Source organism: Salmo salar, chromosome ssa01, assembly GCF_905237065.1.
Source record: "Salmo salar chromosome ssa01, Ssal_v3.1, whole genome shotgun sequence".
Classification (NCBI taxonomy): domain Eukaryota; kingdom Metazoa; phylum Chordata; class Actinopteri; order Salmoniformes; family Salmonidae; genus Salmo; species Salmo salar.
This window is the reverse complement of record NC_059442.1, coordinates 78,248,940-78,492,732: the sequence shown is the minus strand read 5'-3', so window position 1 is coordinate 78,492,732 and position 243,793 is coordinate 78,248,940. Positions and strand designations below refer to the sequence as shown.

The 243,793-nt window shown below is 41.8% G+C and overlaps 4 protein-coding genes across 8 annotated transcripts in view; 2 read left to right on the top strand and 2 right to left on the bottom strand.

Annotated features, from left to right (window-relative positions):
• Positions 1-1,608: 1,608 nt before the first annotated feature.
• LOC106612807 (BAG family molecular chaperone regulator 2) lies at positions 1,609-4,222 on the top strand. The gene is made up of 3 exons (XM_014214324.2): positions 1,609-1,909; positions 2,396-2,505; positions 2,964-4,222. The coding sequence occupies exons 1-3, from the start codon at positions 1,785-1,787 to the stop codon at positions 3,356-3,358; spliced, it is 630 nt and encodes a 209-aa protein (XP_014069799.1). The 5' UTR covers positions 1,609-1,784; the 3' UTR covers positions 3,359-4,222.
• A 6,062-nt stretch (positions 4,223-10,284) lies between these two features.
• On the bottom strand, positions 10,285-20,046 carry LOC106612815 (ras-related protein Rab-23). Of its 5 annotated transcripts, XM_014214353.2 has the most exons (9): positions 18,746-20,046; positions 18,259-18,354; positions 16,230-16,470; positions 14,752-14,837; positions 12,864-13,020; positions 12,661-12,743; positions 12,454-12,546; positions 10,906-11,063; positions 10,285-10,719 (listed from the first exon to the last, which is right to left on the bottom strand). In XM_014214353.2, exons 3-8 carry the CDS (start codon positions 16,382-16,384, stop codon positions 10,930-10,932), a joined length of 708 nt encoding a protein of 235 aa, XP_014069828.1. In that variant the 5' UTR covers positions 16,385-16,470; positions 18,259-18,354; positions 18,746-20,046; the 3' UTR covers positions 10,285-10,719; positions 10,906-10,929. The 5 variants fall into 5 exon arrangements, with proteins under 5 accessions (XP_014069828.1, XP_014069812.1, XP_014069820.1 ...); XM_014214337.2 differs by having other exon boundaries at positions 10,285-11,063; positions 18,746-20,045; XM_014214345.2 differs by having other exon boundaries at positions 10,285-11,063; positions 18,259-18,343; positions 18,746-20,045.
• A 231-nt stretch (positions 20,047-20,277) lies between these two features.
• On the top strand, positions 20,278-128,221 carry prim2 (DNA primase subunit 2). The gene is made up of 14 exons (NM_001140166.1): positions 20,278-20,369; positions 20,650-20,801; positions 21,717-21,829; positions 30,156-30,250; positions 30,424-30,544; positions 32,766-32,861; positions 33,034-33,171; positions 87,260-87,327; positions 90,037-90,109; positions 91,517-91,702; positions 108,428-108,554; positions 108,860-108,942; positions 121,095-121,163; positions 127,828-128,221. The coding sequence occupies exons 2-14, from the start codon at positions 20,654-20,656 to the stop codon at positions 128,056-128,058; spliced, it is 1,548 nt and encodes a 515-aa protein (NP_001133638.1). The 5' UTR covers positions 20,278-20,369; positions 20,650-20,653; the 3' UTR covers positions 128,059-128,221.
• A 76,369-nt stretch (positions 128,222-204,590) lies between these two features.
• The window catches only part of LOC106612832 (KH domain-containing, RNA-binding, signal transduction-associated protein 2), a 122,042-nt gene continuing 82,839 nt past the window's right edge, over positions 204,591-243,793 (bottom strand). The window contains exons 4-9 of the mRNA XM_014214393.2: positions 240,503-240,649; positions 224,369-224,499; positions 219,696-219,870; positions 210,378-210,460; positions 207,843-207,901; positions 204,591-205,542 (exon numbers count right to left, since the gene is read on the bottom strand). Of these exons, the coding sequence (XP_014069868.1) occupies positions 205,448-205,542; positions 207,843-207,901; positions 210,378-210,460; positions 219,696-219,870; positions 224,369-224,499; positions 240,503-240,649 (690 nt within the window). The 3' untranslated portion in view covers positions 204,591-205,447. The remainder of the gene's footprint in view (positions 205,543-207,842; positions 207,902-210,377; positions 210,461-219,695; positions 219,871-224,368; positions 224,500-240,502; positions 240,650-243,793) is intronic.

The window sequence follows — 243,793 nt, the reverse complement described above, 5'->3', positions numbered from 1 at the left end:
ACTAACAGCTCTGCCTCCCGGGTGGCGCAGTGGTCTAAGGCACAGCTTCGCAGTGCTAGCTGTGCCACCAGAGATTCTGGGTTCGAGCCCAGGCTCTGTCGCAGCCGGCCGCGACCGGGAGGCCCATTGGGCGGCGCACAATTGGCCCAGCGTTGTCCGGGTTGAGGAGGGTTTGGCCGGCAGGGCTATCCTTGTCTCATCGTGCACTAGCGACTCCTGTGTCAGGCCGGGCGCAGTGCACGCTGACCAGGTCGCCAGGTGTACGGTGTTTCCTCCGACATTGGTGTGGCTGGCTAAAGGGTTGGATGTGCATTGTGTCAAGAAGCAGTGCGGCTTGGTTGGGTTGTGTTTCGGAGGACGCATGGCTCTCGACCTTCGCCTCTCCCGAGTCCGTACGGGAGTTGCAGCGATGAGACAAGACTGTAACTACTACCAATTGGATACCACGATGGCAACAACATCTGCTCGAGTTACACCAGGAACGCACAATCCCTCCATCAGTGCTCAAACTGTCCGCAATAGGCTGAGAGAGGCTGGACTGAGGGCTTGTAGGCCTGTTGAAAGGCAGGTCCTCACCAGACATCACCGGCAACAACGTCGCCTATGGGCACAAACCACCGTCGCAGGACTGGCAAAAGGTGCTCTTCACTGAAGAATGAGCATAACATAGTATAACAACGAGCCTGTACTCTGGAGCGGGATTGATTTGGAGGTTCAGGGCGTCTGGGACATGTTGGATCGGAGGGTGAGGGCCATTCCCCCCAGAAATGTCCGGGAACTTGCAGGTGCCTTGGTGGAAGAGTGGGGTAACATGGGGTAACATCTCACAGCAAGAATGGGCAAATCTGATGCAGTCCATGAGGAGGAGATGCACTGCAATACTTAATGCAGCTGGTGGCCACACCAGATACCGACTGTAGCTTTTGATTTTGACACCCCCCCCCCTTGTTCAGAGACACATTATTCAATTTCTGTTAGTCACATGTCTGTGGAACTTGTCTCAGTTGTTGAATCTGGTTATGTTCATACAAATATTTACACATGTTAAGTTTGCTGAATATAAACGCAGTTGACAGTGAGAGGACGTTTTTTGCTGAGTTTAGTTAGCTAGCTCGTTCACAATACAAATAAAGTTAGCTGCGTTGTTTCTTGCATGCAACTGGCTGTGGTCTTGGGGGTGACACACAGCCTGGGAGACAGATTTGCCTGTCAGGCATCGTTCTGGGCATAAAAGCACTACAAGGGCTTTGATGCCCCAAGAGCTTTTGCTCAAGGTGAGGGCCATTTAGCTTGCTTATAACTTAGAAACTGATAATGAGCTCCAAACATGATGTTAGCATGAAATATACAGTACCATCCCTTAGTGTCGCAATCACTAAAATCATATGCTCTGATCCACCATGGGATCTGCCGCCTCAGCCATACTGTCAATCTATCATCAATATGTCCACTTTTGTTATGTCGTGATTATGAGACAAATAAGTTGTGATCGGCATAACGAGGGAATACTTTTTGTATTCATATGTCCCCCCAGGTCATTCTACTGGCTGCAGTGCAGAAAGAATCCCATCTTCTTGAACGTTCCCGAAGTGTACTCCTCAATACTGTCCGAGGGGTTGGTTAGAACAGAAAGGGACGTTCCAGACCATGTTTGGAAATGTTTACTCTGGGGCGCTATCTGTCAGACAGAAGCCTCTAGATTGCACTCTGGAGACCATCTAGTAGTGTACCGTTAGGTGTCCATTGGAATTGAATCTCGAGGGAGATCATTATACTAACTAACCATGGCTCAAGCGAAAATCCACCACGCTAAAATGACTGAAGCCGCGAAAAGCAAATTCAGCAGATCAATGTCTATGGCAGATCGCTCTGGACAACTACTTGAAAGTTTGGACCAGCTGGAAATAAGGTATTTTACAGAAGGCTAATCTAACGGCATGAATACTGTATGTAACGGTATCAGAAATACTTTTTTGTGTGTAGTAGCATTAACGAATACACACAGTAGCCTATTAGGCTACACAATCTCTCCATGTGCTACTACGGTGCCATGTGACAGCTGTTTTAAACGGATTATAAACATAGAAAGGGTGACAGTGGAAGAAGGAAGAAAGTTCTCTGGATACATGTGTGCACACTAAAGTGCTGAATATGACCTTATCGTTTATTATCGTCTGGTTTATTTTAATATTTTACGGTGCCAGACTGTGTTTGTCCTCTAAAATAACAAATGAGTAGCCTTGTTTAAACAGTAATTTAAACAAAAAATCAACACTGAGAAAGTTGTAGCATTGGCAATGGGATGAATAATATGTTCACAACAGTCTCTGAGTCACGTAGGTCTACACTCACTATATTCTATCGAAATATCTCATGACAATGACATCTGTTTTAGGGTGGAGGCTTTACGTGAAGCAGCAACTTCAATGGAACAGGAGAGAGAGTGCTTACTGGATTTGATAAAATCCATAAAGAATAGTGAAGAAATGCGCAGCATTTGTGACGGTAGGCTTTGTGTTGTTTGACAGCCATCAGATAACTTCTGCCTGCTGACTACTTCATAGGCCTACATTTGGTTGAATTAAAAGGGACACTTAACTGGTTGAAATTCTTATTTGAAGGGATAGTTCACGCCAATCAAAGTTTGTCAGATGTTTTTAGATCTACAAATGGGTCTTGTCCTGTCATATCTTGTGTAAATCCAGCTATATAGCCTACCTCAAATCCAAAATGAATGGTAAAGGTAGACACCATGCAATTCCATTCGCTGTTCATCTTTTCCATTCATTTGGGGTGTTGGGGACATAGGCCTATAGCCGATCTACATTTTTGGCATAGACAGGAATTCTTGACATTAGAACTTATGTTAGGTTTTTATACATCTGACAAACTTTTACTTTAGAGTGAACTGTCCTGTTAACACCTACCTCCTGATAGCACTGTGCTATATCTCTCTTTTTCAGGAGAGCGAGAGGAACTATCCTTAACTGCTAATCGTCTTCTGGGTAGAACGCTAACAGTTGAAATCTCAGTGGAAACCATAAGGAACTCCACACAGGAGGATGCGTTACACAAGGCTACCTCTTTGATTGATGAGATTGCATCAAAGTTGCTTGACGACATGGATGGTGCCAGAAAGCGCCTGATGGCACTGCACGCTGCCTGTGTGACCGAAGCACCACCTGTTCCTATCGATACAAAATTCCAGACGATCGTCATCACCTGCGCCTTAGAAGATCAGAAGAAAATCAAGAGGAGGCTTGAAACTCTGATAAGAAATGTGGATAATGCTGAGAAGAATATAAAGATAATGGATCATCAGAAAGTGGATGACGTAAACAGTGCCAATGGCAAATGATGGCACTCATACTGATTACCCCCCCCCCTAATAAAAATAGTTAGCAATGCTAACATTAGCTAGCTAAAATCCAGTGGTCTCCCCTTAATCTTAGCTAGCTAGCTAACGTTATACTGCATCTAAAGTCAATCTGGTAACATCAAACTGATGAAACGGTTTCCCTACTAATTATATTCCTCCTTTAGAAATGTAATTGTATTTCCAAGCCACAGTAATGCACTTTAGACTAAATCTTAATCGACGCCCAATCAGAAGACATTGAGTAGAATGCTGTAGGGCATCAGTCCTAAAACGGAACGCTCAAAACAATATTGAGACGAAACGTGCCACACGTGTCACTACTAACACTGTCACATTCAAACCGTCACCACAAATTGCATATAAAATTATTGCACAGTCACATTTTTTTTATTTTCTGAATGTGAAGTTACCTGCACACTGCCTTATCTAGTTGCAATAAGGACACAGGCTCTCACTCATTTAGGCATTTCAAAATGCATCTAAATAGTTTGTTTAATCATCTTAGTATGATCACTTACAGCTTAAGTGTTAATCCTTGACATGGTATCTATTGACAAATGTTTTGCTACTCTCAGATCATTACAGTAAACCTGGATTATAGGTCACAACCAAACTCAAAACAGAAGGTTCATATCTTTATGTAGGGATATGTTAAGTACGTATGTAATTGTGAACAACCACTCCAGAAATAACCAAAGTAACGGTATCTGTGAGAGCTCTTTGCTGTGGTCACAGACATCATTAGAGACAATGTACAGTGAGGGAAAAAAGTATTTGATCCCCTGCTGATTTTGTACATTTGCCTACTGACAAAGAAATGATCAGTCTATAATTTTAATTGTAGGTTTATTTGAACAGTGAGAGACAGAATAACAACAAAAAATCCAGAAAAACACATCAAAAATGTTATAAAAGGATTTGCATTTTAATGAGGGAAATAAGTATTTGATCCCTCTGCAAAACATGACTTAGTACTTGGTGGCAAAACCCTTGTTGGCAATCACAGAGGTCAGACGTTTCTTGTAGTTGGCCACCAGGTTTGCACACATCTCAGCAGGGATTTTGTCCCACTCTTTGCAGATCTTCTCCAAGTCATTAAGGTTTCGAGGCTGACGTTTGGCAACTCGAACTGTCAGCTCCCTCCACAGATTTTCTATGGGATTAAGGTCTGGAGACTGGCTAGGCCACTCCAGGACCTTAATGTGCTTCTTCTTGAGCCACTCCTTTGTTGCCTTGGCCGTGTGTTTTGGGTCATTGTCATGCTGGAATACCCATCCACGACCCATTTTCAATGCCCTGGCTGAGGAAAGGAGGTTCTCACCCATTTGACGGTACATGGCCCCGTCCATCGTCCCTTTGATGCGGTGAAGTGATCCTGTCCCCTTAGCAGAAAAACACCCCCCAAAGTATAATGTTTCCACCTCCATGTTTGACGGTGGGGATGGTGCTCTTGGGGTCATAGGCAGCATTCCTCCTCCAAACACGGCGAGTTGAGTTGATGCCAAAGAGCTCCATTTTGGTCTTATCTGACCACAACACTTTCACCCAGTTGTCCTCTGAATCATTCAGATGTTCATTGACAAACTTCAGATGGGCATGTATATGTGCTTTCTTGAGCAGGGGGACCTTGCGGGCACTGCAGGATTTCAGTCCTTCACTGCGTAGTGTGTTACCAATTGTTTTCTTGGTGACTATGGTTCCAGCTGCCTTGAGATCATTGACAAGATCCTCCCATGTAGTTCTGGGCTGATTCCTCACCGTTCTCATGATCATTGCAACTTCACGAGGTGAGATCTTGCATGGAGCCCCAGGCCGAGGGAGATTGACAGTTCTTTTGTGTTTCTTCCATTTGCGAATAATCGCACCAACTGTTGTCACCTTCTCACCAAGCTGCTTGGCGATGGTCTTGTTGCCCATTCCAGCCTTGTGTAGGTCTACAATCTTGTCCCTGACATCCTTGGAGAGCTCTTTGGTCTTGGCCATGGTGGAGAGTTTGGAATCTGATTGATTGATTGCTTCTGTGGACAGGTGTCTTTTATACAGGTAACAAGCTGAGATTAGGAGCACTCCCTTTAAGAGTGTGCTCCTAATCTCAGCTCGTTACCTGTATAAAAGACACCTGGGAGCAATAAATCTTTCTGATTGAGAGGGGGTCAAATACTTATTTCCCTCATTAAAATGCAAATCAATTTATAACATTTTTTACGTGTTTTTCTGGATTTTTTTGTTGTTATTGTGTCTCTCACTGTTCAAATAAACCTACCATTAAAATTATAGACTGATCATTTCTTTGTCAGTGGGCAAACGTACAAAATCAGCAAGGGATCAAATACTTTTCCCCCTCACTGTACTATGTCAATACATCATGAATTGGCATTTCACATGCAGGTCCAAAGTGAGCAACATGCACAGTACATGCATGCATGTAATACTAGGCAGTCATTTTAGATGTCCATTAACACACACATTTAGGTTTTTGAAAGCAAATCAGATGTTTTGAATAAATATGATTTATGTATTCCACTTGCTGAAAGACATCGTTATTCTACAATCTTTGGGGGATGGTCTCATTGCAATGTTTCTACCTGTAATTCTAACAAACCAAACAATTGAAAGGGTGGGTAAAATAAACAAATATTCTAAGTGTAGCTAATACGTTCCTTTTTTAATGCTTCATTTAACATTTTACAATAAAACTGCACATTAAGATTTACTATCAGCTGTGTGTAAAGTGGAAATTACAAAAAATGTTGAAAACAATCAAAATAGAGATTTTATTTATGCTAATTCCCCATCAAACAGATTTTATTTATGCTAGATCACCATCAAACAGATTTTCAACAAAGCTGCAGGTGCAAGTACTGCATGTGTGGCACACCTTGAGACACTGTTTAATCAAAGTAATGGAAATAAACAAACTAGGTGAGATATACTCTGTACCTTTTAATTCTGACAAAATGTAACATTTAGTTAAGTCTTTAGCCTGGTCCCAGGTGTATTGTGCTCTTGCCTACTTCAAGCTGACAAACAATGTTTGGCATGTCAATTCCATAAGGAGTTGGAAAGAGAGCAGAAACAGTCTGGCACTCAGGCTAGGTTATCTAGAAACAAACAAAGTTCATGGAAGCAGTATGTAATAAAATCAGTAAGCCATCTGCAAAATGTAATAACATCAGAATGGATTACAGTGATTCTCACAACACCTGAGTGAAAGAGCACTTGACCATATATTATAAGAATGGTAACTGATTTAATTATTAATGAAATGGTCAATATAAACATTGTGTATTTTCAGGAGACAAACATCATTAAAACATCTCATTGTTAAAGTGCCTTTAGTCAATTTGAACAAAATGGAACATTTTTACAAACAGCAACTGTTAAGGGATGGTATGTGATTTACAATATTTACTAAGCAGGAGTCTTTAAATCAAACTAGTTAAACAAAAATGTTTAAAGATACACAATGAATGAGAATGTAAACATACATGGACAAGGCTTTGTGGCATTAAACTGTGGTTCCATATTCATTCACTTGGAAAAACCAAACAAGGCAAGCATGCAAATTTTCATACAACATTTACTGATACCAAAACACAGACTAAATATTAGGGTACCTTTTCTATATACAGTAGAATGTACTTATAACCATGGTGCCATTTTGATTTGTGAATAGTATTAATGGGTAAGTAGAAGTTATAATGACGAGCACAGCATAAAGAATGAGACTTTCCTTTCTGTCCTACAGTGAAATTAGAGCAGGAATTACTAGTCTTGCCTCAGAAAAGGCAACATAGCAATCAGAGTGGAAACAGTACAGAACACTATCCAAGCATGATGACTAGGTGAGAAAATGAAGCCATTACAAAGCTATCCTGTAGTTCTGTTCATAATGTTAAGAACATTCTATCAAGAGACCATTAATTATGAGATCTCTTTTCAATCACACATGAAATTTGATATTTCTTTAAAAACAATAATGTAGTGTTAATTTCTCCCGAAACTAACAAATATATACTGAACAAAAATATAAAATGCAACATGTCAAAACTGTTGGTCCCATGTTTCATAAGCTGAAATAAAACATCCCAGAAATTGTAAATGTGCACAAAAAGCTTACTTCTTTCAAATTTGTTTACATCACTGTTAGTGAACATTTCTCCTTTGCCAAGATAATCCATCCACCTGACTGGTGTTGTACATCAAGAAGATCATTAAACAGCATGATCATTACATAGGTGCATCTTTCGCTGGGTACAATAAAAGGCCACTAAAATGTGCAGTTGTTAAACAACGCCACAGAGGTCTTAAGTGTTGAGGGTGCGTGCAATTGACATGCTGACTGCAGGAATCTCCACCGGAACTGTTGCCAGAGAATTGAATGTTAATTTCTCCACCATAAGCCACCTCCAACATCATTTTAGAGAATTTAGCAGTACGTCCAACCGGCCTCACAACCGCAGACCGTGTGTAACCACGCAAGCCCAGGAACTCCACATCCGGCTTCTTCACCTGTGGGGTCGTCTGAGACCAGCCACACGGACAGCTGATAAAACTGAGGAATATTTCTGTCTGTAATAAATCCCTTTTGAGGGGAAAAAGTAATTCTGATTGGCTGGGCCTGCCCTCCCAGGCCCACACCCCTGCCCATTCATGTGAAAGCCATAGACTAGGGCCTAATGACTATTTCAATTGAATGATTTCCTTATATGAACTGTAACTCAGTAGAATCATTGAAATTGCATTTATATATTTGTTCAGTATAAATGTAACAAATATACATATTAGACTCACAAATATGAGCACATTAAAGATGTTACAATTGTACCATAGTAGAAACAAAAAGCACACACAGTTGAAGTAGGAAGTTTACAGACACCTTAAAAATACATTTAAACTCAGTTTCACAATTCCTGACATTTAATCCTAGTAAAAATTCCCTGTCTTAGGTCAGTTAGGATCACCACTTTATTTTAAGAATGTGAAATGTTAGAATAATAGTAGAGAGAATGATTTATTTCAGCTTTTATTTCTTTCATCACATTCCCAGTGAGTCAGAAGTTTACATACACTCAATTAGTATTTGGTAGCATTGCCTTTAAATTGTTTAACTTGGGTCAAACGTTTTGGGTAGCCTTCCACAAGCTTCCCACAATAAGTTGGGTGAATTTTGTCCCATTCCTCCTGACAGAGCTGGTGTAACTGAGTCAGGTTTGTAGGCCTCCTTGCTTGCACACGCTTTTTCAGTTCTGCCCACAACTTTTCTATAGGATTGAGGTCAGGGCTTTGTGATGGCCACTCCAATACCTTGACTTTGTTGCCCTTAGGCCATTTTGCCACAACTTTGTAAGTATGCATGGGGTCATTGTCCATTTGGAAGACCCATTTGCGACCAAGCTTTAACTTCCTGACTGATGTCTTGAAATGTTGCTTCAATATATCCACATAATTTTCCATCCTCATGACGCTATCTATTTTGTGAAGTGCACCAGTCCCTCCTGCAGCAAAGCACCCCCACAACATGATGCTGCCACCCCCGTGCTTCACGGTTGGGATGGTGTTCTTTGGCTTGCAAGCATCCCCCTTCTTCCTCCAAACATAACGATGGTCATTATGACCAAACAGTTCTATTTTTGTTTCATCAGACCAGAGGACATTTCTCCAAAAATTACAATATTTGTCCCCATGTGCAGTTGCAAACCGTAGTCTGTTTTTTTAATGGCAGTTTTGGAGCAGTGGCTTCTTCCTTGCTGAGCGGCCTTTCAGGTTATGTCGATATAGGACTCGTTTTACTGTGGATATAGATACTTTTGTACCCGTTTCCTCCAGCATCTTCACAAGGTCCTTTGCTGTTGTTCTGGAATTGATTTGCACTTTTCGCACCAAAGTACGTTCATCTGTAGGAGACAGAACGCATCTCCTTCCTGAGAGGTATGGCAGCTGCGTGGTCCCATGGTGTTTATAGTTGAGTACTATTGTTTGTACAGATGAATGTGGTACCTTCAGGCATTTGTAAATTACCCCCAAGGATGAACCAGACTTGTGGAGGTCTACAATTTCTTTGAGGTCTTGGTTGATTTCTTTTGATTTTCCCATGATGTCAAGCAAAGAGGCACTGAATTTGAAGGTAGGCCTTGAAATACATCCACAAGTACACCTCCAATTGACTCAAATGATGTCAATTAGCCTATCAGAAACTTCTAAAGCCATGACATTTTCTGGAATTTTCCAAGCTGTTTAAAAGGCTCAGCCAACTTAGTGTATGTAAACTTCTGACCTACTGGAATTGTGATACAGTGAATTGTAAGTAGAATAATCTGTCTGTAAACAATGGTTGAAAGAATTACTTGTCATGCACAAAGTAGCTGTCCTAACCGACTTGCCAAAACTATAGTTTGTTAACAAGAAATTTGTGGAGTGGTTGAAAAATGAGTTTCATTGACTCCAACCTAAGTGTATGTAAACTTCCAACATCAACTGTATATGATTTAAAATGCTGCAATATGTAACATGTAAACAATTGTGATTTCTAGTATCCTATGAAACACCTGTGTGTGCGCTAACCAGATAAAGAAGGATATATTGATTGGTATTGTCTGTGTAACAAAACACTTCACTGGCTCATCCATTCTATAAGATCAGTACATTTTATAATTTTGTGACTCAAGTAGAGCTTATTGTGCGAATCTCAAATTGTATTTGGTAATATAAGAGCACATTCTATTGGTCTTCGTTGTAATTCAGTATTCTCATACAACTACCAATCACTCGTACCTTTCACTTTAAAATATGTCAATTTCTTACAATAAAAGGAAGTTAAGAAACTATTTGGCACTATGTTAAGTTTTAGGCAACTCATTGTCTGCCAACATTTGTTAAACACTTAAAATTCATATAAAAATACCTTTCAGAAAACAATGAACAATTATGTCCAAGTCTTTATCCACAATATACAGCGTAGATTGAACCATATTCCATTCATATTTTAAACAAAATATGGTACAAAATAAATCAGTATATCTCTTACAATAAACATATTGCACAGATGAACAGTCAAATGCACAAATGGTAATCTGTAAAAATCACATATGAACATACAAAGATGCCTTGTTAGTGAACTAGAATGTAACCCTTCCCTACAACATGTTGAAGGGTGTAAATGAGGAAAACCCTGCAACGCCCAACCCCAAATTCCCAAAAGATAAGCTTCAAGAATTCCATTCATGCTACAACATAGGTTTTGGTATCCATTGCAGCCACCAAGAGGACTATTGTTACTTTTGCCGTACTGGTGCTTTAGATCTCACATCTATCCATGCGAATCATAGGCTGGACTGGATCTGTAAAGATGCTCAACGTCATGATAGGCACAATGCGCAGGTGCAGATTAGATCTAGGTTGAGCTCAAATTGATATAACATACCATATCCTATGCAGACTTTGGTCTGTGAAAGAATCTACCCCTATAATACACAACCATTCATCAATCAAGACTCTTTCCCTCACATATGGCAGTCAAAACTTACAGTATTGTAGGGAATGGATTGTTTCTAAAGAAGGCTGCAGCTACTGAAGAGGTTTTTGCTCTTCTTGGTCCTCTGTTTGTTGGGCCGCAAGCTGATGATTTCACGGCCATTGCTGGAGTTCTGACTAGATAGGTTACTACTTGTGGTGTTGAAAACGCCTGTTAGGGTAGAGATTTGTAAATTAAGTGATACAACTTTAAAGACTAATTTCTGGCACACAAAAGTTAAACAAAACACGTGCAATTTACAGTATCAAAGTTTACTTTGTCGTTCTGAACACTATAAGCCTATGTTCACCATTTTGTGAATATAATTTGCCACGATAAGTGCTTTCAGGTGAGCTTTTTACTCCATTCAGTGCATACCAATCAACCAAATGTATTTATAAAGCCCTTTTTACATCAGCCGATGTCAAAGTGCTATACAGAAACCCAGCCTAAAACACATACCAAACTTATGTTTTAATAAAGTACCTTGTGAAAGGCCAATACTGCAAGACCGTATTTTATAACTTAGCTAGTCATGTTGGCAATAGAATAAGCTTTCAAATAATGCACCACAATCCCGATTTGTAATTGGACCGATGTTGAGAACGCAGGTATGCGTTCGAAACAAAAACTTGAAGTGGGCTTGCGTTAGTTTCTCCAAAAGCTCTTCCAAACTGATTTAAATTATTCAGTCCTATAATGCCATATCAATTGTGAATTCATCTTTCTTCTTGAGAATGTGTCTTGCACATACTGTACAATTTATAGGAGCCTAATATAATTTTTTCTGGACAAGTGTGAATGTGATGCGTAAAGACCTTTAGGTCTACATGTTAAAGCCAACTAGAACAATGTGGACTGCAAAAACGGCAAACATATTTAGCAAAACTGGATGCATTCTACTGTGAGAACATTCTGTGCCCTCCAGCCAAATTAGAGTTGATTACGTAAATACCGTCAATAGCCTACACAACTGGAGACAACTGCATGCAGTATTAAGCCATGGAGAAAGTTGATTGGTCAAGTGAGTGGTCAAGCCCTCGCAACACCTACAACTTATTTATTCATCAAAACCCAGACCTTTTGTGCCACCGACAGCTATTGCGCCCATGATTCCCGCTGTGAAAATACAGACAACTCGAAAGCACCATGTGGCTGTGCTAAAATTTCCCATTGGGTACATTTTGTTAAAATAGAGCCCGGAGACAGACATCTTACTCAAGACCCCTTTTTCCATCCTATGTTGTATTTTGCATGAATGTTGTCGTCATGTTACTGAATGTCATGGACAAATGACAAATGTACAGTAAATATAAAATGCAAAAGTTATGCATAATGTGTCTCACTTTATTATTTTCTTGATAAGAACCATTTCAATGTGGGCATGTCCATGTACAATTTCCACAAGTGTAAGGGTTTAATGTTGTTGGTGGAAAAAAAACAGATCCAAAACACTAACTATCATTGCAGAACTAGCAGTACGACACAAAATCCCTCTGTGGCCTTGTACAAATCAATCCCAGAGGTCTGGACTAACTGGCATGGTTATCAGGATGCTTACCAATTTTATTGCCTGCTGTATGCACTGCCTCGGGCTCCTCTGCTGTTTGCCGCTTGAGTCGCTGCAGATACTTATCTGCTAGGTATTTGAAAACTGAAAAGAAGAAATTATAGAATTTAAAAAAATAAAATAAAATGGGTGATTCCCATTGCATCTTTCCTAGCAGTTATTTTAACTGGTTTGTTGTACACAATTTCTGTATCTCACCTTCATTGACATTGAGGTCCTCCTTTACGGAGGTTCTATAAAACCTTAACTTGAGCTTCTTGGCCAGACCTTCTGCCTCCTCACTATAGTAACAGGAGAAAAAGAGCAAGGATTACTGATCAATTCTGCCATGCTTGAAATATCAGAATATCTAATTAAGATTTATGTTCTACAAGCCATGCATTGGTCAGAGGAAGTCTTACTTTTTGATCATCGTGTCATCCAGAAGGTCAATCTTGTTCTGCACCAGGACAGTGGGGATGTCTCCCACCTCTAGCTCCACCTTCTCCCACCAGCTGCCGACCGCCTCGAACGACTCCCTGTCAGTGGTGGAGAAGACCAGAACACACGCCTGGGCACCTGGAACACATACAAAGACCTGCTGTCACCACAATGCTGGATCTTCACAGCACGCACGCACACACTTTCAAAACAAATAACTGATTTGTATATATAAACTCAGCAACAACAAAAAAAATCCTCACTGTCAACTGCGTTTATTTTCAGCAAACTTAACATATGTAAATATTTGTATGAACATAAGATTCAACAACAGACAAACTGAACAAGTTCCACAGACATGTGACTAAAAGAAATGGAATGTGTCCCTGAACAAAGAGGGGGTCAAAATCAAAAGCAACAGTCAGTAGCTGGTGTGGCCACCAGCTGCATTAAGCACTGCAGTGCATCTCCTCCTCATGGACTGCACCAGATCTGCCAGTTCTTGCTGTGAGATGTTACCCCACTCTTTCACCAAAGCACCTGCAAGTTCCCAGACATTTCTGGGGGAATGGCCCTAGCCCTCACCCTCCGATCCAACAGGTCCCAGACGTGCTCAATGGGATTGAGATCCGGGCTCTTCGCTGGCCATGGCAGAACACTGACATTCCTGTCTTGCAGGAAATCACGCACAGAACGAGCAGTATGGCTGGTAGCATTGTAATGCTGGAGGGTCATGTCAGGATGAGCCTGCAGGAAGGGTACCACATGAGGGAGGAGGATGTCTTCTTTGTAACGACAACAAGCTCAGTCCTATGACGCTGTGACACACCGCCCCAGACCATGACGGACCCTCCACCTTCAAATCAATCCTGCTCCAGAGTACAGGCCTCGGTGTAATGCTCATTCCTTCGACGATAAACGCGAATCCGACCATCACCTCTGGTGAGACAAAGGGTTTGTCGGTGAAGAGCACTTTTGCCAGTCCTGTCTGGTCCAGCGACAGTGAGTTTGTTCCCATAGGTGACGTTGTAGCCGGTGATGTCTGGTGAAAACCTACCAGGCCTACAAGCTCTTAGTCCAGCCTTTCTCAGCCTATTGTGGACAGTCTGAGCACTGATGGAGGGATTGTGCGTTCCTGGTGTAACTCGCCAGTTGTTGTTGCCATCCTGTACCTGTCCCACAGGTGTGATGTTCGGATGTACCGATCCTGTGCAGGTGTTGTTACACGTGGTCTGCCACTGCGAGGACGATCAGCTGTCCGTCCTGTCTCCCTGTAGCGCTGTCTTAGGCATCTCACAGTACGGACATTGCAATTTATTGCCCTGGCCACATCTGCAGCCTTCATGCCTCCTTGCAGCATGCCCAAGGCACATTCACGCAGATGAGCAGGGACCCTGGGCATCTTTCTTTTGGCGTTTCTCAGTGTCAGTAGAAAGGCCTCTTTAGTGTTCTAAGTTTTCATAACTGTGACCTCAATTGCCTACCATCTAGGCACCTTTGCCTACCGTCTGGACAGTTGCTAGTGTCTTAACGGCCGTTTTACAGGTGTATGTTCATTAATTGTTTATGGTTCATTGAACACAGTGTTTAAACCCGTTACAATGAAGATCTGTGAAGTTATTTGGATTTTTACGAATTATCCTTGAAAGACAGGGTCCTGAAAAGGGGACGGTTTTTATTTTTTTGTATTATTTCTATTTTTCAATTTCCATACACCCCAGTTTGTATTTGTTGTGTTCTTTTCCCCCCGGAAATAAAATCTGGACATAAATGGTGCAGTTCAACAGCTAAAAGCATATTGAAAAATGACCTGTATGACAGACCCAGTGAAGGAGTATCATGTCCTTCCCTGTGAGTGAGGAGTCTTACCGCGGTAGTAGGCCTTGGTGATGGCATCAAACTCTTCCTGCCCTGCTGTGTCCCACAACATCAATCTCACGTCTTCATCATTCACTCTGGGAAAGGAACAGAAAAGGGATTTTAAATACTTTGTATTGTGTGTATACATTTCTACTTGACTGTCATACCTAATACTACGGTTCTGCACTAGAGGGATAGTGTGCTGAGTCAAATGTCCTCCACACCTTTATTGCCGTATAAAAACAATACTTTAAGCTTTCAGTGAGCGCACCTTCATCTGGCTGTTTTGCCTCTATTATTCAATGCCGTTAGAGATCTCTGGCATTTCCTGAGAATAACTATGCCTCCTCATACATCTGGGCACTGCATGTCCATTATCTGTGACCAAAGCCATTATCATGCCTTATTCATAAACAGCTGAATGAAATACCGCTTGACACTTTACATTTGAGTTATTGGTTTGCTTCACATCTGTTAAGCATAAAAATAAGGAAAATAGACTTACTGGAATGATAAGGAGAATGAGTAGTTTTGGGAAGTACTTTTTTTTGCGTTAGGCCAAAACCTTAAAAGGTCTTTGAGCCAAAACACAGTTACCTAAAACAGTTCGTTAGACATGGATGCCAGGGATCTCTTATAAAATAACATTTTAAGAGATGGTTTCTGTGCATCCAGAATGCATTCATTTTGATTTCAGTGGTCACTTAGAACAGTGGTACTCAAATCTCTCCTGGGGACCCACAGTCGTTCCATGTATTTGCTCTAGGCCTATTCCAGAGCTAGCACACCAGATTCAACTTGTTAACTAATCACCAAGCCCTTGACTAAGTGAATCAGGTGAGTTAGTTCAGGGCTACAACCGGAGAGGTTTGAAAACCACTGACTTAGGACATAGAACGGTCGACTAAATCTACCAGGTATGACTGCTATTGTAATATACCTCCTTGTCAGATTGCACTATATGTATGCATAGCTGTAAGAGGTTTACTTTGTATTTTGGTGAATCTTCAGTGTTCTTTTTTGGCTTCAATATGCTCCCGTAGGCATTCCATAGGGATGCTGGCCCATGTTGACTCCAATGCTTCCCACAGTTGTGTCAAGTTGGCTGGATGTCCTTTGGGTGGTGGACCATTCTTGATACACACGGAACACTGTTGATTGTGAAAAACCCAGCAGCGTTGCAGCCCTTGACACCTACTACCACACCCCGTTCAAAGACACTTAAATATTTTGTCTTGCCCATTCACCCTCAATTGCACAAATACACAATCCATGTCTCAGTTGTCTTAGAGCTTAAATCCTTATTTAACCTGTCCTCCCCTTCATCTACACTGATTGAAGTGGATTTAACATGTGACAACAATAAGGGATCATAGCTTTCACTTTGATTCACCTGTTCAATCTATGTCATGGAAAGAGCAGGTGTTCTCAATGTTTGGTATACTCAGTTTATTGTAAGACACACTGCCAATAGAAAATCTCCTCACAGTATCTGCCTCTCCAGGAAGTCCACACCGATGGTCTTCTTGTAGTCCTTGGTGAAGATGCCCTTGCAATAGCGCTGGATCATGCTGGACTTCCCCACCGCACCATTGCCCACCACCACCACCTTGATGGCCACTTCTATGTCCTCCTCCAACATGGCTATGTCTTGCTGGGTTTTCTAAACACTTCAAGGCAGTCTGGTGTTACTGCTGGGGGGCTGGCACTGGATCAGTTAGACACCTCCTGATAGAGACAATGACACAAACTTATGTTTTACATATTGATAAACCTGACGTAAGGTCTTACCATTGTTATTTTCTCTGCACAAAACCTGCGTCGTTCTGCAGCTCCAACATCCAAGTTATATTCTCGCTGACTGACGAGCCTAGCCCACATAAAAACATCCTTCTGTTTGTTCAGCAATATGATGTACTTTGTTTAGATGAGGAGAACACTTTCTACCTCACTGCTCCTCAGTCTTCCCATAAAACCATCACTTGTTGGCCTTCAGGTCTGCTGTTTTACAGCAGAGTGTAAATATTAGCCAGTGCATCAATTTTACATTTTAGTCTTTTAGCAAACGCTCTTATCCAGAGTGACTTACAGTAATGAGTGCATACATTTCCATGCTGCAGCCCTCTGAGGTAACGTCAGCTGATGGATTCCTCATCCTTACATGGTACAGTCAGCTTCACTTATCAAGGCAGTGACTGAGCTCTTTCTGCTCCTACACACTTTTCCATTAGGTAGCTGGCTGGCTGGCTGGACCTGGCTGCCTGGACCTGGCTGGGATTCAAGTGTTGAGGTCACGATGCTCCAGATGACTAAGCTATGCTGTCTTATGGGAACTGACTACTTAGCTAAATCCCATATCTCCTGGATATGAGCAGGCAAACATCCCCACGGCAGCCCAAACCCCTTGCCTGGTAATGTGAACAACAATATCACAATATGTTGGCCTAAACAAAGTATCAACTTTGTAGCAAAATAATACCAGAGGCTAGTGCCATGGGCCTATCGCTATCAGTGACCTTAAGTCCAAACAAAACAAAGCTCTGGGTTGACTTAACCTCAACAGACTATGCAAGGAATGTGAAGCTGATCTGTCTAGGGTTCCACGGCACACAAAGCCAAGGTGGGCCTTTTTCCTGAGTTTAAACGCTCAGAGCGGTTGTTTGTTATCCTCAGCTAGTCCTATTCATAAAATGGATGATCCAAAACCCACCGTAAACGGGCTAGCGTCTCAACCACAATGAAACCACTACCTTGACACCTATTAATCAAGCCATGTCCTTGTGTAACCTAAGCTGAAAACAAGTAAAACTTATACAGACAAACATGGAATATTCTAGGTAGATGTGGCTACTAGGCGACTGGAATGACCACAGATTGAGTTACAAAGTAGAGCCTCTCCCGCAACATCTCATCAAAGGTAACTGAATACAGTGCTGACTAACTTAGCTGCATGCAAAGACACGTCAGTTTAATTTACCATTCGCTCAGATTTTGCAAACTGTTTCAGTGACATGCACTTAAAGGAATTCTGCTCAAATTCAGCAGATGCAGCAAACCTGGGCAAATATGGATGTTCCACTGTACAAAAACATATTCCCTTACATTGACTCTTCACATATGCTCTGATTGGATAGATTTAGCATAAAATTAAACATTGGAAGAGGAACGTGCTGGTATGTCTAGGCCTACCTGTAGACTGCATAGTTAGATTGTTCCTTCAAAGTTACTAGCCTGACAAACTGGTAACCAGGCATTCATCCACAGTACTTGTGTAAACACTCCATTATTAAGGTCACAAATGGCCTACTTTAAATTGGAAGACAGTTAATTGACAAATTGCTCAACATGAACAGCAGCTGCTGAAGAGGTTCACTTTAGAATGGCACTACTAATGCATTTACACCACTAGACAACATCTAGCTACAGTTCGTACGCCAGATATGTGATAACTATGTATCCATTACTGGGCGTTACAGGTTAGATTAACCAAACGCTGCCATAGATTTTTCAACTAACCTGCTTTTGGCGATACGGTCTTCGTTCTCAATTTCTGTGTGAAAAATGTATCTTATAAAATGTCCGTGTCCAGATGCAGGTGGTTCTACAAAAAAACTGAAAATATATTAAATACATGTTGTACCTGTAACGCCCAGTAAAGGAAACAGTTATCACATGTCTGGCGTACAAACTGTAGCAAGACATCATCACCAGGGAATTCTGTATACAGTGAGCCGAGAGAGGATGGGGTATATTGCAAAGGTTTAGGACTTGCTGAACAGTGTTAAAGTGTTTTTTAAAATCCACTAAATAAATTAAGGTGTCAGATTCATGCAAACTCATAATTCTACATTAACGTTAATAGCTAACTAGTATTCATGTTATTTGTTCGGAGGCTGTCCAAAGATTGATACACATTCTCCCTTATGAAGAACACGGAAACAAATAATATCTGAGACAACAATTGTATCATTGAGTGATAAACTCATAACATTGTTTATCTTACCTGCATTAGTTACATGACTGTGTGACTCTCGTCTTTCAGCTACAAACGTCCTTATTATACCTCAGTGGCTGCAACAGTACTAATGCAAAATAGAATTGCTGCGCAATGAAAAATAATAAATAACACGTTTTTTTCTGGCCCCCGAAAAATACAAGTTATAATGAAAACTGTACCATAGTAACAAGCAAATCGTTGTAATAATTTGAAACGCTAATTTAGCTAGCTATCTAAACTAAAGAACGATGGATTGTCCGGCCTCCACGTTCAGCTAATATTAGCTAGCACGTCTCATAGGAGTACTATAGCATCTAGCTGGGCTTGCTAGCACTTTAACGTTAGACAATGTCACAAATCATTCAACAATAACTAGCGAAAACTATCACGATGTTGAGACAACAAGAGGAGCTAAATATCAACGCGTTTCATCTATGTAACAAGTCGTCTAATTCTATTTCACAAAGCGACTATTTGTAATCAAGACATTTTAGTTGCCTTGCTAGCGGTTTGCTCGGCTCTCACACAAACTGCAAGTTACCACAGCCACAAAGTCATTATTATGGCTAAACCCCGCCTATTTCTATAATTGATCTTCATAAAATCAGATTTTAAACCTAACCCTAACGACACTGCTAACCTTATACATAACCTTAACTTTAAATTTAGACCAAAAAGCGAATTTTAGTTTCCATGCATTTTTACGATATAGCCATTTTTTACTTTGTGGCTGGGTTACTAGTGACAACCTACAACTGCAGTCCGGTTGCTATAAACGCTTTTGGTTTCCGGGAGCAATAGAAGATCCAAAGTTAACTGCCACTCTCTTCTGTCCCTGGGTCATTTTCTGAAATGCAAAGCGTGTAAAATACATTAAAATACACATCCTAGCTGATCTCGAGTCTGTTTGTGGCCAGGTTGTGTCGTGATTACTCCAATTACTTCACAGGACTACTCCCCCCAAACACTGATCAATGGTCAGTTTCCCTAGTTATATTTTTCTATCCACCTCCGAGTTTCCGGGAAGGGTGTTCTTATCCTAAATAAGTGGTTAGGGGTGGAAGAATGTCATGAGAGACAGAGTCGGCGTAAAGCTGAAGCAGAAAAGAAGTTGGATGAAGCATCGGTTTAGAAAGTTTTTTTCACCACCAAATATGGTAGTGAGAGAAAGTCCAGTCGCGGGTTGTGGGAGAGTATGAAACATATATCTCAATACATTTTTCTGTTCCCAAAACTACAATCTGTTACGAACACAGTGCACTATATTTTATAGAGTTGACGCTTTGCCAAAGTAAAACAAAAAATGGCGTTGTTTATAAGGAGTGCAAGGTCGAATTAAGTTTGTGCACACGCACGCTTCACAGAGGAGGCGTTCCCTAACGGATATATGGTTGGTTGGCTTTGCCCCACGCCCTTGCTTGCTCTGTCCACTGTAAACGAGACAGATTAACTATCTTGGGTTAATTCTAAATATCTTTGTCAGCGTGGCGAAAACCGGAAATGACAGACTCGCGTTTACGTCATTTTCCCGCACTGAGATTAGAACGCTGTGTGGCAATTGGCGGGAATCAAGACAAATAGACAGAAGAAAAGCTAGCTCTCTTGATAAAATAAGTGAAGCGAGATACTGGTAAGTTGTTGGAATTGTAGAACGTTTTAGCTATCTGTATTGTAACTGGTGAAATATAAACTTGTCCGTAGTTACCAGTTGCACGGTAGTTAGCTAACGTTAGCTTGCCATACTGTTATTATGAAGGCAGTGTGTGTTCGTTATTCTTTTGGACAACTGTCAGAGATGTTCTCTTTGACTAACTAGATAATACGTATCACCAAAGAGAGTACAGTACTAGCCAAGAAGATCATTTTGTTAACTCATAATAATATTTGAGATGCCTTGCTTCATCTTCAAGAACCATGCAGTTCTACAGCAGAAGAAAGAAGTTGATTGGCAACGCTCAGACTGAGCAGCTGTATGGACATTGTCTTCAGTTCTATGGTCAGCCTCCCATCGAAAACATTTCTCTCTCCGAGTTTGAGACTTTCGCTGTGGACAGGCTGAAACGTAAGTTGTTTAGATACCTTAAGTTACTTCTGGTTTACACGTGTATTGTTATGAACTAACTGGTAACACTTTACTTGACACCCAGCGTCACAACACGGTATGACAGGACCATGAACATAATATCTCATAACAGCTGACATAACTTATCATAACCTGCCATAATATGGTGATAACACTGTCATTACACATATTTAGACCTGTTGTGACATTGCATTATTTTATATCTGGTTACCTACATAAGTGTCAACCCCAAAACAAGGCAAAACATTACACCATAGTCTACATGTCAACAGTATGTTTGTTATATAACTTAACATGGGCAATTTCAGAAAGTGTTATCATTGTAATTGCAAACAAAATGTCAGACATGCACCTACCCAAATGTTCGGTTGCTGATGACTGGGATGAATGCAGGAGAAGATTTTAGGAGCAGGACAAGACACCCTCTTTTTGACTGACTGACATATGGGCATGTACGTGATCTTGCTTCTATGATTATAATGCTTCTTGACAGTGTCAATTTTTTTTTTTTTTTTTGTCCAAGGAAAGTGATACAGGATTGTCATAATGCTTCATGAGTGTCAATGTGTTTTCTGCAAGTTATTTAAAATATGATTGGGAAAAAAATATGACTGTAGAATTCATTACAACAAATTACTTAAGAAACTTTCAAACGAAAGTAAACTTCTTGGCAGGGAAAAATGCATTTGAATAAATGGGGTTGACACTTATGTAGGTGTCATTACAAGCCATAAAATAATAGTGTCACAACAAGTGTAATTATGGGTTATGACAGGTTGTCAGCTGTTATGACCGTGTTATGACGCTGGGTGTCAAGTAGTGTTATATTTGTCTGACTCCCCTTTTTATATACATAAAGATGCATAGTGTTTTGATCTTGTTTTGTCATTCCAGTGTTGAAGACAGTTGAAAACCTTGGAGTGAGCTATGTGAAAACATCTGACCAATATACCAAGAAACTGGATGCAGAGTTCTCAAACTTGAACTTCCCCTACAAAATAGAGGCTGTGAGTACAAAATTATGAATTCCATAGTGCTTAGCTATTTAAAGAAGATACTAATAGTTAGAGCTGTCCCCTCAAAAAAAAAAAAAAAATCTTGGTCGACCGAATGTAATCAGTTCTTTTGACCAATTGATTGGTAAGCATTTTAAAGTGTGTTTTTCCATACAGACAACCTGTTTTAATCAAACCAACTACTGTATATACTGTATGCATTAAGCTTGTCTGATTAAAAAAAAATACACAAATGAATCAAGAGGGAGCCAGAGATCAAGATAACCAGAACAAAAAACGTAACCTGTCCCGACCATCCTCCTCCCGCTCCTACTGGCTTTCGCAGATTCTGCCGTTACTCTCCTGAAGTTGCCGGTAATAGGCTACACGAGGAGTCGGCAAACTTTCTCATGTGGAAAGCAAATGTATCTTACCATTTATACTGATCTGCGTGCCAGTTATTGTTTTCAAATGCACATTTTCGTGCAACAGTTAAATCAGATTTTATAATAATGTTGTCGAATCTCAATCGTTGTCATCTAAATGAAACAAACCTAAAAAGTGACTTCTATTGCCATTGTAAAAATAGCCTATCAAGCCAACAAATAAAAACATTGCAGGTAGCAAATAAACTGATAAAATAAATATCCTATAAATCACATTGGCTACGCATGGCCTGTCTGCAACGAAATATAAACATTGTATCAACTATTAACTTGGGTCCAGCCTGAAGCTCCTTGCAAAATTGTATAAAATATTCGGTGCCCTCAGTTTCCGGCACCAGTGAGCTTGGGACAGACATCTATCTGTAGGCTATTTGCGAAAGGGATAAGAAGTACTCACGTAGGCCTATTTTATGATGTTTCCACTGGATTAGAGCATGACATTTTTCCCTTTGATGCTGAGTGTTTGAAAGGGAGAGGGCTGGAAAGATTTTTCAAATACATTGAGGAATTGTCATTCTCAGTGGATGTAGAAACAGACTTTGTTTGCTTGCTGTTTGAGGTGAAGAAAACTTTACTTTGAGAAGCTCCACAGCTCATTAGTGGTGGTGCTTTAACCCAATCAGAAATGCTATTAGATCTCCAAATGGGCACATTTATATGCCTTCATTGCACACAGGCCAGGTAGCCTATAGCCCTACTTTTATGCATAATCAGGTGCGTGTCCTTACTCAACTACTTGACTGGAGCGCTACAAACAAGACATTGACAACTCGTAAATGGAATAAAATAAACCAAAACTTGGTTTTTCACAAGTGTAACACTGCGCTCTGCAAACAACGTGCCCACTCTGACAATGAGAACGGTAAAAGACTGGAATAATATACAGTCCCAGTCAAAAGACTGACACCTACTCATTCAAGGGTTATTTTTTTATGAACTATTTCCTACATTGTTGAATAGTGACGACAACAAAACTGAAATAACACATGGAATCATGTAGTAACCAGAACTTGTTAAACAAATCAAAATATTTTATAAAACACTTTTCTGGTTACTAAAAGATTCCAAATGTATTATTAAATAGTTTGTATTATTCTACAATGTAAAATAAAGAAACCCTTGAATGAGTAGGTGTGCAAACTTTTGACTGGTACTGTATATCGAATGCATTAAGACTTTATTGTAACTAAACAAACATGTTGGATTAGAAATTAACAGTAAATGTACTGTTGATATGTAATGGGAAATAATACATTAACAATCAAACACAAACCATTTACACAATGAGTGTGCACAAATTGGCGGGATAGCGCGCTATATGTACACTGCTCAAAAAAATAAAGGGAACACTTAAACAACACATCCTAGATCTGAATGAAATAAATAAATCTTATTAAATACTTTTTTCTTTACATAGTTGAATGTGCTGACAACAAAATCACACAAAAATAATCAATGGAAATCCAATTTATCAAATCAAATGTATTTTTATATAGCCCTTCGTACATCAGCTGATATTCTCAAAGTGCTGTACAGAAACCCAGCCTAAAACCCCAAACAGCAAGCAAAGCATGTGAAAGAAGCACGGTGGCTAGGAAAAACTCCCTAGGAAAAACTCCCTAGAAAGGCCAAAAACCTAGGAAGAAACCTAGAGAGGAACCAGGCTATGAGGGGTGGCCAGTCCTCTTCTGGCTGTGCAGGGTGGATATTATAACAGAACATGGTCAAGATGTTAAAATGTTCATAAATGACCAGCATGGTCAAATAATAATAATCATAGTAGTTGTCGAGGGTGCAACAAGCACGTCCGGTGAACAGGTCAGGGTTCCATAGCCGCAGGCAGAACAGTTGAAACTGGAGCAGCAGCACGGCCAGGTGGACTGGGGACAGCAAGGAGTCATCATACCAGGTAGTCCTGAGGCATGGTCCTAGGGCTCAGGTCCTCCGAGAGAAAGAGAGAATTAGAGAGAGCATATTTAAATACACACAGGACACCGGATAAGACAAGAGAAATACTCCAGATGTAACAGACTGACCCTAGCCCCCGACACATAAACTACTGCAGCATAAATACTGGAGGCTGAGACAGGAGGGATCAGAAGACACTGTGGCCCCATCCGATGATACCCCGGACAGGGCCAAACAGGCAGGATATAACCCCACCCACTTTGCCAAAGCACAGCCCCCACACCACTAGAGGGATGTCTCCAACCACCAACTTACCGTCCTAAGACAAGGCCGAGTATAGCCCACAACGATCTCCGCCATGGCACAACCCAAGGGGGGGCGCCAACCCAGACAGGAAGACCACGTCAGTGACTCAACCCACTCAAGTGACGCACCCCTCCCATGGACGGCATGGAAGAACACCAGTAGGCCAGTGACTCAGCCCCTGTAAAAGGGTTAGAGGCAGAGAATCCCAGTGGAAAGAGGGGAACCGGCAAGGCAGAGACAGCAAGGGCGGTTCGTTGCTCCAGCCTTTCCGTTCACCTTCACACTCCTGGGCCAGACTATACTTAATCATAGGACCTACTGAAGAGATAAGTCTTCAGTAAAGACTTAAAGGTTGAGACTGAGTCTGCGTCTCTCACATTGGTAGGCAGACCATTCCATAAAAATTGAGCTCTATAGGAGAAAGCCCTACCTCCAGCCGTTTGCTTAGAAATTCTAGGGACAATTAGGAGGCCTGCGTCTTGTGACCGTAGCGTACGTGTAGGTATGTACGGCAGGACCAAATGGGAAAGATAGGTAGGAGCAAGCCCATGTAATGCTTTGTAGGTTAGCAGTAAAACCTTGAAATCAGCCCTTGCCTTAACAGGAAGCCAGTGTAGGGAGGCTAGCACTGGAGTAATATGATCAAATTTTTTGGTTCTAGTCAGGATTCTAGCAGCCGTATTTAGCACTAACTGAAGTTTATTTTGTGCTTTATCCGGGTAGCCGGAAAGTAGAGCATTGCAGTAGTCCAGCCTAGAAGTAACAAAAGCATGGATCAACCCATGGAGGTCTGGATTTGGAGTCACACTCAAAATTAAAGTGGAAAACCACACTACAGGCTGATCCAACTTTGATGTAATGTCCTTAAAACAAGTCAAAATGAGGCTCAGTACTGTGTGTGTCCTCCACGTGCCTGTATGACCTCCCTACAACGCCTGGGCATGCTCGTGATGAGGTGGCGGATGGTCTCCTGAGGGAACTCCTCCCAGACCTGGACTAAAGCATCCGCCAACTCTTGGACAGTCTGTGGTGCAACGTGGCGTTGGTGGATGGAGCGAGACATGATGTCCCAGATGTGCTCAATTGGATTCAGGTCTGGGGAATGGGCGGGCCAGTCCATAGCATCAATGCCTTCCTCTTGCAGGAACTGCTGACACACTCCAGCCACATGAGGTCTAGCATTGTCTTGCATTAGGAGGAACCCAGGGCCAACCGCACCAGCATATGGTCTCACAAGGGGTCTGAGGATCTCATCTCGGTACCTAATGGCAGTCAGGTTACCTCTGGCGAGCACATGGAGGGCTGTGCGGCCCCCCAAAGAAATGCCACCCCACACCATGACTGACCCACCGCCAAACCGGTCATGCTGGAGGATGTTGCAGGCAGCAGAACGTTCTCCACGGCGTCTCCAGACTCTGTCACGTGCTCAGTGTGAACCTGCTTTCATCTGTGAAGAGAACAGGGCGCCAGTGGCGAATTTGCCAATCTTGGTGTTCTCTGGCAAATGCCAAACGTCCTGCACGGTGTTGGGCTGTAAGCACAACCCCCACCTGTGGACGTCGGGCCCTCATACCACCCTCATGGAGTCTGTTTCTGACTGTTTGAGCAGACACATGCACATTTGTGGCCTGCTGGAGGTCATTTTGCAGGGCTCTGGCAGTGCTCCTCCTGCTCCTCCTTGCACAAAGGCGGAGGTATCGGTCCTGCTGCTGGGTTGTTGCCCTCCTACGACCTCCTCCACGTCTCCTGATGTACTGACCTGTCTCCTGATAGCGCCTCCATGCTCTGGACACTACGCTGACAGACAAAGCAAACCTTCTTGCCACAGCTCGCATTGATGTGCCATCCTGGATGAGCTGCACTACCTGAGCCACTTGTGTGGGTTGTAGACTCCGTCTCATGCTACCACTAGAGTGAAAGCACCGCCAGCATTCAAAAGTGACCAAAACATCAGCCAGGAAGCATAAGAACTGAGAAGTGGTCTGTGGTCCCCACCTGCAGAACCACTCCTTTATTGGGGGTGTCTTGCTAATTGCCTATAATTTCCACCTGTTGTCTATTCCATTTGCACAACAGCATGTGAAATTTATTGTCAATCAGTGTTGCTTCCTAAGTGGACAGTTTGATTTCACAGAAGTGTGATTGACTTGGAGTTACATTGTGTTGTTTAAGTGTTCCCTTTATTTTTTTGAGCAGTGTATATAACACACACACACACACACACACACACACACACACACAGTGCCTTTGAAAAGTATTCAGACCCCTTGACTTTTTCCACATTGTTACATTTTAGAGGCTGTAACGTATTCAATCGTTTTTTTCCCCCTCAATCCACACACGATACCCCATAATGACAAAGCAAAAACAGGTTTAGAAATGTTTGCTAATTTATTAAAAAAATAAACATGACATTTACTTACATTTGTAGTTAGAAGTTTACATACTTAGGTTGGAGTCATTAAAACCAGTTTTTCAAACACTCCAAAAAATTCTTGTTAACAAACTATAGTTTTGGCAAGTCGGTAGGACATCTACTTTGTGCATGACACAAGGATATTTTCCAACAATTGTTTACAGACAGATTGTTTCACTGTATCATAATTCCAGTGAGTCAGAAGTTTGCATACACTAAGTTGACAGTGCCTTTAAACAGCTTGGAAAATTCCAGAAAATGTCATGGCTTTCGAAGCTTCTGATAGGCTAATTGACATAATTTGAGTCAACTGGAAGTGTACCTGTGGATGTTTTTCAAGGCCTACCTTCAAACTCAGGGCCTCTTTGCTTGACATCATGGGCAAATCAAAAGAAATCAGCCAAGACCTCAGAAAAAATTGTAGACGTCCACAAGTCTGGTTCATCCTTGGGAGCAATTTTCAAATACCTGAAGGTACCACGTTCATCTGTACAAACAATAGTACGCAAGTATAAACACCATGGGACCACGCAGCCGTCATACCACTCAGGAAGGAGATGCGTTCTGTCTTCTAGAGATGAACGTACTTTGGTGCGAAAAGTGCAAATCAATCCCAGAACAACAGCAAAGGACCTTGTGAAGATGCTGGAGGGTACAAAAGTATCTATATCCACAGTAAAACGAGTCCTATATCGACATAACCTGAAAGGCCGCTCAGCAAGGAAGAAGCCACTGCTCCAAAACCGCCATAAAATAATCCAGACTACAGTTTGCAACTGCACTGGGGACAAAGATCGTACTTTTTGGAGAAATGTCCTCTGGTCTGATGAAACAAAAATAGAACTGTTTGGCCATAATGACCATCATTATGTTTGGAGGACAAAGGGGGAGGCTTGCATGCAGAAGAACACCATCCCAACCATAGATGGCATCGTGGAGGAAAATTGTGGATATATTGAAGCAACATCTCAAGACATCAGTCTGGAAGTTAAAGCTTGGTTGCAAATGGGTCTTCCAAATGGACAATGACCCAAAGCATACTTCCAAAGTTGTGGCAAAATGGCTTAAGGACAACAAAGTCACGGTATTGGAGTGGCCATCACAAAGCCCTGACCTCAATCCCATAGAAAATGTGTGGACAGAACTGAAAAAGCGTGTGCAAGCAAGGAGGCCTACAAACCTGACTCAGTTACACCAGCTCTGTCAGAAGGAATGGGCCAAAATTCACCCAACTTATTGTGGGAAGCTTGAGGAAGGCTACCCAAAACGTTTGTCCCAGGGTAAACAATTTTTAAAGGCAATGCTGCCAAATACTAATTGAGTGTATGTAAACTTCTGACCCACTGGGAATGTGATGAAAGAAAAAAGCTGAAATAATAATTAATTCTCTACTATTATACTTCACATTCTTAAAATGAAGTGGTGATCCTAACTGACCTAAGACATAGAATTTTTACTAGGATTAAATGTCAGGAATTGTGAAAAACTGAGTTTAAATGTATTTGGCTAAGGTGTATGTAAACTTCCGACTTCAACTGTAAGTATTCAGACCCTTTACTCGGTATGACACTACAAGCTTGGCACACCTGTATTTGGGGAGTTTCTCCATTTCTTCTCTGCAGATCCTCTCAAGCTCTGTCAGGTTGGATGGGGAGCGTCGCTGCACAGCTATTTTCAGGTCTCTCCAGAGATGTTCGATCGGGTTCAAGTCCGGGCTCTGGCTGGGCCACTCAAGGACATTCAGAGACTTGTCCCGAAGCCACTCCTGCATTGTCTTGGCTGTGTGCTTAGGGTCATTGTCCTGTTGGAAGGTAAACCTTTGCCCCAGTCTGAGTTCCTGAGCGCTCTGGAGCAGGATTTCATCAAAGATCTCTGTACTTTACTCTGTTCATCTTTTCCTCGACCCTGACTAGTCTCCCTGTCCCTGCCACTGTAAAACATCCTCACAGCATGATGGTGCCACCACCATGCTTTACCGTAGGGATGGTGCCAGCGTTTCTCCAGACGTGATGCTTGGCATTCAGGCCAAAGAGTTCAATCTTGGTTTCATCAGACCAGAGCATCTTGTTTCTCATGGTCTGAGTCTTTAGGTGCCTTTTGGCAAACTCAAAGAGGGCTGTCATGTGCCTTTTTTTGAGGAGTGGCTTCCGTCTGGCCACCCTACCATAAAGGCCTGATTGGTGGAGTGCTGCAGAGATGGTTGTCCTTCTGGAAGGTTTGCTCATCTCCACAGAGGAACTCTAGAGCTCTGTCAGAGTGACCATTGGGTTCTTGGTCACATCCCTGACCAAGGCCCTCCTCCCTCGATTGCTCCGTTTGGCCGGGCGGCCAGCTCTAGGAAGAGTCTTGGTGGTTCAAACTTCTTCCATTTAAGAATGATGGAGGCCACTGTGTTCTTAGGGACCTTCAACACGACAGAATTTTTTTTTTTGGTACCGTTCCCAAATCTTTGCCTCTGCACAATCCTTTCTCGGTGCTCTATGGACAATTCCTTCGACCTCATGGCTTGGTTTTTACTCTGACATGCACCGTTAACTGTGGGACTTTATATAGACGGGTGTGTGCCTTTCCAAATCATGTCCAATCAATTGAATTGACCACAGATTGACTCCAATCAAAATGTAGAAACATCTCAAGGATGATCAATGGAAACAGGATGCACCTGAGCTCTATTTTGAGTCTCATAGCAAAGGGTCTGAATAGTTATGTAAATAAGGTATTTCTGTTTTTATTTGTAATACATTTGCAAAAATGTCTAAACCTGTTTTTTGCTTTGTCATTATGGGGTTGTGTGTGTGGATTGCAGAGGATAAAAAAGAAAAAATCTATTCTAGAATGAGGCTGTAACGTAACAAAATGTGGAAAAAGTCAAGGGGGGGGGGGGGGTCTGACTAATTTCTGAAGGCACTGTATATTTTCTACTGCTCGACAAAAAAAAAAAAAAAAGTCTTGGTCGACCAACAGCGGCAGTTAGCCTAGCGGTTAGAGCATTGGACTAGTAACCGAAAGGTTGCAAGATCGAATCCCGAGCTGACAAGGTCAAATCTGTCGTGCTGCCCCTGAACAAGGCAGATAACCCACTGTTCCTAGACCGTCATTGAAAATAAGAATTTGTTCTTAATTGACTTGCCTAGTTAAATAAAGGTAAAATGGAAAACACTGATGAATTGCTGGTGGTGATCAAGACTTTGATAATGATATTGAAATAGAGAATGCTTTCTGTTGAGATGTTCTGGTATGCTTTCCTTTTAAATCCACTAAGGATGACCGGAAACCTCAAACTGGGCCCAGTGAATATGAGAAGCGAAGAAAGGACCATATCTCCCACTTCATTCTCCGGCTTGCATACTGCCAAACGTAAGTGAAGTCTTTACAGCCTATTCAATAAACATGTAATGTCCCTTTCTCCAAATAGACTTGTACCTAGAGGAGGGTGTATTTTCCCTAATTATTTGTGACGCAGCATACCAAGTGATTCTCTTACTTTGTAAATTGAACAAACAATAACATTACTTTTTAAAATCTTGCAGAGAAGATCTCAGACGGTGGTTTATCCAGCAAGAGATTGACCTCTTCCGTTATCGCTTCAATGACCTAGGTTCCAAAAACATAAGAGAATTTCTGCAATACAATAATCTTCACTATCATACGGTGAGTCTATTTATGCTGTTGTTGTGGAGGGAAATGCACATTTTACTCTCAAATGTGAGCAAAACAGCTTTGGCATCAATATAATGACGGGAATTGGCATAACCAAGCAATTGGTTCATCCCTGTCCTCCATTGATGTATGCACTGGTGCAAAGTTTTGATATGCATGACAAAATAAAGTATTGGGTGTAAACTTTGCTAAATATAAATGATCAGTAAATCTGGTCTTGATACTGTTTGGACATATTTCTGGTAATATTTCACACCCGTCAGTAGATGGCGTTGTCAGCTCACAGTAGTATACTAGTTTGAAAATGTCCACTATGTGGAGGGTTGTTTTTGCAATCGGTCTATTTGAAGTTGAATCTTGTTTTACTTCAAGGTGTGTTCCATAAGATTTGTTGTGATAAATTAAAACTTGTACAAGATAAATCAATTGAACTCAAGGAAGTAAATAGTACACATTTACAGTACTGTACAGAACATGCTCCTTTTCATTTAATTTGACATGACCAGCATGGTTTATAGTATTGCAGTATAGCAACGAGGGAGGTGAAAAAGGCCAGCAAAAGTTGTTCATCACATACATGCCCAGAAGGGGATAGGCGCAACATTTTCCCAAACAGTCCCTGGATCAGAGCACGTGAGCAGTTGGAAATCCCGCTCATCACTCCTGGAGAGGTGCTCAATGTCCTGTCCTACCGCTCCACTCAGCGCTCACAGGAAAAAAAACTGCTGCTCCAAATTCGCTTCATTCATTAAAATCACAATTTAGCCACTTGCCAGGCTGGGCAGAGATACAGTTGTTTTTACATTTTTCTATAGGTAAGCCTAAAGGTTTTTTGGTAAAATAACCCAATCAAAACGGAAAGCTCCTTGAAAGTGGGAATATGTCAGGCCCATTGGGACAAAATCAACGATGGCCTATTGTATAGATAATGGAACAAAAATAAACCAAATGTTTTAAGAGATCTGATTTTTAGCTTATAAATACTTTGCTACAATGACAATTAGTCATCTACCCACCTCGTTCCTTTTTGTTAACATGTGCATGGAGTAAGTACACCATCATGCTTTTGGGATATGTGTATTTTCGCTACATCACCGCACCCTCTTGTTCTTGATCTTTGTAAGTCACCTTGATTTAGCACCTGTGTGTTTTATCAGTTTATGAAAATATTTAGAGACCTCCATGACAGTAGCTAAAGCAAGGGGCTATAGCAGCACACAAGTAGACTACAAATACATGCTGGGGGGGGTATGCCCTGAGCTTGTGAAGTAAGCTTTATTGGAGCGGGCGAGAAGGCCGACCCTCCAGCCTTTGGGAATCACGATCCAGTCAAATTGGGCACGCTCCGCTCCTCGCTTCCCTCACATACTCTGCCCTGGATAGAATTATTTGAGTGACAGGTGGTAAAGCGTTTTGTTATGGCCGCAGGTTCTACACAGCTGGAAGCCTTTCTTTGATAATGTCTTGGAGATGGGCGACAAGGTTCTAACTCCGTCTGCCCTTATGGTTGGCTGTATTTATCCACGTTTCTATTACAGTTACCAGGTTTCCAGCCAACCTTTTTTATGTAAGTAAAGTACATGTCCGATGAAAAATGTCACTACCGTCCTAATGGCCGGTATATGGGAATTCACCCGCAAAAGTTATTTTTATGTGCAATACGTCATCATGCACACCCTTTTATCCACGACAAGTACATTTGATGGAAACACCTCTGTGGTGGGAAAATGTGCATATTGTTATGCGGATTTTAGAATATTTGCATGTAAATCTGTCGCCAATTATGAAACGTAGCTATTGTTAAAGCCTGATATGTTGTGGTGATAAAGCCTCTGATGCATTCTGGGTCTTCAGTATAAGATATCCCACAATGGCATTTATGCCAGGCCAAAACGGACTGAAACGGGGAGGGACTATTATGAACTAATGAATACAACCCAGCTCTCCATTCCCTCGCCTTACCATGTGTTTGCTGCTTACACTATTGATTCAGACCCATAGCAGTCGGATAGGTCATCAACAGCCCGAGGACACATTGTCTTTCGTTTGTTTAGGCCTAAGAGGACATGATTGATGGACAAGTGTACAGCAGTCTTCACCTCACTCCGGAGAAGAGAATGCAACAACATTACACTTCTAGATAGCTATACTATCAAGTGTCAATATGCTTGTTTCTGTCACTGAAAGCCGACTACCTTATCCTAATCTCTAGATTAGTATTGATGAGAAGAGAAACCTGATGGATAAACTCATCAACTCAAGCTTTGCTGTCAGTGGATCCACGGTTGACTGCCAAGACTTCTACAAAGTGAGTTAACAATTTTCCATTTTCTACAAAGGTGAAATCCTCACGTGGTTATATTAGAGAACATAAGTGCACCCCTGTGTTAAGATAATGAATATTCTATTGGGAGGCAAAACATCAGGATGAGCAAGTTATGTTGAATGTACATATACCCCCTTTTCTGTTTTATTTCAAGGTCCCATTCCAAGATGCGTTGGATCTGGTGAGAACCAGGAAGGTCTACCTGAAGGGGGGCTATGTCTACATCCCTCACCAGGACATTGTCACCATCGTTCTCAACGACTTCCGTACAAGACTGTCCAAAGCACTTGCGGTAAGGCATTTATTTATTTTTATTTTTTTAATGCCAAATAATGGGCAACTGACAGTTACTACATGGCATTTAACTTTGATGTAATTTGAAGACTATGACATGGGTTTAAATGTAATTTATTGTTTACAGATTCACAGCCTGAAGCTTTTCCTATAGGACTTTATGGAGGTATTACTAGTAACTCCATATTATTCTAGGGATTACTCTGCCCATCATTTGAAGTCTTTCATCCCTGGAGAATGGAGAGAGGGATATGTTTAAAACGCTCAATCAATAATTTATTCATTTATTAGAAATTGAGCACCATTTAAATAGAATTTTCCTCCAATTGTTAATGATACATTTGGCAAGGCTTGTATTTACTGCAGGCTAATCCTTCTCAGCAGGTGGAGGAGGGCTCCACCAATGATGCCAAAATCAATAGAAATAACGCAGTAAATTAAACGGTGCATTTGTAGTGCTCACAAATGCCATTATCACACTAGCTCACAGGGGAAAATGGATCTGAAATGTCTAAGTGGATATCTAGCCCTGTGTTATGAAGCACATTTGAAATGTCAATCCTTTCTCTGAGTAGTAGAAGATGGCAGTCTGAATAAAATATTTGGTACAGTAAATGTAAGCAGCAGTATAGTACATCATTATGAATGAAATACAGACAGTTGAAGTCGGAAGTCTACATACACTTAGGTTGGAGTCATTAACTCTTTTTTTTCAACCACCCCACAAATTTCTTGTTAACAAATTATAGTTTTGGCAAGTCGGTTAGGACGTCTACTTTGTGCATGACACAAGGAATTTTTCCAACAATTGTTTACAGACAGATTATTTCACTTATCATTCACTGTATCACAATTCCAGTAGGTCAGGAGTTTACATACCCTTAGTTGACTGTGCCTTTAAACGTCTTGGAAAATTCCAGAAAATTATGTCATGGCTTTAGAAGCTTCTGCTAGGCTAATTGACATCATTTGAGTCAATTGAAGGTGTACCTGTGGATGTATTTCAAGGCCTACCTTCAAACTCAGTGCCTTGTTGCTTGACATCATGGGGAAATCAAAAGAAATCAGCCAAGACCTCAGAAAGAAGAGTTGTAGACCTCCACAAGTCTGGTTCATCCTTGGGAGCAATTTCCAAACGCCTTAAGGTACCACGTTCATCTGTACAAACAATAGTAAGCAAGTATAAACACCATGGGACCATGCAGCCGTCATACCGCTCAGGAAGGAGACACCTTCTGTCTCCTAGAGATGAACATACTTTGGTGCGAAAAGTGCAAATCAATCCCAGAACAACAGCAAAGGACCTTGTGAAGATGCTGGAGGAAACGGGTACAAAAGTATCTATATCCACAGTAAAACGAGTCCTATATTGACATAACCTGAAAGGCCGCTCAGCAAGGAAGAGGCCACTGCTCCAAAACCGCCATAGAAAAGCCAGACTACGGTTTGCAATTGCACATGGGGACAAAGATCGTACTTTTTGGAGAAATGTCCTCTTGTCTGATGAAACAAAAATAGAACTGTTTGGCCATAATGACCATCATTATGTTTGGAGGAAAAAGGGGGAGGCTTGCAAGCAGAAGAACACCATCCCAACCGTGAAGCACGGGGGTGGCAGCATCATGTTGTGGGGGTGCTTTGCTGCAGGAGGGTCTGATGCACTTCACAAAATAGATGGCATCACGAGGGAGGAAAATTATGTAAATATATTGAAGCTACATCTCAAGACATCAGTCTGGAAGTTAAAGCTTGGTCGCAAATGGGTCTTCCAAATGGACAATGACGCCAAGCATACTTCCAAAGTTGTGGCAAAATGGCTTAAGGACAACAAAGTCAAGGTATTGCAGTGGCCATCATAAAGCCCTGACCTCAACCCCATAGAAAATGTATGGGCAGAACTGAAAAAGCATGTGTGAGAAAGGAGGCCTACAAACCTGACTCAGTTACACCAGCTCTGTTAGGCAGAATGGGCCAAAATTCACCCAACTTATTGTGGGAAGCTTGTGGTAGGCTATCTGCAACGTTTGACCCAAGTTAAACAATTTAAAGGCAATGCTACTAAATACTTCATCTTCAAATAATATTTTTGCAGGAATCTCCTTGCGAATGATTTTGCCGAAGATTGTATCTCCTCCGTAAACTTCTGACCCACTGGGAATGTGATGAAAGAAATAAAAGCTGAAATAAATCATTCTCTCTACTATTATTCTGACATTTCCCATTCTTAAAATAAACTTGTGATCCTAATTGACCTAAGACAGGGAATTTTTACTTAGATTAAATGTCAGGAATTGTAAAACTCAGTTTAAATGTTTTTGGCAAAGGTGTATGTAAACTTCCGACTTCAACTGTATCTTAACATGGTATGTTTTGAAGACAATGGCCAGCATGCTTTGGTTATATGACAATTTCTGCATTTAGTATGAATATTCTTTTAGCATTAAGTGCTGTTGTGCTAGTTTGATATAGCCTGTTGTACAGCATGTCTTTGGACAAAACAGAATTCCATTAAAAAGGTCAAGGGCCTTTGGACAGACCGTCTGGTCAGTCATACATGCATATACAAAGCAATCTAGATGTCTGCAGCGCGTTGTAATTTGCCTGCAATGGAGTAATTACCTGCTTGGATGTCAGTGAGCAGTGAGTGGGATGTCTGACGAGAAGATGATTGTGGGTGGGTGGGATGAGGTGGTTTTGTGAGAAATTGGGAGGCAGTGGGACTGGATTGCTTTTTCCGGCTGACAGGAGTAGGCGGGAAAGATGATCGTTTTTTTTGAACGGATGACAACGTACACTTGTGTAGGAGTTGTAGGTCATTCCTGCAAACCTCCTTCCTCACCCTCCACAGACCAGGGTGAGGTTAAAACCAAGCTGAGATCAGAGATGCTCTGAGGTTGGCCCTTTAGAAAGCAGAAGCACTGTGTTTAAGGCTAGATGGCAAGGCTTTTCTCCCAAAGATTGATAACAGAATACAGCCTAGTCCTCTGATGTAGCCTCATTCCTCTCGAAAGATGTCATTATATCATTGTTTATTGTGCTTATGTAGGCTACAGGTGTAGTAGGCCCTAATTGGCCATTTGGAAGTTGCTGTTGAGGTAAAATGGATATGCCCAAGGGACTTCTGTGAGAGATGGTTTATTAAAAGGAAAGTAAAAAAATTGTCATTCATATTTGTCATCTCCAGCGCCACCCCAACATAAACATATGTGAAAATAGAGCGTTTCTATGTTTTGGAAACACTTATCTTCCCCTCTTTCTCCCCACAAAACCTAGAAACGTGCCTTCTTCTTTTGTTGATGTTGGGGTGGAGATGATGAATATGAAGTATTTAAAAAAATAAATAATAATAATAATAATTTTCCTTTAAGTGGGAAAGTGACATGGTTACTTCCACCAGGGGTGTCAAACTCATTCCACGGAGGGCCGAGTGTCTGTGGGTTTTCCTTTAAATGAAGACCTAGATAACCAGATGAGGGGAGTTCCTTACTAATCAGTGACCTTAATTCATCAATCAAGTGCAAGGGTGGAGTGAAAACCCGTAAAGGGAAATCTTTTCGTTTACATATTAAATGTTTAATAACTTTTTAACTTTAATATGGTCTTAATGGCCAATACTTTGTATTTATTTACCTTTTAAAAAAAATATATATATTTTTGAGTTGTAGCTCACAGGTAAATACAAACTGAATATTACAGTAATTTGTTAATTGTACCTGTCGGTCACATAAAAAGAAATGGTAGCCTAAATGTCTGACAGAGCATAGCACCTTTATCTCCACCCAACTATTCTCATTCCATTGTCAGAGACGCAACAGATTTGTATCCATTCCAACATGTTCCGCACCAAAAACATTAGCTTATCTGCGTTGCTTGGTGACAGCGCCGTAGTGAAATGTCCTTTCCCCCCATGAACTTCTGAATGACTAAGTGTTTCACTTTCTGTGAGTCTATATCTCGTAGAACAGAAATAATGCTGTGGACCATATATATATATATATATATATCTCTATATCTCTCTATATAATATATATATATATATATCTCTATCTCTATCTATATCTCTCTATATAATATATATATATATATATATATATATATATCTATCTATATCTCTCTATATAATATATATATAATATATATATATATAATATATATATATATATATATATCTATCTCTATATCTCTCTATATAATATATATATATATATCTCTATCTCTATCTATATCTCTCTATATAATATATATATATATATATATATCTATCTATCTATATCTCTCTATATAATATATATATATCTATATATCTATCTATAATATATATATATCTATATATCTATCTATATCTCTCTATATAATATATATCTATCTATCTATATCTCTCTATATAATATATAATATATATATATATCTATATCTCTCTATATATATATATAATATATATATCTCTATATAATATATATATATATATATATATATATATCTCTATATAATATATATATAATATATATATATATATATATTATATATATATATATATATATATATATATAATATATATATATATATATATATAATATATATTATATATATAATATATATAATATATATATATATATATATATATAATATATATATATATATATATATATCTATCTCTATATCTCTCTATATAATATATATATATATATCTCTATCTCTATCTATATCTCTCTATATAATATATATATATATATCTATCTATATCTCTCTATATAATATATATATATCTATATATCTATCTATAATATATATCTATATATCTATCTATATCTCTCTATATAATATATATCTATCTATCTATATCTCTCTATATAATATATAATATATATATATATCTATATCTCTCTATATATATATAATATATATATCTCTATATAATATATATATATATATATATATACTCTCTCTCTCTATATATATATCTATCTATATCTCTCTATATAATATATATATATCTATATCTCTCTATATAATATATAATATATATATATATCTATATCTCTCTATATATATATAATATATATATCTCTATATAATATATATATATATATCTCTATATAATATATATATAATATATATATCTCTCTCTATATATATATATCTCCTGAAGTACCTAGACGAATAATGTAGACCTAATGGTTTGTTTGAGACCATGCTTTTATTTTGGAATCCACAGCCGCTTAAGCTACTTTCCCCGGTGTATGGGCATGGGACATGAAAGGACTTCATGCCAGAATATCAAGCTGCTCACACATTTTACCAAGTAGCTATCATGTCACGCCATAGAGACCGTTTCTATTAGTTATCCATAGAACCAGAATAGTAGAACTAGTTATGTCTGTGAGATTTGATAATTCTGTTGAAAGGTTGTTTTTCTGAATATTCTCCTCAACCCCACGATAACGAGCTTCAATATTGACAAAAAAGAAAAGAGTTGAGTGTTTCTCCAATCCTTAACCCATGACCTCTGGTAATTGGGTTTAGTAAATCCGTCCCCCTCTCACTGTGTGTAGTAGTGTATGGTTGCATGGAGTGGGTGTACCAGAGTGGAGTTGGCTGTCTGATGTGTGCAGGCAGTACTATATGGCATGCTGGAGGGCTGACTAGAGGCAGTTCTACTTTAGAGGAGTCGAGTGGAAAAATACGCTGGGGTTGCACACACTTTGACATTTTATTTGACTCTGTGAAACATGGCGCACATTTTGTTTATCTGGATATAGTTTTTATTTGTATCCAACATTAGTAGATTGCTATTACAGGTATTGGCCAGGCTACATGACCAATGTTCTATTCCAAGTTAGCAAGATGTTTGTCTATGACCATTTTCCTATGCTTGGCTTTGTTGATTCATGTTTCCCATTTATGTGATCTATACTAGTGTTGCACGGTATACCGAAACGTTTCGATACTAGAACACGAAAATCAGTTTGGTACTCAATTTTTCTTACTTTCTGGAATGTCACATGTGTCTCACGGATCAAGCCTGTCTATCAGCGCAGCCAACCCCTTTTAATATAGCGCCAACCTTGACTGCTCCACTTACTCATTGCTAGCCTGCACTGGGAGTCTGGATAATGTTAGCTCCCAACTCATGCTGCACAGAAGTTAACACACTTGAATAATGTAATGCGGAATGTAGAAATGTTGAAACTGTTAATAACTGTTTGCAACTTCGCAAAACAATGTCCATACAGGCTAGAACACCTTACAATGCAAGAAGATACCGGTAGCTTCCATCTTTGTAGGCTAACTTTGCTTGCTGGCTAAAGCGAACATCAATTCACTACCCTAGTACATTGTTTGTTATAATATGTAAAATATGCTGACTTCAAAGGTGATTGTCACCAAACACTTTACATTCAATTATTTGGTTTCGCTTACGTCTCCAAAAATATGATCTATTGCCTCAGCGAAACTGACTGTGTCCCCCGACAGACCGCCCCCTCGCGCCTTGTGAATGACGTCATTACTGATTTAAAGAGAGAGTGCACATTTTTGGAAAATAAGCTACGTCTATGCAAATGTTGTTGATCACTACACAAAAATAAATCCTAGCACACTAAAATAAATCCTAAATGGAAGGGAAGTTGATTTTTGTCATATGTAGCCCTATCCGCCAAAACAAGCTCGAACTCAATGCATGCACACACTTTTGTTGAATATGCATTCACCTGTATTGTGGATAGGCCTAGGCTACATACCCAGTTCATCAATAGATTTACCAATCAAATAAATGATGCCCAACGATTGAACAGAGCAGTAGTTGAGTTTATCTGTCTGGATCGAGTGCTATTCTGGGAATTTGGCAAATATGCGTTTTTTTAACGTTGTATTGTGATATTAAACCTAGTATCGAATTCAAAATTCTGGTATCGTGACAACACTACCCTATACATATAGATATAGTTGGAATATGCTGTTGCCACTGCAGTACTAGGCCTATATCACAAACCAGTGCTTGCAATTGTCTTGGCAAGATTGGTGGAATCTGTATAACCCCACTACTTGTATACCATCCGGCTCGTGCATACACATTACATTTCCATGTTTCAGTCTACGCTTCACATTTCTCTTCAGATATGCAGCGCGACATGTCGTCTCCTGTTGCACACCTCAATGAGATCTCACTCCTTACAAGGTCTCTGGTGTTATTGGAGCCCAATGGGCTATTTCCAATGGAAAGTGACCATAAAAAGCATATTGTAAGGAGTGTCCTGGTCTCATTTGATGTAGGAGATTATTCATGCAGAGGCATGACACGGCCATTACTGGCTTCTTCCTCTCTGTTGTGAAGGAGAACAAAGGAGCTTAATGCTGCTGCGTGTGTGTGTTTCTGTGAAGAAACAAAAGCTGCCAAATCTGTAAAGCTGAGGTTTCATCATGGAGAGGAACCTTTAATTTGTTGTGAATTTTCCCATCCTCACATTTTGTGTCAATGCAATGCTTTTAGATAAACTTATACTCATCTACACAAATTCCTCTATTAAACATATCAATTGATCACATCTTCTCGATGTAAAGAGTTTTGATAATAAAGTGTAGTCTACATAAAGTATACATCTGTGGTGGAATACAAACAAATGCTCAATGTTTTTTTTTTTTTTGTAATTAAAAAGTAGCCCTAAATGAGTTGTGAATGATTACCATAAATTGTGTTCAGTTTTACATTTAACTGTACATTGCAGCTGCAGGAAGTGTTTGTGTAGTTGGACATGTACCACCTCATTATGATAAATGTTTAGATACGAGTTATCTAAGTATATGACATGGTGGATTCGGTGGCGGTAATCTGTGGTAATTGCAGCTACAGTCTGCTTGAGTCTAATGACCTCTAAAATTCAAATGAGATACTTGGTTATAGTAAACAATGTGGAGGAGGATTTAATTGCTGCTATAACCAGGGATATTAAAATGCACACATGATATTGGGAATAATAATACATCTGACAGCTTTGGGAACAGAATGTACTTTATATACTGAAATTCACAACCCAAAGCCTGATTTGAGCTTTTTAATTAAAGTCTGGGAACAGTACTTAAAGTTTGCATCCAAAGTCAATCATCAGACGAAGTAGTTGCTAAGGTTTTGCTCAATTAGAATTTTCTGAGGGAAGTCACTCTGTTCATAACTCAACCCTTTAGTCATTTTAGCTGGAGAGAACTAGGCCTATCTCTTACCCACACTGTGGCGTAAACCTCAATTTAAAAAAAATATCAAAAAATTCTGTAAGAAATATTAACTTCACAAGTGTAGGGGGCAGCATTTGGAATTTTGGATGAAAAGCGTGCCCAAAGTAAACTGCCTGCTACTCAGACCCAGAAGCTAGGATATGCATATAATTGGTAGATTTGGATAGAAAACACTCTAAAGTTTCCAAAACTGTTAAAATAATGTCTGTGAGCATAACAGAACTGATATGGCAGGCGAAAACCTGAGGAAAATCCATCCAGGAAGTACTATTATTTTGAAAGGCTGTTTTTCCATTGAAAGCCTATCCACCATGCAAAGACTTAGCACCCAGTTCATGATCTCTATGGCTTCTTCTACATGTGGCCAGTCTTTAGGCATTGTTTCAGGCTTTTACTCTGAAAAATGAGGGAGATACAGAACTTTCAATGAGTGGACAGTGGAAATTTCCAGACATGAGTCCAGCGTGCGATCGGGAGCGCACCTTTCTTGTTTCTCCTTTTCAATTGACAAAGCTTTTGTCCGGTTGAAATATTATTGATTATTTATGACAAAAACAACCTGAGGATTGATTTTAAACATCGTTTGACATGTTTCTACGAACTTTTATTGTACTTTTTAGATTTTCTGTCTGTTGTGACCGCGCTTTGTTCCAATGGATTGCTGAACAAAACGCACCAACAAAACTGAGGTTTTTGGACATAAAGAGGGACATTATCGAACAAAACTAACATTTATTGTGTAACAGAGTCTTCAGAGTGCAACCATATGAAGATCATCAAAGGTAAGTGATAAATTTTATCGCTATTTCTGACTTTTGTTACTCCTCCTCTTGGCTGCTAACTGTTTGTAATGATTTGTCTGCTGGGCGCTGTTCTCAGATAATCGCATGGTTTGATTTCGCCGTAAAGCCTTTTTGAAATCTGACACAGCGGTTGGATTAACAAGAAGTTTATCTTTAAGCTGGTGTATAACATTTGTATGTTTTATTATGAGAATTTCTGTTTTGTTGAGTTTCACGCTCTGCAATTTCTCCGGATGTTGTTTGAGACAGTGGATTATTGAACAAAACACGCTAACAAAACGGAGGTTTTTGGATATAAACATGGACTTTATCGACCAAAACAAACATTTATTGAGTAAATGGGAGTCTTGTGAGTGCAAACATATGAAGATCATCAAAGGTAAGTGATTAATTCTATCACTATTTCTGACTTGTGTTACTCCTCTACTTGGCTTGTTACTGTTTGTAATGATTTGTCTGCTGGGCGCTGTCTTCAGATAATCGCATGGTATGCTTTCGCCGTAAAGCCTTTTTGAAATCTGACACCGTGGTTGGATTAACAAGAAGTTTATCTTTAAACCCATGTATAACACTTGTATGTTTAATGAATTTTTATAATGAGTATTTCTGTTTTTGAATTAGGTGCTCTGCAATTTCACTGGATGTTGGCCAGGTGGGCCACACCCCCTAGTGAGGTTAAGGAGGCCTATGCCGTATTTAAAGGCTCTGTTTGGCAAACCAGTTTTTGCTTTTACCCACCTCCGTATTACACAAGCCTACTTTGCATTCCTGCCAAATGCATTGTGACAGCTAGTGAATGAATTTAATTTCTGGCCAGTATTCCTGCTCTTCTGTCAATCAAATATGTTGTCCAAATTTTTTTTTTTAGTGTGGATGGATACAGACATTGCCAGTCATACAGTGCATCAATGAGCTGTGTGATGGCTGTATGAAGCATCGCTCTAATCCATCTTGCCAATTGAAAACAAATGCTGCCTGCACATTTGCCCTCCGATGGCATTTGGCATATCGGCTGCTGGAAGAAAATGAAATGTGTCAATCTTCATATGGCAGAGATCTGCAAAAAATCTAAGCTGGAAATGTAGATTTTTATGAGACTCAAAATAGTTTCCATAGAGTCAAGTTGAAATCAATTAGGCAGGTTAAAAATCACACCAGACACTTAGGATTTTTTGTTGTTGTTGTGTCTGGCTGTTTGTTGGATGAAAATCATATTGGAAGAAGTGTCAAAGGGTGTCACCTATACTTTGTAGATATCTGGAACAGCCCTGGCCCAAATGCAAGTGTCAAAAATGGCACCTTGAGTTTTCGGAAAAAGATGTTCCTTTTAAAAATATACTGCTCAAAAAAATAAAGGGAACACTAAAATAACACATCCTAGATCTGAATGAATGAAATAATCTTACTAAATACTTTTTTCTTTACAAAGTTGAATGTGCTGACAACAAAATCACACACAAATAATCAATGGAAATCCAATTTATCAACCCATGGAGGTCTGGATTTGGAGTCGCACTCAAAATTGAAGTGGAAAACCACACTACAGGCTGATCCAACTTTGATGTAATGTCCTTAAAACAAGTCAAAATGAGGCTCAGTGGTGTGTGTGGCCTCCACGTGCCTGTATGACCTCCCTACAACGCCTGGGCATGCTCCTGATGATGTGGCGGATGGTCTCCTGAGGGATCTCCTCCCAGACCTGGACTAAAGCATCCGCCAACTCCTGGACAGTCTGTGGTGCAACGTGGCGTTGGTGGATGGAGCGAGACATGTAGTCCCAGATGTGCTCAATTGGATTCAGGTCTGGGGAACGGGCGGGCCAGTCCATAGCATCAATGCCTTCCTCTTGCAGGAACTGCTGACACACTCCAGCCACATGAGGTCTAGCATTGTCTTGCATTAGGAGGAACCCAGGGCCAACCGCACCAGCATATGGTCTCACAAGGGGTCTGAGGATCTCATCTCGGTACCTAATGGCAGTCAGGCTACCTCTGGCGAGCACATGGAGGGCTGTGTGGCCCCCCAAAGAAATGCCACCCCACACCATGACTGACCCACCGCCAAACCGGTCATGCTGGAGGATGTTGCAGGCAGCAGAACGTTCTCCACGGCGTCTCCAGACCTGCTTTCATCTGTGAAGAGCACAGGGCGCCAGTGGCGAATTTGCCAGTCTTGGTGTTCTCTGGCAAATGCCAAACGTCCTGCACGGTGTTGGGCTGTAAGCACAAACCCCACCTGTGGATGTCGGGCCCTCATACCATCCTCATGGAGTCTGTTTCTGACCGTTTGAGCAGACACATGCACATTTGTGGCCTGCTGGAGGTCATTTTGCAGGGCTCTGGCAGTGCTCCTCCTTGCACAAAGGCGGAGGTAGCGGTCCTGCTGCTGGGTTGTTGCCCTCCTACAGCCTCCTCCACATCTCCTGATGTACTGGCCTGTCTCCTGGTAGCGCCTCCATGCTCTGGACACTACGCTGACAGACACAGCAAACCTTCTTGCCACAGCCCGCATTGATGTGCCATCCTGGATGAGCTGCACTACCTGAGCCACTTGTGTGGGTTGTAGACTCCGTCTCATGCTACCACTAGAGTGAAAGCACCGCCAGCATTCAAAAGTGACCAAAACATCAGCCAGGAAGCATAGGAACTGCAGAACCACTCCTCACCACCTGCAGAACCACTCCTTTATTGGGGGTGTCTTGCTAATTGCCTATAATTTCCACCTGTTGTCTATTCCATTTGCACAACAGCATGTGAAATGTATTGTCAATCAGTGTTGCTTCCTAAGTGGACAGTTTGATTTCACAGAAGTGTGATTGACTTGGAGTTACATTGTGTTGTTTAAGTGTTCCCTTTATTTATTATATATATATATAGTGCATTCAGAAAGTATTCAGACCCCTTGACTTTTTCCACATTTTGTTACGTTACAGCCTTATTCTAAAACTGATTAAATAAATGTTTTTCCTCATCAAGACACACAATACCCCATAATGACATAGCGAAAACATTTCCGCAGCATTGAAGATCCCCCAAGAACAGTGGCCTCCATCATTCTTAAATGGAAGAAGTTTGGAACCACCAAGACTCTTTCTAGAGCTGGCTGCCCGGCCAAACTGAGCAATCGGGGGAGAAGGGCCTTGGTCAGGGAGGTGACCAAGAACCCAATGGTCACTCTTACAGAGTTCTTCTGTGGAGATGGGAGAACCTTTCAGATTGACAGCCATCTCTCCAGCACTCCACCAATCAGACCTTTATGATAGAGTGGCCAGATGGAAGCCACTCTTCGGTAAAAGGCACATGACAGCCCGCTTGGAGTTTGCCAAAAGGCACCTAAAGAACTCTCAAACCATGAGAAACAAGATTCTCTGGTCTGATGAAATGAAAATTGAACTCTTTGGCCTGAATGCCAAGCGTCACGTCTGGAGGAAACCATGCTCCGCTCATCACCTGGCCAATACCATCCCAACGGTGAAGCATGGTGGTGGCAGCATACTGTAGGGATGTTTTTCAGCGGCAGGGACTGGGAGACTAGTCAGGATAGAGGGAAAGATGAACAGAGCAAAGTACAGAGGTCCTTGATGACAACCTGCTCCAGGGCGCTCAGGACCTCCGACTGGGGTGGAGGTTCACCTTCCAACAGGACAATGACCCTAAGCACACAGCCAAGACAACGCAGGAGTAGCTTCGGGACATGTCTCTGATTGTCTTTGAGTGGCCCAGCCAGAGGCTGGACATGAACTCAATCGAACATCTCTGGAGAGACCTGAAAGAAGATGAATGGGAGAAACTCCCCAAACAGGTGTGCCAAGTTTGTTGCGCCATACCCGAAAAGACTCAAGGCTGTAATTGCTGCCAAAGGTGCTTCAACAACGAACTTAGTAAAGGGACTGAATACTTATGTAAATATGATATTTCAGTTTTATATTTTCTATACATTTGCAAACAATTCTAAAAACCTGTTTTTGTTTGTCATTATGGGGTATTGTGTGTAAATTGATGAGGAGGGGGGGAAATGATTTAAGCAATTTTAGAATAAGGCTGTAATGTTACAAAATGTGGAAAAAGTCGAGGGGACTTTCTGAATCCACTGTATGCGAAAGAAAATGAGTAAAGGGGTCCGGGAAACAATCATTGGGCTAAGTGGATTTCTACTCGTCGATACTGCTTACATTACATGGGACGCGCAAATTGACACAAATTGTACCGGGAGGCGGGACAGACAGCAGAGTGCATTTCCGTGTCATCGCAGGCGCCTATCCTATCAATATCACCAAACATTTCAGAAGAAATTATAAAGCCTTGCGCTGTTGTTGGTAGGTGTAAGTTCAAAGACGAACATTTTGCCTATTTTGTTTGTCTGCCCTGTGGACCAGGAGCGCTGTGGCTCAATCAAGTGCGCTGACTGCGCTGGACAATCGGAAAGCTCTACTGTGCTTACAGCTTCCACGACCACACATCGAAGTTTGATACTAGCCTATGTGAGATTTCATGATGTTTAAAACCATGACCAGAGAGAGAATTTCAAAGAATACAGCATATAGCTGATGTTTTTGAGTAAGTTTGTTTTTGTTCAGCACTGTCAACACTTCACAAAACATCAAATGTGCTTCTTCCTACTTCCACTCGCGCTGCAATGAAGTGTAACGATAGGTCATTAAAAAAAAATATATATATAATTTTTTTTAGCAGCTCGTGTCTATTTTAATGTCAAGGAATATTTCACTTTCTCTGGTCATAGGAACAACATGAATTTGTGCATGAGGCAGAAATAATGCGATGTAACTTGAGTTTGGCCATCAGGTGGAAGACTGTCCCCTAACTCTGGTCATGGGTGTATTTATTCCGCCAATGTTTCTTAAATGAAAGCAAACAGAATGAAACTGGGAGGGACCCACCTGGTTTTGACCAATAGAAACTAGTTTAAAAAAAAACGAAACCAGTATTAGTTGCAAAACTAAATGTTTTGCAACGTTTTGGTGGAATGAATACACCCCAGTCTCGCTACAGAAAAGTAAGGACCATGAGAGGTGGACCCTCTGCTGCTCTCTCCCTCCACTGAGACTATCAGATGCAGGTACCATCAGTCCAGTAAAATAAAAATATTAAAATGTATGTTCAGCTGTGTCTTACAAGTCATGCAACAACTGCATCTATTTTCAAATCAAAGCTTGAGTTTTGAAATGGAATATGGTCTGGGAACAATATTGGCAGGTATTAGGCCTACTGCAAACCTCATTCCCAAATAACTGTTTTCATTAGGTAAATTGTTGCATAGGCTTACAAAAAGGCAAAAAAACTGTCGATCTTGGCTTGTTTTTTTGACTGCGAAAGTGATCTTGACTCAAAAGGTTGGTGACCGCTGTAATCTAGTGAGAGGGGGTTTGACGGACTAGCGAATTGAAAGGAAGTGAAAAGTAGCCTAGGTAATATGAAGTGAGAAATAAACTCAGCAAAAAAAGAAACGTCATTTTTCAGGACCCTGTCTTTCAAAAAATTTGTAAAAATACAAATAACTTCACAGATCTTCATTGTAAAGGGTTTAAACACCGTTTTCCATGCTTGTTCAATGAACCATGAACAATTAATGAACATGCACCTGTGGAACGGTCATTAAGACACTAACAGCTTACAGACGGTAGGCAATTATGGTCACAGTTCTGAAAACGTAGGACACTAAAGAGGCCTTTCTACTGACTGACAAACACAAATAAAGATGCCCAGGGTCCCTGCTCATCTGCGTGAACGTGCCTTAGGCATGCTGCAAGGAGGCATGAGGACTGCAGATGTGGCCAGGGCAATAAATTGCAATGTCTGTACTGTGAGACGCCTAAGACGGCGCTACAAGGAGACAGAACGGACAGCTGATCGTCCTCGCAGTGGCAGACCACGTGTAATAACACCTGCACAGGATCGGTACATCTGAACATCACACCTGCGGGACAGTACAGGACAGCAACAACAACTGTCCGAGTTACACCAGGAATGCACAATCCCTCCATCAGTGCTCAGACTGTCCGCAATAGGCTGAGAGAGGCTGGACTGAGGGCTTGTAGGCCTGTTGTAAGTCCTCACCAGACGTCACCGGCAACAATGTCGCCTATGGGCACAAACCCACCGTCGCTGGACCAGACAGGACTGGCACAAAGTGCTCTTCACTGACAAGTCGTGGTTTTGTCTCACCAGGGGTGATGGTCAGATTCGAGTTTATCGTCGAAGGAATGAGCGTTACACCGAGGCCTGTACTCTAGAGCGGGATCGATTTTGGAGGTGGAGGGTCCGTCATGGTCTGGGGCGGTGTGTCACAGCATCATCGGACTGAGCTTGTTGTCATTGCAAGCAATCTCAACGCTGTGCATTACAGGGAAGACATCCTCCTCCCTCGTGGTACTCTTCCTGCAGGCTCATCCTGACATGACCCTCCAGCATGACAATGCCACCAGCCATACTGCTCGTTCTACCTGACTCACTTTTAAAAGATGTCTAGAAATGTACATGTTTTGTGGTCTTGTAGGAAGCAATGACTCCCCCATTGCTGACTACAAATAATCTGTAACTGGGTAATAACTCACTAACTCGCAAAATATATGAACAAATGTGCACACGAGGCTAAAGCGAGAACTGCATGTAATCTCAAAACGAGCCATCTACTCACGGCCACTCATGCTGTAAACACAGTCCTGTTATGGCGCACCGGTTTGGTCTGTGTAGAGTACAGACTTAGTTGTGCATGTCAATGCAATAGAATCCTTCTCCAATGTGTTCTGTCTATAACGTAGGTTTGTTTCGGTAAGTTTCATTGATTCGGTCACAGTGAAGGGAAACTCGGAAGTGGTTTGATTTTTTTTAATTTTTTTTAACAGCTTTTCTCCTACATAAATAGTACCAGTCAAAAGTTTGGACACCTACTCATTCAAGGGTTTTTATTTTATTAGTACTATTTTCTACATTGTAGAATAATAGTGAAGACATGAAATAACACACATGGAATCATGTAGTAACCAATAAAGTGTTAAACATATCAAATTATATTTTAGATTCTTCAAAGTAGCCACCTGTAACACTTTGCGCTTCGTGGGTGTGGTGTCAGGCGCAGGAAGCAGGAAAATGTTTGGTACAATATGTCATTTAATAAATACTGAAAACCGAGGAAATATGTCCAAACACAACAGGGCGAAACAATAACCCCGAAGTCCAAAATACATGTACCACAAAACATACAGTGACGACACGTAACAAGCCCGCACACAGAACAGGTGGAGAGGCGGGCTTAAATAATAAAACTAATTACTAATGGGAAACAGGTGTAACTCATAAAGACATAACTAACAGAAAAACGAAAAAGGGATCGATGGCAGCTAGTAGGCCGGTGACGACGATTGCCGAGCGCCACTCGAACAGATCTCTGCATGTGTGGTTCCCACCGAGAAGCATGGAGGAGGTGGTGTGGGGGTGCTTTGCTGGTGACACTGTCAGTGATTTATTTAGAAGTCATGGCACACTTAACCAGCATGGCTACCCCAGCATTCTGCAGCGATACGCTATCCCAATCGGTTTGCGTTTAGTGGGACTATCATTTGTTTTTCAACAGGACAATGACCCAACACCTCCAAGCTGTGTAAGGGATATTTTACCAAGGAGGAGAGTGATGGAGTGCTGCATCAGATTACCTGGCCTCCACAATCACCCGACCTCCAACCAATTGAGATGGTTATGGATGAGTTGGACCACAGAGTGTAGGAAAAGCAGCCAAGTGCTCCGCATGTGTGGGAACTCCTTCGAGACTGTTGGAAAAGCATTCCTTATGAAGCTGGTTGAGAAAATGAAAAGAGTGTGCAAAGCTGTCAAGGCAAAGGGTGGCTACTTTGAACTTTGTCAAATATAAAAAAAACAAAAAACATTTGGGATACATGATTCCATATTTGTTATTTCATTAGTTTTGATGTCTTCATTATTATTCTACAATGTAGAAAATAGTAAAAATAAAAAGTATTGTAGGTGTGTCAACTTGACTGATACTGTATATAGCCTTCTGTTGATGGCAATTTTGTATAATAATTTAATTTGAAAAACTCGAAGTGTTGAATCAAGTGGTTTTTGTATCAGTTCATACACCGTTTGCCATGGAATCGGTACATCGCAAATGTCTTACCATTTATTTTGCAACCTGTATGGGGCAGCTATCCAACATTTTTGTCCTCAAATGAAACTAGTATGTATTTCTCTTCATGCCAATTCCTTTCAGCCAATTTGTATATTTGAATATATGGCAGACAAACACGTTCCCAACCTTTTCCCTCTTCCACTTGCCTTCCATTTTTGTGGTAATGCTGCAATCAGATGGTTGTAAGTTTGAATTGAGCAGACATTCCCATTTTCGATAGCTGCATATGACAACTCCACCGTTTCAATTGATATTATCATTAATAAATATAATACATTTTTTAAATTAAGATTTTTATCAATCAGTATATTTGAGTTTAACCATAGAACAAATATGATATTTTCTGGAGGATAACATATTTTAATTGTAACCAACTTTGTATGACTTGTTTAAGAAAAGGTGTTACTTTAATCAACATTTCATTTTCAATTAGTCAGGAATGAGAAGTTGTAATCTGTATAAAGGCAAAAGGTTATTTTTGAACGAAGGATGAATCTTAATCTATTGGAGAACCATTTTGGGTTTAAGTATAATTTATGAGTGAAGCTTTTAGTGAGAGGTTTAATGCTTTAAAGTTTTATCATATTCATCGTAATGAATTCCAAATAAAGTGACATTTTTGCTCATGACTGAAAAAATAAAAGTTGTCTGGAGTAGGCAGTGCCATTAGTTAGTAAGTAAACTGTGGTATGACCAAATAGTTAATGTGGTTTTTTTCTCCATAAATAGACAAGTATTTACCTCTCCATGGTTGTAGAATCTTATCTATTTTTGTGTGCTTTCTAGTGAGATTGATTGGTAAATTCATTTTATATATTTTGATATGAATACCAAGTATGTCTACTTCACCATCTGCCCATTTTATTGCTAAATTACAAGGTAGTGTAAACACTGTCTTTTTAACATTCCAATACGTAATATGGTCCAGAGAGGCAAGAAAAGTGACAAGCTCTTCAATGAGACTGTGCAGGGATCCAGATTGCGGATTTCAAACGCCTTGCTGTTCGTGTTGGATCTAATTGTAATAGCTAGCATTTCGATGGCCATCATATCCATTTATTGAGACAACGGACAGACTTGTTTTACTTCTCTTAAAAGCTCAATACTTTCTGAATAGTAACTGTTATTTGCTATTTTACATCTGGGGTTGCTGTACATAACTAACCCATTGTATAAGAGATTCACCGAAATGAAAGAAACCCAGGCATTTATATATAAATTATAGTCGGACTTTATCAAACGCCTTTTCAAAATCTGCTATGAAGACCACGCCTGGAATCTTTGTTTCATAAAATGTTCAATTGTTTAAGGTAAATGTTGTCTATAGTCCATGTACAAAACCTGTCTGATCAGGATGAACAGTATCTGGTAACATTTATTTTTGCTGTGCATTTTGCCAGGATTTTTGCATTACAACATTGAAGTGTAAGAGGCCTCTAGTTATTTTAAATGGACTACATCTTTATACTTACAACCTGGGTCCTGATTCAGTAGTAATGAAATCAGACCTGGCTGACTACCTGAAAGTCTACCATCTTTATAGGAGTAATTATAACATGCTAATAATAGATATTTGAGTACATCACAAAATATCTGATATACCTCTACTGGTATACCATCAAGCCCTGGTGTTTTTCCAGACTGAAAATATTGAATTGCCTCAGTTCCTCCTCTAAGTTGGCCTTCACACAGGTCTTTCTGTACATTTAGTTAATTTTACATTATTATTTATTAGGAAAGAAATCCTTACAGCTAACATAATTCAGTGGAGATGGAGTACACTAAAAAGAAAACATGCTTAAAATATTTTGCTTCCGCTTTCAAAATATAATTTTGGTGAATCATGGATGACTCCGTCATTTGTAATGAGTTTCTGTAAATACTTTCTGGCAGCATTTCTATGTTGAAAATTACAGAAATGTAGAGCATATTTCACAATTTTTGTAATTGATAGTTAATTAACACTAAGGGGGAAAACGCCAGAAAGTTGAGTGAAGTTCAATCTCATGCTTCTCTGTGCGGGCTGGTATTTCTTCTGCGAGATAGTCCCGTGGAGCTGCACGCCTGTGCGCAGCTGAGAGGGGACATTTGTACTTGATATTGCTTGCTCAACAGGAAAAGTAAAAAAAATCGCTTGAGCATGTCTTTAATCTTAGATGGAATTTAACTGCAAACACTGCAGTGTCAAAGTTTTTGTTTGTGCACATCATGGCCCTACACTGTTTACAAGGTCTTCAGCTTTACTTTGAACGTGATTTTTCTCTCTTGAGTCACTCAAGCCCTAAACTATTTATATTTGGATGTCAGAAGGTTCTTCACAGCACTGATCTGGACCATTTTTTCCAAACCCATTGGCATTTATTTGTTTTGTGCAGCCGTTTGGTAAGGGCACAAGCTTAAGTGCTTTCTTCTGACCCTGTGCTTTGTGGTGCAATGTAAGGAATTTCAATGAAGCCCTCTTGTTCTCTGCGACTGGAAACACAACAACTTTGGAACCAAAACTTTACCCAATCGAACAAGTCCTGTTTCCTTTTTCAGAGAAACCCTGTGTCTTGTATTGCTTGTTTTTCCTGCTCCCTGGCAAGTCGGACTTTGGGTTCAATTGATTCACTTACTTGCTCACTGTTGGTTGCTAATTACTGTGTCAAAGTACTGTTTCATCATTGGATTCCGGATCATTCTATTGTACACATTTTATCAGAGGGTGGAATTTTGAGGATCTTCAGATATTTTCCTGTTGAACTTGTGCCCTTGATGAAGAAATAGCCTATGAAATGGCTGACCAAATGACTAAAGCTGGAAGTTGGTTCGTTCTCTGCTAAGAGACTGTGGTATTTCCATTTTAAGTTATGGAATTCTCTCCAGGCGCTATTTTGGCACAGCTGGTATGAAGAATTTGATTGATCCATTCCACAAGGCCTGTACCAGTAGTACCATCAGTAGGTGTGGTTGGTTGATACTGGATTGAGATCATCAATAAAAGTTGTTATTTATAGTCCCACCATTTTAGTTTTGACTAATCACAGTTTGTGTGGACTCATGATTACCCAGATCAGTACCATTGCTATAGCCTTTTTTTTCTCTGCCCTATGCAAGCTGCATCAAGAGACAAATGGGGATACACATAAATCACCCTGACCTCATTAGTGTCCACCATTTTGTTGTACAGTATGAAGAGGTTTTGTGTGCTACTAGGAAAGATGATTGTTTTATTCCTCAGTTTGAGCCAGGTGCACCTCGGACTGAAATCCTACTCCTCCACATCAGCTAGTTGGTGAGAACGTGACTAAATCATGTTGCTCTCAACTCGAGCACAGTGAAGTGTTAATGCATCAAAAATGAATGCAGGCACTGTCACGAGAGGGCAAAATATCCCACTTCAGCCAACACCTCTCAAAAGGACTTAATGTAATGTCATCTCATCAAGCTGTTGATTTGGGCTTTATCAAGGATGTCAAGCGCCAACATGTCAAGCACCATATTTATACAGTGCCTTCAGAAAGTTTTTCCCCCACGTTGTGTTACAGCCTGAATTTAAAATGGATTACATTTTAGATTTTTTTGTCACTGGCCTACACACATACACATACACACATACCTCAACAATACCCCATAATGGACAAAATAATTAAAGGAAAAGCTAAAATGTATTAAGTCAAGTATTCAACTCCTTTTTGTTTTGGCAAGCCTAAATAAGTTCAGGAGTGCAAGTCTCACAAGTTGCATGGACTCTGTGTTCAATAATAGTGTTTAACAAGAATTGTTTTATTACTACCTCATCTCTGTACCCCACACATCCAATTAGTAATCTGTAAGGTCTCTCAGTCAAGCAGTGAATTTCAAACACCTATTCAACCACAAAAATCAATGAGGTTGAACAATGCCTCACAAAGGGCACCTAGATGTTGTACCTACTGTGACTATTAAAACCTACCCTAACCAGAAACCGTGGATAGATCGCGGCATTCGCACTAAACTTAAAGCGCGAATCACCGCATTTAACCATGGAAAGATGACTGGGAATATGGCCGAAGTACAAATGGTGTAGTTATTCCCTACGCAAGGCAAACAAGCAAAATGACGGTATAGGGACAAAGTGGAGTTGCAATTCAACAGCTCAGACACGAGACGTATGTGGCAGGGTCTACTGGAAATCACGGACTACAAAAAGAAAACCAGCCACGTCGCGGACACCGTCGTCTTGCTTCCAGACAAACTAAACACCACCTTTGCCGGCTTTGAGGATAATACAACGGCACCGACGTGGTCCGCTAACATTGACTGCGGGCCTCTCCTTCTCCGTGGCACACATAAGACATTTAAACGTGTTAACTTCTCTAGGCTTTGGGGCACTATTTTCACGTCCGGATGAAAAGTGTGCCCAAAGTAAACTGCATGCTACTCAGGCCCAGAAGCTAGGATATGCGTATAATTGGTAGATTTGGATAGAAAACACTCTAAAGTTTCTAAAACTGTTTGAATAATGCCTGTGAGTATAACAGAACTGATTTTGGCAGGCGAAACCCCGAGCACAATCCATCTGGGGAATTTTTTTAGGTCAATCTGTTTTCCATTGGATTTCTATGGTAAGCCCGTTTTTAATAGAAATATGCTTGCAGTTCCTATAGCTTCCACTAGATGTCAACAGTCTTTAGAAATTGGTTGATGTTTTTCTTTAGAGAAATGAAGTAAGGCAGTTCAAAACGAGGGTACAGCCACGGGCTCTCTAATGTTTTGATGCACACGACCTGTAACGCGCTTTCTTTGTTTTCCTTCGGTATTGAACACAGTTTATCACATCTTAAATTTGATCGATTATTTACGTAAAAAAATACCTAAAGTTTTATTAGGAAAGTTGTTTAGATCAAAATTACAGGTAACTTGTAAGATATTTTGTAGTCATGTTGCGCGAGTTGGAACCGGTGTTTTTAAAAAAAACGCTGCAAATAAAGTGACTTTTGGAGATATAACGATGGAATTAATCGAACAAAAGGACCATTTGTGATGTTTATGGGACATATTGGAGTGCCAACAGAAGAAGTTCTTCAAAGGTAAGGCATGAATTAAATCGTTATTTCTGACTTTTGTGTCGAGCCTGGCGGGATGAAATATGATTGTCTGTGTTTGTTTGATGGGGTGCTATCATCAGATAATAGCATGGTTTGCTTTCGCCATAAAGCCTTTTTGAAATCTGACACGGTGGCTAGATTAACAAGAAGTTCAGCTTTAATTTGGTGTATTGCACTTGTGAATGTATGAACATTTAATATTTGTAATAATTTATTTTGAATTTTGCGCTCTGCCATTTCACCGGATGTTGTCAAATCGATCCCGTTAACTTCTTATGGCTCAAATCCCGTTAACTCTCGCAAGGCTGCCGGCCTAGACAGTATCCCTAGCCGTGTCCTCAGAGCATGCGCAGACCAGCTGGCTGGTGTGTTTACGGACATATTCAGTCTCTCCCTATCCTAGTCTGCTGTCCCCACATGCTTCAAGATGGCCACCATTGTTGCTGTACCCAAGAAGGTAAAGGTAACTGAACTAAGTGACTACTGCCCCGTAGCGCTCATGAAGTGCTTTGAGAGACTAGTCAAGGATCATATCACCTCCACCTTAACAGCCACCCTAGACCCACTTCAATTTGCATACCACCCCAATAGGTCCACAGACGATGCCATCGCCTGCACACTGCCCTATCCCATCTGGACAAGAGGAAAACCTAGGTAAGAATGCTGTTCATTGACTACAGCTCAGCATTCAACACCATAGTACCCTCCAAGCTCATCATTAAGCTTGAGGCCCTAGGTCTCAACCCCACCCTGTGCAATTGGGTCCTAGACTTGCTGACGTGCTGCCCCCCCAGGTGGTGAACCGGTCCCGTGTGGCTCAGTTGGTAGAGCATGGTGTTTGCAACGCCAGGGTTGTGGGTTCGATACCCACGGGGGACCAGTACGGAGAGAAAAGAAATGTATGCATTCACTACAGTAAGTCGCTCTGGATAAGAGCGTCTGCTAAATGACTAAAATGTAAAAAAAAAAAAAAAAAAATATGTAAAAAATGTGAAGGTAGGAAACAACCTCTCCACTTCGCTGATCCTCAACACTGGGGCCCCACAAGGGTGCGTGCTCAGCCCCCTCCTGTACTCCCTGTTCACTCATGACTGCGTGGCCATGCACGCCTCTAACTCGATCATCAAGTTTACCAACAACGACGAGACGGCCTACAAGGAGGAGGTGAGGGCACTCAGAGTGTGGTGTCAGGAAAACAACCTCTGACTCAACAAAACAAAGGAGATGATCGTGGACTTCAGGAAACGGCAGAGGGAGCCCCCCCTTATCCACATCGATGGGACCGCGGTGGAAAGCTTCATGTTCCTCTGCGTACACATCATGGACAAACTGAAATGGTCCACCCACACAGACAGTGTGTTGAAGGCGCAATAGCCTCAGGAGGCTGAAGAATTATTATTGGCTTGTCACCTTAAAACCTCGCTAACTTTTACAGATGCACAATTGAGAGCATCCTGTCGGGCTGTATCACCTCCTGGTACGGCAACTGCACCGCCCACAACCGTAAGGCTCTCCAGAGGGTAGTGAGGTCTGCACAATGCATCACCGGTGGCAAACTACCTGCCCTCCAGGACACCTACAGCACCCAATGTCACAATGCCAAAAATATCAAGGACATCAACCACCCGAGCCACGGCCTATTCACCCCGCTACCATCCAGAAGGCGAGGTCAGTAAAGGTGCATCAAAGCTGGGACCGAGAGACTGAAAAACAGCTTCTATCTCAAGGCCATCAGACTGTTAAACAGCCCTCACTAACACAGAGGCTGCTGCCTACATACAGACTTGAAATCATTGGCCACTTTAATAAATGGATCACTAGTCACTTTAATAATGTTTACATATCTTGCATTACTCATCATGTGAATATACTGTATGTTATACAATCTATTGCATCTTGCCTATGCTGCTCGGTCATCGCTCATCCATATATTTATATGTATATATTCTTATTCCATCCCTTTACTTAGATTTTGTGTGTATTAGGTAGTTGTTGTGGAATTGTTAGATATTGCTGCACTGTCGGAACTAGAAGCACAAGCATTTTGCTACACTCGCAATAACATCTGCTAACCATGTGACCAATTAAAATTTGATTTGAAGTGTTATGTTTGGGGCAAATCCAATACAACCCATTACTGAGTACCGCTCTCGCTATATTTTCAAGCATAGTGGTGGCTGCATCATGTTATGGGTATGCTTGTAATCGTTAAGGACTGAGGATGTTTCTTAATAGCCGAGTTCCAGTTTATATTTAAATCTACTTGAAAATCTATGACAAGACCTGAAAATGGTTGTCTAGCAATGATCAATAACCAATTTGACAGATCTTGAAGAATTTTGGGCAAATGTTGCACAATCCAGGTGTTCAAAGCTCTTGGAGACTTACCCAGAAAGACTCACAGCTGTATTTGCTGCCAAAGGAGCTCCGACAATGTATTTTCTCAGGTGTGAGTATTTAAAGTTGAAGTCGGAAGTTTACATACACTTAGGTTGGAGTCATTTAAAACTTGTTTTTCAACCACTCCACAAATTTCTTGTTAACAAACTGTAGTTTTTGCAAGTTGGTTAGGACATCTACTTTGTGCATGGCACAAGTAATTTTTCCAACAATTGTTTACAGGCAGATTATTTCACTTATAATTTACTGTATCACAATTCCAGTGGGTCAGAAGTTTACATACAGTAAGTTGACTGTGCCTTTAAACAGCTTTGAAAATTCCAGAAAATGTCATGGCTTTAGAAGCTTCTGATAGGCTAATTGACATAATTTGAGTCAATTGGAGGTGTACATGTGGATGTATTTCAAGGCCTACCTTCAAACTCAGTGCCTCTTTGCTTGACAGCATGGGAAAATCAAAAGAAATCAGCCAATACCTCAGAAATAAAATTGTAGACCTCCACAAGTCTGGTTCATCCTTGGGAGCAATTTCCAACCGCCTGAAGGTACCACGTTCATCCGCACAAACAATAGTACGCAAGTATAAACACCATGGGACCACGCAGCCGTCATACCGCTCAGGAAGGAGATGCGTTCTGTCTCCTAGAGATGAACGTACTTTGGTGCGAAAAGTGCAAAGCAATCCCAGAACAACAGCAAAGGACCTTGAAGATGCTGGAGGAAACGGGTACAAAAGTATCTATATGCACAGTAAAACGAGTCCTATATCGACATAACCTGAAAGGCCGCTCAGCAAGGAAGAAGCCATTGTTCCAAAACCGCCATAAAAAAGCCAGACTACGGTTTGCAACTGCACATGGGAAAATAGATTGTACTTTTTGGAGAAATATCCTGTTTGGTCATAATGACCATCATTATGTTTGGAGGAAAAAGGGGGAGGCTTGCAAGCCAAAGAACACCATCCCAACCGTGAAGCACAGGGGTGGAAGCATCATGTTGTGGGGGTGATTTGCTGCAGGAGGGACTGGCGCACTTAATAGATGGCATCATGAGGGAGGAATATTGTGTGGATATATTGAAGCTACATCTCAAGACATCAGTCAGGAAGTTAAAGCTTGGTCGCAAATGGGTCTTCCAAATGGACAATGACCCCAAGCATACTTCCAAAGTTGTGGCAAAATGGCTTAAGGACAACAAAGTCAAGGTATTGGAGTGGCCATCACAAAGCCCTGACCACTATCCTATAGAAAATTTGTGGGCAGAACTGAAAAAGCGTGTGCGAGCAAGGAGGCCTACAAACCTGACTCAGTTACACCAGCTCTGTCAGGAGGAATAGGCCAAAATTCACCCAACTTATTGTGGGAAGCTTGTGCAAGGCTACCCAAAACGTTTGACCCAAGTTAAACAATTTAAAGGCAATGCTACCAAATACCAACGGCGTGTATGTAAACTTCTGACCCACTGGGAATGTGGTGAAAGAAATAAAAGCGGAAATAAATCATTCTCTCTACTATTATTCTGACATTTCACATTCTTAAAATAAAGTGGTGATCCTAACTGACCTAAGACAGGGAATCTTTGCTAGGGTTAAATCTCAGGAATTGTGAAACTGAGTTTAAATGTATTTGGCTAAGGTGTATGTAAACTTCCGACTTCAACTGTATGTAAATTACATTTCTATGTTTTTTATTTTCAATACATTTCTAAAAATATGTTTTCACTTTGTCATTCTGGGGTATTGTGTGTAGATGTGTGAGTGTTTTATTCATGCTGTAATAACAATATGGAGTAAGTCAAGGGGTATGAATACTTTCTGAAGGCACTGTAGTTCCACTGGGTTATCAAATGCAACTCATTTTGTTCTCACAGATTGTCTAGCTTTGTGCCTTTTCATACGCAGAGTAGCTTATGTTGTACTGACTTGCACATTCAGTGCCTCTTTTACATTCCCTGCTGAAGGCACTTATTATCATGATTTAAATGTTCGATTTTAATTAGCTATCTTTTTTCATTTTCCTTCCTATGTTTCTTTGTTAGTATTTTTTTTATGATGTGAAGCTTTTTGTTACTTTATTGAAAAGTGCTATACAAATTAAGTTATTGTATTATTATTATTATTATTATTATTATTACTGTACTGTTAGTTCTCCTGAATATTCCAACATCTGTTTTGAGGTGCTTAGCCTTTCAGTCTTTTCCATTCCAAATATACAGTGCTTTCAAAAAGTATTCAGACTTGGGCATTTTCCACATTTTGTTAGGTTACAGCGTTGTTCTAAAATTGATTTGTTGTTTTTTCCCCTCGTCAATCTACACACAATACCCCATAATGAAAAGTAAAACCTTTTTATATATATATATATATATACAATTTTGTGCTAATTTATAAAAAATGAAATGGAAATATCACATTTACATAAGTAAGTACATAAGTATTCAGACCCTTTACTCAGTACTTTGTTGAAGCACCTTTGTAATCACTGTCAGACTTGAGTCTTCATGGGTATGACGCTACAAGCTTGGCACACCTCTATTTGGGGAGTTTCTCACATTCTTCTCTGTAGATCCTCACAAGCTCTGTCAGGTTGGATGGGGAGCGTCGCTGCACAGCTATTTTCAGGTCTCTCCAGAGATGTTTGATCGGGCCGTCATTGTAAATAAGATTTTAAATAAATAAATAAATGTACCCCCTTTTTCTCCCTAATTCTTTGTATCCAATTGTTAGTGGTGACTGTCTTGTCTCATCGCTACAACTCCCACACGGACTCGGAAGAGGCGAAGGTCGAGAGCCGTGCTCAATTTCGAGTCTCATAGCAAAGGCTCTGAATAGTTTTATGTAAATAAGGTATTTTTGTTTTAATACATTTGCAAAGAAAATCTAAACCTGTTTTCACTGTCATTATGGGGTATTGTGTGTAGATTGCTGAGGAAATAGTTTTATTTAATCCAATTTAGAATAAGGCTGTAACGGTACAAAATGTGGAAATAATCAAGGGGTCTGAATACTTTGCGATGACACTGTACGTACCCTTATCTGGAATAGTGATAGAATATCTGTTACCCTTTGTAGTTAATGCCATGATTTTGAGGACACGTTTCCAACATGGCCCTAGTTGTTTCATGTGGAAAAGTAAAGCTTAATCAAACAGCTTGGAAAGGGGTAATGTGAAGTTGGAAAATGCATGACATGTTCAAGGTGGAGTGATGACTCAGTTTGATGCAATTTCTTGAGTGTATTCTTTATGTAAACACCCTTCACATAAAAGCTTTCAGGTATCTTTGATGAATTTGTCTTCTGTGTTTGCGGTTTTGCCCGTAGAATAAATACTTTGATACATTTGGCACACTGGTGAGTGACGCAAGTTTACCTCTGTGAAAAGTCAAAAGCTGCAACAAAACAAATTGAGGATTCCTTTCCATTCTTTGTTGTGCTGTGTGTAGCATTTGCCATGAGCTCACAGAAACTGTAAAAACAACAGCCTACATGCCACTATTTTCCCTAGATAAATGATTAAGATGGTAAATATATTGGTCCATGTGATGGTGGGGAGATCAGAGAAGCCAGGTCACGTGATGTCTTGTATTAGACTTGATAATTGTCTAGTAACAAACCCTGTAAAGATATATGCTATTTTGTTGTTCTGATGCACTCCTACACCATACTCTAATTTCCTTTCTTACACACTTTCTCTATCACCCATCCACCTCGTTCAAGGATCCTCTTTGAACGGGCCTTTTTTAAAATTATTACATTTTCTGATTTATCTTGCCTGGCTTCCGGCAAAGGTGACCCTGAGCTGCACCACAGTGGGCAGAGTTGTTAGCTTAACGGGCATCCTGTGGAGACACGAGACATGGATATAAAGTATCACTGAGTCCATTATCGCTTGGCTCCATCCGGGCAGCCCTCAACGTTTATTCCAGTTGCATATTTAGCCAAGCTTTGGTTTTAGGAGCTGCTGAAAGTCAAATTCAATTTTGTGTGAAGCAGTCGGTGTCACAAGTACAATTTGGTACTGGGTTTATGGCCAGAAATGTGTGATGAAGAGATTACACTAGAGGGAGGCTTGAGTTGGCACCTTCTTTTTATATTTTAATCAGTCTCAAATCCTGTATACAGCTGTGACACCTAGGCCTATTCACTGTTCTGTCATTGATCAGTGTCATCCCACAATACAAGACTTAAAAGTTATCTTCTCAGCTAATCAAATTCTTCATTTTATAACCCATATAAAAACAGGTTTACGTTTTGAAATGTCAGGCCTGTATTTAGATTTTGTTTTGTATATTTAAAGTATTTCATTATAGCACACCAATGCCTACATAGAGGACTCAACAATGTAATTGAATGTCACCATTTGGAGGGGGTAAATGTTCCAGCTTTTTTATTTTATTTGACCCGTCAGTCCAGATTCCTATTTAAGGTGCACTGACTCCTGTGTTACATCCTATAGCACCAAGTAGAGACGTTATGTTCCATCACTGAGGCCCCTCTGAGAGAGTGAGTGAGAATTATTATAATTACTGTGTGACTTAATGGTTGGCATCTGTGACGTGGCTATTGTGTGTCTAGACGTCAAGAGGGCGCCCGTTGGTGACAGGCCAGTGAGTAGACAAATGTAATTTCAGCCAATGATAACTCACGCATTGTGACAAGCGGACAAGTCAGCAGTGTCCTGTTTGCAAACTGAACTGACAGGTTAACATGACAGTCATTATTAGGGAGCAGTCAATATTAGCGCTGGGAAATGCCAGGGACCTCACGATACAATATTATCATGACACTTAGTTACCGATATGCATTGAGATTCGCACGATTCTACACTGAACAAAAACATAACCGCAACATGTAAAATGTTGGTTTCATGAGCTAAAATAAAAGATCCCAGAAATGTTACAATTGCACAAAAAGCTTATTTCTCAAGTTTTGTGCACACATTTGTTTACATCTCTATTAGTGAACATTTCTCCTTTGCCAAGATAATCCATCCACCTGACAATTGTGACATGTCAAGAAGCTTATTTAAGCTGCATAATCATTACACAGGTGCACCTTGTGCTGGGGACAATAAAAGGCCACTCTAAAATGTGCAGTTGCGTTGAAGGTCCCCAAGAACACAGTGGCCTCCATTCTTAAATGGAAGAAGTTTAGAACCACCGAGACTCTTCGTAGAGCTGGCCACCCGGCTAAACAATCAATCGGGGGAGAAGGGCCTTGGTCAGAGAGGTGACCAAGCACCCGATGGTCACTCTGACAAAGCTCTAGAGTTCCTCAATGGACATGGAAGAACCTTCCAGAAGGACCACCATCTCTGCAGCACTCCACCAATCAGGCCTTTATGGTGGCGTGGCCAGACGGAAGCCGCTCCTCAGTAAAAGGCACATGACAGCCCGCTTGGAGTTTGCCAAAAGGCACCTAAAGACTCAGACCATGAGAAACAAAATTCTCTGGTCTGATGAAACCAAGACTGAAGTCTTCGATCCTGAATGCCAAGTGTCATGTCTGGACAACGACCCTAAGCACACAGCCAAGACAACGCAGGAGTATCTTCGGGACAAGTCTCTGAATGTCCTTGTGTGGCCCAACCAGAGCCCGGACTTGAACCCGATTTGAACATCTCTGGAGAGACATGAAAATAGTTGTGCAGCAACGCTTCCCACCCACCCTGACGGAGCTTTAGAGGATCTGCAGAGAAGAATGGGAGAAACACCCCAAATACAGCTGTGCCAAGGTTGTAGCGTCATACCCAAGAAGACTCGAGGCTGTAATCGCTGCTAAAGGTGCTTCAACAAAGCACTGAGTAAAGGGTCTGAATACTTACGCTACCGTTCAAAAGTTTGGGGTCACTTAAATGTCATTGTTTTTGAAAGAAAATAGCTTTTTTTGTCCATTTAAATAACATAAAATTCATCAGAAATACAGTGTACACATTGTAAATGACTATTGTAGCTGGAAATTGCATTTACATAATTTTTTTTTTAATGGAATATCTACATAGGCGTACAGAGGCCCATTATCAGCAACCATCACTCCTGTGTTCCAATGGCACGTTGTGTTACATTTACTTCAAGAAGCAGTCACCTGGAATGCATTTCAATTAACAGGTGTGCCTTGTTAAAAGTTAATTTGTGGAATTTAATTTGAGCCAATCAGTTGTGTTGTGACAAGGTGGGGGTGGTACACAGAAGATATCCCTATTTGGCAAGAACAGCTCAAACAAGCAAAGAGAAACGATAGTCCATTACTTTAAGACATGAACGTCAGTCAATCCGGAACATTTCAAGTGCAGTTGCAAAAACCATTAAGCGTTATGATCAAACTTTTTCTCATGAGGACCGCAACAGGAAAGGAAGACACAGAGTTACCTCTGCTGCAGAGGATAAATTAATTCCCGTTAACTGCACCTCAGATTGCAGCCCAAATAAATGCTTCACAGAGTTCAAGAAACAGACCCATCTCATCATCAACTGTTCAGAGGAGACTGCGTGAATCAGGCCTTCATGGTTGAATTGCTGCAAAGAAACCACTACTAAAGGACACCCATAAGAAGAGACTTGCTTGGGCCAAAAAACACGAGCAATGGACATTAGACCGGTGGAAATCTGTCCTTTGGTCTGATGAGTCCAAATTTGAGATTTTTGGTTCCAGCCGCCGTGTCTTTGTGAGATGCAGAGTAGGTGAACGGATAATCTCCGCATGTGTGGTTCCCACCGTGAACCATGCAATCTCCATAGACAAACATTGGCAGTAGAATGGCCTTACTGAAGAGCTCAGTGACTTTCAACTTGGCACCGTCATAGGATGCCACCTTTCCAAGAAGTCAGTTTGGGGAAGGCCCTTTCCTGTTTCAGCATGACAATGCCCCCATGCTCGGTGTGGAAGAACTTGACTGGCCTACACAGAGAGCCCTGACCTCAACTCTATCGAACACTTTTAGTATGAATTGGAACGCCAACTGCGAGACCGACCTAATCGCCCAACCTCACTAATGCTCTTGTGGCTGAATGGAAGCAAGACCCCACAACAATGTTCCAACATCTAGTGGAAAGCCTTCCCAGAAGAGTGGATGCTGTTATAGGAGCGAAGGGGGTACCAACTCCATATTAATGCCCATGATTTTGGAATTAGATGTTGAACAAGCAGGTGTCCACATCATTTTGGTCATGTAGTGTATATTTGAAATTGTGGTTGTATGATGACTAACATGGCCATTACCAGAATTCTGATGTGTAACCTGGAGATGTCACACTACTAGTCACCAATTGATTTGTAGCACCGAGGCTGTCACTTTCAGCCTGCTTCTGTTTCCTGATGTATGTTGAGTGAAGTAGATGACCTCCTTGAGGACCACTAGCAACAACCTGAGCTGATTTTTATTTGTCTCTACTCGCCAGGCATCTAACACTCTTGCACTGTCCTAACATTTATAAAGCGTCCGCTGCCGTCCCTGCGTCCCCCTCCTCCCGCCTCAGTGTCTGCTCACTCATTGAAATGCAGAACACTGAACATTTTGTTCAAAAATAATTTGCCCATGCTCTTGTAAGATTCATGCCTTTGGGGACATGGGGGTGAGAATGGTCTGTTCCACTGTCTAAATGAGTCGCCTGGATGTTTACACTGGACAGGCAGTCATCAATTTGGGTAGTTTACACGTACAGAGTTTGAAATGGTGTTGATTTGGAGGACACTGATGGTTCGCGTTATATTTGTTGTGCTTTGGAAAAGTTGGGGGCTATGGATGCTGGCTCATCACAATTTACTGTTAGGTTATCAAATTTGAGCTGCCTTTTGTAATTTGATATACAGTACAAGTCAAAAGTTTGGACACCTACTCATTCAAGGGTTTTTCTTTATTTGTTTACTTTTTTCTACATTGTAGAATAATAGTGACGACATCAACTATGAAATAACACATGGAATCATGTAGTAACCAAAAAAGTGTTAAACAAATCAAAATATATTTTATATTTGAGATTCTTCAAAGTAGCCACCCTTTGCCTTGACTACTTTGCACACTCTTGGCATTCTTTCAACCTGGAATGCTTTTCCAACAGTCTTGAAGGATTTCCCACATATGCTGAGCACTTGTTGGCTGCTTTTCCTACACTCTGTGGTCCAAACCATCTCAATTGGGTTGAGGTTGGGTGATTGGAGGCCAGGTTATCTGATGCACTACTCCATCACTCTCCTTCTTGGTCAAATAGCCCTTACACAGCCTGGAGGTGTGTTGGGTCATTGTCCTGTTGAAAAACAAATGATAGTCCCACTAAGCGCAAAGCAGACAGGATGGCGTATCGCTGCGGAATGCTGTTGTAGCCATGCTGGTTAAGTGTGCCTAAATCACAGAAGGCGTGGGGGTGCTTTGCTATTGACTCGATCACACCACCTCAATGATTCACGGTGGGAACTACACATGCGGAGATCATCCGTTCACCTACTCTGCGTCTCACAAAGACACGGCAGTTGGAACCAAAAATCTCACATTTTAACTCATTAGACCAAAGGACAGATTTCTACTGTCCATTGCGTGTGTTTCTAGGCCCAAGCAAGTCTCCTTATTGGTGCCATTTAGTAGTGGTTTATTTGCAGCAATTCGACCATGAAGGCCTGATTCACGCAGTCTCCTCTGAACAGTTGATGTTGAGATGTCTGTTACTTGAACTCTGAAGCATTTACAGTTGAAGTAGGAAGTTTACATACACCTTAGCCAAAAACTCAGTTTTTCACAATTCCTGACATTTATTCCTGATAAAAATTCCAGTCTTAGGTCAGTTAGGATGACCACTTTATTTTAAGAATGTGAAATGTCAGAATAATAGTAGAGTGATTTGATTTATTTCAGCTTTTATTTTTTTCATCACATTCCCAGTGGGTCAGAAGTTTACATGCACTCAATTAGTATTCGGTAGCATTGCCTTTAAATTGTTCAACTTGGGTCAAATGTTTCGGGTAGCCTTCCACAAGCCTCCTACAATAAGTTGGGTGAATTTTGGCCCATTCCTCCTGACAGCTGGTGTAACTGAGTCAGGTTTGTAGGCCTCCTTGCTCGCTCATGCTTTTTCAATTCTGCCCACTAATTTTCTATAGGATTGAGGTCAGGGCTTTGTGATGGCCACTCCAATACCTTGACTTTGTTGTCCTTAAGCCATTTTGCCACAACTTTGGAAGTATGCTTGGGGTCATTGTCCATTTGGAAGACCCATTTGCAACCAAGCTTTGACTTCCTGACTGATGTCTTGAGATGCTGCTTCATAATATCCAAATTTTTCCCCCCTCATGATGCCATCTATTTTGTGAAGTACACCAGTCCCTCCTGCAGCAAAGCACCCCCACAACATGATGCTGCCACCCCCGTGCTTCACGATTGGGATGGTGTTCTTTGGCTTGCCTCCCCAAGCCTCCCCATTTTTCCTCCAAACATAACGATGGTCATAATGGCCAAACAGTTCTATTTTTGTTTCATCAGACCAGAGGACATTTCTCCATGTGCAGTTGCAAACTGTAGTCTGGCTTTTCTATGGCAGTTTTGGAGCAGTGGCTTCTTCCTTGGTGAGCAGCCTTTTCAGTTATGTCGATATAGGACTCGTTTTACTGTGGATATAGATACTTTTGTACCCGTTTCCTCCAGCATCTTCACAAGGTCCTTTGCCGTTGTTCTGGGATTGATTTGCACTTTTCGCACCAAAGTATGTTCATCTGTAGGAGACCGAACGCGTCTCCTTCCTGAGCAGTATGACGGCTGCGTGGTCCCATGGTGTTTATACTTGCGCACTGTTGTTTGTACAGATGTACGTGGTACCTTCAGGCTTTTGGAAATTGCTCCCAAGGATGAAGCAGACTTGTGGAAGTCTACAATTTTTTTCCTGAGGTCTTGGCTGATTTCTTTTGATTTTCTCATGATGTCAAGCAAAGAGGCACTGAGTTGTAAGGTTGGCCTTGAAATACATCCACATGTCACCTCCAATTAACTCAAATTATGTCAGTTAGCCTATCAGAAGCTTCTAAAGCCATGACATAATTTTCTGTAATTTCCCAAGCTGTTTCAAGGCACAGTCAATTTAGTGTATGTAAACTTCTAACCCACTGGAATTGTGATATAGTGAATATAAGTGAAATAATCTGTCTGTAAACAATTGTTGGAAAAAATAATTGTGTCAGGCGCAAAGTAGATGTCCTAACCGACTTGCCAAAACTACAGTTTGTTAACAAGACATTTGTGGAGTGGTTGAAAAACGAGTTTTAATGACTCCAACCTAAGTGTATGTAAACTTCCGACTTTAACTGTATTTGGGCTGCAATTTCTGTGGCTGGTAGCTCTAATGATCTTATCCTCTGCAGCAGAGGTAATTCTGGGTCTTCCTTTCCTGTGACGGTCCTCATGATAGCCAATTTAATCATAGCTCTTGATGGTCTTTGCAACTGCACTTGAAACTTTCAAAGTTCTTAATATTCTGGATTGACTGACCTTCATGTCTTAAAGTGATGGACTGTTGTTTCTAGGGTTGCACATTTTGAGGAATATTCAGAGGTGGAAACTTTCCGTGGGAATTAACGGGAATATATGGGAATTAACGGAAATATAGGTAAATTAATATTAATACCATTTATATGTAGATGTTTTTTGCATTGGATATATTTACCATATCATATGGAGACATATAAACAAACCTTTTACCTTATTATACGTAGACATAATTCCAAATCATTAAATCTTTCAAATATTTTTGTTATTTCTATTTAGTTACGAATTGAACTTTAATTAAATGAGTTGACTCTCCACATGGGATGTTTTCACTGAACAACGAAAGAAAGGGAATATTGAATGATCCCCAAAGATCCATCGCATCTCCCAAAAACGTTTTCGACATACATCTGTAAAATGATAGTCTAGAAACTAAAGCTTTGGTTGTCTTTCTCTCAGGCTTCCATGTCTTCTCCCTTGACCTCCTCAATGTCCACCTCTTGAACATCAGACTCTGAGGCCTCATCTTCATTGTCACTTTCCAACCTTGTTGAGGATGACTCGTTGTCAGGCTCAAAAAGCCTCAAATTTTCCCAGATGGCCACCGATTTTTCAACGTGTGTGTGTGTTCCCAAACAAGGTTGCGGTTTTATGTTGGTGGAATTTGGAGGATGATGGAGGCAACAAGGGAAAGCGCCTCAGATCCACAAAGTCCCTTCCACCAGGTGGCTGATGCAATATGGCAGTGGTGCCAACAAATCGCATCTCCATCCCCAAGCCCATGCTTGGGGATGGAGATTGGCACCACTGCTTGGAAGTGTACTTCGCCAGGCTGCCAATAACCTTTCCCTCATCCAGGCCAAGGTGGCGAGACACTGTAGTGATGACACCATAGGCCTTGTTGATCTCTGCACCAGACAAGATGCTCTTGCCCACATACTTGGAGTTCACATGTACGCTGCGGCATGTTTGGGCTTCAGGCAGAAGTCTTCACGCTTTTTGATCTATTTCAGAACTGCAATTTCCTCTGCTTGCAGCAATAGTGAAGTGCGCAGGGCAGTATGGATTTCTTCTCTTACATTTGCAAGCAGAGTCTGAACATCAGACAGGATGGCATTGCCTCCCTCAGTCCTTGCAATGGCTACTGGTATAGGTTTCAGGAGTTTCAGGCTGCTTACCACTCTCCCAAAATACATCATCCAGGAGGATCCTCTTGATGGGGCTGTCCCTTATGTCTGTGCTCTTGTAGAATACTGGTTGAGGGGGGGAGATTATACTGGTTGAGGGGGGGAGATTATCCTTGCCCACGAACATTCGACTACCCTTCAGAGATGATTGCAATACAGTCTGCTTTCTCTAGGATTTGCTTGACCTTCACTTGAACTCCGTTGAACACTGCATCCAGCAAATTAGTAGATAAAGCATGTCTGGTTGGAGGGGTGTATGCTCAGCAAAAAAAGACGTCCTCTCACTGTCAACTGCCTTTATTTTCAGCAAACTTACCATGTGTAAATATTTGTATGAACATAAGATTCAACAACAGACATAAACTGAACAAGTTTCACAGACTTGTGACTAACAGAAATGGAATAATGTGTCCCTGAACAAAGGGGGGTCAAAATCAAAAGTAACAGTCAATGCAGCTGGTGGCCACACCAGATACTAAGTACTGCAATGTCTCTCCTCCTCGTGGACTGCACCACATTTGCCAGTTCTTGCTGTGAGATGTTACCCCACTCTTCCATCAACGCACCTGCATGTTCCTGGACATTTCTGGGGGGAATGGCCCTAGCCCTCACCCTTCGATCCACAGGTCCCAGACGTGCTCAATGGGATTGAGGTCCGGGCTCTTCGCTGTCCCTGGCAGAACACTGACATTCCTGTCCTGCAGGAAATCACGCACAGAACGAGCAGTATGGCTGGTGGCATTGTCATGCTGGAGGGTCATGTCAGGATGAGCCTGCAGGAAGGGTACCACATGAGGGAGGAGGATGTCTTCCCTGTAACACACAGTGTTGAGATTGCCTGCAATGACAACAAGCTCAGTCTGATGATGCTGTGACGCACCGCCCCAGACCATGACGGACCCTCAACCTCCAAATCGATCCTGCTCCAGAGTACAGGCCTCGGTGTAATGCTCATTCCTCCGACGATAAACGCGAATCCGACCATCACCCCTGGTGAGACAAAACCGCGACTCGTCAGTGAAGAGCACTTTTTTCCAGTCCAGTCTGGTCAAGCGACGGTGGGTTTGTGCCCATAGGCGACGTTGTTGCCGGTGATGTCTGGTGAGGACCTGCAAGCCCTCAGTCCAGCCTCTCTCAGCCTATTGCAGACAGTCTGAGAACTGATGGAGGGATTGTGCGTTCCTGGTGTAACTCGGGCAGTTGTTGTTGCCTGTATCTGTCCCGCAGGTGTGATGTTCAGATGTACCGATCCTGTGCAGGTGTTGTTACACGTGGTCTGCCACTGCGAGGACGATCAGCTGTCGAGTGCTGTCTTAAGCATCTCACAGTACGGACATGGCCATTTAATGCAGTCCTCATGCCTCCTTGCAGCATGCCTAAGGCACATTCACGCAGATGAGCAGGGATCCAGGGCATCTTTCATTTGGTGTTTTTCAGAGTCGGTAGAAAGGCCTCTTTTTAGTGTCCTAAGTTTTCATAACTGTGACCTTAATTGCCTACCGTCTGTAAGCTGTTAGTATCTTAACGACCGTTCCACAGGTGCATGTTCATTAATTGTTTATGGTTCATTGAACAAGCATGGGAAACAGTGTTTAAACCCTTTACAATGAAGATCTGTGAAGTTATTTGGATTTTTACTAATTATCTTTGAAAGACAGGGTCCTGAAAAAGGGACCTTTCTTGTTTTGCTGAGTTTAGTAGCAAAAACTAACTAGCAGAAATTGTTAAGTTAGAAATGATTTAAACACTTTGCTGTAGGCTACTATTTACTAGTTAACAAAAAAATCAAGTATGTCATATAAAACATTTTCACCCCAACCAGTATTGTACTCAAAACTTACCAGAGAGTATGTAGTCCTTGGCTCAAACTGTGTAGTAGTGTGGGCTCAATACCATCTCATTGCTGTGCAAGATCTTGAGAATCAGCGGTACATGTGATGGAAGAATGCACTGTGCATTTAGAGGGTTGCAATTCTATTGGATTGGGAATAGTTTAACCAAAATATGCCACAAGACCTAGAATTGCCTTTTTTATCCCACAAACAAGGTTCACTATTATAAGCTAACTTTTTTGATGAATTTAAACAAAATTCCCCAAATTTCCAGGCTTAATTTCCAATGGAACATTTCCGGGAAAATTACGGAAATTTGCCAGAAGTTAGCTACCCTAGTTGTTTCTTTTAGCCCTATTTGGCAAGAACAGGTCAAATAAGCAATATTCTGTATACCACCCCTACCTTATCACAACACAACTGATTAGCTCAAATGCATTAAGAAAGAAATTCCACAAATATACTTTTAACAAGGCACACCTGTTAATTGAAATGCATTCCAGATAGTCACCTCATGAAGCTGGTTGAGAATGCCAAGAGTGTGCAAAGCTGTCATCAAGGCAAAGGGTGGCTACTTTGAAGAATCTCAAATATAGAATTTTTTTTTTTTAAGTAGTTCGCTACATGATTCCATATGTTATTTCATAGTTTTGATGTCTTTACTATTATTCTACAATGTAGAAAATAGTAACTATTAAGAAAAACCCTGTAATGTGTAGGTATGTCCAAACTTTTGACAGGTACTATATAACAATGTACTTTGTTGGTGTTTTAATAATAGGACCGTTCCTAGTTGGTGTAAAAGGAACACTATTTAACCCCCTATTGGGTTCTTATTCCTGAGGTCACTAGGATGACCGCACCAGCATGTTTGTGATATTCTATTCCACCTCTAAAAACTCCACCTGGGCTGTTGCGGAGTCCTTTCCTTCCACCTTGATGAAGGCTTTCGCGTATAAAAGCCAACCGGATGAATATTTCAAAATTCTAATTATTTTTCACATTGCTTCTTGTGGTGAAGAGAGGCTGTTTAAATATTAAAGGCTTCATCTCCCCTCCCGGAGCAGTGCGGGTGAAAATCTTCACAAGGAGAGCCTGTGTCACATGAGCAAGCAGGTTCCGCTCTGCCTTGTAGTCACTGTTGTGGCATCCCATTACTCTTCTCTCTTTTAAGATGAATTGCTTATTGAACTTTCAACGGTGTCCCATTTTTATTTTTATTTTTTATTACTCTACATTAACCGCGTTGTACGTGTGTGAAGCGCCTTGTTGCCAATGCATAGCTTGTGTGCTTGTGCACAATAAACGTGGGTAAACATTGTTCGCAATTTTCCGATGGCGTACTTCTAAATTTAGATAATTTGCAATTGACAAACTAGAGAAGTGAGATGAATTTTAAAGATATTATTTACTGAAATGGAGTTGTTGCAGTTAGAATTGTAATGGTTTATTTCGTGTATAGGCACATACACTACATGACCAAAAGTATGTGGACACCTGCTCATCGAACATCTTATACCAAATTCATGAACATTTTAATATGGAGTTGGTCTCCCATTTTGCTGCCTTAACAGCCTCCACTCTTCTGGGAACTAAGGGGCCTAGACCAAACCATGAAAAACAGCCCAGACCGTCATTCCTCCTCCACCAAACTTTACAGTTAGCACTGCATTCGGGCAGGTAGCGTTTTCCTGGCATCCGCCAAACCCATATTCGTACGTCGAACTTCCAGATGGTGAAGCTTGATTCATCAACTGACTTGTTGGTGCCACGTTGAAACTCACTGAGCTTTTCCATAATGCCATTCTACTGCCAATGTTGGTCTATGGATATTGCATGGCTGTGTGCTCGATTTGTTAAAATATTTTTTTTATACACCTGCTAGCAATGGGTGTGGCTCAAATAGTCGAATCCGCAAATTTAAAGGGGTGTTCACATACTTTTGTGTATATATAGTGTATATGCCCATATAGCAGTTTAACCTAATTTGAATTAGGCTGAAGGGGATTTTTTTGTGAGTAGCATGGACCAAATGTGTTTGAGGGTTTAATACCCAAACATAAACCATTAAAATAACCATTAAATAATATCATTGGCGTCGTAGTTTAACCGAACATTAGGCCCAATTAATTTCTGGATAGAAAATGTAAGGCTGTAGTGACTGTCTAAACCACAAACCAGGCCATACTTTACTCATTGGCCATTACGCTGACATATGACAACAAATGATGGACATCCTTTGGAGCTTGAGGATGCAGAACTTCCAATGCATTTCAGGCATGTTCAGTGACTACATGTCTCTCTGCTCTCAACCTTTTTTCCCCCAGCCCATTTTGCCTGTTGAATATCACCGACTCTGGTGTCGCTAGATCTTGCCAGCCCATTAGGTCGTCCCCAGACCCGCCAGTATGTGGGAACTGCAGACATTTATGAAGTGTTGAGAGTTCCCTCTGCCCTCAGGGACCTAGCCTTCATTTGGCGTCCAATCGCCTTTTTCTTTGCTTTTATTGTTGTACTGCACATGTTCTTCCAGGCCACACACCTTGCAGGTGTATCTGACTTGAAGTGCACATGACATATGAAGTGCACATTTTAGGCCATCTTTATGCGCAGAAAAATGGAAACGCTTGACTTTTTTTGTCGTCATTTGCCCCTGCTTGTCCTCCAGCACTTTTAGTTCAGCACCTTGTAGATTGAGTACTGTGTCGCAACCTGACATGTAATGTTGCCATTGTGTTAACGCTTCTTGCTGGTCCCTAGAAGCGGGGAGTTGTGTTTAGAGGCAGACAGTCTTTTCCCTTTAAGATGGGTGACCTTTAACTCATCGCTGAGCCAGGGAAGAAATTGCTTCTGTGATCTACTGTGATATTTCACTATAGAGCACCAGCATTCCCCTCAGTTGTTCAGCATGTCTTACTCTGGCTGATCAAATAAAGGAGTGATGTTTTTCAACTATCCGCTACTTCTTCCTTCTCAGATGAGTTTTAACAATCTGTTAAATGCACTATACAGACTTTTTGTTGGGTGATTTTAAATTCAATATGGTCATTGGAATTTATACAGACTTGAAATGGTATTGAATACATGCTTGTATTTTTCCTGTGAGAAGTGAGTGAATGTAAAATAAGTATTAAACTATTTAATTCCTAATTGTTATCAAAGGCTAAATTCATGTATATAGAAGTTGATGCTTTGGAATTAGTTCAAATGAATCCCATCTTGATCCTTTTGTACAGTTTGTGCATAATGTTTGTTAACAGAATCATTATCTGCCCTTTTGTATTTCCTGGAGTTAAAGCCATGCTCTTAAGATGTGCGCACATGTGCATAGCTGTTCTGATGCTATGTCCACTTTCATACCTTTGGTTTGGTGGTTACATTAAAATCAATATTAATATCAGTAGCTCCGTTTGTGTAAAGTGAAGTGGTGATCTACAGTATTCAGAGTTTTTTAAACGGTCCTGCACCTCTCATCAATTCATATGTCAGCCATCTGCATGGTCTGCCAAGCTTTAATGCCTACTCTGCACTTTCACTGCTGTCCCTGAGCCTCCCTGAATTAGCATAAAATGACATTTTGCTGTAATGCTAGCAAGACAGTTGGTGTTTTTAATCAATCAGCTCCTGAAAGCTCCTCTGTTCTAATTGGCATCATGGGGCTTCTTGGCTGAAATCAAATAAATAATGATGTTTATGCAGCAAGCTTGTGACTGGTCACCAAGGCCACAATGTGATTCATCATGACATTTTATTTTCAATAGTCTGTGAAAGTAGGGGATGCTGAAGGCAGTTACTCCCGCTGTAGGTTAATTTAACTCCATAAAGCGGCAATCAACAGTTGAAACCATAACAAAGCCAACTCCTCGCCTCTGTTTCAGTAAAAAGCTGTGAGATGGAGCTGGAGAAATGGAACCACTCTCAAATGTATAGACAGAGCTATGGATTCAAGGACTGACCATCCATGATATATAAAAATGTTGTGTTGGATTACATTTTACGTTGTTTCCAGACATTGGAGTAAACCAAGGTTATTTTGGGTTCTGATGGGGTATGACAGTTGAATTAAGCTTATTAAGCTTATTATGTATTTAAGTTTTTTTTTATATTCTTCAAGAATGAATGGGTACATTTAGAAGTCCAAAAATGGATGTAGCATCTGCAGCTTGACCCTTTAATGTCTCCCGCTGGCAACACATGTATAACATTTCATTTAGTTATTTACAATGCAGTTTGTATTGTTGACACTCCATTAACAAATTAATTTGCATTGTGTTAGGCATAATGACTGAGTCTTTGTAGTAGAATATTCCCTCCCCTGTCTTCATTTTCCTCTAAGGTGGTAGTGTTGAGATGCTCAAGGCGTGGGGCTAGTGTTTCTTAGCAACCAGTCCTCAGCGCACCTGTCATTGCAGGCTTTAAACTAGTGCCCTCAGATACCCATACCACCAGAACATTGTCTCAATTCTAAATTAGTAGACACATTGCCATCTGCAGTGTCATTGTCAGAGCATGTTAACAATGTAATTTATTCATACACGAACAATGCATGAGTGAAGCTGCCAATATTGAGGTGTGTTTTTAAAGAGGTATGTGTAATCATCCTAGCACAGGGCTTGGTTAACCATCAACATACGTTGAGATAGTCCCTGTTCACTGATCATGAACACATTTCCCTATTCTATTCATTTCTTTTCTCAAAATTAACTTGTCAAATTATTTATTTGTTAACCATCAAAGCTCCAGAAATAGCCAATATTGTGGATCTCATGCAGTGTCGCAAATTCAGTACACCTCTACTCAACCCCTTGTGCTGAAACATCCATATCTTTGGTGGACAGATACCCTTCGCTGGTTCCGGATAGTGCATCTTGTCAAGTCAATTTCCGTATTACTGATTGCCTATCGAGATGCTGATGTCTGTCAACAAGGTGAAGATTACTTTCCGTCTTATATCCAGACCATTCTAATCCAATAGCCAATAAAGAGTGACATCTTGGGATTTGGAACCACATCAGCAATCATCCTGCTTACAGCATTTCACGCCCCTAACATTCTTGGAGAGTGTGTATGAGGGTTTTGTTTTCAATAAGGTTATCGCCAAGTCTAGATCGACGTCACAAACGATATGAAATGTAAATACATAAGCTGATTTGATCGGGAGATATCAAACCGTAGGAACATCTGTGCCGCTTGAGAATGAAATGATGCATAGATATCCCCAAGGTCTAAAATTCACTCGGGAGTAAAGTGGGCACATTTTTTGTTTTTGTGGTTGCATATGTTCAATATCGGGGTTTATATTATTTCTATTTTTTCCTATTGTAATGACCTTCCAGTTATACCACATCATTGGCAAATGCTGCATGCAACATGCAAATACTAGAACGTAGTCTCATGTTGAATGTGTTTGCATAATAATGAACACTAATACGGTAAATTTGGGGGACCAATACCCATCACTGAGTATGTTTACATGCACACTTATAATTTAATCTTAAACTGATTATGGCATCAGTCATGTAAGTGTTGAATTCCGATGTTGACCATACGCAGTTTTAAGATAATCGAAGTAAGGATACACAGATTAAAACACCTGGTTTTCTGAGTAAGCTTTCAAAAGATTAGGAGACGTAAACAGCTTCATTGGCGTTCCAGCTGTGTATTTGAGCTGCGCATGTGCTAGCACCGGTAGCGCAAGCCTCCCTCTTATGCGCGAGTGAAGTGAGTTCTGAAAGTATGCACATTAGAAATAGTTCACATACAAACGTTTTATGTCCGAACTCTGAATCAAATATGCTTTGGAAAAATAACATGGTCGCTGTGGTAGAACGTTTATTTTAATTGGCGTTTTTCTGCATTTATTTAGGTTCCATCAGGTAGCCTGATTTCCATGTAACCAGGATTATTAGGGAAATCGTGCTTCTTCCAAAGCATTTTAACGTTTTTAAATGAACTGTTACAGTTGAATTTCGGAAGTTTACATACACTTTTATGTTGGAGTCATTAAAATTTATTTTTCAACAAACTCCATAAATTTCATGTTAACAAAGCAAGTCAGTTAGGACATCTACTTTGTGCATGACACAAGTAATCTTTCCAACAATTGTTTATAGACAGATTATTTCACTTATAATTCACTGTATCACAATTCCAGTAGGTCAGAAGTTTACATACACTAAGTTGACTGTGCCTTTAAACAGCTTGGAAAATTCCAGAAAAAGGTGTCATGGCTTTAGAAGCTTCTCATAGGCTAATTTACATAATTTGAGTCAATTGGAGGTGTACCTGGGGATGTATTTCAAGGTCTACCTTCAAACTCAGTGCCTCTTTGCTTGATATCATGGGGAAATCAGCCAAGACCCCAGAAAGAAAAATTGCAGACCTCCACAAGTCTGGTTCATCCTTGGGAGCAATTTCCAAGTGCCTGAAGGTACCACGTTTATCTGTACAAACAATAGTATGCAAGTATAAACACCATGGGACCACGCAGCCGTCATACCGCTCAGGAAGGAGACGCGTTCTGTCTCCTAGACATCAACGTACTTTGGTGCGAAAAGTGCAAATCGATCACAGAACAACAGCAAAGGACCTTGTGAAGATGCTGGAGGAAACGAGTACAAAAGTATCTATATCCACAGTAAAACGAGTCCTATATTGACATAACCAGAAAGACCGCTCAGCAAGGAAGAAGCCACTGCTCCAAAACCTCCATAGAAAAGCCAGACTACGGTTTGCATCTGCACATGGGGACAAATATCGTACTTTTTGGTGTCCTCTGGTCTGATGAAACAAAAATAGAATTGTATGGCCATAATGACCATCGTTATGTTTGTAGAAAAAGGGGGATGCTTGCAAGCCGAAGAACACCATCCCAACCGTGAAGCACGGGGGGGGCAGCATCATGTTGTGGGGGTGTTTTGCTGCAGGAGGGACTGGTGCACTTCACATAATAGATGGCATCATGAGGGAGGAAAAATATGTGGATATTTTGAAGCAACATCTCAAGACATCAGTCGGGAAGTTATTAAAGCTTGGTTGCAAATGGGTCTTCCAAATGGACAATGACCCCAAGCATACTTCCAAAGTTGTGGCAAAATGGCTTAAGGACAACAAAGTCAAGGTATTGGAGTGGCCATCACAAAGCCCTGACCTCAATCCTATAGAAAATTTGTGGGCAGAACTGAAAAAGCTTGTGCGAGCAAGGAGGCCTACAAACCTGACTCAGTTACACCAGCACTGTCAGGAGGAATGGGCCAAAATTCACCCAATTTATTGTGGGAGGCTTGTGGAAGGCTACCCAAAACATTTGACCCAAGTTAAACAATTTAAAGGCAATGCTACCAAATACTAATTGAGTGTATGTAAACTTCTGACCCACTGGGAATGTGATGAAAGAAATAAAAGCTGAAATAAATCATTCTCTCTACTATTATTCTGACATTTCACATTCTTAAAATAAAGTGGTGATCCTAACTGACCTAAGACTGGAATTTTACTAGGATTAAATGTCAGGAATTGTGAAAAACTGAGTTTAAATGTATTTGGCTACGGTGTATGTAAACTTCCGATTTCAACTGTATATCCTTATATCCACAATCGTATTGCGTGCATGTATCTGTACTCAATGTCCCATGTTCTTTGCTTGTCATTTTGTTGAATGACTAAAGGTCCTTAAGATGTATTTACTGAAAGATGTCTTTACTAGAGCTTCTAAACCTAGATCTTCGCTAAAGGGAATTGGTGTTTCTTGACACGTAACCTTTTTTGTTGCGATTGTGACATTTTCCCCATTTGAGAAAAGTATTTCAAACCTGGAGAACCGCTGACTAGGGAATCATTAGATGCATGCAAATGAGCCATTTGTGAAGTCAATGTGATGTCGACCTTTGCAAACGTAGACAGCTGGGATGTCATGACGTTCCCGCAGACGCTCTTTATTGACCAACGCTCTAGAGATGAGTAACTTTGGAAACCGCCCCAACTCACTCCCCATCTTTCGCACCCCTCTCCTCCACCTCCTCCCCCTTTCGCTACGTGCTTATGCTTGGCAAGCTGCAAGCTGTTTCCATGGAGCGCCAGTCCAAGGTACAGATGACCCATGCTGATGAAGAAATGGAGCCAGGGCAAATGAGGGACATATGTTGTAACTGCCTCATTTGTGAAGCATGCAGTCTTTCACAGTGCCACTGAAGTATCAATCTTCCTATAGTGCTCTTGGCTGGTTGTGGAGTCTCACCATTCAGCACCAGGTCTTAGGCTAGTTTAACTTCCCCCAGTGTTGCATTACACTATCGCTGTCTGTGTGTAAGCTCATTAAGATATCCAACTGACTTTATTTGCTTTCAGATGCATGACCCCAGTCAGTCTTAGAAGGAAAAAGTTGGATTCAAGTTCAGAGGCAGTCTGGTTCACAAGCCCCCCAAGTTTGGCTTTCAAGCCCTCTCTGTATCCAGATAGACTCTGGATGTCGACCAAATGGCACAATCGGGACAGTGCATTGGTCCCTCATACTAATAGTTTAGGGGCAGTGCCTAACGCAGTTCTGTCAGCGTTTCTTGAAAACCCTGAAGTGATGACATTTTTTGACACTGTTATTTGAATAGACTACACAATTATCATTGTAAAGATGAGGAAAAACGGTATTCTTGAGAACCTGTTTTTCTACAGTTTGGCCTGTTGGTGGAGCTGTCTTGTCATTATGTATTATTGCTTTCCAGTGAACCGCAGGCATTTTCCCTGTGTTCTCTCAAGTGCTTTTTAACTTCAGAAAGCAACCTATTTATGCCATTAAGTTGTAGGATGGCATGTAGAAACATTTTTTTTTTTTTCAAATTGCTGAGGTTATTATGACAACCTTTCTGCTCAAAAATAGATTGAAGTGTTTTCCATTAAACTGTCAATACAGTTACTGTCCAATAACTGACTGGAAGAAACACAGACTATCATTTTCCACGTTTTGTACATTGTATAGGGTCATATAGTGTCAGTCATATTAAAACTATTGTGAGTCACAGGGCAAATAATTAAACCAGCCCAGGGGTGTTGGGAAGCGCTTATGTGGGAAACATCAGTGCAACATTATAGTCCTGGAAAAATTCTGTATTGCCGTTAACATAATACAGGAAGGAATTTTAATTAGTGTAGCCGAATGTACTTAAATGCTTAACATGGTTATTTGCACAGAATATGTAAAATTGCACCATAAAGTGCTCTTGTGATGTGCAAGCCAATTGTATGTTTAGATGTTTTTTCTTGAAGGCCCAGTGCAGTCATACGGGATTCGCTGGCGTTTTTATATACAATTCCACACTGAGGTTGGAATAACACTGTGAAAATTATGATAATTCCCTTTTAGTGTAAGCACAGTTTGAAAAGACAATCTGAAATTTCAGCCTGTTTTAGTGGAATGGATTTTTGGCCTGCCTGGTGACATCACCAGTTCATAGACCAATAAGAAAAAGTTCCAAACCTCTCTGGCAATAACAGCTTGTTTTCAGTTTTCCCCTCCCCACTCAGACTCCCAGACAATCTTAACAAAATTCTTTCTTGAGAGAATGCTCTTTGCTAAGAAGCTATTTCTCATAATAAGGCACTTCATTCTTACCAAGAAGTTATTTGATATTGAGATTAACGGCTGCATTGGACCTTTTGATTAATGTTGTTTTCCCTCCACCCATAATTGTTTGCCAGAAGAACACTGGAACCTCTCATATTGTTATGAAACTTAAATGTTAAAGGGATACTTTGGGGTTTTGTCAATGAGGCCCCTTTTCTACTTCCCCAGAGTCAGATGAACTCGTGGATACCAATTTTATGTCTGTGTCCAGTATGAAGGAAGTTTGAGGTAGTTTCGGGAGCCAATGCTAACTAGCGTTAGCATCTAATTCTAAGGAAGTAGTTAAAGGACCTCATTGCCAAAATCCCAAAGTATCCCTTTAAGATCAAATACAATTTTCTTTGTTTAATGCCTTGTAAACAACAGAATAAATACACAATGAGTCATGATAACTTGACTATATACACAGGCTACCAGTTCCGAGTCGATGTGTAGGGGTACGAGGTAGATATGTACATATAGTTAGAGGTAAAGTGACGAGGCAACAGTATAGATATGTGATGAGTCAAGAGTTGGTGCAAAGAGGGTCAATGTAGATAGTCCGGGTAGCTATTTAGATGAGTGATTTGATTGAATTTATTAGACCATTTTTACATGCATGCATACATAAACTCAGATAAAAAGGAAGGCCCCTTTTTCAGGACCCTGTCTTTCAAAGATGATTCGTAAAAATCCAAATAACTTCACAGATCTTCATTGTAAAGGGTTTAAACACTGTTTCCCATGCTTGTTCAATGAACCATATACAATTAATGAACATGCACCTGTGGAACGGTCATTAAGACACTAACAGCTTACAGACGGTAGGCAATTATGGTCACAGTTATGAAAACGTAGGACACTAAAGAGAACTTTCTACTGACTCTGAAAACACCAAAAGAAAGATGCCCAGGGTCCCTGCTCATCTGCGTGAACGTGCCTTAGGCATGCTGCAAGGAGGCATGAGGACTGCAGATGTGGCCAGGGCAATAAATTGCAATGCCCGTACTGTGAGACGCCTAAGACAGCACTACAGGGAGACAGGACGGACAGCTGATCGTCCTCACAGTGGCAGACCACGTGTAACAACACCTGCACAGGATCGGCAACAACAACTGCCCGAGTTACACCAGGAACGCACAATCCCTCCATGCTCAGACTGTCTGCAATTGGCTGAGAGAGGCTGGACTGATGGCTTGTAGGCCTGTTGTAAGGCAGGTCCTCACCAGACATCACCGGCAACAACGTCCCCTATGGGCGCAAACCCACCGTCACTTGACCAGACAGGACTGGCAAAAAGTGCTCTTCACTGACGAGTCGCGGTTTTGTCTCACCAGGGGTGATGGTCGGATTCGCGTTTATCGTCGAAGGAATGAGCGTTACACCGAGGCCTGTACTCTGGAGTGGGATCGATTTTGGAGGTGGAGGGTCCGTCATGGTCTGGGGCGGTGTGTCAGCATCATCAGACTGAGCTTGTTGTCATTGCAGGCAATCTCAACGCTGTGCGTTACAGGGAAGACATCCTCTTCCCTCATGTGGTACCCTTCCTGCAGGCTCATCCTGACATGACCCTCCAGCATGACAATGCCACCAGCCATACTGCTCGTTCTGTGCATTTTTTCCTGCAAGACAGGAATGTCAGTGTTCTGCCATGGCCAGCGAAAAGCACGGATCTCAAACCCATTGAGCACGTCTGGCACCTGTTGGATCGGAGGGTGAGGGCTAGGGCCATTCCCCCCAGAAATGTCCAGGAACATGCAGGTGCCTTGGTGGAAGAGTGGGGTAACATATCTCACAGCAAGAACTGGCAAATCTGGTGCAGTCTATGAGGAGGAGATGCACTGCAGTACTTAATGCAGCTGGTGGCCACACCAGATACTGACTGTTACTTTTGATTTTGATCCCCCCCTTTGTTCAGGGACACATTATTTTGTTTCTGTTAGTCACATGTCTGTGGAACTTATTCAGTTTGTCTCAGTTGTTGAATCTTATGTTCATACAAATATTTACACATGTTAAGTTTGCTGAAAATAAACGCAGTTGACAGTAAGAGGACGTTTCTTTTTTTGCTGAGTTTACACACACACACATTCATTCATTCATTCATTCATTCATTCATAAAGGCGCTCCAGCCGGTGACGCGTCCACATACAATTTAAGAAAACCATCAAGGATAACACAAAGCTTAAAATATTATTTCCATTGTGGTCATAACTATACTGAACAAAAATATAAACGCAACATGTAAAGTGTTGGTCCCACGTTTCATGAGCTGAAATAAAAGATCCCAGAAATGTTCCATATGCAAAAAAGGTTATTTCGCTCCAATTTTGTTCACAAGTTTGTTTTCATACCCGTTAGAGAGCATTCCTCCTTTGCCACAATAATCAATCCTCCACCTGAATGGCATATCAAGAAGCTGAGAACAGCATGTGTGCAGTTTTGTCACACAACACAATGCCACAGATGTCTCAAGTTTTGAGGGCGCATGCAATTGGCATACTGACTACAGGGATCTCCAGCAGAGCTGTTGTCAGAGAATTGAATGTTCATTTCTCTACCATAAGACGCCTCCGTCAAGAATTTGGCAGTACGTCCAACCGGCCTCGCAACCGCAGACCACGCGTAACCATGCCAGCTCAGGACCTCCACATCCGGCTTCTTCATCTGCGGTATCGTCTGTGACCAGCCACCCCGAAAGCTGATGAAACTGAGGAGTATTTCTGTCTGTAATAAAGCCCTAATGTTGGGGGAAAAAATCATTTTGAGTGGCTGGGCCTGGCTCCCCAGTGTGTGGGCCTATGCCCACCCATGGCCGCACCCCTGCCCAAACCATGGATTGGGGCCTAATTTATTTATTTAAATTGACTGATTTTCTTATGAACTGTAACTCACTATAGCCATTGAAATTGTTGCATGTTTAGTTTTATTTAGTAGTCTTATGGCTTGGGGGTAGAAGCCTGTCCGGGTCCTATTTAGTTCCAGACTTGTTTCATCGCTACCACTTGCCGTGTGAGAGCAAAGAGAACAGTCTGACTTTGGTGGCTGGAGTCTTTTGAAAATGTTTTGGGCTTTCCTCTGACACTGCCTGGTATAGAGGTCCTGGATGGCAATGTAGCTCCTTGTGGTCAGATGTCAAGCAGTTGCCATACCAAGCGGTGATGTAGCCAGTCAAGATGCAATTGATGGTGCAGCTGTAGAACTTTTTGAGGATCTGAGGGCCCATGCAGAATCTTTTCCGCCTCCTCGGTGTAGAGGTTATTTTATTTATTTTAATTCCGTTCCTTCACGACTGTGTTGGTGTATGTAGACCATGTTAATTCCTTAATGATGTGGACACAGAGGAACTTGAAGCTCTCTACCTACTCGACTACTGTACAGCCCCGTCGATGTGAATGGGGGCTTGCTCAGACCTCCATTTCCTGTAGTCCACAATCAGCTCCTTTGTCTTTCAGATCACTGACCTCCTCTCTATAGACGGTTTTGTCGTCGGTGATCAGGCATACCACCGTCGTGTCATCAGATGTAATGATGGTGTTGAAGTTGTGCGTGGCCACGTACGACTGTAAATATGACAATGGCGAATGTGTTGTTGCCTACCTTCACCACCTGGGGGTGGCCTGTCAGGATGTCCAGGATCCAGTTGCAGAGGGAGGTGTTCAGTACCAGGGTCCTGAGCTTAGTGTTGAGCTTTGTGTTGAGCTTTGAGGGCACTATGGTGTCAATTAACAGCATTCTCACATAGGTGTTCATTTACATTTACATTTTAGGTGTTCCTCTTCCAGGTTGGAGAGGGCAGTGTGGAGTGCAATAAGGATTGCGTCATCTGTGGATCTGTTGGGGCGCTATACGAATTGGAGTGGATTTTGGGTGTTTGGGATGATGATGTTGATGTGAGCCATGACCAGCCTTACAAAACATTTCATGGCTACAGATAGATGTGAATGCTACGGGGTGATAGTCATTTAGACAGGTTACCTTGGCGTTCTTTGGCACAGGGACTATGGTGGTCTGCTTGAAACATGTAGGTATTACAGACTGGGTCAGTGAGAATTTAAAATGTTAGTGAAGACACTCACCAGCTAGTCAGCGCATGCTCTTAATACGTGTCCTGGTAATCCTTCTGGCCCCCACGGCCTTGTGAATGTTAACCTGTTTAAAGGTCCTACTCACATCGGCTACAGAGAGCGAGATCGCACAGTCGTCCAGAACTGCTGGTGCTCTCATGCATGATTGTCACTTGCCTCAAAGCAAGCATAGAAGGAATTTAGCTTGTCTGGTAGGCTCGCGTCACTGGGCAGCTTGCGGCTGGGTTTCCCTTTGTAATCCGTGCTACTTTATAAACCCTGCCACATCTGACGAGCGTCAAAGCCGTCTTCAAGTTAAACTGGTAGAGTACTGAAATATTCTTGCAAGGTTTTCCTCTTCCCTTTTATTAAAATAGTTGACTCTCCACGGATAGGCATGCTTTACAGAAATTGTCGTTGTTACACAGCCAAGTCCTTCTGCTTTGGCTTCATGAAGATGTATATTATTTAATAAATATGAAGTGGCAGGGAGGCTTTGCAACAATGGGATCGGAGTCCAATCCGGTATCCAATCAGGATCAAATATCCATGTGCAGACAGTAGAGCAGGACGTGATTGTCATGGTAATGAAGCTGGGGTGGGAGGACACTCTCCTTCTCCGGTCAGCGTATGAGATTTATCTTTTGTCTGGCTCCTTTACAACGGGACAGGCTGACCCCACTCTGCTAGACTTCAGAAATTGGGAGTCGCTCCCATTCGTCGTTCGTGGCAATTATGCGGTTCACCAGCCGCTGCAATGGGGTAATGGACCCTTTCCTTCCACCCATATAAGCGTGCCATTGTGGCTGTTGTGTGTTATTAGAATGGCGATTCTCTTCCGTCAAGGACGGTGAGGGGATATCACAGAAAGCGTGTAATTAAAAGAGCGTCAAATTCAAAGCTGGATCCCCATCTGACTAGATTTCAGTCATTTTTGATTTCAAGAGACATAAATATTTTTCTGTCTTCCTGTTTTCAGTGTCTTTTTTTCACTCTTGCATCTACAGTTGTTAGGATGCACAGTATCAATTTATAGCTGAGGTGTCAAGCAAGCCCAATTGTTCTATTCTGATTAACCTTTTGGGATTGAGAAATCTGATCAGATTAAAAACAGGCTTTTTTTATATATATATATATATATATAGTCATTGTTGATAGCAGAAAACCCATATCATGATTGTTGAATTTGTAATATATGGTTAGATATATGTTTAGTATGCTTAAGTTGTACCTGCACAGCAAGGCCTACGTTTTTTAAATGCTTATACTTAATGCCAGCATGCAGTTGATCAATAAACATGAAAAATGAAGCAATCAATAGGGCGAGCAGCTGTTGTAGGTAAGTGTACAAAGGAAGGGGAACACTGACCCATGTGTCAGTAAATCTGTCTCCAGCTCCATGAGACAAGACATCCTTTACAGTTTGCAGCGTCAGGTTTTTTTTTTTTTTACGTCTGGCTCTTAATCTCTGAAAGGTACCGCCTATGATCTGGAGGCGATGATCAATTGACTGAAAAGGGCACAGTGGACTGGCCACGGTATCCAATTTGTCGCCGCTTCAATAGTTTGATCAAGCTCACAATGCCACGTCTCTTCATCATTGTCTCTGTTCTAGCTCCGCTAAACAGATATCCTGTCACGCTGGTTTCAGCATTAATTGATGACCCTTGCAGGGCGAAAGATCTGTATGTGCTTTAATTGTTTCGGTGGCTATTTTGGACCTCGTTGGATCCATATCTTCTAAGTTTAGCATCTCTGCGTCTTTTCTAAAGGCCTGAGGAAGTTTAAGACTTTCTTGGGGCATTTCTTTCTTGTTCAATTTTATAAACACGTTTTAAGACTGAATCGCGTTAGAGCTTGGTGCGGAAACTTCCAAGTGGAAGCTTTCCCAAGTCGGATGCTTATGGGATATTCGTAAATAAAGTTGAGGGTGAGAATTATGGAATTTGTGCAGAGAGGGATAAAAGGCTCTTCATGGTTGAGTTTCATAAAATATCTCTTGTGTAAAACATTAATCACCATCGCTGGGTTGGTGTCCCAATTCTTCCAACTGGCAAGGATAATAACACTTCCTCTCTCCATAAGCCATGGAGTGACGTAATTTCAATGAGGGTGTTAAACTTTGTAAGACCTTAGCTATATCCTCTGCTTTTTAGATTGAAGTATTATTACAGTAACATTCAATTGTTGCAGCAACTTTCAGCAACGTTCACTGATGTTTTCCGAACATGTTGATGTGCTACTGTTTCTCATGTGGTGCCCTTTTTTTTCTTTGCAGCTGACAGCCCGCTCCCTACCGGCAGTGCAGTCTGATGAACGACTCCAACCTCTGCTTAACCACCTCAGGTAATTGGCATCATTAGTAGCATTATTGCTTTCTCTGCCGCTGCTTTAGTTTATTCATTATGACAATATAGTCATTATGGTTGCACTCCCAAAAAATACAGCTTGACAAAACTAACGGGGCATGCAGGAACCCGATTGAAAGGGTACTGAAATAACTGTGGTGAACTCACACCTTGAGTCCTCTGTTGAAAAGCAGCCCCCCCCCCCCAAAAAAACCGGTACTTATTTATTTTTAAGTTCATTTCTAGGTCGACTCAAATTCACTTCACAAATGTTCCTGAATCCGCTTTGTGTGCCACGTTTCCCGGAAAAGGCCTAATGTTCCTAACGCTAGATTCCCTCTGAGACCGTGTCCCCTCTGTCTCCGAACACTGTGATAATGGAACGCAAACAGCAAAGCTAATGTGTCAACTGGAAGCCAGGGATTTTATTTTTAGAGCCAGGCCCCGACAGTATCCACCCACCCATGACCGACAGACTGCCTGAGCAAAATAAAGGCAAAGAATCCCTCTATCGCCACGACGACCTCTGCAGATTACTATTTCCCGCAATCTCTTTTTTCTCCCTCCTTCAAATCTCTTCCACACATGCTCTCTTTCAATGGCTCTCTGAAATAGCCTCAGGCATAGTCCCCTGCTCTGTAGGAATGATCCAACCTGGGCCCTACAGGTCTAAAGCCCATCCTGGCTTTCAGAAAAGGACCCACCAGGAAGTCCTGGGCTAGGTTAAAGCCCCTCCACCTGTGTCTCACTGGCCATCTAGCCCCCCCTGCATCCTTCAATGATTGTAAAGGATAGGGAAACAAAAGGCATTCCCCAAAGGCAACTCTACCAACCAGCTGTGTCATTTGGTTTTTAATGAAGCCCGATTGAGGCCTCTTTTAATTGGATCTGTCATTGCAGGCACTTAGGTTGTTTCGACATCAGAACCCTTCCCACTGTGTTGCAATGCATGGCTATGCATGCTGGGGCAGCCAGATAAGGTAGTGTCATGGGGCCAGCTTGTGCCCTCGAAACAAACCCGTGTCCTCAAGCAAACTAGCTGTTGAATCGAAACGGGAAAACAAGAGGACTTGGACACAGAAGTGATAGCTGGCAGGGCCCCGCTCCATCAGAATTGAGCAGGCAGCATAAGCCCAAAGCCTGTGCATGGACCGTCGGTCGCTGGGTCCCACAGATGATTCCATTTCACTTTGAGATGTTCTGTGGTAAAAGCTAGATTACCAGGGAAGGATCCGGTTTCATCCGCAGCCAAAGTTGTCTTTGTATCTCTGGGAACCACAAATGTGGCTTAACCGTTTTTCAAAAGGCAGCTTCTGGAGTGCATCATTGATCCCCCTTTAAACTAATGTACACCACCTCTCCTTTAGAATTAAGGCATACTAGGAAAACTCGAGAAATTATTAGGACATACATTCTTAATGATGAATGTGTCATATTTGATTAAATACAGTTATAATTCATTATCATTTTCATGAAATGACAAATTCTAGATATTGGTTTACCGTAAGTTAACATGATAAATCAATTAGATGAAATGCCCTGATCTAAGTAGCTTGCAGATATAGTTAAGAAACTTGTGACAGTCAATGGCACTGAGGTTTACACCGTTTTAGTGATGCCGAAAAAGGACCTTGTTTAAACACATTTCTTTTAAATGATCGCCATTTGACCCAATATATTGTGTTAATGTTGCCTCGTGGGCAATTAGGTGGTCCAGGCCTCTAATCTAAGTCAAAGGATATGGTTTTACAAACCTGATTAGCCCGTAATCCGGCTGTTGAGCTCCATTTAATCGAGTGGCCTTTCAAATGGTATTTAGTCTCAATTTCTGTCATCTGGATTATATCAGTGCCGTAAGGCTGTGATCGGAGCGAGAAGATGCACCTCACATTTATTAAGCTTTCGTAGGTTAAATAGGGTTTTGACCTTTATCCATCAAATCAAGATGCCTAAATTAGGCAATTTGAGAGGACGCAATATTGAAGCAATATTTAGATTTTGAAAGTGTGTAAATGAATGTATCTTCCTGCAATTTTCAGACAGTTAAATGTTTTGTTAACTGGGTAAGATTACGGAGGTTGTGTAATACATAGGGTCTCTGGGGATCCTCTTCATTGGACAGCTGTTTTTTGGCAAGGCATACTGAAGTTGCACAAAGACAAGTCAGTTAATTTATGGAGGGCTTCTGTTCAAATGTCAGGCACTGGTAAATCAATCACACAGATATCGATCAATGGGATTGATCTTGACCAATGTAACATTTTGCTGGGAGGGACAATAGAAATGGATACAGCTGCAGAACATGCAGGAAGAACATTACTTTTGACTTATTCCAGAAACATGGTCACTGGTCCGCATACTTTATTTGAGAAACATTGAACATTTCCATTTGGGACTTATTTCCCAAATGTAAGGGCATTTGAAACATACTTCTTCTGTATGGAAATTGCAAAAAAAATTCTTTGCAATCCGCCATGCAATGAAATAAGTCAGACTTAATTTCTGTATAGTGCACAATTATAACTTTCTAAAAGGACTGCGGAGAGTAAGCTTGTTATCATGGACCCTGATCCCTAACCATGTAACCGTGTCCTGCTGTAGCACTTTGTAGGTTAATGACTGTTATTTATCTGGACCTATTGTTATAGACAGGAGTCATCTATTTTCTCTTTGCCCCTCTCTTGTTGGTCCATTTCTGTCCTTGTAGCCATGCTTACGTGGGTCAGGACTACAGCATACAGAAGAGTATTGGGAAAATTTCTTTGGAGCAGATCGATCCGGTGAGTATGCATTGAAACAAAAAGGGCACATTTATACTGGGGATGGCAGGTAAGATGGAGGATGTTGATTATATCAGAACAGAAATGTAAATGGTCATGTGGCGAGAACTGCTGCTACAGTATCTCGGTATTGGTCCATACTGTATGTTTCCATCAGAGGCGTAGTGGAGGGTAAACGCCTTTTACACACATATTTTGCTTGAGTGTTTACACACCTTTTGCAGGAAAATGCATTAACAGTATAGGGAGTGTTACTTTACTCACCGCGAACCGAGGTCAGCGTTTACTGTTTTATTACCACTACATCGCTGCTTTCCCATAATCAGACCTCCTTAGGATCACAAAAAAAAAAGTACAGTGAGGGAAAAAAGTATTTGATCCCCTGCTGATTTTGTACGTTTGCCCACTGACAAAGAAATGATCAGTCTATAATTTTAATGGTAGGTTTATTTGAACAGTGAGATACAGAATAACAACAACAAAAATCCAGAAAAACGCATGTCGAAAATGTTATAAAATGATTTGCATTTTAATGAGGGAAATAAGTATTTGAATGAGGGAAATAAGTATCCTCTCAATCAGAAAGATTTCTGGCTCCCAGGGGTCTTTTTTACAGGTAACGAGCTGAGATTAGGAGCACACTCTTAAAGGGAGTGTTCCTAATCTCAGTTTGTTACCTGTATAAAAGACACCTGTCCACAGACGCAATCAATCAATCACGTCAACAGATTGGTAAACCTGATAATAACTGGTGCTGTCTCCAACCTCACAGTAGGTGACTTCTGCTACCAGAATTGAAAGGCTGTCTGTGGCCTTGGATCTAGTTATTTTTTTTCTACCTCTGATCGGCACCTGTGGAGTTGGCCTTGAGCTAAGAGTGGCTAATACAGGACCTTGTGATCCCCAGACGGCTGGGCTAGACAGGCACCGCAACTACTCTCTCCCGCTGGTCTGCTAAATCAGCGTTCCTCCTTATCAGCCATTAATAATACATTTTATTTATAATGAACTTTTCATTACATCTCTGTGCTACGTACGGTGAGGGCATTAAAAATAAAATGTGAACATGGAACAAGATAGGAAAAGTGTACAGGAAGGCAATTGTATAGAGGTGCATGTGCTTTATTTACATGATATTGAGCTGTATTTATTTCACAGTACCACCGCAGCTTTAAGTGATAAGGAAGCCAGACCTAGATACATTTGAGCTTAGTCTGGATTAGGGTATCGCAGGTGACATAACAAACTGGCTGCATATCTGTGCTTTCATAGAGCAAACATGGAATATGGAGTCATTGGTGGATGAAATGGTTAATTCCATGCAGCTTGTTGATTGCATTACTGCCATGATAGAGTGAGATAGTTGACTTGCCTTCTGCCTGCATATGTTAATGTCTCTTCCTCTAGCTATCGGCCAAGTCCTACCCCCTGTGCATGAGGCAGCTCCACCGGGGGTTGAGGGACAGCCACCACCTCCGCCACGGCGGGCGCATGCAGTACGGACTGTTCCTCAAGGGTATCGGCCTCACTCTGGACCAGGCCCTGCAGTTCTGGAGGTCCGAGTTCGTCAAGGGCAAAGTGGACGCCGACAAGGTAACCTTCTTGGACTTGATTTGAGTTTGATTTCAAATGAATTAGATTTTAAAAATGCGTGTAAAACTGCTCCAGCCAGAGACAACAGTACATACATAAAATTCAGGCGATCCTCTCGGGTGCGTAACAATATGTTGAGCCTATTGCCAGTCCAATTTCTTAACTAGTAATATTTTGAAGTAGGAAGGAAATTAATCGTACATGGATAATAAACACAATGTATTCACAAAGAAACGCTCAAGTTACTCGGGTTGGTTGTATGGCCTAAATGTCCTCATACTGTATAGTTGTATTGATGGCAGAGATTAAGTTCTGCCCTTCCTCCAGGATCTTAGTTCTAGAATTGTAAGCGAATGCACCTCTGTTATGATTCCGTCTTACTTCATGTCTACAATGCATTCAACAAGAAAATGACTGTCCTCAGCTGAACTGGTCTCTCCCGGTTTCCACTTCTCATTCTGCATCTGAACTGTTCTTTCCAATTGATCCTCAATCACCAGAACCCTGATGAGGTTCCCATCTTCCTTAGAGGAGTTGTTTTGAAAGCTGATACATTTGAATATAATCCTCTGTCAAGAGATTTGAGCGCTCACTCAAGCTGTTCCACTGTAAATTCCTTTATCGTTCAAGTGGAATTTCACCTCAGGCTCAGCTGGAGAATAACACCACCCACTTCCCGATTTTTCGCCCACTCAAGTCTTGGACACTCAATGTCTGCTGTATCTCTGGCTGTTAAAGTGAAAGTCATCCCGATAGTGCATCCCTTTGTTAGGTCAAGTGTGCTGGTCTTTCTGTTTTCTAGTTGTATGCATCCGTGGTGGTAATGTTAGTGGCTACTGTATTTCAGGTAAGAGCTTCAATTTGTGGCAGTACGGTATGGTTAGTGTGTTGTTGACTGGCTGATTGCGCTGTTATGGTGGGTAAACGAACAAAATAAAGCAGCCGTTTTAGAAACTTTGGAATTATAGAATGAAAAACGTTTTGAGGGAGTTTGCTCACTATTTTTAGACCCACATTTTCAGGAGGATAGCGAATTCATACTAGGGGGTGAAGGATAGATTTTCTAATCTGCATTAACGATATGTGTATGAGGATTCTGCAAGTGTTATTCCCAGGCAGGGTACATAGGCTAGAATGTATCAACAGCACATACGTAGCAGTTATGCTGTAGGAGCAGCATAATTCATTTATGGGAACCTTTTTGTACATTTATATTTGTACTTGAATTTTCAGTTGAGTTTGAATAATTTATGGATTAAGAAAACAACATGATTTGGGGAAAGAAAACCAATACCATACTTCTGGAAGGTTATGTTTGTTTCTTCGTGAGTTGTGTTATCTTGCAAATGAGAAGAATATACCACAAAATGAATAACGTATGCTTTTAAAGTGCTTCGACTGCAGCAATCGTATTGATCAATGGAGGGCTAAAAATACAGGTGTTACATTGTGACAATACAAGGACAGGTGGGGGAGGGATAAGATGTGTTTATGCACTTCCAGTAATGTAAAATGAAGAAGATACACAATGGTTCTCTTTCTGCAGATACTGCTTTTTCGTTGATTGTTTAAAATTGTGTGCAATTTTCAGTGACAACACCACAGAGAAAATGGGTGCCTTTGCCACTTTTTCTTTGTAAGAGCAAAAGTTAAGATCTAGCTGAGTAATTTTGGGACAAGATGTGTTTTGAAGCACCACTTTACAAATATGTCCTCAAAAAGGAAGACAAATGTCCACAGATTACTGTAGTTTCACAATATTAACTCACATGCCCAACACAAGTAGATAGTGTAACGGGCGTCGTAAGGATCAGACCAAAACGCAGCGGGAACGTGTATACTCATCTTCTTTTTAATGTGAAGAAGGAAAAAACAAAGAAATCACGTATACAGAACGAACGAACGAACGAACGAACGAACGAACGAACGAACGAACGAACGAACGAACGACACTAACAGTCCTATCAGGTGCTCACACACTAAACAGGAGACAACTACCCACAAATCCCATAGAAAAACACCCCTCTTAAATAAGACCTTCAATTAGAAGCAACGAGGAGCAGCTGCTTCCAATTGAAGGTCAACCCCATTAACTAAACATAGACATAGAAAGACTAGAACTAACATAGAACATTAACCAAAACCCCGGAACACTCTAAACAAACACCCCTTTACATAAACACATAGCCCAACAAACCCCGAACCACATAAAACAAACACCCCCTGCCACGTCTTGACCAAACTACAATAACAAAATACCCCTTTACTGATCAGGACGTGACAGATTCAAACAGGGCCTCAGAAATTTGAATTGTCTTACAAGTTTTAATCAGAATTAGACACCATACATTTACATTTATGTACGCCTACTTGATACTAGCTAATCATAGAAATGAACATTTTAATCTTATGTACATTCTAGTTTAACTTTGGTCAATGTCTACCCAGTAACACCATTTGACTGACGCTTGAATTTCTACACTCACTTTCACACTGGAGTGTATACTTACTGAGCTGCCCTTCGATTTTCACAAGTTGGGAGGGAAAAGTCATGTGAAATAAGTCAATACTGTATATTTTGACATATAAATACATAAGTACATTGATTTCTAGCAGCACTCTGCTCAAACACCTGAAATTAAATAATTTCTGTGAACACTTCTCCCTGTACACTTCTCAACTTTCTGACTGACTTAGGCATCGAGTAGATTAGGGTCATTGTGAGACACCTTCAAGACTGGCCTTTTCCACTGAGACTTCAGCAGTACAGCGTGGCGAACAAAACATTCGCCTTGTTGTACTGGTTTCCATGGAGGCACGCCATAGTTCAGAGTTGCTTTGACTTCACTACTGCGAAGCCACTTTCACACACTCTCTCAAAAGCCCTTTTTCCCATTCCTCCAGCTTCACTTCCTCCTCCTCCACATCCCCCATCCTACAGTAGCCTCGCACCATTTGTCCTGTTTAAGCGGCTCCCAGCCCAGGCGGGCGGACAGATTCTCTGCCGGTCATGGAACGCCACTCCTCAAAGTGACCTATTTTCAGGGTGGCTGGGTCCCCTCTGTCTGCCCTCTCAGGTGGAACTTGGACTGCGGCATACACAAAGCCCAGGCCTTTGTCCCATGGTGGAGGAGGCAGCGGAGATGCAGGCTGGTGCCAGGCAGGTCGCGGTTCTCCCAGTGATGTATGTGCCGTTTGTGGCAGGCTGCATAAAGCCTCCCCATTTAGCATGTGGCTGGCGCGGGGGGAGAAGATTGGAGCCAGCGAGGCTGAAACGGGGCCTGCCTTGGCTGCCAGAGGTACCTAATGTTACAGAACAGGGAGGGAAAAAATTATGGAAGCGAACGTGATCGCCATTGATTTCTGAGTTTCTCCGGAAGGTATTAATTTGGATGACTACTCTCTTTTGTTCTGCTGTTTTGCGGTCATGTTGACTCTGGGTACTTGGCTATGATATCCCACGGTAGCCCTTTACACTCATACCCGTATATGACTTGAACATGGCAGATTTGGACACCGATAAGCGCCTAAATTGGAAAGCAGTGGCTGTACACTAACATGCTATACATGACGTCAGAGCTGAGGGTCGCCGCTTCACCACTCTGTCTCGGTTTTGACTGACAGCCGGTCTGAACTTGAGCGCCGCACCTGCAACAAGAAGTTGCCCCCACCCCTCCTGGTAATTGGGCAACTTTTGCACATTTTTTGTTTCCTGAGTGAGGGAAATGCTGTAAATTACGAGGACTCAATGTATTTTGGAAGATGATCCAGTACGTTGAGGATTATAATAAATACCGCTTTGACGTCATACAAGCAAGCCAAACACCCGTGAGTCCAAATGTGTAATTTACATTTCCATATCATAAAACTCATGTAATATAGTGTCAACATTTATGATCACAATGTTTGATGTACAGTTACAAGATGACATGGCTTATACACGGATGGGACGTTAAACGGGTGTCCTGACTCTGAGGTCATTAAAGATCCCATGTCACTTATTGTAAGAGTAGGGGTGTTAACCCCGGTGTCCTGGTTAAATTCCCAATCTGGCCCTCATACCATCATGGTCACCTAATAATCCCCAGTTTCCAATTGGCTCATTCATCCCACTCCTCTCCCCTGTAACTATTCCCCCAGGTCGTTGCTGCAAATGAGAATGTGGTCTCAGTAAACTTACCTGGTAAAATAACGGATAAATAAAATAAAAATAAATAAATACCCTGGGTTATCCTGAACACGATGAGCTAATGTTTGTTGTACTGTGAACACAATTTGCAGTGGACCACGCAGCTGAATGCACTTGCCTTGTGAAAGCCTAACACTGTAAGATCGTATTTTGCTAGTCATTTTGGCAATAGAACAAACTTTCAAATGATGCCCGCCTGACCCAGATTGCGATTTTATAATGTACCGTTTTTGGATTGCGTAAACAACAGTAATTCTGTAAAGGCGGGGAAGCGGGGTTGTTCCAATCAAAACAACTACAAGTGTGCTTGCTGTAGTTCCTCGATGGCACAGCTAGCTGAGCAACAAAAAAACACCTTATGGATGAAGATTCTTCTTTGAGTCATAAGTGCATTGAAATTACTTAGGAACTGTGCACACTTTAAAGAGGTGCATGCCCACTTGGAGACCTGTTAGACCTCTCACTCAAACCCAAGTAATTGTTTTGTCTTGTGTTGCACCTACCCCATATTTTCCAAGAATGTTCTTACCATGTTACTGAATGTGTCCAGAGTATTTTCAGATTTCGTTAGCAATAAATGTGGCAAACTAAAGTACATGTAAAATGCACATGAAATCAAGTGTAATGGTCAGATTCAGTCTAGTCAGGTGAACTGTTGTCCTCACCTTTAGTCTAACCTTTTAATTGCTACCATGGTTATGCATGTACTTTCCATATTTATTTTGTAAGAAACATTTCAATTTAGCCCTATCCATATAGGCAAATTCCCACCAGTGTAAGGGGTTAAGTGAAGGTAAATTATTTGTCAACAGACACTGAAATATGTCCACCGCAAGTACGGTGCTGCATTAGTAAAAGCAGTCCCAAGCTGATGTGCTATTAGGAGAAACAGCCGGAATCAGCTCAGACGTGGCGACTCGTGATGAACCAATGTGTGTAAGTTCCATTATTGATTAAGTTCAGTATGAAGCTGATTTGATGTAAATAAATAATGGCAAGAAGCCCCTTGGCCCTCTTCCAGCTCCTCAGCCTTCTGCATGCTCCTGGAACATGACTACATCCTCAGAAAACCCTCATCAATATTGCACTGTCTCGCGCCTCTGCACTCTGACCGCATACGCTCCATATCAATAGCCTGGACCATGTTAACCTTTTCTTCTCTGTGGTTGGAGGCCAGGGGGCCGGCAGGGCAGAACGGCTCAGGTCTCTACTGCTGCTTAGCGGACAACATTTGTGTTGATGGAGCGTGGACAAAGTGAGGTGCGTCAGGGTGAAACTCATTAGACTGGCTCACTGGCGGACCGACCTGCAGAGGAGCTAATCCTCCTGACTGGCCATGCAGGGACACGCCATATCTACATTAGTGATTCGTATTTCCTTCCCGAATCGCATTCCATCTAAAGATGAAAGCAGCAAGTCTGGACCAAGGTGCTGCCGGTCTTATTTAAAAAAGAAAAGAAAAAACATTTACAGTCTAGCAGGTGTTGGCAGCTTGTGTAGCAGCTGCATGTCGGAGCATCTTTTATAGCGCCTGCGGGTGTAATGAGCCTATAAACACAGGCATATGGACCTGTGGAGTTGTACTGTTGACCTCGAGAAGCTGACACCGATATTATGTTGGATGTATATCCAGACCTATAGAGAATTTGAAAAAACTGCTACATATGTAGTCAGAGTAAAATTGCGTATCATAAATCTATAGGACTTATTTTCTTAGTTCCTGCTCACCTGATGTAAACTCAAGTTACTTTGCAGACGCCTCCCAAATCAAATATTCTTCAGTTATACAGTCACTAGTGAAAGTCTACACACCCCTTGCACAGTTTTCACATTATGCTGCTTTAAAATGAAGTCTAAAAAGGGAGTAAATGTGTTTTTTCCTACAAATCTACAAAACCTATAACATTTCACTCTGCGGTCAAATATGGTAAAATCAAAGGATTTATTTCCTATAAACTTTGATTTGCTATTCAAAGATAAATTATTTTTACAACCCCCCCTCCCCCCAGGGCACATTTTAGATCTAGAATTAGAATCGTTTTCCTACTGATGCACTCAACCTACTCCACATTTCCAAAGTGATACAAAATAAAAAACCATGGTGCCTTGATTGAATATGTCTTCACACCCCAGAGTTAATAGTTGGTGGAAGCACCTTTGGCAGCCATTACAGCTGTGAATAATTTTGAATAAGATTCTACCAACTTTGCACAACTAATTATTCTTTCATTTTGGAAGTGTGGAGTAGGTTGTGTACTACATCTGTAGGTGGAAAAATCTAATGTAATAAATGTTTTTATGTAATTTTAAGGCAGCAGAATGTGGAGACAGTACAAGGGGTGTGCAGCCCCACTAGGCACTGTAATTGGAATTCACAAGATGTGTTTGTTTGGTTTTCTCTGAATCATTCACAGGAAGTGTAAAGAAATTGGTTTGAAAATAGATGAGCATAGATTATCAATTGGTATGCAACTCCAGGCTAGACCCTAATGACTGTTTATTACTGTAAAACTTTTATTCTACACGGTTTTTTATTTTGAGTTTGTGTAGTAAATTTAGTCTTGTGTTTGCTCATGGACAGATGGCTTGATAGATGGGCAAACAACAATGGATTGTTTCAGGAAATTGCAGAGCTGCTGTCATCAAAGCTTTTCAACATTGAGTCTTTTTTTTTCTTCTCTCTTCTAGCAATGTAAACTTTAAAACACATGCATCACTAGGCTTTGTTCTGCGGAGCTGTAAGTGCTGAGGGGTGCTTTTGAAGGATGACCACTGAGACAGAGGGCTGAGGAGAGAGAAGCATCTCCCTGAACAGCCAGCCTAAGGAGTCCACCAGGAGAAAGGGGATAACTAGTCAGTTGCACAACTGAATGCATTCAACCGAAATGTGTCTTTCGCATTTAACCCAACCCCTCTTCAGGATTCTTAATATTCTCCACTGGTGTGAAGCAACAGCCCAGCACAGCCAGATTCTGCCTAAGTTACTGTTGCTGCCTGACGCAGTGTATCCTGGGAAGGTCTCCAGACTTCAGTCTAAGCCTGATGGGATGTTTGAGAGCTAGGCTACGTGTAGGAATTTCATTCCCAACAGTTGAGCTCCATTGATCTACTATCTTTCTCTGCTCAAGTAAATGGTCAGATCGCGTCTAATTGAGAAGCATTTCAAATATTTCGACATCGCTCTTGGTATAAGGATGATAATTCATGCCTATTGCAGCGTAAAATTGTATAGGCCCAATACTTGGAATGCAAATCCTGATATTATGTTCACTTATGCATAGAGTGGTTGGTTGTTCTGTGCCAATTAGTGGCAAGATATTCTACAACTACTGTGCAGAATAGCTGTGCTTAGTAGCTGGGTAGTCCTCTCAATCTTACCCTCTATTTTTCTACTGTCTACCAAGGTCTACTTTACTGTGTATTTTGATCTGTTACCTTCAGGCAGTAAGCGGTGTATAATTTATGGTAAAAACGCTGTCCCCTTGCCAATGTCAAAAAAGGCATGTGGTGTTCAACAAGCGCAGGATCGGCCCAGAGATAATAGGCTCAGACGGGTAGTATAGTATCGCCATTCATCCACACACACACCTGCGCGCACACACACACCTGTGCGCACATACACGCAACACACACACACTTGCAAAGCAGCTGCTGGTTTAATTAGAGCACTCCCCTTCTCCTGAGACATCACAGTCCACAGTACCAACGAGGTGTCCTCCATCAAGCAGCTCTACCTGGCTGCCCTAGACGCTGTTTACTCAACAAAACCCACCTGCGCCTCCATGACTTCCCACCACTAATTGACAGCGAGAGGAGACACTCAAGGGTGGCAGGGTGTAAAGTGGGTGGGACTCACTGCTTCTAGATCTGTGACGGTTTCAAGCAGGTTTGAACACTGAAGAAATGTGCCCTTGACTAAAGTAGCTGCTTTACTTGAGTTGCTCCAGTGGAAAAGTAATTCTGTGTCCAATGTTAAATCTATTTATGCAGCAAAATCGAAAGAGGTGGTCTTATTTGATCACAGTCCAATTATTTTACTCGTGGCTGTCAAGGGCACATCATCTCAACTCTAAAGTAGCATTCCCTTCTCGTTGTCTCCTTTCCTTCATCTCCACTAATCTGAAAACACAATGGGTGAATGTGATATGGCCAAAGCCTATCAGGCATCATGAAAACTATAGCTCTTACACTGCCTTCATTTGTCTCATAACATCTGATTTAACAATGTTTATCTGCAATGTAATACCCTCAAAAGTTCCAAAAATGTCAGTTGGGTTTTGAAACATTTTTGCATATTTATCACCCCGATGATCTTTCCAAAGTTAAGACTTGGATTAGAAAACATTTTGTGCATTGTTTTGCAAGACTAATAACTTTGAGGACAATGGGTAACACAGACCTTGCTTGTTTTTATTTGTACTTCTTAAAGGTAGACTTAGCAAAATGAAGTTGCCACAAGCAACACCGCCGATATTGAGATGAGCGAGATGCAACACTTCGCTCTCAGTCACACACCATATCTGGGCATGTGCACCGGTTCTCTTCACGCTGTTACAGTGTGGCATTCACGGAACCAAAATAGCGGAGAAGTTGAGCCTTGCACTTCAACGCTCTTAGTTGTTGCGAAAATTTACCCATTATGCACTTAACTTTCTGCATCTACGTCATGTCACTGAGTCTACCTTTAAAGTTGTGGTTGAGAGTGAGAAATGAACACATGAAATCAATTTGAACCATCAGGAGGGGGTACTTGCTAGCAGCCTGGATGAGCCGATACACTGTACTAATTGGATATGTTAACAGTTCCAGTCATTTATATTTTTTCATTTACAAAATGTGTTTATTCTGCATTTGTGTGGTGAGCAGTAGAACATTGTTTTGGCTTATGTCAGTGTGCTTGCTTATCATTTTATAGTCTTTTTTTACCTGCTTTGTTCCAACCTCCATGTTGAGTACCTGCCTTAGTGTCTTGCAAAAGTATATAGACCCCTTGCATTTCTTCACATTTTGTGTTAAAGTGGGATTAAAATGGATTTAAGGATTTAAGAACACAAAATACTATCGTTGCAGGAGTATTCAGCGACTATATAGGCTCATGATTTTTAAACGGTTACAGAGTTCAATGTCTGTGATGGGAGAGAACTGAGGATTGATCAACAACATTGTAGTGACTCTACAATAATGACCTAAATGACAGAGTGAAAAGAATACAAATATACAGAATACAAATATTCCAAAACATGCAACAAGATACTTAAGTTGGGGTAAACACAACACATCACTGAGTAACTGGCTCTTTATTTTTAAGCATGGTGGTGGCTGCATTATGGTATGGGTATACTTGTCATCGGCAAATACTGGAGTTTTTCCAGGATAAAACGAGATGAGATGGAGCTAAGCACAGGCAAAATCCTAGAGCAGGGTTTCTTGAACGATGGTTTGGGACCCAAAGTGAGCCCTAAATATGTGAGAAGTGGGTCACGAGTTATGAGTAAACATTTAGAATCATACACTATTTCTTCTTAGTTTGGGTCATTCGAGGACAGCACATTTCACATTTGGGTCTCGAGCTCTTAAGAACCTCTGTCCTAGAGGAAAACCTGCTTTACACCAGAAGCTGGGAGAGGAATTCAACTTAAATCCTCATTTAAAAAAATTAAAATAAATTAATTTTCTTCCACTTTGACATTGCAGAGTATTTTGTGTAGATTGTTGACAAACAAATGACAATTAAATTAATGTTAATCTCACTTTGAAACCCAATAAAATGTGAAGAAGTCCAAGGGGTCTGAATACTTTTGCAAGGCTCTATACAGTTGAAGTCAGAAGTTTACATCCACTTAGGTTGGAGTCATTAACCACTCCATAAATTTCATGTTAACAAACTATAGTTTTGGCAAGTCAGTTAGGACATCTATTTTGTGCATGACACAAGTAATCTTTACAACAATTGTTTACAGACAGATTATTTCACTTATCATTCACTGTATCACAATTCCAGTGGGTCAGAAGTTTACATACACTAAATTGACTGTGCCTTGAAACAGCTTGGAAAATTCCAGAAAATTATGTCATAGCTTTAGAAGCTTCTGATAGGCTAATTGACATAATTTGAGTCAATTGGAGGTGTACCTTCAAACTCAGTGCCTCTTTGCTTGAAATCATGGGAAAATCAAAAGAAATCAGCCAAAACCTCAGAGAAAATTGTAGACCTCCACAAGTCTGGTTCATCCTTGGGAGCAATTTCCAAATGCCTGAAGGTACCACGTTCATCTGTACAAACAAAGGTACGCAAGTATAAACACCATGGGACCATGCAGCCGTCATACCGCTCAGGAAGGAGACGCGTTCCGTCTCCTAGAGATGAACGTACTTTGGTGCGAAAAGTGCAAAGCAATCCCAGAACAACAGCAAAGGACCTTGTGAAGATGCTGGAGGAAACGGGTACAAAAGTATCTATATCCACAGTAAAACGAGTCCTATATTGACATAACCGGAAAGGCCGTTCAGCAAGGAAGAAGCCACTGCTCCAAAACCGCCATAAAAAAAGCCAGACTATGGTTTGCAACTGCACATGAGGACAAAAATCGTACTTTTTGGAGAAATGTCCTTTGGTCTGATGAAGCAGAAATAGAACTGTTTGGTCATAATGACCATCGTTATGTTTGGAGGAAAAAGGGGGATGCTTGCAAGCCGAAGAACACCATCCCAACCGTGAAGCACGGGGGTGGCAGCATCATGTTGTGGGGTTGCTTTGCTGCGGGAGGGACTGGTGCACTTCACAAAATGGATAGCATCATGAGGGAGGAAAATTGTGTGGATATATTGAAGCTACATCTCAAGATATCAGTCAGGAAGTTAAAGCTTGGTCGCAAATGGGTCTTCCAAATGGACAATGACCCCAAGCATACTTCCAAAGTTGTGGCAAAATGGCTTAAGGACAACAAAGTCAAGGTATTGGAGTGGCCATAACAAAGCCCTGACCTCAATCCCATAGAAAATCTGTGGGCAGAACTGAGAAAGCATGTGCAAGCAAGGAGGCCTACAAACCTGACTCAGTTACACCAGCTCTGTCAGGCAGAATGGGCCAAAATTCACCCAACTCATTGTGGGAAGCTTGTGGAAGACTACCCAAAACGTTTGACCCAAGTTAAACAATTTTTAAATGCAATTCTACCAAACAAATGAGTATGTAAACTTCTGACCCTCTGGGAATGTGATGAAAGAAATAAAAGCTGAAATAAATCATTCGCTCTACTATTATTCTGGCATTTCACATTCTTAAAATAAAGTGGTGATCTTAACTGACCTAAGACAGGGAATTTTTACTAGGGTAAATGTCAGGAATTGTGAGAAACTGAGTTTAAATGTATTTGGCTAAGGTGTATGTAAACTTCCGACTTTAACTGTATGCAGTACCAGTTCAAAGTTCAAAGTGCACACTCATTCAAGGGTTTTTCTTTATTTTTACGATTTTCTACTTGGTTGAATAATAGTGAAGACATCAAAACAATGAAATAACACATGGAATCATGTAGTAACCAAAAAAAGTGTTAAATAAATCAAAATATATATTTTATATTTGAGATTCTTGAAAGTAGCCACCCTTTGACAGCTTGGCATTCTCTCAACTAGCTTCATGAGGAATGCATTTCCACATATGCTGTGCACTTGTTGGCTGCTTTTCCTTCACTCTGCAGTCCAACTCATCCCAAACCATCTCAATTGGGTTGAGGTCAGGTGATTGTGGAGGCCAGGTCATCTGATGCAGCACTCCATCACTCTCCTTCTTGGATAAATAGCCCTTACACAGCCTGGAGGTGTGTTGGGTCATTGTCCTGTTGAAAAACAAATGATAGTCCCAGTAAGTGTCCTTTAGTAGTGGTTTCTTTGCAGCAATTGGACCATGAAGGCCTGATTTCATGCAGTCTCCTCTGAACAGTTGATGTTGATGTGTCTGTTACTTGAACTCTGAAGCATTTATTTGGGCTGTAATCTGAGTTGCAGTTAACTCTAATGAATTTATCCTCTGCACCGGGGGTAACTCTGGGTCTTCCTTACCTGAGACGGTCCTCATGAGAGCCAGTTTCATCATAGCGCTTGATGGTTTTTGCGACTGCATTTGAAACATTCAAAGTTCTTAATGTTCCGGATTTACTGACCTTCATGTCTTAAAGTAATGATGGACTGTCGTTTCTCTTTGCTTATTTGAGCTGTTCTTGCCATAATATGGACTTGGTCTTTTACCACAGGGCTATCTGCTGTCACAACACACCCCTACCTTGTCACAACACAACTGATTGGCTCAAATGCATTAAGAAGGAAAGAAATTCCACAAATTAACTTTCAACAAGGCACACCTGTTAATTTAAATGCATTTGAGGTGACTACCTCATGAAGTTGGTTGAGAGAATGCCAAGAGTTTGCAAAGCTGTCATCAAGGCAAAGGTTTGCTATTTTGAAGAATCTCAAATTTAACACTTTATTGGTTACTACATGATTCCATATGTGTTATTTCATAGTTTTGATGTCTTCACTACTCATCTACAATATAGAAAATAGTAAGAATAAAGAAAAACCCTTGAATTAGTTGGTGTGTCCAAACTTTTTGAACTAGTACTGTATACCCATGCATGACAGGTAGGCCATCCCGTTCAACTGGAGGCCCATAGTAAATAAACGCTAGTGTTTGCTAAAATATAATTATGCTCGATCTTATGGTATTTAGATGCAGGTATTTGTTTATTTTCATTATCCTACACTGAGACCAGAAACTCCTATTATAACAGTCCTATTTGTTTCTCCCTCCACTCCTACTCATGACTCGGTCCTCCATATAGCACTTAGTTTTTCTGTAGTTTAATAGTTTCTCATTCACTGCCCTTGATTGAAACTGGGTAATTAGGTAATTGACCCAGGAACATTGAGTGTCTGGCGAATCTGTATGTGACTGGCTGCATGCAAAACCCTGCCAAACTATTTAAATGCTCCTTGAAGGTGCTACAGGTTTTTATTATTCAAGTCACTCCCAGGATGTAATCTCTGTTTCCATCTAGTTCTATGCTTAATGTCTCTGCCGAAGCATTAGTCTTTGGAGCGCTCTCGCTTTTGCTGTCTGCTCTTGATACATTTGACACAGCCAGACAAGAAAGGTGGAGGAGCTGTGCTCTGTTCGCACCCTGACACTGAAAGAAAAGGCTTCCTGTATTGAAAAAAAAAGCTTCTGAACATATATGGCGATTGCTTAGACTACTGCCGTAATGTCCACTATGGGCTTGGACTCTGAAGAAACCTTTCCGAAGTTGGATTAAAATTGTATGGATTTTAAGAAGACTTTACATATTAATATATCCAATATCCTCTGTGCTTTCCACCTAAATCCAGAGCCAGTCTATAGCCTAGAGTTCCCAAAATGTTAGACTACATTTATTTGTCATCCATAAAGGCAGGAAGTGCCTAACAATTATGTAGCATGTATGTAGCTTGTATCCTCAAGCTATTTACCCAACCCACTAATATAATGGTCTCTGAAGGCTCCACTTTTCTTAACCGCAACAGCAGACAAATGTGCATTTTAGGAAGAGCCATGATGTATTATGGAGTCCCTCATCTTCAATGTTGCCCTGAGTTTGCACCCTTTATTTGACAAGGTGTTCTTTGTCATAAGGCTTGTAGTGGTGATTAAAATGAAACATGCTTTAATGGCATTACACATAAAATGGATTAGTCCTAGTGCCACATCAGTCACAATGGACTGTCTCTGAGGAGCCACGGCAAGGCTTGTGTACACACACACACACACACACCTCTTATCCTCTCTACTCTGACACCATTGCCAACGTGTGTTGGACTGGAGATGTTAGCAGGCTGTACAGAAGGCCCACAGGGCAGACACTGCATTATCCAACAGCCGTGTCAACATGCTTTACTTCCTGTCTGCTCTGGCTGCTTTCTGTAGTTTTCACACAGCCTCTTCCAAAACCCTCAGTAGAAATGAGGGACTGTTTGGGGTTAAATGAAGTAGTACCGGCTGCACGCTACTATGGTTTGTATGGGGTTTTTTTCCACATTGAAGCCAACTTCTCAGGATCTGTTACCTCTTGGGATGTGTTTGATAAAGCTTTGAAATGAGAGCTTCATTGTTTTCCTGCATGTTGCTTTTGTTGTTTTTGGTAGGTGTGCAAAACAGAATCTGAATGCTTTGAGCCATTTTTGGTATTGAAATAAATTATGAAATGGCAAAATCTTTCCATTGTGATTCATTATTGGATTCGCTAGCTTTTCAGTTACGGGTTAAAGTTTAGCGTCAGACATGCCTTACATCAATCTCACTTCAACTAGCCTACATATTGCTGTCAAACATTGGAAAGACAAGCAGCTCTCAGGTTTTGAAATTACATTCCGTAAGGGAGCGCACAGCGCTCCGAATGTCGATCTGCCATTTGTTCACCGTTCATTTGGCGCCGCGTGTTTTAAAAAATATATATAGTTTAGGGACCACCCACCCGTGGGTGTCTTACTGCTGATATTTTCACGAGGTTGTACATGTAGAATTGGTTAGGACTCTGTTTGAAAATTACGTTTGGCACTCTTCAGAGATGCTAAGTAAACGCTACCATGCCTTAAAGAAAAGCTTGCAATTGCAAAGAAAAGAGCGTGCTGCCAATTTATTCCAGCTGGAATTTAAGATCAGTGATGGAAAAACAATGCACTTCCTCCAATGAGCATTTGCATACATTACTTTGGAAATAGTTGACATTAATACAGTAATTACTGTTATAAGAGAAGTGGGGTGTGCAGTGGCTCCGTGTGTGGCAGTCTTTCAGCAGAGCACTGAATGGCTGGCACTTCTGACACTCAATAGCTCCGCCACTGTGTAATTAGACTGGCTTTATCTAACAAATGTCATTGTTGTCCTTGGAGCTCGGCTCCTTGTGAGTGGCTCTGACTGGATGGACAAGTAGGCATCCGGAAGTAGTGGCTTGTGACCTTTCAATCAAAGTTACCTACTTCACAGTTTGTGTGGTTTCGTTGATGTACTTGTCAAAAAAAGATGAAGTCCTTTTCTTAACTATCTGTTCTCGATGTCCTAAGTTTTTAGTGTCAAACTCTCCGTGCTCACTGTCACTTATTAATATGCATGAATAGCGGTAACACCGGAAACTTTTACACAAATGTCAAAGCACCGACCAAAGCGCTCCTAGAACAATTTTAATACAGTAGGCTGTGATCTTTAAACTGGAAATGGCTTCCTAAATCCTTAGGAGCACCATATAATTAATATATGATTGGTGAGTAGTTTTTATCGCTCCTGAGATTGCTACGATGCAGCTGGTCACCTTGTCAAGTCCAGGGGTTTTATTGCAACTGTAATGGATTATGATGAGTACCATCGTGATTAATGTTTTCTCGCTCTCCCGCAGCCCTCTGTTGATTTTACCATCAGTGGGAGGCCGTATTTCCCTTTTGAGCAGCTACAAGAGTACATATGATTGGTAAATTGAGTTCACCGCTGAGATTGAATGCAGTGACCCCCATCGAACGCAAACACTGTAATGGTTTCTTAAGCACATGCCGTATATTTTGGAGCAGGACAGGGGGCGGACCCTCGGAGGTGGCGGTATCGACAGTAGGTCTGTCTGCAGAGAGGGGGAAAGCTGTGGCTATGGAATGGAAAGATTCAGGTGCTTTAGAGTAGGGTTTCTCAAACTCGATCCTCGGGACCCAAAGGGGTGCACGTTTTTGTTTTTGCCCTAACATTACACAGCTGATTCAAATCATCAACTAATCATCAAGCTTTGGTTTGAATCAGCTGTGTAGTGTTAGGGCAAAAACAAAACGTGCACCCCTTTGGGTCCCCAGGACTGAGTTTGTAAAACGCTGCTTCAGAGGTTCTGCGGTCACTGTTGAATGCTTCTTTTGATTTTCAGTGGATCAGCGGTTCGTTGGGTTTTCTTGAATTATTCAATTGAGTGAGTTTCGAGCACTTTTTTTCCCATATGTGTTTGTCATGTCTTATAGGCCTATGCATTTTTTTCACAAGGATTGATGGTTTTGATTGTATCATCCACAACAATGGGTCCACAATTCAATAGGAACTTTCCAATAACAGGTTGTCTGTAGTGTATGGGCCCGTAATGTGACTGTGTGATTGGCGTTTTTACTGCTTTAAATCGGTCTCCTTATGTTAACGCCTTTCTGACAAATGATCACAGCATATATGTGAAGAGGTGTGGAGCCAGTAACAGGGAAGAGAGAGATGGAGGGATAAAAAGAGATGGGGGGGAAGGGCCCACTACCCATAATCCAGTAACGGCTGTCTGGAGTTTGGAAACACCACTGCAGCAGGTTCCTTTTAATAGCTCAATATTTCATGGCGGAAAACACCCTGCCGCCACCGACATGATGTACGACAACATCTCTGTTTTCACCCCCAACCTCCCGCACCCCCCATCCCTCCCTATGTTCCCTTGCCCTCTTTCACTACAACCCCATGTCTCACCTCTCTTTTCTTTTGCTCTCTTTTTGCCTTGCAGTTTGACAAAGCATATGCCTACAGCATCCGCCACATGTTCGGGAAGGAAGGCAAGCGCACAGACTACACCCCTTACAGTTGCATGAAGGTGATTTTGTCAAACCCACCCAGCCAAGGCGACCAGCACGGTGAGTCATGGACCTGGAGAGATGCATGGTTATTGCACATGTGATGAGCTCTTTTTTTTATCGTTATTAGCCTTTTAAGCCTATAGCTTGGTAGCAGTGATACCGGTGAAAATTTGCTCCATGAAAAGGGTTATGTATGGATGCAATTTTCCCTATGAACCCAGCCATCACAAATGCAAGGCAGTGTTTTGATTTCAATGTCTAATCGTTTGACCCATACAAAAAAGTATTTTCCTAGCAGAGCTACTATTGTGAATACCTGCCATTCTCTCATGCCTAATTTCTCTATGACCTGGTGATTGCAGGGTGTCCATTCCGACACAGTGACCCAGAGCTGCTGAAGCAGAAGCTGCAGTCCTATAAGGTCTCCCCCAGCGGCATCAGTCAGGTGGGTAAGGCCCAGAACACACCTGAGGCTGTTCTGTTCTCTCAGATGCTCTGTTAACCCATGGAACAATGCAACATTAACTGACTGCAGTTGTCACTAATATGTTCAGGCAGTCTCATCTACATGATTTACTTTGTATTGATGAATGTAGTTTAACCTGGTGATCTTATTGTAATTATTTTTTACTGACAATAAATAAAGTCCTAGATGGCAAGAAACAAACGCACATTACGGACGTAAAATGAACAGTACAGTGTCACCAAAATTGTTTACAAAAGTCAAACTGTCTTAATTAGTCTGCCTTAAGCTCCATAACCATACCAGAAATGGAATTTGAAAGGAAGAAAGTTTAATTCTCTAAAAGTGAAGTATAGATTAGAATGTATTCAATACAGCGCAAAATGTAGATTGTCATCACACTTTCGACAAGGTTGACAGATTATTATAACACTAAGAAAAGTGAGGAATTAATTGCTTTTTCACAGCTCTTAGTAAAACAATGCAGTTGACATTTTTATACACCAGAAACATGGACGTGTTTAGTTAATACAGGGTTAACCAATTTTCTCAAATCAAATTTTCTTCAGTTGACTTTAGATGCAATTTTCTTCAGAGATCATTAGCCTCGTCAGTAGTATTTGGTCGGTATGTGAGTAGTTTTAGCATTGATATTCTGGGTGTAGTTGAAACCTGCAGTGCTCCAGTCTAGAGCCCAGCTTTTATATATGAGCAACTCACCTCAGTGAGTTTACAGTTTTGACCGCCTTAGCATCTGTGTCTTTTAAAATGAATCGGAGCATATTTTCAAGTGCTCTTTTTAAGCACTTTCAATGTGTTCTCTCAACACATTAAACTGGGTTCAATGGTGCAGGTAATGAAATGAAGTTGTAAGGTCTTGCCGTTGCGTTCTCATGGAGTTATGGACCTTCAGGACGTTAATTTAATTCATGGTCCCGTTTTTAATTGGGCCATAAAGTTCACTGTTCAAAGTCTGGTATGAAGAACATATACACGCAGCCTAACAGCCCACAGTATAATCTAGAAATAGAATCTTCCAATGTCATTTGGAAGTGTCCTGATAGATGTAATTGCCTAACTAAGTTTAGGGAATATAGACCCTTTTCCAGTACACGACGCACTTATGTCCAATGTTCCCTCAAAAAATGTTCAGCACTGAGCAAATTTCAGGTCTGCTGAGCGCAAACTTGAACAATGTGTGCAACTTCCAGCGTGTGTTTACTATGAACCCTGAGGCTGTACCTGCTTTAAGTTAGTTTTAAGTGGTCAAGTAGGCCACGTTGGCTATTTGATCATAATGTTGGCCTACCAGAGGGGCCTACCAACAAAAACAATGGAGAAAATGCATCCCATAACATTTGAACATGGAAATAGTTGTTCTATCATTCAGCCTACAGTAGCAGCCAATGTGTGGTGTTCAATGTAGTCCTACATTCCATGAGACTTTTGAAAAAATATGCAGGACTTGACATGAGCCTGTTTATCCACTTGTCCTTCAGACAAGGTGACTGAAAATGTTGTCTGACGCAAGAAACCACCTTACAAAATAAAATGCATTATTATTCCCATACCAGCTATAGGCCTAATACATTATCACCGCATATTGGCTTTGCTTGAATTGCCCTGCCAATGCATTGTTGTTCGGGCCATTTAAAAATATATATATTTCCGAATTTGAGGTAGGCTATATGATCACACCGGTAATAGATCCATTTTGTTTTACTTGTGAGCAGCATTGGGTAGGTTACTTTCTAAATGTAATCCGTTAGTTACTAGTTACCTGTCCAAAATTGTAATCAGTAATGTAACTTTTGGGTTACCCAAACTCGGTAACGTAATCTGATTACATTCCGTTACTTTTAATTACTTTCCCCTTAAGAGGCATTAGAAGAAGACAAAAATGTTACCAATTGAAGGACATCTATTGCAGGATAAATCAATGTTAAAGGTTACATAGCTGGCCATATATGGATGTTCAATTTTACATTATGGGTTGGTTATGTAGGCTTCTTCTAACCCATCGCTTTCTACTACATAAGATAATATGATTAAACTGTATCTTTACATTAAAACACAAAGAATTACAATAAATGTTATACCCCTTGATCTTCTAGAATAGGACTTGGAAATATGGAAGTATAGATTAGCACAATTGTTTCACCTGAGCATGACCCTAAAACTAAGGACTTATTAGCCAGCCCTACTCTGTTTATGATTTTGTTGTTCTAGAGGACTGATTGGGCTCAGTCAAAATAAATGCTGCGCTCATGAAATGGCATGCTTTGAGCACTACTGAAAAGTCCTATTTACATGTGAAAATGTATGCCATTTGCTATAGGCTTTTGTTGTTGGTGATAATATGCAGCTGTTTAAAGGGCAAATCCACAGATGAAACAGTAACAGAACGGACGCCCCGCCTCTGTTTTGGTAAAAAGCTGAGGGATGGGCCTGGAGAAATGCAACCACTCTCAGATTAATAGACAGAGCTATGGATGCAAGGACTGACCATCCATGACATCAAATTTGTTTTAACAATGTTATGAGGCTATACAGTGTTTGTTTACGATGTTTACAAACATTGGAGAAAAACAAGCTTATATTTTGGGTTCTCGTGGAGTGTGACAGTTGAACTAAGCTCATGAGGCATTTAAGTTATATTCTTTGTGTGTGTGTCCAAAAATAGATGTAGCAACTACAGATATACTTAAAAGGGGCAATCAAGTGTGTGAGTTTGAGCATGTGTCCATTAGACCTATGGATGTTTTTTATCAGCATGAATTACATTGAGCAATAAAAGCCCCACTTTTATTCCATAGGCTGGGATCTGCACTGTGCAGCTGTTGCAAGAGTGCATTTTTCACTGGCTGTCAGCTGATTTAAAAAACAATAGTTGATAGGCAGCTTAAACTTCTTGAATTCAACCATTATTGGGTTTAAATACACATCTAGATTTGTGAACAGCCATCCACAACAACCACAATCCATAATCCATTCAAGTTGGATAATCTTTGGGTGCCGACAGCAGTCACACCATTGGAAGACATAGCTTGGACTGTAGCCTACAAAAGCCTATTCCTGCTCTTTTCCCATAATCCTTCAAACACATTTGGTGTGTCATCATAGTGTTCTCTGACTTGTGGTCAGATTCGCTCAGGTGGAACAAACTTAAACTTGTGCCTCACTGAGGAAACCTAAGTGTCAAAAACAAAAATCCGCAAACATCCTTTCTGAATTTAAAAGTAATCATCTAGTTTTCAAAAGTATCCGTAATCGGATTACATTATTTTTGCTGGTACTGTAACGGATTACAGTTACCGTTTTTGTAATCCCTTACATGTAACGGATTACACAGCTAAGTGAGCATACATTTAAATAATTACCATTTTTATTTTACTTTGTTGATGGTGTCTGCATCTGATAGTCAGTCTCAGCGAGGGTGAAAGTGGCAGACTGAGGGTCCGCCTCTCAACATCCCTCCACTCACTCTTCCCTCCACTGACCAAAAAAGGGACAGTCTTCCATCTGTGCTTCATGCACAAATTCATGTTACTCCTATGAACAGAGAAATAAATATTTCTCAACATTTAAAAAAGACCCAAGCCGCTAATAACCACGCAAGCCTATAGATACACTTTGCTACTCATTCATTACTGCTGCAGTGCTTGTTGTAGCACTGAGTGGAAATAGGAAGAACACACATTTTATGATTTATAAAAGTGTTGAATACAAAGTGTTGACTAGTGCTGAGTAAGAACTTAAGAACTCACTCATAAAAACAGCAGCTCTTAGATGTATTCGTTGACAGTCTGTCTCTAGTCATGGTTTTAAATGTTTTGAAATCTCACAGTATCTACTTCACTGTAGCTTTCTTGTATGCCTGCTACGTTACTGCAGACACGTTAATCTGAGCTATCCGATTGGCCAGCGGTAGGCCTATAGTGCACTTGATTTGCTCTTTGGGCCTGCTGGGAAGGCAGAGTTTACCTTCAGACACGTGAAATGCTTCAAAATGGCAACTGTTCGCCTACCCAGCGCGCAGGGCAGCTGCACCTACCACCAACAGCCCAAGATGGAAAAAAATACCTAGTAGGAACACAAGGCTTTATCTTTGGGGGTTTTACAGAGATGTTTGGCGATCGACGAGGAATGCCTTGGAGATTGACCAGTCGATCTCGGTTGACTCCTGCAGAATAAATATCACCCCACGGAGAGAAGCACGAGATTGAACTTTACTCAACTTTCTTGTTTTCCCCTTCAGTTAACTCTATCAACGTTTCCCTCTCTACTGCCAATATTATCCATTTTCAATGCAACATACCAAAACAAATATGCAAGAGATTTTCTTGTTTACAGCATATGAATGGTCATGATTAGATGCCCTTGTTTTGAGATCAAAGCGAGAGCTGCATGTAGCCATGTGTGCGCATTTGTTCATATTCTTTGCTAGTTAGGGGGCAGAACGGCAGATTTTTACCTTGTCAGCTCCGGGATTCGATCTTGCAACCTTTCGGTTACTAGTCCGTAGCTCTAACCACTAGGCTACCCTGCCGCCCCAAACAACAAATGTTCAGTTACTTCCTTGTCTGAAGGACAAGTGGAAAAAACGGTTAATGTCAAGTCCTGCATATTTTTTCCAAAAGTCTCAGAGAATGTAGGCCTACTTTGAACACCACAGATTGGCTGCTACTGTAGGCTGAATGATAGAACGGTTACAGCTATTTCCATGTTAAAATGTTATGGGATGCATTTTATCTATTGATTTTGATGGTAGGCCACTCTGATAGGCCAACATTATGATCAAATAGCAACAGTAGCCTACTTGGCCACTGTTATAACTGTAACTGAAAGCGGGTGCTGCCTCAGTGTCTGCAATAAAATCACGCAAGAAGTTGTGCAGAATTTTCACAATATTCAAGTTTGCGCTCAGCAGACCTGAAATTTGCTCAGTGCCGTAAAAAATTTGAGGGAACCGTGAGTAAACCGTATACGGTATAAACAGAATATGAGATGACCACTTTCCAATGACTCTATAGACATGGGGCATTAGTCTCAAAGTGCAGGGCTGAGTACCGAGCAGATAGCTGGCTAGTGATGGCTGTTCAACAGTCTGATGTGCTGGTGATAGATGTTTCTCAGTCCTGGCTCTGATGCACCTGTATCACCACTGTCTGCTATATGGCTCGGGTGACTGAGGTCCTTAAACGAGAAGACCAGAAGCCTTTTTTGTGATTACCCCAAACAGCAAGTCACTTCCTAATTCTCGTTGTGTGTAGGTCCTGAAAAAACATGAACAAAGGCTCCAAAAACACCAAAATATGTTATTTTAGAAACGACAAAACACTTAGTATATTGATGCAGGTGGTTTGTGCTTTCAGTTTTGCGTGAATGCTGCCATCTGTCCAGGGTTTTTGGTTTGGATGGGTTCTAATCATCACCATAGGAACAACATCCTCTATGCACTTCCCGATGAACCCAGAGTCAGTGTAGTCATCAATGTTATTCCCAGACTCGACCTGGAACATATCCCAGTCTGTGATCAAAACATTCCTATAGCATGGATTCCGACTGGTCCGACCAACGTTGAACAGTTCTTACCACAGGTTCTTTGTGCTTTAATTTCTGCCTATAGGGGGGAGGGCCTTGTTATTCTCCCTTCCGGGATAGCTACAATGGTCAAGCATATTCTCTCCGTGTTTAACACAAGTGATGTGTTGGTGGAATTTTGGGAGAACTTTACCTCAGATTTTCTTTAAAGTCCCCAGCTACAACATGCGGCCTCAGGATATGCAGTTTCCAGCTTGCTTAAAGTACCGTATAGCTCCTTGAGAGCCACCGTGGTGTCACAATGGGGGATATTAACGGCCATGGCCATAACCAATGAAAATTATTTTGAGGTAATTGGGTCGGCATTTGATGGTGAGGTATTCCAGATCGGGAGAGCAAAAGGTGTTCGGTTTTTATACGATATCACAATCGCACCATGAGTTATTAATCATGAAACATATTACTTTCCCAGCATTTTTTTTTCGTCCTGTCCTTGCGATGTATGGAGAACCCAACAGGCTGTATGGACGGAGACGGTGTAGAAGGGGAGAGACATATCTCTGTTAGTGATGCACCGATATGGCATTTTTGGCCGATTCCAATATTTTCCTTGCTAAACAAAACTATACCAATAACCGATTTATTTAAAATTTTAGCGGCCTTTTAACTGTACTGCATTCCAGTACAGTTAAATAGTTAACACACACATGGACGCAGCAGACTAAGGCACTGCATCTCTGTGCAAGAGGCATCACTACAGTCCCTGGTTCGAATCCAGCCTGTATCACATCCGGCCGTAATTGGGAGTCCCATAGGGCGGCGCACAATTGGCCCAGCGTCGTCCGGGGTAGGCCATCGTTGTAAATAACAATTTATTTATAAATAATTATTTATTCATTTTCATGAACTGAAGTTTTCCTATTGAAATTGAACAAGTGGCAACCTAGCTATTACTTACTCACAAGGATTCCTAAATCATTGCTAAGAATAATGAAAGTGACTGCAGTTTCTACTGGTCATTGTTATCAGGCTGGTTGTACAACTTTGACAGTGCTACTGAATCTTTTTTGACATGCAAAGACCCAAACGGTGTTCCATAGTATGCATGTCGTGAAGCTAATACCAGTGACGCTATTACTGTGTAACTCCGGTAGGGCAACATCTGCATTTGGTAGTGTGTACCGGTGCTCGACCAGTCGGCGAAAGCCACCCACGACAGAGAACATTTGATTGTCAAGTGCAATGAATTCCATTATCTTGGCTTTAATGGATTTCGACTTTGAGTTGTCTCGCTGAAATGTTCTTACTTTTTCAAATGACTGCTCGATCCACACAGCAGACATTGTGGGCTAGGTTAGGAATGCTGTGCAGCACATGTATTGCAGAATTTTACGTGGCGTCATTACGTCATCTACCTACGTTATATAGGTATGCACGGTAGCTTTGACATCGTCGTTAAACTAGACATCGGTCAATACCGATGTTGGCATTTTTAGCTAATATCGTCCGATTCCGATATGTTCACCGATAATCGTCCATCCCTACCTGTAAGCTTTATTTAGAACTTGATACATTTCCACATGTATTTACTGAAAATGGGACCATAAAACCACTCAAGTCAATAAATAGAGCTCAAAGCTTTTCATTCTCTGCCGATTCATTGACAAATCGCAGAACACTTGTCATTGCAAACATTATGCTTGTATTTCACTCAAACATTCCACACAAGATTATTTCCCACAAAAAGAACAGTCTAGACCTGAAATGGATGGTTGTATACAGCTCCTAGACATATCTCTAGTGCATGTATATGAGATCAATTCAGTTTCTGTGAGTGTTTTAAGGTAGTTACTTAAATGTTACTGTGTGCTGAAGCATTCAGTACAGCCCATTCTAAGCACTGGTCAAAGTAGCCTGTTCATGCCCAGATATGTCTATGTATTCAAATCTATAGAAATCCAATGTACAAATCTGCAGAGTCAAGTCTAAAGACCACACACTATTGAGAGGCTAATCAATATTTTAAAATAATCTGAGTATTAAGCAACCCATTGAGCACTAGGGAAGGACTAGATGATAGCGTGCTAATTTAAGTGGACAGCCAACCCAAAGGGAGCTTATCCCTCTTCAAATTAAATGAGTCATTTCCTCCCTGTGCCCCTCAGCAACCCCTATAGTAGTACTCAGAGTTGAGTGGAGGACACGCTGACACTATGTGGGGTTTGACCCAGGAGGCCAATGCAGGCACCATGTAGGCTCCTGAGCAGAGAGACCGGTATGTACAGTGGTTCTTCCTTTAAAAGTTGCATCATATTGCAGTGCACCTTGCGAGCTGCCGCAGAATTCTATGGCACATTATTTAATTGTCAGGCATTGTTACCATTAGTGGTAGTTTGACCACGAGGGCATCTTTGATAAGCATTTGATAGCCTTCAATATTGGCTGTACTAGAGAATGTAAAACTTTTTTTTTAAGAACATAGTATATGGAATTGATTTTAAGAAATGTAGCTTAATTTGATTAATATCATGGTGTTTCTATTCCAAGAAAAACTAAACCCTTAGTTACCGTTAGGATGAAATGGAAAATATGGCGCTGTACAACGTGACGGTCGGGAGTAGGCTACAGTACTAAGAGCATAACATTTCCACACCCTAATTGTAGTCTAACCAATATTCAGTGAAAATAAAAATCTAATTGATTTATCAAGACCAGTCCCCATGTTTGTCTCAGAGCAGTATGAAACGGTGCTGAAATAGTTGACCACAGTGGGTAGGCTATTACTTCAAATCCTTTTGCTTCTAACTTCAATATGCTTTTTAAGTAAATAATACCTACATTACTTTTAACAGCACATTACTCAACACTAGTGAGACTCATGTCGCCTACGGTAGGCCTACAGTATATCTAAAAAAAAAAAAAAAAAAATCCAATGATGTGAATTTCCGCCAATAATTGCATTTAGAGGATTGGAAGATTCTAAATTAATATCTAAGGTTGCATTTTTCATTAGATATTCTCACAGACCATATTTGGTCTGTGATTCTAAATTAAATAATAATAATTGTGCACCGCCCTATGGGACTCCCAATCATGGTTGGATGTGATACAGCCTGGATTCAAACCAGGTACTGTAGTGATGACTCTTGCACTGAGATGCAGTGCCTTAGACCACTGCGCCACTCAGGAGCCATGATCAATATGACGTGTGTATATATATATATATATATATATTAGTCCATCCTAGAACCATTGTTTGCAGAATTCACAGCCCAAAAAACACTTGTGAATAACAGGGTTAATAATAATACTATTTCCCCCTTCCACTTGTTAAAGGTTCCAATTGATCGTTTTTTTTTTATTTATTAGTGTATTTGAGTTAAACCACAATATTTGTTGGATTACTTCTTCTGTCTTGTCTGGTGGATTAAACTGAATTTGCAACCAATCACGGCCGGTTGTGATACAGCCAACCTAACTAAGAAATACATTTGATACAATTCTCCCCCTACCCTCCTTGACAAGAGTCTATTGTCCTGCTAATAGCCCATAATGGCGCTGTACAACGTGACCGGTTGGGAGTAGACTACAGTAAGAGCAAAATAATCCTAACATTTCCACAATAATTGTAGTCCAAGTTTCTCTTAGTGTAACAACAGTTTTAGTAAGTAATACTAATGAGTAGTAACAAAAACATAAGTGACAGAGGAATAACAATTTTTACACTGTTGTTCTAAGTTCAATTGCCTTCATCCTCATCATTCAATTCATTGAAATTCAATTTTGAAGTTGTGCACAATTATCAGTTTCTATTTGGTTTATGTCGCCTATTCATTGTCAGAAACGGTAGCCCCTTAGGACCCAAAAGCATAATCAGGGCTCTAACTCCCCCTTGCACTGATCTGGAGCAATGATGTAGTGACACAGGGTACCGTACTAAACCACCAATTACCTAAGTCCCGCAGCATAATCGCAAAACTTTTAGTTGAGCAACCACTGTAGGCAGCATTATTAAATGTTAGAGACTGAATCCAAAGTGAGAGAAATCAGTGGGAAGTGATTCATATGCATAACATCAGTCCTCACTCACCCAGTCTACCTGGTGCTGCCCCTCCTTAAAACTGACACTGCATGCCACAGAGGCCAGACACTGACATGTGACAATGCCCCCTCTAAGAATGTGCGCTAACCTGTCTGTCATTCAGAAGCTCAGCCATTGGCAGGGCTTTCACCTTGGCTCTTGGAGCTAGAAAAGCTAGTCATGGGCACCAATATGGAAAGTCTGTCAATCTGTTGCATTTTTTCCCCCAATATGTTGAGAAATATAGGAATAAAAACACTTGCATGCACCCTGTGAATGGTAGAAGAGGCACCATAAAGCTTTAAAGTCATGCCTTAACTGGTGTAAAGGAACTCGGATGACACCCTGAGTGATTTAATGTGCCATTCAATCCCCTCTGCCACTAGGGTACTTTATTGTCTGTGTTAGGAACCCCAGAAACACATTTGACAAGTGGGAAGTGGAACATTGGCGTTTAATCTCTCCTTAAGGTTTATAGGGAATTTGTGCACCTGACGATATGTTCACAACTCGGTGTATAGGATGGCAAGCGGTACCGGAGCGCCAAGTCTAGGTCCAAGAGGCTTCTAAACAGCTTCTACCCACAAGTCATAAGACTCCTGAACATCTAATCAAATGGCTACCCAGACTATTTGCATTGCCCCTCCTCCTCTTTTACACCGCTGCTCCTCTCTGTTGTTATCATCTATGCATAGTCACTTTAATAACTTTATCTACATGTACATATTACCTCAACTAACCAGTGCCCCCGCACATTGACTCTGTACCGGTACCCCCCTGTATATAGTCTCGCTATTGTTATTTTACTGCTGCTCTTTAATTACTTGTTACTTTTATTTCTAATTCTTATCTGTATTTTTTTTCAACTGCATTGTTGGTTAGGGGCTCGTAAGTAAGCATTTCACTGTAAGGTTGATTGTGGAATGTTGTCCCACTCCTCTTCAATGGCTGTGCGAATTTACTGGATATTGTCAGGAACTGATATACACCGTCAATCCACAGCATCCCAAACATGCTCAATGGGTGACATGTATGGTAAGTATGCAGGCCATGGAAGAACAGGGACCTCATTCAGCTTCCAGGAATTGTGTACAGATCCTTGTGACATAGGGCCATGCATTATCATGCTGAAACTTGAGGTGATGTGGCAGCAGATGAATGTCACGAAAATGGACCTCAGGATCTCGTCACGGTATCTCTGTGCATTCAAATTGCTGTCGATAAAATGTACTTGTTCGTTGTCTGTAGCTTATGCCTGCCCATACCATAACCCCACCGCCACCATAAGGCAGTCTGTTCACAATGTTGACATCAGCAAACCACTCGCCCACATCACGCCATACACGTGGTCTGCGGTTGTGAGACCGGTTGGACATACTGCCAAATTCTCTAAAATGACGTTGGAGGTGGCTTATGGTAGAGAAATGAACATTAAATTCTCTGGCAACAGCTCTGGTGGACATTCCTGCAGTCAGCATGCCAATTGCATGCTCCCTCGTCAGTGGCATTGTGTTGTGACAGAACTGCACATTTTAGAGTGGCTTTTTATTGTCCCCAGCACAAGGTGCACCTGTGTAATGATCATGCTTTTTAATCAGCTTCTTGATATGCCACACCTGTCACGTGGATGGATTATCTTGGCAAAGGATAAATGCTCACTAACAGGGATGTAAACAAATCTGTGCCAAACGAATTAAGAGATACGTTTTTTGTGCGTATGGAACATTTCTGGGATCTTTTATTTCAGCTCATGAAACATGGGTCCAACACTTTACATGTTACATTTATATTTGTGTTCGGTATATTTCCAGTAATATCTTGAACCTAATTTTAAAGCCGCGCTATGATGTCACTTCACAATTAGCACATACAAAACACAAGGGCCTTAACACAAGCACTTCATCCATCATGCAAAGTTGTTCCTTAAACTGCATATAGACGGGTTGGTTGTTCAGCAACAGAAATAACGCATGTGCAACTATGGGGCAAAACATAAGGAATGGCCTACATTTTTGACAACATGTAAGCTATGTACAGTCTCCAATGTTTATTGAAAACATCAATACATTTGCACAATGAGAACTTGTTTCTCAAATACATTGTTCCAGTTGTTGGTTAGCTAACTTGCACATTTTTGCCATATTAGCATTGACATGAAGCCAGTCAAAACACCTCAAAACAAGACATGGAATCAAGAACAATATGAAACCATCTGCAACGAGCCACTTAAGATTCCCCACATGGCAGTTTCTTGTCATTCTTGCTAACAATCTGGCCATCCAGAATCACAACAACACGCTGACTTCTGCCCCGTGGAAGAGCGCACATCATTTTCGTGATATTGTCAGCTAACCCATCTATAACTGCTAGTCACCGTGATTGGTCAACGTCAAATCCGCTCTTACGCAACAACATTCCTGTTGTATACAAATCATAATTCAAGATCTCTCTCTAACCCCAACACCTCTTTAATCTCTGTATTCCCCCTGCTTTCTTCTCTTGTTTTCAGATCCTGGAGTTGGTCAAGGGAATGCACTATCAGCTGGCCTGCCAGAAGTACTTTGAACTGATGCACAGTGTAAGGACGGCTTTCATTTGGGGCCGGATGTAATTGGGGTGGCCTGCCTGCTTTTGTGGGGACCGGAGGGAGGGATATGCGTGAAGCCTGTGGAGGGAGGGGCCTCCAGCTCTGTAATCACATCCATCATTAGCTGTCATATCCGTTTAACTTGTATGGGTTTATTATGGCACTTTAGATGAATTTAGCCCCTAATAAATGACATTTATTTGATCTAATACCTTTTCGTGGAGGACCTTTAGATCAGCAGTTTCAGTCACATTCAAGGCTTTTAATATTCAGTCCTTATTTAGGAGGGAGAAAAAATGTATGTGAAATAAGTAGGGTAGAACTTGTTCTTATTGCTTTTTGTCTTGTAAGAGGTTGCTGTTATGCACGTTGATCATAGCAATTGCTTACATACGTCTGTGTTATTTCCAGCAACCCATAAAAGCTTTTTTTGGGTCAGTGCTATTGGGAAAAGCAAATGAGTGGAAGCGCGTCTCCGATACGTGTTGACAATTCGCGTGATTTTCCGTGCTGCACTGTTTATTGTATTTAAATTGGAAGCTCTACAGACTGACGGACTGGGGAGAGAGATGGCTTTTTTTGAGAGAGAGAGATCTAGAGATGTCAGTCAGGATTAGTTCTTTAACACGTGCCCCTGTCCCTCAGCGTTCAACGCAGCTGAAGTGACAGAATCCTGATGAGAATGTGGGCACGTAGCACCAAGATGTAAATGTTGACTATCTGCTATGTGACAGTTTAATTTGACTGAGTCAGAGAAGGGAGCAGTCTTTGATGTGAATGTTGGAGGTAAACTTTTCAGAATGTTTGCCATCGCTCTGGTGCAAAGTTTATTCTGAGAAGCTAATATCCTCGGATCACATTTCAATCTGATAACCCAGGAAAAGTACATGTAAAGCACTTTATACCGTAATCCCCAAAATATTTTAAAGGACAGATGTATAATAAAATAGATTGTGATTTAATAAGGTTTTAGACTACCTAGCCTTTTTTGGGCACGTTTATGATAGTCGTGTTCTTTTTTTAACTCCATTTCATCATTGCACATTGAAACTTTAGAACTCACAAGACCCATTTGTTGCTAGTTTGAGAGTTAGAGCCAAAAGTCACTTTGAAAATCAGTCCGATGAAAGTCACTTTGCTTCTTGACGAGAACACTTCCCCAGCCAAGCAAAGGACAATGTGTCTGGAGGGACCTAGCTACACCCTTGGGTGGCTGGGTCACATTGTTTCTGGTTACCAGCCTAAATTATCTTTATTGGTTGAGGTAATACTCCCATCAGAGCCTTCTACTGGCTTCAGCTCTACTCAACTTCTTTGCCTTACTTACAAGACCTACAGTTGAAGTCGGAAGTTTACATACACTTAGGTTGGAGTTATTAAAACTCGTTTTTCAACCACTCCACAAATTTCTTGTTATCAAACTATAGTTTTGGCAAGTCAGTTAGGACATCTACTTTGTGCATGACACAATCATTTTTTCCAACAATTGTTTACAGACATTATTTCACTTATAATTCACTGTATCACAATTCCAGTGGGTCAGAAGTTTACATGCACTAAGTTGACTGTGCCTTTAAACAGCTTGGAAAATTCCGTCATGGCTTTAGAAGCTTCTGATAGGCTAATTGACATAATTTGAGTCAATTGGAGGTGTACCTGTGGAGGTATTTCAAGGCCTACCTTCAAACTCAGTGCCTCTTTGCTTGACATCATGGAAAAATCCAAAGAAATCAGCCTCAGACCTCAGAAAGAAAATTGTAGACCTCTGGTTCATCCTTGGGAGCAATTTCCAAACGCCTGAAAGTACCACATTCATCTGTACAAACAATAGTACGCAAGTATAAACACCATGGGACCACGCAGCCGTCATACCGCTCAGGAAGGAGACGCGTTCTGTCCTCTAGAGATGAAAGTACTTTGGTGCGAAATGTACGAATCAATCCCAGAACAACAGCAAAGGACCTTGTGACTCCTCCAGGTACAAAAGTATCTATATCCACAGTAAAACGAGTCCTATATCGACATAACCTGAAAGGTCGCTCAGCAAGGAAGAAGCCACTGCTCCAAAACCGCCATAAAAAAGCCAGACTACGGTTTGCAACTGCACATGGGGACAAAGATCGTACTTTTTCGAGAACTGTCCTCTAGTCTGATGAAACAAAAATAGAACTGTTTGGCCATTATGACCATGGTTATGTTTGGAGGAAAAAGGGGGATGCTTGCAAACCGAGAACACCATCCCAACCGTGAAGCACGGGGGTGGCAGCATCATGTTGTGGGGGTGCTTTGCTGCAGGAAGGACTGGTGCACTTCACAAAATGGATGGCATCATGAGGAGGAAAATTATGTGGATATATTGAAGCAACATCTCAAGACATCAGTCAGGAAGTTAAAGCTTGGTCGCAAATGGGTCTTCCATATGGACAATGACCCCAAGCATACTTCCAAAGTTGTGGCAAAATGGCTTAAGGACAACAAAGTCAAGGTATTGGAGTGGCCATCACAAAGCCCTGACTTCAATCCCATAGAAAATGTTTGGGCAGAACTGAAAAGGCCTGTGTGAGCAAAGAGGACTACAAACCTGACTCAGTTACACCAGCTCTGTCAGGAGGAATGGGCCAAAATTCACCCAACTTATTGTGGGAAGCTTGTGGAAGGCTACCTAAAACGTTTGACCCAAGTTAAACAATTTAATGGCAATGCTACCAAATACTAATTGAGTACATGTAAACGTCTGACCCACTGAGAATGTGTCTTTCTCTCTACTATTATTCTGACATTTCACATTCTTAAAATAAAGTGGTGATCCTAACTGGCCTAAAACAGGGCCAGTTAGGATCACCACTTTTATTATATTTTTTACTAGGATTAAATGTCAGGAATTGTGAGAAACTGAGTTTAAATGTATTTGGCTAAGGTGTATGTTAACTTCCGACTTCCAACTATATATGTCTAGACTCGATAGTATCATAGATTTCCTTAATCTAGTCCACTATTGCAATTTATCCGTTTGGTAATTAACCTAAGAGTTATGATTAATATTTCTAGGGCTTGTTTCTCCTTGTTGTAATATACTCACATTGTCACAGAGAACAATTTAAATGCCTCTAATGGTGTTTCTGTAAACTCTGTCATTGCCTTCCAAGATCATCATTCATTGGACCCTCTGGAGGAATGAAACGGTGCTCTGGGTCATAGGTGCTGACTAATAGCCTGGAGCTGTACAGTCAGAGGGTCCCAGGGATAATTCCCCTGGAATAAATAAGATGGCAGCTCTGATAAACAGTGTGCTCTAACAGCCTTTGAAAGATAAATGGAACCCCCCACCACCTCCGAAATGAGAAATCCACATTTATGACATTCATGAGTCATATTTTAGTCTTGTTGTCCAAACTGCATGTTTGTGACATTAATACGCATTGTGAAAGAATAGTTATTTTGTGTGGGGGGTATGGGCAATCAAACCAATATACGACCCCTAATCTTTAAATGATACAGTCATCATGGGGCACAAAGACTACCAACTCGTTTCTCCCTTACCTGCCACTGGGAGAATTAAGTATCTGCCACGTCCTATAGTGATGGGGGTCAAAATTGATAGTCACATTTCACAATGTTATTGATATTTACCTTTTTTTAAATTATTATTATTATATATTTTTTTGCTACTGCAGGTACAACTGACTAGCGCTAGTCAGTTGTACCTGCGCCAAAACGCCTGTATTTTTTTTTTAACCTATAGCTTGTTCGCGGTATTCGGAATACATATTGTATCGCCGCGTAAGTATTGTGATAATATCGTATCGTGATGTACCTGCCAATTCCCAGCCCTAATGTCCTACCTGGTTCCAGATCTGTGGGTTTGTACAGATAGATCTGTTGTTCCTCCCTCCTTGGCAGCGTTTATTAAAGGTCAAAATATAATACTTCACTGATTAAATATTTACACAGGAGCAATAAATCAAACAATAGAAAGAGTAATGAAATGGCAAGCTCCGAGATGCTTCACCTCGGATTATGGGAGCCGGGAGGGTGCTGCAGCAGCAAAATTATTCAAAGATTGATTTGTTTCTGATCTTGGGTTCGGATTGTTTCATGTTTATGCATTTGTCATTTGTCACATCCAGAAGGCCAAGTGCTATGTGGTAATGCTGAGACAGATCTGGGTGTAATGGATTGCACAGTTCTCTACTCGTGAAACCTGTGGCTCTGAGATTTTCCCACTCTTTAATAAGTTTAATGCACAGACAGTGAACAGAGATAGGACAGTTAACAGGAGAAATTAATGTATTTTTTTCTCTTAAATGAGTAAGGAACTTGTTTATTTTGATGTTTTTGTAAGGAGTTTATTCCCATCAAGTACTGCTGAGATATGTAGGCGTACATGTGGACCCACGCTGGTTTAAATGCAGTCGAGCAGTCAGCTTGCATTTGCCTCGCTAGACAAAGGAATTGGACAATGATCTCAAGGTGATGGCAGGAGAGGGACTTAAAATGCCCTCATGCTTCGGAGTCTAAACAGTTCGGAAGAGTTCGTACATATACACTGCTCAAAAAAATAAAGGGAACACTTAAACAACACAATGTAACTCCAAGTCAATCACACTTCTGTGAAAACAAACTGTCCACTTAGGAAGCAACACTGATTGACAACAAATTTCACATGCTGTTGTGCAAATGGAATAGACAACAGGTGGAAATTATAGGCAATTAGCAAGACACCCCCAATAAAGGAGTGGTTCTGCAGGTGGGGACCACAGACCACTTCTCAGTTCCTATGCTTCCTGGCTGATGTTTTGGTCACTTTTGAATGCTGGCGGTGCTTTCACTCTAGTGGTAGCATGACACGGGAGTCTACAACCCACACAAGTGGCTCAGGTAGTGCAGCTCATCCAGGATGGCACATCAATGCGAGCTGTGGCAAGAAGGTTTGCTGTGTCTGTCAGCGTAGTGTCCAGAGCATGGAGGCGCTACCAGGAGACAGGCCAGTACATCAGGAGACGTGGAAGAGGCCGTAGGAGGGCAACAACCCAGCAGCAGGACCGCTACCTCCGCCTTTGTGCAAGGAGGAGCAGGAGAAGCACTGCCAGAGCCCTGCAAAATGACCTCCAGCAGGCCACAAATGTGCATGTGTCTGCTCAAACGGTCAGAAACAGACTCCATGAGGGTGGTATAAGGGCCCGACGTCCACAGGTGGGGGTTGTGCTTACAGCCCAACACCGTGCAGGACTTTTGGCATTTGACAGAGAACACCAAGATTGGCAAATTCGCCACTGGCGCCCTGTGCTCTTCACAGATGAAAGCAGGTTCACACTGAGCACGTGACAGACGTGACAGAGTCTGGAGACGCCGTGGAGAACGTTCTGCTGTCTGCAACATCCTCCAGCATGACCGGTTTGGTGGTGGGTCAGTCATGGTGTGGGGTGACATTTCTTTGGGGGGCCGCACAGCCCTCCATGTGCTCGCCAGAGGTAGCCTGACTGCCATTAGGTACCGAGATAAGATCCTTAGACCCCTTGTGAGACCATATGCTGGTGCGGTTGGCTCTGGGTTCCTCTTAATGCAAGACAATGCTAGACCTCATGTGGCTGGAGTGTGTCAGCAGTTCCTGCAAGAGGAAGGCATTGATGCTATGGACTGGCCTGCCCGTTCCCCAGACCTGATCCCAATTGAGCACATCTGGGACATCATGTCTCGCTCCCTCCACCAACGCCACGTTGCACCACAGACTGTCCAGGAGTTGGCGGATGCTTTAGTCCAGGTCTGGGAGGAGATCCCTCAGGAGACCATCCACCACCTCATCAGGAGCATGCCCAGGCGTTGTAGGGAGGTCATACAGGCATGTGGAGGTCACACACACTACTGAGCCTAATTTTGACTTGTTTTAAGGACATTACATCAAAGTTGGAACAGCCTGTAGTGTGGTTTCCACTTTAATTTTGAGTGCGACTCCAAATCCAGACCTCCATGGGTTGATAAATTGGATTTCCATTGTTTGTTTTTTTTTGTGTGATTTTTGTTGTCAGCACATTCAACTACGTAAAGAAAAAAGTATTTAATAAGATTATTTCTTTCATTCAGATCTAGGATGTGTTTAAGTGTTCCCTTTTTTTTTTTGAGCAGTATATTATGACGACATTTTGTGGCGTTTTTCTTCATCGGTGATTGGTCAGTAGGGATTCAATACTCCTTTTAATTTTTTCATTGAGAAATACTGCACCAAACATCTTAGTTAGATGTAAAATTGGCAGACAAAAAACGTCAAAATTAATGGAAGATGTTTTGTTATCTTAGACTATTTTGAGGTGTATACTGGCTACGGCGTCTCAAAATGGACAAACAGTACTATTGCTGCTCTTTTTCTTATTTTTCAAGCGAAGGTCTTGTAAGGGAGTATGCGAGCACACACGTTCGGCTAGGCGCCAGCCGAATTGAAACATGCTGACTCCTTTATCAGGGAGACTTATTAAAGCCGGTGTGTTCCCTCCCAATCACACAGTCTGGCTTGAAATAGGAGGGAGGAATTGCATCAGTTCAGAACACCAGTACAATGCCATTAGTTAAATAACTGAAGCAGAATTGTCTTTCTGACACTTCTGTCCAAGGTATTCTTTTTACCGTCTGACACCTAACAACTTTTTTCTGTTGTGTCCAGATTGAGGACTCTGGGTTTTCACTCAATCACCCCAACCAGTATTTCATGGAGAGCCAGAAGCTGCTAGGCGGTCCCGGGGCTGGGGTGAAGGTGGAAGTGAAGCGGGAGGACAACCCCGCCACCAAACCCCCCAACCCGTCCCCTCACCAAACACCAGGACCAGGGAACCTCCCTCAGGAGGTGGCAGCAGAAATAACAGAGGACCTGGATTCTTTCTTCCAAGATGCCTGATATTCTTAAACATCCCTGATAACATTTCCTCACTATGTAGATTTGAATAAAGCTCACATCCAGTCAAATGTTTTTTTACCGAGAATGATTTTCTATTCTTCCCAAATGTTCAATGCTGTCCTCTGTTTTACATGTACGTAGTAATAAAGTTGAATAATATGAAGATCTTCTCTTTTGTGCCTATTTGTTGGTTGACAAATGCAACACAATAACAAGCTAAAGATATATCTTGACCTTAACCTCAATCTTGGGATTTACCAACAGTAGGACTACAATTCTCAAACCTGAACTTTGGAACAGTTGGATGCTCTTTCTAATTCATTGCTGTGACGTATCTACAGTTTTTCTCCCCGCTTGAAAGCTGACATTGGTGCAGTTCTATTCATTTTTAAATAGTCTGTTTGGGAATGGTGTTGCCTCCCTTTTTTCTCTTCTGCGAGGCCCATTGCCTGCTCATTGGGCTATGACCAGAAAATATCCTAGCTGCCACAGAAACAATGTCATTGTTTTTGCTCACAAGGGATTACCCTAACGTAGCAGCTGTAAAATAAATGCCTGAAACTAGATCCCCTACATACTGGTCTTGACGAGAATAAAAAACACTGTCGGGAGTTTATTTTCTGCACTGTTCAACCAATCCAGTAAATGTTGAGGAGGAATTAAGTTAGTATTGCCTTGTTAACGTCCAAAAGCGGAAGTTGTTACAGGCTCTCTTTCCATTTCCCCTGAAAACCAGAACATCCTGTTGTTGGGAACTCGGCAGAGGCTAACAAGGGATGGATACAAGTAAACACAATTTCCGCTGTTGTATTGCACTGCCTTGGAATACACTTGATGCAATTTACCCAAAGCCCACCATGTCTTGTAAGGCCTCTTGGCTGAATTACAGGTGAAAAATGTTGGTTGCCCATAACCAAAGTGGTGTGGTGGAAATTAATATTTCTTTCAAATCTTTATCACATACTTACTCTATTGGTTATTCAATTCACATCAGACCACAAAATATACAATATTAGTGAATTCTACACAGTGTAACTTTGATCAATTAAGTTAGTTTCATATTTAGGAATGTGCTCAATGTTGAGAGATTTTAATATACTATATGTAGTTAATGTTGAGCTTACGAGCTTCTATGGCTATTTCATGTAGCACTCCAGACAAACCTAGCATGACTATCTACTCAAAGTAGCCCAGAGATCTTTACCAGTTTACAATTGCACTGCTTAGGCAAGACCCTGTCTTTATTTAAACCCTTGTGTGAAGTGGCTTGCATATACAAGATTGATGTGTTCAAGGTCACTGGATGCAATTTTATTTAGGTCTTTCCTGGAGTTTTCCACAGTCTAAGCTGGTATATAATGTCAAGCTTTTTCTCCTCCCAAATCATGTCCGCTTTTAGTTTGTAGATGGATATATCGGCTTGTAATTAATGTACAAACTAATCAAGATGGACTGTGTTTAATGCTTGATCAAATTGGATAATGGCTTATGGGCCTGTATTAGAATATAAATGCAGCACAATATTAATTATAACACTGCCTTGTGATTCTTTCGCTTTAGAATGTACTTCAATAAGTCTACACACAGCATGTCCACAATACCCTATGCCCCCCACCCACCCTCCTAGATGTTTCAGTAATGGCGTTTGTGCTCTCCTCCATCCTATACAATCTACCCTCTCACTCACTCTGCCCTCGCCTGTACAAGCTCGTCACCCCTCTCTCCCAGTGCTCTGTAACAAGCTCTGCGGGCTAAATGTAGAGTCAATTAGAGACCCAGAGGAGAGGGACCTGCATTGTGAATTTAAATGGGTCCCCCTGGTAGGCCAAGGGAAAGTAATGGTGCCTTTTCTGCAGTAAAAAAAAACAAACATTTCCTGCAGTCAAATTCCCTAATGGCCTTATGGGTGGAATGTTATTAAGATTTTTCATAATGAATAAACACATTTTTTTATGCCAAAAGTTCTGTGTTTCTATGTCAAACGGATTTGTAATATTTCAGTCGTCTGTGATGTATATAAAGTGTAATATTGGGACGCAAACTCAAAACTGAATACATTTTAACTCTATCTGACACGGTACAGGTTTCTTTTTTTTAAACCCAGAACCATGTGTGTGAGGTGTATACTATTATTTCAAAGTAGATTTGTTTAAGACTACCAAGAAACACTGTGACCCTGTTTTAGCCAACTGCAGTAAAAGGTTCAGGGACAAATTGAGCTCTTAATACTTACACCTTTATGTAACTGTATACTGCTTTAACGTTTTTTTGTAACAAAGGCTGTCCAAGAATTCATGCAATTCAGTTGAAGTCATGGAAGGTTCAATCACTAATGGTTTATGGTGGCGTGATGGTACTTGATTGACTTATTTTTGATAGAGGATACTGTGGCTCGGGAAAAAAGTTGAGTTAGGTGCCATGGTTTTCCTGTGGTAGCTGTATGCAGAAAAAAAGACCATATGTTCTTCAAATTGTATTGTGCACATATTCTGTCCGTATTCTAAAACATCTATAATTTAAAAAACATTTTGCTTTTTGTATTGCTCTTGCAATCTCTAAACGTGCCACTTAAATTTGCGCATAAGCTTAAAATCCCCCTTCTCATGTTACCAATGTTTTAAAAAGTGTTAATCTACCTGGTTGTTTTATGAAACCTTACTTTGGCAAAGTGGCCTGAAGAGAGCTGCAGAGTAGCTCATCAGGCTACAGCACATCGCAGTCTCACACATTTAATGCTAAAGCATTAACGCGTGGCTTGCTAGGTGCCTGCCTGCACCCTGCCACATAGCTAGAATTAAATTAGTTTTTGGAATCCGAGCATGACGCTTGGCAGAGAGGATTTACGCACAAATAATAAGGTGAGCGGATATGAACAGTGCACAGCTGCACTACTGTCAGCAAGAGACCTTGATGTTTCATATTTGGTGGAGCTTGACTGCTTTTGACAAAGCTGTCCCTTCTCTAGCGGCTTGCGTCAGTTCACCGGGGCAGTGTTCACCTCGACAAATGGATTTACAATCATTAGCCATATTATAAACTTCACTGGTTCACGGTGTGATTTGTTCTCTTCCATTAGTCAATACGTGGACTAGAAGCCTAGTGGGGATGGGTGCATTCACTACAAAAGGCTGAGGAAATGTATGATGTATTCAGTAAAAGCAAGGCCCTGTGTTTCCTGAATGCCGAGGCACCTTTTTATTCAGCTACACAGGGATAATTCCGTTCCATGTATCTTGTGGAGAGTGAGATAAATGTATTTACTGTGCTGCGTGTCTTGGTGTACAAAATTAAATGATCCAAAACAGATTTGATTTGGGACTTTTAGATCGTCTGGTTCCCCAGCAAATCCCATCGCTGAGATTCTACGCCATTCAAAACCCATTTGCAATGTGTATACCGGTACATACTCTACATGCCCTTGTATAAGGGTGCTCTTGTAACAGGGTAGAGCTGCTGAACATACCCCTGTGGCCTGTTGTTAGCTTTGAGGACCTCATCTCATGATGCTAAAAGGTGGCATAGTATGGCTACAGTACGTTAGATATCCATTATTCATCATTAAAGGTATATTAGTAAAATATGGCTCTTAGTTTTAGTTTTAACATCCTCCTTGCTTCAATAGATGAACATTGTGGAATGAAATGAAGTAGTCTACATGGAAGAATGTCGTGTGGAAGCAGGTCCTGTTTCAGTGTCCACTGTGAAGTCTCAAGCCTATGGTCAAGTAATGAGTTCCATTTGTCAGTCGTTCATGAGGATAATACTGTATGGAATTTGGAATATTAATTGGTATGTGTTTGATTCTATATTCTCTGTTTATTTCTATGGGATTTGTAGGTCATTTGATGTATTCTGCTTGCATGTTAGTCTATCTTCTATGAAATGGTGGACTGAGCCTGGGCAGTACCAGGGTCAGTTATCTTGTGGATGCTTTTATTGACTCTTGGTATAATTCCTCTTCCTCTAAACTTTTAGATAGTTCACTGGAAATGTCATAAATAAGCTTTTCAGTTGTTTTGGTTCAACAGGGAATAAGTTCGCACTTTGAAGTGCTTAACGTCGTAGTGTTGAATAGAGGGCTATATTCCTCACAGAAACAAGTTTTGTGATCAGACATGATTTACAGAAAAGCAGTGTTTGTGTTGACAAAGGTGTGAGATTTTAAAATTATAAATAAGACTATACTGAATAATGCATTTTCAAAAAAGAAATTGCTCAATGTTGTTGAGTATGTGACCAAATGAACATCTTTCTCTGTCAACCTCTCCTGTCCTCTGCATCAAATGCTCCTTTTACCTGACACTGAAAGTCATAGTGATTGAACCCCATCCAGCCAGAGCGCAACACCCTCTACCTCTTCTAATGTGTCTTGACGTTGACTAATTAACAGGGGCTACCAGTGCACTCGCTGGCCTGCAGAGGATTAAATTCATCTCACGCTGCTGGCCGCTTTCTCCCCCTTTTTTTTCTCTTCCACCTCCTCCTCTTCTCACAGCCTACCCACCTAAACTCAGATTTCATGCATAAGAATGAGCGAGGGAGAAGTCGGGAAGGCATCGATGTTGTTGACTGATGTGCAGGTCTTTGTTAGTGCATTTTGTTTTTGATGTGTTGAAGTGAGGAGGGGAAGTTCAAGGCTGCTGAGGAGGAGGAGGAGGGCGTCGAAATAGATTATATCGTGCAGCGCAGAACTGTTGACAGTGACAGCTGCACTCGCAGGGCGCTCATAGCTGGTGTGGAGAGAAGATGGAAAGGCAGACAGAAGATGTGCCAATGGACCTGCTAATTTCAACATGCTGGTGTTCCATTATCATACGATGGACATGGTCCTAAGAGGGTTGCAGATGCTTGGTCCTTGGGAGTAGAATCGGCCATATTTTTTTTCTCCCTTAAGAACCTGTGGTTTAGAGTAGCCAAACATGCTTCTTAGATGTTTTGCGATTGGGAGAATAGGCTGTTTGTGTCTGTGGCTTTGAATTTCAACCAATGTGAGTGTTTGTTCATTTGGTTGTAATAACAAGTTCAAATGAAGGATGATTCAGATTGCTTTCTTCTTGTGCCAGGAGATAGAATATCAGTTAAGTATCCAAGTGTAAACAGGGGCCTATTCCCTCTGAAATTTCAAGCAAATAACAGCATGGCCTACAACAACTTACCCATGGAAATTCATTTGTTCCTTGAAGCCCAGAATGTCTGATCTCCTCGCCCTCGAACCAAGGGAGAATAACAAAGGACTTGTGTCATGTTTACAGGCATAGAATGATTACAAAGGCATAATCACCCTGCTGCACAAAAGGATAGGAGAGATTTGAGGGATGCTACTGTATTGCTATGCACCCAAAATTCTTCATCAAAGAGCCTCTACCTACTAATTACTCAAGATTTTGAGGGCGGGCGGGGGAGGCCTGGATATACCAAATTGTTGATTTTAAATAGCCCCAGCATCCTAATATCTTTGAATTTTCCAATCTCTTGGAAGCAGCTTAACTACACAGCCTGGTCTCATAGACTAGACGTAACATAGTAATTGTAAATCCGGGACTCTCAAATTAGTATAATACGTTTGTTATGGTTACATAAGACAGATGGTTACTTAACCTCTATGGGCTAGGTGGGACGCTAGCGTGCCACCCGTGGTGCACTCCATCAACAGCAGGTGCATTTCAAGAGCGGCAAATTTGAATCCAAATAAATGTCAAAATTCAAATTTTTCAAACATACAACTATTTTACACCCTTTGAAAGATAAACATCTCCTTAATCTAACCACGTTTTACGATTTCAAAAAGGTTTTACGGCGAAAGCATACATTTAGAGTATGTTAGGACAGTACATTTACAAGAGTTGTGTGTAATGTTTTGTCAATTCAAAGACAGGGTCACCAAAACCATAAAACCAGCTAAAATGATGCACTAACCTTTTACAATCTCCATCAGATGACACTCCTAGGACATTATGTTAGACAATGCATGCATTTTTAGTTCTATCAAGTTCATATTTATATCCAAAAACAGCGTTTTACTATGGCATTGATGTTGAGGAAATCGTTTCCCTCCAATAACCGGCAGTCAAGTCAGCGTCACAAATTAAATAATTAAAATTAGAAAACATTGGTAAAATATTATATTGTCATTTAAAGAATTATAGATTTACATCTCTTGAACGCAATCAACTTGCCAGATTTAAAAATAACCTTACTGGGAAATCACACTTTGCAATAATCTGAGCACTGCGCCCAGAAAAATACGCGTTGCGATACAGACTAGACGTCATGTTGGGGAGATCTAAAATCGAAAATACTATGTAAATAATCCATTACCTTTGATTCTCTTCATCAGATGTCACTTCCAGGTATCACAGGTCCATAACGAATGTAGTTTTGTTCAAAAAAGCTCATCATTTATGTCCAAAAATCTCCGTCTTGTTAGCACATGATCTAAGCCAGCCGGACTTCTCGTCATGAACGAGGGGAAAAAATATATTTACGTTCGTTCAAACATGTCAAACGTTGTATAGCATAAATCATTAGGGCCTTTTTTAACCAGAACATGAATAATATTCAAGGTGGACGAATGCATACTCTTTTATAACGTATTGGAACGAGGGTACCCAACATGAACTCGCGCGCCAGGTGTCTAATGGGCCATCATCGTTCCATGGCTCTTGTTCGGTCAGATCTCCCTCCAGAAGACTCAAAACACTTTGTAAAGGCTGGGGACATCTAGTGGAAGCAATAGGAAGTGCCAAAATATTCCTCAGCCCCTGTGTTTTTCAATGGGATAGGTTTAAAGGTAATACAACACATCAGGTATCCACTTCCTGTCAGAAAATGTCTCAGGGTTTTGCCTGCCAAATGAGTTCTGTTATACTCACAGACACCATTCAAACAGTTTTAGAAAATTTAGGGTGTTTTCTATCCATATGTAATAAGTATATGCATATTCTAGTTACTGGGTAGGAGTGGTAACCAGATTAAATCGGGTATGTTTTTTTATCCAGCCGTGTCAATACTGCCCCCTAGCCCTAACAGGTTAAGGCAAAAACTAAAGTAGGGTGGTTCGTCGGGGTGGATGGGTGGGCATATAACGCAAATGTCAAGTAACCAAAAGGTTGCAAGTTCGAATGTCATCACGGACAATTTTAGCATTTTAGTTAATTTACATATTTTCATCTACTTACTACTTTTTAGATACTTTGCAACTACTTAACATGTTAGCTAACCCTCCCCTAACCTTAAACCTTTTAGCTAACCCTAGCCTTAACCCTTTTAGCTAACCCTTCCCCTAACCTTAACCCTTTAACCTAACTCCTAAACTTAACCCTAACCCCAAGCCTAATTAACGTTAGCTAGCTAGCTATCTTTAGCCACCTAGCCACCTACCGAGAATTCATACCATATCATACATTTTACAAATTCGTAACATATTGTACATTTTGCTAATTCATAACATATAATACAAATTGTAATTCGTAACATATCATACAAAATGGGTGATGGACATCCACAAATGAATACATACCATGTCTCGGATTTACATACAGAATAATATGAATTGCTCTGAGACCAGGTTGCAGCTACGCCACATGGAGGTGCTAAAATGTCATTTCCTGAGGACATCAGAGTAGCCTATGCTGTGATGGTTTATTTTGTCAGGCAATACTTAAAAAGGACTATATGCTTGAAGGTAAGCCACAAATAAGCCAAGTGGCCCTCGAAGGCAAGAGACCTGCTCTTTTTCCACATTTCTCTTAACTCATAAAAGTCTAAACCCTGTCAAAGCCGGGGGTTTAAGCTGGACACTGCGTACAGAATTTGGCAGATTGGCTATGCCAACTTCAGACAAATCCCGAAACGTTTGTGGGAGAGAGACTCATCTTTCCATAGAGGGGTCATAATAGTTTGTAGGCCAAACCGTTCGAATGCTACAGACGATTTTGTGAATAAACTATAAATAAGCCTCAAAACATTATTAAAAAAATGTATTTTGATATCATGGATGGTCAGTCCTTGCATCCATAGCTGTCTATTCATTTGAGAGTGGTTACATTCCTCCTGCCCAATCCCTCAGCTTTTTACCGTTTAAGGGCCCTCAGCTGATTGCCCCTTTAAGGGCCTCAGAGACCGGCTCAGTGAAGTGTATGGGAGAGAAGATGACAATAATAGTGGTGCAAGCAATAAGACTACCACAGTTAGATCCTATTTAATTGGAGAATTATGTTTCATATGCATTTTTTTATTTTATAGTATTATTATTATTATTTTTTACTTCGCTTTGTCGGAACATAAACCTGTAATAAATTATGTAGATTATTCCTTTAGTAGCAAAGTCCCTTGTGACCAGCTGGTAAAACTCCATGGTGAATAAAGTGTCCAAATACTCAGCTGCTTCAATTAATTGCGCTAAGGTTCGGAACATTCCAACTCTTACCCACTAGAGCCCAATGGACAAACAACTGCAAAAGCGCTTACTACAAACATACAGTCTAAGATAATTAAAATGTTGACCTTGCCGTACAGTCTTTGACACTGGACTGAGAGACTTCTGAAAGTAGGGTACAGGCTTGTTTGGAAGGGCAAAGATCAGCTAACTTACATTTCCAAATGTAAATGCTTGTAGAAAATGTACGCGATACACAATAATTATGGGTCAAACACATTTCTAGTCTTCCAAAAAGTGGGTAAAGATGCAGGTGTTACGTTGAGTTGATTCATGGATGATAACTTTATTTTATCTTTCAGTCAGTCCCTTCAAGTGCTGAACATTTTCTATCGCCAGCGCAGCCAAATTACACTATCTCTGTTCCTCTGCAAACCAGCCATTTCCCAAAGTACAGGAGAAGAAACGTGTAAATTCCTCGGCCCTTGACCGCACACCTGTTCAATGCAGTTGACTTCATGGCAGTCTTAGAGCGCATAAAGTGGGCCATCATGGCGGTTAGCATATTTCTGTGACAATGGGAGGCCAGAGGGAGATGAAAGTCCTTAATAATACTTTGGGGGACTGGCACCTCTTGAAGTTTCTTACCTGGCCCCGAAATGCAAATTACTCTCTGAGGTCAAAAGGAAGTTAACGGGCCTATTTTTCCCATGCCGTTCAACTCTGAAAGGGACTATTTCTACTCTCTTCAACGAAAGTAAGTGTAAAAGTTGTTACTATTTGTCTGTTTCTATTACCAAAACATGTACTAGATTACACAATACCCAGATGTAATTTTGCCATTGCGTTCTCTTGTGTTCTTCTGACAAAGTTAATGGCATGTTTGGCGCAAGGCTTTGTTAACAACACCACAAAAGTGCACTTTGAAAGCAGAGTAATTGTCGAATGCCTCCTTACAATTTACAAAAAGTTAAATAGGTAAATGAGTTGACCCTTGTCAATCAAGAAATGTCAATCAAGAAAGCAATATTGCCTAGTTATCCTCTGGGTCCAGCAAAGAAATCAATGATTCTTAGCCCCCAATAACATTCTAGTACTGTCCTCACATGCTATTTCTCCTGCTCAGCTTGTACCCTTAGCAAACAACATATAAACAATTGACAGTTTCAAATCACTGTCTTAGCTTGCTGCAGGGATAGATGGAAAATACTGTTATAATTTTGAATGAGTGCAGGGGCGTCAATTTGGTATGGCAGTTGCCATACCCTAGCTCCACCATTCCATTCGCTCTATTCCAGATGTTATTATGAGCCGTCTTCCCCTCAGTAGCCTCCACTGCTCCACACCAACAATTTAAAATAGGATACTAAAATCATTCCAATCCCAATTAAAGGCAAATGCAGTTTAGCGGAATTACAGGGATGACCTTAGGACCATGCGGACGCCTGGGAGAGGGAGGGAAGGCTGGTTGTATGGCTGGCTAGCTGGCTTTATGGAGAGTGTATAGACGCAGCTGCAAGGAACAGCACAACTTTTTCTAAAAACAATACAGAGCTAAAGATGGCTGTAGTTGATGGCTTTGGCTAGGTAACCGCTGTTTGACTTGCCAATAAAATAAACTAGAGTTTTAATCCTGGTGCAGAGCTAGTGCGTAGCAGCGAATTATTGTATGTACAGTTCAGTACCAGTCAAAAGTTTAGACACCTACTCATTCAAGGGTTTTTCTTGAATTTTGTACTATTTTCTACATTGTAGAATAATCGAGAAGACATCAAAACTATGAAATAACACATATGGAATCATGTAGTAACCAAAAAAGTGTTAAACAAATCAAAATATATTTTGTATTTGAGATTCTTCAAAGTAGCAACCCTTTGCCTTGATGACAGCTTTGCACACTCTTGGCATTCTTTCAACCAACTTAATGAGGAATACTTTTCCAACAGTCTTGAAGGAGTTCCCACGTATGCTGAGCACTTGTTGGCTGCTTTTCCTTCACTCTGTGGTCCAACTCATCCCAAACCATCTCAATCAGGTCATCTGATGCAGCACTCCATCACTCTCCTTTTTGGTCAAATAGCCCTTACACAGCCTGTAGGTGTGTTTTGGGTCATTGTCCTGTTGAAAAACAAATGATAGTCCCACTAAGCTCAAACCAGATGGGATGGCATATCGCTGCAGAATGCTGTGGTTGCCATGCTGGTTAACCTTTTCACATGTGAGTTCCAAATATCTCTAACGGTCGCCCCCAGCGTGAGTTGTTTTATGCATGTGAAGTCAGAATGCATTAACATGCGCTGCCTGCTTATTATCTATTGGCTATGTTTCAACTTGTCAATTTCAAATTATTTTCTAACAAGTTGTATTTTCTAACAGTTTGAATGGAGGTGTGTTCCACCTCCTCATTAATTCCATTTCAGCACTGCGGACAATTTATGTTTGAGTTTTTTAAAATTTATTTCACATTTATTTAACCAGGTAGGCTAGTAGAGAACAAGTTCTCATTTACAACTGCGACCTGGCCAAGATAAAGCAAAGCAGTTCGACACATACAACAACACAGAGTTACACATGGAATAAACAAACATACAGTCAATAATACAGTAGAAAAAGTCTATATACAGTATGTGCAAATGAGGTAGGATAAGGGAGGTAAGGCAATAAATAGGCCATGGTGGCGAAGTAATTACAATATAGCAATTAAACACTGGAATGGTAGATGTGCAGAATATATATATATGTGTGTGTGTATATATATATATATATATATATGTACATATGAATGTGCAAGTAGAGATACTGGGGTGCAAAGGAGCAAGATAAATATATACCTGCTGGAGCGCGTGCTACGGGTGGGTGCTGCTATGGTGACCAGTGAGCTGAGATAAGGCGGGGTATACCTAGCAGAGACTTGTAGATGACCTGGAGCCAGTGGGTTTGGCGACGAGTATGAAGCGAGGGCCAGCCAACGAGAGCGTAGTGGTGGGTAGTATATGGGGCTTTGGTGACAAAACGGATGGCACTGTGATAGACTGCATCCAGTTTGTTGAGTAGAGTGTTGGAGGCTATTTTGTAAATGACATCGCCGAAGTCGAGGATCGGTAGGATGGTCAGTTTTATGAGGGTATGTTTGGCAGCATGAGTGAAGGATGCTTTGTTGCAAAATAGGAAGCCGATTCTAGATTTAATTTTGGATTGGAGATGCTTAATTTGAGTCTGGAAGGAGAGTTTACAGTCTAACCAGACACCCAGGTATTTGTAGTTGTCCACATAGTCTAAGTCAGAACCGTCCAGAGTAGTGATGCTGGACGGGCAGGCAGGTGCGGGCAGCAATCGTTTGAAGAGCATGCATTTAGTTTAACTTGCATTTAAGAGCAGTTGGAGGCCACGGAAGGAGAGTTGTATGGCATTGAAGCTCGTCTGGAGGTTAGTTAACACAGTGTCCAAAGAAGGGCCAGAGGTATACAGAATGGTGTCGTCTGCGTAGAGGTGGATCAGAGAATCACCAGCTTTACTGAGCTGGATAAACTTCTCTCTTCCAGGAGAGCCCACCGCACTTCTCTCATGTTTGCGCAGATCAAGTATGCATATATTTGCGCAGTCTTGCAAGAATTGGAACATTTTCTTGCTGGTGCTCGCTTTGCCTTCCTTGTTGTTTTCCTTACACAACTTTGGACAGGTGTGCGTTCCTATCAAAGTAAGTTCCTTATTTTCTGTATATCGTGTTGTCGTTTCTACTGTAGGTGCATACAGTATGTATGTATATATGTATGTATGGAGCATAATGTATTTACAGTTTTATTCACGTTTTCAATTACTGGTGACAAATAATGCATTCCGATTATTGCATATATTGCAATGCAATACTTTTTGAAGGTTGTACTGATTATAATGAGCTAAGCTGTTTGCCAGCTATGTGTGGCGCCTTGTTTGTTGACATTATACAATGCATTCTGGGTGCCACGTAATCTGTCAGACCGAAGATGTTATAATGAGGTGAAGGAATGGTTCACTCATCTTTTGGGTAAACTTCCGGAAATGGATGAAGGGAAGTGGATGATCGTAGATGACACACCCCCTTCAACATGCATACTATAAACAGACCAAACTCATCTTGTCTCCTCTTATTATCTTTAGTTCATGCAACAAACAAAAAAACATGGCAGTGTGCATCAACTATTCATCGTCGGATTACTTTTGATTTCTAGAAAGTGAGCTCACCAGTGATGTGATTGTTTATAAATGGTAAGTGCTATTAGCTAATTCATATTGTAGTTTCTGTCAGCCGAGAGTTATAAAAATATGACCGCTTGTGTTATGTCAATATTTCCTCAGTTAGCACTAGGACAAATGTAGTCTACATTTTTCCGGTTTGGATGATTGTGTTATGCTGTAGCTACTTCTGTGAATGTCTGAACATTGTATCCAAAAATAAACTGCATTTGTGCAAAATGTTTCTGAAAAAAAGTGTGGTTGTAACGGCCGTCTGAAAGAGTAGACCAAGGCGCAGCGTGGTTAGTGCTCATCGTGATATTTATTTGAATGAATACTGAATCAAAAAACCAAAGTGCAACAGCGAAACAGTTCTGTCAGGTAACAAATGACTAAACAGAAAATAACCACCCACAAAACCCAAAGGAAAACAGGCTGCTTTATCTAACCACACTGTCCGATTTCAAAAAGGCTTTACAACGAAAGCAAAACATTAGATTATGTCAGCAGAGTACCCAGCCAGAAATAATCAGACACCCATTTTTCAAGCTAGCATATAATGTCACATAAACCCAAACCACAGCTAAATGCAGCACTAACCTTTGATGATCTTCATCAGATGACAACCCTAGGACATTATGTTATACAATACATGCATGTTTTGTTCAGTCAAGTTCATATTTATATCAAAAACCATCTTTTTACATTAGCATGTGACTAGCATGTGACTAGCATTCCCACCGAACACTGCCGGTGAATTTACAAATTACTCACGATAAACGTTCACAAAAAGCATAACAATTATTTTAAGAATTATAGATACAGAACTCCTCTATGCACTCGATATGTCCGATTTTAAAATAGCTTTTCGGTGAAAGCACATTTTGCAATATTCTCAGTAGATAGCCCGGCATCACAGGGCTAGCTATTTAGACACCCAGCAAGTTTAGCACTCACCAAAGTCAGCTTTACTATAAGAAAAATGTTATTACCTTTGCTGTCTTCGTCAGAATGCACTCCCAGGACTTCTACTTCAATAACAAATGTTGGTTTGGTTCAAAATAATCCATAGTTATATCCAATCAGCGGCGTTTTGTTCGTGCGTTCAAGACACTATCCGAAAGGGTAAATAAGGGTGACGAGCATGGCGCAATTCGTGACAAAACATTTCTAAATATTCCATTACCGTACTTCGAAGCATGTCAACCGCTGTTTAAAATCAATTTTTATGCCATTTTTCTCATAAAAAAGTGATAATATTCCGACCGGGAATCTGCGTTTAGGTAAACAGATGAAAGAAAATAAAGCATTCGGTCGACTCGGGCACGCGCCTAAGCCCACAGTACTCTGATCGGCCACTATCCAAACGCGATAAAGTGTTTCAGCCAGAGCCTGCCTCGATATCCTTCAGATATTTCCCGGGCTCTGAGAGCCTATGGGAGCCGTAGGAAGTGTCACGTTAGAGCAAAGATCCTAAGTCTTCAATAAAAACAGCCTAGATGAAACACATCTTGTCAGACAGGCCACTTCCTGCATGGAATCTTCTCAGGTTTTGGCCTGCCATTTGAGTTCTGTTATACTCACAGACACCATTCAAACAGTTTTAGAAACTTTAGGGTGTTTTCTATCCAAAGCCAATAATTATATGCATATTCTAGTTACTGGGCAGGAGTAGTACCCAGATTAAATCGGGTACGTTTTTTATCCGGCCGTGTCAATACTGCCCCCTAGCCCTAACAGGCTAAGTATGGCTCCCAATCAGCAACAACGATATACAGCTGTCCCTGATTGAGAGCCGTACCCGGCCGAAACAAAGAAATACCAAACATAGAAAAACGAACATAGAATGCCCACCCCAACTCACGCCCTGACCAACCAAAGTAGAGACATAAAAGGATCTCTAAGGTCAGGGCATGACAGTACCCCCCCAAAGGTGCGGACTCCGGCCGCAAAACCTAAACCTATAGGGGAGGGTCCGGGTGGGCATCTACCCGTGGTGGCGGCTCAGGAGCAGGACGCAGACCCCGCTCCACCGCTGGCTCACCCCACTTTAATGGCTCCCCTAGAGCGTGGTCTCTTGCCGCCGACCACGCACTGGGGACCCTCGCAGCGGGCCACGCTGGGAGCTCCGGACTGGAGGGCGACTCTGGGAGCTCCGGACTGGAGGGCGACTCTGGATGCTCCGGATTGGAGGGCGACTCTGGATGCTCCGGACTGGAGGGCGACTCTGGCTGCGCCGGTTCCGGACTGTAGGGTGACTCTGTCGGTTCCGGACTGTGGGACGTCTCTGTTGGTTCTGGACTGTGGGCCGTCTCTGTCGGCTCCGGACTGTGGGCCGTCTCTGTCGGCTCCGGACTGTGGGCCGTCTCTGTCGGCTCCGGACTGTGGGCCGTCTATGTCGGCTCCGGACTGTGGGCCGTCTATGTCGGCTCCGGACTGTGGGCCGTCTCTGCTGGTTCCGGACTGTGGGCCATCTCTAGACGGGGCACTGTCGCCGGAAGCTCTGGACAGGGCACTGTCGCAGGACACTGGACGGGGCACTGTTGCCGGACACTGTGGACGGGGCACTGTTGCCAGACACTCTGAACGGGGCACTGTTGTCAGAAGCTCTGGACGGGGACTGCGCACTGAAGGCCTGATGCGTGGGGCTGGCTTTGGAGGCGCCAGACTATTTACACGCACCACAGGGCTAGCCCGAGGAGCAGGACGTACTGGACTGGGCTGACCCACTGGAGGCCTGGAGCGTGGTGATGGCACTGGAGGTACCAGACTGGAGACCCGCACCTCAAGGCTAGTGTGAGGAGCAGGAACAAGGCATACTGGACTGTGGAGTCGCACTGGAGATCTGGTGCGTAGGCTTGTTACCCATCTTGCAGGCTGAATACCCAACCTAGCCCGGCGCGGGCGGAGCGCAGGCACAGGACGGACTGATTCGTCCCAGCGCTCCGGAGACACAGTACGCAGTGCCGGCACAGGATAACCTGGACTGAGACAGTGCACCGGAGACCAGATGCGCTGAGCTGGAACACTCCGCCCCGGCTCAATGCCCACTCTCGCTCGGCAGATGTTAGGAGCTGGGATGTAGCGCACCGGGCTCTCAACGCGTACTGGGGACACCGTGTGCTCTACCGCATAACACGGCGCCTGACCAGTACTACGATGCCTCCTGTAAGCACGGGAAGTTGGCTCAGTATTCCATCCTGACTCAGGCCAACTTCTCGTGTGCCCCCAAAAAAGGTTTTTGGGGCTGCCTCTCGGGCTCCCGTAACTTGTCCTCCCTAAATCTTCGCTCCTTCTGCCAAGTCCATCCATCAACTCGATGCTCCAATCCACGCTGCTTGGTCTTCTTATGGTGGGTGGTTCTGTAACAGCCGTCTGAAAGAGTAGATCAAGGCGCAGCGTGGTTAGTGCTCATCGTGAAATTTATTTGAATGAATACTGAATCAAAAAACCAAAGTGCAACAGCGAAACAGTTCTGTCAGGTAACAAATGACTACACAGAAAATAACCACCCACAAAACCCAAAGGAAAACAGGCTGCCTAAGTATGGCTGCCAATCAGCAACAACGATATACAGCTGTCCCTGATTGAGAGCCATACCCGGCCGAAACAAAGAAATACCAAACATAGAAAAACGGACATAGAATGCCCACCCCAACTCACGCCCTGACCAACCAAAATAGAGACATAAAAGGATCTCTAAGGTCAGGGCGTGACAGTGCTCAAATGCTGATTGTTGCGTCATTCAAAACTGGACGTTCTAATCACACTGGTTTAATCATACGCTACAGGGACCCCTGTAGAATGATCACACCCGTGTGTTGGTATATGTGAAAAGCTTGTGTGCCTTGAATTCTAAATAAATCAGAACGTCACCAGCAAAGCACCAACACACCACCTCCATGCTCAACTGTGGGAACCATACATGCAGAGATCTGTTCACCTACTCTGCATCTCAAAGACACAGCAGTTTGAACCAAAAATCTAATTTGGATTCCGGTCTAATGTCCATTGCTCATGTTTCTTGGCCCAAGCAAGTCTTATTGGTGTCTTTCAGTGGTTTGTTTGCAGCAATTTGACCATGAAGGCCTGATTCACGCAGTCTTCTCTGAACAGTTGATGTTGAGATGTGACTGTTACTTGAATTCTGTGAAGCATTTATTTGAGCTGCAATTTCTGAGGCTGGTAACTAATGAACTTATCCTTTGCAGAGGTAACTCTGGGTCTTCCTTTCCTGTGGCGGTCCTCATGAGCCAATTTCATTATAGCGCTTGGTTTTTGCGACTGCACTTGATGAAACTTTCAAAGTGTTGACTGACCTTCATGTCTTAATTAACCTCTTACATCTAGACGTTCCGCTAGCGGAACACCTGCTCCAATATCCAATGATAGGCGTGGCGCGAATTACAAATTCCTCAAAAATCCCAAAACTTCCATTTTTCAAACATATGACTATTTTACACCATTTTAAAGACAAGACTCTCCTTTATCTAACCACACTGTCCGATTTCAAAAAGGCTTTACAGCGAAAGCAAAACATTAGATTATGTCAGCAGAGTACCCAGCCAGAAATAATCAGACACCCATTTTTCAAGCTAGCATGTAATGTCACAAAAAACAAAACCACAGCTAAATGCAGCACTAACCTTTGATGATCTTCATCAGATGACACTCCTAGGACATTATGTTATACAATACATGCATGTTTTGTTCAATCAAGTTCATATTTATATCAAAAAACAGCTTTTTACATTAGCATGTGACGTTCAGAACTAGCATTCCCACCGAACAATTCTGGTGAATTTACTAAATTACTCACGATAAACGTTCACAAAAAACATAACAATTATTTTAAGAATTATAGATACAGAACTCCTTTATGCAATCGCGGTGTCCGATTTTAAAATAGCTTTTCGGTGAAAGCACATTTTGCAATATTAGATAGCCCGGCCATCATGGCTAGCTATTTTGACACGCACCAAGTTTGGTACTCACCAAACTCAGATTTACTATAAGAAAAATTGGATTACCTTTGCTGTTCTTCGTCAGAATGCACTCCCAGGACTTCTACTTCAATAACAAATGTTGGTTCGGTTCCAAATAATCCAAATAGCGGCGTTTTGTTCGTGCGTTCAAGACACTATCCGAAGGGTAAAGAAGGGTGACGTGCCCGGCGCGTTTCGTGACAAAAAATTTCAAAATATTCCATTACCGTACTTCGAAGCATGTCAAACGCTGTTTAAAATCAATTTTTATGCAATTTTTCTCGTAAAAAAGCGATAATATTCCGACCGGGAAACCCTGTTTTCGTTCAAAGACGAAAAAATAAAAACATGGAGTCGTTTGACATTGTTCTCAGATCGACCACTATCCAAATGCGCTACTGTTTTTCAGCCATGGCCTGCAAAGTCATCATTCAACGTTCTGGCGCCTTCTGAGAGCATATGGGAGCGTTAGAAAATGTCACGTTACAGCAGAGATCCCCTGTTTTGGATAGAGATGATCAAGAAGGCCAAGAAATAGTCAGAGAGGGCGCTTCCTGTTTGGAATCTTCTCAGGTTTTGGCCTGCCAAATGAGTTCTGTTATACTCACAGACACCATTCAAACAGTTTTAGAAACTTTGGAGTGTTTTCTATCCAAAGCTAATAATTATATGCATATTCTAGTTTCTGGGCAGGAGTAATAATCAGATTAAATCGGGTACGTTTTTTATCCGGCTGTGAAAATACTGCCCCCTATCCATAACAAGATAAAGTAATGACTGACTGTTTCTCTTTACTTATTTGAGCCATTCTTGCCATAAAATGGACTTGGTATTTTACCAAATAGGGCTATCTTCTGTATACCATCCATACCATGTCACAACACAACTGATTACTTCTTAATTTGTGGAATTTCTTCGGCTCAAACGCATTTAATTTTAATGCACACCCGTTAATTGAAATGCTTTCCAGGTGACTCTCGAAGCTGGTTGAGAGAATGCTAAGTGTGTGAAAAGCTGTCAAGGCAAAGGGGTGCTACTTTGAAGAATCTCAAATATATTTTGTTTTAGCACTTTTTTGGTTACTACATGATTCCATATGTTATTTTCTTCACTACACTATATGTCTTCACTATTATTCTACAATGTAGAAAATAGTAAAAATAAAGAAAAACCTTTGAGTAGGTGTGTCCAAACATTTGACTGGTACAGTATGTTTTTGTAGAATGATAAGTCCCTTATTGACTGAGGTGAATGAAGCTACAGCAACAAGGTTATAATTGCTGAAATCAATTTAGTTTGTTTTTGCTTTTTCCAAACGTCACGAACCGGCTCGAAGCCTAACAAAAAGGGAGACAACGTAGAGATCAAGGAATAACAAATATATTTATTAACTGAAGTAACCTATATACCATTAACAATGGTGTATGTAGTCAGTAGTGTAAGTGAGTGGTTGCATGCACAGATGTGATATGAGGTGTGTTGAAAGGATGCCAAAACAAAATGGCCACAAAAACAACCTCAAAAACGACCAAAAACGACCAAAATCCAACAGTGTGTCTGCATGGAGAGAGAGTCTACTCCATGAATGGGGGAAAGGTGTGTCCCGGGACATGGACATTCAGGAACAGGGAGCATGAGAGAACGCGTCAGCAATGACATAAACAATCCCCCTAATGTGCCGCACAGAGATGGAAGGCTTGTAAAAATAAATCTCATTTATTGTTCTTTTTTTTAATCACATCTCGTTATCCTCTGGAGCCCAAATCTCTCCGAATGCCCCCACTCACTCCGAATACGGGGCTCTACAAAGACACTTTTGTGAGTCAAAACATACTCATCCGCCAAAACCGCAGCTTCAGAAACAGTCTTCACTTTCATTCATGTACGTGGCTACACAATCAAGGATTGTGTCCTTAAATTGCTCTAGCATAATCAGATCCCAGCCACTAGAAAGTCATAACCGCAGAGGCAGAACACCAGCGATTAAACTGAAGATAACTCGTGAAAACTCAACATGAGTCTGTTTGTCAACCCTTTTTAAAGTCCTAAATCGTTGGTGGTAAGCCTCAGGAACCAATTTGTAAATCTGTAACAGCAATTTTAACCTTACCCTAACTGACACTGTCGGCTACACCAAGAGATGAATATGCTTCCTGCGCTTTACCAGTCACACTGCAACAAAGTGCGGTCAGAATCAGGCCATCGCCTTGCATCAGCACCACACTCAAACAGCGAAAAGAAAATCAGGGTCCTTCTCATTAAATTTGGGCAACAACTAAGTTTCCAACAATATCAAATGAGTCCGAGGCACGACCGAGAGAGGAGCGACCCCTAAGTAAATCTCAGTCATCTCAGAGCAAACTCTGCCCTGAGAGCTTTCTTTCCCTAACCAACTCTAGCCGCTCTTGTTGCAGCTTGATTTTAGCACGCTCCAAATCCTGTTTAGATGCTAATTATTTTTCATAATTTACACGATCATGCTCTAGCTTAACACGATCCTTCTCACGATCATGCTCCAGTAGTAACAGAAGCACTTCTTTCTGTTGTTCAAAAGAAAGACTACTAGGGCTAACAGATGGAGTGGCCATTGAAACGAAACGGGGAGACGGCTGGGGAGGTGGCGAGTCCTTGGCAGAGGCTGCTCCAGTGGTAACTTTAAGAATACCACTTTCCATCAGATTGGCCTTCAAAATCAACCTAACAGAATTTTAGGCATTTATCACTTATGTCAACCTTGTAGTGTTCAGTGATCTTCAACAGCTGTTCTTTAGTACATAATTCTAACAGTTCCTCTGATTGAAAGCGAATGAACTCATCTACATTAGAAGCCGTAGTCACAAGTAAATACTAAAAATAATCTTGCTCTTCCCCTCTGCTGAGCACACCAGACAACAAGAGAAATGCCAATCACACTGGGCACCACAGAGATCACACTGGGCACCACACGGGGCACCACAGCGAGATGAGATATAAGGAGCTTCCCCAAATGTTACAATAACTCAACCCTAGTCTTCATGCAGATTCGCGGTGGGTAATTACGCACTGTAGCCCGCTGACATGGGAGAAAAAAATAATGTGAAAAACAGCAAGCTGGTGGATTCCCCCCAAGCCACGGTTGTGCCTCCGAGACAACTGCTCAGTCCACGGACACCACACAAAAACAACTAAATAACCATGCCAAACGTATTCCAAAGTGAAACACGTCGCTTAGGCTCTCTTTTACCCTGTTAGGCTATAGCTCCAGGTGGCAAATGGGACTACGTCACCTGAATCTCCCACTGAGGTACACAGCCAATTGTACTCACCTCCTCGGACCAATGTCCCAACAGCGAGTAGAGCAAGAGTTTCCAGCTTGGGCAGGGGCCTGGACACTAACCTATGTCACTCCCTCACACACAGCCAACTATCCACCACAGTGGCACATTTACCAACCATAACAAAGGCAACCAGTACTGGGCACCAAACATTACAACTAAAAAAAGCTGTGACAAAAGATGCAAACAAAGCACCTATAGAGTTTACAAACATTAACTCCAGGTTTTCTCCCAAATACAATACTCATACCAGCAACACTAGTAGTAGGCCCACTGGCATACTCTACCAGGCAACGCACTTGTTTAATGACATCACAGGACAACCAAAATCACTGAAACGCATCTAAAGCACTATACCAAACACTTATAAGAATATGCCATGAATACAAACCAAAGCACATTCCAATAAGCATTAACCCATCATAATGCAATAAAATACTACCTACCAAAATGTCTAGGAACCAAACTTATAATCCCAGATGAGCCCCCACTTGTCACAAACCAGCTCGAACCCCGTAACAAAAAGACAACGTACAGATCAAGGAATAACAAAAATATATTTATTAACTGAAGTAACATATATACCATTAACAATGGCCTATGTAGTCAGTAGTGTGAGTGGTTGCATGCATAGATGTGATAATGAGGGGTGTTGAAAGGTGACAAAGCAAACAAACAACCCCCCCCCAAAACAAAATAAAAACATAGCTCAACCAAAGTCCAACAGTGTGTCTGCATAGAGAGAGTCTCCTCCATGAATGGGGGAAAGGTGTATTTATCCCGGGACACACCCGGGCCCAGGTGTGTCCCATTTTGCTGACGACCCTCCCGGGTCCGCCCACTGACATCCTATTAAAACTTCACTAGTGTAGGGGGCAGCATTTGGAATTGTGGATGAAAAGCATGCTCAAACTAAACTGCCTGCTACTCAGGCCCAGAAGCTAGGATATGCATATAATCGATAGATTTGGATAGAAAACACTCTGAAGTTTCTAAAACTGTTTGAATGATGTCTGTGAGTATAACAGAACTTATTTGTCAGGCGAAACCCCGAGGACAAACCAACCAGGACATTTTATTTTGTTGAGGTCACTCTCTTTTCAATGGGCTTCATTGGGAATCTAGAATTCTAAGGCAGTTGCTTGCAGTTCCTATCGCTTCCACTGGATGTCAACAGTCTTTAGAAATTGGTTGATGTTTTTCCTTTGTGTAATGAAGAAGTAGCCCTGTCCAGAACAAGGGTCGAGGGAAGTGTATTGCTTGATAGATGCTCGTGACCTGAAAAGCACGCTCCACTTTGTTTTCCTCCGGTATTGAATGCAGTTTATCCCGTCTTAAATTGTATTGATTATTTATGTTAAAAAATACCTAAAGTTGTATTAGGAAAGTTGGTTGAAATGTTTGGACAAAGATTACAGGTAACTTAGTTAGTCATGTTGCGCGAGTTGGAACCGGTGTATTTTCTGAATCAAACGCGCCAAATAAATGGACATTTTGGATATATAACGACAGAATTTATCGAACACAAGGACCATTTGTGATGTTTAATGGACATATTGAAGTGCCAACAGAAGAAGATCTTCAAAGGTAAGGCATGCATTATATGTTATTTCTGACTTTTGTGTTGTGCCTGGCAGGTTGAATTGTGATTTCATGTGTATGTTTGCTGGGGTGCTGTCCTCAGATAATAGCATGGTTTGCTTTCGCCGTAAAGCCTTTTTGAAATCGGACACTGTGGTTGGATTAACAAGCAGTTTATCTTTAAAATGGTGTATAATACTTGTATGTTTGAGGAATTTTAATTATGAGATTTCTGTTGTTTGAATTTGGTGCCCTGAATTTGGCTGTTGTCGAGGTGGGAGGCTACCCACATATCCCAGAGAGGCTAAGGAAAACAAGAGCAAAGATAAAGAATTCGGCAGACAGAGTGGGAGGGTCATCATACAAATCACATTTTAGAGTTTTTAAATTGTGTACAAATGCAGTAAATGAGCTTCAATGGTCACTTTCTGATACAATACCCTAGGTTTAACTGAAATGATTCCCCTGTGTGAGTGAATTTTGGAGCTGGTTAAATTACAAAGACTCTAATTTGTTCCCTAGTCTACAAGTCCTCATCATTGATAGAAGTATCTCTAGCTACTTGATACCACATCTTCTATAATTTCCCATTAACTTTTAACCTTCCAAATGAATGAATGAAGACAGCTGACTTAATAAAGAAATAATTTGCATAGCACTGACCTTTACACTGTTCTGCTTAAGTTTCATAAGAAGAAAAACCCACTTGAAATATGAGAGAAGAAAAAACAAAGAGAAACACGATAATGCAGTTATATACAGGTCAGTGCCACTACCATTAATGCATAGGCAGTGGTGGGAAAAGTACCCAATTGTCATACTTGAGTAAAAGGAAACATACCTCAATAGAAAATGACTAAAGTAAAAGTGAAAGTAACCCAGTAAATACTGAGTCTAAACGTATTTGGTTTTAAATATGCTTACAGTGCATTTGGAAAGTATTCAGACCCCTTCCGTTCTTCCACATTTTGTTACGTTACAGCCTTATTCTAAAATTGATTAAATTATTTTTTCCCTTCAGCAATCTACACACAATACCCCATAATGACAAAGCGAAACAGGTTTAGACATTTTTGCTAATTTATTACAAATAAAAAACAGAAATACCTTATTCACATAAGTATGCAGACCCTTTGCTATGAAACTCGGAATTAAGCTCAGGTGCATCTTGTTTCCATTGATCATCCTTGAGATGTTTCTACAACTTGACTGGAGTCCACATATGGTCAATTAAATTGATTGGACATGATTTGGAAAGGCACACAGCTGTTTATATAAGGTCCCACAGTTAACAGTGTATGTCAGAGCAAAAACAAAGGTCTGAATACTTTCTGTAAGCACAGACTAATTGTTTGGACTGGGACTATATTATTTAGCGCAAATAAGGCATGATATGTTAGTGGGTGAAGCGACAGTGGGATAACAAGATGACTGGGAGGGAGGTGGCTTCAGCCTGCAGTCGGTCCCCAGTGGTTTCCTGCTGTGGAAACATAGAGCGGGAAAATAAATTAGCTGCTCTCTTTCTCCTCATTCATCAGCAGGGAAGCTAGCGTTCCTCTCTCCCACGAGGCCCGGCCCCTCTCCTGTCGTACAACCACCCATCCTGTTCGGCTCTCTTCTCCTCATGGTGTAACCCCCCCAACCCCCTCTCCCATCTAAGAAAAATGAATACTTCTATTTCAAGTTCTTTGGAGGGTAAAATAAACAGTAGTGAGACATACAGGTAACTGCCAAAATAAAGGAAACACGTGTGTAAATGAGGGATACAAAGTATATTGAAAGCAGGTGTTTCCTCACAGGTGTGGTTCCTGAGTTAAGTAAGCAATCAAATCAAATCAAATTGGCCACATACACATGGTTAGCAGATGTTATTGCGAGTGTAGCGAAATGCTTATTAATATCCCATCATGCTTAGGGTCATATATAAAAATGCCCAGTTAGCTATTCTGGCTTGAAGAAATCTCTGACTTTGAAACAGGGGTCTCAAATAAGCAGTGGGGGTTTTAAGGGCGTGTGTGTCAGTGTGTCACTCACCTGGGGTTTATTGATTACGGAAATTGTTTACAGAGCAAAACAAGAGTTTCTATTGGACATGTCCAGGTAGGTCCCTCCTTGTTTCATTCTGTTGGCTTCCGTTAAAGAAACGATTTGCAACAGAATCGAAGCCCCTGATCTCCATCCAGTTGTGAATAATATTCTGCAGCGGTGCCTAGGGCAGTGCTTTCCACAACCATCAACGGAACACGAAATTATGGAATTTCTCATGGAAGAATGTTACTGCATCACTCCAAAAGAGTTTCATATTAAAATTTTTTGGTACTTATCACTTTTTTGTGATATCCAATTGGTAGTTACAGTCGTGTCCCATCGCTGAGAGGCAAAGGTCGAGAACCATGCCTCCTCCAAAACACAACCCTGCCTGTCACGTCCTGACCAGTAAAAGAGGTTGTTTGTTATTGTAGTTTGGTCAGGGCGTGGCAGGGTGTGTTTGTTTTGTGTTGTCGGGGTTTTTGGGTTGTGTTCTATGTTCTGTATTTCTATGTTATATTTTCTAGTTTTTCTATTTCTATGTCTAGTTTATTGTTTTGACCTTCAATTGGAGGCAGCTGTTCCTCGTTGCCTCTAATTGAAGGTCCTATTTAGTAGGGGTGTTTTTTCTATGGGATTTGTGAGTAGTTCTTTGTATAGCCTAGTAGCCTTACAGGACTGTTTCGTCGTTGTTTTTGTATACGTGTTGATTTTTGTTTTCCTTCTTCAATAAAAATGAAGATGAGTATACATATTCCCGCTGCGTTTTGGTCCAATTCATACGACAGCCGTGACACTGCCAAGTCACACTTGCTTCTTGGCACACTGCTCGCATAACCCAGAAGCCAGCCGCACCAATGTGTCGGAGGAAACACCGTCCAACTGGCAAATCGGAGTCTGCTTGCAGGCTCCCGGTCCGCCACAAGGAGTCACTAGAGTGGGATGGGACAAGGATGTCCCGTTCGGCCAAACCCTCCCCTAACCCGGATTATGGTGCGCCGCCTCATGGGTCTCCCGTTCACGGCCAGCTGCGAGACAGCCTGGGATCAAACCCGGGGCTGTAGTGACACCTCAAGCACAGCGATGTAGTGCCTTAGACCGCTAAACAACTCGGGAGGCCTGAGTTCCAGACATTTATAGAATCTATGCCAATGTGCATTGAATCTGTTCTGGTGGCACTTGGTGGCCCAATGCCCTATTAAGACACTTTATGTTCATGTTTCCTTTATCTTGGCAGTTACCTGTAGTTTTAAGGTCTGAATGTACAACCTCTGGGATTGCAGCCAATCTACACCAGAGAGCGAAGTACCTTGTTTTTAGGTGGTTTGGTTTCTGGGTTATTATTATTACATGGCATATTACCAGTGGCCAATGGTGGTAAAAAGTCCCCAATTGTCATACTTGAATAAAAGTAAAGATATCTTAATAGAAAATAACTCAAGTAAAAGGGAAAGTCACCCAGTAAAATACTACTTGAGTAAAAGTCTAAAAGTATTTGGTTATAAATATACTTAAGTATCAAAGTAAAAGTATAAATTATTTCAAATTCCTTATATTAAGCTACCAGACGGCACTGTGTTGTTGCTTTTTTTTAACGGATAGCCAGGGGCACACTCCAACACCCAACACTCAGACATCATTTGCAAACATTTTTCCAAATATAACGAGTAATTTTGGGTGTCAGGGAAAATGTATGGAGTAAAAAGTACAGTTTAAGTCGGAGGTTTACATATACTTAGGTTGGAGTCATTAAAACTCGTTTTTTAACCACTCCACAAATGAACTATAGTTTTGGCAAGTCGGTTAGGACATCTACTTTGTGCATGACACAAGGAATTTTTCCAACAATTGTTTACAAACAGATTATTTAACTTATAATTCACTGTATCACAATTCCAGTGGGTCAGAAGTTTACATACACTAAATTGACTGTGCCTTTAAACAGCTTGGAAAATTCCAGAAAATGATGTCATGGCTTTAGAAGCTTCTGATAGGCTAATTGACATAATTTGAGTCAATTGGAGGCGGACCTGTGGAGGTATTTGAGGCTTACCTTCAAACTCAGTGCCTCTTTGCTTGACAACATGGGAAAATATCAGCCAAGACCTCAGAAAGAAAATTGTAGACCTCCACAAGTCTGGTTCATCCTTGGGAGCAATTTTCAAACGCCTGAAGGTACCACGTTCAACTGTACAAACAATAGTACTCAAGTATAAACACCATGGGACCACGCAGCCGTCATACCACTCAGGAAGGAGATGCGTTCTGTCTCCTAGAGATGAACGTACTTTGGTGCGAAATGTGCAAATCAATCCCAGGACAACAGCAGATGACCGTGTGAAGATGCTGGAGGAAACAGGGACAAAAGCTGTAGCTTTTACTGTAGCTATATCTACAGTAAAACAAGTCCTATTTTGACATAACCTGAAAGGCCGCTCAGCAAGGAAGAAGCCACTGCTCCAAAACCGCCATAAAAAAGCCAGACTACGGTTTGCAACTGCACGTGGGGACAAAGATCGTACTTTTTGGAGAAATGTCCTCTTGTCTGCTGAAACAAAAATAGAACTGTTTGGCCATAATGACCATGGTTATGTTTGGAGGAAAATGGGGGAGGCTTGCAAGCCGAAGAATACCATCCCAACCGTGAAGCACGGGGGTGGCAGCATCATGTTGTGGGGGTGCTTTGCTGCATGAGGTGACTGGTGCACTTCACAAAATAGATGACATCATGAGAGAGGAAAATTATGTGCATATATTGAAGCAACATCAAGACATTAGTCAGGAAGTTAAAGCTTGGTCGCAAATTGGTCTTCCAAATGGACAATGACCCCAAGCATACTTCCAAAGTTGTGGCAAAATGGCTTAAGGACAACAAAGTCAAGGTATTGGAGTGGTCATCACAAAGCCCTGACCTCAATCCTATAGAAAAGTTGTGGGCAAAACTGAAAAAGCATGTGCTTTTTCAGGCCTACCAACCTGACTCAGTTACACCATCTCTGTCAGGAAGAATGGGCCAAAAACGTTTGACCCAAGATAAACAATTTAAAGGCAATTCTACCAAATACTAATTGAGTGTATGTAAACTTCTGACCCACTGGGAATGTGATGAAATAAATAAAAGCTGAAATAAATCATTCTCTCTAGTATTATTCTGACACTTCACATTCTTAAAATAAAGTGGTGATCCTAACTGGCCTAAGACAGGGATATTTTACTAGGATTAAATGTCAGGAATTGTGAAAAACTGAGTTTAAATGTATTGGGCTAAGGTGTATGTAAACGTCCGACTTCAGCTGTATATTATTTACTCCGGGATGCTTCAAGGCAGAGTTGCAAAGAAAAAGCCATATCTCAGACTGGCCAATAAAAAGACAATGATTAAGATGGGCAAAATAACACAGACACTGGACAGAGGAACTCTGCCTAGAAGGCCAGCATCCTGGGGTCACCTCTTCACTGTTGACGTTGATACTGGTGTTTTGCGGGTAATATTTAATGAAGCTGCCAGTTGAGGACTTGTGAGGCATCTGTTTCTCATGCTAGACACTCTAATGTACTTGTCCTCTTGCTCAGTTGTGCACACGGGCCTCCCATTCCTCTTTCTATTCTGGTTAGAGACAGTTTGCTCTGTTCTGTGAAGGGAGTAGTACACAGCGTTGTATGAGATCTTCAGTTACTTGGCAGTTTCTCGCATGGCATAGCCTTCATTTCTCAGAAAAATAATAGACTGACGAGTTTCAGAAGAAAGTTCCTTGTTTATGGCCATTCTGAGCCTGTAATCTACCCACATATGCTGACGCTCCAGATACTCAACTAGTCCAAAGAAGTTTTATTGCTTCTTTAATCAGAACAACAGTTTTCAGCTGTTCTACCATAATTGCCCCATAAAATGTTTTAATGATAAACTTGGATTAGCTAACAACGTGCCATTGGACACAGGAGTGATGGTTGTTGATAATGGGCCTCTGTACGCCTATGTAGATATTCCATAAAAAATCTGCAATTTCCAGCTACAATAGTCATTTACAACATTAACAATGTCTACACTGTATTTCTGATCAATTTGATGTTATTTTAATGGACCAAAAATGTGCTTTTCTTTCAAAAACAAGGACATTACTAAATGACCCCAAACTTTTGAACTGTAGTGTATATTATATCATTAATGGATTATATTTAGAATGTCCATAAATGTGTGGTTAATGTGTGTACATTTAGCTGTTTAAAAAATATATTGTTCAAAACAAACTCTGCCAACAGCAGCCCCGGATGCTCGGCCTGCTCCCCAGCGCTTTTATGGCATTGCCAGTTATTACATTGCTTGCTAATGGGGGGACGGCACCAATGAGATTGCAGGATTTTATCACAATTTTCACAGCCAAAAGTAAATGAACCATCCTTACGCGTTGAAATGAACGCCCAGACCTTCTCTATCAGGTACTCAACAGATGGCGCAAATTGCAATGGACTTGTGAATAAATAATCATTGGGAGCCTCAGCCTGGGACCTGATAAACCAGACATCTACATCCATCAACTGTTGAAGGACAGAAGGCACACTAGCTAGAAACTACTTGCAGACCTAGTAAGACAAAACAACCATGGCTCTGTGCCCAATTCGCAACAAAGTTTTTGGTTTCCCCTGCTGTTCATCAGATGCTAGCTAGTGGACACCAGCTACCGGCAAGCTGGCTCGCATGCCGATTTCAAGTCTAACTAAAGTTAACTGGTGAGCTCATCATGCTTTGTGACATTATGCTAGCTATCCCCCAGTTACATCATTTGTTTTGACTTGTCTCCTCTGTGCTTGTTGCGTTTTCCCTGTGCTTGTTTCACCGATGCACTAAAATAGTTGGTCATCAAAACAGTGGCAGCATGTGCAGCTGGGGTGATTCTGTTTTTACATGCAAAAGGGAAATTGGTGTATTTATGCTGTTGTTCAAATGCACAGGTCACTTTATGTATCTTCCCAAAGAAACATCCGGTAATTTGAAAACTTGTTATAATATTTCTGTCATGCTGCTTTGTTGACATCTCCCCCAACCCCCGCCACCCAGGGTATTCGCCCAATCAACGGCCACCACCGCATATTCCTTAATGTATGTATGACTTTATGGTGTAAATGGATGGGTGCTGGGAATCTAATTAAAAATAGGAACGTAAAACTGCACAAATAATAATCTGCAGCTTGATTCAAATCAACTCCTCTCAAATACCACATTGCTTAGCTATTCTTACCGCCTTCACGGCAAGGTTAATTATCTGCGCCCTCAATTTGATGCTTAAAAATGTACTCCTTTGTGGAGTTTGATTTGGGAATGATTGTGTATTTTGATACTCTCCTTGTCATTCAACACATAACTTGGAAGCTATGTTATGTTTGGATCTGTTTTAACGTTACTAACAAAATGTTCACGATAGCGTGCCAACCTGAACTGAACTGGCATTCCATAGTAGGGGTGACTTTAGGATATTTTGACTGTTACAGTTTATCATTAAAGGTAAGAATCAATATGAAACAACATTGTCATCAGCATAGATCTCCCAGGTTGTCATCAGTGTAGTAGATCTCCCAGGTTGTCATCAGTGTAGTAGATCTCCCAGGTTGTCATCAGTGTAGTAGATCTCCCAGGTTGTCATCAGTGTAGTAGATCTCCCAGGTTGTCATCAGTGTAGTAGATCTCCCAGGTTGTCATCAGTGTAGTAGATCTCCCAGGTTGTCATCAGTGTAGTAGATCTCCCAGGTTGTCATCAGTGTAGTAGATCTCCCAGGTTGTCATCAGTGTAGTAGATCTCCCAGGTTGTCATCAGTGTAGTAGATCTCCCAGGTTCTCATTAGTGTAGTAGATCTCCCAGGTTGTCATTAGTTTAGTAGATCTCCCAGGTTGTCATTAGTTTAGTAGATCTCCCAGGTTGTCATTAGTGTAGCAGATCTCCCAGGTTGTCATTAGTGTAGTAGATCTCCCAGGTTGTCATTAGTGTAGTAGATCTCCCAGGTTGTCATTAGTTTAGTAGATCTCCCAGGTTGTCATCAGTTTAGTAGATCTCCCAGGTTGTCATCAGTTTAGTAGATCTCCCAGGTTGTCATCAGTTTAGTAGATCTCCCAGGTTGTCATCAGTTTAGTAGATCTCCCAAGTTGTTTTATCCTCGTAAATATCTTCAAATAATGCAGGACTTTGTTGTTACTCTATTTTTAATGCTAGTGTTCATTTGTTCCGGACAGTTACAGAGTAAGATTAAAACCATGCACAGAACACCATGTTTCTTTACCCTTGAACTGAAACTGTAGGGAATCTAATAAAAATACCAAACTTTTCCAATACATTTTATTCCTTAATTGGCACAAACAACGGTATTCTGGGTGCACATTTGTCAAAAATTATTACTTTGAATTGGAATGCCATTGTGAACAGTATGAGTCTGACAACATGAACTCAAAATGTATGGAGACAGATGGTGCTGGTAACTTTGAAACCCTTTCTCATGTTATTGTACCCACAACAGGATAAAGTGGGGTACATAAACTTTATCAATTTATGTTAACCTTAAAATTGTTCCAGTTGGAAAAAACTGTAAAACAATTATTTGTTGTCACAGGAGTGACCATGCATGTTGTGAAGTCACTGTAATTTTCCCAGCCTTCATTTTTTATTTTCTCGGTATCACAACTGAAAAACGTCCAAGGGATATCTGCAATGACCATCAAATCAAGACTGTGAAAGCATATTCAATATTGTATCACCTTGAGTTTCAAGGGGTGAAAAGAGAGACACTACTTGTTATTCACTCTGAACGGCCCAAAGTACCTGTAGTGTTTCTGAGTTTCAGGGTGTCAGATTTCCTGCAGGCTAACTGAAGAGTCTTGGTATGTACTGTTAGTCACAGCTACAAGCCTAAACGTCAAATACCAACCTTGACTCAAGGTTAGACGTAATAAATGTGAACCCGGGACACTTCAATTAGCATCATATGTTACATTTCTTATGGTATGTGTTAATTTGTGGATATCCAGCATCCATTTCGTATGATACAGTGCCGTCGGAAAGTATTCAGACCCTTTTTCCACATTTTGTTACGTTAAAGCCTTATTCTAAAATTGATGAGGATTTTTTTATTTAATCCATCTGCACACAATACCCCATAATGTTGATGCACAGATCTGGAGAAGGGTACCAAAACATTTATGCAGCGTTGGAGGTCCCCAAGAACACAGTGGCGTCCATCATTCTTAAATGAAATAAGTTTGGAACCAAATGAAATAATGAAATAAGTTTGGAAGACTTTTCCTAGAGCTGGCCGCCCGGCCAAACTGAGCAATCTGGGGAGAAGTGCCTTGGTTAGGGAGGTGACCAAGAACCCGGTGGTCACTCTGACAGAGCTCTAGTTGCTCTGTGGAGAAGGGAGAACCTTCCGGAAGGACAACCATCTCTGCAGCACTCCACCAATCAGGCCTTTATCATAGAGTGGCCAGACGGAAGCCACTCCTCAGTAAAAGGCACGACAGCCCGAATGGAGTTTGCCAAAAGGCACCTAAAACAAGATTCTCTGGCCTGATGAAACCAAAATTGAACTCTTTGGCCTAAATGCCAAGTTTGGAGGAAAGCTCGCACCATCCCTTCGGTGAATCATGGTGGAGGCAGCATCATGCTGTGGAGGGCCTTCCCTGTGGCTCAGTTGGTAGAGCATGGTGTTTGTAACGCCAGCATGGTGTGTGCAATGCCAGGGTTGTGGGTTCGATTCCCACGGGGGGCCAGTACAAAAAACAAAACAAAAAGAAATGCATGAAATGTATGCACTCACTACTGTAAGTCGCTCTGGATAAGAGCGTCTGCTAAATGACCATAAATGTAAATGTAAAAAAATGAGATGTTTTTCTGAGGCAGGGACTGGGAGACTAGTCAGGATCGAGGCAAAGATGAACAGAGCAAAGCACAGAGAGATCCTTGATGAAAACCTGCTCCAGAGCGCTCAGCACCTCAGACTAGGGCGAAGGTTCACCTTCCAACAGGACAACAACCCTAAGCACACAGCCAAGACAATTCAGGAGTGGCTTCGAGACACGTCTCTGAATGTCCTTGAGTGGCCCAGCCAGAGGCCGGATTTGAACCTGATCAAACTGGAGAGACCTGAAAATAGCTGTTCAGCAACGCTCCGCATCCAACCTGACAGAGCTTGAGAGGATCTGCAGAGAAGAATGGGAGAAACTCCCCAAATACAGATGTGCCAAGCTTGTAGTGTCATACCCAAGAACACTCGATGCTGTAATCGCTGCCAAAGGTACTGATGAGGGGAAAACAACTATTTAATACATTTTAGAATAAGGCTGTAACATAACAAAATATGGAAAAAGTCAAGGGGTCTGAATACTTTCCGAAGGCACTGTATGTTACGAATTACAATTCGTATGATATGTTACGAATTACAATTCGTATGATATGTTACAAATTACAATTTGTATGATATGTTACAAATTACAATTCGTATGAAATGTTAAGAATTTGCTAACTGTATGATATTTTACCAATTCCAATTTGTTGTGGCTAATGTTAGCTCGGTTCCTAGGTGGTTAACACTAAATTTAGCTAGGTGGCTAACGTTAGCTAGGGGTTAAGGTTAGGATTAGGATAAGGGTTAGCTAGCTTGTAAAGTAGCTAAAAAGTAGTTGCAAAGTTGCTAATTAGCTAATATTCCAAAATTCTGCGTGATGAGATGTCTTATGTAACCATACCAAACATAACATACAGTATCATACTAATTTGAGTGTCCCAGATTTACATTTACTATGTTATGTTTGAGACAATGCTGAAAATACAGACCTTCCACTCTTCCTCCAGCTTTTCATGCAGTGTTGTCATACAGTATGGTGAAACTATTGATTGTTGGTTGCAAAGTTTATTGGTGTACATGACCAATAAGCGTTGATTTGACTTGATTTGAACTATTCATTGTTGGTTGGCGTCTTGTGAATATCATGTTCCATGGTAAGCCACTGACTCGAGCTTGGTTAGCGACGGTTACTATCCACCGTAGCACTGGGATTGGCTCATCAGCCAGTCAATCAAATGCTAAAATATTTTTGGGCAGGGCTTGACAATGGGTCAATTGGACCGTTGAGCCTTTTCAAAATATATTGTATGGCTCTGGATATCATTTGATCAATTCCATTCTATAACTTACATTGCATCAGCATGTCTGTGAATTCCTTTTTTAACATTGATATATAGATGGGATTGGTGTGGATCTGAATAGGCCCCAGATGTTCATTTATGATGATTACTTTGACATTATTCAAAGGATTTGAAATTGGGTAACCATGCACATGAATGCATTTTACTGCTCTCAATAGTGTGTATGGATTTGTAATGATTGGGTAGAGGAGCGTCAACTTCAGACATTAAGCACAATACAAGGACCTCTCTTCACTGGCCAGAGAACACAGGAAGAGGGGGACCACTAACAGCAAGTTCCTAGCAGAAGTAGTCCTTCCTCCCTTTTATTAATTTCACGCCTCCAGGATACTGTAGGACAATGCCCAGGACAATCAGTCTGACAATGCCCAGGACAATACTCAGACAGCTTATAGGAGACACAAACCCAGCAGGGTCCCGATGAAGAGTGATGATGACTATGGCTCAGCTAAGGAGATTCTCCATAGAATTGATGGACTACACACAAAGTGCCTCAAAAACTAAGAAACAGCATGAACGGACTGAAAATTACATGGTTGAGGTGTGTCTTGATTTAGCTGAAGGAAGTTGTGAGCCATCCGAGTAATGTAAATCACTAATAGTCTAATAATTTATCCGTGGAGCTAAAATCCTCTGGTGACTGTCACGACTTCCGCCGAAGTTGGTCCCTCTCCTTGTTCAGGCGGCGTTCGGTGGTCGACGTCACCGGTATCCTAGCCACCGCCGCTCCACCTTTCATTTTCCATTTGTTTTGTCTTGTTTTCCGCACACCTGGTTTACATCTCCTCATGATTAATATGTGTATTTAACTCTCTGTTCCCTCCATGGGGTATTGTTTATTGTCTAGGTTGGCACGCTTCCGGCTGATTTGCGCTGGGTTTTATTTGTACCCGTGATATGTGGCAGCCGGCACTTTGTACTTGGTTGTTGTACTTTGTGCTGCCTCACTTGTTCTTTGGGCATTTGTTTTTGTGACGCGGTTGCGTTCTGCTCTTACAATTGCCTCAGTAAAGTGCTTCTTTGATCACTCATCTCTGCTCTCCTGCTCCTGACTTCCATGCACCAGCTACACCCACCGTATGACAGTGACAAAGAAATGTAAAGTTGTTTAATACATCTTTGTTTTATAAAGTATCTAATGTTCTCCGAGAATGTATTGCCTTGTCATTTAAATAACTTAATTACCTTCAGAGGATAATTGTAGTTATAATTGTAACTATTTTATAGTTTCTTGTTGACTATTAACAAACATGTGGTGCCCTAAATGAATTAGACGTTATCGTATAGACCATTCCTCTACAATTGCAACAGGATCATATACAGTATGCTCTCATCAGAATTCTAACCTTGTATTGGTTCTCACGTACAGTACCTCACCTACAATAAATCTATTGATTCTCGTGGTGCCGAGTCAATTAAACCACTGGTCGATGTGCATAATCTCAAAGGGAGAAAGACGTTTTTGTCGTCTTCAAAATGAATGAAAAATGGCATTTAGCATCAAAGTCCTTCCTCTTGGGACATAATTAGCCCGGGCTGTGTGACACATAAAACCCCCCTGCTGGATCTAAAATTGGATGCGGACTTCCTGGGGCTGTATGTAAACTTGTTGTTATTGTATCTGGTTTTACTTCATTTACCTGGCAGACTCGTGAAACTGCTGCACATTTGATTTACTCCGCTCCCTAACTCTTCACTAGTCTCTCTGTGAGCTCCACCTGCAGCCATGCTGTCACTTCTCATTACAGGGAGAGTTGGACACATCACAACCCCTGAAAGGGATATTTCAAGCAGTGTCTAATAAATGTCTCTACCACCACCACCACATCGTATGAGAGGAAGTGTTCAGTTTGATAAACATGTTTTAATTTGCTCAAACACCATCATGCAAAGAGGGTTGCATTTTCAATCATACTGTCTTTGGAAGCACTTTACAGCACAGAATAAAAGGGTAATGACATGGTAACTGTGCTGTCATAATCTTTGTACTGTAGATAGACTTAAAGCAGTTGGAGAAGGAAATAGTGACCTTCACTGTGTCATTGAGATCTCTTTTTGCAGAGAGTGAGAGATTCAAGTACATTTGTTTCCCCAGAGAATTTCCCATAGAATGGGGGGAGAGAAATAGCTTGCTCATCCACAAGGAATTTCCCATTAGAAACACTGTTGGGCATGTAATTAATTTTAATTGGGATATTAAGTGACAAAAACAGACCATAATAGAGGTGGAGGAGCTGTCAGTGGGTCGTAGCCCTGTCTGCTCAGGGTTCTCACCCACGTGTGACACGTGTATTGATAGATGAATCATCCCTTCTGTTATTAAGATTTAGCTATAAACTCCATCTCCACTTTACTGCCTGAGATGCCTATTCTGGAACACACTTGAGAGAGGTAGGCCTCATCAAAAGTTGTCATTGGAGGAGGGGAGGAGAGAGTTCTATAACTCTGGGAAATAAGTCTATCCCATTCTTTTGGCAGATAAGTGGATCCTGTCACACGTATTAAAAACAAGTCCACATCAGAGTGTGACACATCAAAGAGGAAAATGGGAACCAAAACCCCTTGTTATTTGAGTGAATTGTGCGAGCAGGGAGTCCTTGGAGGATGTTAGGAGGACATAATGTCACTGACAATCAACCAGTTGAGAGAAGAATTCTTCTCTTTTTTCTATAGCGTGTGTATGTATGCGTGCGCGTGCTATGTGTGTGTGCAGCCAGTCAGACAGAGCACCAGAGCTTGGTTATAGGCTCCCCATGCTGCTGCCGAAGTGTTGGAAGGCACCCTGAGTGGAATGGAGATAAGCATCAGAAAGATGTGATGAGACAGTAATCCTTCTGATGGCCTCTTTGACATTGATAGATTACAAAACATACTTCCTGGTTCTGTGTTGACAGTGTCATGGCTCTAAAGCTTTGCCAAGTTGAAAGACTTTGGAAAATCAATCTCATTGAGTTCTATGCCAACGTACTGGACATAAAAATAAATAGTCTTCCAAGTTTTTCATCCTCTCAGACTCTCAAATTTGGATCTTTCACAAAGCAAACAGCAGAGAAAATGGTTTTCACATCTTTCTGTACTGCCAGTGATATGCATAGCTATATTCAGTTTTAAGGATAAACAACAACTTACAGAAGAATTCATAGTTCGGAAAGATAATGGTATTTATTTTTGAAATATGGTCTTTTTTTTTTAAAGAACTCTGGTCTCATCCTCAGACTTCTCATGTTCTACAATCTTTCTTGCAACAACCAGAAAGTCTAACCAATTTATTCCATTATGGTAATTTGTATCAATGTAATAATGGTGGGCATGGTCAGTACTCATTTGTATCAATGTAATAATGGTGGGAATGGTCAGTACTCATTTGTATCAATGTGATTTTTTTATTTATTTCACCTTTTATTTAACCAGGTAGGCCAGTTAGGAACAAGTTCTCATTTACAACTGCGACCTGGCCAAGATAAAGCAAAGCAGTGCGACATTAACATAAGTACAGTTACACATGGGATAAAAAAAATATGGACAGTCACCAGCACAATATAAAATATGTATACAGTGTGTGCAAATTAAGTAAGGAGGTAAGGCAATAAATAGGCCATAGTAGCGAAGTAATTACAATTGAGCAATTAACACTGGAGTAATAGATGTGCAGATGAGGATGTGCAAGTAGAAAAACTGGTGTGCAAAACATCAGAAGAAAAAAAAAAAATATATATATATATATGGGGATGAGGTAGGTTGGATGAGCTATTTACAGATGGGCTGTGTACAGCTGCAGCGATCGGTAAGCTACTCTGACAGCCGATGCTTGAAGTTAGTGAGGGAGATATAAGTCTCCAACTTCAGTTATTTTTGCAATTCGTTCCAGTCATTGGCAGCAGAGAACTGGAAGGCAGCCAAAGGAGGTGTTGGCTTTGGGGATGACCAGTGAAATATACCTGCTGGAGCGCGTGCTACGGCTGGGTGTTGCTATGGTGACCAGTGAGCTGAGATAAGGCGGAACTTTACCTAGCAAAGACTTACAGATGACCTGGAGCCAGTGGGTTTGGCAGCGAATATGTAGCATACAGGTCGCAATGGTGGGTAGTATATGGGGCTTTGGTGACAAAATGGACGGCACTGTGATAGACTGCTTCCAATTTGCTGAGCAGAGTGTTGGAGGCTATTTTGTAAATGACATCGCCGAAGTCAAGGATCGGCAGGATAGTCAGTTATACGAGGGTATGTTTAGCAGCATGAGTGAAGGAGGCTTTGTTGTGAAATAGGAAGCCGATTCTAGATTTAATTTTGGATTGGAGATGCTTAATATGAGTCTGGAAGGAGAGTTTACAATTTAGCCAGACACCGAGGTATTTATAGTTGTCCACAAAGGCAGGGCAGGATGGATATAGCTGTAACAGTTTGGGTCTAGAGTGTCTCCCCCTTTGAAGAGGGGGATGACCGCGGCCGCTTTCCAATCTTTAGGAATCAGACGATACGAAAGAGAGGTTGAACAGACTAGTAATAGGGGTTGCGACAATGGTGGCGGATAATTTTAGGAAGAGAGGGTCCAGATTGTCTAGCCCAGCTGATTTGTAGGGATCCAAATTCTGCAGCTCTTTCAGGACATCAGCTGTCTGGATTTGGGTGAAGGAGAAGCCGGGGGGGGGGCTTGGGCCAGTTGCTGCGGGGGTGCAGAGCTGTTGGCCGGGGTTGGGGTAGCCAGGAGGAAAGCGTGGCCAGCCGTAGAGAAATGCTTATTGAAATTCTCGATTATTGTGGATTTATCAGTGGTGACAGTGTTTCCTAGCCTCAGTGCAGTGGGCAGCTGAGAGGAAGTGCTCTTATTCTCCATGGACTTTAGTGTCCCAAAACTTTTGGGATTTAGTGCTGCAGGATGCAAATTTCTGTTTGAAAAAGCTAGCCTTTGCTTTCCTGACTGCCTGTGTATATTGGTTCCTGACTGCCCTGAGAAGTTGCATATCGCGGGGACTATTCAAAGCTAGTGCAGTACGCCGCAGGATGCTTTTGTTCTGGTCAAGGGCAGTCAGGTCTGGAGTGAACCAAAGGCTATATCTTTTCTTAGTTCTACATTTTTTTGAAAGGGGCATGCTTATTTAAGATGGTGAGGAAGGCACTTTTGAAGAACAACCAGGCATCCTCTACTGACGGGATGAGGTCAATATCCTTCCAGGATACCCGGGCCAGGTCGATTTAGAAAGGTCGGCTCGCAGAAGTGTTTTAGGGAGCGTTTGACAGTGATGAGGGGTGGTCGTTTGACCGCGGACCCATAACAGACGCAGGCAATGAGGCAGTGATCTCTGAGATCCTGGTTGAAACAGCAGAGGTGTATTTAGAGGGCAAGTTGGTCAAAATGATATCTATGAGGGTGCCCATGTTTACGGATTTGGGGTTGTACCTGTACCTTACGGATTACAGGTTGTACCTGTAATAATAATGGTGGGCATGGTCAGTACTCATTTGTATCAATGTAATAATGGTGGGCATGGTCAGTGCTTGTGTGAGCTCTATATCTGGGAAAAGTCCATTAGTATGATGTGGTTACTGTTGATCCTGTTTCTCTGTGGAAATAGCTATCAACATAAAATTGGTGTAAGAAATGGCTTATAGTTTTTCCCATCAGGCTTTGAAGTTGCATAAAAATAAACCATCCAGGGATGACTTTAGCTGTTTATTAATAAAACCACTCATTCCAAGGCGCATGAAACTTAGATATGCTGAAAACTCTGTTTCAAGAACTGAAGTGTTTTCTGATTGGTTATCAATAACATGCACATATTTAATCCCGTATAGCACGTGCTATTGTGAAAAAGCACCAGAATCATAGACATGCTCTGGTACTTTGGCGACTAAGAAAGTATTTTTTAAACCTCCCGCTTTGGGCTGGATGTATCAATGTGTAGTTCACATGCATAATCTATGAACAGAATTACTGTTTTACCTCAATTAGCCACCAAATCCCTAGTTTGAAGCTGTGTCTTGACATTGTCCTTACATTTCACCACATGAGGGCCAGACCCCTAGCAATTTCAATTCTAACCAATGAGTTTCAGCCCCTCGCATTTGAGTGACAGCTAGCAAGAGGCCTTCCCAGCGTTATCCAATGAGGTTGCAGGGCGGGCCCAATGGCTCAGTGGACACAGCAGAGCGAGAGAGCAATGACGTGGTGCACATATCTGCACCAGTGGCAACCCGTCATTCAGGGCAGGTGGGGCTGTTTTGAGCCCCACACTTTTAGTGGGGAGGTTGCCTGTTTGTTAGTTTGTTGCATGTTATTTTGGCATTAATATGTATATGTATATATATATCACCACCTCAAGCTGAACCTCGGCGAGACGGAGCTGCTCTTCCTCCCGGGGAAGGACTGCCCGTTCCATGATCTCGCCATCACGGTTGACAACTCCCTTGTGTCCTCCTCCCAGAGTGCTAAGAACCTTGGCGTGATCCTGGACAACACCCTGTCGTTCTCCACTAACATCAAGGCGGTGACCCGATCCTGTAGGTTCATGCTCTACAACATTCGCAGAGTACGACCCTGCCTCACACAGGAAGCGGCGCAGGTCCTAATCCAGGCACTTGTCATCTCCCGTCTGGATTACTGCCACTCGCTGTTGGCTGGGCTCCCTGCCTGTGCCATTAAACCCCTACAACTCATCCAGAACGCCGCAGCCCGTCTGGTGTTCAACCTTCCCAAGTTCTCTCACGTCACCCCGCTCCTCCGCTCTCTCCACTGGCTTCCAGTTGAAGCTCGCATCCGCTACAAGACCATGGTGATTGCCTACGGAGCTGTGAAGGGAACGGCACCTCCATACCTTCAGGCTCTGATCAGGCCCTACACCCAAACAAGGGCACTGCGTTCATCCACCTCTGGCCTGCTGGCCCCCCTACCTCTGAGGAAGCACAGTTCCCGCTCAGCCCAGTCAAAACTGTTCGCTGCTCTGGCACCCCAATGGTGGAACAAGCTCCCTCACGACGCCAGGACAGCGGAGTCAATCACCACCTTCCGGAGACACCTGAAACCCCACCTCTTTAAGGAATACCTAGGATAGGATAAAGTAATCCTTCTAACCCCCCCCTTAAAATATTTAGATGCACTATTGTAAAGTGGTTGTTCCACTGGATATCATAAGGTGAATGCACCAATTTGTAAGTCGCTCTGGATAAGAGCGTCTGCTAAATGACTTAAATGTAAATGCATTAATATGTGTCACATATCAGTTTGGAAACAATGTAAAAAAATAAATAATCATTGAGTTAATAAAGCTGCATGCAAACATGGCCTCTTTTTTGCTTTCTTGAGAAAGGCAGCTCCAAAATGCAGATGTTTCAGCCTAGCTCAGTGCTTTCTGTGGTGATGGGGCAGCCAGCGGAAAATGCAGAGCGTAGGGGTTGGTAATGTTCTCTAGTTGCACCATGATTGGCTCAGTGTTCTGTCTCTCATGGGGACACTACGTCACTGCCAAATCTAAGGGTAGAGCTCGAAAATGCAAGCACCTTGGGTGCTGCCATAGAGTTACATTGGAAGTGTCCATCCAAGAAGGCTCAAGGTCATTGGCCACAGAATAATTACGTCAAACTACGTTATATCTATAGTAGCTTTGATTGGACTACCCATGTCAACCTCATACTTTGAAAATCTTAGCTAGCAGTCATCATCATGAATCAAGTCAACAATCTACTAGCAAATACTGTAACGGCTGTCTTCTTGAAGAGAGGACCAAGGCGCAGCGGGTTGCGTGCTCATCATTATATTTATTAAACTGTGAACACGGAAAAACAAACAGACGACAGGAAACAGTTTAGCAGGCTATACACATAACAGCAGTGCTAAAACAACTACCCACAATTAACAAACAAAACACATCCCTATATATAGGACTCTCAATCAAAGGCAACTACAAACACCTGCCTTCAATTGAGAGTCCAACACCAAATTACCTAACATAGAAATTACTACACTAGAAATAACATTGAAATACAAAAACATAGAACATAACCCAAAACCCAGAAATAATAAATCAAACACCCTTCTAAACAAACCACCACCCCAAACCACATAAAACAACTACCCTCTGCCACGTCCTGACCAAACTACAATCACAAATAACCCCTATACTGGTCAGGACGTGACAAATACTTTTTCTCATATGAAGAGAAATAATGAAGAGAAATTATAGATAAAACGTATCGGTGCTCATTGGCCATTGGACATAAACATTACACAACAAGTTGGAAATCGCAAATTCAACAGTGAGTGGTTTGGAAGGAATCAATGGCTAACTGCAAGCATTGCAAAGCAATTACTTGCCTGCTATTCAGTGTAGTGGCTGTATGGTCCCAAGTCTGTGTTTAAGGGTCTCTTTTCCAAGCTTAAAATGATAAACATTCAACATTGGCCATGCTGTCAATCCAGCATGATTTCTGCCATGTTCAAAACAACTTAACTCGGAACTGGGAAATCTGAATTCAGTGAGTTCAAGCCAACTGGGAACTCGGGAAGGAAAAAAAAGCTCAGACTGGGAAAATATATTTTAAACAGTCATCCAACTCAGAATTGTAAGTTCTCGGGCCTCTTTCTAGAGCTACGACCTGAAGATCACTGACGTCATCATGATTCGACCTTGTTTTTTTTGTTCTCTTGAAAGCACCATAAATCTAGAGAATGCCAGACTTTGATGACAAAGTTTTCGGACAAAATTTGCCCACGAAGTCCCGCCGCACCATGTTCTTGTTCAAGTAAGCACAGCACAACAAAGTGAGTCCAAAAATGTATTGTATGCTGCATAAATGATGTAATATTCCAGGGAGATATGTATACTGTAGCTAAGAAAGTAATACTAAGTGTATGTTGTGTAGTACGCTGTTAGTAGCCCATGTGCTTCACCATAATAATTTGGTCTATTTTCCCCTCTTAACTTTGCCTAATGTTCTGACTTGGTGGTGCACATGTAGCCTATAACCTGTTTTAGAGAAATGTAATCATCAAATATTATAAGAGCTTTCATTGTCTGCTTACATGCCCCCTTTATTTATCATATGGTTCTGACTTGGTGTACAGGGAGAACACTGTAAGAATGGCCCTTGTTCTGAATTTTGTTGCTGTACATTTCAAAAGTTCTGCATAAATAGTTATATTGACTATGTACGTCCTAGCTCGCTCATTAATGTCTTAATCGAAATTACAGATTGCCTCTTATCCGCTTGTCATCCCCTTATGCCATAGTTTGTACATCTCAATTGTCAGTAGAGACCGCATTTGTTTAAGTAAGTCAGCCATATCAGCTATGTTTTTTTAAAAGGCAGTAAATGAGGCTGAGTGAACTGTTTCACTGACAGACAAGGCTCTGCTGATAGCCAGGTGTAGCAGTGGTAAGATGTTGGGACTCTGCTGTTGGGACAGCTTTATGCAGGCCTTAACAGTTTGTGGGCACGGTTTGTCACCGTTACAGTCCAATTAATGTATTGTTTAGTATTGTGTTGTGTAGTGGCTTTGCTGCCATGCATCCCCACATTTTTTGTTTGTTTTCCCCACCAAGATTTGCATGCTAAAATCGCCACTGATCTACACATATGTGACGTTGTACGCAATTATTGGGGACCACCTTTGGCTCGTGAGTGCTACTTTCAGAACTACTGGCTAAAAAGTATGCAAAAGTGTCAGAGAATCTCTAAGTTTGGGGTCACTGGCCCTGATTTCTGAAGTGTGAAGGGATGTACGTATAATGTGTGAAAGATGATTTTTTTTTTACAGTGTTTTATTTTGATTTGATTCGTTTCAGACCACATGTACACACATTTCCTTGAGGCAGCAAGTCATCTGTGAGACTGTGATGCACGGTTTCACCCCTCACCATATGTCACAGAATCTGTTTCATACATTTTCTGTTGAATAATAGTAAAAACGAAGCTAGCTACCATGGGAACCCCCATGCAGGCAGGCAGGCAGATTGTTTTGATTTTGTTTTAGTCTTATAGGTAACATTTCTCATTACCTTTGTTTGTTTTTATTCAGGAGTCTGTTCAGCATCTCTCTGGTGTGACACATTGTGAGTGAGAAACATGAATGAACCATGCAAGTGTTGTTTGTGACCAGGGAGACTGTCTTCGGCAAGGCTGTTGCTAAGTCGACAGAAAATAATAGTTTATTGTTTACCTGACTTGAGTTGCAGCGGGTCCCTGTTGTGGCTAGAATATATTTTAAGCTCTGTTTAGATGGAAAACATGTTTTTCCTCCTCTAACATATATATATTTCTGTTTAGGAACAGATAAGGCTTAAAAAGTAGACACATCCCTCACCTCTCACACAGCAGCAGTGTCAATTTCCATCCTGTGGTTCATACAGTAGCTCCCTCGGCCACTCCTCAGGGAGCATGGCTTTATCACTTCTGAAGGCCATTCTCTGCCCTCTGTACAGGGACTCCAGCAGCACTCAGTACAGAGAATTACAATGAGAATTACATGGCTTAAAGTAACAGCCCAGTATTTCCAGATTTCTATGAAATATGACCTATAATTACTTACAATATGAGTGAAATAGTTTCCCTTTCAAAAAATGCTAATTAAGTATGTTAAAAAGCAGCTTTTCTGTGTTTGAATGGTGTGGGCGTATACCGGTCATGGCTTAAGAAAAACCTGCCCTCACACTGGTGTAGAGCAGTTTCACGAGGCTCCCCCGAAAGGGCCGATCAAGCCCACCCCAACCCCCAAATGTATAGGTCATATTAAAAAAATTGATGGGGGGGGCAGTTAGGTGCCTAGTGGCTATTCAGCAGCCTGATGGTCTAGGGGTAGAAGCTATTGGCCAGTCTGACAGTTGAAGTTTGAGGACTGAGAACGGATGCTGGTGGAAACAAAATGGCTGATTAGAAAATGTCAAAGTGCTTCTGTTCTTTTTGCAGTTCCCACACATTTCCCTTTTGTTCTTTCCAAAGAAAATTAGGTGCAGTGTTTTCACTTTAGACAAAGCAGAGCACATGCAGCTCCAGGGGTTGCCACATTGATAAGGTGAGGTCAATGTAAGCGCCTAATCGACTTCAACAGCTTATAGCGCTAACCCTCTGGGCATTTCTAGCCCAGAAACAAAGCACTGCAATGGAAGTAATAATCCAGTAATATCTGGACTGGGGCTGGGGACTGCCAATACCATGGCTGTTAATAGGGAAAAGGTTCAGAAGCAAAGGAAGTAGAATGGGGAGAGTTACAGTGATTTATTGGCACTCTGCGAAGGATTGGACAAATTGCAATCCCCCAAGCAGCTTCCCAAATGTCATTAAGCCCAGTGGTAACTCATTACTTGTTGTGAATGTAGAAACAACTAGCTGTGGTTAAATGTAATTGGTGTCCAAACTGCTTGGGCCCCATATTGAATTACCAGTTGAGGGATCTGAGGCTCAAATCTGTAGCATGTGCTGCAATGTGATTAGTGCATTAGTACAGCCAGTCTCTCGTCCCATGTAGTCATACGTCAAAGACAGGGAAGTTTGATTGTCCGTTTTTATTTTATTTTATTTAACCTTTATTTAACTAGGTAAGTCAGTTAAGAACAAATTCTTATTTACAATGATGGCCTACCAAAAGGCAAAAGGCCTCCTGCGGGGACAGGGGCTGGGATTAAAAATAAAAAATAAATAAAATATAAATATAGGAATAAACGCACATCACGACAAGTGAGACAACACAACACTACATAAAGAGAGACCTAAGACAACAACATAGCATGGTAGCAACACAACATGACAACAACATGGTAGCAACACAACATGGTAGCAGCATAAAACATGGTACAAACATTATTGGGCACAGACAACAGCACAAGTGCAAGAAGGTAGAGACAACAGCACATCATGCAAAGCAGCCACAACTGTCAGTGTCCATGACTGAGTCTTTGAATGAAGAGATTGAGAAAACTGTCCAGTTTGAGTGTTTTTGCAGCTTGTTCCAGTCGCTAGCTGCAGCGAACTGAAAAGAGGAGCAACCCAGGGATGTGTGTGCTTTGGGGACATTTAACAGAATGTGACTGGCAGAACAGGTGTTGTATGAGGAGGATGAGGGCTGCAGAAGATATCTCAAATAGGGGCGAGTGAGGCCTAAGAGGGTTTTATAAATAATCATCAACCAGTGGGTCTTGCGACGGGTATACAGAGATGACCAGTTTACAGAGGAGTATAGAGTGCAATGATGTGTCCTATAAGGAGCATTGGTGGCAAATCTGATGGCCAAATGGTAAAGAACATCTAGCCGCTCGAGAACACCTTTACCTGCCGATCTATAAATGATATCTCCATAATCTAGCATGGGTAGGATGGTCATCTGAATCAGGGTTAGTTTGGCAGCTGGGGTGAAAGAGGAGCGATTACGATAGGAGACCAAGTCTAGATTTAACTTTAGCTCAAATGGAGATGATCCCATTTGGAAATGGGTCAATGACTAAATTAATGATGTCCGTCCTTATTGGCATGTTGAATTGGACAGGGTTGACAGGGTGTACAGATGACCCTAAAGTAGCATGTTTACTGTAAGTAAAAGGAAGGAAATTACACTTCTAGCTATATTTATGTGTGTGTGTGACGTGAGACTGTTTGGTTGCAATTGCCTCAACGGGTCAGTTGTAAAGAGCTGCTGGAGATAATCATTATGCGCAAAACATGAGCTCATCGCCTGATCATCTTCATTGCAGTTGAGCTCCTGACAGCGGAGCAGAATGTTGCAACAAGGTTAGGCAAAGTCAAGAACCTAACAAACAGATCCACAGTAGAGTAATTGCTAATGTACCCGTCTTGTCACCATAGATGTAGAGATACTTTCCCCCTGGCTAGGGTTCTGTTTTGAAAGGTAGCCTGGTTTTAAAGACGTAACATAGTAAATGTTTACCCCTCCAATCAGTATGATATGTTACGTTAGTATGTTTATATAAGACAGAAGGTTACTTAAATAGATTGAAAAGGATGTTGAATACAACGTTTCGTATTTTAAAAATCTTCTCTTTTGGACTGCTAAACCATAACATGGCTAACATTAGCCACCTAGCTAACGTTAGTCAAATACGTATTGCAAATTCATAACATATTGTATGAATTTGAGGATGTAACATATATGAAATGGATGATGGACATAATACATATCATATGAATCTTAACATATCATACTAAATGGAGGGTTACAAATGTAAATTTACTATGTTATGTCCGACCCTGATTTATTACAGTCAATCTCCCTAGTATTTGACGCTAGAAATATATATACATTGCCTTCAGAAAGTATTCACACCCCTTGACTTTTTCTACATTTTGTTGTGTTACAGCCTGGATTTAAAATGGATTAAATTGATATGTTGTGTCACTGGCCTACACACAATACTGCATAATGTTAAAGTGATTTATGTTTTTAGAAATTAAAAATGAAAAGCTGAAATGTCTTGAGTCAATAAATATTCAACCTCCTTGTTATGGCAAGCATAAATGAGTTCAAGAGTAAACATTTGCATAATAAGTCACATAATGATTTGCATGGACTCACTCTGTGTGCATTAATAGTGTTTAACATGATTTTTTAATGACTACTTCATCTCTGTACCCCAAACACAGATTCAACCACAAAGACCAGAGAGGTTTTTCCAATGCCTCACAAAGAAGGGCACCTATTGGTAGATGACAACAAAAAAAGCAGACACTGAATATCCCTTTGAGCATGGTGAAGTTATTAATTACACTTTGGATGGTGTATCGATACACCCAGTCACTACAAAGATACAGGAAACCTTCCTAACTCATTTGCTGGAGCGGAAGGGAACCGTTCAGGGATTTCACCATGAGGCCAATGGTGACTTTAAAGCAGTTACATGGCTGTAATAGGAGAAAACTGATAAAACAACCTAGTATTGTGGAGTAACTACAAACTTAATTGACAGAGTGAAAAGAAGGAAGCCTGTATAGAGTAAAAATATTCTGAAACATGCATCCTGTTTGCAATAAGGCTCTAAAGTAAAACTGCTAACAAATGTGGCAAAGAAATTAACTTTATGTCCTGAATGCATAGCATTATGTTTGGGACAAATCCAACAGATCACTGAGTATCACTCTTCTTTTCAAAAATGGTGGTGGCTGCATCATGTTATGGGTATGCTTGTCATCGGACTAGTGAGTTTTTTGGGATAAAAAGAAACGCAATAGAGCTAAGCACAAGCAAAATCCATGGTTCAGTCTGTTTTCCAATAGACACTGGGAGACAAATTCACCTTTCAGCAGGACCATATCCTAAAACACAAGGCCAAATCTACACTGGAGTTGCTTACCAAGATGACATTGAATGTTCCGAGTGGCATAGTTACAGTTTGCACTTAAATCTGCTTGAAATGGCAAGACTTGGAAAAGCTGTCTAGCAAGGATCAACAACCAACTTGACAGAGCTCGAATAATTCTAAAAAGAGTAATGTGCACTCCAGGTGTGCAAAGACTCACAGCTGTGATGTCTGCTAAAGGTGATTCTAACATGTATTGATTCAGGGATGTGAATACTTATATAAATTAGATATTTATGGATTTCATTTCATCAATAAATGTGAAAAAAATTCTAAACATGTTTTCACGTTGTCATTATGGGGTATTGTGTGTAGATGGGTGAGGGAAAAAAAAATCAATATTTAATACAGTTTTAAATCAGGCTGTAACACAACAAAATGTGGAATAGGTCAAGGGGTATGAATACTTTCTGAAGGCACTGCTTATCACTATAATCACCTGTGTGATCTTACCAGTTAGGCGGTAAGCAATAGGAAAACTGAATAGGTGAAAACATGACCTTGAATCTGAAGAATCAATTGCAAAAACATATTTTTGGAAGGGATGTTTCACCCATCCATCTTGGCATGACAGACTTGACACCTAGCTCAAATCCAACAATGGTGCATCTTCCTTTAACTGTGACAGGGTTGAACAAAAATATTTTTTGCAGATGTCTTTGTCCTGGAATCTAGTCTTCTACACCAAGGTCTGACTGGTGAGAGCAATCTTGATCTGACCCAGTCTGATACTAAAAGGACAGGATTCAATCAGATCAGCTGTAACCCGCAGTAGATGACAAAAGCATAGCTTATCATTGCTTTTGTTCAGGCGGTGTCTGAGGTCTGAGTTGGAGCTGTCAAATCAGTGAGCGGCAGCTCGTGTGGTCATTGTCACAAAACCACCCCTGTTAGAAGTTCAGAACGAGGACGTGTATGCTATTTAGAAATAATGACACTTAAATTGGAAATCATTAAGCAAAATAATAAGGATTTATATCAGCCTAATCAATGTGTAGATTACTTCACAGTTTTTGAACATGTAACACGCCTGCATGTGATTTCTACTAATGCGACTCGATGTGCATCCAATGGCAATGTCCGCGATAAGCATAATGCTGGGAGCCGCTTGTGGATTTGACAGCTCCAACACAGTTACACCTTCGACTCCACCTAAACAAAAGCAATGATAAGCGGGTTGCTGCTGACCTGATTGAATTCTGGCCTAAGTCATAGTTTAGTGCAATAACAAGTTGCCAAAGTACACACTGTGGAATTGGAAATCTCTTCATTGCTTGCTGCATTGTACACCATCAGCAATTGGCTCAATCACTGCCTCACAATGCTTGTGTTGCTGCTGTACTATATCAGGGAGTGGTATATGTGGCGGTGGTATACTGTATCTGGGGGTGGTATATGTAGGGGTGGTATACTGTATCTGGGGGTGGTATATGTAGGGGTGGTATACTGTATCTGGGGGTGGTATATGTGGGGGTGGTATACTGTATCTGGGGGTGGTATATGGGGCGGTGGTATACTGTATCTGGGGGTGGTATATGTGGGGGTGGTATACTGTATCTGGGGGTGGTATATGTAGGGGTGGTATACTGTATCTGGGGGTGGTATATGTAGGGGGTGGTATACTGTATCTGGGGGTGGTATATGTGGGGGTGGTATACAGTATCTGGGGGTGGTATATTTGGGGGTGGTATACTGTATCTGGGGGTGGTATACGTAGGGGTGGCATACTGTATCGGGGTGGTATATGTGGGGTAGTATACTGTATCAGGGGTGGTTTACTGTATCTGGGGTGGTATACTGTATCAGGCGGAGGTATAGTGTATCTGGGGGTGGTATATGTGGGGGTGGTATACTGTATCAGGGGGTGGTATATGTGGGATGGTATACTGTATCAGGGGGTGGTATACTGTATCAGGCGGAGGTATACTCTATCTGGGGGTGGTATGTGGTGGTGGTGGTATACTGTATCTGGGGGTGGTATAGGTGGCGGTGGTATACTGTATCTGGGGGTGGTATATGTGGCGGTGGTATACTGTATCTGGGGGTGCTATATGTGGGGGTGGTATACTGTATCTGGGGGTGGTATATGTGGCGGTGGTATACTGTATCTGGGGGTGGTATATGTGGCGGTGGTATACTGTATCTGGGGGTGGTATATGTGGGGGTGGTATACTGTATCTGGGGGTGGTATATGTAGGGGTGGTATACTGTATGTGGGGTGGTATATGTGGGGGTGGTATATGTGGGGGTGGTATACTGTATCTGGGGGTGGTATATGTGGGGGTGATATACTGTATCTGGGGGTGGTATATGTGGGGGTGGTATACTGTATCAGGGGTTGGTATACTGTATCGGGGTGGTATACTCTATCGGGGGTGGTTTACTGTATCGGGGGTGGTTTACTGTATCAGGCGGAGGTATATGTGGGGGTGGTATACTGTATCTGGGGGTGGTATATGTGGGGGTGGTATACTATATTAGGAGGTGGTATATGTGGGGGTGGTATACTGTATCTGGGGGTGTTATATATACGGGTGGTATACTGTATCTGGGGGTGGTATATGTGGGCGTGGTATACTACAGTGTATCAGGGGGTGGTATATGTGGGGATGGTATACTGTATCAGGGGTGGTATACTGTATCGGGGTGGTATACTGTATCGGGGCGGTATACTGTATCAGGGGCGGTTTACTGTATTAGGGGCGGTTTACTGTATCAGGGGCGGTATACTGTATCGGGGTGGTATACTGTATCAGGGGCGGTTTACTGTATTAGGGGCGGTTTACTGTATTAGGGGGTGGTTTACTGTATCAGGGGCGGTTTACTGTATCAGGGGGCGGTATACTGTATCGGTGTGGTATACTGTATCAGGGGCGGTTTACTGTATTAGGGGCAGTTTACTGTATCAGGGGCGGTATACTGTATCAGGGGTGGAATACTGTATCAGGGGGTGGAATACTGTATCAGGGGGCGGTTTACTGTATCAGGGGGCGGTTTACTGTATCAGGGGGTGGTATACTGTATCAGGCAGTGGTATACTGTATCAGGAGTGGTATACTGTATCAGGGGGTGGTATACTGTATCAGGGGGTGGTTTACTGTATCAGGGGGTGGTTTACTGTATCAGGGGGTGGTATACTGTATCAGGCGGTGGTTTACTGTATCGGGGTGGTATACTGTATTATGCAGTGGTATACTGTATTAGGCGGTGGTTTACTGTATCAGGGGTGGTATACTGTATTATGCAGTGGTATACTGTATCAGGCGGTGGTTTACTGTATCAGGGGGTGGTTTACTGTATCAGGGGGTGGTATACTGTATCAGGTGGTGGTATACTGTATCAGGTGGTGGTATACTGTATCAGGTGGTGGTTTACTGTATCAGGTGGTGGTATACTGTATCAGGTGGTGGTATACTGTATCAGGTGGTGGTTTACTGTATCAGGGGGTGGTATACTGTATCAGGTGGTGGTTTACTGTATCAGGTGGTGGTATACTGTATCAGGTGGTGGTATACTGTATCAGGTGGTGGTTTACTGTATCAGGGGGTGGTATACTGTATCAGGTGGTGGTATACTGTATCAGGTGGTGGTATACTGTATCAGGTGGTGGTTTACTGTATCAGGTGGTGGTATACTGTATCAGGTGGTGGTATACTGTATCAGGTGGTGGTTTACTGTATCAGGGGGTGGTATACTGTATCAGGTGGTGGTTTACTGTATCAGGTGGTGGTATACTGTATCAGGTGGTGGTTTACTGTATCAGGGGGTGGTATACTGTATCAGGTGGTGGTTTACTGTATCAGGTGGTGGTATACTGTATCAGGTGGTGGTTTACTGTATCAGGTGGTGGTATACTGTATCAGGTGGTGGTTTACTGTATCAGGGGGTGGTATACTGTATCAGGCGGTGGTTTACTGTATCAGGTGGTGGTTTACTGTATCAGGTGGTGGTTTACTGTATCAGGTGGTGGTTTACTGTATCAGGTGGTGGTATACTGTATCAGGTGGTGGTTTACTGTATCAGGGGGTGGTATACTGTATCAGGTGGTGGTTTACTGTATCAGGTGGTGGTATACTGTATCAGGTGGTGGTTTACTGTATCAGGTGGTGGTATACTGTATCAGGTGGTGGTTTACTGTATCAGGTGGTGGTTTACTGTATCAGGTGGTGGTATACTGTATCAGGTGGTGGTTTACTGTATCAGGTGGTGGTATACTGTATCAGGTGGTGGTTTACTGTATCAGGTGGTGGTTTACTGTATCAGGTGGTGGTATACTGTATCAGGGGGTGGAATACTGTATCAGGTGGTGGTTTACTGTATCAGGTGGTGGTTTACTGTATCAGGTGGTGGTTTACTGTATCAGGTGGTGGTATACTGTATCAGGTGGTGGTTTACTGTATCAGGTGGTGGTATACTGTATCAGGTGGTGGTTTACTGTATCAGGTGGTGGTTTACTGTATCAGGGGGTGGTATACTGTATCAGGGGGTGGAATACTGTATCAGGTGGTGGTATACTGTATCAGGTGGTGGTTTACTGTATCAGGTGGTGGTATACTGTATCAGGGGGTGGAATACTGTATCAGGTGGTGGTATACTGTATCAGGTGGTGGTTTACTGTATCAGGGGGTGGTATACTGTATCAGGGGGTGGAATACTGTATCAGGTGGTGGTATACTGTATCAGGTGGTGGTTTACTGTATCAGGTGGTGGTATACTGTATCAGGTGGTGGTTTACTGTATCAGGTGGTGGTTTACTGTATCAGGGGGTGGTTTACTGTATCAGGTGGTGGTATACTGTATCAGGTGGTGGTTTACTGTATCAGGTGGTGGTTTACTGTATCAGGTGGTGGTTTACTGTATCAGGTGGTGGTTTACTGTATCAGGGGGTGGAATACTGTATCAGGTGGTGGTATACTGTATCAGGTGGTGGTTTACTGTATCAGGTGGTGGTTTACTGTATCAGGGGGTGGTATACTGTATCAGGTGGTGGTTTACTGTATCAGGTGGTGGTTTACTGTATCAGGTGGTGGTTTACTGTATCAGGTGGTGGTTTACTGTATCAGGTGGTGGTTTACTGTATCAGGGGGTGGTATACTGTATCAGGTGGTGGTTTACTGTATCAGGTGGTGGTTTACTGTATCAGGTGGTGGTTTACTGTATCAGGTGGTGGTTTACTGTATCAGGTGGTGGTTTACTGTATCAGGTGGTGGTTTACTGTATCAGGGGGTGGAATACTGTATCAGGTGGTGGTATACTGTATCAGGTGGTGGTTTACTGTATCAGGTGGTGGTATACTGTATCAGGTGGTGGTTTACTGTATCAGGTGGTGGTATACTGTATCAGGTGGTGGTATACTGTATCAGGTGGTGGTTTACTGTATCAGGGGTGGTATACTGTATCAGGGGGTGGAATACTGTATCAGGTGGTGGTATACTGTATCAGGTGGTGGTTTATGTGGGGGTGTTATTTCTTCTATTTCTTTCTCCTTGTGGAATAATTCAGTTGAATCCATTTTTTAAGTTTTGGATAAACTGTGGAATGTGAGCTAAGGGTGACTGGGCGTGCTGGAGCAGTGCTGTGGTGGGCAGCAGAGCATGGGACGTCAACAGTGCATATGAGAGGGAATTCCTAATGATAACCAGCTGGTGAGAGCCATGGTGAATGTCATTAAATAACTATTCTCCCTTCTCTGACGTGCCGCCATGCCGCCATATCTGACGGCATGTGGAAGGAACCACGTGGACATTTACAGACTTATAATTTTCCTCTTTGGATTAGGAGTAACTGTGTTTGACAGCTTTTGGTTGTGAACATATGTGGTCGATATTTTGCATGTAGGCTGTATTTATTGGTTTGATATACGGTACACACTGACGTTTCTGTAAAGTAATACCAATGTGAGATTGCAAACGTGGATATACCATCTGAAACTGAGATTGTTGTTTGCTCCTCTTTTATGTGGGGTGTAAAATCGTTGTGCTCAGCAAGCTCCTCTGACATTCCTACTCTGTGTATCTCTATGCAAGCACGGGCATGATAGCCCACCAATTTATTGATCTTTTGTGACCTATTTAATCCTATTCATGTCAGAAGTGTGAACGAGAGGCATGGTTCCTGAGGAATTTGACAATATCATGCTCTTGAATGCTCACCAAATCAACACATGATAAAACATACCGTTGGGTTTCTAAACACATTTACTACAGTCTACCCAGGTTGTGAAACATACCGTTGGGTTTCTAAACACATTTACTACAGTCTACCCAGGTTGATAAAACATACCGTTGGGTTTCTAAACACATTTACTACAGTCTACCCAGGTTGTGAAACATACCGTTGGGTTTCTAAACACATTTACTACAGTCTACCCAGGTTGATAAAACATACCGTTGGGTTTCTAAACACATTTACTACAGTCTACCCAGGTTGATAAAACATACCGTTGGGTTTCTAAACACATTTACTACAGTCTACCCAGGTTGTGAAACATATCGTTGGGTTTCTAAACACATTTACTACAGTCTACCCAGGTTGTGAAACATACCGTTGGGTTTCTAAACACATTTACTACAGTCTACCCAGGTTGATAAAACATACCGTTGGGTTTCTAAACACATTTACTACAGTCTACCCAGGTTGTGAAACATACCGTTGGGTTTCTAAACACATTTACTACAGTCTACCCAGGTTATAAAACATACCGTTGGGTTTCTAAACACATTTACTACAGTCTACCCAGGTTGTGAAACATACCGTTGGGTTTCTAAACACATTTACTACAGTCTACCCAGGTTGTGAAACATACCGTTGGGTTTCTAAACACATTTACTACAGTCTACCCAGGTTGATAAAACATACCGTTGGGTTTCTAAACACATTTACTACAGTCTACCCAGGTTGATAAAACATACCGTTGGGTTTCTAAACACATTTACTACAGTCTACCCAGGTTGATAAAACATACCGTTGGGTTTCTAAACACATTTACTACAGTCTACCCAGGTTGTGAAACATACCGTTGGGTTTCTAAACACATTTACTACAGTCTACTCAGGTTGATAAAACATACCGTTGGGTTTCTAAACACATTTACTACAGTCTACCCAGGTTGATAAACATGCGTGTACATCCATTAAATACTCGTCAGAAAAGAAATAGAAATAGCTTGGGAATAACACGACTTAACAATGATAGCAATGCTGTTGTGGGGGCTATACAAACCCTGCCAACAAGATGAGTTGGTTTTGCACACATTTTTCTGTGGCTGAACATTGCTCTGGGCTGGAGTCTGTCTCTGTAAGAGTGTGTATTTTAGGATTCATTATATCTGTACCTGTGGCTGCCTGATGTGAACATCCCTGAGCCTGTTTTGACCTGGTGTGTTAGAGATGGACGGTGCAACGGCTAAAAAAGAGACTGCCCGGGGGAAATACCACAGGGGCCATCTTGGCGAATGATGCAAGACTGAGCTGGGCTGTCAGTGGTACGGAGATACCAAAATCACCCAATTATCACAGTAATTGAAAGGTAGACCAGACCTGCACATACAGTATGTTCCACAGTAGCCTATGGTTGTTCTATATTAAAGCATGTACATTTTGTACTATAGATATTGCGCTATGCTTACTGTATTATGCCCTACCTTAACATTTAATCCCATGGTCACAATAGTGCCAGCATAACGCTGTTCTACTTTACATTTATAGGCTCTAGAAAAGTTGTACGTATAAACAAATGTGTCATATATTATGCATAATCAAGGTGTCTAGTATTGTTATAGAAGTTTCATATGATTTCTCAAGATGGTCGCAGGCATATTTCTGAAATGTGTACTTTTACAGACAGATGTGGCACCAGAAGTCTACATTCAACAGCTTAAAAGACAAATACATTGTTTAAAAATATTTTTTGGGTAAACATAATGTTTAAAATTTCATATTCAATACAGGGTAGACCTGTTTTATATGAGTATGAAGCTGTATGCCCATGAATTGACCTGGTTTATATGAGTAATGGGGTGTAGAGATATACCAGGCTCATACAGGTAATGGGTTTGAAGGACGTCTATTGCCCTTTCAAATCCTTTATAATGTATCTTAAGTTATAGACAGATTTTCTGCAATTGCCCTGTCACACCCTGATCTGGTTTACCTGCCCTTTTGATTGTCTCCACCCCCTTCAGGTGTCGCTTATTATCCCCGGTGTATATATATCTGTGTTTCCTGTCTCTCTGTGCCAGTTCGTCTTGTTTGCCAAGTCCACCAGTGTTTTTCCTTGATCCTATTTTTCCCAGTCTGTTTCTAGTCCTCCTGGTTTCGACCCTTGCCTGTCCTGACTCCGAACCCGCCTGCCTGACCACTCTGCCTGTTCTGACTACCGGCCTGCCTATCCCCTTGTACTGTTTTGGACTCTAATCTGGTTTCTGACCCCTGCCTCGCATGACCTCGAGACTGCCTATCGTCTGGTACTGTTTGGACTCTGACCTGGTTTATGAACTCTCGCCTGTCCCCGACCTGCCTTTGCCTACTCCCTTTATAATAAATATCGGAGCTCATCCATCTGCCTCCTGTGTCTGCATTTGGGTCTCGCCTTGTACCCTTATATTCCCTATGTAGATTGCCATAAGTAATGCAAGTGTATGTTGTATACTAGATAATCTCAGAAGAATCGCAATAAGAAGTTACCTTATTTGACTTTCCTGTGTACTGTACCGCACAAATAGCCCACAAGTCAACACTCTGCATCAATCAACTCTGTAAAATATAGAGCTCATGAGCTGGAGAAGGGCAAGACCTGTGCAGAAGTCAACCTAAATCTGATACACAGAGCCAGAGTAGCACAGAACTTCCTTGAGCTGTCAGGTCACCCTTTAACGCCCAACATTTTGACACCCTTGCCTGGATCCCAGCCAGCCTTCAAGAAAAGACGAAAAATCATCAAAACATGTCAAGGACTCTGCAAACTCTGCAAACCGGTTTCATGATAAATTCTCTATCGGGGAAGTGCCTTTTTAACTCTGGTGATGATCAGCGCTCCCTTCCATTCTGGCTCATCAAGTGTGAGAAACTGTTTAAACAAAGCTGGGTTTTCTCAAGGTACCTGTTGTCACGCCCTGATCTGTTTCGCCTGTCCTTGTGCTTGTCTCCACCCCCCTCCAGGTATCGCCCATCTTCCCTATTATCCCCTGTGTATCTATACCTGTGTTCTCTGTCTGTTTGTTGCCAGTTCGTCTTGTTCGTTCAAGCTTTCCAGTGGTTTTCCTGTCAACGCCTATCATTTCCCAGCCCCTCTTTGCTAGTCCTTCCAGTTTTGACCTTTGCCTGTCCTGACCCTGCCCACCTGACCTCTCTACCTGAGCCTGCCTGCCGTCCTGTACCTTTGCTCCACCTCTGGATTACTGAACCCTGCTTGTCCCTAACCCTGAGTCCACCTGCCGTCCTGCCTGTTTGGCCCTGTCCGGGGGTTTCATCGGATGGGGCCACAGTGTCTCCTGACCCCTCCTGTCTCAGCCTCCAGTATTTATGCTGCAGTAGTTTATACGTCGGGGGGCTAGGGACAGTCTGTTACATCTGGAGTATTTCTCTTGTCTTATCTGGTGTCCTGTGTGAATTTAAATATGCTCTCTCTAATTCTCTTCTTTCTTTCTCTCTCTCTCTCTCTCTCTCTCTCTCTCTCTCTCTCTCTCTCTCTCTCTCTCTCTCAGGACCTGAGCCCTCAGGACTACCTGGCATGATGACTCCTTGCTGTCCCCAGACCACCTGGCCGTGCTGCTGCTCCAGTTTCAACTGTTCTGCCTGCGGCTATGGAACCCTGACCTGTTCACCGGACATGCTACCTGTCCCAGACCTGCTGGAACCCTGACCTGTTCACCAGATGTGCTACCTGTCCCAGACCTGCTTTCCCAGACCTGCTGGAACCCTGACCTGTTCACCAGACGTACTACCTGTCCCAGACCTGCTGTTTTCAACTCTCTAGAGACAGCAGGAGCGGTAGAGATACTCTCAAAGATCGGCTATGAAAAAGCCAACTGACACTTACTCTTGAGTTTCTGACTTGTTGCACCCTCGACAACTACTATTATTATTATTATTTGACCCTGCTGGTCATTTATGAACATTTGAACATCTTGGCCATGTGCTGTTATAATCTCCACCCGGCACAGCCAGAAGAGGACTGGCCACCCCTCATAGCCTGGTTCATCTCTAGGTTTCTTCTGAGGTTTTGGCCTTTCTAGGGAGTTTTTCCTAGCCACCGTGCTTCTACACCTGCATTGCTTGCTGTTTGGGGTTTTAGGCTGGGTTTCTGTACAGCACTTTGAGATATCAGCTGATGTAAGAAGGGCTATACAAATAAATTTGATTTTATTTTATTTACCCTTGATTTTCGACCCCTGCCTGCCTTGACCTGTCTTTGCCTGCCCCTGTTTGCTACAATAAACAGTGTTACTTCGACAGTCTGCATCTGGGTCTTCCCTTGATTCCTGATAGTATGAACTGGCCATGACTGACCCAGCAGACTTGGACCAGCTCCACTACGCCATCTCCTCCCAAGGTGCCACCGTTGGTAGGCACGAGGAGTTGCTTCGCAGCATGATGGAGGGGTTCCAGGTCACTGCCGATTGTCTCAACCAAGCATTGGACATGTTGCGGGAGCAAGTCCGTGGGTAGCCTACTAGGCAGCCGACCACGATGGTAACCTCCCAGCCCCTCTGTAACCCAGCTGGTAGCAGCGCTGTCACCCTGGTTTCCCGGGAACCCTGCTTACCTCCCCCAGAGCGATATGATGGAAATTCCAGAACCTGCCGGGCCTTTCTCTCCCAGTGCTCCCTCATTTTCAAGCTGCAGCCTTCTTTGTTCCCCTCGGACCTCTCGAAGATGGCGTATATTATTATGCTGATGTCCGTGAGGGCACTTGCTCGAGCCACGGCGGTTTGGGAGCAACAATCTGCCGTCTGCCTCAGTCTGGAGGTATTCGTGGCGGAGGTGAGAAAGGTGTTTGAGGCTCCAGTGTCCTGGAGAGAGGCTGCCCGGAAGTTACTTCAACTTCGGCAGGATACCCTCAGTGTGGCAGACTATGTGGTGGAGTTCCGCATGCTAGCAGCAAAGGGTACCTGGAACCCGGAGGCACTGTTCGACACGCTCCTGCATGGATTATCGGAGGCGGTAAAGGATGAGCTGGCAGCCCAAGAACGACCGACGGATCCCGACTCACTCATCGCTTTAACCGTCCGGATCGATGGTTGGCTACGGGAACGTAGGAGGGAGAAAAGGTTCGATTGCGGTCCCAAACGCTCACTCGGGGATCTCACCTTGCAGCTGATAAACTCCAGAAGTCCCCAGCGTCTACGTCCCCGAAAGTATCCGTGCTTTCTTCGAGTCCCTCCAAGAGCCTCCAGAGACTGCCGATTCACCCCGAGCCGATGCAGCAGGGCTGGGCTGTCTCCAGCCGAACGCGTACACATACTTGAGACCCAGAGTTGTCTGTATTGCGGAACTGACGGTCAATTTGTGTCTACTTGTCCCTTCAAGAGAGGTAGCTCATTCGTTGGAGTGAGTACACTGGTGGATCTGAAAAATAATTGTTCTTCTCCCCTTACTCGCCCTCCTCTATATGCCACCCTGCTGTGGGGCGACCAGTCCAAGTCTCTCCAGGTACTCATTGACTCGGGGGCTGATGTGAGTCTCATGGACGTTAACCTGGAGTCCGAGCTGGGCATCCCCACTCAACTACTCTCCATTCCCATGGGTGTTAGAACGCTGGACGGGCGCTCTATAGGCTGGGTCACCCACCAGAACACCCGTCAGCCTACGAGTGTCGGGGAAACCACAGCGAGGCTATCCAATTCCTGCTGGTTGAGTCTCTGCAGGTTCCTGTGGTATTGGGATTCTCTTGGCTCCAGCGACACAATCCCTCCATTGCCTGGGCTACTGGTGCCATTCGTGGGCTGGAGCCCATCCTGCCATACTCATTGCCTGACGTCAGCTCTGCCTGCCCCGGGACGTCTTCCTGTGGGCTTGGAAATTGCCCAGGACCTCTCTGCCAGCTCCAAAGAGTAGCAGGACCTCCGGGAGGGGTTCAGTAAGGCCCGGGCCACTTCGCTTCTGCAGCACCCACCGGTATCCAAGAAGGTCAAATCTGAGGCACTAGCACGTCGCTATAGGGCCGTGGCTACACCCCCCGGAAGCCGAGACCTGTCCCCCCCCCCCACTCCAAGATCATTAGCCCCTCTGCTGTTCGTCCTCTGTTGCCCTGTACCTTCCGTATTTTATCCTACCTTTCTGTGTCTAGAGTCAAAACCATGTCTGACTGCCCTTTCTGTTTCTATGCCCATCCCTCCCCCCGTGTCATCAAGGGCCAGCCAGCGTACACGGTGAGACGCCTCCTGAGGGTTCAACCGCGGGGCAGGGGTTTCCAGTACCTGGTAGACTGGGAGGGTTATGACCCGGAGGTGAGGTGCTGGGTTCCTGCTAAAGACATCTTGGATCCGGCCCTTATCGCCGGTTTCACCACCGGCACCCCAGTCCACCAGGTGGAACGCCAGATGGCGTCCCTAGAGGGGGGGTACTGTCACGCCCTGATCTGTTTCACCTGTCCTTGTGTTTGTCTCCCCCCCCTCCAGGTGTCGCTCATCTTCCCTATTTTCCACTGTGTATTTATACCTGTATTCTCTGTCTGTTTGTTGCCAGTTCGTCTTGTTCATTCAAGCTTATCAACGTTTTTCCTGTCATTTCCTATCGTTTCCCAGGCCCTCTTTGCTAGTCCTCCCGGTTTTTACCTTTGCCTGTCCTGACCCTTTACCCGCCCGCCTGACCTCTCTGCCTGACCCTGAGTCTGCCTGCCATTCTGTACTTTTGCCTTACCCTGGATTTTCCTCTACCTGCCTTGACCTGTCTTTGCCTGCCCCTGTTTGCTACAATAAACAGTGTTACTTCGACAGTCTGCATCTGGGTCTTACCTTGATTCCTGATACCTGTCTCTGCCAGGCAGGGTGAATTCACTGCTGCTGTGTGTTTTCATGTGTCGCCCTGCACTGTTTTGCATCATTGAACATTTCTTCTGGATATCTGCCTGCTTCCTGACCCACTTTCTCTCCTTTGTATTTTCAATATTTAGATCAAGATATATGAAGGCAGATGAAATGTGGCGTCGGTGGAGTGAATCGCGTTTGAGGGAATATATCAATATCACATAAAGGTTTGAATTATGAATGTCTTTATTTAAGATGTCCATGGGGCGAGTTTCTCCTTATAAAAGGTATAGGCTAAGTGAAATGGGATTCTGTCCTCCAAGTTCTTATTCTAGTACATGTTGAATAGCATCAGTGTCACTTATCCACAGGGCTCAAGGCTCACCTGGCAATCTTCATTAAAGATATATAGTCCTTGGCAAGGTTACTGTACATGTCGGTTGTTTGCTCTAGGACGCTCACAAGACTTGTCTGAAAGTTGCCTGGTAAAAGTAAAAAAAAACTGAATGGAATAATATACGGAAGTACTTAGTGCCAAAAAAAAAGGGGTTGAATATGGATATCATTTATTTGACAATCTGATCTTTCTTATATCTCTCAGATATAAGAAAGACACTTCAAAACATTAATTCTTTACTCTGTTTTGCCATGTATGAATATGTTATTCAATTAGTTTTTATGGAATATTAGCAGTAAGGCCAAATTCAATGTTTCATCAAATATTTATTTTTCATATCTGTTTTTATACTTACAGGCGTCCTACAATTCGAAATCACATAGCTAAATGATCCTCCGTATGACCATCTTAAAACAATCCAATATGTTAGCTTAGTAGAAACCCAACCCCAGGCCCTTTGACCTTAGGGGGTCCTCATTAAAATACCGTAGATCACTTCATTATTCCCTTTTTGCTTACAAGGCTCTACTACAATAGCTTCTGAAATACTTTACTTCGCTTTTAAAATATAAAAACATGAGATAACGAACCCGTTCACAAGGTTGGATAAGTCTTGAGGTTCCTCAGGTCTCTACCAAACTAAGTAAATACGCTTTTAGTTTTAAAGCACCTCATTTCTGGAACCAACTACAAAATACATTACAATTGGATGTCATGTTGCCGCTCTGGGAATTTAAATATTGATTGAGGACCTTCTTATTGAGGAATGTCATTGTTTTTCTTGAATATTTGTGTTACGCTGTATTTTACATGTATTTTTATTTTATATTGTATTTTACATGTATTTTTATTTTATATTGTATTAGATTTTTTTATTTGACTTGTATATGCAGGGCTCCCTTGTGAAAGAGACCCTGGTCTTAATGGTGACTGCCTGCTTAAATGAAGGTAAAATAAAAGTCACAGTACTATATAGTACAAAGGATGGCAAACCCCCACGTACCATCTTTGTTATAGTACAGAGAATGGCAAAACAGAAATCGGCCCTGGCATTTCTAACACATCAGACCATTTTTTTCCTTGAAGCCCCCTTTATTAGACAAATAATGATGATTTTGCACAAAAAAAAACCAAGTTAGACAGGCCCACTGTGCTAAAAATGGACCAACCCATCTGGCTTTTCTGGCCAGTCTGCCCCTATGTACTATCTTCGTTATAGTACAGAGCATGACAAAAGCCCTATGTGCCAGCTGTACTGTCACCTTGCACTGTGTTGCTTGTGTAGTTAATCTCAGGTGTTAATCATGGCATACCATATGCAGACATCCAGACAGCAACATTCATTATCACAACCCCCCCCCCCACACTAGAAAGGAGTCTGAGGAACACGCCATAGCTGGCCACTGTCATTTGTTCAGTTTGCACTGACAGGCCGCTGCAATAAAGTGTCTGTGACATCTGGTCTGGGTGCCAGCGGTAGGCCCGACTTGCCTAATGAACTAACATGCTCATGTTGGCACTACCAAACACACCATTTATTAGCAAGCCTGGCTAGAACACACACGGGGTGCACTCTCAGCCTGAGTGGCAGCCAGGGTCGCAGTGCTGCGGACTTTGTCATGTGTTTTCTGTATGTTCGCTGCTGTTTGGTTTTAAAATGGGTTTTAAACCAGGACAATATAGTTGATATTTTGTTAACAATATAGTTGGGTTTTATCAGTGAGCTAAGAGGTCATGCCTACGGGATTTGAACAAGGATATCAGTTTCAACAATAATCATACATACATACATACTGTATAACAAAAAGGACTGTTCCTTGCAAAATAAACATACAGAGGCAAATTCTGTTGGATTAAAAGGGATTTTAATGTAAATACATTAGCAAATTAGCTGCATTATAACGTTTGACCTTTTGTGTTGATGTCTTAAAATTAAAAAATGGCACAGGACACTTTCAACTGCATAGTTTACTTACAAACCTCATTACAATCCTGCATGTCAGCATTTGAGTGAAAGCAAAACACATTTCCTGTTTGTCCTTTGTACCGTCTGTTTCCTTGTTCAGACACAGTAGAATCAAAGCAGAGGAAAGACTTAATACACAAACAGCATGTATACTTCACTGCCTGAAGTGAGGGGAAATGGAAAGAAAGAAATTTCACAGACATCTGAGGTCGAACTACAGTTAAGTAAAAATCTAGTTCTGCATGCCTGTAATACATTTTGGGGGGCTTTTGTGGAGAAAATAAAATTATACAGAATGCTTTAGAAACAGAGAAAATAACTGAAATGTATAAATAGGACATACAAATAGACTCATCACTTCTTTTTGAATGGATTCTGAGTCTACAGGATATACAATACATGACAGATGACACTATTATCCTTAGTTTGTTTCAACAAGATAGTGTGCTTCCGCACTGTTAGCTTTAAAGGTATCTGTCGAGCATCATGGCTGGTACGCCTGCAGTCACTACCATATTCCCTTTGACCGTATCTCTCTACAACCCCTGGCTACTCTCTGTCAATGTGGGTTTGACATCATGGGTGCAGTCAGCCTGTGGGTGAGGGGCTTTGGGGCAGTGGGGCTGTGCTTTCCCCTAGGTAACACATCATGTCTGTAGTAATGATCTGCTCTCTGGGATGGAAAAGGTGGGAGAGGTGATACTGGTGCAACTGCAGTATGATTACTATGGTGAAACCCAGGTGAACTGGGAAAACCTCTTATTTTGCTTCAAGGGAAGAGTATAAGTTCTGCTAAACTTTTCAGCATTAAAAAAAGTCATATTGTATCAAATGCAAATCCAATCAAATCTACTATATAAGCATGTAATTCATTGAAGGTTTTATGGAAGCACAACATGCTAGTATGATATGACTAAATTAATCATAGTGATCAAACAGACTACATGCATTATATAGTCTATGCATTCACCTGGCCAGGTTGACTTGGACAGAGAAGATGCTACACATCCACAGAACCATCCGCATATCTGAAAAAACAGGCAAGAGACAAAGTTTGACAATCTTCTTGATGGTGTTATTGTAGACTTTGGATCAGGTAGAGGAAACATCGCCTGGTGGCTATTCTTTGTGATTTGAATTTGAAACAGCCATTCATGAGCTACTGAGTAAGTACACTCTTATAAAAAAAGGTGTTATCTGGAACCTAAAAGGGTTATTCGGCTGTCCCCATAGGAGAACCTTTTTTGGTTTCAGGTAGAACACTTTTGGTTCCAGGTAGAACCATTTTGAAAATAGTTTTACCTGCAAAAAAAGGGTTCTACCTGGAACCAAAAAGGGTTCTCCTATGGGGACAGCTGAAAAACCATTTTTTTCCTTGAAAAAAATAGGAAAGTTGTGGTTGATGAGCAATGGCTCACTGACGGCTCGGTCTAGTCTAGACATGATCGGCTATGAAAAGCCAACTGACATTTACTCCTGAGGTGCTGACCTGTTGCACCCTCTACAACCACTGTGATTATTATTATTTGACCCTGCTGGTCATGTATGAACATTTGAACATCTTGGCCATGTTCTGTTATAATCTCCACCCGGCACAGCCAGAAGAGGACTGGCCACCCCTCACAGCCTGGTTCCTCTCTAGGTTTCTTCCTAGGTTCTGGCCTTTCTAGGGAGTTTTTCCTAACCACCGTGCTTCTACACCTGCATTGCTTGCCATTTAGGGTTTTAGAATGAGTTTCTGTACAGCACTTTGTGACATCAGCTGATGTAAGAAGGGCTTCATAAATAAATGTGATTGATAAGAAACGTCCTTGTGTTCTGAGCTGTGCAGACACCATCCTTGACATGCAATCGACCCAGATGCCAAGCTAATTTGTGAACTGGCAGGACTGGGGGGCTGTACACCCCAATAGGTGCAACAACAGTAATTTAGTTGTCTTTCTCTATCTGTGAAATAATCAGGGAAAACAAACAATAATGGAAAATGAAATCTTTTCATGCATGGATAAGGCACTCAACTGTAAACTCAACAAATTGTGTTGCTTATTAACTTGTGTGAGTGAATCTTTTCCCTGGTAATACACCTAGATCTGCTCCAACTAATCTCCCTCTGCATACCAATATTTCGATTTCTAGAGTGGAGAACATTCATGAGTATTTATATAAAATAAGTGGTGTCTGCAGTATTACTATGGTATATATACTGTACTGCTTTTTAACATAATCATGCAGAATATAACATAGGGTTACTCCTTTTATTGTCAATGGTTAGTATTGGATTGAAAGCCTTGTAAGCATATTAATTCCTTCACAAATGACCAGGTTTACTCTGTCAAGCCAAGTGCATTGTGTCATGTTTGGCTAGTCGAACGTCAAACTCTTCATTGAGACAATGCTGAAACACCAATCTATGGGCGAGTCAGTGCCACATTTTAATTTGTGCCGAAATCAAAATGAAAGAAATGTTATCTTGCATATTCAGCAGGCTATGGTATGAAATAGGCTTTTAGAAGTGGCGTCTTAATTTGACAATTTATGGTTAATTCCGTCTTTGGCGTGCTTAACAATGCACCTTAACAATGCACCTATCACTCCTTCTATCTGTGGAACAGCTTGTTGCATTGTGGCCTGTGACGACCCTCCCACTGTCTGCCGTATTCTCTCTTTGTTCTTGTTTCCTTATTAGGATGCCGGTGGGCGGAGTTGGAAGGGTCGTCAGCTAAGTGGGAAGCACCTGGGCCCGGGTGTGTCCCAGGATAAATAGACCTCTTCCACAGTCATTGGGGGTACTCTCTCCATGCAGACACTTTGTTGATTTTGGTTGTGTAGTTTTGTGGCTTTTTGGTTATTTGCGTTGGCACCTTTCAACACCCTGCATTATTACATTCAGGTATGCAAAACACTCACTTACACTACTGATTACACACGCCATTGTTAATTGTTTAGTTACTTTAGTTAATAAATATATATTTTGATACTCCTTGTCTCCACGTTGTCTCCCTTTTGTTGCGAACTCAGAGCCGGTTCGTAACAAGTGGGGGCTCGTCCGGGATCTTGAACTTGTGTTTGGGAGAAAACGTGGAGGTATGTTAAATTGAGGTGCTTTGTTTGAGTTTGGTGCTCAGTATTGGTTGCCTTTGTTTGGTTTGTGTGCTGTGTTGGAGAGAATACATTGGTTAGTTTCCAGGCCCCTGCCTAGCCTGGAAACGCTTGTTCTACTTGCTGTTGGGACGTTGGTCTGAGGAGGTGAGTACAATCAGCTGTGTACCTTGGTGGGAGATTTGGATAGGGTAGTGAAACTTACTACCCGGAGCTATAACCTTTTTCCCCTGATAGGCTTAGTGACGTGTTTCATTTTGGAATATGTTGGGCATTGTTAATGTTTGTTATTTTTGTGTGGTGTCTGTGGACTGAGCAGTTGTCTCGGGGGCACATCCGTGGCTTGGTGGAATCTACCAGCGTGCTGGGGGGTTACTTCCTTGCCAGCGGGCTACAGTGCATAATTACCCACCGCAAATCTGCATGAAGACTAGGGTTGAGTTATTGTAGGTTTTGGGGAAGCTCCATATCTCTTTTCTGTGGTGCCCGGTGTGATTGTATTTTCTCTTGTTGTGGTCTGGTGTGCTCAGCATGAACCGTTGGCGTGACTATGAACCGTTGGCGTGACTATGAACCGTTGGCGTGACTATGAACCGTTGGCGTGACTATGAACCGTTGGCGTGACTATGAACCGTTGGCGTGACTATGAACCGTTGGCGTGACTATGAACCGTTGGGAGATGTTTGTAGCTGATGTGGTCTCTTGTGTGCCCTGTTCCTGAGTGTTATGTGACTGACCATTGTTTGGTTTTGTCATGTTCTAACTTTCCTGTCTGTTCCCTCCTGGTCTTGTGTTCTTCTTTCCTCTTAAATGTTGCTTCCTGTGCGCAAAGGTTGCTGAGGTCTGGGGAGAAGGAGGTTGGCTGGGGCAAGTGGAAGGTGAACATGTAACCCCTCATCAATTTGGGCCGCAGAGGGCTTGTGTCAATTTGGGCCGCAGAGGGCTTGTGTCAATTTGGGCCGCAGAGGGCGGTACGTTGTTCGGGGCCCTTGTTGGTCCCCGGTTTTATGGGGGGGTGTGTGACGACCCTCCCACTGTCTGCCGTATTCTCTCTTTGTTCTTGTTTCCTTATTAGGATGCCGGTGGGCGGAGTTGGAAGGGTCGTCAGCTAAGTGGGAAGCACCTGGGCCCGGGTGTGTCCCAGGATAAATAGACCTCTTCCACAGTCATTGGGGGAACTCTCTCCATGCAGACACTTTGTTGATTTTGGTTGTGTAGTTTTGTGGCTTTTTGATTATTTGCTTTGGCACCTTTCAACACCCTGCATTATTACATTCAGGTATGCAAAACACTCACTTACACTACTGATTACACACGCCATTGTTAATTATTTAGTTACTTTAGTTAAATATATATTTTGATACTCCTTGTCTCCACGTTGTCTCCCTTTTGTTGCGAACTCAGAGCCGGTTCGTAACAGGCCATAGACATATAATCTATAGAAAGGTTTTGGAACCTCTAACTCTGGCACTGACTGTTAAACTGATGGGTACACTAGCAATCTCTGCCAGTCTTGACTTGAATGAGAACTGCCATCTAAGGATTATGTCTATGGTTGTTTGCAGCTGTCGGTTTATTTAGCAAATTTCAAAATACAATCGCTCAAACGTACTGTTTGGAAAGCCAATGCTGTCATTACTAAATGTGTAATGTCATAGGTATTTTAACATTGCAATTTTTTACACACAAAATAAACCTTGATTCATAGAATATTTAATCAGTCGTCTTCCTCAAATGAAGGGATGACACAATCTTTCCAAAATGACCCCGTTAACTCCTCCAGCTACATATGTATGTAGTATAGGGCTCTGGTGAATCAAATTGCATAGGACCACGTTACAATTATTCAACATGGGTCCATTTAACATAGTAGTAATGAAATAGAGTTTTGCTCAGCTGTCATTTTTCTACAAAGAGAGTAATCTGAGAAGCCTTGAAGCACTTCGGTCTTTAACAATTGCTTACATCACATCTAACAGAACAATGACTAATGCAATTCTCTTTGGGAATCCAGCTCTGGTAATGACTCACTGGTAATCTGTATGTGGGAAGGTTCTAAACAATGGACCATACTTTAAGACATGTACACCAACATTCAAAGCAGGCTTGGGGATTTGAGCTCTTGGCTTGTGTCAAGCTGGCGACACGCTTGTTATGAAAATGGATCTGAGAGTGTTTTTGGCAAAGGCTTAATGAATGGCACTGGCAGACGTCTTTTAGCCCAGCAACAGAAATCAGTCCTAGTCATAACGGCAAATAAACAGCCCGCCATGCAAATCTGGTCTGGAGGCCTCCTAACGGGATGCACCTGCTGAGAGCCAAGTGCCTCATCTACAGGGAGAAGAAGATGGCTTTCAAAGTCAAGGGCGAAGAGGACAGCTGTTCATAGAAAATAATGAATCATGAAAAATAATACTTTTTGGGGAATTATTCAAAAGTCTTTGAAAGTAGGCCTATTGTCCTTCAGCAGTTGTCCTTAAGCAATTTTTTTGATGTTACAAGAGTGTGGAACAATAGGAACTAAATCCCTCTCTTCAGGCTTAATGTAACGGTTTCAAAAGCTTTTCAAAATCAACAAAGAACCCCCAACAGATGAATCAGTAGCCTTTTTCTGAACCCTGAATATGAATTTAAAGGCAATGTTCCCGCGTTCTCAGACTGCATTCGCGGTACACGCTGCATATGTCAGCTCAATTGCTATAGTGCTGAACTTCTGCGATACGGATTGAAGTGAGCCCTCTGATGTACCTATTCAACCCCTAATTGCTTGGAGACACCTAACTGCTGTGAAATAAACAGTATTTTATTTGTGTTGTAAAGATATTTTGTAGTTCACATGGTTTTCACATTTTGGATTGCAGCACAAATAGAAGTTATGGTTCAGAAATCTTCAATGGATCAACTTAACCCTTCTTCCTCATGGCTTCCCACAAACTCACACATGTGAGGAGAGCAGAGAGCTACCACTTAAATAAGCACTGGCTTGCTCTCTGAATGGCTTATAGAGTTAATTAACAAAAGGATGTGCCCCTTCTTTGTCAACCCAACCCCTATAGTTTTTGTAGAGTTTTAAAAAAAGGTATTGAGGACAAAATGTATTAATTTTACAGCAGGTGTGCAAGAAAGATTCCAAATACTTACCATGCTCATTTGCACAAAGCTAATTTATGGTGGTGCCCAGCTCTTCTGGTAGGTTAAGGCACTGCACAGTCCCTTGGGAAGAGTTTACTGTGTGCTCTATACTGAGAGTTCAGAGCCTAAAACAGGAAAGAAAACAGAATACACAATATGTAAATGGAAATACAAAAGGAAACAGAGAGAGGAGGAAGGGACATACCTAAAGAAATGTGGGAAACATACAGTGCTCAAGGCTATTGTAAACGCAGCTATTTGAGATGGATCTGCGACTCCAGAAAAACGGTATTCACTTATGAATGTAGCCAACCAAAGGCACAATTAATGGACCATAGTGGCACCCTCCTCTTCCTTGGGAGCTGCTACAGTTCCTCATCAGCTAATTGTGCTGTTGTTATCCTCCTGAATTCAATTTCAGAATCAGCAAGATACTTCTCTGGAACTGTGCTGTTCAACTAGAATCCTTTTAACACTCAATGAGGTGTGAATATTTTCTATACAAAACACTTTGATATCTTACATCTGTTTTACTGGAATCTGAGATGGATCACAGCTATCTTTTGAATTTAGCATCATACTGCAGATAATAAAGGCTGGATCTTAACTTATAGCTAGACATTTACAGCACAGTTTAAATGAGTTATGTTTGTTTATGGACTGTTTAAATGAAGAGAGTGTGTTTTCTGTGCCATGTTGGCCCACAACCACATTATCTTGGCCAGAAAAAAGGCAATTGTAAGTAATCCATTAAACAGGTTCTGTACCAGTTATATGTGTAGCCACTTTCATTGACTACCATGACACTCCACAGAGAAGACAAATTAGATGCTCAGGAAATAGTTTTTCAAAGTTTGGCTGTGACCAGGCTTTACCAGAAGCGTGACTGCAAGATGGCAATCTTTCCACCTCTGTGACACTGATTTGAAAGCCCTGTGTACAGTACTGTACCTGTCTGGTCAAACATGTATGTCCTATCCCACTTTAGGATCAATACATTCACAGCTTACAGGGAGTACAGACATACACTACCACTCAAATGTTAGGACGTACCTACTCATTCCAGGATTGTTCTTTCTTTGTACTATTTTCTACATTGTAGAATAATAGTGAAGACTCAAACTATGAAATAACCAGTGGTGTAAAGTACTTAAGTAAAAATACTTTAAAGTACTACTTAAGTATATTTTCGTTGTATCTCTACTTTACTTTACTATTTATATTTTTGACAACTTTTACTTCACTACATTCCTAAATAAAATAATGTACTTTTTACTCCATACATTTTCCCTGACACACAAAAGTACTCTTTACATTTCGAATGCTTAGCAGGACAGGAGCATTGTCCAATTCACACACTTATCAAGAGAACATCCCTGGTCATCCCTAATGCTTCTGATCTGGTGGACTCACTGAACACAAATTCTTTGTTTGTAAATGATGTCTGAGAGTTGGGGTGTGCCCCTTGCTATCCGTAAATTAAAAAAACAAGAAAATCGTGCCGTCTGGTTTGCATAATATAAGGAATATGAAATGATTTATACTTTTGCTATGGATACTTAAGTATATTTTTGAAATTACATTTAATTTTGATACTTAAGTATATTTAAAACCAAATACTTTTAGACTTTTACTCAAGTAGTATTTTCCTGGGTGACTTTCACTTTTACTTGAGTCATTTTCTATTAAGGTATCTTAACTTTTACTCAAGTATGACAATTGGGTAGTTTTTCCACCACTGGATATAACACATGGAATCATGTGGTAACCAAAAAAGTGTTCAACAAATCAAAATATATTTTAAATTTGAGATTCTTCAAAGTAGCCACCCATTGCCTTGATGACAGCTTTGCACACTCTTGACATTCTCTCAACCAGCTTCATGCTGTAGTCACCTGGAATGGTGTGCCTTGTTAAAAGTACATTTGTGGAATTTCTTTCCTTCTTAATGCGTTTGAGCCAATCATTTGTGTTGTAGGAGTGGTATACAGAAGATAGTTATATTTGGTAAAAGACCAAGTCCACATTATTTCATGAACAGCTCAAATAAGCAAAGAGAAACGACAGTCCATCATTACTTTAAGACATGCTCAGTCAATGCGGAAGATTTCAAGAATTTGAATGTTTCTTCAAGTAAAGTCACAAAAACCATCAAGCTCTATGATGAAACTGGGCTCTTATGAGGACCGCCACAGAAAATGAAGACTTACGTCTGCTGCAGAGGATAGGTTTAGTAGAGTTACCAGCCTCAGAAATTGCAGCCCAAATAAATGCTTCACAGAGTTCAAGTAACAAACACATCTCAACATCAACTGTTCAAAGAGAACTGCGTGAATCAGGCCTTCATGGTAGAATTTCTGCAAAGAAACCACTACTAAAGGACACCAATAAGAAGAAGAAACTTGCTTGGGCCAAGAAACATGAGCAATGGACATTAGACCGATGGAAATGTGTCCTTTGGTCTGATGAGTCCAAATTTGTGTTCCAACCACCATGTCTTTGTGAGAAGCAGAGTAGGTGAACAGATGATCTCTGCCTGTATGGTTCCCACCGTGAAGCATGGAGGAAGAGGTGGGATGGTGTGGAGGTGCTTTGCTGATGACGCTGTCTGTGATTTATTTCGAATTCATGGCACACTTAACCAGCATGGCAACCACAGCATTCTGCAGCGATACGCCATCCTATCTGGTTTGCGCTTAGTGGGACTATCATTTGATTTTCAACAGGACAATGACCCAACACACCTCCAGGATGTGTAAGGGCTATTTGACCAAGAAGGAGAGTGATGGAGTGCTGCATCAGATGACCTGGCCTCCACAATCACCCGACCTCAACCCAATTGAGATGGTTTGGAATGAGTTGGACTGCAGAGTGAAGGAAAAGCAGCCAACAAGTGCTCAGCATATGTGGAAACTCCTTCAAGACTGTTGGAAAGGCATTCTAGGTGAAGCTGGTTAAGAGAATGCCAAGAGTGTGCACAGCTGTCATCAAGGCAAAGGGTGGCTACTTTGAAGAATCTCAAATGTTAAATACATTTTGATTTGTTTAACACTTTTTTGGTTACTTCATGATTCCATATGTGTTATTTCATAGTTTTGATGTCTTCACTATTATTCTACAATGTAGAAAATAGTAAAAATAAAGAAAAACCCTTGAATGAGTAGGTATGTCCAAACTTTTGACTGGTACTGTAGTATACTTTGAATGTCCAACTCAGGGTTAAATGTTGCCATTAGTAAACTATAGTTTGAGTCAAGTAATCTGATTCCATAGATGACAATCCATCTCTCTGTCTGTTACCTGTTACATTGTTTATTAATACGGACTGACATTTCAATTGAAATCAATGTGTTGAAAGATAATAGAGAGACTGGAGACCAAGGGTTTATTAATCAAAAGGGTCAAATTCATCTTCTTACATTTCATTTATTCCATAATGATGAGAACTGATGTATGAGGATTTAAGGTAATCTAATCACTTAATACGTAATTCCTTATATGATCCTACACCAAGCGTATGCCCACTAGCTACTGCAACATGCTTTAACAAAGTCCATGTAAGAGTAAATTATTCATGATCCTTCACACCTGCAGAGCACCTGAAGTAATACGCATTTAAACCAAATACATGTTACATATTGAAGGATCTGTTTTTCAGAGTTGAAGCCATAGCACCAGCTGGGTCACAGCTTAAAAATCAGCTCTGCAAATGAGATCTCCAGTATTGGCAAGTGCTTTTGCAATCAATACATCGAGGATGGTTTGCAGGAGGTTTATCTAATATCTAGTTCAGAAGTAAATTAACTATCTATTTAATGTCACGTCTTTATCAAGATCAGCCTGCCGACTATGCCATGCTTCAGAAAGACATTAACGGCAGGAAGCATCTGAGCTGGCCAGTGGCCATTATCACTGCATCTCTGTGTATCTGTATTGTAATAAAGATCCCAGCTTAGCCCTTAAGGTATTTACGATTAGCACATTTCTACTTAATGTTATTTGTATAACTTCAGGTAAGACATATAATAGGATCGTACTCCAGGAAGTTATGGAAAGTGTTAGGAGTGTAATGTGAGCCACCAGATGCCAATAAATCCACTGGCATATTGAGACTGATTTAATCATTTAAAGGGCCAGTCAGCGGTTGAAACAATAACAAAGAGTACAACTGGCTACTGTTTCTGTAAAAAAAAACTGACCATCCATGATATCAAAATTATAGTTTTAACCATGTTTTACTTTGTTTACAAACATTGGAGTACAACAAGCTTATATTTTGTGTTCTGATGGGGTACGACAGAGGAACTAAGCTCCTGAGGCTAATATATAAGTTATCTTTGAGAATCAATGGGTACAAAAATGTTTAAAAAAATGTAGCAACTGCAGATTGCCCCTTTAAGGGAAATGTGTTGATAGTGACGCCACTAATGAGGAAATAAATGGTAAACAGAAAGTAGTTTACCGATATTAATGCAGCTGTTTTAGGATAGATAATAACTCTATCCCAGCTATTTTAGGGTAGAGATGCCTACATCTCTATCAATGTTTGTTGTCTAATATAGTTTGAAGGACCCTGTGTTAAAAATAGGGAACTAGTTAGGCTACCACAAACAAGTAACCTCATACAGTAGATCTTCCACAAATAATATGCTTAATTAAGTGTTCTCTAACTAGATATTACTATTTTACTTTACCATTAGATTTGCCTTGCTAATACTGCTGCATATTTTTTAAATGAACTTTTAATTACCCATATGTTATAAGCATTGCAGTAGAAGGGCACAATTCCATTAGAGCAAAGATACTCCCAAAAGACTGACATTCATGTGTGTAATTAATATGAATATTCTATCCAACAAGACTGCATCCTTCAGCACAGATTTTAGCTTCGAGCAAACCCCATGTATCTGCTGCTACGTTGTTCTGATAAGTAGATTATTAATTGTATTGTGTTAACAGACTCCAGCATACAGTTGTTTTATTTGCTGTATTTGAAACCAAGGCTGTTATGGAGGGGTATTCTGTACATTTGAAAGAAAGGAAAATTGTTTTCTCAGTTCATTTTCTCCATTGTCAAGGGAATTCTATGGTTTGTAGCAAAATAAACTACAAATGTCCAACAGCAAGCCATTCCTGTGTTTTATAAGTATTATTTGCTGTATTACAGTAACATATCTATGCTATGCCATGTGTTTATTCAAATTATAAAATGGTGTTGCTAAAAATGAACATTGTCTTTGAGGTGTCATTGCTATTTCAAAAGCAAGCATATGTATAGTAACGTTTATGGTAGCTGTACATTTGTTTTTTATGTTAATGTCATTTTTTAATGTGCTGGGTGGAGCAGTGCGTATATTTCTCTACATTTCCAAAGGTACACAATGCATTGAACAAATACATTAAGGTGAAAATACTTGCAAAGCATTGAGCACATAACAACAAGCACGTACACAATCTGCTTTCCCCTCACATAATAGACAGATGGACCAATCCCCTTCCAAGGAACAACAAGCTAGCTTTAGTATTCAGCACCGCTTTCATTGCACTATTGGAAATGTATGTACATATTAATTGCTTTCTCCTTTTGATGTGGTGAAGTAGCACTACCCAGAATTCAATATCATGGTAGAATTTATCCTTTTAAAAAATCAGAGCGGCAACACAGAAGTTTCAGGTCTCTCAGGGCTGCTCTATGTCTTACTGTTGAATCTAGAGACATCTATCAGCTTCCCTCAGGCAAAGTGGGGACTGAAATAGGATGCTTGCCAAACAACTTCAAAGCTCTTTATCATGGTAAACTGCCAGATTACAATGTGTGTTATTCATAACTGAGGGGGGCTAAATTAAATAGTGTAGTAAAAGAGAAATATTGATTGTGATTGGTTGAGGCAAGAAGATACAAAATAATAAATAGTTAAATGATAGTTTAGAAATGAATTCATGGATGAGGAATTAATAAATGTACCTCTCACACGCCCCTTATCGAACAGTTCACACAATATGTTACACCTGTTGGGGGAAAACAATGTGATTAAGACTGAACAAACCATTTCAAATAGTATCAAATATGAAGAAAAAAATTGTCAGACTATGGAAAATACCAATTATCTTAACTACTTCATGATCGCATGCGATGCAACATTATGGACTCTACACAGGATGAGAAGCCTAAAGTATGTTACTGTCAAAAAAGTAAACCAATTCAGGGTAGGACAAAAGCCATAGGAATATGACAATTTAATTTCAGAACAACTATTTGGTCGTTTTGTTTTCTGGTTATATAGCTAAAGTTTAGCTGGCAAGACATTCATTTTAGTTTTAGTGTCTTTAATTGATTGCTGTTAATTTTTTAATTTTGATGAGTCATTTTTTAAGTCTCTAGTTATCATGAATTAGTGGTTTTAGAGTGTCTCTTATTTGGGGGTTAGGAGGGACAGGTTTACTTTTTTAAGTGTAAGTAACTTTTTTAAATCATTTATAAATTGGCAAACGCAAAATTCGAGTTATTATTAGGGTTACCTGCTTAAGGTTTAGTCATCCTTTGAGTCCCGCGATCTACTGTCTTAATAAGCCTTCAGTCTTCATGTCTACGAGTCACAAAACAGAATTCAGATCTCTAAACGGCCATCAGCGGAGGTGATATATAAAAGCACTGGAAATTACAGCAGCTTTCTAAGGTTGAATAAGAAAAATGGAAAAGAGAAAGACAGCAGAGACACTGATGGGTTGCTGATAAAAGACACAGCAATCTAAGTCCATCCCATTCATTCACTCAGTGATGGCATAAGAGTGTGAATGTCTACAATATGCACATTCTGTTTGTCGAGAACTGTATACGAGCCAAGTTCAAAAGCTTGAAGGCATTTAGACAATATTATGGTAGTATAGGGGGACTTTCTTACCTCTTTTATCGCCATATCATTCTCAGAGACATGCTAGTGCAAACAAGTCAATCAGAATTTGTGTTTAATAAGGTCAAACTTAGAGAATAGCTTAAAAATCCATTTATTAGTCTAAACAGTTGCTTTCCATTAACATGTTATACATTTAAAATGACTAACCAAGATTCAATGAACAATTTGGCTCTTACTTTGAAAGTATTTAACAAAAGATTCTTTATCGTGTTACTGCATGTTATCTACACAACAATTATGAAAGACAAGTCTCGAAAATTCATAATTTTTTTTGACTTTCTGTATCAAAAAACATTTTAGCAATGACCTGAAACCAAGCAGGCATTTAGTGCTAGAAACAAGTACTTCAAATGTTTCTGTTTTACCAAAAAGTTTCAGCTTTATTAACAAATTATGGCAAAACAAATTTACCAATTTATGGCCACCTATTTAGAGAAGCTTACACATGGTGCTTTATGTTATTTTAATATATGTTTTATTTACAAATACAAGTTAAACACAGAACAGAGCACTTGTAGTAAGCTACATACATAGCTGATTGCTTTCAACCCAACACGAAAAATATTTAAATAGTTTTACAAGATCAAAATCTAACATCATAACAAATATAGAAAAAAATAAGTTATCACCTAAGTTAACTTTACTCAATAGTAGCAACCCATTTTCATCCTGAAATCAAATTTCCCTAAGGGCTATCAAGAAGCATCAAGTTCTGTGACAACTTCATGCTTTTATTTTTCGAGGGACAGACAATCATTGACAACCAAGAACAACATTCCAATGTTTATTGAAACACAAATGTCTTTCTTTTGTTTTCTCTACTAATTGTTCTAAAAAAAGAGTCCATGTTCTAAAAAAATCGAACATTTCTGGGAGGAAATTAAACAATCATATGGTTGTCTTATGTCAGAGGTCACAGATGTGGAGCCCCTTCAATATCTACCATAGGGATGTTCTCTGTAGCCCACACGTGAGATCCTTGCTGCTGGGGCTTTGAGTGATGGACGGGTTGTAGTCCACTCCTCTTCTGCAAGAGGTAGAGTTCAGACAACATTATATACTGTAGTAAGATACTAACTCATATCAAGTTCAAAGTAAGGAACTACTGTAATATTCTGTGGTAGACCAAAGACAAACTATAATAAGTCAAAGACAAACTAAACTTTGAGTTCAATTCAACCTGTCTAAGCAATGCTTATGTTTTGTTTACTACTACCTGTGTACATGTCTAATTGTGACAAATTTTTGTTTGCCAAAGTTTATCTATAGGTGGGTAATAAAGCAGCAAATAAATTTTCCCTGTAGAAATTGGTCTTGGTCAATGACCAATTCAATGATTCCCTTCACAGACTTGCTTTTGCTTCACACTCGCTGTTCTTTCCACTTCAATGGTTGAGTATGCAATGTCACCCTAATTTAATGATCAATAAGCTTCATTCATAATATGTGCTGGGGATCAACGCTCTGTGAACTTTACAGAATTTACAATACAAAGTAGTGTGTCCCTAGCCACTCCTGTTAGCCCTCATCCACATGTCATACCAAGTTATAAGACCAAGTCATTCTATTTCTATGGGCAATACTGCATCACATGATACTATTATGTGTATAAGGCAATACCATGTAACTTGTTGTCACATGGGATGGGACTATAGCTGCTGGGGGAGCTGCAAAAGGGTTACATTAATACAGGCTATTCAAAAAATAGAAAATCCTTGTCATATCTTGGGCATTAATCCTTCTTAACAAGGGCATGCATGTCCATGAGAGTATTCTCAGGTCCTTGTTTTCTGCTGCAGGTACCACAGGGGCTACTGCTCTCAGCACAGTAAATTAATTACATGAGCGTTCTGTCCTCTGTCGGCCCAAAACTGAGCTCTGGCTCATTCAGGCTGCAGTTTCAAGTTTCAAGTTTTAATGTCATGTGCACAAGTACAATGAAATGCCTTTCTTGCAAATTCTAAACCCAACAATACAGTAATCAATATCAATGTAGAGCTAAAAATAACATAAGATAGTGTGTGCGTGCGTGCGTACGTGTGTGTGTAGAGTCCTGTGAGTGTGCATAGAGACAGTGAAAAAAATTTAATAAAATAAAAGGGTCAACTCAGCCATTTTGTTAGCAGTCTTATAGCTTGGGGATAGAAGCTGTTCAGGTGCTTGTTGGTGTCAGACTTGATGCACCAGTACCGCTTGTCGTTCGGAAGCAGAGGGAACAGTCTATGGCTTGGGTGGCTGGAGCTCATTTTTTGAGTCAAATTACATAAAGAACAAATTCCTTCACTGTGCAGAGCTCTGGTTCTATGTCGCAAAGTGTTTATGGAGCAGAAAATCAAATCATTGGTTTTTGTTGCGTCCACACTTCATCGTGCTGAAAATGAATGACCGTGATGTTGCAGACCTACACTGGAAATCAGCTTCAGTGGAGAGCAGAGGGCTAAGAGCCAAGAGCAGAAGCATCCCTGATCTGGTATCCAATCTAATCCACAATGAGGGCACATGTTCAAAAGGCAGAACGCTGGCGGAACATCCACCTCCACCTTTTCAATAGGCATCAGTCAGGCCTCTGGGCCTTCACTGGCGCACATTGTGCTGTGCTGCATCTCTAATCAAATCCTGGTCTGTCGCTAGCTTGCTAGCCAAAGGGTATGATGGGCAATGCATACAGAAGCTGATCCTTGGACCTGAATGACGCAGGTTGACCTTAGTCATGAATCTGGCCCTCGAGGGAGAACTGAGTGATTTCCGCTAGATGGGCCAGCTGCAAAGTCAAAATTGTCTATATTGTAAAAATTCATGATATTTTTAATTTTATTTAAGGTTAGGGCTAGGCATTAGGGTTAGCAGTGTGGTTAACGTTAGGGTTAGGTTTAAAATCAGATTTTATGACTTTGTAGCTGTGCAAGCTAGTGACCCCTCCAGGGCAAGATTCCAGGGCAAGATTCGTGACAATAAATGCCAACTTTCCTGAATGACCAGGCCTAGGCCAAAACTATGGGGCATCTTTCTTTATCTCTCAGCTGTGAAACATGACCTCCTCCATGGATCGTGATGGAGGAGCTGCCAGTATTGTCCAGTGAGAGCTGGGAGCCATGACTGTCGCATCAAAGCCTAGCAGGTAGTCCCATTTAAAGGAAGGAGAAGCCATTGAGGTTTTATAATGGAGGTGGCTTGAGGCCATGATAGCCTTGGTTTTAAAGAACTCTCATGAATATTCAAGCATTGGCAATAACACAGGGATATTGTCCATTAAGAGTCGGATTGTGGCCTTCATTTCAGGGCTTCGGAATAGTGTAAATAAAATAAGTAAATGCGCTATGCTTTTACCGTAATTGTTGTAGGCTTCGTCATTGGTTCCATGGCCATATTCGTAATATTCAGAAATGCTGAAAAATAAAAAAGGTTATTAAAAAACAATGTTGAGACAAAGAGTAGCGTAATACCTTCCATTAGTCAAGCTCTTTACAAAGGGCTTTGGGCCTCTCACTAATGCAGCACAGTATACAGTTGAAGTCGGTAGTTTACATACACTAAAGTCATTAAAACTCATTTTTCAACCACTCCACAAATTTCTTGTTAACAAACTATAGTTTTGTCAAGTCGGTTAGGACATCTACTTTGTGCATGACACAAGTAATTTTTCCAACAATTGTTTACAGAGATTATTTCACTTATAATTCACTGTATCACAATTCCAGTAGGTCAGAAGTTTACATACACTAAGTTGACTGTGCCTTTAAACAGCTTGGAAAATTCCAGAAAATTATGTCATGGCTTTAGAAGGTTCTGATAGGCTAATTGACATCATTTGTGTCAATTGGAGGTGTACCTGGGGATGTATTTCAAGGCCTACCTTCAAACTCAGTGCCTCTTTGCTTGACATCACGGGAAAATCAAAAGAAATCAGCCAAGACCTCAGACAAAAAATTGTAGACCTCCACAAGTCTGGTTCATTCTTGGGAGCAATTTCCAAACGCCTGAAGGTACCACGTTCATCCGTACAAACAATAGTACGCAAGTATAAACACCATGGGACCACGCAGCCGTCATACCGCTCAGGAAGGAGACGCGTTCTGTCTCCTAGAGATGAACGTACTTTGGTGCGAAAAGTACAAATCAATCCCAGAACAACAGCAAAGGACTTTGTGAAGATGCTGGAGGAAACAGGTACAAAAGTATCTATATCCACAGTAAAACGAGTCCTATATCGACATAACCTGAAAGGCCACTCAGCAAGGAAGAAGCCACTGCTCCAAAACCGCCAGACAAAAGTGCACATGGGGACAAAGATCGTACTTTTTGGAGAAATGTCCTCTGGTCTGATGAAACAAACAAATAGGGAACTGTTTGGCCATAATGACCGTCGTTATGTTTGGAGGAAAAAGGGGGAGGCTTGCAAGCCGAAGAACACCATCCCAACCGTGAAGCACGGGGGTGGCAGCATCATGTTGTGGGGGTGCTTTGCTGCAGGAGGGACTGGTGCACTTCACATAATAGATGGCATCATGAGGTAGGAAAAATGTGTGGATATTTTGAAGCAACATCTCAAGACATCAGTCAGGATGTTAAAGCTTGGTCGCAAATGGGTCTTTCAAATGGACATGACCCCAAGCATACTTCCAAAGTTGTGGCAAAATGGCTTAAGGACAACAAAGTCAAGGTATTGGAGTGGCCTTCACAAAGCCCTGACCTCAATCCTATAGAAAATTTGTGGGCAGAACTGAAAAAGTGTGTGCGAGCAAGGAGGCCTACAAACCTGACTCAGTTACACCAGCACTGTCAGGAGGAATTGTTACTAGGATTAAATGTCAGGAATTGTGAAGAACTCATTTTAAATGTATTTGGCTAAGGTGTATGTAAACTTCCAACTTCAACTGTATATACATTTTGTATTTTATTTTTAACCTTTATTTAACTAGGCAAGTCAGTTAAGAACAAATTCTTATTTACAATGACGGCCTACCCCGGTCAAACTCTCCCCTAACCAGGACAACGCTGGGCCAATTGTGCGCCGCCCTATGAGACTCCCGATCACGGTCGGTTGTGATACAGCCCGGGATCGAACTAGGGTCTGTAGTGACGCCTCTAGCACTGCAATGCAGTTGCCGTAGACCGCTGCGCCACTCTGGAGCACTCAGAGGATGATTCATCATTGTAACACCACAACCAACTACGCCACTCTCTGTTGGCATTTTCACCGTGAACAATGCTGCAATGCCGATTCATGATTCAGTATTACAAAATTGTTTTAGATTACCTGCCGTCCTGATTGACTGTCTAATACAAACGGTACGGTTATTTAGAAGGGGGGAATATGGAGCCTTAATACTGATTATGTTAGTCCAATATTTACAGATGGAATCGAAATAGTAAAAAAAAAAAAAATCCTCTCATTGAATATATTGTACATTGTGTTAGTTTTTGAATCCCTATTAATGATTTATACTGTATATTTAATTTGAAGTGATGTGTGAAGTACAGAATATTGTATATACAAAATATATAAAGGAAACACAGGTATAACTCTATTACTATGCAATAAGTTAAAAAGTGCAAACGGGCTAATCTGAAACGGTCAAACTTCACTAAAAACCTTTTGAATAAGACAAAGTGCCCTTAGGAGAAGTTGTTTCACAGTAATATTGCAAATACTGCAGTTAAGAACAAAAATCTATATTGGGGAGGAAGACAAAGACTGAGAAATTGGCAATGTTCTAAACAAACGAGAATGGAGAATGGTCTCACAATTATGTGCATATGTATGCAAACAATATTCATACTTGATCAAAATTACGTTTACCTTGCAAAAAGAGGAACGCTTAAGGATGGGTCCTTAACCTTGCCTTCTTTTAGCTAACTCACCTCTTTGACTGATTGCTGTAGTTCTCCTCATAGGCATCATAACTCTGGTCATCATATTCACCGTCATATCCATCATCATAGCCCTGCAGGTCAAAGAAAAAGCATGCTGCATAAGAAACCTCTGCCAAAGTAAAAGCAGCTCTGTTTCAAACCTAGCATGAGTCTTAATTGTTTAGGGTTGGGACATTAAAAAATCAATGCTTAATTCCATGGGCGAAAGATCTCTGTTACACATATAGTCCCTGAATGGGAGGGGTGACAAGACTAAATCATGTCTAACACGGACTATTGATTAGGGTTTGCAGGGAAGCTGTCTTGCTAGCAGGGTGTATCAGACACTCTGTTCACCTCTGACCTTTAGCCAACACTAATACGGCCTTTACTCTTGTTTTGTGACTGTTGTAATGATCAACACAGAGAAAAAAGTAACTTCAATATAAACCTGCCGCTCCTCAATGAAGTACACAATAATAATGTAGTTAAATACATATATACTGTATAAACATGATACTCTAAGGTCTGACAACAAAGTATATCAATCCGGTTGTACATGATCTAATTATTGTGGACTGTACACTATTTTGTATCCAAGGAATGGGGAAAGCATATAAAAGGAGAAATGTACTGCTATTCGCTTCATTACTATTTAGTTAAAGTCCATACTACAATACAGTCTGTACTCAGTTTTTCTATTTCTGTAGTTGTAGAAACAACACTTGCTATCCTTGAGTCATGATTGCGAAACACTTTCCCCAGACTTCACTGTCTAAAACACCCACAATACCCAGAGAGCGATTGTTTCAGCGACGGTCTTTGTATTTTTAGTTATAATACTTATATGATCATGTTTACCGTAATGTCTTCCCAGACACTGGAGAAGACAGGAAAATAGGCATACAGTATATCTTCCTTTAATGAGCCTGGCTGCACAGAGGCTGCAGACAGTCAGTGTTCATATTATGACAAGGCTGTTGTAGCAGACCCAGGCTCCAGGCTGAGCTACTCTTTTCAAAGTGTGCTACTGCTGTTTAATCCTCTCTGCTGTCACTGCCATGTTTATTTCTGGCCCTGCTATCTCCTCTGTCACATTTCTGAAGGTGAAGCCACTTTCTAATCATTGGATCTTGCTTATTTTAAGCATTTTGGTTGGTTTTCAAAGTGTATAATTTCTGTCAATCATCATCATTCTGTAATCTCCTGGGGTCTTCTCATCCTTATACTCACACAAAAAATGTCTGCCATTGCAGTCAAATTGTTTTATCTTTCTTTTGATTAATAGCTTCAATATCCATCAAAGTTGGGATCTTTTTGTTATTTAACTAGGCAAGTCAGTTAAGAACAAATTCTTATTTACAATGACGGCCTACACCGGTGACACTGGGCCAATTGTGCGCCGCCCTATGGGACTCCCAATCACAGCCGGATGTGATTCAGCCTGGATTCGAACCAGGGACTGTAGTTCGCCTCTTGCACTGAGATGCAGTGCCTTAGACCACTGCCCCAATCAGGAGCCCTGCTGATGCTATTGAACAAGCCAGGAGTAAATAAATGAAGTGAACTAGTATACATAGAATCTTTGCATTCACAGTAAATGCCGATGTCACTGTCAGTATAAAGGAACTGGTGACGGTTCGCCTCAGAACACCTTAGCTGTGAAGAAGTTTAATCATAGAAAGTCATGATCATCATCTGACTGTTTTAATAACCTACCAGAAAATACAAGGGTTTGGTGCTACAATAATAACCCTGCAATAATCCTCTCCAAAGATATGAATATTATCCAACTACATGGATTGCTCTATTGCTATGAAAACCACTTCTGCCAAGACTTTCATGCGAGAATACTCATCAACTGCCTTATGACAGATAGTCTTCATGTGACTTTAATAATTCCCTTCCCTCACAGCTACTTGGAATAAATATGAAATAACATTCTCTATTTTAATAACGCATGCTACAGTAGCTTCTCTACATAAAGTAGAGTATTTTTTATTTGGGCATTTTTATTGTTCAGAAATATGGTGGGTACTCTCTTCGTTCGAGGGACTTTATCTTGCTAACTGTTCCAAATGTCTGAACTGAATTTGGTAAAAGGGCTTTTATGTACTCTGCGCCATCGTCTTGGAATGCCTTACAAAATACTTTTAAACTGGAAGAACTTGTCCCGATTGGTATTTTTAAATCACTGATGAATGATCTTGAGACTGATTCCCTGACTTGTCAATGTTTTTAATTTGCTGTTTTTGATTTTGTTATACTCTTGTGAATTCTATGGTTTTTACTAGATTACTTGTAGTTTTTCATGTTGTTTGTCTAATTTTTGTAATGACTTGGCGCTGCCTATCTTGGCCAGGACGCTCTTGAAAAAGAGATTTTAAATCTCAATGAGCCTTTCCTGGTTAAATAAAGGTTAAATAAAAAAATAAAATAAAAATGTTCAATAAAAAAAGACACGGGAAAAGTTGTCAAATGAAGCTTTAGTCTACTAAGATACTCGCCTGTCTCTTTTGTTGGCTCAAGACTATTTAAATTCTGCTTTGGGCTCTTGTGTGGCTTTATATGAGTATGAACATGGATTTGACTAAATTGAAGTTAGGGATTATGTCAGGGATTAAGTTGTTCAGGGGATCTAATTTCACTTCCTCTCTCTGAGTATTTTTCCATAATGACAGGGTCAGAGGCCTACCTATCTCATTAACTGACCGTTTTGTTAGCATTCCCAGCTGACAGAACGCTCCACATCGCCTCGGCACTGTTTGCCGCTGACATGTAAAACAGTCAGGGGAGAGACGGCCAGGATCATGTCAATATAGGACAATTCTGCAATTACATATTGCTTCAATTTCAAGGTTATCATGTACTTGCGTTGTAACAAAATTGAATGTAATTATCCCTACATGTCCTAAAAATAAAAATAAATATTTGGTGACAGATTACTTTCACTCATTACGTATAATAAATGTACTGCTTTCCTATTTCCACTACCATGACAGCTAGTCTGAACGACTGTTGTTGACGTTTTTCAATGGGAAAAAAACATTAAAAATGAAAATGTGACCTGATCTGTGAACTGTTCCTAACTACGTTGGATGTCAAAGACGAGATGTGGTCTATCAGCTTTTGATTGGCTACTGTCTTGCTACAGTATCACTATATCAATATCATGCTTGTTTACAGAGCCCTGGATTTTCACCTCGCTGAACTTTACATGCTTTTGCAAGACGCAATGCATAACAGGTGCTGCGGTCGGCCAGGCCCTCTAGTTAATGAAGCGTGATCCTTATATTTCAACACTCATTTGAAAAACCAATTAACGCTGGTGCTATTGAACAAGCAAGGAGGAAATAAATCAAGTGTTAACACACGGGCTGGAGAGTCCTGGCTCACTGTAATTAGGACAGCGAGGAGCGTATAAGGAGTTAAAGGCCGTCAGCTCTATGCTTCATTATCAATTGACAACCTGTATATCCCATGACAGTGACTGATCTGCACACAGGGCTGCCTCTGAATGCAGAGCCCCGAAAATGAGAAAGGAGAGTAAATGAGTGGTGGGTTCCTTTGTCTTTCTGCTTCAATCCAGTTTTTGTGGCTGAACGGATTTGATTTTACTTCTATGCATATTCAAGCGACACACTCCGCTTTATGCATTTCCCATTTATTGCAGCCTGTGAGAGACATAAAAAGAGTCCACAAAAAGGGAGTACTTCTCAAGCTGTTATTCAGTCTGGGAGTTTTCCTTCTATTTGAATCAAATGAGTAATATAAAGTAACATAATAAACATACAAATCCAAATAGTGAAGACCTTGGAGAGCACTGTTCTCATGACCAAATAGGGTTATGGTCCTAACTGGTCTCATAGAGAAATAAGAATATGTTGTATTTGCCAAATGTATTTTGTAGCTTTCCTCCTCTTCTAAGGCTGTCAGGAATCCCTTGGATTGCAACTGATACCAAGGCTTTTGGGTATTCCGCCTACTTCTGAGTCAGAGTATGAAATGATTAAACAATCTATTTGAGGTGTGTCTCTTACATGTGTTTTATTAAACAGGGGAGTTGTGCATGGAGAATTCCATTTCCATAATTAGTTCACAAATGGGAACTCAGCAGTGTAACCAAGCCTATTGTTAAAAAGCAATTACTCCAGACGTGCATGCCATCCTTAAAGGTAGCCCAAGAAAAGCAATTTTGTTCCATTTTATCATGCATGTTGTTCCTAGAATGCAAGCTTTTTCCCATATGTAGAATAGTGAGCATAAAATATAGGGTGCGTGAAAGAGCTACATCAATATTTTATCTGACACCACATTTGAGAAATACACACATTGATTCAACTATTAGAATTTCACGTATCTTTGGAGATCACATAGAGAAAAGTGTTCCATTTCCACAGTGTGACGTTGGGCTATTATATCTATTCTGTTCGGGGATAAATATATATTTTTTTCAAAGCCTCACCAAGCCCTGCATTTAATCACATTATGGCCTTCTCTGCGTTGCCTCTGTAGAGTTGGTGTGTTCAGATTTAACACTAAGAAATACAATACACATTCTTTCATTTACTTTTTTCATGTGTATTGTTTGTGGTCTGCCATCAGAGACAGAGTATGCGATTTAGTATTGGCCTTAAACTTATCAAGCACACATGAATCTGGTTTGGATCTTGGCCAATGATCTTGGACAAGAGTGTTGAGCTTAGTTTAGGTCTAGATCAGACCTGGGTTCAAATACTGTTTTAAATATTTCAATTACTTTCACACACATTTTGAAGTAAGTATTTGGACTATTTTGGTTTGAAAAATACAATCGTTGAATATGGAATGTATTTGGAAATACATTTGGAAAGTATTGGCATGTATTTTCAAATACAAATATTTAAATACGCCATGCATTTGAACACAGGTGTGTTTGGTCCCCGTGTATTAAGGCATGTATTTGAACCCAGGTGTGTTTGGTCCTCATGTATTAAGGCATGTATTTGAACCCAGGTGTGTTTGGTCCTCATGTATTAAGGCATGTATTTGAACCCAGGTCTGGTCTGGATCTGGGTCTCAAGAGGTCTGCTCTAGATCTTGTGATGTCTGGAACTGATGTGGGTCTGTGTAAGTTGTGTGTAAGTTCTTGTAGTCCCTAGTCTCTTTTCCCTTCCTTTGTACACGGTTAGTACACTGCTCCAAAAAATAAAGGGAACACTAAAATAACACATCCTAGATCTGAATGAATGAAATAATGTTATTAAATACTTTTTTCTTTACATAGTTGAATGTGCTGACAACAAAATCACGCAAAAATAATCAATGGAAATCCAATTTATCAACCCATGGAGGTCTGGATTTGGAGTCCCACTCAAAATTAAAGTGGAAAACCACACTACAGGCTGATCCAACTTTGATGTAATGTCCTTAAAACAAGTCAAAATGAGGCTCAGTAGTGTGTGTGGCCTCCACGTGCCTGTATGACCTCCCTACAACGCCTGGGCATGCTCCTGATGAGGTGGGGGATGGTCTCCTGAGGGATCTCCTCCCAGACCTGGACTAAAGCATCCGCCAACTCCTGGACAGTCTGTGGCGCAACGTGGCGTTGGTGGATGGAGCGAGACATGATGTCCCAGATCTGCTCAATTGTATTCAGCTCTGGGGAACGGGCGGGCCAGTCCATAGCATCAATGCCTTCCTCTTGCAGGAACTGCTGACACACTCCAGCCACATGAGGTCTAGCATTGTCTTGCATTAGGAGGAACCCAGGGCCAACCGCACCAGCATATGGTCTCACAAGGGGTCTGAGGATCTCATCTCGGTACCTAATGTCAGTCAGGCTACCTCTGGCGAGCACATGGAGGGCTGCGTTCCCCCCCCCCCCAAAGAAATGCCACCGCCAAACCGGTCATGCTGGAGGATGTTGCAGGCAGCAGAACGTTCTCCACGGCGTCTCCAGACTGTCACGTCTGTCACATGTGCTCAGTGTGAACCTGCTTTCATCTGTGAAGAGCACAGGGCGCCAGTGGCGAATTTGCCAATCTTGGTGTTCTCTGGCAAATGCCAAACATCCTGCACGGTGTTGGGCTGTAAGCACAACCCCCACCTGTGGACGTCGGGCCCTCATACCACCCTCATGGAGTCTGTTTCTGACCGTTTGAGCAGACACATGCACATTTGTGGCCTGCTGGAGGTCATTTTGCAGGGCTCTGGCAGTGCTCCTCCTGCTCCTTCTTGCACAAAGGCGGAGGTAGCGGTCCTGCTGCTGGGTTGTTGCCCTCCTACGGCCTCCTCCACGTCTCCTGATGTACTGGCCTGTCTCCTGGTAGCGCCTCCATGCTCTGGACACTACGCTGACAGACACAGCAAACCTTCTTGCCACAGCTCGCATTGATGTGCCATCCTGGATGAGCTGCACTACCTGAGCCACTTGTGTGGGTTGTAGACTCCGTCTCATGCTACCACTAGAGTGAAAGCACCGCCAGCATTCAAAAGTGACCAAAACATCAGCCAGGAAGCATAGGAACTGAGAAGTGGTCTGTGGTTACTAGTAATTCTACGATTCATTCTATTTAAAAGACAATTGTTCCTTGATATGCATAATTGTAACACGTCTTCTGTTCAGTCTGGTCTAGACATCTATTGTCAAGCCCAAATCATGGAATCCCAATCACAACAGCTACCGAAAACTTTTGTGATACAGTTTAGAAATAATTCAGTTCTGCCACTGCCAGTGTCAAGACTTCCGCCGAAGTCGGCTCCTCTCCTTGTTCGTTCAGCGATCGACGTCACCGGCTTTCTAGCCATCGCCGCTCCATTTATCTATTATCCATTTGTCTTGTCTTGTTTCCATACACACCTGGTTATCATTTCCCCAATCAATCTACTTGTATTTAACCCTCTGTTTCCCATCATGTTTTGTGTGTAATTCTTTCATGTTTTTCGTGGTGTTTGATTTACGTGCTTTACTTTGGTTATGTTCCGTGGTTTTGAGCGCATTTTGATTTATGTAGTGCTCTCGTGTTTTGGAACTATAATAAAGTGCGCTTGGTTACATTTCGCCTCTCTCCTGCACCTGACTTCGCCTCTCAAACACCCGATATTGACAGTCAGTTCTGCCATAGTTGGCAAGCCAGTAAATTAGCTTGATGAAACAGAAAACCACTACATTTCCTCTGAAGTGAGTCAATTCACAAAATCGCAGGATCCATTGAGTTTTTTTTTTGTTGTGAATTGTTGTTTGGCTTAAAGTGGGAGTGGGTGACAGTGAAAGCAGGAAAATAAACCGGCTTGAGCTGTGCTGATCCACGGAAGAGCTATGATTACCTGGATTTCAATACGTTGGTTTGTTTAAACAAAAGAAGAGGTAAAGCCATGCAACATGATGTTTTTCCATATTATGTTACGGCATAAGCTAGGTAAATCTACGGGATACAAAAACAACAATTCATAGGCAGATCAATGACATTTCGAGATCTAGAAAAGCACTCAAATACAAAAATACCAAGCTCAACAACGAGGTAATGTCTGTGCTTTCACTTCCTTTTACACTGTATATAATGTTTCAAAATATAGAGAATTTCAAGGTTCCTCTCTCTCTCTCTCTCTCTCTCTCTCTCTCTCTCTCTCTCTCTCTCTCTCTCTCTCTCTCTCTCTCTCAGCTGTGAATCAATACTATGCGTAACAGGTGTGATTATGGTCATTGTATCAGTTTTATGAGGGAGACTGACAACCTGACAGAGGCCATAGCTTCCTCTGGAGAAATTCCTATTACACCACGAGAAGTGTGTACTTCATGACATAGACTGACCAGCTGAATCCAGGTGAAAGCTATGATCCCTTATTGATGTCACCTGTTAAATCCAATTCAATCAGTGTAGATGAAGGGGAGGAGAGGTTAAATAAGGGCAAGACAAAATATTGAAGTGCCTTTGAATGGGGTATGGTAGTAGGTGTCAGACGCACTGGTTTGAGTGTGTCAAGAACTGCAATGCTGCTGAGTCTTTTACACTCAACAGTTTCCTGTGTGTATCAACAATGGTCCACCACCCAAAGGACATCCAGCCAAAACTGTGGGAAGCTTTGGAGTCAACATGGGCCAGCATCCCTGTGGAACGCTTTCGACACCTTGTAGAGTCCATGCCCCGACAAATTTAGGTTGTTCTGAGGGCAAAAAGGGATGCAACTCAATATTAGGAAGGTTCATATTGTTTTGTACACTCAGTGCATATTCAGTATTCAGCATATACAGTATGTCTTCACAATGACAAATAGAGGAAAGTAGCGACAGGAAAAAACACCTTTTTGAAGCTTTAGTCTACTAAGATACTCGCATGTCTCTTTTGTTGCCTCAACACTATTTAAATTCTGCTTTGGGCTCTTGTGTGGCTTTATATGAGTATGAACATGGATATGACAAAATGAAAGTTAGGGATAAAGTTATGTCAGGGACTAAAATACTTTTTGTTGAATTATCTTGACCATGACCATTTTCTGCACCCCCATCAAGGAGGAGGTAATGGTTGAGGACAGAGAACAGTCGCTAAGGCATCACAGCATCCTGTACACTCCAGTGGGAAAAAATACCTTGACCTTAGAGAGAGAGAGGTCTGCCTACGCTCTGGGAAAAACACTCTGAGAGAAAAATGAGTACTGGAGTAGAGGATAGAGCAAGGTGAGATTCGTGGGGGGAAAATAAGAGGGGAAAAAATGTTCTGGACAAACTCCTTCATTCTTTAATCCCCTGGTATCTGTCTGTGCTCCCACCTTCACTCCAAACCCCCAATTACTGTGGAGAAAAATGTCCAGCTTTTTGCCTCTCAAGAAATACACAGGCTCTCGCTCAGAACTCAATTCGGCTTTGGTAATGAGACTGTGCTTGTGCATTTCCCCATGCAGACAGGCCAATCTTCCAATTGCCAGCACACACAGAGACTTTGAATAGCGGGAAAGCTCGGTGGAAATTGACTAGTGAAAATATAGCTTTTTTCATTAGGTTACAATTGAATGTTCACTTTGTTCATCTCTTTTAACATGACTTTGAATGTCCCCGAAATCTGAGGGATTTTTTTTAAATCTAAAATTGTGAATTGTTCTTTATCTGTAGGCCTATGTACTCTTTATCATCATGTCTTATAAATTAAATATTTTCCATTTAGTCTAGTGGCAATATGTCATTATGAGGTATTTTGTGTAGACTGATAAGGGGAAAAAACTATTTAATACATTTTAGAATAAGGCTGTAACGTAATAGAATGTGGAAAAAGTCAAGGGGTCAGAACACTTTCCGAATGCACTGTATTCAACATCAACATTTACAAGTGGGGAAAAGTGGGTCAGACTTACGTAGTCGTCGTATGATTCGTGTGTGACGGGCAACAGTGGGGGTCTGTATCCGGGGTTCCCTGGTGTTCCCCTTGCCCTGGGAGCGGGTACTCCTCTCGCTAATGTGGCTTGTGGCAGTGCACTCCGTGTACCCGCTGTTCCTCTGGGTGCAACTGCCCCTCTGCCTCCCCGTCCCCTGTTTAAAAAACAAAACATCAATGAGAGATTAGATCATAACATGATATTACGTAGTCTGGCGATCTTGAACATTGACATTGTCCCTTGTGAAATAAGTATATTCAAAAAGCACATGTGTAGTGTACTACGAATATGTTGAGCAAAATACCGATGTAGGATCTTAATATGATCACCCTATTGCAATGCAGGAAACTTAAAACTTGTAGTGTATTTGAGGTTTAAAATGGCTTATGAAGTTTATAACTTCCACTTAAAAATGTCAGACTTGATTTTCCCTTACGAAAGATGTATCAGCCCTTACACAAATTTCCATTAATTATAATCCACATAATAATTCACATTTCCTGTTGCTTTAGGATTATTTCCCCGCTGTAGCAAACTGGCTCAAATTAAGATCCTACATTTGTAGACCAGAAACCACCACTATGGGTATTGATGGCATCTCAAAAATGTCCAGTGTGGAAATGAAATGGTCCTCTCCTGATTTCAAACAACTATGTGCAACAATGGAATGGAAATTCATCAATCAGAATACCAAAGCAGCAAATGCTGACCTCAACACTTGTTTCTAATGTATGCAGATACAGTATTATACAGACTGCCTCAGTCACAAGCTTGAGTGTTGTCAAGTGGAAGATAAGCATAACCTTTTCTCCTCAGACAGATTTAGTCATAATGATGTTTGAAGCAGAACAGGTATCATATCGCTTTTCTCCCAGACAAGCTATTCATTCAGACGCTGCACTGTTATTCCAATGACCTGGAGAATCAGCTCTACCTACATTTGTAGAGAATCCTCAAGCAGGCGTTCCGGCATACATTCCGGGAACATTAGCTAACATTCCCATTAAGTCATAGTTAGGGTTTGGTAACATTAGGATGATAACGTCCCACAAACATTAAAATAATGTTTTTAACTACTCCCCCTAAAATTGAAATTAAATATCCTTGGAATGTTCACCCAACATTCACTAAAATGTTGTTCACAACGTCTGTAAAAACTACCACAGAATATTCCCCTAAGGTTCTCATTAGGTTGCCAGGGAATGTAATAACATAATATTCCGGTAATGTTCTTAGAACATACTGCCAAAACAAAATGTGGGAGCAATAGAAGTGGTTCAGAGGAAACATTACAGGAATAAATGAACAAGACATTTTCATGTGATTTGCCATATATTTTTTTACATGGACTGCTGTGCAACTAACTTCCTCAACAGTAAGGTAACACTAACACATGAAAGAACCCTGTTCAAAACAAATTTGTATCATTCTGGGCAAATAGGAATAACATTCTAAGAACATTGAAGGAATGTTTTGTGCACCCTGATACAAACATTGTAAGAATGTCATCACAACTAGACAGATTTTGTGCTTTGGGAACCTATCTCTTGTAATGTACCCACACTGTTCCCACAACCTAATGAAATGTTCTGGGAACCTTTAAAGAACTCAGGACGGCTGTTCTGTCAATATTCTTGCAACATCAAAGGAATGTTTTGTGCACCCTGATACATACATTATCTGAATGTCAGCACAACAGGACAGTTTTATTGTTTTGGGAACCTATCTTTTGACATATCCCCACAATGTTCCCAAAACCTAAGTAAATGTTGAACAAAATTTGAAAGAACCTATCAGGTGAATGTTTTTTGCACACTAAAATAAACATTATATACTGCTCAAAAAAATAAAGGGAACACTTAAACAAAACAATGTAACTCCAAGTCAATCACACTTCTGTGAAATCAAACTGTCCACTTAGGAACCAACACTGATTGACAATAAATTTCACATGCTGTTGTGCAAATGGAATAGACAACAGGTGGAAATTATAGGCAATTAGCAAGACACCCCCAATAAAGGAGTGGTTCTGCAGGTGGTAACCACAGACCACTTCTCAGTTCCTATGCTTCCTGGCTGATGTTTTGGTCACTTTTGAATGCTGGCGGTGCTTTTACTCTAGTGGTAGCATGAGACGGAGTCTACAACCCACACAAGTGGCTCAGGTAGTACATCAGGAGACGTGGAGGAGGCCGTAGGAGGTCAACAACCCAGCAGCAGGACCGCTACCTCCGCCTTTGTGCAAGGAGGAGCAGGAGGAGCACTGCCAGAGCCCTGAAAAATTACCTCCAGCAGGCCACAAATGTGCATGTGTCTGCTCAAACGGTCAGAAACAGACTCCATGAGGGTGGTATGAGGGCCCGACGTCCACAGGTGGGGGTTGTGCTTACAGCCCAACATCGTGCAGGACGTTTGGCATTTGCCAGAGAACACCAAGATTGGCAAATTCGCCACTGGCGCCCTGTGCTCTTCACAGATGAAAGCAGGTTCACACTGAGCACATGTGACAGACGTGACAGTCTGGAGACGCTGTGGAGAACGTTCTGCTGCCTGCAACATCCTCCAGCATGACCGGTTTGGCGGTGGGTCAGTCATGGTGTGGGGTGGCATTTCTTTGGGGGGGGGGGGGGGGCGCACAGCCCTCCATGTGCTCGCCAGAGGTAGCCTGACTGCCATTAGGTACCGAGATGAGATCCTCAGACCCCTTGTGAGACCATATGCTGGTGCGGTTGGCCCTGGGTTCCTCCTAATGCAAGACAATGCTAGACCTCATGTGGCTGGAGTGTGTCAGCAGTTCCTGCAAGAGGAAGGCATTGATGCTATGGACTGGCCCGCCCGTTCCCCAGACCTGAATCCAATTGAGCACATCTGGGACATCATGTCTCGCTCCATCCACCAACGCCATGTTGCACCACAGACTGTCCAGGAGTTGGCGGATGCTTTAGTCCAGGTCTGGGAGGAGATCCCTCAGGAGACCATCCGCCACCTCATCAGGAGCATGCCCAGGCGTTGTAGGGAGGTCATACAGGCACGTGGAGGCCACACACACTACTGAGCCTCATTTTGACTTGTTTTAAGGACATTACATCAAAGTTGGATCAGCCTGTAGTGTGGTTTTCCACTTTAATTTTGAGTGTGACTCCAAATCCAGACCTCCATGGGTTGATACATTGGATTTCCATTGATTATTTTTGTGTGATTTTGTTGTCAGCACATTCAACTATGTAAAGAAAAAAGTATTTAATAAGATTATTTCATTCATTCAGATCTAGGATGTGTTATTTTAGTGTTCCCTTTATTTTTTTGAGCAGTGTATAATCATCTGCACAACTGGATGGTTTTTGTGTTTTGGGAATGTCCCCAGAATGTCCCACCAGACTTTTCCTCCAACTGAATGAAACATTCTGATAACCTTTAAAGAACAGACTGAATGTGTTCTGGGAATATTCTTGCAACGTCAGGCGGATATTTATGCAAACATTGTATAATCATCAGCACAACTGGACAGGTTTTGTGTTATGAAAATATTTTCCGCAACCTAACAAATGTTCTGGGATCTTTCACAGAACACAGAACCAATTTTGGTTTGCTAGGCTGGCAGAGAAATGATCCGGGACCCACTGTGTTTATCCCAGTGAAGGAGGCTATACTTTTCAGGGTGCATTGACAGTTATTTGACTGTGCACACAACTCGCACCAATAGTCACAGATCAAAAGGCAAATGGGCCCGGACCCTGGTGTGTCTGCGCTGAAATTAGGGTGTTGGGAGGCGGATGCTGGGATGCTGTCTTCGGTCCTGAGATTTTACTGCCTAGAAGAGCCAGAGGAGCACCACAGGGAGTGCAGGGTGGATTTAAGGTCATAAAGCTGTCTATATTTGGAGAACATCCAGACGTTTTAACACTAGCAAGATGGAGGAGGCCGAGATACACAGTCTTCTGGCACTGCTGAACCTTCACTAAAGCTAGCAGTCAATTATGATCCGAAAATACAAAGACTCCAAGGAGCATTACGGCCACATTACCGGTGCATATTTCTCATGGAGATTTACAGTAATAGCTTATCAGCGCAGCATAAGGAGCAAATCAGGGGAGGAACGTGGTGGTGATTCTAAATGAGCAGAATCGGAATCACATGAGAACACGGGCGTGTTTACGTCCATTACCACCTGAGGTAGTATAGTGCAAGCTGTCACCGTACACTCAAAATCCTTCAGGGACTGTCACACTGAAGACATGGCCATGGCCGGTGAAGATTGTATGAAATATGAATTATTGAGGTATGTCATGTCATCTGAGATATTAAATATATAAATGATTCATATGTTACATGATGAATAATTAACAATATGTGCTTGAAAGTAAATATGAATCATTCATCAAACGCGGTGTGAGTATTAAAAGCAATAAAGCCAAGATTACATTTTGATTGTGATCGTTGAGTTAAAGTTCACACAGATGCAAAACAAGACCACACAAATGCGCACGCACGCACGCACGCACGCACGCACACACACACACACACACACACACACACACACACACACACACACACACACACACACACACACACACACTCAATAACCAGTAATGATTTGGGATGGAAACGCAAGCAGATCATAATCAACATGGCTGGTCTTTGCAAATACATACCGTGCGGTTGTCGTGGAAGCCAGCCGTAAGCCCCGCCCCCTTACTGTCCTCCCTCTGTTGGTGTCCTCTGATCCTCCGTTCAAGTAGGAGAGCTCCCTCAGCTGCTCCTGTCTGATCTCATCATTGTAGTCCTGTGGGAAAGAATACAACAGGCCTCAAAATAAATAAAAGAGAAGATTTGTCATCCGAACGCAACCGATGCTCGAAACCTCAACAAAGTTCTCCCAAATAAAAATTCAGAGGATATTCACAGGAAATGCATGATTTAGTTTAACACTGAATATTCATTTAGAGAATGTTCTGGTCAGAGTAGTTTAGGGGACCAAGTCTCAGTCTACTGAGAGTTAAAACAAAAGTCACCAAAAAAAGGCATTGTTTCTTGCCTTAAACTGGGCATCATTCACAAGTGATAATATTTAATTCACAAGTGATAGGCTAATATGGTCAACCATCACACTATTCTTGATGTAATCTTGTCTTTACATATACTAAATAATATCTGTGTGAAATTTGTTTTGATTTAGACCTGTCACGAAACAGGGACGGGGGAAAAATACATGTCATCTATGTACTTAAATAGCGAATGGAGGTTGCGTTTCTCGTGGTTTATTTTCATGCCAGCCAGGTAGACTATACTCTTGTTGTAAAGATAAGCAATGTGCTTAATATTAGGAATGTTGATGGGATCCTCCTCTTTTTAATAGAGGCCATCACTCTGTTTTATTTAGGAGAACAAGTCTCAGTCTACTGAGAGTTGTTAGAACATTTTAGAACATTGAAATAGATGAGGGGAAATTCAAGGACATAAATTAAAATCTCAGCATTAATAGTGTCTCAAAAGATAACGTCAGACAGCAATCCAAAACACACACAAACACAGAGGAAAACAGAGTGAAAATGTGATAACACTTTCTTTACTGTAAGGCATAAACATATAGCTAATGCTTTATAAATGCATTTATCTGCACCATAAGTCATTCAAGGTCCATGGCCTTGTATAGCTACATCATGTCCAGCTTCTGTCCGTCCTCCCTCAAGTAGGCCACAGATCTAAAAGGGCTGAATGGGTAAAAAAAACGATGTTATTAGACACTCAGCCTCTGAGTTTCAAAACTCTGTGGGGCTTTCAGAGGGTCACGTGAGAAACCAGGGGAAACAACTTATAATATTTGTCCTCATTTGCACTAAGAGTGGGTTGGGAGGGCATTGGAGGCCATATTGAAAGAAGCTATTATATTGTTCTTGTGTGTGAATATTGGGCGGCAGGTAGCTTAGTGGTTAGAGCGTTGGGCCAGTAACCGAGCTGACAAGGTAAAAATCTGTCGTTCTGCCCCTGAACGAGGCAGTTAACCCACTGTTCCTAGGCCATCATTGTAAATAAGAATTTGTTCTTAACCGACTTGCCAAGTTAAATATAAAATAAAAAATATTGCATTGCTGCCTCTTGATTCGTCAATGTTTCTCTCAGTCAGTCATTGAACATGAATAGGATCTGAATCACAGGCTAGATAACAAAGTGGATGAAACATATTTTATTATCTTGTCAACAGGCTTAGACAGATAAACAGGTCTCATTTCCTCCAACCACTTATCCTTGTCCTGTTTGCAAAGACAGCTAGGCTAAAACAAATATGAGAGATGGCATTGTGGACAGCACTCAGCCTCTACTTAGTTTAACCGCCCTGTACCGTTTTGGACTCTGACCTGGTTATGAACTCTTGCCTGTCCCCGACCTGCCTTTTGCCTACCCCTTGGACTATAATAAATATCAGAGCTCAAACCATCTGCCTCCTGTGTCTGCATCTGGGTCTCGCCTTGTGTCGTTATAGTACGAACTGGCCATGACTGACCCAGCAGACTTGGACCAGCTCCGTCACGCTGTCTCCCTGCAGGGAGCTACCATTAAGAGACAGGAGGAGCTACTTCAGAACCTGATGGAGGGGTTCAAGGCGTTAACGGAGCAATTCCGTGAATTAGCTCACAGGCAGCACGGCACATCTGAGACCTCCAAGCCACTCAGTAACTTCCCTACTAGTGGTGGGTTTGTTCAGCCTACCTTGGCTCCCCGAGAATGCAGCTTACCTCCTCCGGAGCGATATGCAGGCAATCCTGGAACCTGCCGGGCGTTTCTTTCCCAGTGCTCCCTCATTTTTGAGCTATAGCCATCTTCGTTCCTTTCGGATCGATCGAAGATAACGTATCTAATTACGCTAATGTCCGGAAGGGTGCTCTCCTGGGCGACAGCTGTTTGGGAGCAACAATCTGCCGTTTGCCATAACCTGGACGATTTCATGGCGGAGGTGAGGAAGGTATTTGATTTTCCGGTGCCCGGGAGAGAGGCGGCCCGAAAACTACTGAAGGTACATCAGAACTCCCGTAGTGTGGCAGACTACGCAGTAGATTTTCGCACATTGGCCGCCGAGAGTGCCTGGAATCTGGAGGCTCTGTTCGATACCTTCCTTCATGGACTGTCGGAGGAAATAAAAGACGAGCTCGCAGCTTGGAGTTGCCATTGGACTATTGGACCTTGATTCCCTCATCGCCGTTCCGATTAGTCCGTGTGGTGCCAGGACAACAACCTCTCCCTCAATGTGATCAAGACAAAGGAGATGATTGTGGACTACAGGAAAAAGAGGACCGAGCATGCCCCCATTCTCATCGACGGGGCTGCAATGGAGCAGGTTGAGAGCTTTAAGTTCCTTGGTGTCCACATCACCAACAAACTAACATGGTCCAAGCACACCCAGACAGTTATGAAGCGGGTACGACAAAACCTATTCCCCCTCAGGAGACTGAAAAGATTTTGCATGGGTCCTCAGATCCTCAACACGTTCTACAGCTGCACCATCGAGAGCATCCTGACTGGTTGCATCACTGCCTGGTATGGCAACTGCTCGGCCTCCGACTGCAAGGCACTACAAAGGATAGTGTGAATGGCCCAGTACATCACTGGGGCCAAGCTTCCTGCCATCCAGGACCTCTATACCAGGCGGTGTCAGAGGAAGGCTCTAAAAATTGTCAAAGACTCCAGCCACCCTAGTCATAGACTGTTCTCTCTGCTTCCGCATGGCAAGCGGTACCGGAGTGCCAAGTCTAGGTCCAAGAGGCTTCTAAACAGCTTCTACCCCCAAGCCATAAGAATCCTAAACATCTAGTGAAATGGCTACCCAGACTATTTGCATTGCTCCCCCCCCCCCTCTCCACACCACTGCCACTCTCTGTTGTCATCTATGCATAGTCACTTTAATAATTCTACCTACATGTACATACTACCTCAACTAACCGGTGCCCCCGCACTTGACTCTGTACCGGCACCCCCCTGTATATATTGTTATTTTTTTTTTACTGCTGCTCTTTAATTACTTGTTACTTTTATCTCTTATTCTTATCCATATTTTTTTGAAACTTCACTAATGGTTAGGAGCTCGTAAGTAAGCATTTCACTTCACTCTCAAGGTCTACACCTCTTGTATTCGGCCATGTGACTAATAAAATGTGATTTGATTTGATTGATTGTCACCTACGAGAACGCCGGAGTGGGAGGAGGTCAGGTCTCGGGAACATTTGTTCATCCGCTGCTGCTTGCTCACCTCCGAAGGAATCAGGAAGTCCCCAAAGTGTGCATTTCCAAGAAGAGCCGAAGCCACCCGAGTTCCCTCGAGAATCATCGGGTGAGTCGGTTACTCCTGAGCCTATGCAACTGTTCAGAGCTGGATTATCGCCTAGGGAACATTCCCGTAGGCTGAGCTCCAACTGTTGTCTGTACTGTGGGGCTGCGGGATATAATATAGCCAGCTTCCCTGTTAAGAGACCTATATCTTTAGTAGGTACAAGTACTCTGGTGAGCCAGACTGGGAATTATCCAATTCTCATCACCCGCACTCCTTTTCTTGTGATACTGCTGTGGGGAGACCAGTCTAAGTCTCTCCGGGCGCTCATTGACTCTGGGGCGGATGAGAATTTTATGGATGCTACCCTAGTTTCTGAATTAGGTATCCCCACTCAACCCCTCTCTGTTCCCGTGGACGCTAGAGCACTGGACTGCGGCTCCATTGGAAGAGTTACCCACTGCGCTGTTCCTGTTAATCTGCGGGTTTCAGGAAATCACAGTGAGTCAATACAGCTTCTCCTCATTGATTCCCCTAGTGTTCCTGTTTTGGGATTTTCTTGGCTCCAAAAACACAACCCCATTATTGACTGGACCACGAGTTCAACCATGGGTTGGAGTCCGTTCTGTCATTCCCATTTCGGCGCAGCCTTCCCCGAGACGTCCTCCTCAGGTCTTAAGTAAAGCCTCGGATTTCTCTGCCGTTCCTGCAGAGTACCATGACCTCCTGGTGGTCTTCAGTAAGGCACGGGCTACTTTTATTCCCCCGCATTGTCCCAACGATTGTGCTATTGACCTTCTCCCAGGCACCACACCGCCTCGTGGTCGGCTAAATTCTCTATCCGGCCCGGAGACCATATATTGAGGACTCTGGCTGCTGGAGGCATCCATCCTTCTGCATCCCCTGCCAGCACAGGGTTTTTCTTTGTGGAAAAGAAGGACAAGACCCTACGTCCGTGCATTGAATACTGGGGTCTTAATGACATAACGATCAAGAATCGTTACCCCCTACCACTCCTATCCTCGGCTTTCGAACCTCTCCAGGGGACTACCATCTTCTCCAAGCTGGACCTTCGGAATGCCTACCACCTGGTTCGGATACGTGAAGGAGATGAGTGGAAGACAGCCTTCAACACTGCCAGTGGACATTATGAGTACCTTGTCATGCCATTTGGACTCACCAACGCCCCCTGCAATCTTCCAGGCACTGGTAAACATGTTAAATCATTTTGTGTTTGTCTACCTCGATGACATCCAGATTTTTCCCCGTTCTGCCCAAGATCACATCAACCATGTTCGAGAAGTCCTTCAGCGCCTCCTGGAGAACCAGTTATTTGTGAAAGCGTAGAAGTGCGAGTTCCACCGTTCTACAGTCTCCTTTCTGGGATATGTCATTGCTGAAGTAAATGTCCAGATGGACCCTGAAAAGATGAAAGCAGTAGTGGATTGGCCCCAACCTACGTCCAGGGTGCAGCTACAACGTTTCCTGGGGTTTGCCAATTTCTACCTCAGTTTATTCGAGGCTACAGCACCCTGACGGCCCCCCTCTCTGCACTCACCTCTCCCAAGGTACCGTTCACATGGTCCCCAGCTGTTGACAGAGTCTTTGTGGACCTGAAGCATCAGTTCCCTACAGCACCCATCCTCGTCCATCCGGACCTGTCCTGTCAGTTTGTGGTTGATGTCGATGTTTCTGACGTTGGAGTGGGTGCTATCATGTCCCAGTGATCTGCCCAGGACTAAAAGTTCCATCCCTGTGCCTTCCTGTCCCGTCGTATCAACTCTGCAGAAAGGAACTATGACGTAGGTAACTGAGAACTCCTGGCAGTCAAGATGGCACTAGAGGAGTGGAGGCTCTGGCTGGGAGGAGCAGAACATCCATTTTTGGTTTGGACCGACCATAAGAATTTGGAATATCTCCACACAGCCAAGCACCTTAACTACAGGCAGGCCCGGTGGGCTTGTTATTCACCAGATTCAACTTCACCATTTCCTACCACCTAGGTTCCAAGAATGTTAAACCTGACGCCCTCTCTCGGCTATACAGTTCCGCTGCCATACCCTCTGACTCCGAGACCATCCTCCCTACCTCATGTCTTGCGGCTTCTGTGGGCTGGGGTATTGAGACCCTTGTCCGCAAGGCACAACATTACCAGCCTGCCCCTAGAGGGGGCCCGGCTAACCGGTTGTTCGTCCCTAATTCAGTCCGGTCCCGGGTCTTGGAATGGGCTCATTCTTCCAGGCTTACCTGTCATTCGGGTTCCCGTCAAACTCTGGCCTTCCTCCGACAACGTTTCTGGTGGCCTTCATCGCTGCATGCAATTTTGTGCTCAGAATAAGACTCCGTGGAAAGTCCCTTCCGGCCTCCTTCAGCCACTACCTGTCCCTCATCGTCCCTGGTCCCATATTTTCCTGGACTTTGTCACTGGGTTCCCTCCGTCTGACGGCAACACCGTCATTCTGACGGTAGTGGATCGGTTTTCCAACGCTGCTCATTTCATCCCTCTCCCCAAACTACCATATGCCAAAGAGACAGCCCAGCTTAAGGTGCAGCACGTCTTCCGGATCCATGGACTCCCGGTGGACATGGTCTCCGACCGGGGTCCTCAGTTCTCGTCTCGGTTTTGGAAGGCGTTCTGCACCCTTATTGGGTCATCAGACAGCCTGACCTCCAGATTCCATCCCCAATCCAACGGCAAGTCGGAGCGAGCAAACCACGACCTGGAAACAACCTTAAGATGCCTCGTCTCGACCAACCCCACTACCTGGAGCCGACAACTGGTCTGGGTGGAGTATGTCCGGAACAGTCTCCCCTGTTCGGCCACGGGACTCTCCCCTTCCGAGTGCTCCATAGGGTATCAGCCTCCACTCTTCCCAGAACAAGAGCAGGAAGTCAACATACCCTCGGCCCAGATGTTCGTACCCAGATGTAGATTGCAATAGAGATTGAATCATCTGTGGATCTGTTGGGGTACCTGTGTGTGTCCCTCTTCACAGTCCCTGCTCTTCCATAACGTGCATTTTTCTCTGTATTTAAATCTGATTCTACTGCTTGCATCAGTTACCTGATGTGGAATAGAGTTCCATGTAGTCATGGCTCTATGTAGTACTGTACGCCTCCCATAGTCTGTTCTGGACTTGGGGACTGTGAAGAGACCTCAGGTGGTATGTCTTGTGGAGTATGCATGGGTGTCCTAGTAGTTCAAACAGACAGCTAGGTGCATTCAGATTGTCAACACTTCTTACAAAAACAAGTAGTGAAGTCAATCTCTCCTCCACTTTGAACCATGAGAGATTGACATGCAAATCATTCATGTTAGCTCTCTGTGTATATTTAAGGGCCCACCGTGCTGCCCTGTTCTGAGACAATTGTAATTTTCTTAAGTACCTCTTTGTGGCACCTGACTACACGACTGAACAGTAGTCCAGGTGCGACAAAACTAGGGCCTGTAGGACCTGCCTTGTTGATAGTTTGGTAAGAAGGCAGAGCAGTGCTTTATTATGGGCAGACTTCTTCCCCATCTTAGCTACTGTTGTATCAACATGCTTTGACCATGACAGGTTACAATCCAGGGTTAGTCCAAGCAGTTTAGTCACCTCAACTTGCTCAATTCCAATTTATTCATTAGAATATTTAGTTGAGGTTTAGGGTTTAGTGAATGATTTGCACCAAATACAATGCTTTTAGTTTTTGAAATATTTAGGACTAACTTATTCCTTGCCAACAATGCTCAAAATAACTGCAGATCTTTGTTGCAGTCATTTCAGTTGCTGTAGTAGCTGACGTGTATAGTCTTGAGCCATCCGCATACATAGACACACTGGCTTTACTCAAATCCGGTGACATGTCATTAGTAAAGATTGAAAAAGTAAGGGGCCTAGACAGCTGCCCTTGGGAATTCCTGATTCTTCCTGAATTATGTTGGAGAGGCTTCCATTAAAGCACACCCTCTGTGTTCTGTTAGACAGGTAACTCTTTATTCACAATATAGCAGCAGGTGTAAAGCCATAACAAAGTTTTTCCAGCATCAGACTATGATCAATAATGTCAAAAGTCAGACTGGTCTAACAAAACAGCCCCCACAATCTTTTTATCATACATTTCTCTCAGCCAATCATCAGTAATTTGTTAAAATGTGCTGTGCTTGTTGAATGTCCTTCCCTATAAGCATGATGAAGTCTGTTTGTTTACTGTAAAATAGCATTGTATCTGGACAAACACAACTTTCTCCAAAAGTTTACTAAGGGCTGGTAACAGGCTGATTTGTCAGCCGGTTCAGCCAGTAAAGGGGGCTTTACTATTCTTAGGTAGCGGAATTACTTTTGCTTCCCTCCAGGCCTGAGGGCACACACTTTCTAGTAGGCTTAACTGAGGGACCTGAGCCATGACTGGCCTTTCAAAGTATTTCACGGCTACAGATGTGAGTGCTACAGGAGGATAGTCATTTAGACAGGTTACCTTGGCACAGGGACTTTGGTGGTCTGCTTGAAACATATAGGCATTACAGACTGGGTCAGGGAGAGGTTGAAAATGTCAGTGAAGCCTCTTGCCAGCTGATCGGCGCATGCACTGAGTACGCGTCCTGGTAATCCGTCTGGCCCTACGGCCTTGTGATTGTTAACCTGTTTAAAGGCATTGCTCACAAGCACGCCCGTTGATTCATAGTATATATAAACAAATGGCCTTAAGCAACGTCTTGGTGTGAAGGAACGTCTAGCATCTCTCGTAATTGGAATTGTGTAGCTTAACCAAAGTGCAACAAATCTGATTGGGCTCGTGAAAGTTGGGTGTTGACAGAGGCTTTGAGAAAAACAAACAACTAAAGTCTACAAATAGCTGTAGGGGAGAGTGGGATAGGTTGAGCCAAAGAGGTAAGTTGAGCACCCCTTGTTCCTAGGAAACCATACACACAATTAATAATTGTACCAAATATTTAGGAAGAGGTCATAATTTCATGGAGTTTGTGAAGGAAGACACCACATGGAAAAAGTGGTAAATTAGGTCCAAAATATTGATTTTCACCAAGTCAAATTAATTTATTGTGTTAGAGGTTTCATGATGCGTGTATCTAAACCAAAATAGATAATTTTAAGATTGTTCTATATATCAGTTGGGGTCTCTATAAGCTTCAATATGAAGTCATAAACCTAGCATGAAAGTACATCCTTGTAGCTGTGTGGGTTAATATAGTCAAAATGTTTGAGTTGAGCCAATGCAATGGGGTAAGTTGAGCCAATGGTTGAGCCAATGGCAAGTCAAGCAAATTTAAGTGTTTTCCTCCCAGGTGTAATGCCAGTGATGTAAAAAGTACATAATTGTCATACTTCAGTAAAAGTTAAGACAGATAACTTGTTTTGGTCACTTGATTGTGAACAGTACAGACGTCATGCCATGTAGCCACTGGCTACTCTTAAGGACACTGAAAATGAAAGGCTAACATCACCCCAAAGATATCAACAATATTCACTCATTCATGCCTTTCCCTTTCCATCAGTGATGCATTTTGCATTTTGTGTATAATGTCCAAAACATATTGACTAGTGACTTGAGGACATCCAGACGTGATCAAAATGGCTGTTTTCCAACGAGTGAATGAAGTAAATGCAATCAAGCCTGTTCCTAAATAATTTGCTCTGTAAAAAGGAAGCAATGCCTTGAATTGCTTCAAATGAAATCACTTGATTGCACCAAGTTTCCCCATAGTCAAAACTCGATGGGCTCAAATTGGATCGCAAAATAAATGCATTCCGAGATGAATAGATGTAATGGCTAGCCTGATGAGATCATTATGGAGGCCGTTGGGTGGCCAGGCTAGGCTAATTAGCCTCTGAATGAAAACTGAGTGGTAAAATGCTTGTAACTGAACCAGGAGGCAACAACTTGCAGACAAAACACAGTGATTGAGCTTCGGTTGGGAGCTATTTCCAGAGAAGCTAATGAAACACTGGCAGAAAGAAAGAGAGGTTAAATTTGCCATTATAATAAGATGACCAAAATAACTGATATACAATATCATCAAAACAATTTTCAGAAGATTTCGCATTAATTGTTTCACTTTTAGACAATAGTGGTGGTAATATTATTGTATAATGTAAGGGGAGCCAGACATTGCAGTGAAATACATAACTAGAGCGTTCTTACAGTACATTGGGGGATTTGTGGGTTGTGGTGTACAGCACCCTCATTGGGTCTGCGTTAGCAAGTGAGAGCGTCTCTACCGTCAGTCCCCTCCCTAACAACTCCTCTGTGGTCCATACTGCTGATGACTGAGATATAGTACAGACACACCTGTTATTAAGTATTAATGCTGCACATTGTGCTGCATGAATCACTACTCTTCGGGTACCAAGTGACAGTACGTGATCCAAGTCCCAACTCCTCACATACAATTTGAGCCCATCATAAACGCTGTGTCTCCCGCGTGCTAGCGTAGTAACGACTACCCCGCGGCTTCCCTGTTCCATCTATTGCTGTTCACTGGACCCTATGATCACTTGGCTACATAGCTGATGCCTGCTGGACTGTTCATTAATCACGGTACTCTATTTAATTTTTTGTTTATCTGTCGGCCCCAATACAGGCCCTGTGTGTAGTTTACCGACCCTCTCTGCCCATTCATCGCCATTTTACCTGTTGTTGTTGTTGTCTTAGCTGATTAGCTGTTGTTGTCTTACCTGTTGTAGCCTTAGCTAGCTCTCCCAATCAACACCTGTGATTGCTTTATGCCTCGCTTTATGTCTCTCTCAAATGTCAATATACCTTGTACACTGTTGTTTAGGATAGTTATTACTGTCTTAGTTACTGCGGAGCCCCTAGTCCCACTCAACATGCCTCAGATACTTCCTTTGTCCCACCTCCCACACATGTGGGGATCTCACCCAGCATAACTAGCCCGTCCAGAGATGCAACCTCTCTTATCATCACTCGGTGCCTGGGTTTACCTCCACTGTACCCGCACCCCACCATACCCCTGTCAGCACATTATGCCCTGAATCTATTCTACCACTCCCAGAAATCTGCTCCTTTTATTCTCTGTCCCCAACGCACTAGATGACCAGTTTTGCTAGCCTTTAGCTGTACCCTCATCCTACTCCTCCTCTGTTCCTTGGGTGATGTGGAGGTTAACCCAGACCCTGCGTGTCCCCAGGCACTCTCATTTGTTGACTTCTGTAACCAAAAAAGCCTTGGTTTCATGCATGTTAACATCAGAAGCCTCCTTCCTAAGTTTGTTTTACTCACTGCTTTAGCACACTCTGCCAACCCTGATGTCCTTGACAAGGAAGGCCACCAAATATTCTGAGATTTCCATCCCCAACTACAACATTTTCCGTCCAGATAGACCTGCCAAAGGAGGAGGAGTTGCAATCTACTACAGAGATAGCCTGCAAAGTTCTGTCATACTTTCCAGGTCTATGCCCAAACAGTTCGAGCTTCTAATTAAAAAAATTAATCTCTCCAGAAATAAGTCTCTCACTGTTGCCGCCTGTTATAGACCCTCATCAGCTCCCAGCTGTGCCCTGGACACCATATGTGAATTGATTGCCCCATCTATCTTCAGAGTTCATTCTGTTAGGTGACCTAAACTGGGATATGCTTAACACCCCTGCAGTCCTACAATCTAAGCTAGATGCCCTCAATCTCACACAATTTATCAAGGAACCCACCAGGTACAACCCTAAATCCGTAAACATGGGCACCCTCATAGATATTATCCTGACCAACTTGCCCTCCAAATACACCTCTGCTGTTTTCAATCAGGATCTCAGCGATTACTGCCTCATTGCCTGCATCCACGGTCAATCGACCACCCCTCATCACTGTCAAACGCTCCCTAAAACACTTCTGCGAGCAGGCCTTACTAATCGACCTGGCCCGGGTACCCTGGAAGGATATTGACCTCATCCCGTCAGTAGAGGATGCCTGGTCGTTCTTTAAAAGTAATTTCCTCACCATCTTAAATAAGCATGCCCCTTTCAAAAAATGTAGAAATAAGAACAGATATAGCCCTTGGTTCACTCCAGACTTGACTGCCCTCGACCAGCACAAAAACATTCTGTGGCGGACTGCACTAGCATCAAATAGTCCCCGCGATATGCAACTTTTCAGGGAAGTCAGGAACCAATACACGCAGTCAGTCAGGAAAGCAAAGGCTAGCTTTTTCAAACAGAAATTTGCATCCTGTAGCTCTAACTCCAAAATGTTTTGGGACACTGTAAAGTCCATGGAGAATAAGAGCACCTCCTCCCAGCTGCCCACTGCAATGAGGCTAGGTAACACTGTCAACACCAATAAATCCACGATAATCGAGAATTTCAATAAACATTTCTCTACAGCTGGCCATACTTTCCTCCTGGCTATCCCAACCCGGCCAACAGCTCCACACCCCCCGCAGCTACTTGCCCAAGCCTCCCCAGCTTCTCCTTCACCCAAATCCAGATAGCAGATGTTCTGAAAGAGCTGCAAAACCTGGATCCGTACAAATCAGCTGGGTTAGACAATCTGGATCCTCTCTTTCTAAAATTATCCGCCGCCATTGTTGCAACCCCTATTACCAGTCAGTTCAACCTCTCTTTCGTATCGTCCGAGATCCCTAAAGATTGGAAAGCTGCCACGGTCATCCCCCTCTTCAAAGGGGGTGACACTCTAGACCCAAACTGTTACAGACTTATATCCATCCTGCCCTGCCTTTCTAAAGTCTTCGAAAGCCAAGTTAATAAACAGATCACTGACCATTTCGAATCCCACCGTACCTTACCTCCGCTGTGCAATCCGGTTTCCGAGCTGGTCACGGGTGCACCTCAGCCACGCTCAAGGTACTAAACGATATCATAACCGTGATCGATAAAAGACAATACTGTGCAGCCGTCTTCATCAACCTGGCCAAGGCTTTTGACTCTGTCAATCACCGTATTCTTATCGGCAGACTCAACAGCCTTGGTTTCTCAAATGACTGCCTTGCCTGGTTCACCAACTACTTTTCAGACAGAGTTCAGTGTGTCAAATCGGAGGGCCTGTTGTCCGGTCCTCTGGCAGTCTCTATGGTGGTACCACAGGGTTCAATTCTCGGGCCGACTCTTTTCTCTGTATATATCAACGATGTCACTCTTGCTGCGGGTGATTCCCTGATCCACCTCTACGCAGACGACACCATTCTGTATACATCTGGCCCTTCTTTGGACACTGTGTTATTAACTAACCTCCAAACGAGTTTCAATGCCATACAACACTCCTTCTGTGGTCTCCAACTGCTCTTAAACGCTAGTAAAACCAAATGCATGCTTTTCAACCGTTCGCTGCCCGCACCCGCCCGCCTGACTAGCATCACTACTCTGGACGGTTCTGACTTAGAATATGTGGACAACTACAAATACCTAGGTGTCTGGCAAGACTGTAAACTCTCCTTCCAGACTCATATTAAACATCTCCAATCCAAAATTAAATCTAGAATCGGCTTCCTATTTCGCAACAAAGCCTCCTTCACTCACCCTGCCAAACATACCCTCGTAAAACTTACTATCCTACCGATCCTCGACTTCGGCGATGTCATTTACAAAATAGCTTCCAATACTCTACTCAGCAAACTGGATGCAGTCTATCACAGTGCCATCCGTTTTGTCACCAAAGCCCCTTATACCAGCCACCACTGCAACCTGTATGCTCTAGTCGGCTGGCCCTCGCTACATATTCGTCGCCAAACCCACTGGCTCCAGGTCATCTATAAGTCTATGCTAGGTAAAGCTCCGCCTTATCTCAGCTCACTGGTCACGATAGCAACACCCACCCGTAGCACGCGCTCCAGCAGGTATATCTCACTGGTCATCCCCAAAGCCAACACCCCCTTTGGCCGCCTTTCCTCTCAGTTCTCTGCTGCCAATGACTGAATTGCAAAAATCGCTGAAGCTGGAGACATATTTCCCTCACTAACTTTAAACATCAGCTATCTGAGCAGCTAACCGATCGCAGCAGCTGTACATAGCCCATCTGTAAATAGCCCACCCAATCTACCTACCTCATCCCCATATTGTTTTTATTTACTTTTCTGCTCTTTTGCAAACCAGTATTTCTACTTGCACATCATCATCTGCTCATCTATCACTCCAGTGTTAATTTGCTAAACTGTAATTACTTCGCTACTATGGCCTATTTATTGCCTTACCTCCTCACGCCATTTGCACACACTGTATATAGACGTTTTTTTTCTTCTATTGTGTTATTGACTGTACGCTTGTTTATTCCATGTGTAACTCTGTGTTGTTGTTTGTGTCGCACTGCTTTGCTTTATCTTAGCCAGGTCGCAGTTGTAAATGAGAACTTGTTCTCAATTAGCTTACCTGATTAAATAAAGGTGAAATAAAATAAAATAAATAAAAAATACAGTGCATTCGGAAAGTATTCAGACCCCTTGACCTCTTCCACATTTTGTTATGTCACAGCCTTATTCTAAAATGTATTACATTTTTTATTCTCCCATTCTCACATCCTTCTCTGCAGATCCTCTCAAGCTCTGTCAGGTTTGATGGGGAGCGTTGCTGCACAGCTTTTTTTTAGGTCTCTCCAGAGACGTTTGATCGGGTTCAAGTCTGGGCTCCAGCTGGGCCACTCAAGGACATTCAGAGACTTGTCCTGAAGCCACTGCTGCATTGTCTTGGGTGTGTACTTAGGGTCATTGGCCTGTTGGAAGGTGAACCTTCGCCCCAGTCTGAGGTCCTGAGCGCTCTGGAGCAGGTTTTCATCAAGGATCCCTCTATATTTTGCTCCATTCATCTTTGCCTCGATCCTGACTAGTCTCCATGTTCCTGCCGCTGAAAAACATCCCACAGCGTGATGTTGCCACTACCACGCGTTTTTAGTACCCTTCCCCAGATCTATGTCTCGACACAATCCTGTCAATTCCTTCGACCTCATGGCTTGGGTTTTGCTCTGACATGCACTGTCAACTGTGGGACCTTATATAGACAGGTATGTGCCTTTCCAAATCATGTCCAATCAATTGAATTTACCAACATGTGGACTCCAATCAAGTTGTAGAAACATCTCAAGGATGATCAATGGAAACAGGATGCGCCTGAGCTCAAAATCGAGCCTCATAACCAAGGGTCATAATACTTATGTAAATAAGGTATTTCTGTTTTTTATTTTTAATACATTTGGAAACATTTCTCAAAACTTGTTTTTGCTTTGTCATTATGGGGTACTGTGTGGAGATTGATGAGGTAGGCTGTAACATGACAAAATGTGGAAAAACTCAAGGGGTCTGAATACTTTCCGAATGCACTGTACCTAATGAATGGTCTTTTCACAAATGTCGCCTGCCCCTTTTAGGGAAAACCATCTGAACCAGATTCCACATTGTCTGACTATGGCATTTTGTTTGCTTGCAAGGCGAGTTTTGGAAGAAGTCCATTGATTCTAAACTGACAGATGAATGGAGAGACTAACAGGATCTCATGCTTTGGTAGGCTGTAGTGGGTGGGCATGCCAAGGAAAATGCCAAGCGTTGGATTGGCTACTTTGGCCCTCCTCCATACTTCATTTGAAAGAAAGATAAATACTTCAAACAAAAAATCATCCTCCTCCAACTCAGTTGCATTTAGGTGAGTTTATCATCAGCCTCTGGAAAGGAGTCTCCATGAAATGAGACAAACCGCATGGCGGGGAAAAAACGAATCCCAAAAGTAGAAGTACATTCAAACCTTACCAACGCAATAATACTTGAGGGGTACACACAGGTGTCCTTCTACTTGACATTCTAGTCTGGTGGCCACTATGAACAAAGTGGAGATATTAAATATATATTGTCTGGACTGAGCTGGGGGGTACAATGACCTGATCAGTGCAGCTGCCGAAGCTGAAGCATACCTCTGGCCCTCCAACAAAGCTAAGATTCTGTGATGTAAACCCTAAGGAAAGGAGAGGGGAAGCACAAGAAATGCCATGAGGAAATTCTCATCCAGCCCTTCTACCAGAGGGATTGGCAGACACTGCAAAGATGTATTAATATTTACAGCCTCAGCTGAGCATGCCTACACAGTAGGCACATTAATTACCGTTAACTGCTGTAGGCTCAAAGTCGGCAGAGCCTTGCAAGTGGCTCCATACTGAACTTGTTAATTGTGGAATAAATTAACTAACTTGTTAGCTAGATGGGAACGGGTGGGGGGAGGTGGGGGGGGGGGGGGCAGAACAAAGCAAAAGCTTTATTTGCGTTGTAATATTAAAAAAATTACTATAGCAACCTGCCAGAAAATATAGCAAGTTAAGTGAAAAAAGTACTTCATTTTCATTCTTGAGATATTTCATTTGGGGATGTGCCAAAACTTGTCAATGTCCAACATCCAACCTCAGTCTGTCTGGAGCTGTTTTAATCATTTGCTTAACCCTGTAAACTTTCAATTACATCTGAGAGTGCAAAAAAAGCCCCAGTAGAGGAATCCACAAGAGCGGAAGTGCACAGACCCATCTGAATGTACAACTCACAATTACCCTGGAGGAATTTGAGTAAATGAAATGGTTTAAACGAACTTACTGGAACTAGGAATTTCTTAATCTCCTCCAAGGCATGGCTCATGCGGGAATAGGCCTCTCCAGGTGGAGCGAAGACTTCAATTAAAACATGGAGATCGTTACTCAAATGGGCATACTTGGCCTCTCCACTTTTCCTCAACTCTTCTTCCTGAGGAAAAAAATTGAACAAAAAAATCAGGTCAAATATTATTGTCGGGTCTGAAAGGAGAAAGTGAAAGCGATAATTACAAATAGTACAGTGGGTATGATGGAGATATCAAGTGAAGCATGTGGGGTTTACAAGAATCATTTGTAGCCCACAGCTGCCTGTTGATAAATTCAATCTCATCAGCATGTTTTCATTGACTTCCTCCCTCAAGCATTTGGGAGGTTGGGAGGGAGATGTCCCTGTTGCATGCCAGCCAGCCTATCAGACTGCATCCACCCACTGGGATTTACACCATGAATCTGGAGCTGAATCATATTGCTGGTTTTGGTTTGCATTATAAATAAGATACTACAAATTTGAATGATGTGTGAACTGTATTTGTGGTCTTCAATGACATACAGGGGTTGCATCCTAACTTGGAATGTATGTATTAGTGTGTGACTAACTGTGATGTTAATCAATCACTACGCAACAATGCAAACACACCAGGTAGGATTCTGGTTTATGAAGATATGACCATCAAAAATGTGAGCTAAACCTCCTCACAGTGTGGTTGACAAAGCTTGTGGACATTTAGTAGTGTGCTATATTGAATTTGTGAATGACTAAGAGATCCTATCTTCATCAGAGAAACTACACTACCTCCCACTCTGAAGGACCAGTCACTGTTCCAAAGTGTCCTGATTGCTGAAGGTCGCCACTACAAACTGTTCTTCAGAAAGCCAGTAATTACTTCAGCCAGCATTACCTTCTTATGTTGATTACCTTGGGCTCTGGCACACATTCAGAGACTGGAGATGCTTTGATGTGGGAATTCTCCCTGATGCTTGATCAGTGGTGTGGTGCACTCCCTCATCACATCAGCCCTCTTGTCCATTTCTTAATAAACACTTCTTGATTCCCAGAGAGCGTACGACATGACAGGCTATGATGACCTAAGAATATGTTGTATAGATAACCTAATTTGGTTCCAAGGTGAAAGAGGCACTTGAGCAAATGTATTCTTGAAACCCATAGCTACCCTAAAGGGAGGTAACCTAATGGTGTCGGTCTAAACATTCGCACATTTCCAGAGTTTTTTAAGGATACATTGGTCTTCAAAATAATCCCGAGTGGCGCAGCGGTCTAAGGCACTGCATCACAGTGCTTGAGGCATCACTACAGACCCGGGTTCGATCCCAGGCTGTGTCGTGACCGGGAGTCCCATAGGGCGGCGCACAATAGTCCGGGTTAGGGGAGGGATTGGGTGGGGGGCTTTACTTGGCTCATCGCTCTCTTACGACTCCTTGTCGCGGGCTGGTGTGCCTGCAGACTGACTTTGGTTGTCAGTTGAACAGTGTTACCGCTGACACATTGGTGCGGCTGGCTTCTGGGTAAAGCGGGCGGGTGTTAAGAAGCCCAGTTTGGCGGGTCATGTTTCGGAGGACGCATGACTCGACCTTCGCCTCTCCCGAGCCCATTGGGGAGTTGCAGTGATGAGACAAGATCGTAATTGGATATCACAAAATTGGGGAGAAAAATATATAAAAAAGATATATCTCTGCCTATCGCTGGATAGTGCCAATATATTACTGAGATATTCACGGTAACTTCACGGTGTCACGTCCTGACCATAGTAAGATGTTATTTTCTATGGTAGAGTAGGTCAGGGCGTGATAGGGGGTGTTTTTTCTATGTTTTGTATTTCTATGTTCATGTTCTAGTTTTGTATTTCTATGTTGGTTTTGTTTGGGATGATCTCCAATTAGATGCAGCTGGTCCTCGTTGTCTCTAATTGGAGATGATACTTAAGTAGAGTTTTTTTCCACTTGGGTTTGTGGGAGATTGTATCTTTGAGTCAGTGTATGTTTCACCACTGTGTCACGGTTTGATGTTTTTGTCATTCAGGTTATTTATGTATTGCATAGTTTCACAGTATATATAAAATGTGGAACGACACACACGCTGCACTTTGGTCCGCTCATTCCTACGACTACCGTGACACTTGGTGCCAGCTTCCTGTAAATTACTATAATGTCAGAGCAATGAAACATAGTACAATACTGTAAAAGTTACTATTAAACTGTAATAATTATTTTTACTGTAATTGCATGGGATTGGTGCAAGCAAGTTTGCTGCTAGGCATTTGTATATTACAGATTATTAATGAATACTAGGTGTTTTATATCACTTGTACTTCTAGAGGCCTAAACAAAGACTTCCAAACTGGCCGTGATTACAGGGCAAAACAGATCAAAAGGACATGGCTAAATATTCAACCATTAAAGGTTTAAGACCCGCTGCCACTCTGATCTGCCCCCTATAAACATTTCATTGTTAGGGAACTAACACCACATATCACTTAAATTGGTACGGCACTCTCGCTAACAGGTGCAACAAACATGGCCACTTACGCCTTAAAATATGTTAATGAGCGAGCGATTCTTTCCCCTCGCACAACATTTTTCCACAATACACCATCATTTACAGAACGCTGCAGTAAATATACATCAAAACAGCAATACTGTACTTTATTGTTGAATTGTATTGAAAAACAATTCTCCAATTGCTAACAGGGAATATGCAATGATATTATTAAGGCATATCAAATGACATTTGGTGTTTTATATTACTTGCACTTTAAGCTTTAAAAATAGCCTCTTACACTTTAAAAATAACCTCTTACAAGACACATCATAAAATATGTTAATGAGCTAGAAACAACTATACCATGCACCCACTACAGTTCAAAATGTTTTTAGCGCTTTCAAAATATGGTTTGGTACTGTTTTCTCTTGAGTGGTACTGAATTACAGTAAATTACTGGCAGAAGAGTTGCCAGCAAGTAACTGTATATTTACAGGACAAGGTTTTTAGATTCCTAAAATACAGTATGGTACCGTAGTCTGTAGTGTACTGCATTCTCACTCGCGGGTGCAGCAAATACAAGGCACACATCGAAATATGTTAATGAGCCAGAGATTCTTTCCAAACCCACAACATGTTCCCACAATGCACCATAATTTACAATATACTGCAGTAAAATTATAGTAAAACTGGTAATAAAGTACTTTACTGCAAAATGTTAATTTTACAGTAGTGTAGTGGAATGCCATTGAGCCCCCATAGTGCATTGCTCTTGACAGTACTATAGAATTCTAGTAG

Bases quoted from the DNA above. Each gene is read 5' to 3' on its own strand.
- prim2 (NM_001140166.1), top strand. From the start codon at position 20,654: ATGCAGTTCTACAGCAGAAGAAAGAAGTTGATTGGCAACGCTCAGACT. The intron at 87,328-90,036 runs GTAATTGGCATC...CTGTCCTTGTAG, and splicing joins CCTCTGCTTAACCACCTCAG to CCATGCTTACGTGGGTCAGG. The intron at 91,703-108,427 runs GTAACCTTCTTG...TTTGCCTTGCAG, and splicing joins GCAAAGTGGACGCCGACAAG to TTTGACAAAGCATATGCCTA.
- LOC106612807 (XM_014214324.2), top strand. From the start codon at position 1,785: ATGGCTCAAGCGAAAATCCACCACGCTAAAATGACTGAAGCCGCGAAA. The intron at 1,910-2,395 runs GTATTTTACAGA...CATCTGTTTTAG, and splicing joins TTGGACCAGCTGGAAATAAG to GGTGGAGGCTTTACGTGAAG. The intron at 2,506-2,963 runs GTAGGCTTTGTG...TCTCTTTTTCAG, and splicing joins AATGCGCAGCATTTGTGACG to GAGAGCGAGAGGAACTATCC.
- LOC106612815 (XM_014214353.2), bottom strand. From the start codon at position 16,384: ATGTTGGAGGAGGACATAGAAGTGGCCATCAAGGTGGTGGTGGTGGGC. The intron at 14,838-16,229 runs GTGAGGAGATTT...TTCCTTTCCCAG, and splicing joins TTCCTGGAGAGGCAGATACT to AGTGAATGATGAAGACGTGA. The intron at 11,064-12,453 runs GTAAGCATCCTG...CTACCCTAACAG, and splicing joins TACAGCAGGCAATAAAATTG to GCGTTTTCAACACCACAAGT.